The sequence below is a fragment of the Pseudopipra pipra genome, chromosome 11 (genome assembly GCF_036250125.1).
Source record: "Pseudopipra pipra isolate bDixPip1 chromosome 11, bDixPip1.hap1, whole genome shotgun sequence".
Taxonomy (NCBI): Eukaryota; Metazoa; Chordata; class Aves; order Passeriformes; family Pipridae; genus Pseudopipra; species Pseudopipra pipra.
In genome coordinates this window covers 3,280,410-3,568,767 of record NC_087559.1, presented here as the reverse complement: position 1 = coordinate 3,568,767, position 288,358 = coordinate 3,280,410, and the positions used below count along the sequence as shown (strand labels likewise).

The following is a 288,358-nucleotide window of genomic DNA, read 5'->3' as shown; positions in this document are numbered from 1 at the left end:
TCTGTTTAGGTGGGTACTTTTTATCCCAAATTGTCCTGTTTGAGGGCTCCTTGTTAAAATCAGTTGTGTTCTCTCTTCTTTTTCCATTCCCATCATTTCTGCTTACTCCTATTTCCACTATAGACTTCATCACCATCCACCCTGTCCCTGTAGCATCCACTCTGCCTCTTCTGGGATGGTCTTGGGCCACAGGAGCAGGAAGAACTCTCTCCCAGGTCAGCAGAGGGTGATACAGCTGCAGCCCAGTTCCCTTCTTATTCTGTCAAACCAGCAGGATGGAGAGAAGGAAACAGGGAGTTGGGGGGAGAGGAGGATTCCAGAGGAGCTACTTCTGAGATCTGATCCTATCTATATGCTGATCTTTCTCCATCTCCATTCCTGCTCCTTCCTTGTCAGCCTGGTATTGGGTTACTGATGGCAGCAGAGAGTTCCCTGCTTTTGGGAGAGTTGTGATTGCTTCAATCCTGGGAAGTAGACACTAGGATAAACAGCTTGTGAGAGAGGTTGGCTGAAGTTTCCCTTAACTTGGCTAAGATTTTTGAGGAAGTTGGAGATTCTCATGCGATTGGGAGAGCATCTTTTCCTGAGGTCAAAATCTACCACTTGCCAAAAATTCACAAGACTTGGCAACCTGGGTCATGGGACACGAGTGTTAAAAGAATGAAGGCTGGTACTGTGGTAGGTGTTGAGCCTGTAGGATCCCTTCTGACTTTAGAATCTGGGAGTCACTGGGGAATTGCCAGGACACAGCCATTTGTTTGCTGGTGCTCACCAGTTCTCTGGGGTCAGAGCCAGCAGAGCACGAGGAGCAGATCCGGGGCAGAAACGTCTCAAGATCCTTCCAGCCTTCCCAGGTCTTCACATGGTTTTAGAATATCTCACATGGTTTTAGAATAGCCCTCTGGCATTCTCACCTGGATATCATATCCATGACTCTACAGTGTTATAAGGATTTCAGACCAGATGGACTATTCTCCACTGGAAGTTTTGCTCCAGTTGTGAATTTAACTGAAAGCAGTGAAGCTGTGTTGGAACAGAGGGTTCCATTTCACTGGGATTTCAGAGCACTTTCTATTCCAAAATGAGGACGTAGCACAGTTTTGGATTCTTGTGGCATGAGCTTTTTTTAGGGGGAAGTCTTATTTTAATACAACAGAAACTTTTCAGCTTAACATAATTTTGATCCAAAATGGATTTTTCTTTTTTATATTGTGTAACATGAGATTAAAAGGATTGAAAAAACACCTTTCAAAACAGAAAAGTTCCACTCAAAGGAAGTCTAAATGTTCAATCTCAACCTAAGCCCTGCTCCAGCATTTTTCAAAACACGGTGTCACTGGAGCTGACACATTTCTGCAAACATTTTGGATTCAAGGAAACCAAATTTCCTCCTGGATGAATGTCCTGCTGGAAAACTTCTCACCATCTCCATCTCATATTACTTGGCAGATTTCACATTAGGCATTGCTTGTTTCCTTAGCCTTATTTAATACTTTTCTTGGAAGCATTGCCAATTTTTCAACCGGAACGCGGAGAACCGTAATATGTGATGAAATTCTCATCAATAAAAACCTCCTGACTTCACTCAGATTCCCTGTGGCAAGTCACAGGTCACAGCTGAAGGATTGGAGCCCTGTGTTGAGGTAGCTGAAGGCAGGAGGCTCTTTGCCTCACGTCCCACAGCACACCCAAGGTGTGTGTTTTCTGGCACAGCAATCTGTGCCCCACTTTATTTTGGGCACTACTCATTGGAAAAGTAGTTATTTCAAATCTCTGTGTACAAGGATGCTTGTAGGACATTTAGAATGACATTGAACTCTGGAAAGCACTTAGAAAGTATTTCAGTAGTATGGGTTGTTCAGCTGGGTGAGGGTGTAAAGCAGGGGCTGAAATGTGGGTCTGGTCACCCAGCAATAGCAGAGCCCTTGTGCTCTTGGGACATAATCTGTTGGTTGTTCTCTTCACCTGTAGATTTTTCCCATCATTAACCTGCCCTCTCTCACAAAACAATCCATCTTCTGCCTTCACACTAAGCCACCCATAATAGACTGGAGCTGATCCCCATCATTGCAGTGAAGATCACTCTCTAAAAAGACTCCTTTCTGACTTAAGCCAGAAATCCTTTCTCCTCCTTCCTGCCAAGCTGCTGACATGGAATGAGCAGAGGTGAACTCTGCCTTTCCCTGCTCTAGGGTAAACCCAACTTGTGCATGTGGACTTCAGTCTGCAGAACAGATCATCCCACCCGTGTGATGGTGCCAGGACCATCTACATCCCCCACGGTCACCTCTGCCCTGGCCCCTGTGGCTGCTCTCTCATCACAAGGACAGGTCTTCTTTGACTTTGGTGGTCCCTGCTTGTCCCTTGCAAAATTCCAATCAGCTGGCACGCTTTGAGCAAGCCACAAACACACACAGGCCATGGAAGATTAAAGGGAACTCTCCTTCCTCCTCTCCACATGAAAAGGGTTTGTAAACTCTTTAGGTACCTTTTTTTTATATATATATATATATTTTTGGTAAGGAAATGAAGTTGAGTCAAATAGTTTACCAAGATCTAAGAAAGAGGGCTCAGGGTTATTTTGCACCCTGCCTTGGGTAACAGAACTCTGATTTCACAATACATGGTGTTGTGAGAGGGGCACAGAGCTGTTGTCAGGAAGTGCAAAGAAATGCAGGAGACTTCAAGAGACACCTTGGAGCAGAGCTGTGAGCTTCTCAGCTGCTTCTTAGCCGGGCTGGAAGTGAAATTCTGCTGTGAGTGTTAATGTCATCACCTCCACAGACTTGGCTTATTGTAAAGTGACACTTCCTGCAGCACCGGCTGTAGTTGTCTGCCTCCATTTGGGCTTTTAGATGTTTGCTTGCTCTTTTTTCTTCAGCTTTGAAGTCCTGGTTTTGATAGCTGATACAGTTTGGGGGCCTTTGGGTGAGCAGGGCCAAGCAAGAGGAACAAACCTTGCAAGGCCTCTCTGAACCACCAGATATAAAATTATACTCAATGAGTTGGTGCGAGCCCTGGGGTGTTTTGGATGAGCACATCTCGGGGGGGACAAGCAGCAGCATCCCCTGTGCTGGTTGCTGAGTGCTCTGCAGCCCTGCCCACACCAGAGAGTGCTCCCCTCCAAATTAATGTGCTGTCATGTGCTGAGCCATTAGCAGCAAATGCCGTGTTGGGAGTCGTATAAACACCCCGAGCAGCTTCAGGGCTTGGGTTCTTTCGCTGTGATTTCGCTCACGGGCCATGGCACGGGAAGGGATTTGTGGCTGAAGGTCCACTGGTGTAAATCCTCCTCCACAGGCACAGCCGAGGTGTGAATGTGCTCCCCAAAACTCTCTTTAGATTCCAACCGCAGCAAACATCTGACTTCAAAGATAAACATGCCGTGTCTTGTTTAAAGGAAGCTTTTCAAGTTGATTGTTAAGCAAAATCAATCCCCCCACTATGTCTTTGTGAGTTGAAACCAAAGGCTCTTGCAGCAAAATGGCTGAAGGTTTTAATCCCTTCTTAGAAAAGTTACTTTTTCAGACCAAATAAACAAACAGAGAAAGAGGAAATGTAAGATGATTAAACAGATTCTGCTCTGTTCCCCTATGTTTGGCATTTGCTGTTTCTTTAGGTCATCAGCCACCATGAAACCAACATTTCAGTCACAGACTGATTGCAGCAGCTGCCTGAAGCCCTGCTCATAACCTCAAAAACCAAACTAGAAAAAAAATACATCCAGATGAACTTAGTCTAATTTGCTCAATGTATTTGTAGCAGAACACGGTATTGCAGATTGGCATTGAAATTCAAAATTTCATCTGCGTTAGATAAGGGAGGAAAGTGCTACTTCATACAACAGAAACTCTTCTGGGTTTAATTCAATAAATTGTAATCATGTGCAGTGTACTCGTGTTCACAACAAATGTCCCAGATATCCTGAAAAGGAAAACATAAAAGGCTCCATGTCTTTTAGCTTTTGAGTTGTTAATCTTTTTGAATTCATTTGTTTGGTTTCCCTTGGTGTAGCACTTAGTGTATGTAGAGCATGACAGTGGTTCAGTGAGCATGACTGTTGGGTCACAGCAAACAGTGTTTTTCTAGTTTAAAGAACATTCCCATCTGTCTATGGAATACAGGTTCTGCCTGGTGAAGGAAAAATTCCCTCTCTTCCAGCTCGTGTTGTTTCAAGTCTCCTACATTAGTAATGTGTCTGCAGTGGGGTCATTTTGTTTTTGCAGTTTCTGAGCACCTTTGTGTTTATTTTGATAAAAACCAATCAAAGCACAACCAAAGCACTGACTGAAGCAGCAATGGAGGGGCCTGAGGTGGAGAGGGATGTTGCAGGAGTATGTGTGTGACCCACTGAGGTTTTTAATCAGCCTGAATCAGACTGGCTGGGCCCTTTTGTCTCTTGTGGCTGGGCAAAAATCAGGTGGTGATGTGTTGTTAGTCATCTTGGAAGGGGAACAGAGCTGGAGGACACAGATGGGAACTTTTCTCTGTATTATTCCAGGAGAATAAAAATATACAGGCTTTGTGTGCTAGCTGTTGGACAGGAGCCATAAAAAAATCCTTAAATGTGTCCCCTGTCTTACTGATATTTTCCAGGATACCCATCTAGTGAAAGTAGCCTTTGCCACTCATCCTTGCAGGATCACAGAATCACAGAATTGTTAAGGTTGGAAAAGACCTCTAAGATCATCAAGTCCAATCATCAATCCTGCACCACCACCATGTTCACCACTAAAGCCTGTCCTTAAGGCCATATCCACATGTTTTTTGAACACTTCCAGGAATGGTGACTCCACCACTTTCCCAGAAAATCTGTTCCAGTGCTGGACAACCCTATTTGTGAATTTTTTTCCCCTAATATCTAATCTAAACCTCCCCTGCTGCAACTTGAGGCCGTTTCCTCTCGTCCTGGCAAACCATGCAGTGGATGATGCTGAAGTCAGTCTGCATGTGGGCTTTGGGAGCTGTGCAGTGGTTTGGAGAAGCAGTTTGCTAAAGCCAGGAATGTCCCTGTGACTTGGTGGGTGACACCCTGAGCCCCTGTCTGCAGAGCTGGGTGCCTGATCCCCTCTGAGGCTGAACAGGAGTGGTGTGGGTGCTGTCCAGGTGGGGAGGCAGCATGGATTAGAGTGCATAGGAAGAGATTCCTGAGCTCTGCTACCAAGGCTCAGCCTCCAGCAGCTGCTGCTGGAAGAGCTGCTCTGTGCTGAATCCCCTCAGCTTCTGGCAAAGAGGTGTAAGAACTAAGCTGCCTTGGAAATCTCCTCCTAAAACTCTTCCTGCCCTGGCTCTGTTACAGGCTGAGGTCATAGCTGGGCTGCTGGACTCTCTGGCTCTTCCCTTAAAGTGAAGATTTCTGTAATTAGGACGATTCCAAATATTTCTATTTGCCTCATGTGCTTTTCATTATTTGTTGTTTATTTTCCTGCATGAAATTGTTAAGCTGCTCATGGCAGGAAACATTTGCATGAACAAATATTTTGCTAGTTGTGCTCAGATCAGGCAATCCCCCAGCAGGGATATTGCCTTTAGTTGCTCTCACTCTTTCTTCGAAAAAGCTCACTGAGAGCCCCATTACCCAGCATGGGGCACCAGTCATTGGCATTTCAGTGAGAAATTTCTTATGATCACCAAGTAGCAGTTGGCTTGCTATTGAGAGTCGTTGAAACATCCCACCTGTCACAGCAAATTTACACATTCATATGCTAAAAAGCTCTGAATCAGCTGGTGTTGTGTTTCCTTTCTGAGCCAGATTGTTTGCCTGTCAGGAGGAGCAGATATTTCCTCCAGTATTTCCACTGGGCTGGACACCAGTGGGTGAGCGAGCGCTCACAAGCTGGTCCTCAGTGATCTGGTCTTTCTGATGTGCTGTGAGGCAGAAGTTTCACCACCTGGACGTGGTGTCCTGGGGTAGAAGGGAAAATGCTTGGGCTTCTGTGCAAACCCTGCATACAGTGTGAATTTTGGGACTGATTGTGCCAGATGGTGAGGTCTCTGGGCTTGCACTGTGGCTCAGGTTTTTGAGAATACCTAAACAGGGTTCCATTTGCAGTTATGAGGCTTAATTCGCTTAGGAACATATATCTAATTTCCTAATTCCCGAATCTGCTGACCTAAGGCATTGCACCCTTCATGCTGTGCGAAGGCATCTGGTCAGACAGGCTCTTACACTTGGGGTAGGTAGATGGTTGTGTCCAAAATAATGCATTTCCCCCCTCTGTAGGGCTAAAGCCCCGTGGTAAGGCACCTTTCAGTGCAGTCAAGGGCTCGAGCTGGCCCCTGGCTGAGCCGGTGTGTGGGCAGAGGACACACTTGTCTGCACCCACAGCGTAGTCAAAACTTATTTGAGCTGGGTCTGAGCCTTTGAGAGGCTGCAGCACTTTTGCTGTGACTCAACTTCTTTACAACCCAGAGCCTCTCAACCCTTTTTGCTTGGTGCTCAGCACTTGCAGGGCCAGTCTCTGTCTAACGTGGCATCTCCTGTTTGCCATGACATGTCCAAGGGATGCAGTGTCCCCACCGGACACAGGCTGAGGTGACCATCCTATAATCCATCAGATTTATCCTGGAGAACCTGCACCCAGAGAAGCAGAGAGCCCGATGCCTGGGGCTTTGCTTCGGCACCAGCCCGTGTGTCCCCAGCACTGCAGCCGTGATTTAGGTGTTTTTAACAAAGCAGCTAATTCAGAATTAAGGGGTTTGGCTGCAGCCACCTGACGGGGGACGGCTCTCGACATGAATGATGACTAATTGAGCGGCGGATGTGTAATTTGTCATTATTAAGGCTGCATTTGTGCCGGCAGCTGCTGCTTGCGGAGGTTGGGCCGAGGCTGGAGGCGATGGTGGGTCCAACACTGCCACCTTCTGATATCCCGGCGGAAGGGAGGGAAGGGAAGGACCAGTTCAGGTCCTCCTGCCGTGCCAGACCCTGCTCATCCATCCCATGCTGAGACTCACAAGTTCATCCTCCAAGGCTGCGCGTTTTTGGGGAGCACTTCAGCGCTCCTGCAGCTCCCCGGGTCAGACATCACCTTTCTGAAGTCCTGTGTCCTGCAGCAGGTCAGTGTGCTCAGGCATTTGGTGTTAACTTGTGAGGAAAAACACTGGATTTAAGCTTTAACGTGGTAGGAATAGGAGTACCTTGTGATGTTACTGTTGATTAACTGTGTCAGGGGATACACAAAATCTAGTTCCACATACAAATCAGTTTGGTTTGCACGGCGAAGTCACTGAATAAAGCAAAACAAGTCTAATGAAAATGTAAAATAAAGTGGGACATTCTCATCAATTTGCAGTGTTGAGATAAACTGCTCTGTTGTTCTGGCAGCAGTTTATATTTCTTAGGGCTAAATTTTAGCACAAGATAAAAAGACCATTTGAGAAATGTTCGTGCCCTGATAGAAAATACAGCCTGTAAAGTGCTGCTGTTGTATCCTAGGTGGTGTACATGGATAAAGTGAAAAATTCTGTACTGTCAGTGCTGAAAGGTCCTTGAAGACGTGTCCTCCAAGAACTGTCATGCTCTGGACTAAGGAGCTTCTGATTTAATCCTGGCCTGGGTAGTGCTGACCTGAGAAGTGTGAACCTGCATTGGCTTCCATATGTGCAAGGCCTCTGAAGGGCTGGTTGCACTTATGTGCTTTTGCACATGGACCTGCAAACCTAAAGATCCCAGTGCAAGCATTAGCACTTGAGAGTGTATGTAAATTTATGACGCTCCCCAAAGGATTTGGGGTTCTATAAATTTAAAATACTGGCAGGGTGGGACAAATATAATCTGAGTTCCATATGTTTCCTGGTATATAAAAAAGAAAATAAGCATATTTTCCTTACCCTCAAACAATCAAAATTCAAGCCACTAAAACATCTCTTTTCCATTTGAAGGCCAGCAGTTCATCTGATATGTTCTGTTAATATCAGGATTCTGGGATGTTCTGTTAATATCAGGATAATGGTGCAGCAATAATTAGTCCTTAAAACTGCAAGCAAGATGAAACCAGTGTCTGAGGTAGAGGAGAGAGGACAGTTGTTATCTTTCTAGATTTCTCATTGCTATAACTCAAGGTATGATGCTCCCTTTCTGCCTGAGAAGAGTCTTCTTCCAGGCAGACTTCTTTTCAATTCCTTCCCTTCTTTTGAGTTCCTACCCTTCTTGGTCTCTGTTGGCTCCAGACCTGCTCTGATGGTGCAAGGAATTGGTTCAGTCTGTTCCACTGTTGTTGATGAGTAGCAATGCTCTGTCCACACTGGGCATGGGGAGGAAGAGAAAAAGAAAAGTGAGAGCAGGACATTCCCTTTTCAGACAAAATAAGCTATTTATCAACTTATAAACCTGAAATGAAAGAGCACCCTTGGCATATTTTTTTCATAGCATCACATTTTGTTTAGGTTTTCCTGACCCTCTAGTACCTGCACCACTCTCTGTCTTGTCCTTCTACTGATACCCATTCACTGATTCCTTTCCCTGTCATATCACCTATAAACATCTTGCCTTTGCTTACCAGGTACTGAGACCCAGTGTAGCCTGTTCAGTTGGTCATTTCACCACGATTGCCTAAACACTGACTCCCAAATGCTCATGGTCCATGATGCCCACCTTCCTTCATGCTTGTGCTCATACACAAAGTGTACATATTTCTTCAAAAATCCCACAGAACGCCTGTGGTTGTGTAATACTCATCAAAAACCTAAAGATACTGAGGCACAGCTTGGCTGGATGATTTCTTGACTGCCCTGCTGGCTTTCCTGTATCCCTGAATTGTTTCTCATCTTCTTTTAATTGCACACTGCCTCGAGGTGGGTTTGTCTTCATGTCTTTGCACAGTAGATCAAAGCACTTGACCAGAGCTCACAGGTCCTACAGTAGCAGGACTAATAGGAACATTCTGGAGGTCTGACAATATTTAAAAGGATCACTTTGGACGCAAAACATCACTAAAATTGCCTTCAGAACAGCAGGATTTTGCCTCTCATGTTTGCTTTTATATCATTCAATTCTTTGGAAATACTCACTGTGTTTGGCAGTGATTAAAGGAAAGGATTTTCCCTCTGGATCACTGTTATTAAGGCCAGCCATTGCCATGGAGGAAGGCAGTGCTGAGCTCAGCCCAGCAGAGTCCTGACACATCTCACCTCCTCCCTGAGGTGCTCTACAGCTGAGCATGGAGCTGAAAAGCTGCTCTTGGCTGTGAGTTTTAAAACACAACCAGTGGTTCATCCTTTTAGTTCAAAAAGGGCTCAGCTGCATTTTTCCCCACCCTGGAAAGGCAGGATGCAGTGCCTTCCCATAACTACAGCCTTCAAAGTTTGCATAATTTGAGGCAATATTAGCAAAGCCAATGTGATGTCAAGACTATAATCTTGTTGGGGTTTAATTTTTCATATTTTCTGGTATTCTGATGCTTGAAAATAGGCACTTAATGACCCTGTGGGTGTGTTAGGAGGACTGTGGGACTGAGGGGATGAAATGTTTATCCTAAGCTGACTGTTTGATGGTTTCTCTGACATGGATTGCCCCAGCAGAAGGGAGTACTGTGATCTGTACCCAGTGGGCAGTGATCTCAGAAAGCCTGTCTGTCTGCAACTATTGCTTTTGGCTGTCGAGGTTCAGTCACATCACAAGGGAACTGGTTAATGAGAGAGCATTGCTGGTGCAGTACTCAGATACACTCAATCCTTATGATCAATTACTCCATATTTACACAATACTTACTGTTTTTTCTAAGCAGGACTTTTGTTCTTTTCACCTGGAGTTTTCAAGGACTGCAGTGAAGGTGCTGTAACCAGCTTTACTAAGCAAGACTTGTCAGCTCCCCAGTAAGTTGCAGTTAGTAGAGAATACACCAAAATATTTGCAGCACAGGCAGTTCTGACCAACCACCCTCCAAGGGCTGCCCTCCAGCTCCTCCGTGGGTTTGAAATTCAAATCTCTTGGATGACCCTTACTGCTGTTATTCATCCCAAAACCTCAACCCCCCCAATCCACATCTATCCATCTTTGAAATTAGGAAGGGTGCCTGGGTCTGGGACGGGGAGAGAATTGCCCTGAAATAGCACTGGAGGGAGTTGTTACGTGCAGTGGGAAGAGCCAGATATTTGCTGCTCTCTCTCTGTCCTCACCTCACCTCCCACCCAGGGCTCTGGACCATCACTCACAGGCAATGGCAGCATATTTTTGAAATTATTAGGTTTTGCTGCATTGAATTTCTGAGGCCTATTTCCCATTGCTCACAGGATGATCAGCTGTGGAGAGAGAGGGCTCTCCTATAAAAAATATAAGAAGTTTGTGTAGCTCCAGCCGAATGCATTTGCTGGCCTAAGCCAGATGCAAAAAGATATTCAAAGGCATGAGACTTAAGCACTGAAATTGGGCCTAAATGTTGCTTTGGGACTTTGAAAATTTGACTTAAATTTCTAAGGCACTTGGGCATTATTGAAGACCTTCCCTTGGAGCAGTGTGAATCCTGTTTCTGGCCAGCTTTGTATTTAATTTTCTGATGGTGGTTGGAACATGTATTACCGTGACCTGGAAAAAGAGAATTGCATTAAATAATGATGGGGGCACTGGGGCTATTTTTCTTGCTGTATGCCAGAAGGTGTTTGAATAAATTGACAGCGTATTTTCTTTTTGTTCTTCATCTTGATTTATTTCCATTCTTGAACTTTCCCCCTTCGGAGGATCCAGTTGTAGGTTTTCCTCCTGAGCTGTACACAGAACCAGCCTTCTCTGAGCGGTCTCTAAACATATGTCAAGAGATTGAATCACTGTTTTTTTCCATTTGTGTGGAACAGATAAGACAAATAGAGGTTACTCTGAAACACTAGATTTTGGAAAGAGGAGGGGAGTGAATTCAGAACAAAGACCACCCAAAACATTTCCAAGTTCAAGATTCCAGTGAAAACAAACACAACAAAAATAATGTGCTTATGATTAGTTACATAAATTAGCCGGTATTGTTCCTCTTCCCAGGGCAAATGATTTATTGGTTTATCCCACACAGTGTTAAATGTACATTGGAAATGTGTAAAATTGCATTTGACTGTGGAGCACACAATGTGTACACAGTTGGTAAGCAAAGGCAGCCCCATATGTTCTGTACATTATGGGTACATAGTTACAGTGTTATGGCATGAAATGCCAGCTGTTGGGCCATGCTAGGAACGACCTGCAGATTGAGGGCTATCAAATGTGTGAATCTGTGACAAATGAATAATGAACAGCTTGAAAACATTGTGACATTCGTGGACCAGCTGTAGGGTGCCCAACTGCTCAGTTTTCCTGTTTGCTGCTTAATAAAAGCAAGTTGTGTTCCTGAATCCAGAAAGAGTAAGGAAAGATGTACCAAATAAAGAAAACTTTGGGAGGGTGAGGTACCAAAATCCAGAGTGGGACTCTCAAGTCTCTCGCTGCAGATCCTCCTGCTCACCTGAGCAGCTTCAGCAGCTTCTCCTGCCCTGGGTTCCTGGTTGAAAGGGAGATCGATGCCAGTTCCCTTCCGACACTGGGTGTGTTGGGAAGGGGGGACAGGGCAGCTCTGAGAACAGCTGGGCCAAGATAAGGGTTTTTCTGCTTTGTTTGTGAATCCAGACTGGCCTTAGGATGCAGGGAACTTTGCCTCCAGGAGTTAGTCTGGTTCAGGAGTTGACTGTCCCTACCCATGGCAAGGGGTGTGGAACTACATCTGTAAGGTCCCTTCCAACCCAAACCATGCTATGATTCTGTGATTTTATGAGAGGCTTCAGCCAGTTCCCACCAGAAACTGGTGCTCTGGTGTGTGAAATAGACCTTCACACGCTCCTTGAAACCATCCAGGAAGGCAGAGGGTGTCCAGAAACGGGAATTCGTTGCTCAGCACGCAGCCCTCACACCGCACCCTTTTAGTTTGGGGTCAGATTTCTTTCATATGTTAACACAAAACACTGTCACCGTGATGGAGGCAGCTTTGTACCACCCATTATTCCTTTGTTTAGCGTTGGACATCAGGAGTCTGTGGGCTGGTGTTACTGTGTGTGTGTGCACGTGGATATCCACATGTACGAGAGTGTGTACATTTGTCAGTGGTAGCTGAACAAGTCCCACTATTACAACACTGCTGCCCAGCACCTGCGTTTATGCAGGATGTTTACTGACTGGTGACAGTTTTCAAAACACTTCTCTTTCCCACATATTGAATTTGTGCTGTATTTGTTTATTTATTGTATAATTTGTCTCTTTTCCAGCTCATTCTGTCTCGTGTTTTCCTTATCGGTGTCAGTTGTAGTCAATTACTTGTGAAAAAAGATTGAGGGCCTAATTTATGGCACGATGACATACAGTAGATACACTGCTCCCATTAGAACCTGATGAAACCTCTCTAATAATTTTCTCAGTGTGCCAAGTCACAGAGGGTAGACCTTTGATGAATAAAGCATATTTTCTTACTTAGCTCCACTCCTAACTAGCTCAACTTCTAGAAATAACATTGGTTGGCCAATGAAAACACTTCTTTGATAGTGGCAGGAATTTAAGATAAAAAACAGCTGGGTAAGTTTTTTTAGACGAAAGGAAACAACTTTGAACTCTGCAGACAATGTAGTTTAAACCCAAACAGATGTGGTTTAATCTTGTTTTTGATCCTCTTGTAGATTTTCTTTTAAAATGCATGCATGTGCACAGAAATGATGACTTTCAGATGGCTGGACATAATTTGTTAGAGTATCACCTTGGTGCATAAATCTTCTATGCCAAATGCTTCACGTCTTTGAACATGGCCTGAAAGGTACCAGAGAGAATTTATGTTTTTCTTTTGGTGCTATCCTGCAACTGTGTAATAGGAACGTAAAGTCTGTAAAATGAGAAACTCAGATGTGTTTTTGTGGTTCCCAATAAATCTTTTTACCATTAGGGCCTAAAATCATTCTAAGACAGAAAAGACAGTATCAGTCTTATTCCAGATTAGCAGAGCCCTTTGATCTGAGCCCAGCCCTGTCTTACTTTGATAGCAATTAGTCACATCTGGCATTTTCATATGCTAATTAATTTCCCTCTCCTTTCCCTCTGTATTAACAGAAGTGGATGTAAACATATAAACAGACTTCCTTTCAATAGATAATCAACTTTTCATATAAATGTGGTAGTGACACTGTCTTTCAGCACATGTTCCAATCACCATTAAACTTCAAAGCTCTGTGCAATCAAGACCTGCTTCTTCCCTACAGCCAAATCAGAGGATTGAATACAGGAGGGTTGGCTACAGATGTGCCTCTACACAGATGTGAGCATCTCTTTCTCCCTGTCTCCTTTCCTTACTAAAATCAAGGGGGTGGGATGAAAACCACTATAAAGAACAACCTCTTTTCTGCTTTGCAGAGGTAAAGAGCACTCTTAAAAAAATGATGATTTCTTGCTACCTTAAACTGAGGTTTGAGATCTGCAGCAAGTTCTGCCCATAGCTGGGAAGAATTTTTGCAAATGGGTGCATTTTTGTAATGAATCTCATATTTGGTTCCCAGGTCTCAAACATATTTAGGCCTTTCACACAGATTGAGACCAAGGGGAATTAGTCATTCAAATACCTTTTGAGTGTCTGAGCCTTGCTGTGTTTTCCTAAAGTCTCTGTTTTTGGGATGAAGATATTACATGAGACTTATCAAGGGAAAATTTGTTTTTTTCTAATCTTCAGGGTGGAAGGAAAAATACCAAAGGTGTAATGGAAATGTGTCACGAAAAAAAAAAGAAAACAAACCAGGAAAAAAAAGGCCGAATTCATTACATTGAAACAACCAACCAAATGTTCTGAATTCTGGTCATTCTTTTTGGGTGGTTGGTTTGTGATTTCAGAACAGAATGCAAATGCTGTACTAGCACCAGGCTGGCCCTGTGGCTGGGATGTGTTGTGCTGTCTTGTCAGCATAGCTCTGAAACGAGCCAGGCTTTTCCTGCCTCACCTCCTCGAGCACAGTCACTCCAAGGCAGCGACCCCGAGGTAGATCTTTTTAAAGCTAGAGATAAAGCCATCACATGATTTCTTACAAGATTAAAAACAGAGCTTTTAGTAGAATAAATACAGCTAGATATCCTGGCTTTTTACCATGACCTAAGCAGTTGTTGTTTTAGCAGATAGCAGGAAACTATTAGTACCCTGTTCTCAGAGCCTGGTGGAAATAGGGGCAAAGCTGCTGTAGATCTCACTCTTAAAAGCTCATCTGGACTCCTAAGTTATTATCAGCCTTGCCAGAGGAGGCATCTGCTACTGCTCCATTTCCTTTCAAATCTTCAGGGTGGACCTGTATTTTCTCAGTATTTTCTTTTTCTTCTTTGTTTTTATCTCTATGAGCAATAGGAGGGTTTTGTGTACAAACAGATTTATGTTAAGTGACATTTTAAAATGAATCTATTAAGAAATTTCCTTTTTTTTTGTTTTTTTTCCTACAAGATGTTTGCTTTATTTGCCACAAAGGGGCAGGGTTACAACAAAAAATTCTTGTTGTAGAGAGCTGACAGCCCAGGCAGCCAAATGCCTGTGCACAGACGTTGGAATACCTGGTGTATGGAATCCTGTGAATAAGAAACCCCAGGTTCACACTACAAGCTGATAGTACAGCTGTGCTTTGTGAGTCATGGCCCTGCATGGCATGTGTGAGGTGCCAAAATACCCTCAAGTCAGCAAGAGACAGGTCTCAGAAAGAAGGACGTGGCTCTGTGCCCAGAGCACTTGAACAGCACCGCGTTTAATCATCCTGGATCTCCATCTAAGCATCCTTTTTCCTTATGTACCTGCAAATACAAATGCAGATCATAGAATCATAGCATGGTTTGGGTTGAAAAGGACCTCAAAAATCAGCTGGTTCCAATCCCTCTGCCATGGGGATTGCCACCTTCCACTAGACCAGGTTGCTCAGAGCTCTATCCAGCCTGGTGACCTTGGACACTTCCAGGGATGGGGCAGCTGCAGCTTCTCTGGGCAGCCTGTGCCAGGGCCTCACCACCCTCACAGTAATGATTTTTTTCCTAATATCCAATGTAAACCTCCTCTCTGTCAGTGTGAAGCCATTCTCCCTTGTCCTGTCCCTCCAGGCCCTTGTAAATAGTCTCTCCCCATCTTTCTTGCAGTCTTATTTCAGGTGCTGGAAGGCTGCAATTAGGTCACCCCAAAGTCTTCTCTTCTCCAGGCTGAACAATCCCAGCTCACTCAGCCTTTCCTCCCAGCAGAGCTGCTCCATCCCTCTGATCATCCTGGTGCCTCCTCTGGACTTGCTCCCACAGCTCCACATCCTTCCTGTGCTGAGATTCGTTCTGGTTTCTGACTTCTCCCTCACAGTCCCAGTTTGTCCTGCACAGCAGGATTGTGTCGTGTTATGCTTTTTTTTTTTTCACAGTGTTTTCCAAAAGAGCCCAAACCCCAGAGAACATCACACATCCCAAATGTCACCATCACACACCTGAGTGGTCACAGAGCTGCTGTGGCTCCTCTGAGCTGTCATTTGAGCTCCGTCGCTCCACAAACAGCTCGAGGCTGAAATGTGGTTTTGGCATCACCCAGAAGAGCTGACAGACAGACAGGTGGGAAAGGAGGCAGCAGTGAATGGCAAGAGCAGTCATTTGCACAGATGACTACAGGAAACCTGTAATCAATTAATGATTTGCATGTTCAGAATAAAGAGGAGTTGAGCAGTAAATTAGTAACTGCAGTCTAATAGCTCCAGCTAGATGATAGCAGATAATTTGCTATGCTTACATTAGCAAATAACTGAGGCAGTCAGGATACATCAAAATCCAAAGCTGCTGAGTGGAATCAAAAATGCAACTGTACAGCTTGAGCTAAACTTCTCTATTGGCATGTGTTTGGAAGAATAAGATTGGTTTTTTCCACTAAAAAAAAGTTTTTACCAATTATTTATCTTTTACAAAAAGTTTTTTCTTCCTAGGAAAAAAAGCCAGAAACCTTCTGCCTTCCTCCCACATCTCCACTCCCCCAAAAGTCAAAATAAAATAACAACAAAAAAAAGTATGAATTCTGATACCTCCCCCCCCGAGTTTTATAAATAAGTTCTTTAATTCTACTGTTATGTTTTTCACCCACATAGACATAGACAGTAAAGTGCCACTACACTCAACAGCTGCATCTGTGAAACATCCTGCCAGGCTCACCTTAAAGCCTGTAATAAATCTGGTGTGGACATCAGTGAGACTATGCCCAGACCTCTCATTTTCTTAGAGGTGGCCAAGTTCTCAATGATCTGCATCAAATGTTGTCTAGTAGCACAAATGTTTGGTTTTTTTAATTTAAAGCTGTGTACAAATTGCAGGAGAACTAATTTTATTGCAAGTATGAAAAGTCAATTAAAAATATTCCGTGTGAGTAAGGAACAGGATTTTGAGTCGTGGCTTTTCTTCTTTTATTTTACATTTTCAGGGCCATTTCCCTTATTGTGCTGGTTTGGGGGTAATTCAGTTTTGTGAGGCACAGTTTAAAAGCATGAAAATTGGGATTTATGAAATAATGTGAAGCATTTAACTATTAAGCAGCTGCTGGCTATATGTAGCAACATTAAGTACATAAAGGGAGCCACTTGGTCACTATTATGGTTAAAAGACTTGCTTATGGCTTGTAATTTGTGTATCAGATCCACTTAAAATTGGTGCTTTAAAGCTTGGCCCCTCAATTGCAGGCAGCTCTTACCTTGTGCCTTGCATTCTCAAGCTTTTTAATGGTTACACAAATTTATGTCAATGAGACCCAGAGATGTTGGAATAGTTTGAGCAGCCAAATGGTGAATAAAATCCTGGGACTGGGATGCAATGACCTCGTGCTTTTCTGATAATAAGAATTTATTCTGCATTCTTTTTCTTTTAATTCACCTCTTCCCTGCCAGCTAATCAGAGCCAGCAGAACATGATTTCTCAGATATAAAGGGCATCAGGAATTGCATTTCATGGGTGAAAATCTCTTTAGCAGGACTTTTCTGTCCCTGCCATGCCCTCAGGGGTTTTGCTGCTGCACAATGTTGCCCATGGATCCTGTTGTAGTTACCTTAGGATAATTCTTGGATTCAGTGAGAGCTGAGCAGATCTTACACTTCTTAACTGGTTAAAAAGTGTGTGTGTGTGTATATATATACACATCCTTTTTTTCAGGTGGGTGATATCACTGAGCCAGAATCCCAGGTTCACCTTCTGCTTTCAATCTTTTTGAAAGACGAGAACTTTAGCCCAACTCATTATCCCTCATTTACAGACTTCCAAGCTGAACCATTCCATGATTCTTTCTCTTAGGGATGTTTTCTGCACAATGTTGGCATGGGTAAACTTGCTGCAACCTGAAGTCATACCAGCCTGGAAATTACTTCCCCTTCATGTGTAAGTGGAGAGGGGAGAGAAGTTCTGTCATTTTATGGACCTGCTCCTGATTTGTGTCAGTGTTGAGTAAAGGAGCCAGCTCGCTGTCCCACATCGCCTTGTCCTGCTGTTGTCATGATTCACAGTGCCTTGGATTACATTCCTGGCCCAGGCATTGGAGCATCTGGGAATGTGCCTGGTTGGAGCATCTGGGAATGTGCCTGGTCGGGGTGTTGGCTGTGCCACCCCTGGTGACACAATGCTGGCACCGAGGGCTCCCGGCTCCTGCTGCTCTTCCCCCGGCGCGAGGAACACAATGAGTGGGCTCTGCAGGGGCTTGGCTGGCCTGGTGTCATTGTCCCTGGGAATCTGGCCTGCTCCAGGTTTTCTGTGGATGGCTGCTGTTGTGTCTGGAGTGCTTGTGTATGTTGGTGCAGATGCAGCATTCACAAACTGTGTTCCAGAAGCAGCCTTTCCTGTGTTTGGGAGTCAGATCCCAGCTGCAGGGATCTCTAAACTCAGAGGGTTTTTAGGATAAAGCTGTTGAGTTGGAGATTGGTCTGGGATACCTGTCTCTGCAGTGCAGTTTGTGCTGTTGAAAACATATATTGGGAAATATTGTCAGTAAAAGGCTCTGGATGTGCAATTCGGTTTTAGCTCAGAACTTTCTTGTGATTCAGGCAAGTTTGGAACTGGGCTAGAATTTTAACAAGCTCCTAAGTGACCTGGGAAACAAAGGAGTGCTGGGATAGTCACTGTCTGGGGTTTTAACTTGTGCCAGGCACTCACCCTGCATCAGGGTGAGAAAATCCTCCTCCTTTGTGGGTGCTAGCACTGTGTGTATGTGTGAGATACATTCCCCTGCTCTCTAATATTTAGTGTATAGTGGTCTATCAGTTTACTGGGTTGATGAGAAAAACATCATTCATTCTCTGGAAATGTTTGTTCCAGCTGGTAAAGCAGCCACGGTGTATTGTTTTACTTTTACTGATTACATTTGGCACAATTTCATGTTGAGCTAAGAAATGCCAATTACTTGCTGCTGTAGTGATAATATTTGTGAAAATTCTAATAATATTATGAGTTAATCCAATATGCTTCATAATGTTTCTTTTTCTCTACAGAAACTTCGGGATTTTTTTTCTGTATTCAAATTCTTTTTTTCTCTACACCTGTAGTCAAAAGTGTTTGTCCATATATATCTCTTTATTCAAAATACTGCAGTGGGTTGATGTTTTAAATAGCAGATGTTCTAGCAGCCCTCTGGAGATGCAGGTACAAACCCACTTACCTAACTGTGCATTAATGCAGTTGTATCTGGAGCAACACAGATCAATTTGGCTGTTGGAAACTTTTAATATATGGCATACTTTGGATGGGAAGATGGGAAGATGCCTAGTGATAAAGCTCTGGATTCCCTTAGGCCACTGAGAGAATTGTACAACATCATTTACATTCCAGTTTGGAGAGCCACAAGGAGCCAGCAAAGAGAGGTGCACTCTTTTTGCTGCACTGTGAGGGCTGGAATGGCTCAGGATCCAGAGTTAACTCAAAACCAGTTAAGGGTAGGGTTAAATATCTTGGTTTTTCTTCAGCTCTGTAGCACCAGCCTCAGTTTCTGGCCTGTGCCATAACCACTGGGAACAGCGCTGCCAACTCTGGGTGAGTTGATTCCATCGCTTACAGTCAGCATGTTGTTTAAAAGCAGCAAAAGGTTGAATCAGAAAGTGTTGGGAGATCATCAAAGCTGATTCTAGAGGAAGCAGAGGAGTCTAAATGCAGCGGGGGGAGAGTCATTGAGGGCTGTAAAGCAGAGCCAAGGCTCCTCTCCAGAGCCCAGCCTCGAGCCCAGCTGCCGATGTGGAAACTGTCACTTCTCATGAAGGAGCTTCAAATCATTTTCATTAGGCTGGAGCACGAGCTCACGAGGCCTCTCCTCCCCCGAAAAAGCTCTTACCACTCCTGTGATTAGTGAGTGTAATTAGAAAGTCTGTGTTCTCTGGAAGGAGCTGCTTTGGTCTCTGCTCTGGTATGGATTAAGTGGAAAACCGAAACATCATCGTGTTTTGACTAATTGCTGTGGAAATTTCAGCAAAATGTCAAAATGTGAAGCGAGGCCACATCAGAAAATTAAAGTACAGTAAGTACATGGCTGGTATATTAAAAAAAAAAAAAATCAGATGGATAGATCTAAGGGAAAAGGAATTACTAAACACAGTTGCTTGGGTTCCATAAAATGAAATTCAAGTTCTGTATATTAAAAAACATGTGGGCTGTATTTGAAAACATTTTATACAAAGGCTTGCGAGCCAAAATGGGAAAGATGGGGCTGCAGATAAGTTCTCATGTTCAGAACAGAGCAGAGATCATGGATCTGGCATGGAAAAGGAAAGCTAAAGGCAGGATCAGTGTATGATGGACTTCAGTGGATTCCAGAGAACTCACAGTCTATTTTTTCCCAAACTCACTAAAGGAAGGTGAGTTTTCAGACTTGGTGAAACTTAATCCAGAATTACACTGAACAAGATTTATGGGAGAGATGGTTATAATTCCCAGGTTCTGCTAATTCAGAGAATATTGGAAGTTTTGGAGCTGACTGTCAGCAAAAGATACCTCAGCAACACTTTCCAGTTGCATTAGTGAGACAGACAGCTACAACTCCTGAGTTTTGATTGCCAGCTTGAGTGGAGACACAGTACTTTCTCCACCTTACTGGTCTGCTTGGATGGTATAAGCTGGATCAGTGGTACATGCCCTAAAACAAAGCTCAGTTTCTCTTCTCTGCAGATCAAGTTTTCCAAAGCCACTCAGGAGCTTAAAAATGCAGGCACAAAACTAGCATTTCCAAAGTATACATCCTGCTTTGGAACCTGGTGGGTACCCAACTTTATCCTGGGCAGTGTTTTTTGAGACTCATTAAGGGCTAATGAAACACAGCTCTACATATAACTAACGGTTTAATTGGAGGGAATTATTCTGTGATTGACAGTGCTGGAGACAGGGAAGGGTGTTCCAATCTTTTCTGCTGGTCTCCAGGGATCCCTTCTGTTAGTCCTTTGTTCACACTCCTCTTCTCCAATATCTGCCCTGACGGCTGGTATTTTTTATTCCTTTGCTTTACACCTGTTTTGTGTTAACAACCAGCAAAAGCTGAAGCATGACGGGGAGAATTTGTCATATTATTGTGGCTGTGCCACAGCCCAGGCAGGATGCTGATCAATCATGCACGGGTGGCTGGCTCCTCAGACACCACAGGCCATGCACACGTGTCTTGTTGCTGAAAGCAAGTTAAAATCATCATTGATTTGCAGGTGGATTAAGGGAGGCAATAGCATTTCTTGCTGAAAGCCACAAAGTGACCCCTCAGCAAACGTGGGCAGATGGTATCAGGGGGCTGCTCTCAACAGCTCCGTTCCTTTTGTTGTTATAACTTGGGGAAGGGAAAAGTATTTCAGGTACCACCCAGGACCTTCACTTATTTTAGGTCAGAAAGTGGGCACCAGTCTAAAACCAGTCACAGTACGTCCACAGGAAGAGATTCCCAGAGAAACAAAATAGCTCCTGATGTTTAATTGTTTTATCCTTGAAAAAAGTGTGTCTCTTTAAGGATTTCATTTAGCACTCCTTTTCAGACAAGAACTGACACTGCTCATGCTGACACTGTCTGAAAATTACATCATTTTAATAATTAACAAGTACAATATCACTGTATTTGTGTTTCTCACAAATACAGGTGACTGAAAAGCAGATCAGCAAATTGTAGATTCACAGAATGTTTGGGTTGGAAGGGACCTTAAAGCCCACCCAGCTCCACCTCCCTTCCATGGACAGGGTCACCTTCCACTACCCCAGGTTGCTCCAAGCCCTGTCCAACCTGGCCTTGGATACTTCCAGGGATGGGGCAGCCACAGGTTCTCTGGGCAACCTGTGCCAGGGAAGGATTTATTTGTAATATCTAATCTAAACCTGCCTTCCTTCAGTTTAAAGCCACTATCCCTTGTGCTATTACTCCATGCTCTTGTCAAAAGTCCCTTGTAAAAGGAAATGGCAGGGAAAGACTCAGAGCCATTCCAGTTGTGCTTTTTTTAAAAAAAGCCAGCACAATTTCCATCTGATGTTAATTACGTCATGTGCTTTATACGTTTTTGTTCTAAACCAGCAGCACTAAAAAAGTTCGATTCTAGCAGATTCTTATCTTATTTTTTCCATGTGCATTATTGTCTCCCAATTTCTGAAGGAAACCTGGAAGGATTTAAAGAAAACTGTGTAAGAGGGAATAAATAATACTCATGAGATGCCTTCTGTCCTGTAGTGGAGTCAGAGAATGCCAAGATTCCAGACTAATTCTTAAAAATAACTGATCAGCATCACAGCCTGCCTTATAAATGATTTCTCCTGCAGCAATTGAAAATAGGAATACTCTGTGGGAGCAGCAGGAACAGAAATCTGCTGTAGCTTGAGGCAGAATGGGTGTTGGGTTCTTTGCTTCAGAAGTTGGGGCTGCATTGAGCTTTGCTGCTGGATTTGAGTTACAGCTGAGCCTTTTGTTGCACTGACCAAGTTTCAGTGTTTACCCGTGTCAGCAAACACTTGTACTTTGAAATCTGTGTAGACAAGGCCTTGCAAGACTTCTTGAACCTCTTTGTTGATGTGTGTGTTCAAGCACTACATACTCTTCCTGGTACAAAGGAAGAAAAGTGCTTCAACTGCTAAAAAAAACATTAAGAGTACAATATTTCAGCAATTGATTCGGAGTGGGGAACAAACTGGAAATGCTAACATTTGTCACAGAATAGAAAGTTCTGAGTTGTTGTGATGCCTTAGAAGAGCCAACACCCCCATGCTGTGAAGCACTGTGCCCATGGGCCAGGCTCCTGGGGGGCACTGGGCTTTCCAGGAGATGCTTCCCACAAGGATATGCAATGGGTGATGCACTATGGGGTTTGTCTGGCAGAGGGGACACACCCTGGGAGCAGGAAGGGTGTGATGGGGTCCAGGTGGGCACAGGGTAACTCGTACCAGGGTGCTGGAGCTCCTGCAGCTGCAGGGGATGATGAGGAATCCCACAGCTGCAGGGGATGATGAAGAGCTGGCCAGGCAGCACCCAGGGCTTCTCTGGGTTGAGCTGCTCAGAGGTTTCTGTTCCTGTTGGAGAGTACTCTAAAAGTTTAATACTGGTTTCTACCTCCAGTATGTCAGGATAATTTTTTTCTGGATGCTGGTCTCATTCCTTTCCTCCTGGCTGGGTGAGTACAGGCTTGTGTGTGCTGGGTGAGCCTTGGGGTGGTGTGTAGATGGGGGTGTAAACATGAGCAGTGTCTTTACTTCAAGAGAAAAAAGTCCTCAAAGGCCTTCAAGAACTAATTCTTCTGTAAACCCAGCTTTGATTCCAGCTGCACAGCATATATTCTTGTGGATCTGGGAGCGAGAGAGAAGCTTAATAATCAGTGTTTAAATGCCCACCTCCCCAAGTAGTGTGAAAATGCTCCTTCAGCCCAGAGGAACTGAATAATTCCAGGATTTGATATCTGGGGGTCTCTCAGCTCTGGGAGTAATACTAAAAGGAGTTCTTTCCTTCAGGAGTTTTTAAAGGGCAAAATTCCTGAGTTAAGAGTTGAGATTCTCTTATTGGTACAGACCTAGAATCTGCTGGTTTTGGTCTTAAGCCAGTGCATTTTTTTGGGGGGGGAAATACCTTTTCTATGCAATAGAAACTACCATTTTTTTCTAGGGAAAATAGGAATAATTTCTATGCTGAGCTGAACTGGAGTATTTGAGCACTAAATATAATCAGAAAACGTTTAACATCTAATTTCTGTAAAAATATAACAATCAGCTTTATGGCAGTACTTCATCCCATGCAGGTGGATGGTGATGTAAGTGGACTGGTCCAGAAGAAGGGGGGATTTATTTAACATAGTTTTAGGCTTAGCACCACTAAATGTGGCTCTTGGGGTGCTTGGGGTGCTCAAAACTGAGCCATCCAGGCAGAAAGGCCTCATGTTTGCCTTTGAAAGCCCTCCTGCCACAGGTGTGGCCACTGGTAACTGGAGAGCAAAGAGAGGAGCTGTAACTTGCAGGGTTTTTTCTGGAAAATCAAATTGTGTGGTTACAGATCATGCCTGTACTTAACTGGAGGCTCTTTTGTAGAAGTTTGGGAGAATGATGGAGGTCTGGACCTCAGCCTCAGCTTTTTCTAAAGCTTCAAAAGCATACAGGTTATCATTATCACTTGTCAATCCTGGGATGATTATCTTGGAGGAAATGTTACTGTGCTGATATAAGTTCTTTATCCAGCAATACTCATGACTTTCTTGGAGCAACATGCAGAGCTCTTAATAACACTGTGAATGACTTATTTGGGAAAAAACTGAAGAACCACATCTGAAAGTCTAGAGGAGGAAAACTTTTACTTTGGTTTGCTGGTGTTTCTTGGATTTGATTGTTGAAAAGAACAACAAGCAAAAACTGCTTCAGCTTCTCTATTCTCAGATGAGAAGCAGCAGTTGTGGCATGCAAAGATTAGAGCATACAAGTGTCCTGAAATTGGAAAGATGCTTTACTCAGGTCTGAAGAAGCATTTGGCTGCATTTAGTAATTTTTATGTGCCTTATCATGACCACACAAGCTATTCGGTCACTTAAAGCTTGAGTGTGGAGCTGGGATCCTGCTGCTGCAGAAACAAAGGGTGTTCTGCACAGAAAATCACTCTGCTGTGATTTCTGGGGGCCAGCATCAATGTGAACATGGGAGATAAACAAGAAGAAATAAGGTATCACAAAACCTTTTCAAATTGGAGTGGCACAAGGCTTGTTGCCTGTTAGCTGTGCTCGGTGTGCAGCTCAGGAGGGGCAGTCCTGCCTCTTTCCAGCCTGATCAGTGGGACTGAGGCTGTCAGAGTGATCAGAGCTCAGGGGTTCCACAGGCACGGGCAGCAGAGGAAGAGCAGGGCTGGAGGAAGGCTTGCAGAGGGCAGTGCCTGGTGTGAGTGGCATCCAGATGAGAGCAGCTGGGTGTGGCTGTCATGTTCTGGGAGTCAGGGCTCTGGAGCAGCGTGAATTTTGGGAGAGGATTTCTGGCTTGTGTTTCCAGCTTGCTGTGCTCTTATGGGTGCTCTGCTCTGTGAGAATAGAGCAGGGACAACTGTTACTCTGGCTCAAGTACTGCTGATCTTTAGAGCTTCCCAGCATTTTTGCTGTCATTGCTGTTATTCTGTTGTTTCTTCCCTGTGGCTCCGTGACAGCAAAGTTTTGTCATGCAGCTTCTCAGTTCCTGTTAGAGCATTTGGGGAGGGATGTGCTGCCACAGTGGGATGCTGCTGTTTGACTGAGCTCTCTCAAAAGCACAGTGTGTGATGTGGTAAGAAGTCACAGAAAGCTTGGTAAAGGTGGAGAGGAGCTTTTGCCTCCCTTCACGAGTGCTTGAGCCAGACTGGCTCCCTGGTAGTTCCTGTGCAAACTATGATTGTTCCTCCAGACTTCTCCCACTCTTTTCTAGGTCTGCCGTTTTCCTTGCACTTCGAGGTTCTGCTTCTCCCCAGTTTCTGTGCTGCTCTGCTCTTGCTTGGCTCCCTTTTTAGCATGAGAATCCTCCCGATGTGGAGGAGTTAACTGCAGTGTTGTGCAGCTGCCAGGCAGTTTGGGTTCTTGTGTCCTTGTTAAAGTGGAGACATTGGCTTGTAAATATTCCACTCTGAGGTCTGATTATGGCTCAGACCAGCGGCTACAGACATCTTCCTACAGTATATTTTGGCAGGGCTGGGTTGATTAATGAAGCTTGAAGCATGAGAAGGAAAACTCTGGGAAACTCCTATGCTGCACTTAAAATATCTCCTGTAAATTAATATTTCTGAAACATGTTGTCTGCTTTAAACTTAGACCCAGGGGAGCAAATGTGCTGATATGTATGAGCAGTTTGATTTCCTTCCCAAGCTCAGCAAGAGACTGTGCCAGTGAAGGGCAGCAAGAAGCTTTGAGCAGAGAAAATAGAAGTTTAATGTTTCTGGCTGTTGAATGAAAGAATTGGGCCGTTATGGAGATAAGTGAAGGATGGAATATCAGCATCTCAAAAGCCCTGCAGGGATGTCTAATGCTGTCCCTCTAAAAAGTACTGTGTTGATGTAGCGAGTACTTGAAGTAATGACTTTTTAATGTCTTTAAGGGAAACAAGACCACCCTGATTAGCTCTAGTTTTATTTTCCAAAGAGTTGTGATTACTAAAATATTGCTGTATGTCATGAATAACTTGGTTCTGTGGCTGAGGTACCTCAGGCTTGCTACAAAGTGGTTAGGTCTCACTTTCTCTCTCGCTTTGAGGCAGTTTGGCTGCTGAACCAAGTTTAAATGTGTTTTTTCCTACTGGAATCAATGTCCTGGTAGTCTCAAGGTAAAGACCATGAGGTCCTGTATTGGACAGTGGCTCTAGGGCTGGGAAGGGGGATGCTGTGAGCACTGTGGAGTGCAGGGCAAGTCATCACGTGGGTGCTGGGATGGGAGTTGGTGGCCCTGCCTCTGCACTGTCCCACTGTCCATCCCCATTAGTTACTGCCACGTGTGTCCCTGCAGCTGTGCAGTCTGAAGACCTGACCTGAATAAAAAAAGCTGCTTACTTTTTTCCCTCCTTTTTTCCTGGTTGGATCACTTTGGAAATCCTCTTTGTCATGAGCCTGGGAGAATTCATGTGTGAGAAACCTCCTCAGGAGCTGTCTAATACATTTGTGGAGCATTTCTGTCTCAAGGAGAAGTGCCCAGAGCATATTCTCTGATGATTCTCTTGAGCAAACCTGTGTAACTTGTCACAAAATTTTGCCACTGGACATGGATGTTCCATGCCCTGAAAAAGCTGCTTTTGAACTTCGGTGCCAGTGAAAATCCTTCATGGTTGAGCTGTAGCTTTTCAAGATTGTTAGGGGAAAAGTTCTCCTTTCCATTTTGTTCTGTATTTATGTATCTACACACAGGCCAAAGACAAAAAATGGGGGTCACTGAAGTGTTGTGTCAACGTGTATAAATTTCAGGGCAAGTGTGAAGGAGTCTGTAAAGCTGATGTTGGAGAACAGCCCACTGCACGTTGGGCTGAATGTTTTTAAGTGACTGGTACCTGCAGGAGGACATGATATGAGTTCTGATTTTTTTTTAATATGGATAAATAACTTTAAAAGGTGTTTCAAGCTGAACACACACAATTTAAGCCCCCTGAAATACTAATTTTCAATTTCTTCCCCCTTGGGGTGGGGGGTGGCACATGAGTGACCACACCTGCACTATGTGGCCACCTGGCAGTGGGGGTAAAATACCTTGTTAGGAGTTAAACGATTAGTCACTGCAAAACCTTGGCAGTGAGATGCTATCTAGCTAAAATTACTGGCTGAAGTTTAATTCCCAAGATGGGCAGTGCTTCGTTGTTTGAAGCTGTTTGTTGCTGTCGTGATCAATACGAGTTGTACTTTTCATGAGTCTTCATATTCTGCTGTTCTGAGCACAGTGCTGGCTGTGGATTTCATTGGCAGTCTCCTTTAACTCATTTTCTGTTCTCCAGCATTAATCTTCGCTTGTCAATGTTTTCTAAATCTAATCCAGCAGAGCCCCAGGAAAATAAAGCAATTGTTTAAATTGATGGTTTCAAACAAAATAAATCATAAATCAGTATATGATCTTTGAAACCTCTCTTTATCTAGAAAGTGTTTTCTTTTTTTTTTTTCTTTTTTCTTTTTCTTTTTCCTCCCCCTCTTGGAATGTGATTATGGAGCCTGGATTAGAAATGTGCAGGAAGCCCGTGCCACCTGCAGGTGCTGGGGAGAGGCTGCATTTCTCAGCAGTGCCCAGTGCTGTCCAACCTGCTGAGCTGCCTCTTGCAGGGCCTGCAGGTGATCAAAATAAACGTGCTCAGCTTTCTTTCCTCCTTCAGCAAGTGGAAAACATGGAATATAACAGAGAGTGTTCTTCCAGAATTCCCCTGTTAATCAGTCCTGACTAAATATAAGTGGAAAGGGCTCGGATGAGGTGGGATCAGTGGGGGGTTGTTTTCTTTCTGTTGCCTTCACAGAAAGCAGCTGGTGCAGCTCTAGGTCTGAGGACCCCACAGGCCAGAACTCTCATGCTTTGATGTATTGGCTTCTGTATTAATTGATATTCCTCTCTTTGTGAGAGCCTGATGTCTGTCTGGGAGGTAAAAAGATGGAGCTGTGTTTCTTCTAAGGGTGAACTGGTACGAAGTCAGGTTTCTGGCTGCTCATTGTCAAATTTTAGCTATTTGGGACTATGTTCAGCCTGAACCCCAGGTGTGCTCAGGTGCCACCACACAGTGGCATTGCTGGAAGCCAAGCTGCTGTGCAGGTTTGAAGCTGCCTACAAATAACCCTCTCAAACAGCAAGGGAGAGCACGGATGGGGAATGATTTAAGGAGAACAAAACAAAGTAATGGAAGACAGCATGTGCTGCTAATTACCTGCCATTCTGATTTCTGGAGTGATTTTTCATCCATGAGCTGTGTGGTCGAATTCAGCAGCAAACCAGGAGTACGTTCTGGCTTGTGGGCATGTTAAACACTGGGATTGACATTGTGTCATTCCTGCTCCAGGTCTTCCATTTAGGCTCGTGCTGCAGCTTGGGGAGTGCTGCTGGAGCTGGGTAGTTCATCATAAGTCGTAATTGCATAAAGATGATCTGCAGGAGCTCCCCAGACTCAATTTCCACTTGTAATTGGCAGATGAAAGAAGACTCAGAACAATTATCTGATATTAATTACGTCAAAGACTTTTCGGATTTTCCTCATCTTTAAAGTCTCCTTTATTGACATGACCAGGGAGGTTTGTGCAGGGAAAGGGGGAGGGAGTCTATGACTCTTTCAGCAGTTCTATCCAAAGCTGACTCATGCCCCTTCATAGTAGAACATCTTCAGCAGCTTTAGCTCTCGAAGTCTCGTGATCTCCAAATATCACATTGGTGTAAAATGTCCACATCATCTCAACCTGGAACTCAATGCTGGGCTTTGTGGAGGAGAAAGCACAGGGCTCAGAGCTGGGCATGTCGTGCCCTGCTGGGCATTCACAGCACCCAGTGCAGTCCTGCCTACCTGTGCCTCTCAGAAAATTCAAATATTCATTTCAGTATTTATGCAGAGTGGGTGAAAACTGTGAGCAGGGCCTGAAAATTCAACCCCTGAAACCAAGTAGTTGTGCCAAACCCATTTCAATGGAAGGGGAGCTTTCTACAACCAAGACTTTTATTGGATAGTTTATCCTGTGAGGGGAAGAAGGGAGATGTGGCTTTAGTGGACACCTCTAAAAAAAACAGAAACTGAGTTTTAATTTTGCAGAAAAAGCATCTATAAAGTGGTAGCTACTCTTGCAGGTGAGCCTGGACAATAATTCCAGACTTATTTTTGGAAGAGTGCTTCTGTAAGGTATGGGAATGTTAAGGAGGAGAAATTCTAACGTAGCTGTGCCCTGATAATACACCTGCTCTCAGCCACACTCTCTGCAGTTACTGAGTTATGTGCACTGAAGGCAGAGAAGAGTTCCATTAATTCCAGAAAAATCCTGGATCAGATAGCTCTCTGCTGGAGGTCTGTTATACACAGGTGATTTTCTGAGCTTGTGTGGACTGGTCCTGTGCTCTGACAGGTCTGATTTTGGTGAGTTTTTTGTTTGGTTGAGGTTTTGTTTTTGTTTTGGGGGTTTTGTTTGGTTTTGTTTGGTTTTGTTTTAGTTGGGGTTTTGTTTATTTTGTGTGGGGTCTCTTTTGTTGTTGTCATTGGTTTGTTTTGTTTTTTCCTTTTCCTCTCTGGTGTTTAGTCTTGTGGCAGCTGTATTATGGGATGGCAAGGGAAAATAGTCCCTGCCATAAGGAAATAACCTGCAATCTGTGAGGGCAGGGGGAGGCTTTCTGTCTTGTTCCAGAGGGTGTAAAGCCCACTGGAGGGTATCAGTCATTTGATGTAAAGCTGGAGTAAGCCTGTAACCAAAAATGGGCTTAAATAGAAATCAAATCATGGGTGGAAGTTACAAACTGTGGTTTCTCAGCTTCCCAGCACATGGGGCATCAAATTTGCTTGCTTTCATTTCTTGATGCCTATTTTTACAAATGCTGTCAGCATGTTGTGTGTTCCCCAGCTCTACTTGTCCATCAGGTTTATGTGATCAAATATAAACCTTGTTTTCCTAGGAATCCGGGCAGGAAAAGTGAAAGTAGGCAAATATAAATACATACCTCCTTTGCCTTGTTTGATTGAGCATCCCAGTGTCTGTGGGACTGTGGAGAGGAAATGTCTACTGAGGGTAGCATGAATAATGGCCCTCACTCCCTTTTAAAACAGGGTAATAATATGCAATATTTATTGTATTTGCCTGAGTGCTCAAAAATTATGTTTTGGCTGAAATTTATACCCGGCCAGGCCCCTGGAGGGCACCAACGGCCAACATTACAGATTTTTCACTCTCCTTTTAGCTATTACCCACTGACACACAGCACTGTGAGAATGGCAAATATCTCCCCATGTATAGATTAAAGTGAACTTGCTTTGCCTTGCATAATTTGAAAATTCAAAAGACCAATTTCTTAGCGTAATTGAAAACCGCTACATTTCAGGCTTATTCATCGAATCAGTATTTCCAGTTAGAATTCAAATTAATCTTTCTACCTTTAAACAAGATAACGAGGGTGTAGTTATATTTACTCAGCCTTTTAACAATCAGGTTCAGTGTAGCTGCATATGATTAACCACACAGCCATGACTGCAGAGGGTTGGTGTGGGCATGACTCGAGTCAGGAGGAAAATTCATCTCTTAGGGCTGAAAATCTGAACTGACAGTTCAACGCTCAGCCCAATGCCCCAGTCCCTCTGGAAGAGAAAAGTAAAGAGGAAGGAAGGAAGGTGAAATGACCAGCCCAACATAAAAGCTGTGTCATCTTCTGCATGTTCCCCCCGGGATTATTTTTTTTTTTAAATTCAGCCTGGAGTCCTCTTGCTTTAAAACTGTGCTAATGCAACTTTACTGAGTTACCTCCAATACCTGTCAAAAAGAGATGTGACATCTGAGAGTGTTTTTGGAGCACATCTGTGCATCTGGGTGTTCTGTGGGTTGGTCAGCTGGAAACACAAGTTTGAGGTTTGTGCATGGAAACCTTTATCTGGAGCACACCCTGCTCTGCATCTCAGGTGTCTGGTGTGGTGGGTAAATTGGGTGGTAAAAATCCCCAATTCTGTGAAATAACAATGGGTGGGTTTTAAGAGCTCAACTCTACAAAGAGAAGCCAAAGGGATAATTTTACCAATATCATCCTAAATTTGGGCACCTGAGAGGTTGTGGATTTACTTGGTATTTGGAGTGGCTTAGACTGACTGTTTCTTAGGTTGTATAAGGAGGCAGAGCTCCTGAACTTCAGGAGAATTAAACTGAACTACAAAAATAACCAAACTTTGGCAAAAGAAGGCTTTTTAGTCTTAGTGGTACAAGGCCCCGAGGCTGAATGTCAAAAAAAGTCAGATCTGCAGAGAACAAAGCAAGGGAGCAGCTGGTCACAGGCTTTGGTGGATCCTGCGTGACTTGCAGTGTCCAAATGGAGATGAGTTACCTTTCTGAAAGCTCAGCTCTAACTCCAAGATTAATTCTGAGAAGTCCAATCTGCCCTGTGACATACAAGAGGTCAATATGAAGAATATGGGTCGGTTTTTTCATGCATTAATAAAGAAGGGGCTGTTGCACAAGGTCAGAGCAGACAGGTTTGAGGACAGACAGTTCTGCCGCGCTGCCTTTCTGCAGGGAAGTGCTGAACACATCCCTGTCCCTGTGGCTGTTCTCCCAGCACCTTACATGGGACTGGGTTTCCTGATGCTGAGAACCTTCCTGGTTGTTGGTGTGGTGCTTGGAGGTGTGGTGTGTAGGTGGGCACCCTGCTTTTCCTGCAGGGAAGACGTCACTGTGATGGTTCAGCTGGCAACAGCCTTTGCAGAACGTGAGAGGTTTCGGGGGATTTTTTGGTTCTTATTTCTGGGAATGGCAGGAAGTAAACCAGATTGTCACTGGAGTGTTTGACCCTCCACGTAGCACATCTTACCTGCAGTGGGCTGTGGTCTCTGGCAGTGTCTGTCCCCTGTGTGAGCTGAAGCTCTTCTGTTGAGGTTGAGCTGTGTTTCCTTGCACTTGCAGTGTCTCAAATCGTGCACGTGGGCAACAACTGCCTGAACTGTACTTGCTTGATTTGTGTGTGAGTGTAGACAATGTGCAGAGGGCACCCTTCAAAGTGAATGTTAATGACCAGTTGTTACAGCATCCTGAGCAACAGCTGTGCAGGGGTACCCGGGGTGGGTTGTAGGTACGTGTTCGGGTTGCACTGTCACAACTTCTGAGCTGAATCCACCTCCCAACTGGCTCCTGCAAACAGGCAGGAGGCAATTTTTCTCACAGGCTTCTACTTTGTGCTCTATCAAGCAATCTATGGCTTGTGCTTCACTATCTGCAACTTGCATTATCATTTATGCTTGTGCAAAAAGGGAATATTCAATTCTTCCTGTGTTTAAACATAAACATCAATGTAATATAACACCCTGAAGAAGGGTGAAGTACTTCTTTGTTGACTGCTGTGCTAATTGTCCTCCCTGTCACTCATTTACAGGTCTGGGCTGGTTTAGCTCTGCATCTCTCTGCTGCACTGTCTGCAGGCACAGGAGTGCAGACTGTTTAATTTGCACTGGGGACTGCCTTTGACTCTGAATAAGAAAGCACCTTTAAACACTCCCCACCTCTGCTGAGCTGCATGTTCCTGGTTTCCAGCTCCTGTGTGCACTTGGCCAGCAGGATCAGAGCTGGGCCTAAAAGGTAAGTGTGAGCAAACTTATAACGAAGTAATTAAATTAATGTAAGTTGTTATTTACCTGTCCAACATCTCAAATTGGACCATGGACTTGATATTTCCAATACTATCGTTACTCTGCTGCTGAACCAGCATGGTGATGGCAGGTGGGACTTGCTGGTTCTTCTGGCATCTTTGTGGGCCCTGAGTCTGTCAAGGAAAATCTGTTTTGCATGTGAGAAGACAGGGATTGAAGTTGCCTGGGTGATCCCACAAGCAATCCTTGTGCTACTTTTAACCTGTAGGGACTAAGTAGACAGTCACCTATCCCTGGTCTTTCCCCTGATTACTCTACTGTGCCCAGCATAAACTGGAAAGAGAAGAGACTGTGTCCTAATACACTATTTTTGAAAGGCTGGCTGTTGCTGTGTGAAATCTCTTCTTGAGTTACTAAGGGTTTTATTCTGGATGGCGTCCTGCATATGTTTTTCAGTCACAGACTGGAATAATTCCAAGGAAGCTGTTCTGTTGCCTAATTAATAATACATCTCTTTAAAGAATAAATAAAAAAAAAAATCAATGCATATTTAACTGATAAGCTAGAGTAGCTTCAAAAGCACTGTTTTGGTCCATGAGCTGCATAATACAGTGCTGTGCTACTCTGAAAACTCTGACTAGAACAAAACTTTGGATGTGCGAGTTTGCATTGTGTCTGAAGTTGTTGGATGGTTTAATGTGTTGACTTTCATGACTTTTGTTTCTTTCCTCTCTTGGAGAGAAAGGATGAAAAGTACAATTTAGTGAGCTAAGTGAAGTAGTGGAGGTAAAAGCCTCTGTTACTGCCTTTCTGAAAGGGATTTGTGACTAAGATGAAACCTGCAGCAGCAAGGTGAAGTCATAAAGCCACTGCCCAGCATCACCTCATCCTCAAGCAGCTGTTAGTCAACAAGCTGCTCTGGAAAGCAGCTTATGTGGCTGTTCCCTTCTGTTAAGGAATGAAGGGTAAAATATGGTGTAAAACTAGGATTTGAGAGAGGATTTTTACCTACTACTGTCACTGTCCAACAGTGGCCAAAGCTTCTCATTGTGCACTTTCTCATAACGAGGTAAGAACAGAGGTTTTGGTATGAGCTTTTGCCACTCTCACTTCTGCTGGATCTTGTGAAAGCTGCTGCTGCCTGGTTTTGTAATACCTTTACCTCATTATTGCAAAGACCAAATAATTGTGTAAACCAGGTTGTTTTTGATTCTTTCATGGCAGTTATTCCTCACCATCACAGACTGTTGACATGGGGAGAGTAAATGAGGAGGGTGTGGAGACCTAATGGGAACATCCCCAACAGACAAAGTTTTTCCTTGTTTTTGTGTGTGTAAAAATATTTAGGTTTATTTTCCTCTGGACACGTGTTTTCAAATAAAGAAGTTTCTTTGGTTTCTAGAACAGTCTTCTGCAGAGATGATAGGCAAACAAGCAGAACCTTTCCCTCTCTGCTGCTCTTGCTCCCTGGCTGCCTGACCTGGCACTCTGGGTGCATCTCCCAACCTCCTTTTCCAGAGCTATGCCCCAAAACTCCCAGGTCACAGGGGGTTTCCCACTGTCTCTGTCTTTCATGTGGTTCAAGGAGTAGCAGCCAGGATAAAAAAAGTCACTTTTCTTCTGGTGATGCTCAGCAGTACCTCTGGGCTTGGCTGTAACCGGGTGAGCAACACCAGGTACCGCTCGTGGCACTTGGGATTCGAGGCTGGAGCTGCAACGAGATCAAACTACACATCTTGCAACACAAATGAGGATTGCTTTGATGAAAGCTGAGGCTTTAATTTAATTTGCATGGGATCTAGATGGATGGCCTGTGTGATCAAAATGGATGGTGTTGTAAATAGGTTCAGGGAGTAACAGAGCGATGCCAAGTGACAGGAGCTCAGTCGTGGGCTCAGAGACAGGACCTCATCCTGACCCTAAGCAGGAGAGTGCAGGGCATGATGCAGCTTTTTCATCTCCTGCTCGTCAATCATGAGCTTTGAAAGCCTGGAGACAGCTCAGCTCTGTTATATTTTGCTGGAGGGCAGAGGTAGTGCAGTGGTAACTGCATGGCTCGTGAGATACAGAAACCTCGTGTCGTGCTGTCTGCACCTCTGGAGCAGGAGCACTGCTTCCTCTTGGCTGTCTCACTGTAAGTCATTTTTAGCCTCAATTAACAAGCAAAACTCATTCATCTTGAGGATGCCCAAAATGGAATATATTAAGAGTCACAGAGGCCATTAAGGAAACTTAAACCCTCATTTCATCCTGGTGTCTGAAAGATTTATTAAGAGTTCAGGTTGGAGATGTGCAGGAGCTCAGGTGGTCAGTTGTACACTGGACAGGAATCATTAGGAGAATATATTCTTTAAAGTCATTGCCAGTGTTTTTTAAAACATTTTTCTTGACTCCTACAAGCAGAGATAGTCTTTATGCAAAAGATATTATATTGTCTTATAGCTATGAAATCGATCTCAGAAAGGCCAAAGATTCCATTTTTCCGTGATCTGGTTCCTGGGAACCATCTGGCTGCATTAAAGGTGAGAATTAACTTACTTAGCTAGTAAGTTAATTGATCCCTTCCAACTTGAGATATTCTATATTAAGCAAGAATGATTTGGGACCCTTGCCAGTGAATGTCTTGGAGGAGATCTTGCATTTTAATTCTCAAAAATGGTGTTTAAACTCTTTATTTGTTTCCCTGATATCTCCCAGGTTGGATATCAAGCTATGTTAGTTAAACCTTTATCACTTCTGCAAAAATTAAGTCTTTCAAAGGGACAACTTTAAAGATTTAAAGGTCTCTGACTTTCAAGGGTGCTTTTAACAGATGTATCTTTGCTGAAATGCTCCTTAGCACAATTGCAGTGCAGTTAATCTACCACCCTTTGGAGCTGACTTCTAAACTGGATAATGGAAATTACCCCAACTTCTGTGTCTGTTCCCAACTGCCTAAAGATGGTGATTGCAACAGCAGGGAAACAAATAGCTCTGTGGTCCCTGAAAATGATATTTATCTTACACTACTTGTGTTCCTGAGGAATCTTGGAAACAGTGTTTTCAGTTATCAAATCCAGCTCCTGATTTTGTGAGCGACTGTGTAACAGAATCAGAGTAAAATAACCTGGGAGGATGTTAGAGAGGTCATGTAACTCATCCATCAGCCCCAAGGCAGGATCAACTATATATTAATCCTGACAGATATTTATTCAATGTGTTCTGAAAGATCTCCAATGGTAGAGAGATGCTCTGCTAATCTATTCTCTCTCCTCATCCCTGCCCTTAGAAAGGTTTTCTTGACATTTCCCCTGAACGCTTTCTTCTTGTAATTGGGCAAGAAAACTGAGTGACTTGTCTTATTTGTTCCAGGTATGGAAAAAAGATTATATTCTACTCTATGTATATGAAGGCTTTGAGGTCCCCCCGTGGGTTGTGTGCTCTTTAGGGTACACAATCCATAATGTTTTAATGCTTTTAATCTTTCTTCTTGTCACTGCAGATCTCCCATCTCACTGCACTCCTGTTGCTCTCCCCACTCAGGCTGCATCTCTCCTGATCCAGAGTGTCTTTCTTAAGTGTCTCCAGTAGCATCCAGCAGCCTCTTTTGATTCAGTAACTGTTTGAAATACGTTTGCTATCAAGATTAAAGTAAACAAGGGCTATTATTTGAACATTGTTTCCTCTAACTAGATCAGTCTTCCGTATTAACAGTAGTCCTGGTAAAATTAAAACTAATGCTAAATATCAATATGGAACCAAATGTGCATTTTGAAGTGAAATTGGAGTTCTAAAGCAGGCTTTAGCAATATCCAAGCTCGGTATTTTTGTCCAAAATTTGGATTTGGACCCAAACAGCTTCAGTCTTTCACCTTTTTTTAAACAGATGTTTCCTATCCCCTTTAACTATTTGCTCTTCCCTGAACACTCAGTTGCTATTTGTGTGTGTGTGTTACAAGTTCTAGATCCTTCTTGTTGTGGAAGGTATTCTCATTTGCACACACTCTATGATTTGACAGCTTATTTAATAACAAATGGCACTTGTTGCTGATTTTTGTCACATGAAACTTCTGCAGAGCCTTTTTTCCTCCTGCAATTAAACCCTGCATCTCAGTTGCTGCCTTTGTTTCCTTTGAACTCATCAGGGGAGGAATATAATCAGACATTTGAAATTACAGTCTTGGGTAAGAGGCAACGTTAAGGCGTTGAGTACCACAAATCTTTGTTTAGCATTTCAGAGCAGGTAAGCAGACAGGCCGAATAATCTGCACTCATTTCTGAGCAATAATTTAGGATTCTGGGGAATCAGATATTGCCCTAAGCAGTTTTGAGGAAATAAGACTCAGTTGATCAAGGTGGGAGAATAAAGCTGCAACAGCAGAAGCTGCAGAGATTTAATAGTCACTCCCAGCTGAGTAATGCATCTACTCTTCATCCTGCTGGCAAATTAGGGGTGTGCAGAGATAGAGATGGCAAGGATAAAATGTATGTAAAAATTTGGGATTAAAGGAGTCCTTTTGATCCCTTTAAACCAGTCCAGAAGGCTCCACAGAACCTCTGGCTCTTACCTAGTAAGCCTCACCACCTGCCCAGGCGGGCACAATAATGAACTGCAGACCTTTGGCACGAAAGGGGGAAAAATTGTGATGTGCCAGAGGGGGAAAGCAAGACATGGGAAACTCTTGCTGGTGTCTTGAACTACTGAATTAGCAGCAAATTTGCTGGCTAAAAAAAGTCCAGCTGGTGTTAAGAAATGAGTTGCTTTCCCAACTTCAAAGCCTGCACTGGGCTGTCCAGGGAGGATAATTCCTTCCATGAACAGTCCATTTAACCCCTGAGTGCGTGAGCTACGTGAGCTCCTGGAAGAGGTTTCTCTTTTTTTACATGTCTCGCAAAAAAAGTGTTGAACAGTTTGTGCTTAAGGTGAGAAAATACCTCTTTGAAAGGTTTTTATGGAAATTGCTTCTGTAACAGGGTCAGAGAGAAAACTTTGTGCTCTGTGGCTGCAGGAGGAAAGGACCATCTGAGTTACAGCTGAAGGAACTTCGCTTTATTTTTGAAGCCGGGGTGATTTCCTTAGAAACTTTATTCTTTGGGATGAGTGCCAGGGGCTTCTAGAAGAGGTTTTACTTCTGAGCAGAGCTTGGATCTTTCTTGATATAGTCCTTCTGTCACGAGCCTGTTGGGAAGGGGGGAGTGGAGTTTAATGGAGTGGGTTACAAAGCGTGTGTGTCAGTTTGGATGGTCCAGAGTGGGTAAGGGGGGGATAAATCACTGGGAGTTGGGCTCAGCCTTGTGTTTATTCCCCTGCTTTGAGTGTGTGCAAAGGCAGGAAGGTGCTGAAGCTGGTAAAACTTTGGCTAATTTTTGTAAGAGTGAAGCTTCCAGAATTGCTTCATCTTTATGCAGACTGGCTTTGTGAAGCGTTGCCATTCCGTGACATTCTGCTCGCTGTGCTAAATTCAGCAGGGCTTTTTTCATGTTGAAGTGGAGCTACAATAATTTCTGAGCTCTGTGCCTTGTTTCAATTATTTACCTCTGCAAAAAAAGATTTTTATAAATCCTCCTCTCCCTTTCGTGTTATTAACTTTCTTGACAAACTTTTATTTAAACCACGGAGACAAAGATGGATCTTTCCTTTATAGCTCTGCAAAGTTAGATTTACTTCTTTGACCTGTTTCAGTGTGATTGAAAGCTAATCTGTCTCTTTTATTGGCTTTTGGTAAAGCATGTATTTCTTTGTTTCCCTTTTTCATTCTGCATTGTCTTGTGAAAATATGTAACTTCAAGCTGTAAAAAATTATCCTCCTGTGGGAAAGGAAAAGAAAATGACAGCCCTTAATCCAATCCAAGAGAAGGTTTATGTCTTTAATTAGCTGCTTGGATTGTGTTCATGTATGATTCAGATAAAATGAACTATGAGCAATAATAAAGGTCCTGTGGTCACCTCTGACCTTGCAGAGAAGAGGGCTAAAGCCAGAAAGCTTTTTTGGCTCAACATCAGTGACAACCACTCGAATTTGTCTTTTTTTTGGAGCTACTTTTTGCCATAAAAAGCATGTGGAATGCTCTCACTGCAGTTAACATGCTTGGCCAAGGGTATGATATGGCTTGTGGGCTGCAAACACCAAAGACTGATATTTTAAATTCTGTTCTCTCCACTTTATAATTAGTCCACTTTATAATCAGTCCTTTCAAAGCTCTAATCCTACAGTATATGTTTCCAACCTCTCTGCAAGAGTTATTTACCTTTTTTTTTTTTTAAATGCACTTGAAGACATAAAATTACTTCTGTGTTATGCTACAATTTTAAAGCTCATATTACAGTTTATTGAGTTTTTATTCATGTTTTGCCTTACTCAGGTGGATGATCTTGTGATTATCTGTAGCATTGGATTAGGAGAGAGAATTTTTGCCCATATATATGTAATTCTTTCTGCCTCTAAAGAGCTGAATGAGCATGAGGGAAATGTCCAGGGATATTGATCCTGGGATTTATTTTGCTGACTCACAGCAGCCACCCCAAATTGATCAGTGTTCCTCCTGTCCAGTGGGAAGCATCTCCAGGGTGTCTCTGGCAGCTCCTGACCCTCTGCAGCAGGGCCAGCACTTCAAAGTCGTGTTGCCAGACTTGATATCTTGCTATTTGTGACACATCTGCAGAATTGCAGGGAGGGAACACCAATAAGATCTGCACAGTTGCTGCTTGGAGTAGTTAAATTTATCAAAGTGCTTTGCCTCATTTTCTATTCAATGTGAGAGTGTAAGTGCTATATATGAGTGTAAATAAGTGCTATATATAGGTGTAAATAAGTACTATGGCTGCTTTTCTCTTGTCTTTGGGAATGAAATAGCATTTCACTGGCATGAGGGCACGTTTCATGTGCAAAGGGCATGTTCAGGTGTCTGATAGAACAGTTTATATAACATATATATACACTAGGATGGTGTGTATATATTAGTGTGGCTACTGTTCACTGCTGCTCTGTTGCTGAATGTGTGAAATCACATTAAACCCAACAAAACTGTAAATAAAATACAATAAAGGCTGTTAAAATTAGCAGCTGTTCAGTTAGTGATAGAAAAATCTTCAAAAGACCTGTGTTTCACAAGGTTTTGAATATGATTGACAAGTTCTGTACTTCATGTTTTTGGGCTGAAAGCAAGTGGATTCAGGTTTTCATTGATGTTGCTCTTCATTCCTTAGGCATATTTTGTTCTGGTGTACCTGAGATATTTAATGATGCATCCTGACATTCATTAAATATGTGCCCTTTTTATACAGATTGTTAGAAATAGTTGTAAATTGCAAATTAATATAGTTTATTTAGCAATTTCACCTTATTTATGAAATAATTACTTATGTTGGTACATTCATTATGGTGCTGTTTACCTGTAAATCTCACCAGCCCAAACACCCTTCCAAAAAAAAGCCTCCAAAACCAACCAAAAAAATCCCAAAGCCCCTGTTTAAACCAGGCATATTGATGTAGAAGGCATCTGAGTGATACAGTAACCTTCACCCTGAAATAAAACAGCTGGATAAAATAACCTTGAAGAGCTGAAAAATGTTTCAGAGCACAGTTGCACATTTCTGAATGAAAAGCTGGGTTCAGAAAGCAGTTTTGACAAAGTTCAGCACTCAAGGTTAATTCACGAGTGTTGAGGCAATCGTGGGGTGAGTGGAAACTTCAGCTTTGTAAAATAGAAGGCTAAGGAAATAAAGAAAAGAAGAACTGCTCACAACTGGGTGACAGAAGAACGTAAATATTAAAAAATGAAAAAGAATGTGTATGGGGTAAAGTGCTACACAGGGAATTCAATATTTTACTGGCTAGAAATCCCAACAAACAGGGAATTATTTTCTGTAGTTCTCATCTGACTGCAGAATAATGGTGATGATCCACATACTTTATTAGTGCAAGTGTTAATTTGTGCCCTGCCTTTACTCAGATCACCTCCAGAAATGAAAATACCTATGGAAACAATTCCTTGATTTAACATCTGGTCCTTCCTCAGAATGATGGCATAATTCATATGGTGCTGCATTAGGAGTGTACTAAGGGCATAAGTACCTTTATTTGCTGTGGTGTGGGGACACACATTTGTGTTTTAATCCATGGACTCCAGGAGTCACATCCATAAGATGGTGTGGTTTGTACAATGGTTTTGTTCAGCTTCATGGATTTTGGGGAAAGGGTAGTGATTTGAGCACCTTGTTTAGTTCCTGTTTTCCTTAGGTTCCTTGGTGTGCCCACCTCTTTTTTTCCTGTCTTATTGGTGCTGCTTAGTGATTCTAGAGAAAGGAGCATGAAATGAGTAAAATATTTGGGCTGAGAGTAAGGAAAGCGTTCCCTGGAAGTTGGTTGGGTGTGACATGTCTCAAAGATAGTGGAGACTTCTCTGTGCAGCAAATCTAAAATGTTATCAGTCTGTTACTTGTCAGAGCTGATCACTTGGGGTATAATTTTAATTAATTGATGGGCTGGGAGCTGATGATGCCAAGGGCTACATGAGGACACAACCCTGAGTATAATAAAAAGCCTGACATGGGTGTGGACTTGAGAGAGGAGAAGAAACAACAGTGCAGTACTGGGTGTGATGAGGAAATTTCAGCATCTTGAACATCACCTTCTCTGACACAGAAGAGTTTTGAGGAGGGACTTGAATTTAGGGGGTGTGTAGGGGAAGCTCTGCCCAAGCATTAAAGGCAGTTGGGAAGGAAGTCCAAATGAAGGTGGTGCTTTGAAATCTGTGGATGAGCTGTTGGTGGACGGGTTCATGGGACAAACTGGCTGCTGGGTGAAGACTTGCACTTTAGGGACTGACATCAAAGGCCTTGACAGTTGTCTCCATTGGCAGATGCTTTTTCAGCAGAAGGAGGTTTGCTGCAGCTCAGATTTACCTGCTTTTAAAAGAGAGGAACTATTACCTCAGCAGCTCATGTTAATTGAGCAACGTGTGCGTGGGCAAACTGATAAATCCTGGAGTTGTGCAAGGAAAGGCTTTACTGTGATTCTTATGAATTAAGGGGAATAGTACCTAGATGGCTGAGATTGAGTGACAATTAGCTACGCTAATGGGTGAATATTAGATTCTTTTTTAATTGACTAACCTCTGCTTTTCTGAATAGTAGGATGTTGCACTGTAGTCACATCATCAGCACACTGACTAGTATGACTTGGAGTTGCCTTGGCTTTCTGATTTGATGGCTTTTTTTGGTAGCAAAATAGAAATAAGAATGGTTGACTGGGGAAAGTAAAGAAAGAAAATGAATGCAGCCAGATAGAGCAAGTCTTTGATCATAGATTACAAAGATTATTTTGGTGCATATAAATGTAAAGAGTAATGATGTCTTTGAAGAATTTGTAACACAAGAGTCCATGTACATCACAAAGTATAAAGGATAGAGAAGGGTGAAGGATTAAGAAAGGGAAAGACTTTGTGCATCACTAATGAATGATGAGGAATAGAAAGACAAATGAAAAATTCCACTGCATAGAATGACGACTTTGATTCTTTCTGTTACTGAGCTGCTCATGTAACACAATACCAGGATTTAAAGAAGAGAGAGAGGAAAAAAAGGCACAAAACTACTGTCTGTGTATCACCATGTGTGAGGGAATGGTGGCAACCGTTTCCAACGGGAAAAGGAGCCAGGAAGAACCTATTAAAAGTGATAAAAGTGATGAATATGAAGAGAACTGTGACTCAGAGCTGGAATAAGGGCAGCGAGAGATGCAAGTGCTGATGTTCGTCTCTATCTGAGGGCAGATTTCCCAGTGGAAGGGCAGAGGGGATGACAGTTTTGGGTTTCTGCTGGTTTGGGTTGTCAGCTGGGGTGTTACTAGGACTGGAACCATGCAGGAATTGTGTTGGAGAGGGGGAGCTCGTGCTCCTTGTTTCCAGAAAACCACGATGTGCAGTGTGTGTGTGGTGCTGTGAGCTGGGCTGGGGTTGCTGCCAGACCCTGGGCTCACCTGGTGCTGCTCCAAGGCCAGCCTTTCCCTATTCCCATGGTGCTGTATTCCCTGCCAGGAAGTTTCTAGGCATAGTTATATTTTCCTGCTTCCTATAGGGCTGTCAGAAGTAACAACAACAACAAAAAAGAAATTAAAAAAAAAATGCAGAAAGCCTTCCACTTGCATTTATTAATACAGGAGACTCCCAGCACACGTTCCAGCTGTCCTACATGTTCCTACCTTGCAGAGATGTTGTCCAGCTGCTTATTTATCTGTGGTAGTGGCTCCTCTACCATATATGATGTGCTACCTTAGAAATATAGTTACTTTTCAGTTGTTATTTCCCCCCCCCCAAGTGGGGCAACTTCAGTTATTCAAAACAAGGTTTGAATAATTTTGTTCCCTATTTTTTGCCGCCTCTTTTCTCCGAGGAGCTTTACTGCTCCTGTTTGAGCCAAGCAATTTGAGAAGTATTTCTTTTTTTTTTTTTTAATCTGTAGACTGTGAATCACTGGTGGAATCAATAGAATTTAATCCAAAACTTCTGCTGAAGGTTTTAAGGGGTCTATAAAACACATAGTGCAGGGAGAGAAAGGCACCAAGGCCCCTCTGACTGCCTGAGATACGAGGTGGGCTGGGCTGCCAGCTCCATCCAAGGTAGTGGCTGCTCCAAGTAGAGCCTGAGTTGGATTCTGGTCCATTCTCCAACTCCCAGGGGACCAGAGGGAGCTCCACCGGGGTCCAGGAGCTCGGGGGGCTCTGTGTAAGTAGCTTTCCACCAAATAATCTCTCAGTTCTTGTAGAAGAGGGGGAGAGGGGAAGGGAGTGACTGTGCACAGGGTGCTCTGGGCTGGTGGGGGTTGTATGTGCTGTAAGTGATCATCAGAGAGCTTAAATTTCCAGAATGTGGAGTTCACAGTGTAACAAATGAGCAGTAACTACTTTCTCCTCTTAATATCTGGCACCCAGAAATGTTAAGTCCATGGTAATGTGAGCTTTCTGTAGAGCTCTAAAGAGTTTGAGGGATATGAATAGTTTAGCTGTAGGCACTGAGATAAAGGAGTTGTGAAATTCCATCTGCCTGTTTGTATTGTGTCTCCTCAAACAGCAAAGAACTCGGTTTTGCTGAGGTTTATCTTCTTGCTCGTGGGTCTTTTTTCTTCTTCCAGTAGTTGTGTGTTTTGTTGTTGTTTTTTTTAACTCCCTCTTCAAGCTTTGCTTTCAGCACTGCTCTTGGTTGTATCTAAAGGCAAACACTGAAGGTATGTGGGCAAGACACAGCCTTCTATTCCACCCAGTGAGCTTTAAAGTAGACAGTTTGAGATTATTTTTAGATATAATACTGCATAATAAACATTTGACTGTGACACAGACAAAAATGAGTGAAGTTTGGGCAGAAACTTTTTCTAAGTTGCAGAAGAACCTTAAACTGTGCTGCACTGCATCAGCACGTATGTTTTGTGAATTAAAAAGTGTATTTTCTGTGATGATCTGCCATCTGCTCCTACCTCTGATAAAGTTAATGCTGGCTCTTGAATACTGAAACACAGGGATGCTTTATTGTGGCATGTGCTTGACAAGTAGATCTTGTATCTGACCCTCTCGTGGGTGGCTCCTGATGAAATATATAAAGAGGTTTCGTGAAGTCAAACAAGAAAAAGGAAACATGGTTTATTTATAGTTTAAAAAAATCAAAGCCACAAAGAAAAAAAGCCCCCTATTTTCTGCCAGTCTGTGTAATAATGTCTCTCCTGTATTAATTTATCTTAAAGCAATTTTTTAGCAGCCTGATAGGCAGATGATAGTTTAGCTTTAGTGAAGAGACCTGGCTTTTCCATTTGCCATTAAATCATTGCAGAGCTTTCACCTGTGACTACAAACCCCAGATGATGAGGGTAATCTGCTCCCTCCTGGTTTATGGGGGTCTGATTCAGCTCCTGGTGCTCCTGGCTGAAAGGAGGGAAGGATGAGCTGGCAATTCCCTGGAGAGGAGGCTGAAATGAGTATCTTCCAGTACAGGAGAAAAGAGAATTAAAAAAAAAATAAATGAAATCAGTTATTATTTTGAATATAGAGCTTTAAAATGTGTTTGGTTGATTTTTTTCCCCTGATCCTTCCTCCTTAAAATTGCTGGGTTACTTGATTCCAATTTGCAGAAACTCCACTGATCCCTTCATGTTGTCTTAACAAGATCTGGAATAAGTCCATAGGATGTCTGTACAAGTCAAATCTCACTCTGGTTTTAGATCATTAAATAGCTGCTGCTTTGGGTTTTGGTTTGGCTGAAGTCATGAAATAAAAAATTTCAAGTCTTTGGCTGATGGCAGAGGAGCAGCTCCAGTATTTCTCTCACTGGGATGTGGAGTGCTCTGGGGAGATTGGTGCCTCCATCCTGGGCAATGCTTCAACCAAGAGCAGCAACTGTCCTAAAATGTCTCTGATGATCTATGAGGCCAGAGAAAATGCACTGATATTTTTCATTTCTAAAACCTGAGCCGTTCACTCCTCCAAAAGTGCTTGTGGATGGAAAATGACGGTGCTCAGGACACAGCTGGATCAAGGATGTGATTTCCCTGTGTCTCTATTTCCTTGTTTCTCCATTTTGATGCACTTTTGCAGTCATTTAATACCTTGTAGGCTGATTGTAAAGTGATTGCAAAATAGAACAAGCAGGTGGTTTTGATGGTTTGAGCTCATTTTAAACTCTCTTCTTGTAGCAGCAAATGAAAGCAAAGCAGAGCTGAATCAGAGCCCCAACATGGTTTGTTAGAAGGGTTTATTTTTACTGTGTATCAAAAGAAAAATAATATTTTTGAATTATAATATCACTAAAAAAATCCCTGTAATGCAGTGAGCAGCGTTGTGACTTATTCAGGAAGGTTCAAGATATTTAAGACATCCCCATAATTGTCCTGTAGCATCTTTTCTCCTTAAAATGCTACACAAAAATGCATCCACAGGGTCCATGCTGGCACTGACCTACAACTGGAGGTAAACAGGAGTGAAATGTAATGCCAGTGGGGAAAAAAACACATGAGGAAAGCAATTTTTCTCTCAAGTATTCCACTTGATGTGCATGGAAGAGGTGAATTAGTACCTTGAGGTTAATTATGGCCCATCATCATAAACACACAGGTTCTTTTCTTGCTGCCTGGAAGTAGCAGTTGGAAAATGTAGTTGGGCAAGGCCATAAAAGTTGCTAAAGAGCCCAGTAGTCTTTGTTTGTTTTTGTTCTGGAAGTAATTATGGTTATTTGACAGGACTAACCAGAGAATAAAAAGATTCCCTTTAATCTTTCAACTCTTATTAACTGGAAATCATCAAATTAAGGAAATTCCCATGAAATGTTGTCCTGCCTATGTCGATATCTCCAGACATGGTCTAGTCCATAAATATTTGACTGGACATGGATGCAGCAGCAGTGCAGAACTAGGTACACCTGGGTACAAAAAATTACTTTGCCTTCAGCAGCCCCAAGAGCAGCAAACAGAAAATGGTAATTTGGGAAGTACAGGTAAGGTGAAAATATTGAATACCTGTGGTAAATTGGTTCCAATGGAAATGAAGCACTAGAAAAACTCTAAAATACCTTCCTTTCCTGGAAATGATGGTGGTAGCTTGGGGCACTCATATAGCTTAAGGGAAATTCATCTGAATAAGGTTGTAATCCTGGGCAGCCATCAACAAAATCAGTGCTTTAAAGGAGTGACTTTAAAAAATAAATCCTCTTAATAGGCTTATCTTACCACAGGATGCAGTGGGCAGAGGAGACAAAGACTGTAACTCAGACAGTGTGGGAATGCACATTTTTACCTTTCAAAAGATTTAGGCTGTGTCTGCTGTGGAGTTTGTGCTGATGCAGCTCCCTGGTGCAGGTACAATGTACCAACCACTGCCTGTTTATCCCATCCTTCAGAGCCCAGTGCAGGCTGTTTGAAAACATGACAAAGAAATTGTGTTTTCACACAGTTCTGTCAGTGGTGTTGACAATGAAGTGTCCGAGCTGGTCCTTGGGTGTCTGGTTTTTCTCCATGAGATAGATGGCAGAGGATGGAGCTGCCTGGCAGAGCCTGGGGAGTGAGGGCTGAGCCTTGGTTATCACTGGTGGGAGGTATTTGGGTCGATACAATAAACATATCTATGATGTGGGTACAGTTCTATATGTCTTACCTACATAATATTTCTGTTTCTTCAGCAAAGCTCAACTGAACAGTTCTTAAATAAACTCAAAATCTTGTGACAATTAGCCAGTCTTAGTGTGTGAAAATGCCCCAAATAGTTTTTGAGAGCTCAGAAGTGCTGCTGAAGATGAGGTGCAAGACATGTTTCACTGGGCTTGGGGAGAATTTCAAATAGGACTTCAAAGAAAACAACAAAAAAAAGTCCTTTTAGGAAAAGAGGTGGTGCTGGGTATCCACATGGATCATCCACTGTGCCTGCTTCAGCCTGGCACAGCCTGGCGTGACTCTCCAGAGATGAGAACATTGGTGCAAGAGTGAAAGCTGGGAAAGGGCAATTATTTTAATTGAAAGGGCTTAGCAATCCCTCTTGACTCAGGGGGTACCATTAGAATTGCCTTTCTCCATCCAAACAGGTCTGGTTTCACTGATTTCACCATTCCCTTTTGTTCCAGCCACTAATATAAGAAAAGTGAACTCTGTTTTAGAAAGGCAGCTGGGAGAACTGGATGCTAATGTGAAAATTTTCTGTTACAAGATGGTTTTCAAATGATGCAGCACCTGCAAGAGGTGCTTTAAAAAGAAAAGAAAAAGGAGAAAACCCCTCTGATAATTTTACTGCAAAATGGATACTTCATCTCTATAGAGAATAAAAGTGTCATTGATCTCTATGATAAATTGTGTCTTGGTGTCTGAAAATATAGACCTTGTTTTTTTCATTATAAGGATGACCTTGCCTCTATTGTAAATCAAAAATAACCAGGGATCTGTGGCTCTTATAAGATCTACAGGAGGGGAAAAAAATTACTCTGAAGCTGCTGCTCATTTTGGAGCTGAAGGAAGGTAAGGGCAGAGCTCCCAGTTCCATCAGGCTTCCAGTGGGATGGATTTCACTCTCTGTTGGATGGATGCTGTGTGCTGCTGCTTTCCAAGGGCTGAGATGAAAGGAGGAGCAACACGGGAGAGTTTGGTCTGTGGCCAGGAGAGGGTGGAGAAGTGCTGATTCTTCCTTAATCAGAAGAGTTTCTGGAAACTTTTTCCAGCCAGGGTTCATGTGCCAGCTGTGTCCTGTCGAGCAGCTCTCTCTGTTTGTTCATAAATACTCAGTGATACTTTAAGTTTGATTATACAAAGCATTCCTTGCTTTGCTCCTTTTAGAGTTTGTATTAAAAACTGAACAGTAGCCCCTAATTTCATTTTATAAAGGAGGGGGGGAAGCACAGCATTTTAAGAATTAAGTGGTTTTAAATTATAGCAAATTTCAGGGCACAACCTCCTTTGCAAAAGCCCAGAACTGATGTTGCAGAGGGCCATGGAGATCACCCTCCAAACTAGAGCCCTAATTAGAAAACCAGCCTTTTGTGCCTTAAATAAAATTAGCTGTTTTAATTATCACTTTCCCATTAGCTATCTCAGATCTCAACTAAAATGTGTTTTACCTGTCCTAGGGATGGATTACAGGGATGGATTACATCCTAGGGATGGATTACAGACTGATGAGTCCTTTTGGTGCTGTGGGGCATTGGTTGAGTGGCCACTTTAGGCCTGGCTTGGAAGCAGTTGTCTGAGGAACACTGAGAAGAAAACAATCTTGGAAACAGTTTGCAGCATTGGAAAGAAACCTCTGGTCTGAGAGTAAAACCTTCAACAGTATCAACCAGAACTTCACCCATATTAAAATGTGATAATATCCAAATGGTGGAGCTGGAGAACCATCAGACTCAGGGCATGAGGAGTAGGGAGTTTGGGAAATGCAGGTGTGTGATTTTTGTCAGGGGTACCACATAAATGTCTGTTGTGTGAGCCTCGTGACTGTGGATGGAGCAATGGGGGCAAAAAGGTCTGGAGTTGTTCCTTTCATTCCCTCCTCAGGGTGTGCAGCCCTTTTGATACCAACAGACAAACCATTTCCCTGCTCTCATTAGTGTAATGTCACGTGGGGTGCAGTCCTGCAGACCTCACTCCTCATCCATCCAGTTGCTGAACTAGGCAGGATCTTCAAACTGGAGTTTGTGTTCAGGTAATTAAAGACCATCTCATTATGCACAGGCACGAGGGGGCAAATTAAGGTTGCACAGTCTTAATTCTGGCATTTCCAACTTTGAAGTAGTTGACTTTGCATCATTAACAACAAGGAGAGGATGTGACTGCTGCTACTCTCTCCCCTTTAAGCTCAGTTAGAGGAGAAGTTGGATTTCTTTAACAAACCCTGAGATGGTAGTGTTTTGTAGGGAAGTTGTGTGGGAACTTTGCAACGTAATATGCATTGGAAATAAACCTTTTCTGTTTAATTTGAGAGTTCAGTTCTATACAGCTGACCCCCCAAAAGTGGAAACATGCAGTTGCTTTACAAATCTTGGCTTTCAGACAGCACCAGCTACTGGTTCAGCTATTTAAAATCCTCATATCAGGAATGCTTACTGCTTGTGCCATTACTGTTTCTCTGGGAGTTATTTTTGTGTTTCTGTCTTCTTCAGAGCTACCAAAAATACTTCTGTTGCACTTTAAGTCAAAGGGGAGTGAAAGATGCAGTGAGCCTTGATTTATGTAACTCTCAATCAGGGACTGACAAAATGCTTCAGTTAAAGGGCAAAAATATGTCCCAAGCTACCCCAGAGAGCAGGGAGAGCTTTGCCAGCAATTTAGGTGCTGATACTGTGCCCACTATTATATTGGTATAATATTACTGATATTGATTCAGAGTCTGCACAAGGACTGTCCCAGCAAAAGAAATGGGGATTTGCCCCCTGCTGTGGTGGTGCCAGCAGATGGGACTCTGATGGTGCTGCAGGAGGAGGAGGGTGACTCACACCAGCTCAGGGACAGGTTATTCCTCCTGCTAAAGGCACGTTCAGTATTTGCTCACAGGTTTGGACCTGACATGCAGGAAGTCTAAAGAGAAAAACAACTACACTTTGTATTCAAGGGGTGTTTTTATTTCTTTTTCAATGTGTTTCTGAGCTGGAAGATTGGGCTGTACCAGGAATCTTGGCAAGGACCTCAGTGCAGAAATGGCTCCTTGTTTCACAGAGCCCGAGTTGCAGCAAGGATGTTAAAGGCAAATGGCAGCACCAGGTGAAAGGTGTTCCAGGCAATAACTCCAGTTACAAAGAAGACTAAATCACTCTTCTTTGAGAGTCATGTCATGTATCATAATAAAAAGAATAACAGTCAAACAAAAGGGCCCTTCCCAGACAGTTAATGATGTATTCTGGGAAACTGGACGTGTTGTTCATCCTTTAATTGCATTAGAGGATTTTTCCTTCAGCTGGCTGTTGTTAAGCTGGTTAATGTTAATAAGAAATATTCATACACAGATCACAAACCTTTATCTTGAATGAGAAGACAATAAGCCAATTCTCTGCTATTCTCCTATGTAAAAGATCCTTGGGAATGGTCTCAGTTCTTTCATCCAGCAGTTAACTCTGTGCAGGGTGACTTCCCTGCTCCCAGTCAGGATGCAGGACTGGGGGGATTGAGTGAATATATTAATTTTTTTTGTTGTTTAGGAGCATTGTCGAGGTGAAAAAAATGGTAGAAAAGGAAAAATTCTTTGTTTTCTCTGAACCTCTTCTGACAGTGCATCCAGGGATGGAGGGGGCTGGTACCTGACATCCTTGTGCCTGGGTGTGGAAATGGATAATATCTGGGGCTTGAGCACAAAACAACTGTCAGGAGGCCAACATGGATAAAGCACTTTAAGAAAATAATTCTAACACTTTGGTGTTAGTTTGCTTTTATGATGACACCGTGTAAAAATCTACTTTGGAAATTTATTAACTCGTGGCTAAGGGAGTGAATATTTTACAAGGCTTGCATTTAACTCTGTTTTTTATAGGAGGATTTGTAGTTGTTGAATAGCAATGTTTCTTTTTGGCTTATTCCTGAAATGTTGGTGGTTTAAGCCATTTCTTTGAAAAATGCAGCAAACTAACTCAGAGTTTGTCTCCTTACTGGGAAAAATACCCCAGTGGGTGTTGGAATATTTATCTGTATGAGCTAATCAGTTAGGCATTGTAAATTTGGTTAATGGCTATGGCAGCTTCATCATAATATACTTTTATGATGTTTTTTATCTGAGGGATCATATGCTTGAGTAGCTGTCTTGAAATACCTGTCATAGAGAGCAACCACTACACCTGTGCCAGTTTGTTCTTCGGAGCCTTTTAGGAATATCAGGGTGGATTTTCAGAAGCCAGTTGAACATCTAACCCCCAGAGTGCAGTGAAATAACTTTATTAGGCAGTATAAGTAGTGCCACTGAGTATGTTTTGTGTCTCTCTTCTTAAATCAGCTCAGTTAGCCATTTCTTTTGAATCCTTACAGCTATTAAGTCCTCATTCTAGAGCAGAACCAATCCTGTATTTCCAAGACTATAGAAATGGAGTTTCTAGGTTCAAGTTCGAGGCAGAGATGCTGTTGGCTGAACTAAGGTCTAATCAGGTGTCTTGTGGGTGAAGGCTGCTGAGCATCAGGCCTGGTTTGCTGTCCTGGACTGATGCAGGGAAATCCTGTTCCAGCTGTTCCCCTCCCTGAGAGTGGCCCCAGCACAGTGACCATCAGCTGCTGGTTGAGGTTTGTGTTGGCTGAGGTGGCCAGTGAGAGACTTCTGAACTGATCCTGATAATCATCAACAGGAATGCCCTTCAGAAGAGTAAGATACTCCTTTGAATTTAAAATCCACACGTTTTATCAGGCTAACAGTCCCCAGTCTCTCTGATGGGCATCTCTTCACCTCTGAGGTGCCTTCTGAGCACTCTTGGACACGACTTGTAATCAAAATTTTCCAGATCAAGATGTAGCAGAGAACTGCTTTGGTTGTTGGACCTGCCTGTGCTTTGACCTGGTGTGAGCAGAGATTTGGGGTCAGTGATGAGCAGTGTGGGAAGGAAGCAGGTTGGAGGATTCACAGAATGTTTGACTTGTGCATCTCAGATCAATTGGAGGTTCAGGAGTTCCACGTGGAGCAGCTCTCAGCAGCCCCTCTCCTGCTCTGCAGGTTATTTCACATGTGGGACGTTTGTGGATGTAGGAATGCTGAAGAACTGTTGATGTTTTTTGAGTATTCAGGACACCCCTTTAACGAGGCAGTAACATCAGTTATGAAGTGTGGACTAGTAATTTCTTCCTTTTTTTTAAAGTAACTTTAAATCCCATGTTTTTTAGGAAAGTATGGAGTGAGTTGAATTTCCCTTATTGAATGATATAATTTTTTCCCTTGAAAACTAAATGTAACAAGAATTTAATAATTCATGAATTGAGCTTCAACATCTTTTAAATAATAGATGGACTGTCATGCCAAGTTCAGCTGAAAACTTACAGAGCATACATTTTTATGTTTTTCTTTGGCATTTCGAGGAATTACAGAACTACAAACATTTATTTTGTATTTTTGCTCATTGCAATATTTTATTCCTTTCAGGTTGATTTAAGAAATAAAAACAACAGTCAAAAAAAAAAGTAAGTAGCTTTAGGTTCTGATGGGAAAAGAGAATAGAAGGGAGAGAAGCTGTAGGTATACATTCATAAATGATTCACTGGACTTTTGGCTGACAGATAGAATGGTTTCATAATAACTTTGTTTATTATTTTTCTTATCAGTGAAATCAAATGTTAAATAGCTCTACTGGAAAGTGCTGTAAGGTTGACTAACAATTACACTTCTGTCACCTCTGCTGTCTTTGTCCTTTTCAAAATAATCAGACTGGATTTATTTTATTGGTTATTTCTCCCCCCCCTCTATGAAATAGAAATGATTTTCAGAAGATGTGGCAAGCTGCAGAGGCAGGCTGTCACTGTGTGGTATTTTTGGATGTGAGGAGGATGGGTAGCCTCTTGCCTTAAAGCAAAAGGAACCCAAAAGTTGTCCCTGCTGCAGACTTTGTGACTTTTGGCTTTGCTGTGTTATAGCACTGGATGTGAAGTGCCCCAGGAGAGGTGGAGGTGAAGCCTCTCCTGGTGTGTGGTGGCCCCTCTGCCCTTTGTCACAGCTCTGTGCTGTCCTGGGTCTTATTTTCAGGGGTACAGGCAGTCCAGGTTGGCTGTTTGGGGCTGTGACACTGTTCCCTGAGGAGGTGGACAATGTGTGAGCAGCCTGTGTCTGTGCTGAGTGGGCCAGGAGTGCTCTGCTCCTCACCAGCACTGAGTCTGCAGGGTGGTTTTGGCCAAGAATAGCAGGGGAGGTGGAGCTCTCAGACCATATAAACTCCTACAGTTCTTCAAAAACGTAGGATTTTAGGTTTTCCATCTCTAGGATTTCTCTGCTCTTTTTCCATGTGTACCCCTAATTAGGCAGAACCCTGGCTCACCTACTAGACACCAGGTAATCTGCAGCTGAGGGTGATGCTGTAAATGTTCTGGGTGCTGTGATCCAAAAGAAAAGCCCAAACCACAACAATTGTCAGGTCTCAGAGCATCCAACACTGCATCACAAACCCAGGAGGCATCACTTCTGTGATTCATGTCCCTACTTTGTAATATCAATTCCGTGGAGGAGCAACTGACTCCAAGGTGATGGATTGCCTCATCTATCTTGGCAAGACCTTCTGAAATCCATGGAAAACTACTGCAGATTTCATGAATAGGTAACCTGTTCTCTCTTTTTTTTTTTTTTTGGAAAGTTCTTCAAGTTCCAGAAATGAAAAGAGTATTTTATTCTTCTTTTATTCCCGTGAAAGTGCATCTTTCTTTCCCACTCCCCATTTTCCCGTGCAATAAAATTTGTTACTGAAGTTGGTGAGAATAAAAATATGTTACTCTTCAATTAATTGCAGTAAATGTATCTTTTAGAGTGTCCTAGTGTGACTACTGCTTATTTAGAGGTTTGAAGACTTTGAAATAATGTTGTTAATTTGTTCTGTTGCACCAAATGTGGAATCAGGCAATGGGGGTTGGTTTGAACAGGCATAGTTGCCATTCTGTGGAGTTGTTTATAAAAGACTTATGAGATCTCTAGCAATAATTTATTTTTATTATTTTACCCTTACTGTTTTAATCTCCTTCTCTGTGTGCAGAAGTGAAGCAGCAGAGGAGTCAGAAGTACTTAAGAACCACGTGCAGATTATTTAAGTGGTAGCACTGTACCTGTGCCTTTGTCTCGCACTATTTACAAACTATGAACTTGTCTTATTAGTCAAAGGGGAACAATCAGAATTTCACAGGAATCATTATCTTTCTACTAGATATTCCAAGCGTAGAAAGAGAACATTGGCACTTACAGGGTATTAACTGGCAAAAAAAATTCACAACTTCGCTGTGATAAATGTTCCCACTTGTGAAATTACAATGGATTTGTATTCAGTTCCAGCTTGTTCCACCCCATGGAAATACTTGGGTAATTTGGGTGGGTACTTGCAATAACTCATCAAGCTGATAATAGTGTTTAGTGCACCATATGTTATCACTTCAGACTTGAACTGTAACTTCTGCAATCTCATTGAAGGGGAACGAGGTGAATATTGAAATCTGAAGAGCTTGGCTTTGCTTTCTTTTGTTTTAGAATCTTGAACCTATTTCTTGGAGTCTCCAAAAATGTAAAAGGATTAGGAAAAATCCCTAATCCTATTAGCTAATTTTTGCACCAAGTTGGATTGATCTCACATGGCTCCTGTCATAGAGAAAGGACAGAAAAAGTGAATTTTTTTTTTTTTTTAGCAAATAAATAGGGGTTTTCTCTCCATTTCCTGTAGTTTGGCACCCTGAGAGAAGAGCCAGCTAAGTTTAGTTCCCAGCTCCATCAGAGGTTGGGCTCTTGGCCCATGGAAAACCTCACAGTTAGAAGGAAGAAGGCAGAGTCTTCCCTGGCTGGGTATTTTTAGCACAGTTTCACCCAAATGCTCCCATTGTTATCAATAGTCTTTGTAGCATGATTACACCTAGGAGCATAATTTCTGGTAAAGATTTCTTGTACAAAAGGCTATAAAAAATTCCTTATTAAAAGGTAATCTCTGCCCCAAAACTTTTGTAGTTTGAGGTGCAAGTTGTGTTATCTGGCATAATACCATTTTGTTCTCCTTTGTAATGTCATTTAAAAGCTGGGCCTCTGTGTTCATTTCTGATTTTCCTTTTTTTTTTTTTAAGATAAAAAAATTTGTTAAAATTAAAGTTTTTCCTCAGTCAATCTTTCATCAAGCACCTTTTCACCCAGGTTGTTTGGTTTTCTCACTGGGAACATCTCAAGCAACTTAATCCCAACAGGAAGAGAGTGCTAATATTCAGTGGTGGGAGAAAATCATTTGAGTGGGGTAGTACAATGGTAGGAACATTTTGATTAAAAATGTAAGAATATTCAATCATTCTATCTAGCAGACCATATGTACATGAAAAGCCCATCTTCATTCTTATCATTCTGGGTGCTCATCTTCAACAGGATGATTGATTGGCAAGATTCCTATTTTTACACCTTTCATCTATCTTCAGTACTTTCATAAATGTTGAATTAAGCAGTTTTTATGAAACTTATCATAAACTGGAGTGTTCATTGAAAGTGACTGTGACAAAGTGGATTCCCCTACTCTTGAACTTCAACAGCAATATTGCACAATACATTCATTTCTGTCTGGTTAAAAGCACAGGGTTTTTTTTTTCTCCTTATGCATTTTTCGCCCTAAGAAAAATTAAAGAGAGGGGAAAACTGAAGGGCTTTTGAGAAAAGGAACAGACAGTGTCTTAACTGAAAGTTTTGCTCCTTATTCAGGCACCTGGAAAGAGAAGACTGAGCCTTTGTGAAGTTGACTTCTTCCTTTTGTTCTTTACATTGTTTATTTTGGCCTGTTACCTCTGTGATTGCCTTTTTGTGGAGGGAATACCTTGAAGTCCTTGTCTAGCTTGGATTATTCCGTGTCTTTGGAACTGGTGCGGACTTACATTCACACAGATTATTTTTGGTTAGAACTAAATTGTGCTGTACTAACTCTTGCCTTGTAGATACCCCATGTTGGCACAAAACTGTTGCTGAAAAAAGCTAAATTTTTTTGTTACCTGTGGCTGATTTTGGGCTTTAGGAAGTGAAGGTGCTCTCTGAGGAGATCTGTAGCTGGACAGAACCACTGACAGCTTATTGCAGCTGACAGATTTCCTCTTGAGTGACCCTCGTGAGTCTTCCCACGTTAGAACTGGATAGGGCTAAATCTCCCACTTCCCCCACAGTGATGCAAGGCCAGTGATGTTCAAATGATCTATTTTATCAGGTCTTTTTCCTCTGGAGGTGTTGGAGCCACATCACATCTGCTGGTGCTTCTGGTACTATGATGTTCCGTTAAGTATCTTCCAAATTGGGTTTATGGTTTTCCTGTGAGGGGGGGAAGAAGTTATATAAATGCTTGATTTATGGGAACACATGGCATTTGCAGATGTGTCAGTGTCACTGTTTCCCCCAGTAACTGAATTAAATGGCTGGAAAAGGACAATCAAGGTGGCTGTCACATGCCATTGCATGGGAGTTAGTACAACATCTGCTTTGCCTGCTGTTCCAGAAATCACTGGTGCGTGTCATAGTCAGGAGTAGAATCTCTGGCACTTCTTTTCTTGTTGGTGAAGAATGTGCATGGGAAATGTTTTAAGTTCTGCTGAGAATGGCCCTTTGGAAGTTACAGCAGCAGGTTCACATTTTTACCCTATTCAGCGTTTAAGTTACAGGAGGCTCAGAAAAAAGGGCATTTCTCTTCTTCTGTGCTCGCTCTGACTTTTATCTTTCCAGCCCCTGATGCTCCTCACGTCCTGCCCTGGGAGTGCCCCCGTTCATTGCCTGATGAGTATTTTTGATACATACAGCGAGTTAATTGTGACTCTAATCACTGGCAGCCGTTGATGTTTTGCTGTTGTAATTTGGTGTTTTCTCCCAGAACCATTAGAGGCAGATGAGATACAAACTGCTAGTTAAAAGCTCTGTGATTCATGGGCTTTCTGGAGGCAGCAGGGAAAACGAGCTATTGGTAGCAGAACCTCCAGTTAGAAGCGTTTATGTGGCTTCCCTTAGGGACTATGATGTGAGAGTAAAACTTTTATACATTCAGATGCTTGTAAGCAATTCTCCATCTGGGACTTTAGCTTGGAATAGCTCTATTATTCATTTGTACCCCAGAACTCCTTGGATAATAATCTGCATCATCTTCTAGCTGTGAGTGGCCGTAGTCACATGTGCTGCTGGTGGAGGCACAAATGAAATGCTGCTTGCTGGACTTGGAAAACACAAACTGTAGTTCCTGCACCACCAGATGCTTCCCTGCATCATCTTGGGCAGTCTCTTGCTGATAAAATTATTTTAGATGCAATTAACTCACTGCACACATCAACAATATTTTAGTGACTTGTTACAGAGATGATTTCTGTGCTTGAGTCCACACCCATGATTTGGGACATGGCTCCATGTGGCAGAGGTGGAGGGAAGGTGTTGAACCTCATTTTCCCTGCCCTGGAAGAGCAGTTCTGAAATTAAACGACCATGTGGAAGCAGGAACACAACTGCCACCTCCCTTTTCCATGCTACTGTATGAATTGGTTTATGCAGGCACCTGGTGTGTGAATTTTCCAGGGGTCCAGCCTGCCCTGCTTGTCAGGTGGGCTTACAGCAGGGAAAGGAGGCTCACTGAGAGCTTTAGGGCCAAATCACACTTGCTGCATGAGGAGAGGTCAGGGATAAACTCTCCTCAAGTATGGTTTTTATCATCTTTCATTGTTTGGATGGAAATACAGTGAAGGAATTGGTCAGTGCTGAGCATTTTTGGCTCAAGGAGCACAAGAAATCTCCTGTTAGTGACTGCATGTCTCTAATAGCATAGCTGGGCACTGGGGAGGAGTTGTCACTGGCTATTTAGTTGTTGTCTTTGACCTATTGCAGGCTGTCTTGCTGTTTTCTCATTATCCCAAATTGGATTAATAGATCAATGAGCAGCAACTGGAAAAAGAAGCAGAGTTCAGTGTGCCTTGGGTTTGGCAGCCCTGATTCCAGCTGGTAGAACACAGCAGCAGGAGCTGGACTTGCCCACAAGGTCCCCAAATTGTCAGTCAAGCCCAGGGTCAAAGAGCCAAATTCAGTCTTGGTGTGTTGTGCCATTGACCACAAGAACCCAGTGACTGCTGACACCAGGGGTTTGCAGCAGAAGGAGTTTTAGGAGAATTAAGTTGTACTCAGAGTAGCAGCACCACAATTCCTTGTTTTCTGAGGGTACTGCCAGTGACTGCACATAGTGTCTGTCACAGCAAGTGCCTTTGAATTATTTATAAGTGGCTCGATTTGCAATCCTAGACTGTTTTTTCCCACCTAAAATTAGGCTGTTACTGCCTCTCCTGGAGCCTTTCCTGGTTATTAGAAATCATTGCTGATCACCAGTCCCAGTGTGTTAAACACAGTTTGCTGCCAGCTTCTCTAACCCACCCAAACACGGGACATCTTGCTGCACCCTCCTGGTCAGGCTCCCAAATTCTGGAAAATTAGGTGTCCCTGCCCATGGCAGGGGGTTGGAATGAGATTGTCTTTAAGGTCCCTCCCAACCCAAACCATCCTGTGGTTCTACTCACAGCTGTGTTGGACTGCACTGGGCAACTGTGGCTGGAAAGGGTCCTTGACCACCCAAAGGAAAAAGTGATGAAATTCTGAGTGTTGCCTCAAAGCCTGATGCATTTTAATCCACAAATACTGACTCAGTTGATGTTTTTACTTACCTTTTGGGTGAGGATGCATTTGTGAACCTATTAGCTTAGGAACTGAAATTAATTTGTGAGTTTTTATCTTTTAATGAGTTTAGCACAGCAACATCAAATAATTTTTCTCGCAATTTAGCTCAACATTGATTCCTCATTTAGTTAAAAATTTCAAATCTTACAGGCTACACAAGAAATTAGGTTCTTAATGACTGTTTTATTCAATTATTACAGAGATACTTGTCCTATCATAGTTAATGTTCCATTGTGAAATTGGCTTGAGAGGGAGTGTAAAATGTTATTTTTCTCCCCAGTATCCTCATGAGTAATATCCTCACGTGACATTTTCATGCAGTTTTTAACCATATTGGATTTCTTTGTGCAGTTTTATTTAGTTTCTGAATTTTAACCAAGAAATCATTAAAATGCAGTTTAAATTGGTTTTTAAAAGCTTTTTTTTTCTGAAAAAGATTTTTTCTTACCAAGTTTTTAGCACTTTTTCCAAAAATTCATTTAAAAAAACCCCTTCAGTCCAGCTTGCATTAGGATAAAAGCATTCAAATTCTTTATTTAAATAGCACTAATAGAAACTTAATGGTTATTGTAATCCTTTCTGTTCATAGATAAAATTCTTTGACAGCAATTGATTTATAGGAAACTTCTAGATAAATCTGACAGGAGATATAACCCAGCAAAGAATTTTCCAGGGAAGTGGGGGATTTTTGGGATAATTTTTAGACATTATTCATCCCGAGTGAAAGCTGGTGGTCAGTAGTTAGATGAAGAGATAACATCTCTAGGCTTTCCAATTTCCTCACCACAGATGACTAATGGGCTTTTTCTGACAAAAGGGAAAGATCTGATGGCATAATGAGAGGAGCTGTTGATGATGAGGAGAGAGCTCCAGGAAAATGGAAACATGCAGTGAGATAAAATGGAAGGATAGTTTGGAGAACTGCACTGGCTTATTTTGCAATCCAAGTGATTTCCATTTAAACAGTGAGACTGTATAATTCAAATAAATTCTGAGCAGTGAGGTGGCAGCTTAAACACGTTATATTTGGGGATAGTGGGCACTGCTAAGAATAGTTTATTTTAAGGACTAAGTAGTAAAATGTATGGCAAAGATTCCCATATTTACCACAACAATGAATAAACAAACTGCTCTGCTGGGGGATGTGTCAGGGAAGATCCTTCAGCCCCAAGGTGTCACTGTATTGCCACCTGTAGATGGAGAGATAGGCAAATTATCCATGTAAAGTGGTAAGAGGGGAAAAGGTGAGTCTGGAGAGTTTGATTAAACCCACAGACCTGTCTGTGTGGTGCTGTACTTAAACCAGTTTCCAGGTGGAACTGGAAATTTGGCATTGGGTGTTACTTTGGGAAAAACGAGCAAGAAATGGCCTCGGATGTGGCTGTCACAGGGTGTGAAAGGGGAGCCTGGGCAGGAGGAAAGGGCTGGGAAGGTGATGGCAGGTGAACAGGAGGGCAGGTTCTTGCATCTCCATTTATCTGTCCTTTCCAAACCAGTATCAGTCATTATTGGCTGTACAGATCAAGCTTTCTGTGCTGTATTTCAGGTTTATCCCTTCTGTAACTGTGCAGGAAATATTTAATATTTTGTCACTTGGCTGCAGGGCCAGTTGGCCTTTTTTGAATGGGTGGGTTTTTTGTTTGTTTGTTTTTGGTTTAGGTGTTTGTTTTTCTTATATGTTTTTGTTTTGTGCTTTTGCTTGCTGTTCCCCCTCCTGTTTAATGCCCTGTGTGATCCAACACACTCTGGAGCAGCCTCTCTTTCCATTCTGTGTGCTGGAAGCCTCCCAGTGTGCTGAACACCTGGAAAGCTGCATTCCTGTGGGTTTGTAACCCATCTGACAGCTTTTAGCACAGACAGCCTGCAATTAAAAATCCACAGGACTGTTGATTGCTAATTAGGGTCAGAGGGACAACTCAAAATTACAGGCATCTCCCCACCCGATCCAGTGCTTTGCAACAGTCATTTGTCTGCTGAATCAGAAGTCGTTTGTCCCTTGTAATTGCACTCCATCAGAGCAGTGTCTGCAAAGAGGGGCTGGAGATGGAGAAGAGCTGGGGCAGGACAGGCCACAGGGAGGGCAAACACCTGGAGCTGCAGCCAGAGGGCCTGGAAAACACAGCTCTGCACATGCAGAGTGTTTGTTGCACAGTCACACCAATAACTGTTTGTGCATCCAGACCTGTAGGTGTTGATGAGTTCCTCTAATTCTCTCATTCTTCCTCCTGCCTGTCTCTAAGTTAACTTCTGGGTTCTCTTTACCTCCTGTCTCACTAGTGCTGTTTCTTCAGCTCCCACCTAAAGGATCAGTTCTGAATCTCTCATGGATAAAACGTGCTGTAGTTCTCGCCCTAGAAGTATATCTGTTGTAAAAGCAAATAGCTGTTTAATTTCATTTAGTTAGGACAAAAGCCAACCTCTTATACTCTTCCCATGTGCAAAGGCTCTGCAGCTTGTCCATTCCATACTGGATTCTGGCTCCAGTTCCAACTGTGCTATCCAATGACATGCTTTTGGGAGAGAGAAATGATAAGATAACATGCTAGTTACCACCAGTTAAGATTAAAAAATAAAGACTAAGTATAAATACATGTCCGAATTCCTTCTGAGTGAAGTCCTAAGAACTTCTTTATGCTCTAAGACTGGTCAAATATGTTATGGAATGTAATAATTTTGACATATATGCCTTAATGTGCCAAATTCTGTTCTTCCAGAATTATTGTTTCAGAGATTTTATTGGTTATAAAATAGAACTTGGACATTGGCTTTTTTTTTTTTTTTTCCTATAGTATCTTTTTTTGTCATCTAGAATTTAGGAAGAATTATCCAGATATGAGTTTCTAAAGAAACTCAAGTGGCTGATGCATTGACTTGAGTGCTCTCCCAGGGTTTTTAAAAGCTCCCACAATTGCAGGTAGCTTTGTTAGTTCATTGTGTTCCCATCCCATGCAATGAACAGGCTTTTTAAACAGAAGGCTCACTGCTGGCCTATTGATTTAATACATCTTTCACTGTGGAGTACTACCTTGGCCACCAAGGTGGCTTTGATTGGTCTTACCTGTGTAAGAGTTGTAAGATAACAAACCTTTTTTTGTAACAGCTTACATGACAATTAGTGTTAAAGACTTCATGCAATCATCCCATCCTTATTTCAGAAGAAATTAATACTCATTGTTGAAAAGCACTTAGGAATGGAAAGGTGAAAAATGGCTTTTTAAAAATTTTTTTTTCCTGTACCGTTTGCAGAACTTGCTGCATGGACACCTTTCTTTTTCCTACCTGTTTTTATTTTAGATGGAAGCTGAATGATTCTGTTCCTCTGGTATTTCTTTGATATGCATCATATGTATCCCTTTGAAGGGAAAGGTAATTCACAAGTTGTCTACTGCCTGGAAATACCCAGCAGAAGTGCACATACATATTTGATTTTGTATTTCTTTCCATCTCTACGGGGCAAAATAAAGGCAGAAAATGTCAGGGCTACAACAAAGCAGTGTTCTCATCTTAGAAGAGGTGTTGTGTAGCTTGTCTGGATGAGATGTGGTCCAGGGAAAAGGTGGAGAAGTGGTGGGAATAGCTGTAGAAGAAAGAAGTGTGCCCAGTACAGAGCAAATATGGAACATCTGACAGTATAGATATGACTGTAATCAGTAGAAAGTTATGTTTCTTTTGGTAATAATGATTCTTGATGTTTGATTTGATTTCCCAAATTGTAATATGGGTCTAATAATGCCTTATCAACCTTATAAATGTTGGGGTTGGTCCATGGACATGTCCCTGCTGAGTTCATTACAGTTTGCTTTGAGAGACCAGACAAAGTACTGGTGACACTGTTTGTTCAGATCAGGGTAGTACCTCTACTTCTCTGAGTAAATCAGCTTAGTTTGAAGTTTCCTCTTTTAGACCCAGAGCTCTCAGTCTGGCAGAAGAATTTAAATGTGAAGTCTGAAATTAATCTGAGCAGTCTGCTCTGTACCCTGTGAAGAGTAATAATGTGCTTATATATTTGCCAGCACCAAACAATGTACACAAGGATACAATAATCAATATGTACTGTAGGAATACCAGCTCTTTAATTTACTGCATATTACACTGAATTGGATAACAGTCTGCTTTGTCTTTTGCTGTGCTTTAGTGCAATAACCTTTAAACCCTGGTTTATTTGTTCCAAATAAATCCAAATTTTTTTTTTTTTTCCTCAGTAACCTGCTTTATTTAACAGCCACTTCCTATTTCTGGTCTCTTTGCTGGCATTTATCTGCTTGCAAATGGATTTATCATCGAGTAATCCTAGTTTTGAACAAAATGTCTTTTGCTATCTCGAAACCCCAGGCTCTTCTGTGTTTGCTTTGCTACCAATTAAGTGGAGTGAGTCAATGAAAGCCTTCCTGAGAGCATCATCCAAGTAGGTTTTGTGGAATGGAATCCCCATGGCTACTCTGGAGCTAAAGCAGGTGGTGTATAATGGCTCATTTGCACACAGGGATTGGGAGAAGCAGGGAGGATGGATATTTCTGGCAGTAGATTCCTTTACTCTTTCTGCCTCTTTTCCAATGAGCTGTTCCATCCCATACATGTCTGAAATGCTGCAGCAAGAGATCTCTGCAAAGAAGGGGGGTATTTAATAGCCTGCTGAAGCAGAACCAGGATCATCATGATGCCATCACGACTGTGGCAGCACAATAAATGGTATTTAGTTGGTATGTGCCCATTCAGAGAGGGAGGTTGATTAAAATACAGTAATAAAACATCAACCAAAAGGGGGTTTGTGTGAAGTTGTATGGTAAATATGCTCTGACAAAGGAGAGGGGATGGGGATTACTGCAGTGGGGAATGTGACAGAACTCCCCTTTTTAGCAGTAATGTCATTTTAGTTTAGCTTAATCCAAGAGGATTGCTATGATGGATTTGCATTTTTGTCAATGACTCTGCTCCACAGTGTATCTGCAAATCCTATCTTGTCTTTCTGTGCTGGAAGGTGTGTTAGGCCCCTGTGAAAGGAATTCTGCTGACTTCATTGCATGTTGCATTGAACAAATATAAGACTGTAGGTATTTTAATTAATTCTGCCTTTCACATTTAACTATGACCTTCTTCAGCTTCAGGATTCATCACTATTCACAGAGATGAGAGTGTCCCATTTCCATAAGAACATCTTTTCCCATGTATGAGTTGTTACAGCTATATGTAAATACCAACAGAAGAATAATTGTAAGCAGGAATAAGCAGATAAGAAAACTGTCAGCCATTTATTCACACTCTGGTCAAAGGACCTGCATCTTTTATCCTGGCATAAGTACAAAAGTAATCCCAGCCTGATGGCCCTGATACTGCATATCTTTGTGTCAGAAGGTTGGGAGTGAGGGGCAGAAGTAAACTGAACTGTAATCTTAAAATTTAACAAAGAGATGAACAAACAACACCCCAGGAGAATCTCTATTTATTATTTGTTTTCAGCAAACCTGGACTGATGCTTATCTTTCTCTTTTATAAATATATGCAGGATGAACTCCACGTATTTGCATTAGTTTGAATAGAGTTTTTTGGATGCAGATATTGTGTGTTTAGGTGTGTGAGGATGTTACTGAACTCTCTGAGGGAGGTGGAGTGAATTCCTGGCAAATGCCTCAGCATGCAGCTAACTCACTTAGCTGTGCTGCCTGGCTTGATTTAGCATTCAGAGAGGTAACAAGCATTTAAGACTCTGAAAGGTGCAACAGAAATTGCTTAGCCTTCCTTTTTCTACACTTTCTTGACCAGGGTGATGATAAGAATTTCACCAAATCAAAGCTACTGCAGATAAATTTGGAACCAATGAAAGAAAACCCACGCTAATCTAGGGCCGACAGTTGCAAGATCAAAAATATAAGGGAAAAACAAACAGTTGTGAAATAAAGGCACCTGAATTTGGGTCTGTTCATTGGGAATGAAGGCTGATAAAACCAGTTTATGCCTGGCTGTACCCTGAAGTACTGTGTACACTGGTGCCTGAGCACAATCATTTCTCAACATATGTGCTCACTTTCCATGGGGTGGGAAACCCTTGCCATGGAAAGGATGTTGTTGTGCTGTTGTAGCTCTGCAGTTTCCAGCTCTCAGGCTGTGTCAGTCCCCACTGCTGCTTCTTGCCCAGGCTGTTCTGTGTGCACCTGCAGTGCACAAAATCTTTCCAAGCTTTGGAATAGTCTCAGCTTCAGTGATTGAAAAGATGATGATGTCTAATCGTAGAATCCTAGAATGGTTTGGTTGGAAAGGTCCTTAAAGATCATCTGGTTCCTGCCATGGGCAGGGGCACCTGATCAGCACTGCAGAAGTTGTTCACTTCTGCTCTTTGTATTCACATTAGGAACACAACTGAGAGAAATATTCCTCTCCAGCCTCTGTCAGAGTGAACAGAACACCATCTTCACCTTACGTGGTGATGATGTATCATTACAGCATCTTACTTCTGAAAGAATAGTCAGCATATATAGGATGTTCCTATGTAGTTATGAGGAAAGACAGTCAAGAATCGTAAATGAATCCCAACCTAAATCTATCATATAATAAACTTTGAGTAAAATATAATGGCTTGCATTACATTGTGCTCCCAGAGTAAGTCTGCAACCCAAACAGACCCAATACTGTAGCATTTAAATAGTTCTGAAAAATCTCCCTGGTCTGTAGTGCAGGAGGAGAAGTCAGATGAGGCTGGAAGGATCTGCCAATAAAGTGGCAGGTGGGCCAATAAAGAAGAGGGGCTGAGGCTCAGAGTGTTGGTCCAGGGCCTGGAGAATTACTTGATGAGGAGGAGAGAAATGCATATTTCATGACTATTCATCACCATTATGGCAGCACGAAAAGACAAAGAAAAAGAGGTGGAGAGCAGTAGGCTGGGACACATAATGTTCCTTTAGTGGTGCTGTGGGTTTGCTCTGATGAATCTGTCTAGTGTCTCACCCAGAGAAAAGAAGTTGGCTAATGATGTGCTTTGCAGATGGATCAGTGCTGGCACTTAAACAATCCCGTATCTGGTGCACAGGTGTTTGATTTTGTTTTTGTTAACGAGCCAGTAGCAGGCAGATTTAGGGAAAATGGACCACAGTAACTGTGCAGAGACAGAGTTTCTCTTGCTGCTTGTAATCTAACTCCACCATATGTTCAGCACATGAGCCCAAGCCATGACACATCTTCCAGTCAATGGGCCAGGCTTGCATCTGGTGAGAGATAAGAGTGGAGCTGCCCCTACCCGTGTTCCTGAGCCCCTGCATCACTTCACAGTCCTGCTTTGCTTTGCTGAGTTAAGCCAACACCCCTGACAAGTCTCCCTGATTGTTTGTCTTGTCACAAACTCCTTTCCCTTTTGTTGCTGCTTGTATCCCTTCCAGAAAACACTCTGCACAGCAGATGTTGGCTAATGCAGGAAGTGTTGGAGAAATACTTGTGAAAAGTAGATTTCAATATGGTTTTTTTTATATGTGTACCAGGTGCAGTTATTCAGTATGAGGATTAAGTAGAGAAGTTGCTAGAATTGGGAAAGTTTTCAGGTCTATTTAAAATGAACTGTAAATTTTCAGGAAGAGTAAATCAACACAGTGTCTGCCAGCAAACCTAATGTAGGAAATGCAAGGAAATGTCCTGATGGAGGGTGTAGGGGACAAGAAATTGAGGCAGCATATAGATGCTCCATGGGATTAAGAATATGTAAACTAAGAAATCTTTGCTGAAACTATTCATGGAACTTTAGTAGAGGGGTATTAGTAAAAACTCACGTGCCTTTCAAGGTCAATTTGTGAAGAGCATAGGAAAATCAAATGGAAAACATACTCTGAAATGAGTAGTAGGTAAGATGATCTCTCCCATATCTACTGATGCTTGCAGGTAGATTTAGTTAAAAGAATTGTATGTAATGCAATAAAGTTGAGCTTTTCCAAATATAAACCCTCCAGTATATTGTCCACTGCATTCTCTTTACAGGAACAGTTTTGTAAATAGCAGCTTATTTAATGCTGGAGAGAAGACAACAACTCCTTGTTGTTACTCACCCTGCTCTCCTCAAGTTGTCTCTTTTTTTTGTTTAGACTTTTTTCCTCCTTTTTTCTTTTTTTTTTCCTCCTGGTTCTTTACCTTTTTATAGGAAGGGCATCTTTGTTAGTTAGTTTGTCACAACTGGAAATGAAATAATGGAAACACTCTGCATCTGCAGTGTAACAGAAACTGCTTCAGAGTGGATGGTCGTCACTCCTTGCTTTTCTTATCTTCCATCCATGACTGATTTAGAAGGCAGCCAGTGCCTCTCCCCAGCCTGCTGACTCTCTGTTAAAGTACATGCTAAACCATACACATGCAGTTTGAGCCACAAGGGAATATACTGTAAGAAAATAGTGCTTTGATTCTTTTCTTTGGTGGTGTAAACATAGAGGGTGAAAAAATATATCTGGGTACTTTGAAGTCTTACAGTGCTCCAGGGAGAATGGAGAGGGGATGCAGTAACAAGCTGGGGCAAACTCTTTTAAGAATGACCAAAAAAAAACGTGCTCTAAGAAATTCAGAATTCAACAGTTCTTGAACTCTTAGACTTTTAACTTGCTGGTATCATTTTATCTGGGATCATCAGAGTTTATTGTGGAAATAGTGTAATGTAGGAGTCAAGGGATGTGTGGCCTGTGTTAGTCATATTTATGATTATGTTGTGAACTAATATCTTAAATTTTTATGAGACAAAGTGGCATTTATGAATAATTCATTCATGATATGATAAGCTGAACTGTAGCAATTTCTTCTCAAGAGTTATTTGGAAGAGCTGTTGACAATAAGGGAAACAGACACTTGAAATTTTTCTGAAAACTCTCTGGAATTATTGGGGCAGGTGGATAGAGGGGTGGGATGAGCAGACTGACCTGGGCTAACCTGGTGTCAGGAGAGCTGCCTGTGGCTGTAGAGCTGGGTCAGGACTATGTGGAATGGTCTGGAACCATTCCCAGCAGTTCCCCAGCTGCTTGCACTGGGGAAATGGCTTTCCTGGGCCCTGGTGCATCTCAGGACTGGGGAAAAAAATGAGTCCGTTTTCTTCCTTTTTCCTATAAATGCAATTTCCCATCATTTTTAGCAAGCTTGCTGGCTGAGCCTGCTTTGCCCATGCTCTGCTCTGCTGCAAACCAAGTGTGTGCAGCTCCGGCAGTGGCAGCACAAGCCGGGGAGGGAAGCGCTACTGGGAAGCCCTGGTTTCCCTGGGTTGCTGCAGGTCCTGCACAGCTCAGTGTGGGAGCAGAGCAAGGCTCTGTCACCGACAGGCTGGTAAATGAACCCCCAGAGGTTGAGCAGGGGCTGTCACCCTGCATTTACCACGTCACAGGAACACGGGTCGCTCCCGGCGAAGTCACCTGCGCTGCAGCATCCGAGTCCCCCGATGCTGAACACGCTCCAAATCCTGCCTCAGTGTTTTCCTTCCAGTTGACAGTTGTTTCCTTTATTATGTGGCTGCTCACGAGGGAGCTGTTTCATAGGGATTTCAAATGTCTCACTTGTAAAATCTGCAACTTCTCCTCTGTGCAGCAGACGGGGCGTTTCATTCCTCTTGCGCCGTTTCGTTTTTCCTAAACTAAGCACTTTGCTTCAAAGGGATGTCCTTGTAAATCTTTGTCCTTTTAAATTCAAAGGTCAATGATACTTTCTATATGCAAATTCAGTTGTTAAATGTATTGCACATTACTACTCCTGGCAGATGGGGAAAAACTGCAAATTTATCATGGTGATGGCTTCAGGAACAAAGTAAGTAATTATAGACACAGTATGACAACTAACAACAGTCTCTTTTATTCTCTAGTGTTCTCAGTAGCCTCTCAAATGATAGAAGAGAAATAGAAGGTTACCTTAGCTGTGTGTCTGAATCTAAGACAATATTACCAGAAACTGCAGTGTATAGCCTTTATTATTACCCATTAGAAAGCAATTTAACTTCTGCCCCCTTAATAAAACTCTTTCCATACATGCATTAATAAATAGAAGTTTATTCTGTGTTAAACTTTGCCTTTGTTTGTTGTGCAGTATAAGGAGTTATAGGTAGTTGGAAGGAGAATATTCTGCTGAGAGATTTTTTTTCTTGTCGTGTTCCATGTTCTGGATAATCCTTGCTAATACTCAAAATAAATGATGTGGGTGCTCAGGAAGAAAAATAATAACTCTTCCCTTTGAAATAATGAAGTAATTAGCTGTTGATTGGCTATTTCAGAGCTACTTGTGCCCTGGATGTTGTCTTCATTTTCAGAAGCTCTCACAGGGAGGGTTCAGTGCCAATTTTAGCACGGGTATGCTCTGGCATAAAATGTGTTGCCATAGTCAACACTGAAATAACCTCACTCTGACTCAAAGATTCAGCTCTGTCTCCATGTTTAACAGCCAAGTTTATGGAGTAGTAAAGACAAGAATATGTAAATACCATTCCAGGTCCTGGAACATTATTAAAATTTCAGCAACATGTAAAAAAATCCCAGAGATCTCTTAAAATGAAACTGTTTCTTGAAGTCATACGTGGTTAAAAATTGAACTTCTCAGGTTCAGTGTACGGTAGTGCAGACCTGGAAGAACTTGTATGTAGAAAAACTTATTGAAGTGTCCTCTTTGTTACAGGAATGTGATGGCAACTGCAGCGGAATGTTAGTTAAAATCAGTTGGCTTCAGTGTTCAGTGGGTGGTGTTGTGGGCTCTGCAAACAGTCCCCAGCAAACACATTTAGAAATATATTTAAATAATGCAGGTAAATGAGTTCTAGCAAATATAATAAATTTACAGGAAATAATATAAATTATGCATAAATATGCATTCCGAAGTATGTGGCAAGCATAGATTTATGAGATAAATAATTAAAACTGTTATGAGTATATATTTCTCTTAGTTTTTTGAATATTCTGGAAAATACCTGATATTCTAATGAAATTATGGCTGTTCCATTTGCTTCAGTAGACTGTGGTGATTTTATCCAGGTCAAAAAAAAAATCATAGAGTCGAGACCAAAATATATCCACTGCTATATCAGCTGTTATGATCCCTGATCTTTTTGCTCTCTTGTTTTGGCCTGGGAGATTTCTGTCTTTCCAGTGACATTTCAGGGCCCATTTCAGTCGATGCACAAACGTGGAGCTCCCAGTGATTGATGCATTTTTGTTACAAAATGTCATGGCTTCAGTGGGAGTTTTAGTCGAGTATAGATTACAGGATCGAGCTGTCTAAAGCCAAACAGCGTTCCCAGAAATATTTACTAAACAACAGAGACCTTTGGAGGGTGGCCAAGCCCCATGTGTGGATGTCAGCACTGCCCCTTGGCCGAAGAGAAGCTGCTCCTTCATGCCCGTGTCACCCCCATTCCCCTGTGCCAGGTAAAGGAGGATGCCCTATAAACACAGAATTGTGGGCTCACAGAGTTAAGGCTGGAAAAGATCTCCGAGATCATTGAGTCCAACCATTAACCCAGCACCAGGTTCTCCACTCAGACGTGTCCCCAGGTGCCACGTCCACACGTTTTTTTGAACACTTCCAGGGATGGTGATTCCACCACTGCCCTGAGCACCCTGTTCCAAGGCCTGACCATCCTCTCAGTGAAGAAATTCCCCCTCATATCCAATCTAAACCTCCCCTGGCACAGCTTGAGGCCGTTTCCTCTCATCCTGTCACTCGTTACCTGGGAAAAGAGTCCAACCCCCAGATTTTAAGTCTGGTTAGAGGTTGAAGAGCTGTTAACAGGTGCCCCCTTCCTATTTGAAACGTCTCTGGCAAGTGAAACAGTGATGGAAGGAAGTGTCAGATTTTCCAAAGTAAAATTCAGATGCCGCTTTGATTTGAATCACAAAGATTCCGAAATGAAAAAAAAAAAAAAAAAAAAAAAAAAAAAAAAAAAAAAAGAGCTTTGAAGTTTTAGGAGAATATTAAAATTTGTTCTCCCGTTTCTTCACCGGCGCGGCTCTGTCTGTACGTCCAGACTTAAAAGCTGTTGTTGACACGCACAAATCTCCTTTCAAGTGGCTGATCATCACTGTTGGCTGTGCTCTTATGCAAAGCAGGTCGCAATATAGCTTTTAAAAAATGACCCCACATGAAAGGCAGTTTCCCCCCCCTTAAAAACCATTTGGAACAAAGTGAATGCTGTTCCATCTCATAAAGACAGATGATTGACGTTATATAGTGCATGAAATTTTCCTTTTCAGAATCCTGACGTTTTATAATAAAAGTTGAGATAATGCTGGGAGCTAGTAATTACACTATATCCTCCCCCAGCAAAAAAAGATCCATGGGGGGAAGAAATGAAACAATATGTCTTTACAAAGAATGCAATTAAGTAAAGCCAGATTAGAGGAACCACTGAGGGTAAGCGACATGCCTTATTATCTCCAATGTGTAAATTTAATTTTCTTTTTTTTCCCTCATAATTCTTATTTCCCCGGCATTTTTTTTCTCCTCACTCCGTGGAGATCAACTTGCAACAGCTTCATTTTCCTATTGATCTATTTAATATTTTTCCATTGTGCATAGTAAAATGCTAAACAAAATTTGCTCTCAATGTGGGAGCAGCCTTTCTGCCTCGGAAAAGAAAGAGATAATATTGTTGCCAAAACGTTCTCCCTGGGGTAGATGATGACATTAACATTTTTGTTAGGGAAGGAGTGGCTCAAAATTAAATCTTGAAATTACCAGTATTTATCAGAGTCACTCACAGAAGTGGAGGGGAAAGGTGAAATGGCTGAGTAAATATCAGCATCTCTGCATCTCTAAAGGCAACGCTAAAAAGGCATTAAAATAAGGATGGAAAGACTCCCCTCAGGAATATTTATCAGAGGTGCTTCATCTTGGTGGCAAATCTAAGACAAGACATGCATGGCAATATCTGTTGATGTGAAGAGTTTTTTAATAACAGGTTTGGTTTTCTGAAAGTGGTATTTTGTCCCCAGGACAAAGAATATCTGCTTTTGTCAATGGGAAGATGCATTGTAAATTAGTTCTGCACGATTGGACAAGGAAAGGAGTGGCACCATCTGCTAAATAAACCACTTTTAGCTTTGAATTCCATGAATGCCTTTTCCTTGGTAAAAAGGAAATTGTAGCCAAAGTGTTTCAGGAAAAGTGTACAAATAGGGTTTGTGTAAATGGGGATGTGTGAGGAATGATGCTCTAATCAGTCGTGCTCACAGCTAATTGAGGTGGTAGGAAGGTTGGAAGAGTGTGCCCCAGTTGTGTTCAAAGAGCTACATGTGTGTTATCATTTTTGGTATTGTGAGAAACAAAAATCTGTATTTACAATAATCACATTCCATAAAAGTGAGATTTAAGTGAAGAGAGAGGAGCAGAATATAGTCATAGCTCTGACTATAATGCCTGGAAGCAGTCTGAGGTGCCAAGTGATCCCCTCTTCTCCTGCAGGGCAGACACAGTGGATATGTCTCTGGATTTGGAGTAAGGAATAAAATTTACTTTTGACTACAGTATTTCTCATTGTACTTGTTTGTTATGGAAGGAGGAAAACTCAAGTGTTGGAATTTATCTTGCTTTATCTCAGCTGTCCAAAGTGTGGACACCTGGGCAAAGCTGGCCATCCAGGGTTCCTCTGTGAGCAACATAGGAGGGGGAGATTCCCTTCATGCCTTCACTGCCTGTCTTCAAGTTGTGATGAATCACCACTGGAGAAAAACACTGAGGGCAAATATGAGCTTGAGAGGAACTGAGCCACTCCTTTCCATTGTATACCATGTTTTTTACATGACTGAAGGTAGATGAGGTGAGTCCTCATGTGACTTAGAGCTCTTAAAAACATAGAACAGACCTTGACTTATTTATAATTTGAAGATCATTGATGGATCAAGACTTGCTGTTGCTGACAGAGGTGAAATATTTTGAATGATGAGTCCCACTGAGACCATGGCAACCTGAGCATGGGCAATTCATGGGCAGGAGAGGGGAAATTACTTGTGAGTTCCTCCCTGATTGGTATTTGATATTACTGTCCTTGAGAGCCCAAAAATGGTAAAGGGTGATGACTTTCTGCCATTATTCTCCTTGTGCCATAAAATGCTTGATGTGGGAGAGGAGTCTTGCACCTGAGTTCGTTGCCATGGAGTAGATGATAACAGCACAGATAATAACACACATGATGTGTGCCCCAATTGCACCAGGTGCATTTCCCTGTCCTTCAGTTTATCTAGGAATTGTTTTGGTGCTAATTATGAATGCTGCACACTGAGCCATGCCAGCCATGAATCTTGGCACTGAAAGGATAAGACAAGAGTTTATAAATGAGATTCGTTTAGGCAGCATGTCATCAAATGACCTGATAAGTGGGGACTCATCTGAGTAATGATTAGGTTTTATGTACTATTACAAGGATTGATTTGCTAGAAAGACAATGAGCAAAAAACCATATCTACAGCAGATTTTATCTGGCTGAGCAAATTACCTGACAAGATACACGGGTCCAGACCAGACTTTTAATTTCTGAGAGGGCAAGATTTTGACTCCTTGTCCAGAATACTGTGTGTTCTTTGTTATGAATCACTCTGCTGATTTTGAACATGGGACTCCTTACACACTGTGATAGGCCCAGTAGTTGTGATCCTGGCAATGGTCCTGTGGTGGCTTCAGGGAAGTTTTTAGAATGTGGTCCTTATGCTGGTGAAAGCCAAAGGAAAAATTTTGACAGATAGTTTTTCTTTATGATGTGAGACTTAATTTTCAACCTTAGGAAATTTTCCATTTAGGTGAGCAGTTAGTATTATCATAATGCAGATATTTTGGAGGTAAGAGTTTATTTAGGTGTAGATGAGTGATTGGCTTTCACTTTCTTCAGCTTTATAAAAGAGTAAGCATTAATTTCTCTGTTTTCTTTTTTTTTGTTTTTGTTCCAGAGTCATAAAAAAAAGGCATTGTTTCCTTTGACTTTAGCAAAGTTTTATGAACCTTTTTCTTTCATGTTTGTCCTTACTTATCAAAAAAACCCCCACTAGTTTAAAGAGCTGAATGAGAATTAACGAGTTTCTGCACTTGGAATTTGTAAAGGTAGAAGAAAACAGCCATTTATTTTGATGCAAACAAAATTATAGCAACATATCATGTCTTTCAGACCTCACTCTGTGTTTCTTTAACAGGGATATTGGTATGTTAGGAAGGCTGGGCCTTGGTATTTGTGTCTTCATCTATCCTGAATTAAAACCAACTTTGATCTGGTTCCAAATTTCTCGTAAGAGATTTGGCTTGTATGTTATAGTGAGTGTAACTGGACGTTTATGTTCTCACCCTATGGACTGAGATCTAAAATAATGTGAGTGAAAGAACTTCCATTAACAAATGCTGGTTCCATGTTAAAATGACAGTATATACAATGTTTGTACACACTGTTCTAATATTCAGAAGTTTCATACATCCAAGTGTCCTCATTCTTTATGCATTCTGCTTAGGGATACTGCCTTTGGAAATCATGGATATAAATGTGAATCCCATGCAAAAAAAACCCTTATGCCTATAAACCCCCACAGATATTCAACTGGTTGCTGCATGGCTGCACTCTGATCCAAACTAAGGGGTGTTTTATTGAACCAGCTCCTAGAAGTCCACAGCTTCTTTTTGTATTAGTTTATTTTGGAAGTTATGGATACATGAGTCCTGCAGTTTGTAGATTTATGACTGGGCTTGGCAGAATTATACAAGGAATTATTTCTGCAGTGTGTATGTTGTGATGAATCATATTTGTGCCAACTTCTGGGCAGTCTCTTTAAAACAAAAGCCAGATCTGAGGCTGAGTGTGTGTCTTTCAGTGCTTTCATGTAAATAGGTATTTTAGAAATCAAATCTTACTACTGAATTATTCATATAGGAGGGGAACTGCCACTGACCTTTCCATGTTTTTCTCCTTCTTTCATTTCCCTGGTTTTCTCCCTAAATTTGCCCAAATACCATGCCTGTTTGTAGGCAGGGTGATTGCCTTCCCATTTCCCACCTCCTGTCATTACCTCAGTAATTTGAATTTATCACAACCACCTGAGCTGTGTGACACATGTTTATGGTACTGAGCAAACACCCCTGGAGGGAGAGGGATTTCCCATCACACCCATGGATTTTTAAGCAGTTTTATAAAACATTCTGACTAGTAAGGCCATAGAATGTGCTGACAGGTAAGAGGGCTCCCTGTTGCATGTGCTGTTTTCCCTCAGCTATGATGCTGACTTCAGTTCTCCCAGCAGGAAGGAAACGCTGAGAAATGACATGACTGTGCTACCTGGGCAATATAGGAAGGGTAAAGGTTTAAACTCAGTGGCTGGGGCTGGGATCAAAGGTTTAGACTGAAAAGTCAGTGTGGTTTAGGTTTGTTTTCTTTTTTTTTTTTTTTTTAATTAACTTTTTATTCTGAACCATCATTTGATCCAAACTCTTTTGTGGTAGCGAGGACCATTTCTGTTAAATTCAATAACATTTGGATCACATTGAAAACGTTAATTCAATAAATGCAAATTGAAATCGTTGATAATGAAGTTTTTCAAAAGCTCTAGAATAGGAGCTCAGTGCCTGAATTGCTCTTTCTGTTGGATTCAGTATTGACTTTGCCATCTCATTTGCTTCAGTTCAACTCGAGTTCTGGAAAAGCTGCCTTGTGTTATGATAGTGTTCTTTTTCCTTTTTTTTTTTTTTTTCTTTCCTTGCAAAAAGCTGAAACAAGCATGATTATTTTGAAGGGATGAGACCTGTTTCAACTAACCAGATATATTTGAGACCACTTGTAAAACAACTTCGAGGCCTGGAACGTAAATGGCCATTGCAAAGATTCTTTGTATTTAAACTAAAAGACTAGACAGATATTAATAATGAAAAAGGCCAATAAACGACCTTTTCTTCACTTTTATAAAGTAAATGCAGTATTGAATATTTCATCTGATGTTTTCTTTTGAAATGTGAAAGATCACTCGAACGAAAGCAGGTGAATTAAATTGTATTCTCTATAGACACAACCTGGATGGTGTAGGAGTGTTTGGATACAAGAGAATTATTTTTCCATTTATTCTGTATATTTTCTTGATTTCCATGCAGTCTTAGTGCTCCACGTTTTCATGAGCAATATTTGAATGTGAACTAATTTTATTCATTTTTACAAATGGAATAATATTTCTTTTGTTGTTTTCTCTAAGCTTTCTGTGCTGTCATGTTTGAACTCTGAAGAAGTTCATTTTTCTGGTGGTCAGTGGGGCACTGTTCTCAAACCATCCCAATATAAATCAGGACCAACCCTGAGTGACCCTAGAAGAGAAATAAGTTTATGTCTGGCAAAAATGGCTTCTATTATGCTATTACCTTATAATTAAAAATCATAAATCTGTGCATTAAGAGTGGTTGCAGGTTAAGTTTCAGGACTGGGGAGATGCAGGGTGGGATCATGAGTCGGATGAGAGTGGGAGAGCAGAAAGGATTGGTTCAAATCACAGAATGGTTTGGGTTAGAAGGCACCTTTAAGTATCATCCCATTCCAACCCCCTGCCATGGGCAGGGACACCTTCCACTAGCCCAGGTTGCTCCAAGCCCCATCCAACCTGGCCTTGGACACTTCCAGGGATGGGACAGCCACAGCTTCTCTGGGCAACCTGTGCCAGGGCCTCCCCACCCTCATTCTATAAAACTTCTTCCTTATGTCTCATCTGAATCTCCCCTCTTTTTTGGATCCTTGGGGCTCCTTTTGCTCAGACCAGTTTTACACTTGTTTGCCTCGGAGATTTATTCCTGAAACCTATGTTATTCCTGATGCTGCTCACAAACCCTCGGTGCTAACTGGTGTGTGCAGCCCCCCACTGAGGGAGGGGAGGGATGCAAAGGAGCAGCAGCAGAACCCGTGGTGCTTTGGCCAATGAAACCATTTATATTCTTGCAGAATAAAGGTTACAGTAAGAAGCAGAGGTTGGAGGGAACAAACCTTTGCCTGGGGATGGGGTGTGTGGCCCTGCACCATCCAGAGTGCTGTGGGCTGAGGGGCAGAGCCCTGGGGTGTCTGACACATGCCCCCACATCAGCTTTGCTGCCTGGTTTGTGTTGTCTGGGGGTTATGTGACATGGGCCAAGGAGCTCAAGGGGACCTGCATTAATTGGGGTGAGACAGTGGAGTATTTTAGGTAGTCATTTCCCCTGGATGCAGGCTGAGTTGGCCAAAGGCTAAATCTGCTTCTGCCTGGGGCAATGCAGAGGATGGAGTTGTCTTAAAAACGCCCCATCCCTCCAGAAACAGCCCTCATTGCTGGTGGGACACCCTTGAGATGGTGGGATGTGACCTGAGCCCAGCCAGCTCTGCTTTCCAGACCTGTGAGGCTCACGTGTGAGAGATCAGTGTGCTCTTCCCCAGCACAGGGCAGGGCATTCTGCCTTTCTCTAACTATGTACATAGGATTTTGCTCAGCTTTTAGCTCTTTTCATGGCTTTGTTCACTTCTGAGGCATTAAAATGCTCATTAGCATTGCTTTCCTTGACATGTCTGAGCTTGGCTGTTCCTGTGGGCATCCTGCCCACCCCCCTGCCAGAGGAGGGGGTGGGTGGGTGAGCAGGCAGCCCCTCTCCCGGGCTGTCAGGCCGTTCCTGGGATCCCTGTCTCACGGTCCGTGGTTCCTCAGGGCTGTGAGTGCAGCAGGGGGGGTTTGCTGACAAGGGCTGGTCAATAGGTGAGGAGCTGCTGCCCTTGCTGAGAGGTGTTGGAGAGAAACAGGGAGTGACTGTGCATGAAACCCCGTGCTTACTGAGGGGGAAAAACCTACAGAAAAAGACTTGCAGCCTGCCCGTGTCTTGAAGGCTAAAATCTTCTGAAGGACAAGCTTAAAGCTTGTAGCTGTGGTGTGCTGAAAGGCTGTACCAGGAGCTGATGCTGATTTCCCTGCCCCTCCTGCAAGGCAACAACACAAATCCCCAGGAGTTTTATTTGTTACAGTATTCATTTATTTATTTTTTATTTCAAAGCTTCAGCTCCTGAACTGCTGGAGCATCATTGTCTGTGTTTAAAAATACAATTCAATGCACAATAATTCTTTGTTCACCAGGAGCAAGAACTCAGTTTGGTGAGATGGGTTTGGGCAGAGCTGTGTGTTGATAAAAGGGGAGTTTGAGTCACTGCAGAAGAATGGAATAGTACGAGGGGCCAATTTCTTGGTTTCTTTTAATTTAAACCTTGTGTCATTGGTGGTATCTGGACTGGGGAAGTGGAGCAAAGTAGGGAAATTTAACAGGAGAAACACAAGTGAGAAGCAACAGAGCCTTCAGGTCTCCATGGCTGTTTTAGCATCTTGTAGGACTTGCTTGGCTTTCAAATGGATGTGAGGGATTCTGGAATCGATGTATTCTGCAGTCAAAGGAAAAAAACCTGTAGCAATGGCTGAGAAAAGCTTTATAAAGATACACAATCTAAACAACAAAATGAGAAGTTCTTATTGCAGTGGAATATGCATGTTCATGAATCCAAACCCAAATGAAGCCAATGAAATCAGTCTCTGGGCTTTTTTTCTTTCTGGGTTTTTCGTTTTTTTTTCTGTGCCTAACACGACATAGTAACTTCCTGAATTTTAATGGCTGAATTCCAGTATCTCTGTTTACACCAGCTGATTAGATTCCCTGCTGTAAGCTCCACTGTCAGGGATAAGTCTGCAGAGACCAGTATTTGCAAATTTATCGCCTCTCTATTTATTAGTAGGTAAAATATTCTCCAGTGATTCATCTCATCACTGGAGAACGCTTTTCCAAATAAATTGCATTGCTTCCTAAAATTTAATTCCTATTTCATATTCTTATTGTTTGCTTAGTTTACATCCTTTATCAAATGGCTTTCAGCAGGTTTCTTACAGCCTTGAACTTTCGTGTCCCCTGATATCACTCATGCATTTCCATCAGTGTGAGTGTGCCTGGCATCTCCTGTGCCCTCTCTGTGGGTTGAAATCCAAGGATGGGATTCCATTTTCTATCATAAATATTACATTTGTTGGAAAAAACTAACAGAAAGCTGAAACTTGGGCATGGTGAGTGGTTCTGATATATAAGCAGAATGGATATAACTGCTTTTTGTTTTAAACTCACCCCCCAGCAGAACTTGAACTTATTGAAAATCAACTGACTCAGCTCATTTACAGTGTCTGGGAGATGCTGGAAGACAAGAGGTTTCCTTCAATAGTTTAACAGTTGTGGGTTTATTCACATTAGTGTTGTATTTTGAGTTCCAGTCACACGCCTTAAATGCTAAGGAGCTTCAGAGAGAGATGGAAAAAGGAGCTCTTACTTCAGAAAGTTAAAAGTTTTATCAGAATCCAGGAGAGTGCACAGATTATAATGCACAAGGGACACCATGAAGTAACACTGGTCAGCATGACCTCTGCAGCTTCACAGCTGTGAAGTGTTTTAGTGAAAGCTCTGTATGGGCACAGATATGTTTTACTTAGATAGTGGCTTTTGTTTCTTTGCAACTTAAACCAGACCTCTTCCTTGGAAAGGAGGCAGATAAAAAAAAAAAAAAAATCATTAATTTTTAGGTCTGTCAGGTTGAAAGAAAAGCTTTTTTATTGTGGTTGTGCTTAAAATTACGATCAAGAGAGAAAGTGTTTCCATTGCATTATGCTTTATCAAATGTCTATTTTATGTGATTACAAATGCTACTCACAGTTCTGAATATCAGCAAGCTACTTTTAACAGCCCAAACCTGCTGCTGAGCTGCAACCTAGAGGTGGGGGAGGCTCAGACAGCAGCACTTGGGGTAACTCTGAAGAATTTGCTGCATACCTGGTGAAGTTCTCCTCCCTCTGCCATTAGAAATAAATTGCTGGATCCCATATAATGTTTCTAACTACTTGTTGAAAAACAAAGCTCTATATTCTCTGATGGTTCTTAGTGCTTTGAACTTTAAAAAAAGATGTAATCAAGTACATTCCAGTGATAAATGGCCTCGTACTTGGTTTTATGATGGCTGAATTATTGGAGGAGAACAAAGTGGTGGGAGGATTCCAGCAGACCTTGTCCAAATTGCTGCCCTTCAGTTTTCCCATGCTGTAGAGCTATTTTGGTGTGGGTGGAACTGGAGAGGCTCTGGCTGGTCAGGGAAGACTCAGGAAACAGTACATTTGATTTTTTTTTTAAAATTATTTTTTATTATTTTTTTTAAATTTTTTTTTTATTCCCACACAGACCTTCTAATTAAAAATTACGAGTAGAAATGCTGCTGTTATTTCAGAGTACGGAAAGTGCTTTTTTTAGTAAAGCCAAGACCTCCTCTTAATTGGAGGGATTGTGTAATGATTTGTGAAAATCTTCAAGAATTCATTGTGAGTGTCTTGCCCAGGTCTCATGGAAAGGTCAATGCAGAGAAAACACATTAATGCTCCCTGTGTTTATTTGGCTTTCCGTGTTAGGATTAGTCCCATTAGCTCTGATGAGGTAAGTGGGGAAGCATATGGAGAATTGGTGTCTCAGCTGGAATCAAATGAGTTTATGAGTGTTGATAGTCTCAGCAATGGGACTTGACTTTCAGTTTTACTGTGGCTTATTTACATTGTCACATCTGTAAAGAGAAAAGCAAAGATAAAGAGGGAGCCTTTGCCTGTCTATGGCAGAGCTGCTGAGTTCTCAGGGCTCCCTGGTGCTGTCCCCTGGACACAGGAACTTTTGAGGTGAGTTCCAAGCTTTCACGGCTCTGACCAAAAAAAAAAGCTAAAGGGACCTTGCCTAAGCTCCCAGCAGCCAATTCTGTCATTCTTTCCTCCATTCACTTAATGCTGCAAGATAAAAGTCTGCTCTTAACATCAGCATTAGCATACTCCTACATGCTCTTTCATCTCATACATAATCAATCTACTTAGCCACCAATAGCAGAAATGAAAAAGCAAAAGCTTTAACTTAACCCAAGGATAACACCACACCAGCCCCAGCTGTAATCAGATCATTGCAGTAATTTGTGCAAATAATGATATTCTCCACCTTGCCCAAAGCAAACTCCCTGAACTTGGAATCATGTTCTCCCTACTACACCAGAAGTAATTGAATGCCCAAACGTTTTGTCAGCAGTAGCTGTACAGCTATAAAGAGGCCAGTTGTAAAGCACTGTGAATGCTCCCACTCCTGATGAATGCTTCCACCAAAACCAACCCCGTGCCAAGAGCAGAAAACTAAATATACATCCCCCCTGGATGTGCTGCAGGCTCTGCCTTTGCAGCTTCTGCTTCACAGACGAAAGGAGCCTTGAGCAAAGTTGTGCTCCTTGGCAGGATGTCACTGCACGGAAGTGACGCTCCTGGGAGGACAGAACTGTTTGGAGACACCAGCCAACATTATGACATTTCCTTTCACTGAGAGCATCTGCTGTCGAGGTGGTACCCGGCCTACACGTGTTGTTTTCTCAGGGATTTGGAGCTGCTCAGCAGATTCTTGGGATCTGAGCCAAGTTGTTCAAAGTTTAGATCAAATAAGTTCGAGTCCAAAGCTAAAATGTTGACATCGATTTCTCACGCGACACATTTTGTTATTGTGCTCACTGAAGGATGGAATGGCGGTGGGAGAAAAAGGGCCATGCATATTTTCATTGTTATTGCTGTTAAACTGAAGAGAGAGGGTCCAAAATATCTTTTTTTGTTATTATTATTTCTAAGAAGAAAGGACTTAAATGAACAAAATTGGTAGCTGTTTACAGCTTTCCATGTTAGTATTATCATTTTGGTGCCTGAGAAGATGGTGATGTTGTTTATTCGCAGCATTTATCTTCAGGTATTCATGTTTTTTGATGAGATATCCCAATGGGGAACTAATGCTCTTATGAGGAAAAATTTAAAACCTTGAGAATAGCTAGAAACTTGAACCCCAGAGTACAGAGGTGTTGCTACACTTTAGTGAAAATAGGAAACAGCTCCAAAGATCTTTATTGTGAGGTAGCTGGAAGCATGTGCCTATCTGGCTTGTGTCCTGGGCAATTGAACCTGCCAGTCTCAGCACCCAAACCAGGATGGGTGCCCTGCCCAGACCAAATACAGGTTCTCTGTTCTCAGTGGGGTAGAAAAAGTTCTGTATTCTGAGGAGTTTTGAGCTGAAGAAGTCCCTGCCTACACATATTGGTTTGCAACTCTTCTTTCTCAAGGAAAACACACTCCTGAAAAGCTACAATGCAAGCATCAATGCTCCAAGATGTGTTGAGGATAAAAAAATGCTGGGATGTCTGTGGTTCCAGGTGCAGAAGCTCTTTGCAGTATAACAAGTGGCTGGGAAAGGGGGAAAACAGAAGGATGATGAGAGCACCCTGCTATTCATTCATTATGTGGAGCTGGTGAGACTGTCTCCGAGGAGGAAGGAACTGCAGGAAGGCCAAAGGACTGATTTGTTATTGCCCTCCTCGCACTGCCATCTGTTGCTGTCTCTTTACAGCATGAAAGGGAAGCATTCATAGTTATTTTTCCATCTGAGAGCTGTGCTACACCTACCACAAGCAGGATAATCCAGGTGTCTGGATATGCTCCTTGGATGTTGCAGTGTGAGACCACTGTGCAAACAAAGCAGGGAGATCTCTCTTCTGGTTGAGGTGCAAGATGAAACCACTCACAGGGTTTGTAACAGACTGAAAATTTAGCTAAGAACTAATAGTAACTACTGAAACTGCTAATTCTTGAAAATTTCAAAGGTGCAGTAATTTATTGTGGAGAGAGCCACAGAGCAGGTGGCATTTTACATACAGGAAAATTTTGCCTGTGTCTTACATATTGCTGATACTGTCATGTCTGCTATGTTTCCAATTGCTTTCTGGCACAGTGGGTCCTCAAAGTCCCTGTAATGCTCCTATTTATTCTGGCACAGAAGTCATTTGGTGTTGCTTATCTGCCTTGGACAAGTGTCATGAGTCATAAAAACAAACAATCCTCTGTGGCATAAACGTCTCTGTACTGGCCTCGTTTGCAGGTAGAGCTGCTAATTGCAGAGAAGTCCTTCAGGGCTGCTCTGATTTCAGCTGTACTCACCCTGGCTCTTCTTAATTTTTCAAGGCAAACAAAGAACAAGAACTGATAATATTTTACATTTATTCTTTACACTGGTTTGTCTAAATGACATTAGAGAAGTGCCTTATCTGATATTGTTCTCCTTCTGGTAGAGCAGCTGCCATGTGTGCTTTTGGCAGGCAAAGCTGCTCCAGTTATCAGGAAAACTGCAGGTGCTATCAGAGTGTGTTTTTCTACAACTGATGACTGATATCCAGAGATTTAATGTGGAGATCCTTCCCGGTGCACCATACGGTTGTGGCTCTGATGAGGAGAATCCTGCCAGGGTTGAGAGGCTGGAGGGAGAAGGTCCTGTGTTTATTGTACAGGATCTAAGCCAAGTTTCAAGGAGTTAAATGGGGGCTAGAGAGGGGGCACAGGTGTAATAATTAATATAGAATATCAATTAAATTATGGGTTAGATGTTCTCTCTAGCCTGCATCTTCCTACTACATAGCAACAACCTTTTTCACAGGATTCTGCTTTTCTCCTTGTGTGCTTGCCTTGAAAATGAACAGGTTTTTTGTGCAACAATACAACTGAGCATGGGACTGAGCAAAAATATTGGCAAATAGCACTACTGAACGTATTCACCTCCTGAATATGGCCTCACATGTTAGCAAAGGGATGGAAAATTGGGAGGGAGCTGTTTGGCTGGGAGAGGCGCCGATGCTGGGGAAGCGTGTGCTGCGTCCTTGTCCTTACTAAGCAAAACGCTTTTTGTCCAGTGGGAGCTTTGCCTGGACAGGGATTGCAGCATCCAGACAGCCTGGAGTCTGCAAGAGCTGCAGATGCCTCTGGCCCCAGCACACAAAGGCACAATAGTTGCTCCTACATGTTTTAATTTAATTCATTAATAATTTAATAAGCTTTTACGGTAGCTCCAGGACACTGGAGCACTTCAGCTCTCACCATCATGTGAAATGGCAAAGTTCCCTGGGCTGGGATTGAAACTGGTGGCATGGGGAGAGCACAGCTGTGTTTGGTACAGGCTCTCCTGGTGGAGTCCAGCTGCATGTGCTTGGAAAGTTGCCTTTCAGGCTTCTGAGGACCATCTCTGGCTGTGAGGCAGCTCAGCATCTACAACTCAGGGTATGCCAGGCAGCCAGTGTGCCTGTGCTGTGTGTCTGCTCAGGGCAGGGAGGGGGCAGCCCAGCCCCATTGCCTTCCCTGCCCGAGATCCTCATCCTGGGACCCTCCTGGTCCTGGTGCTTTTGGCAGAGGAGGAGATTTTCAGAATGATTCTACACAAGATCAGGTTGGACAGGGCTTGGAGCAACCTGGGCCAGTGGAAGGTGTCCCTTGCCCATGGCAGGGGGTGCAGCTGGATGGTCTTAAAGGTCCCTTCCAACCCAAACCATTCTGTGATTCTATGTCTGCTTTTGTATTGATCTGTGCCAAGGAGATATAGTAAGAATTACATAGTAAGTGTGATGACAGCAGCTCCATGGAGCAGTAATTGTCATCTGATCTGCCCATAAGATCTTTACAACCCTTATACCCTGAGTTTTGCATAAATTTTGTAACCAGATAATGAATTATGCTCTACAAAGCAGATTGTGATATACCTGAAGGGTTTGGCAGTTTGTGATTTCCTACAGCATTAAACCATAGAAACAAATTGGTGTTTAACGTAGATTTTAGTTTTATTGGCTTCCTTCCCCACTTCAAGAAACAAGTGTATTGACTACAATAAATCAGGGATTTGAGACTTAAAATATATCTTTTTTCCAGCCTTCTCTATTGAGGGGAAATAAAAAAGACATTTTCTTGCAAAATATAGCTAGTAGAGGATGGAGGGAAAAAATGTGATCTTCTCCAAGTCCATGAGAAAGATTCACAGCATTAATGAGGCTGTTCCTCTGAAGGCACTCTGGTGCTGTCTCCTCTTCTTCTTCACAATCTCCACTGCAGTTTTTAAATGTTGTGTGTGTCCTCCATCACAGTGTTTTCAGGGGTGGAGCTTTCTGTACCAGTGATAACATCATTAATCTTCTTGATTTTTGGGAGAAGTTGAGCAAAAAACCTTTGTGCAACAGCCCCAAACTGGTATCATTAATCAGTGATCATTTCAAGGTATTAATTAAAGCACTGGGCTTTTTGCCTAGAAAACCTACTTCAAGGCATTTTTTTTTACACCAATAAAGTAAGTAGTTTCCATTAAAGGGCAATTAGCAGAGACACAAAAGCAGGGAAGTGCTGCATCTGATTCATCAACCCCATAAACAAGGTGCTGCCACCATTTCTTCAGCCTTAGATGAAAAAAGGCTTATAAATGCCTCTATTATCTGTATCATCTGTTGTGGAAATCTGGAAGTGCTTTTCCTGTTGAAGTTTAGATATTTTCCTGTTTTTCCCTATATTTCAGTAACATGCAATAAAAAAGCCCTTTATGTTGTTTATTCAGAGTTTCTAAAAACATTTTAATGGTGTGAATAGAGAGAGGATTTTAAGGAAATGCAGAGTTCACAGTCAAACAATCCCACTGAACTCTCTTACGTGCTATTAGAGAGGGACTGCTGTGCATTTTAATTGTGTTCACCAAAACGACAAACCTGGGTTTCTTTTTGCCAGCCAAGCCTCCACAGGCCATTAGAGATTCTTTGAATTCAATTATTTGAACTAAAACCCCATAGTTCAGAAGTTGTTTCAAAAAACCTTCCTTCTAGATAACATATATGCTCCAGCTTAAAAAAAAAAAAGTGCAGGAACTGGAGAGATGGGGAAAACCAGGGGTGAATCTGGTGTTTTGTTCTACAGCTGCTGTGAGCAGCATCACTCCCACCCCCTTCCCCTGATGCTGAGGGTGCATCTTCATCCTCCGTGGAAACCCAGGCACAGAGTGAGGCTGTATCCTGTGCTTTGCACAGCACTGGGATGCAGGAACATTTTACCCAGTCTGTTTTGAGTTTCAGGCAGCTGTGAAGGTGTTCATTTGAGCCTAACATTTCTCTGCTTCTCGGGTAACTTCACCCTTGAGACTGACTCAATGTGTCGTTAGCAGACACTGAGTTGCACTCACGGCAAAAAAGCTACATGGGAAAGGAGGGAAATGTTGTTTGGTTTTTGCCTTTGGGAACCCCTATGCATAAGCTACTTCATGATAACATGTATTAGAAAAGCAAATTAGCTTTGCTGAGAGGTGAGCAGTATCCTCAGTCTGGGTTTGAACTCGGGAGATTTCCCTGCGGGAACAGCAGAAGGGGCCAGATCTGGAGCAGGGGATGGAACACAGATTCCTGTCTCAGCAGTGACATTTATCTGGGAAGCTTTGGTGCACCAGCCCTCTGTGCATAGGAGCAGCCAAATTTCACAGGTGCCCTGGTTTTGATCTTTCATCTCCTGCATTTCTTCTTGAACATCAGCTTCTCTGCATGTGTTGGAAGTGCTTCCATCCAGACAGGGCTGAATTGGCCAGTGTTGAGGACACAGCTCCCTGACATTCCTAATTAGCTCTAAATTAGCATTGCTGTGATTTAGCACTCTGCTCTCTCTCTGTGGCTGCCTATTGATTTACTGGATTTTGTTCTGCAGCTCTTAATTCAGACCTTTGCAGTGGATGAGGAGCCTGGCTGTCTAACAACACTGGAAATCACTCCTTGAAACACAAGCAGTGCTGTACCAGCTGTGTCAGAGGGGTATTTTTTGGCTGTTTAAGTTTTGACCTAGTCCAAGAGGGACCAGGAATGCCCCTGTGAAGATCTTTGGATAGTCTCCATGCTTTGACTTCTATTGCACAGCTGTTCTAAGTGCAAAAGCTCTGTATTCATTGAACAAAAGCCAGAAGAACTTTAACTGTTAACAGGCATTTGGGCTGTGGAATTCACTAGAAACAGGTGCTGATTGGGTGCTTGGACAGGCTGTACCACCAGTGTTGCTCTGTGGATCGAGTCCTGTTGTGCTGCACTGCTTGCCAGGGTGGAAACAGCCTCTGAGACTCTCCAAAGAGCCCTTCAGTTTGGGGGGACATGACAGAGCAATGAGTGTCCCTCAAAGCAATATGAGTAGCTTAGGATGTAGGAATGAATTAGACCTGGTTTAGTGGTGGCCTGGGCAGTGCTGGGTTAGGGCTGGACTTGATCTTGAGGTGTTGGTGAACGCAAACAATTCTGTGATTCATTGAACATGAAGGGGGAGTTTGACCTCTGTGCCAGGTGTGATAGATGATGTCTCCAAGTCAGGCTCAAATCCTTATTTTGGTGGCACCTCTAACATAATGCACGATGGCAACACCTCACAGCAAGACACAGGTTTGGCTGCAAGTCCTGTTGGCAGAGCAGTGGCACAGTAACAACACCTCACACCTCTTTGCAGCTCCTCAGCGAGCTGAAGCAATGTGAGAGGTTCATGGTACATATCCTTAAGGGGTCATTTTTCTTTCTAGCAAGAAGATTTACTGAAGATTTGCTTCATGCAAAATGAACCTGGATATTTCCCGTTACTGGAAAATGAACGTTATGTTCAGTATGAATCATCTTGGCTGTTATCTGACAGATGCCAGTCATTTATTTGTCCTCGTTGAAGATGAAGGAGAGAGGAAGTTAACACAGTGATTTGTCTCCTCTGAAAGAGGAAACATCTGCCTGAACCTTGTTTCCCTCTCTGTAGGACGCAGGGGCTGGGTGGTGGTGATCATCCAAATGAGGCTGGGGGAGCATTTGGGTCCCTCCTTCCCAAACTCATGCACTTGGAGCAGCTCTCAGCTCTCATCCATTTTGCTCAATTGACACGTTCAAATCTCAACACGATACTGGGGCAGGGAGAGGCAGGTTACAGGTATGACAGAGCTCCTGTGACTCTGAAAGTCCTTTGTAGTTCTTTGTGACCTCCTGACTTTTCCTGTAAATGACTATCTAAATTTAAAACATGAAGATGCATTAGCATTTTAGAGGATTTTCTTAGTGTATCACAGCTCCTCTCATTATAGTTGCTCGTGGTAATTAAGGTTGCAATTATTCAGTCAGTCCCACTGCAGATTTCTTCTTTTGTAGAATAAAATGGATGGGAGGGCTTTCTTGTCTTCAGGAAAAAAAATGGTTCCAAAGCATGTCATATTGATTCCATAATGCACAGTTTGCCTCGTAGTCATTTTTTTCCCCCTCCTTGTCCTCAGTATGTGCTGCAAGGATCTGGTGTCATTAAAATTGGCTGCCTGTCATATAAGAGTTATTAGAGGGGAAAAAAAGTCATTTTCTGATAATAAGATGAAATTTTAATGGCGAAAAGAAAATAATGTCGTGGGTAACAATTTAGGACCTTTTTGAAAAACCACTGTGCAGAAATATTTAATAATAAATAACAGTACAAATAAATATATGGGCTATTTCTCACAGAGAGCAAATTCGCTGACATTGTGCTTGGCAGGAGGGAAGGGGGACTGCACAGCCAAAAACCTACCTGAACCTGAGCATCTCTGAGTGAATCGAATCCTACCCTACATTCCATTATGTTGACATTTATAGAACTGCCTTTCAAATATACAGTGAAGTTTTATTCAGCAGTGAAGTCCCTGGGTGTTTAATGGCAGAAAACCACAGTTGCGAGTTCTGTACCGGGGAGTCGGAGGTTTGACAAACATCAGCTTTATTTATAAACGGTTCTCTAGGACAAAAATGATGGCCCCTGCTTGGAAAAGTGTCTTAAATTACCAGGATGTACAGTGGTGAGCAGTGCAGAGCACAGCATTTTCTGCAAGATCCTTCTCCTGATAGAGCTGCAGCAGACAATGTATCACCCACCGGCTGCGGCGCTTCCCCGAAGAGCCTGGGATTTGCTCTCTAATCTCTTCCTGCAGGACTATTTTCTAGATGCTTTTTCTTTTACAAAACAGATTAATAAGTCCACAGCGGAGCTGCCTTTTGTGCACCTGTCCTGTATTCAAAATACATTCACTGAGATGGGAGAGGAAATGGAAGTTAAATCGTCCCCGTGCGACTATTAAGATTACTGCTGCATTTGGGGCATTTTTGAAACATGCCTCTTGGAGGTTTTTTTGTTTGGTGGTGTTTTTTTTTTTTTTTTTGGTTAAACTAAGATTTTGCTATCTGTCCCAGAGCTTTAGAAAGCTGTAGATTGCTTGCTGTCGGGATGTGAAGGCTGTGGGTGCAGAAGGAATTGGTTTTTAGGCTGACATGAATACTCCTCCTGTGTTATGTTCTTTGTAGAAATTGGGTACAATAGATAGAAGGAGGGGGAGAGGAGCTCGGCGTGTCAGGAAGGTGACAGGGAAGGCAGCCAAAATGCAAATGCATGGGAAGCAATGGAAGTGAGATGCCCGAGTGGACTGTGGAAATCACGCTGAGAGATCAAACAGAGCCTGAACCAGGCATGAGAAAGTAAAGTTTAGCTGCAGAACAAACATGCTGATTGACAACTAGGAATTGCTTGGAAACACAAAGAAAATAACCCAGAGAAGAGCACAGAGCCCTGATTCAGTGAAAGGCTGTGAAGGGCTGCTTTTTGCATGAATGAGAGGGGAAGTTGTAAAGTGGCTGCGTGGGTGGCTGAAGCAGTGCTGTGAAACGGTCCCCTGTTAGATGGAGCAGATATATGAAATTATTGATGTTGTTTTGGTCTATAGAGCTGGCAGGAATTCTTTGCCCCGAGAGATGCATCTGTGCCAAGTGAAAGGTGATCTCTCTCTGGCAGTATACTGTGTGTTTTAGGGGGTGAATGAAGGGACTGACTTTGCACAAGGGTCATGTAAATACAGAATCCGTGTGAAATTCAGGCATCCATCTATTCAGCTCCACGTGTTGTAATATGGCCCTGAAACCAGTGAGAATTCAAAGACATTCCTAATATCTGTGTGCAAGTGCTTAGCTTGGATGTGGGATGCCTAGTTGCTAAGTTTACCGAAATATAAACTAATCCTTACCTCTTCCCTCTAACTCCTTAAAAATCCACAGTCCAGCCTCCTGGTGTTTGTTAGAGTGTGTGTGGAAGTGGATACCACCAAACAGAGAAGTCTGCATTTGAGAAGTGTGTTGCAGTTTGCACATAATGAGAAGACTTTTGATTGAGGAAATATCTTCAATCAGGGGCTCGGGGTTGTGTTTTCCTCTTCTTTTGTTGGGAAGGTTGAGTCTCTTGCTTGGCACTGCCTGTGTGTAGGCAGCTTCTTACTCGTCTTCCAAAGATTCCAGAAGCTGTAAGAAATGCAAAGTGAAGTGAACCTGAGGCAAACAGAAGAACTAAGTGTGGTGTTACCCACACCGTGTTACTGCCCAGGACCTAAGTGGAGGCTGGAGAGTGATGTGTAAGCAGTTAATTTAAAAAATAATTAAAAAGAAAAAGTGCTGAGCGAGAAGAAGTGACATTAACTTCTAGAGACAGAGGGGAGCTGCACAGTCATATTCTAAATGTAGGTCTTGTTTTCTGTGAATTTTTTTTCTAAGGATTGTTTTTGGGCTAAAAAGAGACTCTTTGCTTCTGTGTTACTTCCCTCCACAGGTTCTAAAAGATCTCTTTAGTGTTCCTGAGCATACAATATCAGAGGCTTTTATTAATAGGAACATTACTTGAGTGCATCCAGTAAGTGTAGATCTTGTTTTAAAACAGCTTTTAAAATGGTATCTTTTCATATTTCTGGTGATGAAATTCCACATGGACTGAACCACTTCAAAGCTTGTAGCACATCCCACTGGATCACCTGCAATTTTGCTCGTGGATGTTTCTAAATCCAGTGGCCTCCCCAGTGCTTTTGGTTCTTTGGTGATTAGCTCCAGTAATATAAAGCTTCTACAGCAAGTCTCTGAAGGACTTGGCTTCTGTGCAGGTCTCCAGTGCATCAGCTTTTCATGTGTCAGCATTTAAATGGCTCAAAATTCTTGATCATTCTTAAAGGCAGGAGTGACCTGCTTTGCTTCACTGCAAAGCTCATTATTCCTGTAGCTCTGTCAGTTCTGCCAGAAATATTTACAAACCAAATCACATCTGCTTTGGCTACTATCAATCAATAGATGATGAAAGAGAGATCATTGCTTCTATTTATGAAAAACTAAATAGCAAGGCAATTAGGATTTCTTGGATGTCCACCTGTACTTGTACTTCCTGCAGTTTTAATAATATCCCCTGGCTCTTCATTTTTAACACACAGGGAAAAGATGGGATCAATGTATGGAACTTCCTGGTGTGTTTTGTTTTCTATTTTGCTATGTTATATTTGTGTCATCACATCCCTCCTGGACGCTCTACACAGCCAAGGTGTTGTTCTTTCCCAAGGAAAATGCCACCTAAACAGCCAAAAGGGACAGTGAATAAAAAGCTGGGATGTGACTGTCCCCATCTCAGGGCTGGGGGAGCTGAGGCACAAAGAGAAAAGGATGTGCTAAGCCATGTAGGGGGGCACTGTGTGGGTTTCTCAGCTAATTCCTCAATGCTCTACAAAAACGAGCCCTGATTTAGGGGCTGATTTAGGCTCCATGTGCACTCCTGGGCAAATAAATTCAGATCCAGGAAATGGCATGAACCTTTCCCAGCTGTGATGTTCCTTCTCAGCCTTCCAAACTAAAGCTTGTGCAAGGCACAGGGATCCCCCAGCCCGTGGGTTTGGTGTGAGGGGTGTCCCAGCTGGGCCTCTGTCCCAGGCTGGGTGTCCTGGCTCTGTGAGGTGGTGCCTTTTTGTCTGTGGGGTGTTCAGCAGATTCTCAGCTCTGATCAGAGGAAGGGGAAGCTCCTCAGCCTGACCCACTTAAAACTGAGACAAACTCCAACTCCCTGCTGGTGTAAATGGAACTGGGGCTTTGGAAATTGCAATGGGGAATGGATTTACACCAGCTAAGAAATTGGCTCCTTAACCAGGCACAGTGGGACTTGGTAGCTTAGAGAAGGGAAGACAATTTTGTAGCTGAACTTCACTCTTTGTTGCTGGCAAGTGACTAAAATACCCATTAACACATCTGATGTCCGCACTGATGTAATAAACATTTAGGTACAAGGGTTCTGGTTGCTCACCATGGGTTTGACTTACCCTGCTCTGTTCCCATTGACGTCAGCTGTCTCCAGAGCAGCCCCAAACTGCCTTTTTCCAGGCATTCCAGCGTTCCAAGCTGACATCCAGGCTGTGTGATTAGCCACCCAAACTGCATGCTATTTTTTCCTGCTTTGTAATCAGATTACTGTAATATTAACAAATACAAGCAGGAGCTGAACAACAATGAAGCTTTAATATGAAACGAGCAGAGAGGGAAGAGAACATCAGCAGGCAAGAGATTTAAAAATATAAAAATGCTAAACTGATTTGTTTCTTCCCTCCAGCTGGAGCACTGTGTAAACTCACATTCACACATCACAAGTCCCATGGGTACAGCTTCCATGTGAACAAGGGAGGAAAGCTGGAACTCATGAACCAGGGAAAGTTAGATTTGATAGGTTGTAATTTCATACTTCATCTGCAGAGAGGGAACCTTTTTTTCTTTTATTTTTTTTTTCCTTCTTTTCCCTTAATGTATTGAAATTTTTGTGTGCACACGTGCTTGATTTACGAAGAGGATAATCTCTTTTAGAAGTTTCAGTTATGGCTTTAAACTGAAAAAGGGTAGGTTTAGATTAGATATTAGGAAGAAATCCTTCCCTGTGAGGGTGGGGAGGCCCTGGCACAGGTTGCCCAGAGAAGCTGTGGCTGCCCCATCCCTGGAAGTGTCCAAGGCCAGGCTGGAGCAACCTGGGCCGGTGGAAGGTGCCCCTGCCCATGGCATGGGGTGGGACTGGATGGGCTTTAGGGTTCCTTCCAACCTAAACCATTCTGGGATTCTATGAATGGATTGACATGTTTTCATGCACATTTGCTTGTTTTATACAGAAGATATTCCCATTCATAAGTCTCACCCCCTGTTGCCCTGCTGTGGGAGTTGTCACCTCTATGGGGACCCACCTGGTAGAGCAGAAGGACTTGACATGCCTTGAGCTTCCCTCTTTACAGCTGCTCACTCTCACAGGAATGTCCTTGAAAGTGGATAAAAGTACCCTCAAAAGTGAACACAAGTTTTTTATTGAAACCAGCAGGTTATGAAATGGGATTTAATATTTAGCAGCAGTTATTGGCTGCTCTTTCCCTGTGTGATCAATCTGAGTTGATCAACAGGCTGACACAAGGGGGAGTTTCTCTGTTCCCAACGCTGTACAGACAGAAAAATGATCACCCTTGGCCCCAAAATCTTGCAGTCTGCTGTGAGTGGACCTAAAACCTTTTGCTTAAGTATGGATGACACTTTATTGCTCATAAATTGACAATCTTGGAGCAAAGCTGCTGAGATGGTGGGTTTTTTTGTGGGATTTTTATTGCCTCCTAAGGAATATGCTCTTTCCACTATGGGAATGAATGATGGTGCTGGCAAATTGCTCCCATTTTTTATGGGTAAGCAGGCAGTTTCCTATTCAGAGACTCCTACATTAACTTTCAGGTTATTTGCAGTTTTAAAACAATAAGCATATACCCCAAAAGAGAGAAACTGTCCAGGTTAAGTCCTGATCTGTGCACGTGGGCAGGTTTAGGAGCCTGTGTGCTGCCTGCTGTAGTGACCACAGTCAGCACATCTGACATGCAGAATGTTTACCTGGCTCAGGCCATGGAAACATTCAGAGGTGGAGAGAAAGGGGAGCTCTGCTCTCCCATGGTATCAGAAAGCATCCCTTGGATGAGGTGTGAGAGAATTCTCTCGGTGGTGAAGACCTCTATAAACTTCCTGACCTTCTGCACCACATGGAAGTGTTTTCTCTGCTTGTCTCCTATCTCTAAACCCATAAGCATATTTCTGCAGCACCTCCAAGTGTTACCCACTTCCCACTTCCCCAATTCTCTGCTGTTTCCAAGGTCAGGGTGAAATCAGCACCTTCCTGCTGGTGGCACATAACAATCTTCTTGGCAGAGACAGCACTGGGGGGAGTGCTGTGCTCTGTGCTGCCAGGAGGGCAGGGGAGGTGGTCTGTACCCCCTTTTGCACTGAATTTTATGATGCTGTAAGTCTGCAGAGAACGGGGAATGGTGTTCAGTAAGGTGGGAACAAGTAATGTGAGGAGGGTTCAAGGCAAGAAATACAGAACAGACCTTGATGTCAGCTCTCAGCAAGGTTTGTGAGAGACCAGCAGTGAATTTATGAGTTGAGTTCCCTCCCACTGGCAGGAATGAAGTTCCTAATTTTTCTTAGGAAGAATGTTAATGTGCCTTGTTGAGTGTCAATCATGTTAAATTAACAATATACCAAACATGACTTATACTGTCATCTCCCACAAAATTTTTGATGCAGTGGACCCGTGTTTTGGTTTTTTTGTTGTTGTTTGTTTTTTGTTGTTGTTTTGTTTTGGTGGTTTTTTTTTTGTTTGTTTGTCTAAGTAACCATTTCACATGACTTTATTTAAAACTCCTTTCACATTCCTGAGGAACAAAACTTCATCTTAACTGAGCAGGGTTGAGAATTGAGGAGAACTGATGAATTATCAAAGAGATGCTACAAAAGGTTGTGGCAGGAGAAAAGCTAAACCATTCAGGACAGACCTGCTTTATAGATCATTCTATAAAGCAGGAACTGATATTTCTGTTAACTTAACGAGCATTTAATGTTTCCACAGTCCTCTGTGTTAGTAAAATCTCTCTGGTTTGGGCTGGTTTGGTTCCTGTCCAGTAGAGCCCAGTTTCCAGAAGCACAAGAAGCTAACAGACCACTTAGAGTTGGATCTTGCATCATAATCTCTTAAATAAGATAATTTAACAGAATATTGATCCCACATTGTTAACTTATTGTGGCCTATTGAGTAGGAAGCACTGGAAAGTTGTAATTTAGTTGGAGAATTCTTCAGTCAGACTATCAGTTCCTTTCTGTTCCTGCTGACAAAATGAACTCAATAGAAGTATTTCCAACCTGAAGTATGTAGACTGGTGGCTGGAAGGTCACAAGTGCTGGGTTTATTTTAGATTTCCAGATGGTTAAACATAAAGCTTCTAATTATTTTCAACTTTACAGCAGCAGTTGCAGTTTTCTTCTTTACTACTATCTTTACTAGTATCTTTACTTCTGATATTTAAATTCGAGGATATTTCAAATGTTTTCCTTCAGAACAGTCTTTCCTGTGGTGTTGTGAGGGCTAATCCACTGTTCATACACTAAACCCACTGCATAGTTAATTTATTTAAAATGAAATTTTAAAGAGTTTGTTTTATTATTCTTGCTTTTTAATGTAAGGATGTTTTATAGAATAAGAGAATCTGTGGCAGATTTCTGGAGTGTGGCTGCATTTTATCTTCCAGGATTTAATTTCATTTTGATTTAAAACATTAAAACATTTTCCCAATTCCCTCTCCTCACCCACAGAAATCCAATTTCTATTTTAGTCAGGCACAATTTCAAGAGGTAGAAATATCAGAAAATTGAGGATTATTTTCACTATTAGTATGTAAAAAGAATTTATTCCTGATTTTCTTCTTAAAATATGAAATAACTAGATTTCTTAAAACTATTACCATTTACCCAGAGAAATCATGTCTTGTCTTTTCTTTCTCTAGAGGACAGATGTTATAGTATTGTAATCACAAATGGATCTTAATCTTACCTAGATGAGAGAGAAAAAGCTAATTCATGCTTTTCTGAGTAGCTGATTTGGATAAATAAGAATTTGTTCTCTCTGATGAGAAAAACCCCTTGTAAAAAGATCTCTAGAATTCCAAAAAGGCCTCTAGGAAAAGGAGCAGAGATAAAATTTTAAAGTCGTAAGGCTGTTCTAAGATTAAACCCATCAAATTATAAATACATTCTTTAATGATATTTTAATACATTACAGAGGAACAAAGAAGGAAACTTCATTTTTTGTTTCGCAATGACCTTTTATTTCTAATCTTACCTGGAATATCTAATTAGGATTTTGTCAGTTGTAAAGGCAAGTTGTTTAGTTATGGAAAATTAAATACAGGAATCTACTGACTGAGAAGTGGAACTGTAGGTGAGTCATTTTTGAGGTGCTCTAACTAAATTCTGTATCATGGTGACTCCTCAACCTTTTTACTTGCCAATATTTCTTCAGGGGAATAGCTCCTAATTTTAAAAAACTCATGCAATATAAAAGAGAATAGGCTGTTCAGCTAGAGGTGTTGGCAGGGGTTTCCTCCATCCACCAGTGCCAACCAAGATATATCAGGAGACATAAAAATATGAATTGTATATATGAATAACAATTAGCATGTCATTATTTTGAGTTGATATGGGAATAAGTACAAAACTCCAGACTTTACTATTCCCCAATAAATCATGTGCTTCAGCTGAAGCATCTTGGTTGATCACATCAGCTCTAATTCAAGACAAAAGCAAGAATTTAGCCATGACTCCTACCAGTACTTTGTAATGAAAACTAAGTTTATGCATAAAGCTGGAAGTTAATGGTTACCTTTGTAATTGTTGCTTTGATTTAATTGTTAATCCTGTACCTACAGAAAAAAAAGCCTCTCTCACCTTTCACTTGTGGCACGATCCCATTCTCAGGTGGTTTCTCACTGTGTCTGTTCATGACAGACCAGATTGTCCCTGGAGTGAGCCCACGGATCCACCTGCATTACCAAAATGAATGAATTGAGCCCGAGCAGTCTAATCTTTCCAGTAACTTTTCTGTGTCAGGGGCAGGAGAATCTGCGGAGGTATCGATCCAGCAGAATGGGACCTCGGTCACTCGCTGTGACGGCCTTTGTGACTGAAGAGATAGTTGGAATAAGCAAACACTTATCAGTGATCAGCAGGATGAAGCAAAGAGACATTAGGCCCAACAGCCGTGGCCCAGCCAGGAAATGGGATTTCAGCCCCTCATCCCACAAGTTCCATTATGGGAATGTGTCACATATCATGTCCTGTAAACTCTGTCTTGAGCACAGGTAGTTACTTTCTATTCTGCAACAACTCTGTACAGTGATAAATGGAGATGGATAGGACATTATTATCTACAGCAGCTCTACAAAAAATCAACCTTAGTGACTGCTCCTGTACTTCTACAGAATCTCTTTTTCCAGCTGATGTGGCCTTTTCTAATTCCTGACTCTGTTCTTGATTTATATCCTCGAATTTTTTTTCTGAGACCGCGAAAGAGTTACCCCTTGAATCTGAGAACTGATTGTCTCCCCTTTCATGTTTCCTCGGGGTGTTCTGTACCTTTGTCCATTGCAAAATGAGGACAGGAAACACAACAAAAATCTATTTGCAACAGCATAAGAAAAACTGTCCACATGACCCCTGCAGAGGTGGCAGAGTTTCAATCTGAAATGGATTGTGGACGATAAAAATTATGAACAGGTGAGCTGTGCCTGTAGAACTGTGTGCATGCAGCAGTAAATGCTGACCTCCTTTCTCCATAAAGATAAGAATTTCAGCTGTATTTGTGTGGGGTGAGGAATGATGTGCTCATAACCATATCCCAGTAATAGGGAGCACACAGTTCATCCGGAGCCCTCTCCCTGGCTGGGAGCTCTCAGATGCTGTCAGAGCACGAGCCACCCTTTTACAGGTGTGAACTCCAGAAATGGGAGTCAAACTTTGTGGGAATTGGTAATAAAAAGGAAATAAACCCAAGATGGTAGTTTTCATCCATTTATTCAGGCTGGATAATCCAATAGATGAAGATGAGATCTATAGCTGGCATGATGAGCCCTGTTGTCTTTAGAGAACATTTACACTCACTGTGGAGATACCAAGGAAATTTAACTCTAACCTGAGCTGGTGACTGTAAATCAGGAATTTGGTTCTCTTGCTCATTGCTGTCATGTAGACTTATCTAAAAAAAACATGTTTACTTGGGTCTAAATTAAGGAGGACTTTTGGGGTGGAAATCTGGCTAAATGACAGCCAGGAGCTGAGCTGAAAAACCTCCTGGGGGAACAAATATGGACCATGATGCTGAGCCTCTCTGTTAGGAATCGAAGTAGATGATTAGTTTAATGGTATCCAAGTGTACTAGTCATCAGTAGTAAAGGTCTTGTAAAATGAGTGCTGGTAGTCGGGATGTTCAGAGAAAATGAAGCTTTGGTGAGAGCCTGCTAAATTAACAAATATTTACAATTTGTTTTCCCCACCGCCACTAACGTTCCATCCCCTGGTTATAAATATGCAGGTAATAATAATCTTCTGTATCTGAGGATGGAATAATTAGTAGCCTGAAGGCAGCTTTCAGGACTCAGAATGATGGGACCTGGCTCTCAGGCCAGAATAGCCAACTGCCAGCATGGAAGGGGGTTGTTTCTGCAAAGCAGGGCTGTTTCTCCAGGCTTGCTGTGTTTGCAGAGGGAATGATATCCTGGTGGAATGATATCCTGGTGGTACCCAGGGTCACCCATGTCCTGCTTTCTGACCTGTGTCTCCTGCCGTGGGTCTCCCAAACCCTTGTGAGTTACTCTTAGAGGTGAGAATTACCCCAGTGTATGAGTTTAGCAGTAAGATTACACATCTAATATTAATCCTATTTTGGAACATTAATAGACTGAGTAAGATAATCTTTCCATCTCACTAAAAAACACCGAGTAAATTCTAGGCAAGGAGCAAGTGTGGGTGTACCATAACTCTGACATTTTCCCCGATCCCTGGCATTTTGTCCATTTCTATATATCATCACCATGACTACAGTGGCAATGTCTAAGAGAACTCCAGTATAAATCTGACAGCACCTCCTTAGAAGTACTTAAAATCATGTAATTAAGTAAGAAAATGCTGCTGATTGAGGAGGTTAGAGCTGCCTCGCAGAAGATTACAGCACATTTCATGATTAACAATCAGAACATTCTTTTCCAAACCTCTGCCTAATTTAGCAGACTAAGGTTTCAGCTGAGACTCTGCTCTTAATGCTGCAAAGAGGAGGGAGAAGGGCAATTTCCCACCATTTTCACTGCTTTCCTGGTGTTTACTCCAGTGTCAGTCTTCGTTCTAATTTTGCTCTCCAGGTTAACTGACTTAACAGAAGTACTGGAAAGGCAAAAAGGTCAATGCTGCTGATCACAGCACTGCAATTCACTTCAGTCTCTTGGCACTTTATAATTAGGATGGAGGAACAGTACAAAAACAAGTCATTTTAGTGACAAAAACTCTGCGCCCATCAGTTAATGTGCCAAAATTAATCTTTTCTCTTTGCGTCCCTAAAATAATGGGTTGGTTTCAGGGATAAACTTGTGTTTACTTGCTGACAAACATATTTCTGTGAAACTCTGTGGTTAAACTGTTTGTGGGGAAGAAAACTAATTCATATATGGCATATAGAGATATTATTCAGAGATTTCAATAGAGTATGTTATTATGGCGTATAAAATCATAGAATGGTTAGGGTTGGAAGGGACCTTAAAGATTGGGATAGATCAAAGATGTGAATAATTTAAGGCAGGTGATAACATGAAAAACCACAGACCATTCCTGTGTTAAATTGTCCAGGGAATTTTCTTGTGAAATGTGCTGGTTTTGAGACAGCTCTCAGTGAGGTGCTGGTAAAGCCACTCCATTTCTCTTCCCTCTCTGTACCTGCACAGACATTTACAGATGGCATCATTAGGGAAATCTGTAGTTTGTAGACAAAGTGAGGGTTTTTTAGAGGGATGTCTGATGTGACACTCTGGCAGGGTAAGTAAGGTCCTTCACCACCACGTAGTTCTGTGCCAGATACTTTTATCTTCCTTCTGACAGTTTTTGATATATTATTCTCCATGGTGTTCTGGCTGTGTTCCTTCAGCTTCTTTGTCTTTTTTTTTTCTTTATATATATATATGAAAATAAATCTGTAAGTTGCCCACCTATTTTCTTGGCAGCCTTCAAAAAAGCTTTGCTACTTCTTGACTCTTAGTGCCTTCCATGTTCCCATATCAACCTCCACGTTTCTCTGGGGACTGTTTAGCTTTGCCTTCCTCACTTAGTAGAGTGACCATGTGGTGAGTTACAGAAAGAGAAAATATTCCTGTTGTCTAATCTTTTTCTACACACCCCCACTAAAAATGGTTTTTTTTTGGGCTATACCTGTTATGTAGAAGTGTGTTAAAGGTTGGAGAGAAACTGGAAGTGCTGCATAAAAAGTTGTGGTTTTCTTTTTAAAAAAAAGACCTTTTCATTTTCTAAAAACAATATTTCACAGGATAAATACCAACTGCATGCAAGGGCAGAAGCCCTGAGAAACAGGAGAGTCAACATATACAGTCATGGCATTTTGGGACTTCTTGTCCCCAGATCCTTTGAGGGAATAGGTTTTTTTGGAGCGAATACTGATTTCAATCACTCCTCCTCTGGGCTCTGTCATGCATAATTTTTTCAATATTTTAAGGCTTTTTTTGCTTTCACATGGCAGTTAATAATTATGAATGATCATGGAGAAAACTAGCAAGTTTTCACCCCTAAGTACTGTATAGATTTGCATTTCCAAGACCTTTAAAAATGGATAATGCACTGTGTTTGCATCTTTATTCTCCTATTGCAAAATTCAGCATACTTTGTGGAGAGAATTAAAATTAAAAAATACATTCCTGATCCTAGAGGCCTGGTTTGAGTGTAAATACTGTTGAAAAAGACCTGTGTCTATGCCTGCATGTCCCAGTTGTGGAAAAGATGATGATGAATCTGACTTTTTCTTAGGAACTCTTGGGGAATTGCTGGCATAGATATCATTATTAGCATATGTTAAACCAGAGCAAAAAATACTCTTTACATAAGCAGCTACTGCTGGAGTGATCAAATATCTCCATTGCTGCAGGTCAGAATGTACAAATTAACACAAATATTCAAGTATTAAATCACTGCCAGTGAATGGCAAAAGGTTTACAGAAAAGAGGGGCTCTGTGGTGTTTCTGTCCATCAGCCTGGCTAAATGACAAGATGATTTGCAGTCCCAAGGAGTTATTGACTCCAAAGATAAGAACATGAAGTAGGCATTTAAAATTCAAGTCTGTAATTACCTTACCTCAAAATGATGTTATGGGATTTATATTACTGAGGGTTGTGGGGTTGAAAAGCTGGAATTTTACAACTGAGCAGGCACCGCTCAGGTACACAGTTAATCTGAAGAGGAAAACACTTCAGTGTTTGGAATTCATGATGCTTGTAATAAAATAAGGGAAAAGAAGCTGCAAAACAGGGCATGTGATAGACATTATCTAACTCTGTGTGTGTTGAGAGGCTGAGAGGAACCATCGTTTATTGTCAAGTCAAGGCAACAAAATGAAATTCTTGCACAAAGTTCCTTACTGTGAACAAGCCAGTAAGTTTGAGATAAAAGTAGGTAGGGATGTGGTTGTAACTCCAAATTATGTAAGTGCCTTTAATGCGAGGATTTTAGTCCTTTTTGAGGCGGAAAAACTTGATGCTTATATCAAGTGTTGATATTGGGTTGATGTCATTTAGGTTACTCTGTTCCTTCGTGAGATCCACTCTTTAACTCCAGCCTATTTATCCTTTTCCAGCTGGTGTATTGCATTTATTAGCACCAGTCAATACTCATCCTTTATCTTCCTCATTCCAGGAGCCAAATGTCAGGGAACCTGAATGTCCCCCACTTGTCCTACAAGAGGGAGCTGAACCCTCGTGCCTCTGCTGCTTCCACCTCTGCAGGAGGAGGGAGGGCAGAGCAGAGCTGTGTTGAATACAAAGGAGAAGCAAATGAGAGGAGTGTCAGGGTTAAGGAGCTGCTGTTGAGTTCCCTCTGCCTGACACCCCAGCTGGGATGCACCGGGGGAGCCCTGCAGTGGGGGGCACCTTTCTCAGTAGCATCCCCAGGGTCATGGGTTAATGAACAGTGGGAGGGTGAGAGGCTCCAGGAACACCTCACCTGCCCAGGAGGGCTTTGCCTCGCCCTCAAGGTGAACGATTGTGCAGTCAGAGCTCTTAGCAGAGTTTTCTGCAGCCCGTCCAGGGCTGTCTGTGATTTCACTGCTACATTTCCAGCGGGGTTTCTTTCACAGTGGTGTCTGTGGTGTGGTGAAGGCTGTGTTGAGATGGCTTGTTGGGTTCCTGAAGCAAACTGAGTTTATGTTCCAGCCAGGAGATACTTTGAAGGCATGCAAATGATTTAGTAGTGCCCAGTGTTGGTTACACCCAAGGCCAGGTTGGATGGGCAACCTGTGTGGCATCCCTGGAACTAGATGGTCTTTAAGGTCCCTTCCAACCCAAATCATTCTGTGATTCTATGAAAAAATGCTTTGCTTGTTCAAGGCATTAATGCAACTCAGGTCATTAAAAAACAGTTGTAGCAACACACTGTATTCTAGTTCATTCCATCAACTCCTTGCATTTCCACCTGTACCTGAGAAGTGCTGGATGGAAACTGGACTTCCAAGAATATGGGAAAAGCTATAGTATCACATGGGTTTTCCATGCAATGACTCTATTTGCCTCCTGAAAAATAATTTATCTTCAAGCTCTAGCTTTATTTTGGGCTAATGGAGGTGCACAAACCTGTAATGTTTTTCCCAGTGTTGCCTTTTTAGTTGGTATTATCCCCTGAGTGTAAAAATCTTGAGAATATATTTTCAGTTTTGAAAATTGCAGCGTTCTGTTTCAGATGTGTTGAAATGTTGTGTTACAGCACCAGTAAACAGCTCTTTGCAGTTTTTAAACAAGATGTGGATTCTGACATGTTTCTGGTACTTCTGTTTTGATTAGTCAGAATTAGCCAACAATAAAAATAATCTGCCAGGGAGTTTTTGGTTGCCCTGTTCTGCAGCTTTTTAAGTATAATTTTTCATCCATCTGGCTCCTGCTGGTCTTATCCTCGGATTTGTGCATCTCACGCAAGAGTGGCTGACTGTGAAGTATTTTTATTTCCAGGTGGGATGTCAGCCCAGCTGTCCTGCAGTTCCCAGGTCAATTGGTGAGAAATGCCATTTCTGACCTAGAGGTGTGGCTCTCAGAAGAAGAGCTCAGGGACTGCAGAGGGAGGGAATGTGATTTTAAGCTATTTTTAGTCTTCCAGATCTACTTTGCTGAGTGAAAGTTTAGATAATCCTGAATACAATGGCTCCAGTCCCTGACATGCTTCATCCTTCCTCTGTTTCTTCCAAAATATTTGTGAGGGGATAGAGGGTCATGGTTGTTTCATAGAATCCCTGGATGGTTTGGGTTGGAAGTGACCTTAAAGATCATCTTGTTTCACCCCCTGCCATGGGCAGGGACACCTTCCACTAGACCAGGTTACTCAGAGCCCCTCCAACCTGGCCTTGAGCAATTCCAGGGATGGGGCATCACCAGCTCTATCCCACTGTGGGATATCCTTTATGGCTGAGTGAACCCTGAGAGCAAACCACGCCTTTATTATAGCCCATGTATTGAAACTTTGCTAGAAACCTGATCCACACATTGTCTTCCTCCTTTAATCTGTTTTTTCCAAGCTTTGTATCTTAGTTTTATTCTGAATCATTCCTCTAGGTGCTTTCTTACTCAATATTGCTACAGGTAGGGCTGAAGTGGGGATGAAATAACTCTTCTGGAATAGATGAACAATTTCAAATTTGATGTGCCTGTTTTATTCTCATTTTTATGCAGAACAGCTCTAGGGATTCATTTGGGTTTTCTAATTATTCCCAGCAAGCTTCCAGTGTGCTCAAAGGTACAGTTATGTAAGGAGTATGTGGAATAGCATGTTCCAGAAAGAGTGTGTGGACTCGGATGCTTGCATAAACAAAGCAAAAGCTTCTGAAAAAATACAAAAATCCAGATATATTGAAAGTCAGAGTCAGAACTGAGAACCAAGCAACCAACACGGGTTTTGCTGTGACAGAAATGGAAAGATGAGGGATGAGTTAATCAGCGAGTTGCTAATTTACCTTTAATCAATAACATCCTTAATAAATACATGTTATCAAAGGAAAAACCATAAATTGCTCTGCTGCCTCCCATTACTGTGCACAGCAATCAACATTCACACTATTAATAAAATAGATTTAGATTTTATGATCATGTCTTGCTCTAAGCTTGTATTCACCTCTGGCTTGAGTTATTTCTGTTTTCTTCGGTTGATACAGCAATGGGGACTCTCTCCAGGGCCTTTGCATGGGGCTTTTATTTCAGGCTGGAAGGGGAATTTAATTGACACTTTCCTGATATTCAGTCTTGCCTCACCCACGTGGCTCTCACATGAATTTTCAATTCAATTTCACCCTCAAATGGGAACAGCCACAAATCCAAATACCTTGCTGAAGCTGCACAAAATGAATTATGTGGATAACAATATTTCATCAGCCTTGGAACGCGGTTCTGTTTTGTCCAGAGCCGTAAAATTGTGTAAATGAATCACTAAGTCACTGTAATATTCATGACTTGTATCTCATCCTTTACAAACTGGGGGACAGAGGAGAGAATTGCCTCTCACCTTGGCGGACTTTTTCTTTATTTAAACCTACAAACAAATAATTAGAAAAAAAAATCCTTCAGAGAATTAAGTAATTTCATGTATTTTCGGTCCTCTCTGGCCCCCTGCTCCTCGGGTTTGCTATTTTTTGGTGGGTTTAATTCAAACCCTGTAATTACCCCTGGCCACAGTGGGCTATGGGTCATCATTTTGGGTCTCTCAAAACCTTTGCATTCAGCCAACAGCTTTGGTCAGTTCTGCCACAGTCCTGGCCAACCCTCTTTTTCTGTCTTTACTGTCCTTTAATTCCTCCTGCTCCATCCAGCTGGCCCCATTCACTCCCATTAGCACTAAAATTCCTCCTTGCTTCAAGCAGCTTTGAAGGATAAGCTTCAGAAACAAGCTAACCACAAAAATAAAACCCAAAATAATAATAAAAAAACCATCTGCACAATATTTTAAAACATTTTGGTCTTGTTTTTCTTTAACTGCATTTCAGGTTATTGTAACAAACTAATAAGCAGCTCCCCCAGTTCTGTCTGTCTTGCTCAATGAGTATCATGCTGCATTAAATAAGAATAGTGGAAATATGGCTTCCTTTAAATGTTTCATAACTTTGTATCATCAATAATAATTTTTTCCTGCTTTTCCTGAGCAGTCCTAAATCCAATAAGGCTTTTATGGGAGCCAGCCTGACCAGCACATGATGCCCTATCAGAGGCATTTCAGTTATCTGTGCATCCCTTTTCCAAACGATTTCCTGGACTAACTGAAATACTTTTGGGTGGAGATTTACAGAATGAAGCTTTCTAGAAATTCCTGTCAATGTTCTATTTTCTAGAAATTCCTATCAATGTTTTTGTGATACTTCCTGGCAATATTTCCCCTCTAGATTTTCAGCCTGTGTTTCTCAGGACTGAAGTCTGTGATGTAAAAGCAACAATGAGTTTCGACTGTATAATGCAAACTCTGGGCTTCTAATGGAAAAGAATGTGATGTTAAAATGTTAAACACCAGATATTTTCAGCTCTTGTGTTATGAACTTCCATTGGCAGCTAAGTGGATTGCAGATGTGGAAATGGAGATTACTGAGCCCCGGTTTGTTCCTGTCAGCTCACTTATCACACAACCTTAGGGCATAAATGAGTGTTCAAATATGATGTGGGGAATGTTATTCCAAATCTGGAATTCGTGGTGGGAATCCTGCTGCCACCTGCTGTCAAATGAGAAATCGAGTGTTTCTCTGCAGAATCTTCTGATTCTGATGTATTTATTAAAAAGTTCCAACTTTTTAATTTCTGAATTTTTACTAATCATCAAATTTCGAGCTCTTTGCATTTCCTCCCTTAAGAAGACATTAGTTGCATAACTTCTATTTCTAATTTGTTTTCTTATCATAGCAGGTCTGTTGAACATCTGCTTGGCATTTCAGTTTTAATATTTCCATAAGAAGCAGGGGTGGGGTAAATTGCAGGGTGTGATGTTGATGGCTTGTGTTTATTGTAGGCGGGATGTGGGGGAGTGGAGGGCTCATCAGCAAGGGAATTGGAGTATATGATTTTGTGTCCCAAAGCATTTAAACACGGACTTTAAAACAGCCAGATGTTGATATAGATGGAGCATTTCCAACATGACTCAGAAACGTTTCTCAAAATGCAGTTTTGTTCTGGGTTGGAACATCAGCAGAGAGTGGAGGAGCCTTTGGGGTGGAAGGAAGAGCTGCAGTTGTAATAAGAGGGTTTGTTTTCAGGAGCACAGAGTCGATGTATGAGCCAAAGGGTAACTCTGGTACCTCTCATTTCAGGCATCAAGTCAGTGTAAACAGTTGCTGAGAGCACCTGAGTTGCCCAGTTACTCAGGTAATTGAGTGCCAATATGGTTTTCAAGTTCCACTTTCAAACATGATCTGAAGGATTTTGCCTGTTTATATAAAGGTCTTGCTGAGTGAATGATGTCATTACAGATATACCTTCAAATCTCTCCAACACTTTGACCAGCCACACTGCTCTAAAAGTTTGTCCAGGAGGTGCAGGTTCCCTGAACCAGTATAATCTCTAACAGGGAGTGCTTGTGTTGTAAGGAGTTCATGCCAGAGCTCTGCTAGAGCTTCACTTTTATGTAGATACAAACCACGTCTTTCTAATCAGAACTGATAAACAGAGGTGGTTTTACACCTAGACCAAGTCTAGCTATATCAAAATTAAGACTCCTGGATCCTGCTCCACTTCTTTTTGAAAATAGAAATCATGATCCTCAGGTGTGTAAGTCATTTTGAGTCGCCACCTGAAGACAGAAAATCTGCAGAAATTACAGCCCTGGGTCTCTTTACTGTCCACCACTAGTGGGACATAGAGTCAATTGGAATTGCTCAGAATTTCTTTCCCTGCCAGCCCTTCTTATGCAAAGGTAATGCTGACCAAATCCCACTTTCCTGACAAAGGAATGATAAATAGCACAAGGAAGCTCTTCTGCCTCTGGGGGGGGGGGGGGGGGGGGAGATATTTAGATAAACTTTAGGCAGTTTTTGGCAGTGGTTTGAACACCACTGAGGAACTGATGCTTAGGAGCTCCTCAGCATCACTGATAAAACCCACACTCAGTTATCCAGCAGAAGACAGGGGCTCAAAGCCTGATGGCTCTAAAGCATTTCTAGAGAGATGCCAGAGCTGGTGGGAGTCTGACAGACTTGGGTCACATTTGAAAGTTGCCTTGTCGAGGTCCATTTTGAAACGATTCCATGACTCCTGCTGGTTTATGGAGCTGATGCTCCTGGCTGGCCCTGGCTGCTGCCCAGCCAAGGGCTGTGCTGGTGGGTCACTGTCCATCAGTGGTGCCCTTGGGTTGGCTCATCCTGATGAGCTCCTCATCAGCAGCCACAGCTGCCTGCTGGGAGGGGACTTTTTCCCTCTTTGTTTGCTGTGTTATGATGCATTAACAGCGTTTGGTCAAATTTCTCCTGCCTAATGTTGTTGTTAATCATTGTTTTGGGGCTGACACTGCAGCTGTCCTGCTGTGGGTGCTGTGCTCTGCTCATGGCACTGCCACCACCGTGTTTGCTCATCGTGGCACTGAGGGGCTTTCTCTTAATTATGGGAAAGTGGGTCTTTATGGTGAGATGCAAATATAGCTGTGATTGCATAGAAACTTTGTCCTTCAACCCCTCTCTTCAGTGTTCACTCTGAAAGTCTCGACCTGCCTGTAGGACTGACTGGTTCTCACTCACAGGAGTAAAGCTGCAGTATCCAAGGAGTAGCAGCAGTCAAGGCTATTAATTTCATGTGTGCAATGCTTACCTTTTATTCAATACAGAAATCTCTTGCCACAGCCCTCTTTTCCTTCAGATTTAGGCTTTCCTGCCCTTTGCTGTGGTATTCCATTGATTGGAGGTTGGAGTGCAACAGGAACAGCCTGACTTCGTGTGCTGCCCAACAATAGCTCATTCCTGATATGTGCTGCTGGTTGGGTACCACTGCTCCAGGAGGTTGTACTAATTACAGTGCATCAACATATTTAGCCATGCATTTCCACAGTGCAAGGTATCCCAAGGGAGAAATGGCCTATCTGAAATAAAATAAGGCTTAGCAGGGTGTGGTGGCTGTGGTGGGTACATAACCTGTGCAGATCCTGCTGGATAGGCAGGAGAAGTCCAATACAAATAATATTTAAGTTTAATCCAGCATTACTGCTCATAAGCAGTTACCACTGTTGAATGCTCATCTGCTCCTGTTCAGGAGCTGCACACCTGTAGTTCACTGGCACACTGAGTTTGTTTAGGCTACTTCAAGTTTACAACGTGGTGAAAGCAGTATATAATTCCTAGTGCCTTCCCCATTTTCATCAGGAACAGCAGATGCCTGCACCAAACATCTGGCCTCTCACTCTTCTGGTTCTAAACTGAGTTCATCAGTCATGTGCACGTGCTGTGTTGAGGCTGTGATGTGTATTTTGGTATTCACATGTCTCTAGTCAGACAGTGCCTAAGACCTGTCATTTAAAACGAGGCTTACTTTTGTCTTTTAGCACTTATACCCACTATCAAGGAGCACTTATTCTGTCTTTTAAGCAAAGAAGTGGTACATAAATCGAGGAGATGAAAAGGGCATGTGATAACAAGGCAGATTCAGCATTGGCTTTATCCACGAGGCTGATGGATGGTTGGATGGATGTCCCATTCTGCTCCTAACATCAGTCACTGTTCTAGGCAGGACATCAGCATATACCTATACTGAGGATTTTAAGCTGAAATGAACTGCAAAATGCTGCAAATCTGTATTGAATTCATCTTTTAGGCATTACAGACGTGATCTAGAGCTCCTTGAAGCCACTGAAAATACTGTCTTTGGCTTCAGCAGATTTGGATGAGTTCCTGCAATCTGGAGGAGCTCATCTCTTTTGTAATAGTTATCTTAACAAGTAAAGCTGAAATGAAAGAATCTGCCGGTGTTATGGATGGAAGGTGCTATTTAAACAGAGAAAGGATCTTCTTTCTCTTTGCCTTTTTTGCTCTGATTTCTGATGGTCACTATAGCAACAGGAACCAAAGAGATGAAGAACTGGAAAACATGCACTTCACTATGACAAGTTCAATTTACAGCCAGCTCAGCAATGTAACAAATCTGTGTCATACTTAATGAGAAGCTGTGCAGCAGGTAAGGGAGCAGTGTAAGATTGTGATGTGCTGTGAGGTGGGGAAACCTGAGTTTGACTACATGTTAATGAGCCTTCCCCATTAAAGAGCTCAGGCTGAATGAAACATTATGATTATCCTGGACTTTTGTCAAAGTGGCTCAAATCTGTCCTGGAGAATATGAATTTTATATTTCTTTTTTTTTTTTTTTGGTAACTCAGCATTTTTTGACGCTTTAGGTGTGACAGCAGTGGGGGTGTGGGGCCCTGGGCTGCAGCAGGGCTGCAGTGCAGCCTTGGCACTCACTCCATGGGAGTGGATCAGCAGCCTGGATCCAGAGGGATCATGGCCACTCCAAAAAGCAATTCACTTGTATAAACAACTGATGTGTAAAAAGGTACCTCAAAGGCATCGTTTGCTTCGAAGGCGGTTCCAGCGCTTGCCCGGGAGTGCCAGGGCAGCTGTGAACTCCCAGTGCTGGGAACAGCAGGACTGTCCAAACTGCAGGATTAAGAGCTCGGAAAATCTGGCTTAAATATTTTTTTTTTTTGCATTTTTCACACTTTGATTTATCCTGAAAAATTAAATGGAAAGCTCTTCAGTGTAGGAGCTGTGTCTCCCTGCAGCAGATAAACTCTTGTTTTGGTGCTTGGCCACAGGTTGGTCCTTGGTTCCCAAGAGGTTCATGAGTGCTCAGGTGCTTTCCCACTTTAGGGCTGTGTCATGTGACTGGCAGAAGGGTGGTTGTGGTGTGGGAGCTGGGGATGGACAGCAACTATGGGGAGATGTAAATGGGTATCAGAGAGTCCCTTCACCATCCTACAGGACAGGATGCACAGGGAGCCCGAGCATCACCTGCTCTGAGGTGAGCCAGGACCTCTCCTAACCCATGGACATGTCTTTCAGCTATCAGTTGTATGAATATTTCTGTATTGGCCTAAGTAATGATATAAAAACACAGAATTGGGGGGGAAAAAAGAAAAAAACCTGCTCATTTTGAGTGAGAACTGCTCGGATTTAGGCTTTCTGTGCAGTCACAGGCTGATGCTGTGCAATTTTTGCTTAATGCTTTGTTTCAGATGGTGTCTGTGAACCATATATTCTGGTTTGGCATCCAGAATAGATAACAGCAAAGTAATTTGGGTTCTACAAAAAGAGGCTGCAGGCCAGTGAAAGAAAAACCAGCTCTTGCAGGGGACCTGCTAAGGAATCACAGCTCATAAGCTTTTGAAAATGCTGTGAAATAACATGCTTGCCTGGTTACTGAAGCTATTTGTGTTGGAATTGCTATTAAAATATTGAGTTAAAATGAACATAAGCCATTTTTTAAAATATATATTAAGCCAGTTGTGATACAATTGCAATGATTTTTGTTTGCATTTTGCTAATTGCTGAGGCTACAGCACTTGCAAGGACGGGGGATTGATTATTGTAGTATTGCAGAAATGTGCTGGGAAGGCATTGCCTCGTGCTGTGCTGGTGGGGACAGGCTGAAACACTGGATTGCACAGGATTTTTTTGGGTTGTCTTATACCACAGAGATATTGTAGGCTTTGGTGGAGAATGTTTTTCTAAAGAAAACCGGGTGTGTGGGCTGTAGGGGGGACACAGCCCTGGCCTCACACGGCTCCCTGCTCTGCATCCCTGAGCGTGGGATTCTCGTTATTGTGTCTCAGCCAATGACATTTCCTTCTTTTCATTTTTTCCCTTATTTTTTTCCCCTCCTGCAAACAGCCTGATTTTCTCTTTGCTGATTAGGCCATTCTGTGCATTTTTGACTGTTCTCTCCAGCACATCTCTCCTGCCTGTCCAACCCCCTTTTCCTCTCTGTCTCCGTGTGCTCCCTGCTGTGATGTGAGCACTACAGATCAAGAGGACAATCAGCTGGAGAACAATATGACAGCAGGTGGGGATTATTCTCTCCCCTCTGATGTGACTCAAATATCTGTCAGTCACCAAACAAAAGCCTGTTTCAGTTTAGAGGCAAAAATAGATTGGTACATGGGTAAATCAGCAACAATAGATATTTTTTTTTTCCCTTCGCAAATCTGCATTTTTTTCCTTTCTAATGCTGCTTTTATGCATCTGACTTTTAGCAGCTGTGACTTCTGTTCCTGGTGAATGTACATAGATTTTGTTCAACTAGATCAAGCACTATTGTGTCAGTAATTACTGTGATGGAGCAGTTCAGTACTGGGCAAGGTGGTGCATGCTGTTAATATTATGCCTTACTAGTAGGACTGTACTTGTGCAGAGTCTTTAAGAGGTAAGGAGTATAATCAGAAGATAAAAGTGGATTCTGTATGAACAGGATTAGATGAAAAAAGGTTTAAAAGGTTTAAAGGAAAGCAAGTTTGCCTTCAAACCATCAGTCTATGAGATGTGAGAACCTGGGTACACTGGATGAATCTAATCCCATGTACAGCCTGTCTCTTGCTGTCTTAACACTGTCATGACTTAACATAACAAGCACTAAACCCTCTCTGGAGCTGAGGAAGTTCTCTCTCTGTGGGTCAGAAGATACACAGTGTGTATTTTGGGTTTGCTGTTGGATGAGGGAGGAGGCAATAGCATCCCACCATCCTGCTGCAGTGTCCAGCACTGCTGTGTCCATGGACATCGCTCTCCTTTATCTGCGCTTTGTAACCTGGCTCCTTTCCGTTTCCACGCCTTGTTTGTCCATGGAAAGGGGACTGTTTCTCAAAAATTCTGATCTTTTCCTGCCCATATCTCTTCAACCTGCCCTTCCCCTGTGTTTGGGTGAGGGATCCCTTCTCAGGGCCACTCCCAGTATCAGCCTCCCTGTCCTGCTCAGTGGAGCTGCCGAGGTGCTTTTCACTCCTCCTGACCTTCCCACCTTGTCTCTACTTGCTCACATTTTCCACTCCATCACACTCTGACTCCTTATTCTCCTTTTCATTTCTCTTCAAAACTCTTCTCTTTCCTATTTTAATCTCAGACTTTATCACATCTCCTGCCTCCCCTTTCTTCTTCATCACTGCTGCTGCCTTTCTCCCATAGAAGCTTCATACTTTGCTCAGAAATGCTCCCCTTGCCCTTTGAATTAATAGTTTGATTTCCTTCCTCCTCTCTAGTGCATGCCCTGGTGAATATTTGTTGATTTTGCCTTATCTAATGAGAGTTTGATGTAGTGAAATAATCACTGGAGCTTGGGTTGGGACCCCATGTGTCCCTTTTCCTGGATGAATGCTCTGAAGAAGGCCCAGATGATGATGATAAAAAAAAAAAATCACACTGAACAGCACAACAAATCTTCAGATATCCTGTACAAAGCAGAATAGCTTCAGCACAGCCTGCAGGCTGGCAGCTAGGGCTGCCTTTTGGGAAACAGGAGGTATTTTGAGTCCAGCAGCAGAGAGAATGGAGCCTAAATTGCTGAGCTATTAGAGGAAGGCAGCTCTGCTGTAACACACTGCTGATCTCCCTCCCCCTTCTCCTGCTTTAAAAGAACGTCTTGGCTCTGGGATGAGGAGTTGGCTCAGCCCTGCGTGTCCTACATGGAGCAGCGAGGTCTGTGCCCTCCACAGCCAACCTTTAAACCCCCCTCCCTGCTCAGTGCTTCCTCCTGGCCAAGCAGGCAGCTCCTGCAGGTCACGTTTTTGGTTCCCAGCTGGCCCCTACACAGCCTGTGTGTTCCCTTGGGCAGGAACTCAGGGCTGCAAAGCCCCGGCTCCTTCCTGGATCCAAGCCCTGGGAGGGGTGCTGTTCTGGGTTTGGGGGGAGCTTGGTGCTCTCTGCAGCCTCGTGGCCGTGGATTTTGGTGTTTCTGGCATTACAGTGATGTTAGTCAAGTTAACTGGCTGTGGGTTGTAGCTCCTGGCTCTCAACCCTGAGGAGGCAGCGCCAGGCTGGGCGTCCGGAGGCTTGTTCATTGTCCACATCATCTGCTCAGGAATGCCAACCCAGCCCCGTGTCAGGAGCTCTGTGCTCTTTGCCAGTGTCCCTCTCCCCTCTCAGGACCAAACCCTTTCAATCTGTGGGGGCCAGAGGCCAGTTTCAGTGGTGGGTTGGGTGTTCAGGCAGATGTTCATGGCTGGGGGCACACACAGAGTTTGGAACCCCACGTTTCTCTATCCACTGTCCTCTGCTTTTCTCTCTACTTATGTTTTCCCTTTGTGTTCCTCAGCCTACAATAATTAAAAAGCAATATGATCTGTCTTACTTGTCTCAGTTCAAGAGCACCAGCTTGCTCTACCCTTAAATGGTCGGAAGACTTGGGGGCAAATTTTTTCAAAGTATTGCTTTATTTTTGGGTGGGCAGTATAAAGTTTTCTAATGTCTGTAAAACTTCTGATTGCTTTCTGCAGTCTGCAAACATGTGATCACACAGCCCTCCACTCTTTCACTTCTTTATGGTATATCATCTCGTGCCTCCTCAATTTTAAGGACTTTTTTTAAAGCAAGTGCTGCTTCTCTTCTGTACTTTCATCTTGCCAAAAGCTCGCTGCATCTTCTTGTTTGCTGCAGGCTCAGGGCTTGGCAGACTTTGTCTTTCTGAGATACCTCTCTGGGCTCAAAGTAACTGTCTTTAAAACTGGAATAGATATTGAGTTGCTTTTATTTCTATTAAGAGAATTAAAATAATAATAATCCCAGCAATAATCTAAATGGAACATTGCAGCTGAGTTACGTTAAAATTTTGAATTTTTGTGACACTTTAGCAAGAAAGAATTGAAAATGTCAAATTTTTATGGAATGAGAACAGCTTTTGGATATATGTTTTTGAAAAAAAGTTACTAATTACTTGTGTGTTTTACTTTCCTTGATCCTCTGTTTATATCAGCAATAGGTTAGCAAAAATCTGTGATTTTTTTGGTTGTTCTTGAACCTTGTCTTCTAATTGCATTTAGTTTTAGCAAGATACTTTAAATCATATATATATATATATATGTATATAAATATATCTTGGGATTTGGTGCTCTGTAATTACAGCTTTATAATATTCACCAACGCAAGTTGCTTTCTTACTAAAAATGCAACAATGAATTTGGGGTGTCATGTCTCAAGGTTTGTGTGGGTTGTGGATTTTTTTCTTTACCAGCTCCTAAAAGTGTGTGTACACTCTGATCTCTTCCAGACTGCTCCTTTTTTTTTAATTTTTCTTCAGAATTTTTATTTGGAGGTGGCTAAGCAGGATCTTCGCCCCATAAAGAACACGTAGGAACGAGAAGTTGAAAAAGAGCCAGGGAGCTGTGAAGTGGAATAGCGAAATGGTGAGGTTTGTTAATCACAAATAAAAGTACTTAGGAGTGCAGGAAGAAGACAACTGTGTAAAATCAATCATTCAGTCAACCACACTACCATGTGCTTTAGTGGCATCCATTGAGTCACTTAATACAACCGTAAAATTAACAGCTCAAATAATAAGTAAGTCAGCTCGAACAAGGGAGGTTTCGGCAGGAACGTGGGAAGCTGGAATAAGCTCTGCACATATCACAGCTGGGAACAACCAGCCCCAGAGCAGCAATGCCTCCAACCCTTGGGCTGCAGGGAACTGGCAGCTGTACTGGTCTTACTGGTCTGCACAGAGCCTTACAGAGCAGGGATGGGAATTTTGTGAGCTCGGAAGGTGAAGCAGCTGCGGAAAGGGAGTGATCTCTAAGGAAGGGTCCAAGGGAAGGGCTGGAGGTCCCTGAGCACACCAAGACGTGCAGGGCCATGTCATTGCAATGCATTGGTGCAGTTTGGTCCCAATCCTGCATGGAAGAGGGATGCTGGGCATGAATGGGAGAAGCAATAGGCATGTAGGATCTCTCCCTTCAGCAGGCTTTGCTCTGCTGTGTGACATGGAGATGATTTAAAACCAGCTCAGAAAGGTCTCAAATTCAAGAGAGGAACAAAAAGTAATTTGGCTACTCTTCTTTGCATGTGTTCCTGCAAGGGGAGATGAAAAGCCTGCAGGGTTGGCAGAAAGTGGATGCAGTGATCTAAAGCAAGAGTTTAAAAAAGAGGAGAGGGAAGGAGGGGAGGGCATTGGGCAGAAAGTGAGTAGATTTGGTCAAAGTGTGGATACCGGTGGAAGTAAACAGAGGGGAGGAGGGGGGATCACCTTTGGTGGCTTCCCTTTGGACAGGGAAGCCTGTGGAATATGCCATAGGCTTGTGCTGCCAGCTTCCATAATGTAAATTTGAGCCATGTGATACCTTAAATTTTCCTACTGCCTGTGTTCTCTGTCTCCTGTGGTCAGGTGAGGAACTCAGTATTATTTTTGAGCTTGTTTCTAGCTCTCCTAACAGGCAAAAACCTGAACAAGGTAGTCTAAAGCCAGGAGGCAAATTTAAAGACATTTGAAAAGCTTTTAGCTAAAATCCTCGTAATTTGGGGGTTTCATTCATTTTTATAAAATACTTCTCTCAAGTATTTAATTTTGCCCCCTGGTCTTTCTGCAGCCATCCTGTTATACCCATGCAGCATCCATTTGGCTGTAATTACAGTCGTGTCGTTCAGCTTTCATACACCCCCTCAGACATTCTTCTGGCAAGTGGAATTTTAAATATAAAGCAGGAGTTAATCAGCAGCCAGATTGAAGCGTTGCAGAAAGATAGTGTAGCTGCTTGATATTCCTAAGAACTCTGGTGGCTGCTTTATGTGTGTTTTAAACCACGCTGTGCTTGATGACCTTGTAATGATGAAGTCTGAGGGGAAACAGAGACTGAATCATCACTTCTGAGACTGATGGTTTCGGCAGTGACTGATGCTCTGTGCGTGGTCACGGCAATATAGCTCTTGTTCAAAGGTCAGTAGGTGGATTTGGCACCAGGCCCAGATACCTACAAACATCTGCAAAGCTGCTGTGGTGGCTGTTGATGAGCAGGATGCAGGAGGAGGGGGAGATCTGGAGCCTGATGTGCTCATTAGCAGCTGCTTTGCCCCCAGTGACTGTGGCTGGGAGCCCTGCCATCCCCCCCTGCTGCTCTCAGGATGTCCCAGGAGTGACATTACCACAAACCCAGTGTCATTAGCTGATCAGCCGTTAGAGATGGCTGCAGAAATTGAAATCAGAGATGGGGAGGGGTGGTGTGTTGTTTGAGAAACTGAGTCCCACATCCTCCTGGAGAGCCAGGCACCCGACCCAGCTGATGGGCAGGTAGATCTCAGCTCCAATGTGGGAGCAAAGCATCACCCTGGGTGCTCTGCCTGCCCTTTTCTCAAGAGCACGTGACATCCATCATTGCTCCTGTGGCAGGGCAATGAGACACTCAGGGACCACAGTCTCCTAAACCAGCTCTTGGTTCCAGCTTTACAATTCCGAGTGTCACTGGGGACATGGCTCCTTTGTCCTGGGCTGCACGTGGCAGCCTCGATCTTTCCTGGCATCTGACATGTTCCTGGCAGTTTTCAGCTCTCTCCCTTGAGCTGCCAAGATTGCCTGATGGCATGGTGCTGTCTCCAGGCTCTCTGCCATGCAGATGAGTCGCCAGCCTCCTCCCAGGTGTCTGCCCCAAGGCTGTGCTGTCCCTCCTGGTGCCAAGTCCTCCATCCCAACCCCACCACTCCAAACCCCCTGGCCTGTGCAGGGAAAGCTTTGGGTGTGCTGAGCCCTCTGTGCCTGAGCCTGGACCCCACACCAGCAGTGGTCAGACAGACCTGGCAGCATCCCAAAGAGGAAGTGAGGGCAGGGAACTGAGAGCAGAGTCCCCCCAGCTGCCAGCACTGCCAGCAACATGCCTGGAGGGAGACCAGCTGCTCAAATGGGCAGCCAGTGCCTCCAGGGAAGGAGTCCAAGTCCCAGACAGCCACTGGGAAAGGCAAAGATGCATCACCTTGAAGGCTTGTCCTTGGGGATGGCGGCTCCTCTCTGGTCTTGAAATTAAACAACCTGTTCTTTCTGGTTTTCAAAAGATAGCTGAAATATTTGGGATACTTGATTATATAATTAGCTTTTAGCAACTCTGAATACCGTGGCTTAATTATTCTGGATTCCACTGTTAAATAATTAGAGCTGTCTTGTTTACTAGCAAATTTTCTGTTTGTTGCTCGAGGGTGATTTGTTTTGTATTAAATTAAGTACCCAGGGCAAGTGGCATTAAAGTGTCCCAAATGCCAGCAAAGAATTGGGTTTTTTTGTTTTGCCTCTGGGCAGGTTTGAGATGTTCTTGGAATGGACAGTAACGAACTGTCTCTTGGTTTAAGATCCTTCTTTTTCCCCAAAACAAAGCTTTCTTCTGGTTGTTTTGTGGTGTTTTTGTTTTTGTTTTTTTTTTTGTTTTGGTTTGGTTTTTTGTTGTTTTTGTTTTTTTGTTTTTTTGTTTGTTTGTTTGTTTGGTTTTTTTTGTTTTTTGTTTTTGTTTTTGTTTTAAATTCTTTTTTTTTTCTTTTAATGCTTTCTCTTTAATTCTGTGTTGCCTGAATGGTATTTGGAGTTTACTTCCAAGCTGAAGATTGACACAAAAGCTTTGGCTTTGCCCCTGCCCTACCTGGATAATGGGATAAGACTCTCTTCCCCCATGGGATGTACTTGTCAGCTCTTCTACCAGTTCATGGAGTTGACTATTTGTATTTTGGGATCACTATTGCAGCCACAGCTGCTCTAAAATGCTTGGTTAAAATTTGTAGGGAAAAGACAAAGATAAAGGGAGGGTCAGGAGTCAAATTATATGGATCACAGTCATTTTTTAAGAAGGTTGTAGGTGGAGAGGAGAGTCTGTTGAGCTGGCTATCAACCAGGGCTTTTTCCCTGAGCAGTTTTCCAGCCTCTCTTCCCCCAGGCTGTAGCCCATGGGGTAGTTGTGACCCAAGTGCAGGACCCAGTTCTGGATCCATTCCCTGGCAGGGGAGTGTTTTTGTGGAGCTCTGTGTGCTCCTCTTCAGTCTGGTGACACAAACCTCTGCCTTCCCCTCCCCGCCGTGCCAAGGCTCCTTTGGCCTTTTCCCATCCCCATGGAGAATCCCAGCAGTCATTAAAATGTATGTTTTGAAGAGCCCAGTTTTTTGTCACCCAGCCAGCTCTAACTACAGCTCTCTGCTGACAAAACCTGTACAAATACATTTTATCAAGAATGTCTTTTATCTTAGATGAAGAGGAAAACAAAGCCAGAGAAGGAGTTGGCTGCAGAAAGGCCTGTGTCCCTCATTTATAAATGTCTGTGCAGAAAACAGAGTGAGAGTAAAGTGGCTGCTGGGGTCAGGACCTGGGCTTTTATACCAGGTGCAATAAATGAATTAAAGGCATTTGACACAGTGGAATAGGAAAAAAACCATTGCAGTGCCATGTAAGACCTCCTTTCCCTCTCAGTGGTCAGCAACAGCTGCTTTGGAGAAAATCAGGGAAATCCATAGGGATTTATTTCTTTCTCCTTCTACATGGAAAATGATGTGTCACCTATTCATTTGTGGGTTTTTTAAATCCTCTGCAATGTCTATTTAGGTGCCTGGGGAGGGGGGAGGAGTGTGTGTCCTCCTCTGGTAAGACTTGGCAGGGAGTTTGGAGTTTTATAAGCCGTGTGCTTACTCAGTTATTTTTAGCCTGTTATTACCAGGCTGCTTGGGATTATTTCATGTGTGATGTCGACTCCTTCCCCCCCAGGCTGTGCAGCCACTCTGGTCTCCCCCTGGAGCAGGCTGGGCTTTGCTGGGAGGAGCTGCCTGCTCCAGGGAAGAGCATCACCCATCTCCCCTCTGCCTTTTGCCAAGCCTGATATTAGGCACCAGTGATGACTTTTGCTCGGTCTCTTGAAAGAATTCTCCCACTCTCTGGTTGCTGGATCCCACTGATAGAGCTGTTAGAGCTCCCAAGCAAAGTCCTGGAGAGTCTCTGCAGCTCTGCTGAGCTGCAGTGAGTGATTGCCTGTGTCCTCTGCCCGTGACAAATACAGGCTCCTACCCTCCTGAAATACTCTCATGCCAACACATTTTTCTTAATTTGCATTGGGCTAAAGCATTGGTACAGTCAGCTCAGTGAAATGGAGTTGCTTGTTAATCCATGGAACTTAATCATGGGGCTGGGCACTGGCTGGGCTGCCTGGGTAATTTACCATGGCAGGTAGTTGTTGCATTTATGGTTTTCAGACAACTGATACTGTTTAGCTGGAAGATAAACCTTTCACAAGCACACAATGATTTAGGAGCCGTGGACAAAATGTATGGGAATTGGGTATCTAAACTCATTTAAAGACCTTGCTGCATATTCTTATTTCTAAAATGGGACTATGAGCCAGTTTTCATAGATATTTAAATACTGACAGAAGCACTCAGAATAAAAGTCCTACCAAGTGACTATCTACATCCTTAAACTTCTAAATTCCTTTATATATATAGCATTTAAAAGCTTAATTTTCGAGTCCCATTTGTTTGAAATAATTCAATGAGTCCACATTGCTTTTAACAGCTGAATATCTCAGTTCACACTGGCATTTTTGTAAAAAGGTTAAGTATCATAATCATCAGGAAAAGACCCGAAATTTGAATTTATTTGAACTGACTTCTTGAAAACAGTTCTTCTTTCTGTAGCAAGAAATTTTTAAAGGTACAGCTCCATAGAATGATAGATCAAGAATGTTTTGTGCCAGCTGTGTGACAAAGTGAACAAGGTCTGCTTTCTTCATAGAATTATAGCATGGTTTTGGGTTGGAAGGGACCTTGAAGATCTAAATCTGGTTCCAACCCCCTGCCATGGGCAAGGACACTTTCCATGTTACTCAGGGCCCCATCCAAGCAAGAGGATGGGGACCTCTGCTTCTTTTCCAAGAGATAAGGAGATTGGGCAGGGATGCCCAGGCTTAGGTGCCCTCTTAGGACTCTCCAGTGCCAATGGATCCATCACTGGGAAGTTGCCGTGGGCAGAACTGGGAAGAGGGTGATGCACCCCATTGTTCATGGTGGTGCCCTGGCACTGCCCAGAGGGATCGAAATTGCCAAGGCTGGACCTGCTCCTGCAAAAATTTCCCTTTGAGTTTGGTGTTAACTGGAGGATTTGCCCCTGGAAAAAGCTCGAGTTGAATAAAAAACCAGGTGTTTTAGGCTGAATAGTTTTACACGTGTTTTCTGCTCTGTGGAGCTGGTGAAGGGCTCTCTTTGACTGCAGGCTATAAACTGCTGCACAGTCGTGCCTGTGAATTGCAATAGATTGTTACTAACACTAACTAGAGAAAGATGTGACTTTTTTATTGTTATTTATTTTTTAATCAACCCTTTGTAAGCCTGTGCATACATCTGTCATCAGAGACCCTCTTCCTTTTGCACTTAATGGCATTTGTGCTGCCAGCCTGAAAATTGACTGTACAGGGCTGGCATTTTTCCAGTGTCAGTTTTTCTTCTTGTCAGCTTTTCTCTTCTTTCTTTCTTTCTTTTTTCCCCCTTCTTTCTTTGGTGACAGTATTTCTCTGTTCAGCTTCATTCCATGCTAGACTCTTCCACACCCCAAGCCCCATGTTGGCACTTGGCTGTGTGTGCTCAGCAGAGATAGCAAAGCACGCTTGAAAGTGGCTTTAAATACTCAGACACACAGGAGACATCAGCCAGCAAAGGAAATGTTTAACTGCACAATAATCTGCAGTTCAATGGATTTATGGAAATAAATTTGACTGCAAGTTAGGCCTGAAAGGTATAAAAGTGTGCTGGGAGGAGAGGTTTGTCAGGGGAAAAGTGTGTGAAATGGCTCTGCTGGAGAAGGAAGAGGGTATGTTAGCAGGGCATGAGGACACAGGACGTGGATTTTGGGCTTTGTTTTGTTATGTATTCATGCATCATGGTCTGGAATTTTTATTTTTCCCTTTCTAACATCAATAGCAGTGTTTGCTATTGGCCCGGCAGCCCACGCACCAGCTTTGTGCTGCTCCTGAAGCCTGTACCAGAAGGCTGACACATGCTTGCACATCCTGTGGTCCTCCAACCTTCCTGCTGTGTTGTTTATGTGGCAAGACTGGGACTTGGACAAGATCTGGACAGAAATCTTGTGTACATCCTGGATGTGGGAGGCTTTAGAGTCTTTTGGGTTCCCAGGGCTGGAGTGTGCGTGTCTGGCTTTTCTGTGCTGCTGTGTCCTGGCACAGGGCAAAGGACAAACCCAACATCCTCAGCACACAGAGACCACTGAGGGTGAGGAGAGCAGCCAGGAATGATAGCAAGGCATCCAGGGGAATGGAAAACAGGAGCACCTTTCAGGTTTTAAAGGTGAGAGGTCCAAATATCTCTCATATCCAAGTTTTTCTACCTGCTCCAGACAAGGCAGTGAGTGTCTGACAGCCTGAGCTCGGAACACGCCGTGAGTTGTCAGCGTGTTAATTCACTCAGGTGAAAAAAAAACAAAACAACAAAAAGCCTGGCTTGGCCATTTGCCTCAGACCTTTCTGCCTTTGCTTTATTCCACAGGGCAGCCTGTCCAGAGCTGGTTCAGGCTCAGCAGGAGCAGCTGCAGCCCCGCTGCCTTGACAGAGTTTGTGTTTTCTGTGCTCAGATCTGACCCATCTCCCAGCTCCGTGCTCTGGGAAAGCTGCAGGCAGGAGCCCTGCTGCTCCAATGACACTGAGCTGTTTTCCAGGAAAGGCTCTGCAATAAGTGTGAGCAGCTTTACTGCACAGAATTAAATGTATATTGTCCTAAATGATGATGGTTTGGAGATCTTTACTTTGGCACATTATGGAATTTATGGGGTGTAAAGGCAGTCTCAGAATCAGCAGTGCAGAGATCAGAAAACACTGTTGTACGTTTGGAAGTGCAAAGCAATGGATGAGGGTTGTGCTGGGAGAGGTGTGGTGCTGTCAGTCCCTTCCCCAACTGGATGGAAGGTGGAATTGTGGCAAATATAGATAGTCTTCAAATCATCATAAAATGGGTTGGGTTGGCAGAGACTTTAAAGATCACCTTGTTCCAACCCCCTGCCATGGGCAGGGACACCTTCCACTAGCCCAGGTTGCTCCAAGCCCCATCCAGCCTGGTCTTGGACACTTCCAGGGATGGGGCAGCCACAGCTTCTCTGGGCAACCTTTGCCCATGGCCTCACCCCCATCACAGGGAAGAATTTCCTCCTAATATCCAACCTAAAACTCCTTCAGTGCTCTACCAGCTCCTGAGTGGAGCAGCTTGGTCAGTGCCTGTGAATTATCCAGTGAATGATGCAGCTTTTAATTGGGTTCAAATGCTTAATAGCCTATCTGTAAATATTCTGTAAACAAACAAACTCCAATAATGGCAGATAGCAGCAGCAGCTGTGCTTAGATCACATTTACATCAAAACAACTCACTGCCTGGGCACTGGGCTGGTGAGTTGACACCCAGCTTGGGGGGCTTTGCACATCTGATGGGTTAGAATATTGATGTGGGTTACAATATTGATGTGGGTTAGGGTATTGATGTGGATTAGTGTGGGTATGGGGTAGGGTATTGGTGGTTTATGCCAGCTGTGTTCACTCCCAGATCTTCCTTCCCCATGAAGTTCCTTCTCTTACAAAGCCTGTGCTGGGTTTATTGTTCCTCCATTGGACACACACGGACTTATTCTGGACAAAAATGCTGGAAAAGTGAAGTTTGCAGCCCTGGGAGAGGTTGATTGTCTCCTCCTGGCTGATACTCATGTGAGGACAGGGAGGAGGGTGCCCTTACAGGTGAGTTGAGGGCTCCTGGATTCAGGAGTACTGGTGGGACTGAGACTGGGACACCAACGTGTGACAGGGCCACCAGGTCTGGTTCTCTCAGTCACCTCTTGCCTTTTCAGATTCCTTCCTGGCCTTGTAATTTATGGGAGAAAATCAATTATGAACTGACGGATAGGATTTAAGTTTGACCTTAGGGGTGTGAGGTCTCTGCTGCAGGTGCTCCAGGCAGTGGGAATTTCTCTGTCTTTTTGTTTTGGTTCAATTGTTAAAGCCATGATTCCCCCTAGTACTGCATTGGGTGACCTTTTTTTAAACAGTGTGAGCTTTCCATTTCTGAAATTGGCAATAAAATATTTGAAGCCTGGCAATTTAGGGAAAAATGGGAGTGTTTAATCCAGGCAATGAGAACTGGCAGCAGTATATTGAAATATTGGACTGGTATTTTCTTGCAGATAAAGCTGTAGATAAGAACAAAAATAAATTGATTTTCCGTAGTGTCTGTGGCAGCAAAACCTCTTTTCTTTGGAAGACTTTCTAACTCTCTCTGAAATTTGGAGATAAAAGAAGGCTTGGGAAATAACTCAGCAGAGTCCTTGATGCACCCACACCCCAGCAGATGGGAATGGGTCCTGGTGGGGAGAGAAGGAAGGGTGAAACCAGCAGCATGGATATGGCAGGATGGAAATGTCCGATTTGGGAATGTCTGTGGGGTGATGATGGGAACATTTTGGCATTAATAGCGAATTCAAAGACAGTTGCTGGCAGAAAGAAACTTAAAATAGCCCAAACAGGTAAAATTAGCAACAGTAGAGGAAGCAGCAGAGATTTCAAAAGGAGGCACTTGGGAAGCAGGGACAATAAAACTCAGTAAACAAAATGCAAAGCTGTTTGGAAGGTGGGTAGACTCTTGAGAGGTGTTTCTACTGTGGAAAGACTCATTCTGCATCTGTTTGTGCATTTAAAATGGCCCAGGGCAAGATTCAGAGGAGGATTTAAGTGTTGCAGCAGAATTTAAGCCTTTGTAGAAAGCACCTCCTCACCTTGAGCCTCCAGTTGCCTGCTGGATGCAGAGGATGAGTTCTCTTTAGATTTATCACATTGCATTGTAATTAAATGAATGAACAGATCTCATGCTTTCCTTGGCTCTGCTGTAGAACACCTTCCAGTCTGGAACCACAGGAATACTCCATTTATTGTTCAGCTTTACCTCACCTTCAACACAGCACCTGTTGGTGAGAGTGGCCCTGCAGGAGCTTTTCCTGAGGGAAATTTCATCTCAGGGTTTTCTTTCCTCAGAATGCTCCATTACTATGAGGATTTACCTGGGAGAAGAAGCTGAAGAAAAGCTTTTTTCAGCTTTTGGCAGCCAATAGGTTCCCACATGCAGATTTTACAGTAAGAATAAATTATTCTAGTAAAAAATCCTACAAGAAATTAAGTTGGTGTTAAGTGTGGATGAATTATTATCTTTTTTAATCTCTGTTTAGGCTGTGTAGGGAAGAGGCTGCAACCCAAATGTGCAAATTAAAATGATTATCATGTATATATTTTTCATGATGGGCTTTAGTTGCTATTCCCTTTTCTAGGGTAAAAGCTTTCACCTCTTCCCCACCCCAATATCTGCATTTGTATTTGATTTTCCCCTGATTTCCCAAGGCCAGCTGCCCAAGCCATATCCCAGACTTGCAAGCCTCAGTCATGCAGAACAGAGTCTGAATTCCTGAACTATCCCATCAGTTCCACTGGGGCAGTTTACAGAAGAATTGTTGCAAGAAAAGTCTGTATTTTCCCTGTCCATCCAATTACCTTTGTGAAAAAAAAAACCTGTTTTGTTTTGTTTTTTTTTTTTTTTGATCCATTGCTTAAAGCAGTTTTGCCACTCTGGATGGGTCCAGTGAACTTCACAGCAATTCTGCTGTTGTAAGTGTTGTATTACCTTGCACTGAGAAATCCATAGTTGCTTTACAGTTTAATTACTTGTTATTATGATGTTAAGAATTAGTTAAGTTGCTTGAGAATAATGTACTTAAATTGTGTTACAAGCACGGTTTTGGCACTGGTTCTGAGGTCTTTATTTATGTAGCTGAGTAGTTTCCTTGAATGTGATCCAGGGTTTGCCTGAGCCCCAACCTGAGTGCTGCAGAATCAAACCCCATATTTCTGTGGTAGGTTTTGAAGCTGTGACATTGCCGTGTGTGCTGCACGACAGCTGTCAGTTTTATATTAATGGTATAATCTATTGAGAGCTTTGATATAAACACTGTAATTGATGTGTTTATGACAAAGAATTGTAGCACTTAGTGCCGGAGGGTTGAGCAGTGTCTGAGCAGCAATTCTCTAACATTCCCATTTATTTCTCCCACATTCTTGTTTACCTTGTTTACCCACATCCTGGAACATCAAGAGCTGTTCCACTCGACTCAGGCCACTGTGCCTAAAACATGAGATTTAAATTATATGACTGAAAGCAAATTCCTGGGCAGAGGGGAGGGCTGTGCTGGTGCTACTATTTCTCTTCAAAATCAAGTGGTTTCAACCCTGTTTTTTCTGGTGCTGTGTCAAAGGATATTTCAACATGCCTTTCAATAAGTACATTATTCTCAAGCAATTTAACTAATTCTTAGCATCATAATGGTAATATAACTAATTCTTACCATCATAACAGCAGCAGTGGCTGGCTGGTGTCTCAGCAGGGACCCTGGAGTGGCTCAGAGGGGCAGAGCTGGGGGGCTGCAATGTCCCAGTGAATTGGTGCTGTTTTGGTGGAGTGACAGGGAGGTGAGATCTGGGTGGGACAAAACTCATGGAGCCCCATAAAAGTGCTATGGAGAGTGGATGCATGGGGAAAGCAGGGTCAGGAATTTTGCTCTGGTTACAGCTCAGGTCTGACCTGGTGTAGGTTTAGGCTCATGTACCGTGCACATTAAACACAGAAGGGTCTGTAGGGCATCTCTCCAGAGCCCCCAGAGGTGAGGACAAGCCAGCCTGATGGGCAAGGGGTGCAGAATGACTGTGAGGTTATTTAGGAAGCTGCTTCTGACCACCCTTAGTGCAGTTGCCATTCTGTGACCGAGGGATGGCATACCCAGCAGCAGAGCCTGGGAAGGCAGCCGAGGTGGAATGCTGCTGCAGTTCGTCTGACATGGCAGTTCAAGAGCAATTAGCACCCCTGCCAGGGCTTGGCAGGGGACAACAGCGGGGAGGTGACAGGTCTGCTCACAGTCTGTGCCCCTCTGGGCGGTCACTGGGCTTGTGAGGAGGGACCGTGGCACTGCTGCCACCACCCCCAGCTCAGCACAGCCCTGCTCCTGCTGCACTCAGTCCCAGCATCATTCCATGGGCAGACAGCAGGGATGTCCCTCTCCCTCACCAGGAGTGGGAAGGTGGCCAAGAGGAGCAGGGAAATGTGTGGGTATTTGACAGTACGTGACTCCCCGACTGCCCTGGGCATTGTATCTGCACTCAGCTCTCCTGACCATGTGCTCAGCTCCTGGCACTGCCTCCAAAGGAGTGTTTCCAGACAGGCTCACGGTGGTACCATCTGTTGGAAAGGGTATTAACTCCTTTTGCGGGCCCTCAAGCCAAATTTGCACCTGAAAAGTAGTGACCCAGTCACACATATGCTACTGCAGGTGAGACTCTGCCTTTAAGTTTCTGAAAACAAAGCCACAAATGGCCACAGATTTTGATGGTTCTCTAAAAGTTGTGCCACCTCAGTGCCGGGAGTGGGGAGCACTCCTGGTTCTGGGAGTGCTGCTGCTGCAGCCAGTCGAGCCTTGACAGCATCACCAGCCCCAAATGGGTGATTTATGTTGAAAGCAATGTCAGTCAAAATGGTTGATCCCTGCAATATTGTCATCTGTTTGAAAATAACCTTCCAGCATGCAAGTATAGGTTCCTGCTTCAGAGGGGAGCAAAAGAAGGAACAGAAAATTGCCTTTGTGCTGGATTCAATATCTGCATCTCGGACTTTGCCAAAGAGGTTTGTTGTTTATAGCAGGAATATTCATCAGTTGCCATGAACATACTAAGCTCACCAAGTACAACACTGAACCACAATCTGCACTGGAGTAATTTTGAAATGCTTTCATGCTGAGGGAAATAGTTTGTGTTATATTTAAGAGTTAAATGCTGAGTTTCTCCAGTGCCGTTTCTGGGATTTCAGATATAAAAATGGAAATACTTTATTGGAAACTTAATGGGAAGAGCAGTGCTGTATACAAGAACCCTAAAGAACTTACTGTCACCAGGCAGCTCTCAGGATCACAGTTTATGGTGCTTAAAAAGCAGAATATATGATGAGGACTTCTAGAATTCCATTAATAAGGATATATTTTTGACCAGATGAAAAACTAAATGCAAAATAATATTTTATAATTTAACTCTTAATGGAAGCCCATTTAGGGGCCAGGTACTGCCTTATTGCTGTTGGCATCTGTATTTGAAGGGGTTGGTCAGTGTGTCTGACCTGGGAGAGTTAATCACACATGCAGAGCACTGCTCTGATCAAATCCTCCTGTTCTGCTTTTGGGGAAGCAGTCCTCATTTCTGAAATGCCAGACCTCCAAAATACTGCTAGAGATGCAAATTTTTCCTTCTTGGGCTACTTTGGGGAAAGAACAGAACAATTATCCAAGACTTTAGAGTCAGAGCCTGTGAAAAGGGTTAAATCTGGGCAGGGAGATCTCAGTAGATATTTACTGGTTTTCCACTGAACCTGCCCTTCCCCAGCCCAAAGAACAAATCCAGCAGTAAAAGAACAGCTGAAAGCTGTCAGGCTTTAATACCCACAGATAAGGTCATTCCTTGGGGGAGAGCTGCTGAAATGCATAATAATATAACCAGGAACTGTAAAAGACACCGAGATATATTAAAAGATAAAATAAAGCAGACTGAAGTTCAAACAGAGAAAAAATCTAAGCTTTATATGGTGAAAGGTAAAATATTCTCGCAGATAAGTGGAGGCTCTTGAGTGAGGAAGTGTCTGAAAGGCCTGGGAAGCTGGTGAAATCCTTGGGGATGAGCGTTTGAAGACTTACATGGCGCGGATAATGGAAGGGGTGGGTTGGGAGAGGGAGCCCAGCAGAGGCTGAACTCACCTGCTGCAGTGGGAGGGGGGGTCTGGAAGGGCAGGAGGGACTGAAACATCACTTTGGCCAAGTGGAGGAGCAGCAGGTACCTGGGGAGCCCCCCAGAATAACCCTAAAAGCCAAGAAGCCTCCTGCTGAAGTGGAGTCTCGCTCCTGGTGTGGCACAAACACCGAAGGCCAAGGCTGCCTCTGGGGTCTGGGATTTTTCTCTGATGTAGTTTGCAATTTTTTGTGTTAAAATTGAGAAAGTTTGAAATGGATTGTGGGTAAAAGTATCAGTTTTGAAGGGATTCCTCTAGTGAGCCTTGTTGGATTAATGTTGGTAGTCTGTTGTTGCTTTTTGTCTTCAACTTGTGGGTTTTTTTAATGCAGCATCAAACTGCAAATCCCCTCAGTGGGACTTAGCTTGGTGTGAGCCCAGTCTGAAAGCTACAGCTGAGAGCAGCACGTGTTTGATGAGGTGTCAGTACATCCACCCCCACTGGGAAATGAGCCTGGTGCTCACTGGTTTTAGCTGGCAGGCCTTAGTTAAACCCCTTCCCCACGGTGTGTGTGAGTCTGAAGGAAGCTCCAGTGCTGGATTTTCACACCATCTGAGGGGGTTCTTGTTAGTGCTCACCTGGGGTGTGCAAGGCTGTGCTCCTGGCTGTGTTGAACAGCCTTTTTAATCTGTTATTTGTGCAGGGGCCAAGAAACTCCAACCCATGGTGGTGGCCCAGGGCTCAGCACCACTGGCTGGGCTGGGAGCAATTCTTTTGGGAGATGGTGGCTTGGGGGTCCTGGGAGAGAGTGCCAGGAGTTTGGAGTCAGCAATCTGGGGGGGAATCTTCTGATTTCTCAGACAGCTGAGGGCTGCCAGGATCTCTCAGCACTGGGATGGGAGCAGGTTATGCTTTACAGGAAGAATTCAAGGATCAGTCTTACCAATGAAATAACCCGTATTTAGTCTAATACTGTGAAATTTTAATAGTTCTATGGTTCAAGACACAAAAGTGATTATGAGCTGGACTTGGTGAAAATGAGCTTCTTAAAAGTGACACTGCAATTGGAATTGCAGAGTTGGGAGTGTTACAGCCTCCTAATAAAACTTTTTGGTCCTGGCTAAGTGGTGTCCTGGCCTTCTCAGGCTGCAGATTGTTCATATTCCTCTCTGAGCTCTTCCCTGCTGCCAAAACAGCCCAGGACCCCCTCCTTCCCTAACAGTTCTCTATTTTCTTCTTTACCTGAAAGGAAGCTTGACAGTTCTCAAACAGACTTAGATATATTTTGTAGTTTTAGCATGAATTGTTGTGCTCAATGTGTATGTACTTGCCACTAATAAAGAGAGTGTAGGAATGAAAAACCTACATTGCTGCTGCATTCTCTTCCCTCCCATCCAGGGTGGTGTGGGAGGGATTACTTTCCTGAGATAAAATTGCAACACATGAAATCCCACACTGAGCCCTTCAGTGCGTTTTTCTTACAGGCAAAACAAACACAAAGAAGAACAGGAACAAAACTCAGGTTGCTCTTGTTCAATTTCGATTTTTTCTTAGTGTGTTTTTCATGTACCAACTTTTGTCAAGCAAAAGGGACTTACAAAGGGAAAGCAGAGGGAGAACTGTTAAAAAACCTACTTATATGCCCATAAAATTCAGTATGTCTTAGTCCTTCCAATACTGAAGAGCAGGGCAATGTGGCTAAATTACCTATCTGGATTATTTCTAATTATCAGAGCTAAAGCATTAGTGAAGGAAGGAGAAAACACAGTGCAAACAATCCCTGCTTGTCTGTGCTCACTGCATCTCCTGAACAGGTCCTGCTGCTCTTCAGGGTCTCTTCATGCAGCAGAGGACTCCAGCAGGACCAGTTTCGCTCCCTGGGTTCTGTCTATCGCTGTTCTTCCCAAATTTGAGTACATTTTGTCTAGACAAATCTCACTTTTGACTCCAATCTTAGAGTTCACCTAATTTCAACTATCCTGCAATATTTAGCATCGCTTTCTGAAGGCAAGGAAACCACAGTTAAGTGGGATTTAGTAAAAATGGGTCCTCTATAAGCAGGGATGCTCTGACAGTAAAATAATAGATTTACTGAAATGTCTTTGGAAGTAGAGAAGTCATCAATGATGTTGTTGTGTATTCAGTGTGTCCATTTTGTATTCAGAAAGCTCAGCCCCAGCTACTGCAGAAAAGCTGTGGAATTACCATTTGCAGATAAATCTTGTGTCTAAATTGTATTTCTTGGTTGCTAATTTTACTAATTAAAATATCTATCACCCATGCACGGCCCCAGACTGATTTAGAACAGGAAGATGACTGTCTGTAATTTAATGAGGAGTTGTACATGAGCAGCAGATTCTTTCCTGGATGGCTGTGCTGAAATTCATCCCTGTGTTGGGGCCAGGATGTTCAATGTGTGCTGGGGGGATTGGGCCAATAATGCACTTTCTTATGGAAGGGTTCAGTAATGTTGTCACTGAGGGTGTTGTTCTACATTGGAGGAACCTGTGTTGACAGGGCAAGGGCTAAAGGTTTTAAACTAAAAGAGGGTTGATTCAGATTTGGCACAAGGAAGAATTTGTTTAGGACAAGGTTTGTGAGGCACTGGAACAAGTTTCCCAGAGAGGTCATAGAAGCACCATCCCTGGAAACATTGAAAATGAGGTTGGACAGGGCACTGAGCAACCTGATCTGGTTGAAGATGTCCCTGCCCATGGCAGGGGAGTTGGACTAAATGACCTTTAAAGTTCCTTTCCAACCCACACCATTCTAAGATTCTATGATTGTAATTCATACTTTGGAGCTTCAGACAGTGAGACCATAAAACGTACAAAGCACTCTTTGCCTACAGCACTGAGGTTTAAGGACAATGTTTTTCATGGTACTTCTCATGAGATTCCTGTTTGCTTGTCCCCTCGGGGAGGAGGGAGTGGGGGGAGAGGGTCTGTCAGGAGCAGAGCAGAGGTTGCAGACATTGTCCTCTGTAGGAGCTGTGGCTTTGCAGGCAGCACGATGCTGCTCTCCCTGTGCAGGAGCAGGGGACAGGCACAGGGTGCTTTTCACCTCAGGACACCATTGGCACTGTGGAACACTCCCTTTCCCATTGGGAATTTCCACACAGGATCCCCACCTTTGTGCCCGTGCTGGCTTTAGGTGCCAGGAAATCTCCCGTGTTTTCTGCTCTGCCTCTGCATTTCGGTGGGAACCAGCATTCCCTGTGCACTACTGTGCATCATCAGTCTTTCAAAGATGCTTGATTTCTGTTTGATTCTTAATTATTATAATAGTTAAGGCACTTAACATGCTTTAGTGATTTACCTCATTTAATTGGATGTAGTGATTAGAATATCTTTTATATTGCCCTCACTGTGGTTTTAATTTAAGATTATAATCTCACGGTTCTTTTCAGCTCCTCTGGCTTTCATTTAGATACTGCTTTTCTTTTCTGATTTCATTTTGTTTATTCATTTTTCCTGCTGATTCAGTAAACATGCTGCTAGGAGGATTTCTCAGGAAACCTGAGTGTGGTTATAAATTCTTTCATTTAGTGTAGACACTAATGAATTAAAAAAAAATATGAAAATGATGCACGAGACTGTAGTCAGCCTCTGGAGTTGTCTGTTGCTTTTTGCTGTAATTTATTTGAATTAAAAGAAAAAAAAAGGAAAAAAGAAAAGAAAGAAATTATTCTCTTGATGGGGCATGTGAAATAAGGAGATGTAAAGTGATAATGTTACATCCTCTTTTGTGTGTTTTGTCCTCCCTTAGCAGATGGATGATGTACAGATTAAGATTTTAACATTATGACCCAGTGTGTGATATTTTGGTGTTGGTCCCCAGTGTGGGAATTGCTCTCTGGTGAAGGGAATTGAAGTCTGAGGCTGTAGGTTCAGCCCCCCCTGCCCTGTCCTGCGGGGCAGCACAGGCACTGGGGAGGAGGATGGAAAGGAGGGAGTGCTGGGAACTGGTCTTGAAAACCTAATTTTCATGATCTGAGGAACAAACAAGCACTTCTCTGCAGGGACAGTGGTAGATTCTCCAAATTGGTTTGAAATGTAGAGTAGCATGTTCTTTTTTCCTCTCGGTGATGCACAAAATCACACAGATCATCCAGCTGGTTTGTCACTGTAGAAATATATAGTATCTCTATTTTTTTCTCTGCTCTGGTGCCAAATCCCGAGAGTCCTCCATGACTATAGTGCTCCTTTCAAAGGGGAAGGGCCAACACGGGTACTGGCACACACATGAACTCAGAAGAGCTGCAGGTCCAGCAGGAGAGGAGAGGCTGCTTTGTAGGAAATTCCCATTTGCAATTCCACTGGGAAAGCTGAGAGATCCATTTCACAGGCTGCTCAGTGCTTGGAGGTTTGGCCAGCTGAAATCCATGGAAGTAGAAAAGTGCTTTATCTTCCTCTTCTCCTTGCCAGCACAGAGATGGTTACTGTGGCAGGAGGAACAGAGTTTGCTTGAACTCTAACAAAGAACTAACATTACAAAAAACCCCAATCCTTGTCGTTAAAACGTACCAGGGATCCCGTTCAAACAGAATAAAGGAGGAGGTCCCCTGTGCAGGGCTCCTGGTCCTACCCAGAAGTGGCCACTCAAGAAGAGAAGGAGGGCTCCTCGCCTGCCGTGTCCCTCCAGCACCGGTGGTGCCCGGGGCTGGAGACCAGCTGAAAACACAGGGTTTCGTTTTCTCCCCAAGCCAACTAATTAGGTGAAAGCCACTGATACATGCAGGGCTTCAGAAAGAGTCTTTGATGAATTAGTTATTTATCCTGTCTCATCGCCCCTGTGTGCCGCTGCAATGTATCACCCCCCCAGACTGTGGGAATGCACCTTCCGAGCCAGATCACCGAGAGCTGAACTTTGTTCTGGGAAGGTTCCCAGTGAAATCAATTAGGTTTTGTGCAGATCAAGTGCTGCTGAACATGATTGCAGGTACCAGAGCCTGGCTCTGGGTGACCACGGCATCTGCTCCGACCCTGCCGGAGCTTCCCAGCGCCAGGTGAGGAAAACAGGCTGGCACTGCACTGACGTGGGACGGTAAAATAGGTCCAGTGTTTGGAGCTGCCAACTATCAGGCCTATAATATATGTCCTAAAGCAGTCAAAAGAGTTTTTATGAGTGCAAAAATATTAACAAATCGTTGGTTATTTAAAGGGAATCATTTAGGGCTCATCTGGCTAATGAGGAAGAAAAAACGGAGCTGAACGCTTCTTCTCAGTTGTAGGGAGACGTATGAGATCAGCTGTTGTAGGAAGCTATCAGTGAACACACCTCGTTAGCTCCCTTGTGTAAAACTCCTTATCTGCCTCTTATTAGTCTTTCATTAATTAAAGCTACAGAATTCAGTATTTTTGTTAGCTGTTCCCTCAGCATGAAACTCAGCTAATTCTTCTACTGTTGGAAACAAAGCTCCAAGATTGAAGTTTATTCTTATGGTGTTCTTTCAGTTATTTATTTCACATTGCTGTCATGCATGGATGAATTTATATGATGCTCTGATGACCTTTAGAAATTCCTCTGATTAAATGCTGTTCTACTTCATTATGACATTTCTGTACTTGTACTACCCGATTTGATGTGTACAGCTTAATAACACAACCAGACATGAATGCTAATAACTTTACAATTCATTGCATTGCTATTTTTTAATGTAGATGAATTTTAAAACAAGTTTCTCTTGCTGCAGGCTTACATGAATCATATAAATTAGAAGGTAACAAAAGAACATATTAGCATTTGTTAGCCTGGATGCACAAATTTTGTAGTAACCATTTTAATATGTACTACAACTTTTCCAGCCTCAAGTTTAATATGTACTACAACTTTTCACCCTCAATTTTTCAACCAACATCATAATTGAATTGGTTTCCTTCTTGCCTAAGGATAATGATTTTACACTGATGGAATCATTATTAGATTCTAAGGATTATACTGATGATGCCTGTTTTACATAGAGCTAAAAAAATTAAAATTATTCAACTGTAAAATACTCCTTTACACAAAGGCTATGTAAGTTGGAGATAAATGAACTAATTATTGTGTTTAGAGTTGTTGTTAATATCCAGCATCCATAACTGGAGCAAACTTCTTGCTGTAGCTCTGTGCAGGGGGTGCAGGAGGCTTTTGAAACCCCCACCCCATCGCTTGTCCTTGAAGTCTGGCAGGTGGTGAGTTGCTGTCGTGGAGCTGATGCTGTGCAAGCATGTGTTCATCGAGGCAGGAGATGGCTTCCTGCAGATCTCCACAGAAACTGCTCAAAAAGCTCCTCATCTACAGGCACAGCCTCCAGCAGTGGGATGAGAAACAGAGGAAAGGTGGAAGGTGGGAAAAGAGAAGGCATTACTTAGGGAAGAAGCATCTTTACTGGTATGGATCTGGTTATCAGTTCAGTCTGGGTTTGGAAGATATGCCCATGTTCCACCACACCTTCCTAAGGGGTAAAACAGTGTTTGAACTGGTCCAGAGTAAGTGAGAACCAGCTCACCTGCATCCACCACTTCTGTCTGCACATCCAAGCACTGCTCCTTGGATGGAGGGAGGGAAGAATGGCCCAGGTTAAGCATAAATGATGAATTTCTGCTATCCTGAAAACCGTCAACATTTCATGGGTAATTACACTTCAGGCTGCAGAAATAGCTGCTGAATTAATTGATTTTACAGTCACATCCTGAGGTGCTGAGTGGGTGTTGGTCTGTGTGGATGTGTCAAAATAACACCTTCAAAAGTCTCAGGGGTGGAAGACAATTACCTCTGTCTGTTGAGTAATCAGCAATTAGAATACAATATAAATATCTGCAACCTTTCAGCTGAAAAAACAGGAAGAAAAACTTTATTATTGCCTTTAAACATTTTAAACTTTTTTTGCAATTTTTACTTGTCAGATATAAAAGTATCTGGAGCTGAAATTAAGCAAGTATAGCCCCTCTTCCTCTGATTTTTTCAAGCTGGAGGTTAACCTCAATTAAAAAAAAATTAAAATCACGTTTCTTTAAGCATCTATTTTAAATCATAGGTGAGAGACCAGTCAGCATAAGTACAATGGACTGCTCTTGTGCATGATTTTTAAAAGCCTTTGTGCTTCATTACTGCAGCCGGATGTCACCTCTGAGGTCAGGGAACATGATTGCTTCCCAACACTTAAGCTTCAGTCAGTTTTATTCACTACAAAAACAAGAGTAAGGAGCTGCACCAGTTGTAAACTTGCACTTACTCCACTAATTGTGTATGGAGTGATCAATATATGGAATCAAATTCCATGTCCGTGGTGCATTAAGACATTATCAAACTCCTGTGCTTCTCAGCTGCTTTAATATGGCTCGAGGTACAGCACAGAGCTCCCCTTGTATGCGGTTCAATAGTTTCTTTAATCTGAGATGTAAACTTGTCTTTGAAAGTGAAAAACAAGCTGACCTGAAGGTAATAGACCTGCATTGAATTCATCTCAAACACATGTTAAATTTTCTTGACACCATTACCCTTTTCCTTAGGAAACTTCAGAGTGTTCTTGATTAATAATAAAAATAAGGAAAAACAACCTGTAAAAGCAAACCAGGAGCACTCGGTGGCCCATCTACTTTCAACCTTTTGCTCCTTGTCCTGGATATTCTCAGCAAAAGAAACAAAATCCCATCAAGCTCTTTTCAGCATTGCACAAGGATTTAGACTATTTCCTATGCTCAGGTCTTTGTAACAACAGAACAAAATAATTAAGGTGATGTTAAATCAAGATGAGAGCAGGAGACAAGATCTCTGGATTCCAAGCCAGGCTCTCTGACTCAATTATTGAACAACTTGTGCTAAATTGTTTAACCTATCTGCTGCTGCTTCCCTGTCTTTAAGGTGAGGGCACATGAAGTTTTACCTCCCCACGACATGACTTGCTGTGATTGTTGGTTTGTATTTGTGGGGTGCTTTTGGAACACAACGCTCTGTGAAGTGGCAGTGAAGTGTGGCTCTGGCACCCACTTTGGGGTTTCCTTTCTCCCCGAAGCTCAAATTCTGCTGAAACTTGGCCAAATTTCTGTAGCTCTCTAGAGGAAGAGTAAAATTTGTTGTTGCAGTAAAGGTTCATTATAGATGTTTCATCAGGGATCAGTTTGTGAAGCAGCTGTCATTGCTGTCGGAGAAGGTGGAGCTGCAGAGAGGCTTTAACTTGAGTTTGGGGGATCATGATGAGGGAGTTGCTGAAGACTTGCCATGTGCTGTAATTAAAGGGCTGCTGTCAGAGGCCAAGCAGGCATAAAAATGTTCCTTCCTCAGCTGCTCTTCCCTCTGGTGAGTTCATCTTAATTTTCAACATTTGATGGAGAATTGAATTTTGAGGTGGAAAAGGGAATGTTTTATCTCAGGGATGATGTGGTGACTCTTTTATGGGTGTCCAGTGTTTGTAGGCATGGGGGAAAGGAGCTGGGTCCTTGGTCTGCCACCCAATCTCCCAAATTATTGTAAGGCCTCTCCGGGGAATGTGCTGCCAGCAGAGAGGGCAGGCTGTGCCCCAGTTGTTTGACTTGAACAACCAAAGACATTGCACCACCACCAAGGAAATCTCGGACCACAGGCTCAGGCTTGAAGCCAGCCTTGTCCCTGGCACAGCTTATCCCAGCAGGGACTCTATCAGGTGTGTCCAATGGACAGAGCTGTTCCTAAGGATGCGTGTCAGCATCGGGCAGACCAAGCTCTTGAGGTGTTTTTGTGTTGCTGGGGCTGTGGTTTGGACATGGATCAGCTGAGCAGGAGCTGGCTGGGAGCCTGGGAGCAGCACTTGCAGAGTCCATCCGAGGAGCTGAGAGGAATGGCAATGTTTAGCAACCTCTCCATCCTGCAGGTGAGTGCTTGGGCAGAGAGAGGGCCACCACCAGCCAAAACTAATTGAAAGCTGTGTAGAGCTGACACCAATTGCTCTCACAGGAGTGACTACAAATAGGTATCTCCTGGAGCTTTCTCCCCACCAGGTCAGACCATGCCTTAAATAACCTGGGTGCATTCTGGTGGACTTGGGGTCTCTCTCTTTCCAAAGAACAGACGTAGGGTTCAGCATTTACACGAAGACAACCAGAAGAAAAGATTTATTCTCCTGTTGTTCTCTTTCTAAACATTTCCTTTGGTGCAAGTGTTAATATTGACAAGTGTGTGTTTTATAATTTTGGAGCTCACTTTAGGCTGAGATGGTGCATTGGTATTTAATGCACAATGCACATAGTTTAGATGGCATGCATTAATCATGTTCCTATTGTCTTTGTTATGGTAATGGGAGAAACAAGCTCTTGGGGTTTTTTTTAAATTAAAAAAAAAAGGAAAATGGTCTTGACTTCTTTTTTTCTTTTTTTTTTTCTTTTCTTTTTTTTTTTTTTTTTAAGATACATTATATTTCAGCAGCTAATGAAGAGGAAATAATGATGAGTCTGCACTATGATGTGTATTAGAGCACTAATTAGACTATAGCAGGACTGCTTACGGATGTCTTTGAAACACCTGCTTGGTAATTTTCAGCCCCATTTTCCTCTCTTTACCAGGGCAGGCGTGATGGGAAGACAGAGTTAAGACTGAGATATGAAACAGAGAACTCAGCACCCTCCAGTTTTGTCTTTTGTTCACCCAGCTTCATATATGTTTAAGACAAGGATAATGTGGATGGTCATTGCAGTGTCCTTTTTGTGGGCTGGGATTTCTATTGCCCATGGTAGGTATAGGGAAAGGACTCATATATGTTATTTTCTAACTTCCTTGTGACCATACAAAGGCAATATGGTTTCAGAACAAGAATTCCCAGTTTAGGCTGTCATCTTGCATGTGTATTAATCCAGAATATTATGTATTGCATCTCCAACATTAGCTTATCGTTGCTTTAGTTTGGAGTGTGCGTTTTCGAGACCATTAAAAGCTGTAAATCTAGAAATAATGTTGGCCTTCATTTTTAAAGCTGTTTTGAAGTTGTCTTCTTTTACTGTCATAAGAAACCACAAATATTCCCACTCTATATCTTATTTGCTTTTACATTTCTGTCAACTATGTAAATAATTGAATTCTAAACATGAATTGCAAACATGCCCAAAATCACATACCAAGCAGGCTGAGTTCCTACCTCAGCCATGTCTCCCAACTTGCACTGCAGCCAAGCTGGTCGTAGGTTGTACAAAATTCACCTGTGTTTTATAAGATGCAAATATTGGCTACATATTTTTTAGCCTCTAAACATGATTGTGTTGCCCACACTAATGAGACTGACAGTGATTCCTCAGTATTCCCCCATACTGAGTCTCTGTGATGATTCAGCTTCTTTTCTTCTCACAGCTTTTTCCAAAGGAGACTTTTCCTGACTGCACCATTCGTGTGTCGGAGGATGTGGAGCTGTTTGTGCCTGAGAGCCTGAGCAGAGCTCAAATGAGAATTCTAAAGGTGAGCAACTCTGATTCAAAGCTGGTCTGATTTTTCTTATTTTGATGATGAAAATTTTCAATGGGTGCACTAAATCCTGAGAGAGTCACATGTTTAAATGCAGTATGAAAACATTTCTCATGGAATAATGCATTTAAAAGTAAGAGGCAATATTTTCATTTATGGGTATATCAGAATTTTTTCTCTGTTTTGAAATGTTTGGTACTACTTGCATAAAACCCTGTTTCAGGTGGTCACTGACAGCTACAGCTGATTTCATCCCACATGTAAGATCATATATTGCAACCCACACAGAGAGGACAGTATTGAAAAGGAGAAGAGTTCTGGGGAGGTTCAGTTGTACTTGGTAGCATTTGAATTCCAGAATAGGAACAGATTTATCACCTGCCCGAGGATCAGGTGAGAGGTAAAGAGGTGAATGTAGAGGGGTGAAAAGTAGCATCAGATGCCAGAAGCAGGTGTGATTTGTCTGTTTTGGGTCAGACCTCAGCACAGTTTGATCCAGCCCCTGGTACTGTGCTATATGGTAGATGTGTAACTTGGAGGGAGACACGTGGAATCTCTCAAGGTCCTTTGAGGCTGGAGCTCTTGGCTGGCAGAGCCAAACCCTGAGACTCCACAGTGCTCAGTGTTGTCCCGAACAGATACCCCAGGCACTGCAGTAATGGGAGATGCTGCCTTTGAGTAGGAGGTTTACAGGCAGAGATAACAGAAAATTTACTCCAGCATAAGACAAGGGGTTTATCTAGATATACAGCAAGTGTTTAAAAAACCAAACCAGAGCCCCAGGCAATTTTGTGACGTTCATCACCAGGATGAGTGGTGTTCTCTCAGCACACCAGGGGCCTCAGCACCATCAGTGCTTGTGGAGGCAGCAGAGCAAAGCACAAGTGCATTCGTGCAAAGGAGCTGGGAAGCCAAACCCTGAGCCTGCCAAAGCCCCAGGTGGATGTTCTGCCTTGCTAAGCAAGTCTGGTGGCTCAGTGACGCCACTGAATGTCCCCAGTGCCCTGTGTGACGCTGGTGACACCCCTGAGAGCTGCTGCTGTCAGAGCTGAGCTCGCCCGTCAGTGAAGTGCTGAACAAGTACCTGGAGGATTTCTGAGTGAGGCACACTTGTCTTTAAAATGTTATGCTTCTGAGGTTAGGGGCTTTCCTTCAGTTATGTGAGAAACCATGCCAGTACCACGAGGGGAAGGCAGGCGTCTGGAAACAGGTCTTTTTAAATCCCACTACGTGCAGTTGTGCTGGGAAGTCTGGGGGGGGTTTACCTCTGCTCCCAGTGTTGGGGGGTGTGTCTCTGGGGGGATGTGAGACAAATCTGTCCCCATCTCTTTCTCCCTTGTGGCTTCAGAAATTGTGCTGCACCTTCAGAGGGGATGGGACCATGTGCCATCTCGCCAGCAGCCCAGTCCAGAAGGACTGAAATAACCCTCTGGAGGGTATCCACTGCTTTCTGGGGTTGGATCAGTCTCTCCAGGGAAATACACAGCTCCCCAGTGTATTTCAGGTCAGTCCAAGGATCTGGGCTTCTATTTCTGTTTAACTGCTCACCCATATCATGAGTATAGTAAGACATGAGCCATATCAATCTAATCATAAACCCAAACAAACCAGCAGTTGTTCGAGTCCTTTATCTCTTGGCAGGCAACAGCAAGCCCTCACCTCTTATCCACTCTGCACACATGCAATTATTCTGCAGCCTTCATCAGCACCAGGAATTCAACAGCTGAGACCAACATTTATCTCAGTAAATCCAGCGTGTAGGTCTGCCCCTCTCCTGAATATTCAGATATGCAGCCACATCAGTGCTGCTCGTTTGAAGGCAATGACAAGGGTCATCATTTTATTCTTTATCTCCTGCTTCACCTGCTCCTGAATGCTGAAGGAAAGGAGGAAACAGCATCCTGGGGAGCTCAGTGGTGTGCATGACAACCTTGCAATGCTCGACTGTCCATCAGGGTGCCGTGGGAGGATGAGGAGGAGCAAAGGCACCACTGAGCATCTGTGCCCACAGCCCTGGTGGTGCCAGTGAGGTGGTGCTGTGGTGCTGGTGGGAGGGAGATGATGGGTGCTAGCCCTGCCAGCCCCTCCAGCCACATGGCATGAAGCCAAAGGGCACAGAAGTGCCTTGTCAGGTAGGAAACCTTCAGCCTGGTCACAAATAAGCTTGATTTCTGAAGATGGGAAAGGTTAAAATTGAGTTTGAATGTCTCGAACTTCCCTCAGGGCTGTGTTTTCTGAAAAGACAGTGGGTCTTGTTCAGCTGCTTTTCACTTACATGCCTAAAAAGATTCAGCTGTCATAGCCCTGACAAGCACTAAAAAGCTCTTGTTAAGGTCACGGGCATCAGAGAAGTGTCTCTCCTACAACATCCCAGTGAACCAGGGCCACTGGCACTGGGAATGGGGGCTGGTGTCAAGACACTGTCTGGTACAAACAGGACTGTGACCCGGTGTCCTGGCACGGCAGAGCTGCTGCTGTTCCCACTGCTCTTCCCAAGGGGAGCCGTGTAACACTGCTCCAGCTAAGTGCAAAAAGAAAAAAAAAAACAACAAAAAACCCCTCTAAACATCCCTGACCTTTAAATTCAGGCTGCAGCGAATAGATCTGCTGCTAACCAAAAATCTGAGGTTGCTTTCATGTGTCTTGAGCGTTCAGGGAATAGATGTAGCTTAACATGCAAATGCTGGGCTTCCTGCAGCACGCCGCTGCTTTTCAAACTCTCTCATTTCATGCTGTTACCTCCATCCCTGCTGTGTCTGTGAAAAGAGCCTCTCTGAGGAAAAGTTTCCCACAGACAGAAATCCGACTGATGTGGTAAAAAAAAGAACACAACACAACCAACCACTTATAGTTTAATTTCTAAAATGTGTGGTGTCCATCTGCAACCTGGCAACCAGCATCTTCTCTGCTGCTGGCGTGGATAGAGCAGCCCCTCACTGCCTCAGGGGATGTATTTTATATATTTGTCCTCATCTGTTTAAGTGAGTAGGTTCTGAAGTTGGGAGTTCTGTCCTAGCATAGGTGTTCAGAGGAATATTTTCCCCCTGTGAGCAGGGATGCTCCAGTGCCCTTTGGTGTGTTTACCTGTGCACCCATTTTCTCTGTGTTCAAGTTACCGTGCTCCCAAAACTTCAGTGTTCTGCAAGATAGAGAAATGGATGTCTCTTGTTACAGGCAACAAGGGGAAATGGCCTCAAGTTGTGCCAGGAAGGGTTGTCAAACCTTGAGAGGGTTGTCAAACCTTGAAACAGGCTGCCCAGGGGTCACCATCCCTGGGGGGATTTAAAAGATATATACATGTGGCACTTGGGAAAGATGGTTTAATGGTGGCTTTGGCACTCCTGGGTTAATGGTTGGACTCAAAGACCTTGAAAGTCTTTTCCAAACCAAATGATTCCATGATTCTCTGTCCAAACACTTCTTTTATCACTCATAAAGAATGCCTGTAAAGCCCATATACAGCAGCTGTTGGGCAGGTCCCCGCCCTGGAGGGTACAAGGGGAACTCGCCAACAAATAATGTTTATTTGGCACTTCAGATATCTTCCTTGAACCACCTGGGCACCATCATCCTCTTCTGCCTTTAAAGCAAAGCACGATGCATTATTGATGGCTGAAATGCAGTAAATGTGTGGCATTTCTCTAATACCTTACATTTTTGTTCTAATTTCAAGTATTTCTCATTCTATGCCACTACCATAAAATTCAACATTTTAAGCATATTGTCCCTCATAGTGCCTGCTTATATTTTTAAGCTTGTCTGGCTATTTTGGCAACAAGAGTCATCATGAATTATGTGAGCAATTCCTCTCTTTAGGAGCTGGTCCCAGCCCTGTGCTGCCCCGATAAGAGCAGCGAGGCAGGAGCTGCTTTGGGAACAGCAGGACCTGTGTGCCTGCACCTCAGCTGGGCTGGGACCAAAGAACAGAGCACGTGGAGTGTTGGAAATGAATTGAAACCCCAGAGAACTGGGTAAAAAATGAGATCCAAGCCTGATTTGCAGCAATTCAGTCTTGGAGCTGTGGCTTGTGACCATGCCATGGGCTGGACGTAATGGGTCCCACTTAGTGAGTTATCTGGGACTAGAAATCATGGTTTCTTCATCTCTAAAAGCTGAGCTTTCATCCCAAATATACAGCTGGGTGTTCAGGTGTAGGTGTAAGGGAGGATTCTAATCCAGGAGGCTTCATGAAAATCAAGAGATATTGGGTTAAAACCCCTTGGGGAGGGACCTGAATCTAACCCACATTTTCTAGCACAAACTCTAGTTAAGTAGAAAAGTGGCCACAAGCAGCATCATCTTGGTTCTTTCTTGAACTCAAGAGCCCTGTGATGTCCTTGGAGGAAAGGGAGGTGCTGGGAAGCAAAGCCTCACTCCCCATCTCCTTACCTGGGCTTTTATTAGACTCCACCACGATGTTCCTGTTCAGATTTCAGCACTCTGACCCCTCAGTCACCTTTTTCATATAAACAATCATTATAGAGCAGAATCCTGATGACTGGCAGCAGTTAGTCAGGACAGATGGCCTCTGCCTCTGACAGCTCCAAAACATCACATAAGCCTCATCTTTTCAAGAAGGCCTTTACCAGATGGGTCTAATTTAAAGCATGGCCTTTCTCATTTCTTCCTAAAGGACAGCTAATTAAGTGCAGAATGGATGTCTCTGCTCTTCCCGGGGCAGGAACAAGTGGGTGTTTGATATGGAAACATTTATGGTTTGGTTCCAGCACATCAGTGAGGGGAGATGATGAACTCATTAGAATAAATATAGACAAGTGTATTGAACTTCCCATTTTTTCTGAGTTTACTGGAGCTGCCCCAAGAGAGGCCAATTCTTGAGCAGCGTCTTGTGAAAAAATGTCTCTAATTTTTTATTGCTCTGCAGTGACCAACCCCAATCCCACTTGTATTATCTCTTATCAGTCCTGTTTTTACTCTGCTGCCAAAATTTGTGGTCACAGCCGAGGAGCTCAGAGAACAGCTCAGAAGAGGTTGAAACAAAGCTCTTATCGTGTTTTCCAGGAGCTCCAATCCAGTTGTTTCTGGCTGTTGTTTCCCACTCGATTTTCTGTGGTGGGAAACTTTATTCTCTTTTCCTCTTGTGCATCAAAATAGCTCTGAGAGATTCTTCTCCTCCAGGCAGGAAACCCTGAAAACTCTGGATCTGTTCAATTAGCTGCATTACAAACTGATTTCCAGCCTTGTCTCTTCTTCTCTTACATGAGCTATTAAATCCCTCCTCTCCTCACCTCCCCAGTTAAACTAAAAATGGCCTAATTTTTTTACATCCTTTTTACAAGCGTGTCTACATGGTAGAAATGAGGAGTTCTGGCTTATCTTGTTATTATGTAAATATTTTTGTGCTTCTAGAACAAAGTTTTCCTTTCCCTTTGATCCAGTTTTCTTGTAGTCAGTTTAACCTCCAGAAAGAGTCAAGAGATTGGTGGAGATTGCCACTGGCATTATTCCTGAGGAAAACTGGAGAGAGAAAAGAAAACTCAAAATTACAGCTCATTTAGAAATGGAAGCAAATGAAAGGAAGAGATTGTCTTTCAGTCTTTTTTAAGCAAATTTTTGCTTAAAATATCTGGGACCGGTGTAAAAATAGCATTTGCATTGTATTACAAGATGAAAGTGGTTCTTTTCCAGCAGCCTGGGAGGTTGCTGTGCCCCAAACTTGTACTGTGGGCAGGATCTCCAAATTACTGGAATTATTTTTGTCCTCCCATACTTTTGGAGTTTTAGCTGATTGCTTTGGACTGTGCTGGCAGCAGGGGTGAACAGAAAATTTTAGGATAACTTCAAACTCCCATAAAGAAGAAGTTGATTCTACTTTCACCAATTCCAGAGAGTTATTTATTATTAGAGTTATTTCATGGAGTTATTGTACAGTTATATTTCCCAATTATAAAATCAGGACCAAAGCACCAGTGACTAATGGGAGGAAAAACAGCAAACACTCTGCAGTTAAAAATGTTTAATTACACTTAAAAGTGACTGTACAGAAGATATAATAGTAGGGACTATTTTGGCAGTCTTTTGGGTAGAAAGAATGACAGCAGAAGGTCTGGCTGAACTCGTGGTTCTGTGCCAGTGCCCAGGACTATCAGCTTGGTTTCCAATCTGGAGAAAATATATGTATGTGCGATTTATACACAGGTTTTGCCTGATGTTTATTAGTTCAGCTGTTAGTACCTCTTCAAAAAAAGAGGGCATGTATTTTAAAAAAAAAACCCAAACAGCTGAAGATGTTTTCAAAGTCATGGGTGTGAAGGGAAGAGGAGCCACTGCACTCAGAGTGTCTGCCTGGAGCCTTCTGGAATTGCAGCCAGAAGTAAAACTTGGCAGAGCTTTGTTCTGCCTCGGTCCTCCCCTTGCTCAGAAGAGCTGATTGATCAGTCCAAGTGTGCTGAAATTGGGGTGAGGGTTTCATTAGCCTTGGATCAGGCCCTCAGCACTGGATACACTGGTTGCTTGAAAATAGGTAATTAATGGTGCTTTATTTTTCATGTTTCCAAGGCAACACAAGCCCCCAGGACATTGTTTTCCAGTCCATGAGCAGAAGCTTTTGGCTGCTGCAGAAGTTCCCCTCTGTCTCATCTGAAGCTGCTGTAAAGGTACCAAAGCCATATTTCCTGTCATTATAGTCTATATCCAAAAAGTCATGACAATCAGATGCTGCTGATGAAATGATCTCACTGCAGAACTCATTCAATCAGTGGAGCTCTGCTGTTCAAATAGATAATTAGTGTTGTGACAAGTGTGACTGTAAATGCCTCCGTTTGGTGGCAATGTTAGGAAGTGTGACAAAATTAAATTATTTGTCTGCCTTAAGCATGGCCCTCCTTGGATTGCTAATGAGGGAAATTCTTGTTAAACACATGTCCTTTTCTCATCAACTGCTTTACAGGCCCTCAGCTGGGAAAAAGATTTATTATTTGGTTCATAAGGGGCACGAAAGGCTGGACTTTCCCTTGTTTTCTCTGACTTGTTTCTTTTCATGTCTTTAGCTGGTGTAACAGGTCATTGCTTGTGTTCCAGCATAAAACGGAATGATCCCCTAAAATGGAATCACCAGGGAGAGCAACCCCAATGGACACCTTTCCTGCCTGTCAAAATCCCCTCTTAGGAAGGAATGGGCACAGGGAGTGCATTCAGGTGCTCCCATCTCAGGGGAACATTTCCAGCCCCTTTCCTAGAGGTGACAAAAAATTCAGTCTGTTCTTCTGCAAGGGCAGGCAAACCCCCCCTGTGTGCTGCTGGAGGACTCCAGTCCTGCACCCTAGGCTGGGAATGGAGAGGGGAAGCAATTCCATGTCCCTCCTCTCATTCTGCATCCCAAGGGAGTGTGGGATTTGGGAGGCTGAGGGCAGCAAGGACCTCCAAAGTTTCTCTTTCCTGACGGGTAATTTTGGATGTCCCGCTGTCCCAGGAGTTGCTTTGAGTTTAAATTATCACGGGCTGAATTAATGAGCATCTTGAAGCTGCACCCTTTCCCATGGCTCCTAACAGGATGCTTTTGATCCTTCCTTCCTTCCTTTTTCAGCATTTGCCAATGCCCTGATGTTCCCCCACCCAAAGAGAATTAATGGCTGAGCTGGAATGAAGAGCACAGCACAGAGAGCAGGCATGGCCCAGACCTCACAGCACTAATTATGCCCTTAAAGGGTAAGAAAATAATCTTGGGTACATTAGGAAGAAAGTGTCTTAGAAATGCTGCATGGGGTTACTGGCACGTCTCCTGTATTTGTGCATTTGAAAGGGAAAAAAAAAAGACTTTCAAAGATACTTCCTGACCTCAAAAAGATCAGCAGGGAGCTCCAGAAAGGAAATTTAATTCCAAGTGAGTTTATCAAGTTTTCCTGACCCTTAAGGATGGAAAAAGCAAAGGAAGGATGCACATGAAGGTCCTGCAAAATTCTAATACTGAAACACTCTCATGCACAAAGTGTGAAGTCTCAAACCAGAGAGTTTAAACCCAAAGCAAGAGCAGGGGATGAATTACAACAAGGGCCCGTGCAGACACTGCAGTGTGGCAGTTCAGGTGATGAAGAGGATCCATGAAAGGAAAGGTGAGTGTCTGTCAAAATATCAAAAATTTTGGGGAAGGGAATTCAGTGATGCACCTCACAAGAGGCAGCACAGAGGATGTGAACAAGGTGCCCACACCCTCAGCTGACCTTGGGAAACACTTCCAAGCCAAAGGTGAGACATTACCATCACCTCTGAGAAGCAGAGCTTTGCTGAGGCTGCTTGGAGTAGCTTGGAAAAAGAGGAATTCTTGTCCTCTTTCCAGGCTGTACCTCCTGCTTCCCAGGGAGACCCAAGCTGTGACCATGCCAGGGAGGCAGCTGGGAGCTGTGGAGATCCCTTTTCCAAGAGGGCAGACTGATCTCCAGAGCTGCAGTGAGGGATGTCCCACATCCCCCACCCCGGGGCAGCTCCCACTGTGCAAGCCCCACATTTAAAGTGCCTCTTTTTATCAAGCAGCCTCACTAAAAACCAGAGCAATGCACACTCAGTTCTATCCCTGCTAAACATATCCCTTTTTATTGCTTTTCAGGAGTTCAAAGCATTAGCATATAAAACAATCCAGGTGGCTGTTTTCCCTAAAAGAGCTAGGGCCTGTTTACAAACCTGTTTTATTTTCACAATATTCCATTGTTATTTATTTCAGACAGAGAGCTGTCAGATTAATGCACTCCCTCATGCAGGACAGCTTGCTTTATTGCCTGTTATTAAGACATAACATATACAACCTGACAGGCACTGCCCACGTCTGCATTCCACCACTGAAAGGCAAATTAAGTTGAAAATGGAGATCTCCAATATTTCTCTGGGCTGAAGTGATATTAGTTTTTAACTCGTTTTGTATTCATAGAGGATCCTGCATATTTGTAACATATCCAGCAGTAAGCTGTCCAAAGAAAAAGTTGTGTTTTTTTAAAATTCTTATTCCAGCTACCTCTGAGAAATTCAGGCTTTAGAATACAGCTCTGCTTTTGGATAGGGAATTGAAAACAATGCAATTTACAGTAATGCTTTACTAAGGACTGTGACTGAAATCTATCCTTCTTTCTTACTAGATTTCAAATAATAGTTGTGCCAAAGTGCTGTTGGTTTTGGTGGAAGTACAACTCAGAGTGGAATGGCAGAACTACCTGCCCCACTATCCACAGTTCCTGTCGTATAAGCAATGTTATTCATATTTTTCATTATTATTGATTAGTTTTCTTTCTTTTTTTTTTTTTTTTTTCACCCCAGGACTGAATTGCTAATTTTGGATAGTCATGGGAGCTGCTCTGGAAATGCTTGCTAGAGGTAGGCTTATCCCTTTCCTTTTCCCTTTACTGCCTCTTCACCTTTTCCTCCTGTACTTTCCCAATGACAACTTATTTTGTTCCAGCTCACTGGAGAATCAAGTCAGTTTTATTAATGCAAATAACCATTAACTAAATTAAGATGATAGAAGAAACAGAGATCAGTTTAAAGACGACTTATATGGACAATGGGGGAAGCAGAGCAAGGCACATGTGTCCACCCCTACAACCACCTGAAAGGGAAAACCCCATTTATTCAATATACTTGTGTTGGCATCATTATTAACCCTTATGGCAGCACCTGGATCAGCTCCCTGTTATGCAGGTGGAATCCACACTTTAAAAGCTTAAGCTGTGGTACCAGGGAGAAGGTTTTTTTGCTGAAAAGTCTGGGCTTTACAAGAAAATGCAGCTGTGTAGGGAACAGGAAAATGCAGTGGAAAACAGGATGTGCAGCTTAATGCTAAATAGTGATACACTGAATAAATTACTATAAAGAACTAACTCTTCTTCAATGTAATTACATTGGTTTTTTTTTTTTCCATTTCAGAGGAGAGGAAACAGCCTAATTGGATAGATGGGAAATGAAGCTAGGGAAAGGGAAGTGGCTTTTTGTCCACTCTGCTGTAAACCTGTGGGCAGAGATGGAGCTCAGCAGCTCAAGCACAACCATTTTTAGATGCATTATACCCCCTAAATGTGCAAATATATAATGGGAACAAGCAATAATACTTTGAAATATTCTACTATCCCTCAATGTAATAAATATTTTATTAGAGCAATAGAAAAAAATGCATACAGATAACCATAGGATACACACACAACTGGAAGTTTTAAGGATAAATTTTGAACTTTTCAATATGAAACAAGGTACCTGGTACATATCTCATGGAGATATATAACTAGAAATTAAATAATACAATGTAATTCCATGAGAATGGCAGTACAGGAACATGGACTAGAATTGTGTGAAACAACAGAGTCACCCTTTGTTGCATGAAACATAACTATATACTTACTAGGAACACCTGTATTTCCATCTCCCCCCCCCCCCCCCCTTTGCATGTGTCTGAAAACAACACTGGTTTGCCACATGGAAAAGCAACGAGTCATTTATAGCTCTATATGTACATTATATACAGCTCTTGCTTACTTCAACAGTTAGGACATAGTGTCAGCTGGAGCTAATCAGGTAATTTGCTATCTGAATGCATATCAAGGTATTTTTTTTCTACAGTGCTACCATAATTTCATTAATCCTGGTTCTCCCTTTGTGGTTCTGTGTGTTGTAATAATACTGTGAAATTAAAAAGAACAGTCTTTAAAAGGATATTCTTTATGTCATGTGTGCTGTTACAGGGATGTTGTCAGCTCCCTAAAAGGTGTCTAAAAGGCTGATTTGACTAAATTCACAAATATAGGTGTCAAATGGACCAGGTTTAATGTATCTTTAATATACTGCTATGAAAGCAAGCACAGATTTCTCTATAATAGCAAGCCTGAAGTGCTGTTGTGTAATTTTTTATTATCTCCTACAGTATTGCCATAAACTTACCAGAATCATGGGACAGTGGTGGGGTGTGTCTGAGAGCCAGACCAGGTGAGATAGTTTTGAATGGGTTAAAGAGCAGCAGGAAGGAGAGTTCTGACTGTAACACTGAATTAAGGATGCTTATAGTGCAGTGTGGTAGATGATAAAAGAGCAAGATAATTTGGGGCTGCACATCTGGAAGCACCACATCTCAAGGTAGGGAGGTGGTGGTCGTCCCTTTTCATAAGGCCATGGTGCAACTGCATTCCAACAGTGCTTCCAACTGGGAACTCCTGTTAGTGGAACACTAACACACAGGGAGGGCAATAAAAATGAGCCTGAAGGTGGGAGAGTTTGGTTATGAATGAAGAACCTGGTTAAGAAATATAAGGTGGGGATTTGAGGAAATGAACTTCAAAATTTATGGATGGAGAGGAAGGGCAGGTGTTTGAACAGGTGCATGAACATCTGTGATAAAAAAGAGAGGCCTCTCTGAAACACAGCTGTGAGATCATTTCTTAGGAGCAGCACTGGAGGCCCCTCTTGGACACCCCAGCGTGGACTGTGCAAAACTAACACTCATATTGAGACTTTTCCCTCCCTTCCACCTGGGATTTCTCGCTAGATTTAGAATAACTGACACAAAGGGCACTAGGAAAACTGATCCAAACCTCCTGGGTTGTGACACTGTCTGAAGAACAGCCACTTGGTCCGTGTGTTATCACCTGATTGACAACACCCATGTCTCTGATTCCATCTTTTCTCTGTAGAACAGTATTGTAACGATGCAGAACATCCCCAGAACAGTTCGGTGTCGCTGCAAAAATGGAGTTTCTCACTGAGCTAAGCTCTTCCTCTGACCATAGTGCCATTGCTCTCCCTCTCTCTTACACTGTATCTGAAGTATGTAATATGTAAACTCCTTTGGTTCAAGTATTAAGGCATTTCAGATTCCTTTTTAAAGGATTTGCTAAACTTTACATGGTATTTTTACTTCAACTTACAGTGAAATATAAAGAATTTAAAAACACGTCAGGATAGAAGAAAAACATGCATTAACCACTGCAGTTTTTTTTTTAAAAAAAGCACTTTAGTAACCAATTCTTTTTTTTTCTTGCAGGAAATGCAAATATATCATTACAACACTGAATTAAGGGTCAAGGAAAATACTGTTGCTAAGAAGCTGGACACACTGAAGATATTCAAGACTGATGGACCAGAACCTCTTGCATCCATACCTGTAACAAATGGAAAAGGTCAGGATTAAATGAAAGCATGACTGTGTGCTGTGCCAAACTATTACCCTTCCCAGATGCTAAGCAAAAAATTATTGTGGTTTTTTTTTTTTGTTTTACTTCTTACAAACAGTAGAAATTTACAAAAACACAGTAAATATTTTTGAACTACAGAAACGCCTTGCAAAATGCTGAAATTGTATGAATGGTGCTCTGGTTTAGCTGACAAAAAGTGGTATTTGGTCAGAGGTTGGGCTCGGTGACCTTGGAGGTTTTTTCCAACCTTAATGATTCTGTGTTTCTATGACTCTACTTTCAAGGTAATAATTTAAAAAAAAAAAAAAAAAGGAGAAAAAGCAAAAAAGTTAACATTTTTAATACTAATTTACATGGTAATTTACCAGTTCAGCAGGATGGAGTTTGTCAAGCATAAGGGCGTGAAGACTGTTAATTGCTTTTCTTTTTATGACCTTATTACCACCCAACGTATAAGTATTAATTCCCTTTTTTTTTTTTGTTTTGTTCCTGAAAGGACAAAGTTGAAGGGGGAAGCAGCTTGAACCTACTGGCTAGCCTGGGAATGAGGATCTGCTCGCTGCTGGTGCCATCCCCCCCCTCGGTGGTGGCCTTCACCTCGATGATATAATCGTCGTTGGACTGGAGCCACAGCTCGGCCGTCGTCTGCTCCGTGCTCAGCACCTTCACGCTGCCCTGGCTGCTGGTCCTGTACAAAACCTGCAACACAGGCAACATCCTCCTCTAGGACCTGCCCTGCCAGTTTTGAGCTGGGCTTCTCAGAATCCAGGTTTCTTTTCGGGGTGAAAAGATCTGAATTTTTTTTTTTTTTTGGGTGAATGTTCTCGTGCGGAATTACGTTTTAAGAAAGAAGGTAACATCAATCAACAGGTTTAATTAGAAATGGCACAGTGTAGAATGATAACACGTATTATATATTGTTTTGATTGCAATTGTTATTATAGGTAATAATATAGTTGGTGGTGGGACACTGGAACAAGCTGTAAACATGAATTTCTTGCCAATACAACTCAGATCTTCAGCTAAATCTTTTAAGTGGGAATATATCATGTGGGATCCAGCTACACAGAGCTTATCAAGAACATCCTCAACTATTCTTTTACACTTATATGACATATTTAAATACTTGTACACTTGTGTGCTGATCAGATTTAGAGCAGATGTAATTTCTATCAGGAAAATGAGCAAGTCCCACAGTAGGTAAGAAGAAAAAGGGTTTAAAAATACCAGTTTGATATGTGTGGTACTATACATAGACCTGGCCAGGAAGGGAAGCTGTGTCCACCAGGCTAAATCTTGGATTATATAGTTTCTTCTGAAGTGTTATATATTTAGGTGTTACATATTTTTAGTAAGTTTTATAGATGTGGTAAGTGTTCTGCAGGTTCTAAGATCCAAGTGTTACACGTGTGGTAAGTGGGATCCCAAGAGAAGGCATGAGGAGAAGGCATTAGTGTACATTAATGGTAATTAATTAGTGGTAAAAAGGACTGTGGTTATGAGACATTGTTAGAATGTGATTAAAATCTGTAAGAAGGCTGTGACATTGGGCATCCTCTGAACATGCAAATAGGCAAGAAAAAGCCAACTTTGGATTGCTTTCAGCTCTGTTTTCACTGACCTTATACCCAGTCACCTCGGACTCGTTCCCCAGAGCTGTCACCTCCTCCCAGCTCAGGATAACTCTGGAGTCAGTGACATTCCACACGACGTTTCCTGGAGGTTGACTGGGTGCTTCAAATACATAATAAAAGTATGACTTTAATTTAATTGGCATTAGTGATTTATTCAACAGTAGGAAATAGTTCAGGCAATTGACTGTTGTTACATTTTGGATGCAAAAGCAACTCAAATGCAGGTTCCTCGTTTGTACACGTTATGGTTCAGAGGCTAAATTGGAAAAATAGAAGGAAGGAAAAAACAGAATGCCACATAAATGTTATTTCTGAAGCTGAATTATCTGTTGATTGTCCTTCATTAAATGCAGCCAGATAGAAGCATGTGTCTTAGGATGTGGGTGATCAATTAGAACAAGCTGGGGAAAACAATGGTGGTAACAGAAAATTTACAGTTTTAGTGCAGTGCCAAGAACAAGAAAATTCTTCATAAGATATTGTTAGATAAATTTAGTCTTACTGACTATTCAAATCTACACACTACCTTATTCACTTTAATGTCTGTAATGTAGAAATACTTCACAGGGCTATTTTTTTTGTTCTCTTAACTCAAGATTCTGACCTGCAGCCCCTGCTCATGTCTGAGCTGAACAACAGTGGGCTTTGGCCAAGGCACTCTACTGGCTTTTTGTTCATTAGCAACCTGAGCCTGTTATTTCCAAAGGAGCTGCATCCTTTGGGCTGTGCTTTCATATATCTTGGAACTGCCAAGCTCTTAGGGCAGGCAAAGGAAGAACAAACCTCTTACGATACCTCAGGTTGGTCTCCCAGAAAATGGGCCACGTGGTGACACAATCAATGATTAAAATCTTTTCTAAATGTGTCAAGGAAACAATTTACTGCTGCTGTCACCTAGTGGAGGCAACTGCTGCTTAGGTGGACTGGGCTGTGCTTTCATGCTGGAGGTTCAAGTACCAAGCACTAACAGTGGTTTTGAACACTTGTATCCCTGTGCTTATTTTTTTTTTCCCCCCTCCTTTCTCCTCCTCATTTCAATTCCTTCCCACAGGTAACTCTCTACCTTCTTTCCATGAGCAGTCAGCTCAAAACTCATCTGATTATACTTCAAAAATAGACACAAAAATGTACGAGCGAGACTTAAAGAAATTATTCTGAAGTCAAACAACCACTCACAGGTATTTTTTGTAGCATTTGCCTTGTTCTATGCACCGAGTAAGATTTAACCTGATGTACTAATAATAACCACATTTTGGAAATGTAAAAGGAGATTGTTTCACTCCTGAGAATGAAGTGTTACAGCATATATGAGTAGTTTTCACACTGGGATATTAAAGCTGAATTTCAAAAGAAATGAGTCATTCTTGAAATCCACAACAAAATATTAAGATGACATGTGAAAAAAGGAAGAATAATTATATATAAAAACTGTAAGCCTCTATCTATCACTGGGCTTATGGAAGGGATTCAGAAGGCTCCAATTTGCTTCAGACATCAAAATCTCCAGTAATCTTCAGTGTTCAGAACTGCAGAGCTTCATCTGTACCAGGTCAGATCCTGATCCATCATGTCATGGAAGTACATGTCCAGGGCTAAGGATGCAAATAGCTGCATGGATTTCTGAGACTCTTCAGATGCTTAAAGCTGGTCATGAACATGAATATTTCTCTGAATTAGAATTGACTGACAGAACACATTTGCTTGTATTTTAAGACTTTCTAAATATGAAATAATTGTGACACCTTGTCTTATAAACTTAGGCAAGTCTTCCCCAGTCACTTGCCATTTTATATAGCATATTTTATAAAAAACCTCCACCTGTTATTTTGGGCTTGCAAACAGGAATATTTCAAATATAAAAGCAAAGATACTTTATTTGTCAAGGACTCAATTTTCAATCTTGAAATATAGTGCCAGTTGAACTGAAGTATTTGTATTTCTTGATATGGCTGGAGTTACTGAGAGGTACCTTGTAGGCCCTGTGGGGGAATGTAAATCCTTCACGGCGAAAAACACATCAATCACGAATATTCAAGTTAAAGTAGAAATTGGGATTGATTAAAAATCACACCTTTGAATGAAAAATCAGCTTCTGCTGTAGCAGCAGAGAGAATTATTTGTCTTAGTCAATTCAACTGGTAGTTAGCAAGATCCTTCAGAGTGACATTACACTGTAGTGCAATGGTTTTGCTCTCTTTAGTCACATGCAATTAATTTTTCCTTTTTAATTATTCCAAATAGCAGCAATCTTGACCAAGGGCCTGATCCAGATCTGTTCAAACCAGTGTCCAGTTCTCACACATCCCAAAGGCACGTGGCCACTAAAAAAGGACTGAAAATCCCTGAGCTGACCAGGCTGGCACCAGCCACAAAGTTGATTAATTAGAGAAAAAATTACTTATCACATGTCCTGTCCAGGCTACAGGCAGTGAGTTACTTCAGATCAGCAATTCATGGTAACTCTGCATATAATATATCTAAACTCTGGCAAATCTGAGTTGGTTTAGTCCTCAGTGACAGCCTGACACTCGTTTTTGCCTAAAATAATTTCTGATAAATTAGCTTATTTCATAATATTAATGACACAACTATTTCTGGTAGAAGGATGTTAATGACTATTCCAGGGAGTTTGACCTTTCAGATATATTTAATTGTATGTTCTCGTGCCTCTGACAGAAATCCTTCAAGAGTGATGACCCTGACTCGGGGTTGGGTTACAGTGGAGGAGCCCAATAAAAATATTTCCACTGTAGAAAAATTAGTGCAGCCTTTGACAATCTGTTCTCCAGCTTAATTTCTCCTTTGTAACAGCAAAGTGGCCTCTTGTGCAATTTGTTCAAGGGGAAACAGTGGACATGAAGGATTGTTTTGCATGAACTGTATGAGGATCACTGCATTTCAAAAGCCATGCCCTAGAGAACTTATAAATATGTTATAGAACGCTGAAAAATTCAACAAGTCTCTTTTTTTTTCCCCCCTTCTGAAGAACAGAGATTTTTCTTTTCAATTTCTTCCAGTCATTAGAAGCATAATAAAGGTTCTGTGCAGAAATTACACATCTTTCTTGGGTTCCACTGGCATAGCTGAGTTTTACTCGTCCTGCTGGAGCCACGGAGGGAGGAAGCTCCAAGCTTGATTTAACTGTGCTTAGAACCAACCCCTGCCCTGGACTGCACGAAAATTCAAGTCACTGACTCATACTGTGTGATTCCCAGTAATGCCACTGTTTTTCCTGCACACCATTAAGTCTCTCCCCACTTTGAATTCCAGATACTCACGTGGCTTTTTAGTGGTGGCATTCACGGTGGCACTGAAGGGCCCAGCCCCAGCACTGTTGTAGGCACGGACAGCTGTGTAATAAGCCAAGTTGCTCCTCAAACCCGTGATTCTTATTGATGTTTCATTCCCTGCTGCTTTTACTCTGTTTGAAGATTCTTCTTTCTGACCATTATTCCAGTACCTAACCTAGGAGATATAAAAGCAAAACCATTTAAATCTTGCATGGAATGGACTGTTCACCCACAGCAATGCACTTGACTCTTTTAAGTGCAGGGGTTTTTTTTTTTTTCCCCTCAGCTGAAAAAGGTAGAAATACATTAAAGTTTCAGAAATGTGTTTACTGTGCAAAAATAAAATATTCTTATCCATCTGCTTCTCACGCCTGCTGCTCTTTTTAGTGTGACTGTAGGAAAAAGAAAATTGAAATATTAGATCTCGCTTGAATTAAAGAATGACAAGAGGAAAACCATTACTTCATTAAAGAGAAAACAAGTTAAACTCAGGAAAATGTACCCTATGAAAAAGTTTCTCTGAAAGTAAATGTAATTCTGAAAAAATATGTCAGTTTGAAGACATGTTAGACACATGACTATCTATCAGCACAGGAAGAAAACCACAATTTCAGTCTGTGATCTTTTTTGCAATAATAGAAGAAATTATCCTTCCTCTGGGTGTGGGTGGGGCAGGAAGAGTAAGATTTGGGGCAATCTTTTGTAAATCTGTGTGGCTGTCCCGCAGCCTGCATGACCCTTCTGGCCCATGGCCATTTGCAAAGGGGAGTGTATTTTATTTAAATCAACTGGGGGGGGTTATTTGAATATTTTTAGTTAAATAAACTCACCTCATAGCCCAATAACCTCCCATTGCTTATCTTCCAGGGAATGGGTGCCCAGGAGACCTCGATGGCCGAGGAGGACAGGCTGGTGGCAGACACTCCAGAGGGGGCTGTGCTGGGCTCTGCATTGGGAAACCAAGGAAGGAGAGGTGACAAACAGAACTGGGGACTGTGCAAATAAACATGTGAACAGAAGATCTCATTTCTATGAACTGTTGCTGTTCTCTGATGGAACGGCTCACAGTAAATATTTGGAAGCAGCTCAATCATGTACCTTCTTCAGCTGAATAAACCGTGGTGACTGAACTGAAGGGCCCTTCTCCTTTATTGTTATAGACACCAACTTTGACTTCATAGGGTGAAAAGGGCAAGATGCTTTCATTCCTGAACACGTATTTTGGGGTGTCAGGGGAGGTGACCACAGTCTGTATCCACGTTGTGGTGCCAGAGGGGCGGAAAGCAACGACGTAGCCAAAGCCTTCTCCGTTCTGTAATTCCTCAGGGATGGGCTGTGAGAAAAGCAACAGACAGAAATCTGTGAAGCCACACACTGCACTGGGTATGTTTTGCAGGAATAAAGTGCCAACAGACTTATGTACATGACTGCAACCAGGTTCTGGCACTGCCTTTGGCATCGTTCCATCAGCCAATTAACTCTGGTACAGCAGAGCAAAATGTGTTCCCCTGAACCTATTTTAAGGTTTGCACTTCAAGAAGAGAACAATTTTCAGGTATAATCTTTGTCTTCCACTAAGTATTCTGCTTTAAGACACTCTCCAGTAAATAAATTTTTTTTCATCAATCCACAGTTCATAAAAAATGAATAATTGCTCAGTCAGCTATTGCACAATCCAATACTACCTGAATACAGTTGCTTAAAGCTTCCTCTCACGTATGATTAGATAACCACACAGAGTAAGCACTGGTAGTAACAGAATATTAACATTTTTTTAAATCTTTAAGAAGGGGATATATGATATAAACCAGTAGGTGAGTGTGTTGATTAGCACATGCATCCAGAGTTAATGGTAGGAAAGCAAGAACTGCAAATTCGCACTGTAAAGCCTAATTCTTTGGCTTAACCTTCCCCCCCCTCCTCTTGCCCTGTCCTCCTGGCCCTTTTTAGCATTAACATTTGTTTGAGAACAGAAGCAACCCCAGCCAAACTAACTAAATTTCCCAGGCATTGCCACCCAGCACAGCGACACGTGGCAGCGAGGGAGGGAAGGCAAACGTGCAGAGCTCACATCACACACGGCACCAAGCACAGACACATCCCAGAGGAGAAGCTGCTGCAGCCAGGGAAATTCAGCTCTGAAGAGTTTGCATGGGAACAATCACTCTCTGAAGAAAACTGCTTGCCAGCAAACTTACATCCCACGTTATGACCAGCTCAGACCTGCTGCCTCCTCCCCCACTGACCTCAGAGGGGGGAATTTCGGGAACTGTGGAAAGGAAACATAGAGCTGTCTGCACAGTGTAGAGACAAGAGACCATGTCACATTAACCTCATGCAATTTAACCCAGTTGTATTCATACTCCTCGTGCAATCAGGGTAAATGCTTTTGGGACAGGATGGGCAGTCCTGGAAAGCCCCAGCCCTGTCCCACATTCACCCTCCTGCTTCCCATCCCTGGGCCAGCCTGAGGTTTCTCTGAGCACCTAAAGATCTCACAGACTACAGCATGTCTGCTGTGTTCATGAATTCTAAAAACTGCAGACATGCTTCATTTCTTTAACAGGGTTAACTTATAGAATCACAGAATGGCCTGAGTGGGAAGGGACCTTAAAATCATCTTGTTCCAACCACACTTCTGTGGACAGGGACACCTTCCACTAGACCAGGTTGCACAGAGCTCCATCCAGCCTGCCTTGAATACTTTCAGCGATGTTATCCAGATAAACTGGGCAATGGCCTTATTCCAAGTTAACTGGGGTTTTAATTGATGGGTTCTTCTGAGCCTTGTGCTTGTTACATGGAAAGTGTACACTGATCAAACACCATGAATGAAAAATCCCTGTCAAAATTAAACTCTTTCCATCCATTAATACCTTCAGACTCTGCAGCACTGCCTGAACTGGCAGCTTTTGGCATACTAAATACAGTTTAAATGGATTTAGATGTTAGGCTTCTGTGATGTTCAGTAATGCAACACAAATTGTCCCACAGCTAAATGAAAAAAAAATGGACAAACTAGTTATAGGCTTTTATATCCAATGGCAATTCCAAGCTTGTTTGCAAAGAGCCAAAGATATGAACAGGCCCTTTTTTTGCTAACATTCAAGATTCTTGAATTGAAAACAAAGAGAAGAACCCACTAACCTGCCTCTTCAGTTCTTACTTTTTCTGAGGGCAAACTAGGTTCTCCACCTCCTATTTTGTTAGTGGCAACTACACGGAATTCATATTCAACCCAAGGATTTAAATCCACTACTGTGGTTGTGAACGTTTTCCCGTCGATCACATCTGGAACTATTAAACAGAAAGAAAAAAAAAAAAAGGAAACTAAGGACATGGTGTCCCTGGTCAAAAACATTCCAGCAGAACCGTCACAAGAACTGTGTTACCTGTTGTGGCTCTCTGCCATCCCACTGAGAAGGGTGTCCTGGCCTGGATGGTGTAGGTGGTCACTGGGCTGTGATTATCTGTCCCTTCCTGCCAGGAGATCTGAGCTGTGGTATCAGTTATTTCATCCACTCTCACGTGTTCAGGGGGCCCAGGTGAGCCTACAATCAGAATGAAAAAAAACAGGCAGTGTTTTGTGAAGCCAGAGCCCTGGAAGTCACTACCAGCAGTATGGATTCCCACTCTGTCAGCGCCGTGGGAGGAAGGAAACAATTGAGCTTGGAATAGGAACACTTGTAATTATTATTTTACATTCACTAAACTTAACTCTGATCGTTTCAACCTGAAATACTCTCAACTGTAGAACAGATGACTGGGGTTTGGTTTTTTACCAAGAACTATTGTTCAGCACCAACCCTCTGTCTTTCCCTTTAGTCCTAAATGTCCTCCTTTAATCTACTAATACATCTCTGTAGTCTGCCAATTTGTTACCTACAGCTGTTTTGCTGTACAGCACACTGGAACAATTTTTCAGCCCAACATCTGACCAGCAATCCAAGCAGCAATTCAGTCAGACAAGCTTTCTGCTGCCTTCTGGAAAATCCTCATTCTGGGCATCCTGGCAAAAATGCTGGGTTTTGTCTCATCTGCACCAGCAAAGGGGGTTGAAATGACTAACAGTACACAGACAAGGGGAAAATATCTGAGATATTTTAAAATATATTGAGTAAGTGCTGATCACATAATGTGCTTTCCTAGATCAAAGCTTTTTGCCTGTAATAAATGTAGCTGTAACAGCAGCAAAGAAAGCTACAGTTCTGGCTCAACTGTGAACATTCCAGCTCTGAATGAAAAGGAATAAGCCTCCATTATATGCTTTAGACTCCAGCATGTCCCTAGGACAAAGCCTCTCCTGGGCTCTGCCAGCAGTTGCCCATTTCACAGGAAGGATTCTGGAGTCCCCAACGCTTCAGTTTGCAGAGGCAGCAACTCACAACTGGCTCACAGCTGCCAGTGAGTTCCCTCTTGTCAGTGGCTTGAAGGACTGTCAGTGAGAGAAGATGTGAAGTCAGTATTATAACCTCCAGCTCTTAATTTCTCTGGGAAAAAATTAGGCTCCATCCCAAAATTGAGCTGTAATTCTCCCTAACTGCAAGGCAGAATGACATAATTCAAGCCACAGTCATTCATCACCTAATTCAAGTCATGGATTGGGTTTGTAATCTACAACACCAGTTGTTTCTGTAATCTGCAATATAAAAAAAAAGGAAGAAAATATGATTAATAGGAGCTGAAGCTGAAGGTACCTCGGACGATCAGGTCGGCTGCAGATGCCACACTGTCCACCTCTGTCTTCACCATACAGACATACTTCCCACTGTGTTTCAGCTGGATGTTTCTAATCATTAAATCCCCTGATGCACTCTGTGGAAACACAAAGCTCTTGTTAATGTAAATACACTACCTTTGCAGTTTAATATTAAGACTGTATTTGTAAAGGGAAATCAACGAAAAATGTCAAATTGCTCAAGAAGTGCGTAGCAGACACTGTCCAGGACAGCAAGTTACTGCTCCATGCTCGTTGTCTGTGAGCATTTTCCTACCAAACATGAGGTGATGTCCCTCTTTTTGGGAGAATTAAGCTACACCATGGTGAGCTCAGGCTGGGAACACACCTCCTGCTCTCAGGAAGCATCAATAACATCAGTGCCCTGTGACAGATCAACCATTTGTCTCAAAGCCCCAAGAAAGGGAAAAACAAGCTTTCTATGGCCATGAACCAATCTAACTTCTATACAGGCTTTATGGAATTTATAGCTAGAATTTATAAGCCAAGTTATGACAGATTTTTAAGGAACGTGTAAATGACAAAGCTGAATTTGAGCCATTCTGCAGGATACTGTGAGCACACTTTCATTGAAAGCTTGGGCTAAATTTCCCATTTTGCAAGCCTATTCTTTGTTCTTCACTGAATATTTAATCTTTAAGTTTTTTCTCCCCCAATGTTCTCTCTCTTATCATAGCATGTGGTTGATATCCTGAGTCACAGGAAACACACACAGAACTTGAGTAGTAACTGTAACTTCAAATCATCTCAGGGCTCCTTGTAAAATATTTGTTTTCTACATCACTGAGCAGAGAACTTGATACTAAACCACTGGCAGTGTCCCTTAAAAAAAAAATCTCCTCTTCATGTCAGCTGAATTACTGCTTTAACCTCATTCACAAGGTATTTTCCATGTGAAAAACCTCTTAGACAGATTTGGATTTCTGAAAGCTTTACATTTAAATTTTCTGGAGAAAATTTGTTTGAGGACAGAGCCCTACTTTGTGTGTATTTGCAGCTACTCTGGCCACACGACTGATTCCTGGGCACACAGCACTTTGGGAGAAAGGGAAAGACATGATTTTTAGGTTTATTTTAATCTTAGGAAAAAAAAATTAACCTTTCCAAATGTTTGGTTATTTTTCTTTGTTTCAGCATTACAATGTCTCAATTCTTTATTCAACAGAAGCTGAAACCAATTGCCTGATTCCCTTCCATGTGTGTGCCTGGTCTTCTGTGAAAGCACAGATGGAAGTTGTTTGCAGGACAATTCAGTGCTGATTGCTTACAATAAATTAAAAGTTGGGTTAAAAGCAATCTAAAATCCATCTACTTGATTGGAAGTGGATATTCAGGGAATGCCCAACATCAGCAATGAATACAAGCAAATTACGTTCTGCACAAACTTATTTTAGCAAACTCAGTTTAAGGCATCTCCACAAAGGGGGCTGCCAAATAGAATAGTTTTGCTTGACATGAAAGGCACCAAAATATTAATGCTGCATTTAAAATATTTGTGGATATTTTGGGGAAGAATCTCAAGGTACCAGGGGGAACACAGAAATTTGCAGCAGGAAAAAGCTCCCCCCATTTCCATCGGGGTATCTGCATTCCTCCCTGCTCAGATTAAACCTTTGTCAGTGGGGACAAGCCCAGGTCATCTTCCTTTCCCCCTACTACATGGAATATTAGAAATAAAGAGTATTCCATGCAGGAGGAACAACTTCTGGAATTGCTTTTGCTTCTCTCAGCTGCAGAACAGCCCCAGCCATTGCTGAGTGATACCCAGTTTAGAGGCAAGTCTGCTCAAAATCTGGGCATCTGCTTGGTCTGCCATGCTTTCTGTATAAATCACCTAACAAAAAAAAAACCAAAACCAGCAGTCAGCCAGCCTTGCATCCCATAGTTTTCTAACCATCTGGAAGACCGGGTGGTGATCCCGTAACGTCCCACTAACTACAATGCTGGAGACCTCAGGCAGGTGTGACAGGGACCTCCCAGACATCATTACACAGAAATCTATCTATTAAAAAATTATTTTCCAACCAAGAAAGCTGAAGTTATTTTTTGCAATGATATTTTCATTTAGCAAATACACACTGCAACTATTGGAAGGCTCGGACATATTTAGGCTTATTTATTTACCACGACCTGCATGTAACTCCAGATGAAATTATTCCACTGACCTTAATGTGATACAAAGCCCATAAAATATTCCTGTGGATCTCCTGGATATCTATGAAGTCTTCTACTGAAGAGCTTAAATCCCTCTTTACACAAACACAAACTTTAAAAAACCCCACCCTAAATGTCTCTATTCCATAAAAAAAACTATGCCCTTTACGACAAATTTTCAAGTATAATGTTCTAGATTCAGAATTCTGAGTTAGGCAATACTCACCCCGGATTTTTCTTCAGCACTGACAGAGCATGTTTTGTGAAAAAAACCACTATATTTTTTTTAATGCTTTATTTCCTCAGAGACATTAAAGTAAGGCTTTGATTTGGAATCATGCCCGTGCAAGAGAAGGAACTTCCTATTTTTATACACTAAAAAAAGACAGTAACTAAGTCAGTCTACACCTGTAAGGCAAATGAAGAGAAGGTGTTCTCAGCTTACCCCTCCAACCTTCTCAAAGTGGGAAGCATCTCTCTTGAAGTCAGTGAGGGTTCCATTGAAGTACCAGGTGAAGGTGATGTCCAGGATGGGATCGTGCTGAACCTGGCACGGCAGCACCACGCTCTCCCCAACGGTGACATCCATGTTGGAAGGTGCCAAGGTGATCCTGGTTGGCTCTGTGGAGAGCAGGAATATTGGTTAGTGGATTCCTGTCCTGCTGAGCTTTGCTTGCTCCTGATATTCCATCCGGTGACTGACAGTGCAGCCGGGCTGGAAATGCTGTCGGAGCATTGCGTCCTCGCACACTGATGAGTGGGAGCTGCCTGACACTGGAAAGGGGAATTTTAACCTGCTGTGTGCAAACCAACACACTTCACAAAGCCAAACCACTGCAACCCACAGCCATTCGAGATGTGTGTGCCTCTCAGCTTTGTGTCTCTCAGCTTCGTGCCTCCAAAACACTCCTGTTTCAGAGCAAGAAGCAGCAGCAGCAGCCACTGGGAAGATGAAGAGGTGCGAGTAAAAAAGGAGCTAATAAAGTCCAGAAACCAGGGCAAATCCAGATGAGGAAGACTGCATTGGATATTTAGGTCCATACATCATATAAAATGTAAACAGTGCCATTAAGAATAGCTGCTTGCTATTCCAGACTCATATTATTGGAGAAAAATGTCAACTACTGTAAATACCGTAAAAATAATATTTAATTCTAGGAATTTTATATATAATTCTATTACTTCTATATAAAGGGACATGAATCACTTAGAATTATATGATATCCCAGTGCATTACATATCCTGTATATCTCTTAGGTCCAAACAGAATTATTTTGTTCAGTGAATTAACAGCTTCACATTTCCAGTCTGTGCTCCTGAGTTTGGAAAATTTTTCAGATATTCAAATCTTTGAAAAAGAATGTTATGAGAAAACACATTCTTCAGATAAACTTCACAAACCACTGGTTCTTTTAATACATTATCTCAGCCAGCAATGGATGACTTGGAGGAAGGGGCAAGACCCCTTTTAACAATTCTGTGTGCAATTTGCTTTTGACTTAATATTTTATATGCTTGTGGAGTCCCTGAATGCTCCCCTGAAGCTGGAGTTTCTACCACATCTTTTTCCACAAGCAAACAGCACACAGACTTCCTTTGGGCTAAACAGATTTTCAACTGGAATATAAAATTACCTCAAACACTTTTTGATTAACTATTTTTTTTTCCATAACAGATTTAAAAAAGCCCAAGAACTTAAAAGCATAATTGCACTGTTTAGTATTTAGACAAGTGAGAGAAGGGAGGAAAGTGTTCAGAACTCCCTCACATCTGAGAATATCTTTGTGAAAGACAGAAAATCCCTCAGTCTCTTTCCTCTCAATAAAAGAGCTGTAACAAATATCCTTTTATCTTTACAGATTGTTAAATGTACAACTTCTCATATTCTTTACATTCCACGACATTTAGTAATTTGCCAATAAGCAAACTCAGACTCCTGTCACAGAGTTTGCAATTCCAAGTCCATCCCTTCCCACAGACCCTCCATCCCAGTTCACCCACCAGTAACTATCAAGTTTGTTGAGCCACTGGCTGTTCCAAACTGGTTTGCTGCCAGGCACGTGTAGGTTCCAGCATCCACTTTGGTCACATTGGCTATTCTTAGTCCTCCATCCTTTAACAGCACGATTCTAAAGAATTATGAAGAGATTTTAAGATTTTAAAATATTCTCCTGTTACCTCAGATATATTAATTTGCATCAGAAGAAAATGAACTCTATTCCAGCTGAAACCAGGGCAATTACCAACCTGGTGCTTGAAAACTTTATGACTATTCACTGACAATATACAACAAATTTGAACCCATCCATGTATTACTGGTTTTGGACATCAGCAAAGACAGTGTTTTAGAGTTGTATGTAGGGGGGATGTGTGTGTGTCTGTGAGAGAGACAGAAATCCCACATTAACTCCATCTTTTTCAGCTGCACCAATTGAAACTAGAATAACCTTCAACTGTTTTTTACCTCATGCAGTCTTGAACAGCAACTTTGAAATGACTATCTCTCACTACCATAATGACACAACAGGATTTTTCAGATGATTCCTTCAGGGAAGGACTTGCAGGAAAGGAAATTCCCTTCACCCCACACAACCTCCACCAGTGAGAGCCGTGCCCAATGGACAGACAAATGCAACAAGCAGAAAGGTGCTCAGAAAAGATGTGGACAAGAGAAGATCCACAGAGATACACAGACAGAAGGGCAGAGATTATTTCCTTGACAGCAGCACTGGAGGGGTACACAGTTAAGGATGATTTGCCTCCCTCTTTGCCCATTTCTAGCCCTCCCATCTATCATATCCTCAGCTGCAGGGGCTTCTACCAAGTCTCCTGAGGACAACCTGAAGCAGTTGTACAACAAACTGCATATACAATGTCCAGAATAATTAACAAAAGGTTCCTGATACATCTGAGTCAAGAGCTTCAGAGCTTCTCTCTCAGATCCCACCAACCCATTTCAGAGGCACCAGATGAACCTCAGTGAGACCACTCTGTTGGCTCCCTAAGCACCTCACAGCAAGATGGTGTTTGGAAATGCCCCAAACACCCACATGGAGCTACAGAAAATCAACAGAACAGCAAACAACAACACTCCAACCTCTCACTGCAGCAGTTGGAGTCTTGCACAGTTTTCAGTGTAAGTATCAGCTGAGAAGGCAGCAAATGTCATGAAACTTAGCACAGAAGAGTTGTGAGGATTTTGCCTGCATGTGCTTCATTATTAACCTGCTTCTTCATTCAGTACAAAATTAATTAATTACACATGCTTGCTGCTCTTTTTATTTTTAACACACTTGAGGTAAAACAGTATCAATGGATCTCCATAATTTCTGTGAGCTGAGTTCAGTTCTCTCTGGTTAAAAACCTATTACGGAAAGATGGGGAATTCTGCTGTGTTAAGTGGAAACTGGAATCACTACTATTCCTCATGAAACTTGTCCTGAGCATGGGATAAGCCCTCTACCAACTACCTCAAAGGGGGCTGTAGTGAAGTGAGTGTCAGCCTCTCTCCAAGGTAACAAGTGGCAGGATGAGAGGAAACAGCTTCAAGTTGGGCCAGGGAAGGTTTAGATTGGATATCAGGGAAATTTTCTTCATGAAAAGGGTTGTGCCCACATGCCCTGGGCACAGGCAGCCCAGGGAAGTGGTGAAATCACCATCCTTGGAAGTTTTAAGCCATGGGGATGTGGCACTTGGGGACATGGCTGAGTGGTGAACAAGGTGGTGGTGGTGGTGGTTTGACACTTGGACTTGATGATCTTAGAGGTCTCTTCCAGCTCCACAATCCTATGATTCTGTAAGCAGGATGCTCACTTGAGCAAACAGGTTCCTGGCTCTCCTGGCATTCACATCACCAGCTCAGTGGGAGCAATTCTCCCTGTGCAGCTCCACACGTGGGACAGTGGCTGAGGAAGGGTAATCCAAGCTGGAAACCACAGCTTTGGCTCCAGGCAAACCTGTCCAGGCTTTCAGTACTGAGGGCAGGCACAGCTAAGACACTCCTCGGATTTAATTATGCTGCCAAAATAAACGCTGGCCCCTAAAAGGTGTAGCTTCAGTGAGCTGCACCATCATTCATTATTTATAGTGATTTATAGTATAAATAATACACAGCTACAATGGTATTTTTAAAAAGAGCAATTCAGCTGAATCTGTATTTCAGAGAATAATTCAGTGGGTAAATAAGGGCAACAGAACACGACTGGAGTCTGATGGGTTCAGTGATCTTATCCTTCACCCTTATCTTGTCTGACCCCAAAACCACATTCCCAGTCCCAGATCACGGAGGTGTCACCCCACCAGGGCTCTGTGGTTACACTGCCCCTCTCCTTTAACAGCACGTTCACCTAATCCTCAAAGCCACGTGGAGACTGTATTTTAAACGTCTGAAAGCAGAAACCTGGACCCTTCCACAGCTGCACTGCTCTAACATAATTTCAGAAATCATAATATAGAAATAAGTGCAACTTTTAATTGTTTTGGTGGGGTTTTTTTTGTTTGTTTGTTTGTTTGTTTTCCTTAATTATTTCGAATTGCATTTTAGATTTCCTTAAAAAACGGAGCTGCAACACCCGGGGCTGCAGCTGAGATACTTCCTTTGGGCAAAGGTGGGACAATAATGAAATCAGCAGAAGCAAATGACAGGAGACAACAAGTCACCCTGTTAGAAGGACAGACAAAAGCATCTTACTGGGGTAAGAAACGGACTTATAAATAGATGGTTTAATCTTCTTCCCTCTGGAAGTAAAGAACTTTGAATCCTCCAGAGCATCCTGAGGTACCTCAGCCAGTGTGGTGGCATTTGGAGCACATTCCTAAGGAGGATGGGCTCCATCCACTGACCTCCCTGAGGCTTATTAACTTGTTTTGCAAAATTCCCAAGTCATATTTGGCTGCACTTTATGTTAGATGGAACATTTTAAATTAATTAAATTGGACCATATGGTTTATAGGTGTTTTAAATGTGTTAAAGACATGAGTAATACATTTTATAGGTAATTAGAATGACATTAAAAAAAAAAGGTGTTAAAATATATCAATTATGGTTGCAAGCAAGCCAGTGAGTTGCATTTTCTAGCTAAGGCTTGTGTTGCTTCATCTACTTTGAAGCACTTCCCAGCAGAAAAAATACAACTAAATAAAACCCAAGTGTTGACAAAGTCTAAGATCAAACAAAGGAAAAAGCAGGATCAGGGAATAAACCTGAGAATGTCTATTGTTTAATTAAAACAAATCACTTTTAGAGTGCTCTGAGCTATTTGCAAGTCTAGCTCGCCTAAAATAATTAAGCAGTAGGCTTATTAAAACCCAGATATAATTAAGAATCAAGTTTTTTTTCCCAGAGTTAAAAAAAAAAAAAGGCAAACAAAACACCAAAAAATCAATTTGAGAAAGATATGATAGTCAAAATAAAATTTTTAGCCGGTAATTTAGAAAAGAGAAACTTTTTACTTTTTCAATTACAAACCAGTAAGTGCAGTGTAGAGCCTCTGGAAACCCTAAATCCAAAAAACAGCTCTACCCCCTCTGCTGAAACATTAGACAAAATGAAGCTTTCAGTTTACTGAAAATTTTTAGATAATCACACACTAAAACAACTCTACAAGGGCTGGTGTGGCCAGGAAGAGACCTGGATCCCTGACACGAAAGCAGAACACATCCTTTGGCATTCCCGGGATCTACAAGTGTTTTTCCAACACATTTTGCTCAAGGCCAGCAGTTTTCAAAGTGAATTCCATTTCTACCACCTGCACCCTTTTGATGCCCTGGCAAATGGCACAAACCTTTCTCCCTGCAGGCCAGAGAGAAGGGGTGGAGGGATGCTTTGGCACATTCCACGTGCACAGCAGGAGATGGATTCAGGACCTGTTTGGCCATCAGATCAAAGCATCATTGACAAAACCATCCCCTTTAGCTTGCTCTTGAGCAAAACTGTGGGAAATTGATCATGGCAAAGGGTCTTTTTGTTTTCCAATGGTCAAAGGATGGCATAAAAACCCACTAACTAAACAAACCTGAACTCACACCCACGGTCTATGACCAAGGTCAACAGAATGGGGACAAGGATCAACCACTTCAGGACCTGGGGTTCCTGACCTGAGAGCCTCATGTTGGTAAAATTATTGCCACTGAAACTCACTGTCATTAATGAAACTGTTAATGAATGCAAATTAGTTCATCTTCCCAAGACAATGCTTTATTACTAAAATTACAGACATAATCAAACTAAGGAAGCGCTGCCTTTTTCATTTGTCAGATTATTCAGGAAAAAAGCCAACTATTTTAGATCCTCATTGATATGATAATAAACATGAACATACTCCTTTCCAGTTCATAACACTTCAGTACAAAAGAACAGTGGAAAAGTGGGTCAGAACTGTCTTTTTATATATCAATCAAATTCCAACTAAATTAAACCAGATTAATTAACAGGAAAGTCAGCAGAAAAAAATTTTATTTAAGTACCAGTAAGTGAATGCTTTACTTTCCACATCACAGCATTTCCAACTGTAACACAAAATGAAATAAAAATACTTAATTCAAAATTGTAGGGAAGATAAACTGAGTAACTGATACTTCTGAGAATCATGCAACTTTTTATCAGGAATTATTTCTTTCCTCCCTTAATTTGACATTCTTCTGCATGTTACCCTATGCTTTAAGTTCTCTCTGCATTCCACTGCTCTTTACTGTTTAGCTCTCTTTATTCAAGATATTAATAAAAAAAAAAACTACATACTTTGCAAAATTAACAAGAAACAAGATTGCATTCTTCAACGCTGAGCGACTTCTCAGCCCAGAGCTCATGAATCCATTTTGAATTATATTTTCTTCCCTCCACAAGACATATCATATTCAGCTCATTTAATTAAAATTTACTGAGTCATTATCCAAATCTTTTACACACTGAAAACGCAGCACCATTTAAAAATAAATTAAGAATACGAGCAACAGTGCCATCAAAATGAAACTCTCTCAGGCTTTACTAAAGTAATGTGGTCAAAACCTCCAGCAAAACCTAAGTTCTCTGACGACAGAATACACTGAATTAATGGAGTATTTGTGCTTTGTTTTTATCATTTAAATAGGAGTTTTATTAAAACATATCAACTCTATCCCTGCTGCTGCATCGGTGAAAACATTTCACTGCCCCCATTCTCTGACAGCACTGAGTAACTTCACACACCACCAGCAAACTTACCAAAACCAACAGGAGTATGGATCTAACTACTTCAGGGCAAATGAATTTGGGAAACAATACATGTATTTATCCATGTGGGATATAGTCCCAGAGCTGTGCCCTTGCAGGAGCTGACTTATGGAGATGAAATAACTTGAAATTCTTTGAAGTCTCCACTTGCTCTTCACAAGCAAATGGTAATAGTTGACATTATAGCTGACAACATTTGACAAGGGATGGGAGTCAGTCTCTGTCTCACAATTGATTTCTGGCTGTGTCTCCAAAGGAGAGCTCTGTGAGCTCGAACCCTTCTGTAGGGCTGAGCTCCAAATGCAATTAAGCTCCTTCTGCCCCTCCACCTCTCCCAGGTGTAGTGCCTGCTGGATCTCCACGACCAGCATTCCCCTTCTAGGAACTCATTCCTCCTGTTTTCTGTAAGTAAATAAAAAGAAACCCTCCCCAACAGACTTCTCCACTGGAAATGTAGTTAATGGCTGAAAAATGTACTGCTAATTGGAAACCCTTTCTTGAATTGCAGGAATTGTAGAACTGCAAGAAATCCATGAATTGCAATTATTCACAGCAGACAGCAATGAACTCCAGTGCTTTCTGCAAAGAATTCCACTTCTGCTTTTCTCTGAAGGCAAGTGGACTTCATTTAGATTGATTTAGGATTACTGGCTTGTTATTGTGCTTCCTCTGGAAGCCATTTACAGTATGTTGTCAAAAATATAGTGGGAGACACTCTGGGTCATATGTTGGAATTACCTGCACTTTTCAGAACTAAAAGCTGTAATTTATGTTCATAAATCTAAGCGGGCAGCGTCGTGTATGTTCATTTTTAGAAACTGAGCATTACTGCCTCTAGCCTGGTACCATCACTCCAATGAAACTGGTGAGCAGTGCTTTGGAAGGGCAATCCAAAGCAAGCACTAAGACCAGATGTGATGCCCAGCCAGAGAGAAAGCTCAAAGAAAGATGCAATGTGGCTGAAACTCTTCTCCTGGAGATGTGTGGAGTCCTACAAGGTCCAGTAGTGCCTGGAAGCTTTGACTTGTCATGACTTGAACCTAAACAGGCTGATGATGGGCAGCTCCAACAACAGGGACAGGATTGGGAGGGATACCATTCCACCTGCCTGCCTTATTATAGACGTGGTACAGAAGAATTTTCCTAAATGGAGAAAATCAGGTGCTACGTGTTTTTTGCACATGCTTTACAAAAGCAATCATCAAAATAAACCCCACTGAGAATCATCAAAATGTGACAGGTATCACATAAATTTTACAGATCATTGTGGTTCTGTGTTATTGACTTCTTTATTAATATGATACTATTTAATTAAAGGATGATGGGAGGTTTCACACAGAAAAGAAAACCAACCAGTGCTATTTGGAACGAGGTTTTGCTCTCCTGCAGGCCTGCAGCCAGCGAGTGAGGCTGTGGTACCGTGTCAAGCTCTGCAACAACAGATGCCCCATCCTCTGCCAAACTGCCACATTTGACAACACTTAACACCAGAGCACAAGAAAACTACTGTGATCCCTGTGAACAGAGAGCCAGGGCTGCACAGGTCAAGATGACAGTGCCCAAAGCTTCTGGGTACAAGGAGAGAGCTGCAGCCTTATGATGGAGCAAAGAAAGGTCTCCCCTGCAGCCTCTGTAAGTTTTGATCTATCTGGTAGCAACTTCTGTGTTTAGAAATTGCAAAACCAAACCACAACGTGGTGTTTTACAGGAAAAAGACTAGGAGAATTTTGCCTAATTTAGAACTAGCTTCCTGATGACAGGCTAAGCTTTGTACAACCCAACACAAATTCCTAGAGGAGCAGGGATACACTCCTTAAACCACAACACACTGCCATGTTAATCTCCTTCAAAAACAAAGTGTTCTGTTTCCTCAGTCTCATGCTTGGACTTCTGGACACTGCCTGTCCATGAATTATCCTGCTAAGGACAGGGTGACACCAGAGTGTTCCAAGAGGAACGCTCACAGTCATCCTGTCCCCACTGCTCCCAGGTAAACACTGACTTTCCATGGCTGTTGCTGTGACTACAGTGTGTATTTAACTCAGATACCCCAGCAACCACCTGCAGAAAGGCTGACCTGGGGCAGCCTGAGCTCCCAAACAGTTACTGTGCTCCTCTGAGTGTTCACAGCCTGTTCCACGCGCTCAGGTACAGCTGAAATGTCCTAAGTACCAACTTGCCTAATTTACACTAAATCAGATGTGGAACCATCTCAATCACACCTTCCATCCAAGGAGCTTTTTTGCTGTCCCAGTTCACTACTGAAACTCTGAGTCTGTGTAAATGCTGAAATGTAAAACACAAAGCCTGAAAAGCCAGTAATCCCCAGTGTGGGAGAGATGTAAAGTAAACGGCTGCTCCAGAGCAGGGAGGAACAGTTCTGTGTTGTCTTATTATACAATTTAATCAGCAGACTTTGTGCAATTTCAGTTCATGACTAATTCAATAATGTTTTAATGGTTATTGCTGGGAAGAAACGTTTACATGTTGTTGGAAATCAATAGCTGGGGATATGGGTGAATCACAAACTCTCCACTGGGAATTACTAACCCCAAAACACATTCACTATCACGTAAACAATGGTGACAGATATTATCACTGGTAAGATCACAGTTGCTTGAAAAGAACCTCTAAGTGCATTTTCATTTTCTTTTCCTGTTTTCATCTGCTATTCTCAACCTCACAATCATTAACTTTTCTTTCTTTTCTCAGCCATATTATCACCAGGGCTGTGACATACCTCATTTGCCTCCTTGCCAACATTTTCAGAGCATTTTATTGAAGGTTTTTAGTACTGTTCTATAGGCTTTGCCTTTCCAGTTTTCTGTCAGTACCTGGTTCTCTCTAAATCTGGTCAAACTCTACGTTAAACTGAAAACAGCATCCACCCCTTGACCTTAGAGAAAGCACTACACTTGCACTCTCAGTGCTCTGATACAATGACAATTAATAAACAACTGAAGAACCCCCTCCCCAGCCAGCGAGACTTCACAGAAACTTTACAATTTTTGGATCTACAGATGACACCACAGCATAAAAAGACATAAAAAAGCTTCTTGTAAGATTAAAACAAATAAACCAATGTAACTTGATACCTTTCATTTTCGTGTAGCTGCTCACCTCCCTTCTTCCAGGAGCATTTGGCCTTAGGGGAAGCTTTGGGTTTGCATTCAAAGTCAACTGTGCTGCCTATTTGAACCTGGATCAGTTTCTTCATCGGATTCTTGGAAAAGTCTGGAGCAGAAGCTAAAACAGGAGGGAGAGTAACAATGAAATAAAGCACTTTTAATTCTATTAATGACACCTCTCAGATTCCAAACACAATTAAAACCATTAATTAGTTCAAACGGATCTCCTGTTGGACAATCAGGCACCTCTCCTCCTCATCCAGGCACACAGGCTGTGCAGGTGCCTCTCCAAACGAGGTGTGTAGAGCAGGTCACACCAACCCCACCCGTGACCCCAGCGAGCCTCCAGCCCCTGCCTGGCTGCACACCCTGCTCAGGGGGAGCAGACCTGTCTCAGCTCAGGAGCCTCATTAAACCCCACGGAACTGAGAGGTTTCCCGTTGGGAATGCAGTGTCAGGTGACACGAAATGACAGCACAGCTCGTTCTGAGGGCGGACGGGTTTCATTGACCAAAAACGCACGTGGCTTCTACCCACGCTAACAAAAGGAAATTCAGTATTTTAGGAGACCAGGGCTGAGGGAGCACCTGCTGATGGACTGTAACCTTAACAATAGAAAGGCAATAACTTGTGTCCCCAAAACACTCCTCTCTGACAGGCCTGGTTTTGAAATCAGCTCAGGGTACAAATCACAAAAGCACGTGAGTGTGGAAGTCACAAGTTCTGTGTTCCCCTCAAACAAACACCTGTCACTGTTTTAGACCCGAGCACATGCTGACTGACTGAATGACAATTTCTCATCCCCTGGATCAAGAAGGGCGGCACACAATGGCTTTTAAATGCCTGGGAGCCTCAGAGAAGGAGGTGAGAGCTGCTGACTGACTGCGGAGCCTCCACACCACGCCAGGGGTTTTAATCTCCAGGCCTGTGTCCAAACCCCCAGCTCTGCTCCTCCCCCAGTGAATGGTTTAGAACGTTCTGTTTTAAAGAAATGAATGATCGGCCTGCAAATCCTCTGGAAGCAGATGAGTCAACTCCTCAGAACTGCAGATAAAGACATCAGCTTGACAGAAATGTTTATTTCGGTGACAGCATCTGAGTTAAATTTGAGATCATGAGGAGGTGGAACACGAGGCAGGTGGAGGGGGTGTGGAGAGGGAAAATGAGGTTTGTGTTTTAGTGGAAAAGGAAAATCTTACCTACAACCCTGAGGTCTGCACTCGAGTAGATGACACCATGTTTATTTTCAGCTATGCACTGGTATCTGCCAGAATCTGTCAGATTTAGATTTGATATTGTAAGTGCACCATTTTCAATTTGGATCCTTCCCTGAATATTAAGAAAAATATCTTTATTGATGATATATTTCCTGTGAAAAATTTAAAATAAGTAAGGAATATAAATAGGACAGCATAAATACAATACATGGGGTAAGTGCAACAGCATAATCATGAGAACAGTTCTAAAAGAAGTGACACAACTGCATCATGACCTGGTAACAGTCATCAAATAAGGAGGCTTGGCAAGACAGTGTATGAAAATGATTGTTACTTGCTCGGTCTCACAGAGGCTTTGCAATCTCAAACACCCTTGTATTTCCCTGGAAATAGGGACAAAATCCCTCCAGCCTCCTCAGGACAGACCAGAGTATCCAAACTATACAGATGGCACTGGCATTTTGTACTATTTAGAGATTTCACACATGCCATTTGCTAATGAGCTCCCCCTAATACTGTGCAGAACAAATTCCAGCAGTCATTAAACACAAGACAGGGACTTAAGTGCCTTAAAGCCAGCAAAGCCACTGAAGTATCTGGATCTTCCCACCTTGCTTATCCTTGGACAACTGCATCAATTACAGTAAGAAGTGACTAATTTGAGGAGGGAGTGGTGGAACTGGGGAGAAAAGGAGCCAGTGACAATGACAAAACCAAAGGAGCACAACCTCTGGGGGAAAAAAACCGACCAGGACCCAAACTACACACCCAAAAATATTTTCTAATAGCTTTTTTTTTTTTTGATCTGGACATGGCTTAGCAGGCCCAATTCAATGGTATCACCCCCTGCCTTCTCCTAGGGGCATGTACACACAGTTGGCCCAGCACAGGGGGACTCCAGCTACCTCTGGGCAGCCAGGACAGCTCAGTGTCCCCTCCCAGCTGAGTGAGAGGCGTTCAGCCAGCCAGACAAAAGACAAAACAACGCACAGAGGAACAAGCCTTAATCTCCATGCCTTGATCCTCTCTCTAGCAACCCCAGCCACAGTTCTTGTTCTTCCTTAAAAAAGATGTTTATGAAGAAATGGAGCTGAGCGGAACAATCCCAGCAGATCTTTGTGGAGAAGACCCAGCATGAAGGATTCTTGTGGTCAAGGAGCAGAAGACACCTGATCACTACACTCCTCTTCTGCTGGCTTTCAGAGAGTCAGTCCTTCAGTATTTCCAGAGGCAGTCATGCTTCTGCTCTGACATGATGCCAAAAGGCTGGACACCAACACCCAGAAGGGGAGACTGAATGATTCTAAGATGTTTCTGTACTTACTGAGGTGAAAAAGCACTTCACCTCAGAGACTCTGTGTGAGATTCTGTGCTCCCTCATTTAACCTGTCCCCAAACCACCACCACTCTTTCAGTGACCATGTAAGTCCCTGAATGGTGAGAGATGTTCTTCACAGCATCCACTGAATTCACCTGAGCAGTCATTCTTCCTTCTTCAACTCTTTAGTGCCAGTGTTGAGCACAAGGCACTGGCCAAGGGCAAAATGCCTCCCTGCAATGGGCTGGTGCCTGTAGTTTATATTCCTGATAACCTGAACGGGGCCATTTTCCAATGAAGCAGTGAGATTTAAAATCAGTAATTTAAAATCAATCTGCATTTCAGACCTGGAGACCAAGTATCTCCCCTTCTAAGTTCAACCTCTTTTCCCTGTCACCAAATGCATTACTTTCCATTACTTTAACAATTGTATTAAAGCAAATACATTCTTTGCATCAAGTAATGGGAACCTAATGAATCTTTGGGATTTTCTTCTTTTTTTTTTTGTCAAGAAGTTTGAATATGTTTTCTTACCTTCAGTGAAATGACAACAGCAATTATAGTAAAACCATTTACATTCTGTATCCTTCATTTATGGTTCTTTATGTACAACTTTATTAAGCTCCCTTCTCCAGTCATTCCTTACAGATTTCTTTCTATGCCTCTATTGTTGCTTTTGAATCTGCTTTTAGCTGGGATGTTTCTGTACAACATAATTTGTCTTTGTGTTTCTGGTATTGCAGCTTTTGAAGTTTCCACCTGGATACTCTCAACAAACATATGAAAACCAGTATCAAACACTTCTCTTGACTAATTCCCCGGGCTTCTGAAAATTCTCACATTTGTATGAATAACGTTGATTTTACACAGTGTCACATTTTCAAAAGAGAATGTTACCTCTATTGACAGTTGGTCTCCATTCTTCAGCCACCTGTATGATGGTTTGGGCTTCCCACTTGCTCTGCAATCCCAATATAAGGTGTCCTCTACAGCAGCTTCAACATCCTTTATGGTCTGGATCCAGTGAGGCTTTGCTGCAGATGAAAAACACAGCAGAGACTCAAAACAAGTTACTGTTCCATACCAGAATCTAAGGGTTAATTTATAGGGAACTCATCAGTTTTCTGCACAGACTGGTCTGTACCAACAGAGATTCTTACTAGTCCTGCTTCAAGTCCCCTAATGAAACAAGTAACTTGCTCTTCCTTTTGGACATTTTTTTACTACAGCAGTAAACCAAAGAAAATTAAGAGTACAAAGCACTAAAGGTGTAGTAGTGAAACCGATGTTAAAATCACTAATGATTAAACAACACAATTTTGAAACGGAGGGAAATGTAAGAAAAGGACATTAATGGTGAGTCTGAAATTAAATAAGTGATGTGGCTAAATCATCAAATTAATGCTGAAGAGAATCCTTTAAGTCCTAAAAAAAAAATAATGGTATGTCAGCCTTAGTGCTAAATACCATTTAAATTGTTTTCTAATGTGAGGCAGCACTTAACAGGATGAATCCATGGATATATGAGATTGTTTTTGAAAGCATTAGTCTTGGCACAGCATTTGGGTGATGCAAACCAGTAAAAGAAAGTCCATAAAAATCACTATTTCTTGAACAAAACTTGGATGTATTAACATACATCCTTCAGAATTACCCAAAATATAGTTAAAACTGTAAAGATATTTAAAACATCTGTCACGGCTTTCATAAGGTGGTGGTGGGAGAAAGCTCACTTGGCAAATAAACATCAATGCATGGAAGACAACATCAGTTTATTCTTTTATTCCTTTAGGGCTATTTCACACAACAGCACAACACTGTTTTACAGGTAATTTGTGAATTTTCTTCGAATTTATTCAATTTACTAGAAAATTTATAATCTCCATATATGCTATTTCTCCAGGAAAAGATAAATTCTGGACATTGCATATGGAGAAAAGAGATAAAAGAGTAGGATGGAACTTGGCTGCAAATACACAGCTACAGGCAAAGAATTTTCCAGAGACAATTTGATTATCTTAAGTTAGTCATTTAGGAAAATCTCATAACACTCTTGTATCAAAACAACTAGCAGGGAAAAAAAGTCCCTGGTGATGCAGGAAAATATTATTTAATACATGAGTTTTGGAAGCACAGAAGGTCAGATTAATTCCCATTGAACTTCCCACTACAGTGGAGTTACACCAGCAATTAACTCAGGCCAGGGAAATTAATGACTTGCCTGTGGCCACAAGGGAAGTCTGAGCACAGCTGAGAGCTGATCCTGTGCCACTGCCACAAGCACAGCACCAGCCAGCCCAGGTCTGGATGAGGGCTGGGATGAATTTCATTTAAAAAGATTCATTGTAAATAAAAAGATTCATTGCAATTCGTGTAAATTTCCTCTGCAACGCAGCAATAACACCTCAACGTGCCCATGCACAGTTCCATACTTCTGTGGCAACAAGGTTTAATACTATTTATGGTTTATGTATCCATACTTAGGATTAACTTCTTACAGAAGAATTTACTGAAATATATTCATTAAGATATTAACTACTAATAAATACTGGAATTCAACCAATATTTGCTGTGAAACCCTTAATAACTACTTTTTTTTGAGGATTAACACCCTTCACCAATTTGGGGCTGATATAGTTTTTGCCCCTTCTTTATCAAGGTCAGCTCTAAAAGACAGGATAAGCTGAGCTTTGTGTCCCACAAATGTATTTTTTTACTGGTATTAACTGTGGCTTAATCTTGAAAGTTCACGTTACAACACTGGAGTTCAAGGAAGAGCCACTGCTTTATATCACATTGTCATTTGGAGTATTTGCCCCCCATGTGCCATGGAAATGAAGGCTCAGGACTCCATGTCTTGTGCTTCCTGCACTTTGCACACCTAAATATTTATGCAATGTTCAGCAGCGCTTGAATTACTGATGGATCCATAAATGTGGAATATTTCACACCTGCTGCCTATCTCCACTTGAAAGGAGGTTAAATATAGTCTATTTTCAAGTTCAAGATCTTGGATTCAATTCCATTAATAAGAAAAACACTGTCTACACCATAAATCATGTTTTAGGACTCTGTGTCAGACAGTCTCCATAGGAGGGTTTCCCGAGTTTCCACACAATAGGTTAAAGCAGAAATGCACAGAACAGATTCCTAAGGCACAATGTGAGAAATTCACGGTGCTTGTTCGTTCACAAGAGTGTTGATGGAGACTTCATAGTGATTTCCTTCAGAAAGGCTCTTTTTCTCTTCAAATCACTGATAGAGGAATTCAGCAGAGAGAAAAATACCCTTTTCAACCTGCCACATCTCAAAATCTTTGAAAAAGAACAATTCGACCAACCAGCTCAAAATTGAGAAGGCAGCTAAACAGGAGCAATTCCAGCTGGGAATACTCTGATTTGTGGCCAAGGTAAAGATGGTTCATGTTGCAGCAGCTGAGACATGTGCAGACAGAAGGTCACCCATCAGTAGCTCTAAATACCCTCCCAAAACAGAGGCAGGATTTGCCAAGGCCAGCACTGCCCTTTTTGTTGAGCTCTGCCTGATGGTACCTAAATGATTCTGAAAAAACAGCTTTATTCCTCACTGTTAGGCAAATGTTACTGCTCAGAACATCTGGTTCCACCACTGCCACATCTGTGCTCCTGAAGGAACGCTGATGACTTGGGAACAGCTTCATTGTCTCATGGAACTCCTGCATGGCTTGGTGTCCAACTCGGATCTTCCTGAGGAGGCAGGAAGGTATCACTTTTCCCTCCTCGAGCAACACGAAGGCAACACATCTTCACTGAGATGAAAAAAAAGATGATGACCTGTAAACTGAGAGGTTGGAAATTAATTTTAATGGAGTTTGTAGTTCAGGGTTTGAGACTGTGACAGGAATCCGTATTTTGTGGCAATATTAAGAATTCTTCAGAACTTGCTGTGCAATCGTCATGAAAGATTCATGTGAAGTTCCCTCAGGGTGAAATGCTTGTAGGTAAGTGATTCTCTAAAGCCGTCAGCTCCATGGCCAGTCACTTGGAAAAGCACCAGCCTTGTACTTTGCTTCAGCTGTTTTAGCCTAAAATATTCCTTGCAATACTCATGGCCCCAGAGGCAAGAAGCGAACAAGTGTGTAAGTTCATAAAATTTATCCCAGAGAGAAGACTCTGCCATCTTTTTTTTTGGAGGTTACGATGACCCTTTTCTTCCAGCTAGTTAGGCCAGGCACGTCTTCCTGAAGAAAACCACTGTTGCTTCATTACACTCTGGAGCATCCCTGTAGGCCACAAGGAAAGGAAGAAGCATCTTTTCAGATGTTTCAGAAACCCTTTGTGGTGTTCTGGGAGTTGATGTGAATGAAGATCAACTGCCACGAGTGACTGTGAGGAAGAACTTGGAAGCAGCGGCTGGAGAAGTCGACACTTTGCAGCAGCTGTGCTGGGATTTCTAAATTATTTGTTGATTATGAAGCATGAAAATGCGTAATTTTAGATATGATTTCATTCAGAGTAGGGGTATTCAATAAAAACCTTCTTCTCATTCTGTAAGCCGCAGGAATAGCACAAAGGAAAGGCAGAGCTTCAGGCCCATGACACTTGTCTGGCCTCTCCCAGAGAGTACTCAGGTCTGTCATTCCTCTGCTGGGAGCCAGAGGACTATGGAAGCTCTTCCAGAACAATCCCTAACTGGGGCTCACATGATATACTTATACACGTATCCTTCCTTTGCAATTTACACTCTGGAAGCTGGGCTGGAAATCTTTGAAAACACTCTGGATAGCTCAGCAATAAATCAGAGCTGAAAGGAACTTTCCACAGTTCAAGAGAAAGCAGCTATGGAGCACACCAGGGGGGAAAAAACTCACACCCAAAAAGTGTAACCTTCACTTTTCCAGGAGGTCTATCTAAAGTCAGGCTGTGACACTCAGACTGATGCCTGCAGCAGTGATGAACCTTATTTTATCTCAAAACTCCAAGTGACTTGAAGCATGAGTGACTTTTTTTTTCTGATAAAAAAACAGGGCCTAGAGAAGCATCCAACACATCCCTGAAAATGTCCATTTTTTGACTCCCATTCAAAAACAAAAATGCTCTCAAGCAACAGGTAATTCCTACATCATTGGGAAAAGCTGTAGGATGTGAAAAGGTGATTATGTGTCTGTGCAGCAAGGCAATTATATTCTTAGACAGCACGAACAATTAAATTCTAGGTTGATCAAACTCAGAAACTTATTGATATTATTTAGTCATTTATGGCTTTGCAGTTAATATTTCCAGACATCTCCATACACAAGACAGAGTCAGACTATCAGACAAGAGCTTTAAACAGGCTCTTCTACACACACAGTGGGGTTTCGGTAAAATTTTGCTGGGAGATTATTAAAAAATCATTAACAAAATATACCAGTACTTTTTGATATAGTAAAAAAATGATGCAGAGTCTACAAACTACTGAGGGGGTTCATCTTCATTATCACAGTCCAAAAGGGGAACAGAGCAAAAAGGGGAACAGCAGCAGGGCTTTTTTTGCCCCTGTTAAACATTCTACCTTGGTACTGTCAACCATGACTTCTGTTACATCAGCAAGTGCTAATTAAGAATATATTTTCTACAATTATGCTTTAAATTAACTGCTTTACATATCTTTACCATGCTTCATGTTTAATTGCATCTTAAAACACAGAAATGTGATTGTTTCACCGCCTCTCATTTTTCTGTGCCATGGAAATGTCTCTGTGGATTCTTTCTTCTTCCATTATCTCTCATGGAAAGGACTAAAAACGATGACAAACGAACACCCTAATAAAGTGAAGGCAAATTATTTATATATTCAGGTTTCATATTCAATCAAAGTTAGATAATCTTGTCCTATTTTTAGCACAATCTGAAATCCCCTGAGGAGAAAACTGGCATTAAATGCTGGAACTGTAAAAGGGACAAAAAAAATGAACACTCAATGTTGGGCTTCTCTTGATAAAATCCTTCATGAGAAAAAAAGGAAGATTAACAGTCTGTGATTATTGTTAGAAAAGAACCCAGAATACCTGCTTTAGAGTATCTATTTTAATTATCAATATCAACTAGGGGTTGAGAGTTATATTTAAAACCCACAATATATTCAAAAAAAACCAGACCCATTTAATTTTTTCAGGAAGACAGTTACAGATGTGCATAGAATTTCTAAACCAAACTTATAAATAAGCATTCTTGAGAAAATGACTATGGAGATGATTAAAGTTGAGTCTGTATTCAGGTGCTTTGTGACTCTAATTCATTATTGGACAAAGAGGCAGGACAGCACAGAAAACGTAAGTGTGGGGGGTTTTTAACCAAAAAATTTATGCACTAGAAAACCTGATTTTCAGATTTCAAATTTTCACAGTTTCAGCTCATAAAACCAATCAGGAGAACAGGAGTGTTTTGCTTCATAACAGAGCAACAAATGTTTCAAGGTTTTGTTTAGGATTAACTTTATCATTTATAAAGAATCTTTAAAATCTACAAAGAAAGGAAAACCTTCTATTTTCAAGCACGAAATTTTTGTCAGTATATTTCCCCCCTGAAGACTTATTTTTCACACTATTTCACTATGACAACTTGGAAAACGTTAACCTCAACTCCTCTTACACTCTTTTTTTGAGTGAGCCAGAAACCCGCTGAGAGGAGAACAGATGTTGTCACTACTGAAATAAAAAGACATTTGTTCATTTGTAATGCTTATATTTTTCTATATATGATTAGCAGACACACCTTAAATTTCTACAAACCAACAGCAGTCACCATCCACTACCAGCAGCAGATTTGTGTCATTTTTGACAACACTGGTACTTTCTAGCAGATGGGTATTTTTTGCTCTCTGTCTTCAGTATATTGCATTAGTTTCCCCCAAATCCTCATCTGCTTTCAGAACAACTCCCTTAAATGTTGATCTTTTATTGGAAGACTGAGTGGGATGTGGTTAGACTTCTTTACCAGACAGATTTTTGGGTTTTGGTATCAGGCACAGTGGCAATCCACCAGAAGAAATTGTCTTTATTTATAGAACATCATTAATCTACGAACAGCATTAAAATCCTTCAAATTATCAGACAGAGTTAAAATGATCCTGAATCCAGACTTGCTGGCATTCTATCTGTAACAACAAAAGCAAGTAACAAAACAAGAAAGATTACTTAAATCTATTTAATTCTGCACAATGGGTTTCATGAAGCAGAACAAATGAAATGAAACAGTTGGAGTGCCATTACTGCCATCACAGGTCTCATTATTCTTTTTAAGATAAACATCCATATTAGGGATGACTCTAACATGGGCAGACATTTGTACTGGAATATGAACTCTATTCCAGGGTTCAGATCCTGTTCTAGATCTGCAGTGAAAATGTTCACACTGATTTATGTGTCACGAAACTGCGACTCGGTTGCTTTTATTGATTAGCAACACCCTTGATCTCGGCTCTGTGTCCTTTTAATGAGCAGAACAGAATGTGGGAAGCAGGTCAGATATCTCAGGAATGCCCACTGTTGTAATTACAAGGACTAATGAACAAATGTCCTCTATTTTGTATCTAGTTTACACTGATGTGTTGTACAACTGCCCTGATTTAAAACTGGCATAGGAATGGCGACACAAACTGATGTACAAAACACAACCTGACTGGAAGTTTCAGGCAGCAATAAGGTCACTCTATAAAATCAAATGCACAGAGCCCAGTTTGGAATGACAGATGACACTGGCAGATGAAGCAGCCTGGATCTTTTGCTCCATGTTATCCATAGAATTTCTACAAAAGCTGTTTAATTACAACTAGTATATGGAAAATTCACGTTGCTCCAGGTCTCCTGTCCAACCTAACCTTGGGCATTTCCAGCAATGGGGCATTCCTTCAGTGTAACTATTAATCTGGAAGTTGGCAGGGGGAGGAATCTCTTTTCCTTCTTCTTTATAAAATCTGTTATGCTTTGAACTAAAATCTTCACTGACTAAAATCTCCACTGCAGCCCCGTGTGTTCCAGTTACCAGCAGCTCCCCACATGGAAACAGTAAACAAACAACACTTGTTCCAAGTTGCAGAGCAGCTCTGGGCCTTTTGTACAACTAAAAAAAACCATCTCTTTGCTCAAATGTTCCTACATGAGGAAAACATTCCAAAGCACAGTCAGAAACACTGTTTAAACTGCCATTTACCTAAACAAAATTATATTTGCCGAGATCTAGCTTTAACAAAAATTGTCAAATACCACTTTGTTGTAAATCAACTCTCTCTTTACAGCACCACCAGTGTGCTTTGCTGATACTCATTTCACTCTACAGCCTTAAATACACAAGAGACTCTGTCTTTTTTCCAGCTATTAAATCTCATATTATTTCATTTCCTATACTGGATTATATTCTCTCATTTATTTACTCATTTTAAAATAAAATTGGCTGCTTTTGAAAGCACAGGATGGAGAATATCCATCAGTAATCTTTTCATAAAGCAAGATAAAATTTGTATTTCCCATAAATGTGAGGCCTCAATGATCCCCCAAATTAATCCAGCTGACTGAAAATTGAAGGTTTCACCAATGGACCAGCAAGAAATGTTTAAAAAAAAAAAAGTCTTTCCATCACAGAAAAATAAGCACAAGCACCCTCTATACCACTCTGGGCAACTCTTTTGAGCCTTAAGACATTCCTTAGAAATCTTATGCAAGGAACTGGTGCAGAAGTTCTCATTTTCTGTGAGTACTTAATATGCCATGGATTTTTAAGCACAAATGCCTGATGGTACTGCAGAAGCTGTAAAGCCCAGAGAAGTTTATATTTCATGGTTAAAGAAGAGTGGGAGAGAGGGAGCACAAAAGTTTCCTACCATAGTAAGTGAGGCGTCCTCTTGCAATGTTTTTTCCCCTTGAGTTTTCAGTTATACATTCATATAGTCCTGCATCCTCCTGCTGGAAATTAGGGATTTCAATCATGCCATTGGATTTCCTCAGCTTTATTTTGCTTGGAAAGGGCAGACCATCAGTTCTTCTCCAGTTAATCTGAGGCACAGGGCTAAAGAGAGAGTAATGGGATTTTAAACAGCTTTGCTTCAAGTCTCTGATTGTCATAATGAGATACTTAAACTAGTTTAAGTTTTAGTTATTAAACTACTTTAGTCAGAAGTGACTAAAGGCTTGTGTTAAAGCAGCAACTACACTGCACAGGACAGATGGTCAGACACTGTGGCACCTGATTTCATACACTGTGCTGTTCCATACGTTGTATTTGTGGGACCAAATTTTTCATGAATATCTGAGTGAATGTCCAGTAACTGTAAAAATGCCTTTAAATCAGCACTGGCCTCCCCCAAAGCTGGGTGGGTGACATCTACCAGTGACTTCCACAGAGGCAGAATCAGTGCAAGTCTTTTAAAATTCCCATCCTCCAACAGCCATTTATTTATTCTCTGATTTTGGAACTTTCCTTTCCCTCGCTGGGGAATCAAAGCAATAGTGTGTGATCGAGTTATCAATCTGATATGAGCACCTGACAAAGCTGTCTGCAAACAAACCACAAAGTGGTAAGTAAATACATTTACAGAACCATAAATGCATTCTCAGATCATCTGTGAAAGAGAAAAGATATCAGTTGTGTGTGAAGTATCATTCAGAGGAGGAATGAATTTTAAACTTTATCTTGGCTATAAAGGAAGAACAATATTATGAAAGCATCAAGGACATTTAACAGGAAAATTCAGGCAACATTCTCACAGACTTCAACACCATTTGCTTCTGCACAGAGAAGGCAGACCTAGGTGAGAGGTCATATGCAAACCCACATTGATCTTATTCAAGTTAATTTGAAATGAAATGTAAATTCCTGTGTTGCCAACACACACATTTTAATTCTAAACAAAATTAAAAATTACTCCATGACTCTTAACCCTCTTATTCCAAGGCAGTAACTGCGATGATCCAAATAAGATATTTGGAAAACACCACCAAAACAGCTGCCAGACCTCCACATCTCTTGTGCAGGTGAATCCTAACGTGCTTCAACTTTCAGTATGAGTGAAGCTGAAAACTTACTTTCCTAGTGCAAAGCATTCCAGCCTCACAGTTGAGCCTTTAGCTGCAGGAAGGGTCTCAGGAAACTGAACTTCTATTTTGGGTTCATATTCTCCCATCACACCTATAGGAGACAATTGAGAAAGGTAGTTTTAAATTTTTTAAGCCTTTTTTCTTTCCTCAGTGTTACATCACATTAAATTCAAACCCAAGTTTATTCCTCTCACATTCCACGTATGAAGGGACCTGCCAGGGAAATCACGTGTCAGGAAGAGGAGCAGGAATAGTGTGGTAGCAGGAGCAGGGAGTGATTCTGTCCCTGGACTTGGCACTGTGAGGCCACGCCTGGAGTGCTGTGGCCAGTTCAGGGTCCCTCAATTCAGGAAGGACATGGAGGGGCTGGAGCAGGTCCAGAGAAGGGCAACCAGGCTGGGGAAGGGACTGGAGCACAAGTGCTGTGAGGAGAGGCTGAGGGAGCTGGGGGGGCTCAGCCTGGAGAGGAGGAGGCTCAGGGGAGACCTCCTCACTCTCTACAACTCCCTGACAGGAGGGGGGAGCCGGGGGGGGTCGGGTTCTGCTCCCAGGAAACAGCAGTAGGACAAGAGGGCACAGCCTGGATGGAGCTGCACCAGGGGAGGGTTAGGTTGGACATCAGGAAGAAATTTTTGCAGAGAGAGTGATCTTGGAATGGGCTGCCCAGGGAGGTGGTGGAGTCACTGCCCTGGAGGTGTTTAAGGACAGACTGGATGTGGCATCAGTGCCACGGTCTGGGTGACAGGGTGGGGCTGGGTCACAGGCTGGACTCGCTGATCTCAGAGGTCCTTTCCAACCTGGTTCATTCTGTGGGCAGGCAACAGAAGATATCTGTGTACCAATCCATCAGCATTCTGACAACAGACGTGAGAGACAAAACCACTGAGCGACACCCAGCCGTGTCACCACTCCGGCTGGAGGGGCAGCCCTACCGTCCGTGCGCAGCACCAGGGGCGTGGGCGAGCCCAGGGCTTGGCTGTTGGTCACGGAGCTGGTCACCACACACGTGTAATTGCCCACGTCCGACGGCTCCACCTTGGCTATGTAGAGGTGCCCTGTCTCCTGGGACACAAACCGCCGGCTGTCCTCTTGCACAAACGAGGGATACTCATTGAAGATCCAAGCAAAGGACAATTCTAGTTGGCAAGAAATAAAAGCAAAGATGTTTGAGAATGCTTTTCACATTTTTTTCCCTTCAAAAATCAGTTTACGACTGTATTTTCTAACATTTTAGTATATACACATATATTATATATATTATATATTATATATTATATATATTTTATATATTATATTGCTGTATATATTATATAGCAATATAACATATAATACAATGTAATATATAATAATCAAATATATAAAATAATAAAATAGACAATATATATTATACACATATATATAGTAATGTATATACATAATATATATACATAATATATACATAATATATAATATATAATAATTATAAATAATATATACGATATACATAATCATTATATAATAATATATAATATACATACTAATTATATATAATATGTATAATATACATAATAATTATATATAATATACATAATATACATAATAATTATATATAATATACATAATATACATAATAATTATATATAATATACATAATATATACTTTATTATGTAACAAACAGGACCAGAGAGCCAATGACTGAGAAAAATAAATTTGCCAAAGTACCAGAAACCAGAAAGGAACCCCATTTTATTCAATGAATCTTTATCTCCCCCAGCAGAAGGTGATAGAAATTCCAAGCATTTTACACAAGGGTAGGGTTTTCTTTTAAATCTTTCTCTTTTTTTTTAATCTATTTTTTTAAAAGACTTAATACATGCAAGGAAAGAGGAGCATACAGCAAAAACGAGAGCAAACTTTGCTAAAATGAAAGATTATTTGTTCAGTAGCTACCCAACAACTCAGCTCCATAGTTAGCAGGTAGAAACAGGACAGGCGTATCCACGTGAAAGGAATGCCAAAAGAAGCCTAAATTCCCAGCAGGGCTCATCACAGAGCAAAACCATTTTTTCATACAAAAATCCATAAGCACTCCATTAAAAAAAATCTCTGTATGATATGGCAAAGTAGCCCTTGCTCCCATTCATTAGGATCATTTGAATGGAAAATAAAAAACCTGCACATTTCAAGAAACAAACTGAGATATCTGGCAAAAACTCCCCTAAATTTGTTTTTTTCCTGAACACTGAGCTCTGTGCATCCAATTTTAATTGGCAAAGCCCCTTCCTGTGCAAGGCCACGTGTTTGTCTCATTCACATCCTACAGTATCAAAGGAAATTAATTTTTAATGGTGTTCTAGGCAAGAAATAATTTTTCACCCACGTGCCACCCAGCTGAAAGTTTATACAAAGATTACAGCTCCTGGAAGTGCTAATTAGGGACAATTAGAGCTTGACTGACCTGTCTTCATGTTGAAGTATCTGTAGCATTTGTGCTGCCCCTACAAAATGAAGATCATCCCTTTTTGCACAGGTTTAATTTGAAGGTGCATAAATTCGGGATGAAGTCATGAAATGGAGAGCTGACATTTTCTGAACCCTGCCAGCCATGCAGCCAGGATTCTAAAGCCAATTGTGCAACAGGACAATTTAACACAAGGTAAGGCTGTGCAGATGAAAAAAAAAACACTGAATAAATGAAATGATTAAAATATTTATGGACTGGTTAATGCAGAAAAAGGGCATCAAATGAAATGGCTCATCATAATTGCATTTAATTTTCTTCTATCAATATTTAAACTTCTTTCATTACGATAATTTTGCAGGAGTGGTGTGTACCAACAATTAACAGGCTCAGAGCTCTTCTCAGGAGTTAAACTTCTGTCACAGTTAGAAATACTTCTTATTGAGAACAGACACAGAAACACAGAACTGTTCAGGTTGGCAAAGACCTTGAAGATCATCACTTGCAGCAGGTGAAACAACAGCTTTCACTAAAATTCCTTCCTACATCACTCCAGAGGTGTAAATAATTTAGGGAAAGGGAAGCTAATAAGAAACAACAGGAGAGTTTGTGCAGTGGGAAGCAAAACCTTATGATCAAGCTTGACTTCAAGTAAGACTTTTGAGATTTGTCACCAGGGTCTTGGACATAAGCCAAAGAATATTCCAGTCCAGACAAAAATATTCTGTGTAACTCTTCTCCCTCCCAAAGTGCAGCACAAATCCCACCGTGTCAATGGTTTGCTGAGAGGGCTGGGTGAGCACTGGCAGCAGGGAGGTGGGAGCTGGATGGGTCTGGCTGTGGTTTCATTCTGCTCCCTCCATCAGCCAACTTCCAACAGAAAAAAATAAAATTAAAGCTAATTTAAAAAAAAAAAAAGAAAAAAAAAATAAAAGAGTACACCTGAGGAGCCTGAAGGGGACTAGGATGTCTCAGACAGTAAGGACTGTATGGTCTTTCTAAATGGGAAAGACTAGAAAATAAAGTATAATTCTGTTTCTACAGAAGAGCTGGATGGAGAGAGTGATGACGAGGCTGAGGGAGAGGCTGCACACCAAATTAGGTACCAATTCAGGAACTGTAAGGAAAAAAAACCCCACATTTTCAGCTCTGCATCAAACTCAGACATCCATAAGACACAGCAGTGGGTGATGCCAGGCTTCACTGGCTCTGGTATTTATTGAGCTACTTGTGTTTCCTTGCTCAAAGTATTATTTTATGCTGAAGGAAAAAAAAAAAAAAGAGAAAAAGAAAAAAGATGTTGTTCAAAGCAGTCAAAGGGGATGGACAGCTCTGGATATACAGCAGGAAAATAAGCAGCTTCATTTCATTCCTATTATATTGGGTTAAGTCAAGAGTAAACCCATTGAAATCAGTCATTATGATTATGAAAGCCACACAAAGTGTATTCCAGTTTAATTGGATCCTTCAGCAGCCTATGAATAAACACTCCTGGAAACCTCATTTCCCATTCAACATATATTTTCATCGACTCTCTTAAAAAAGGAGCAGGGTGTTTCTTTCCAGCCAATACCTCATTTTATATTTATTGTACCTTACAAAATTGTATCCTTATTTTCCAGGAAAAAAAAAAAATCGTATGAAACCAACTTGTTGTGTGATTTATTATGTTTACACCATTTGCCTGTTGCTGATCCGAGGGCCCCTCGAGGGACCCAAACTCACTCCCTTCCTGTCAATTACAAGTTTCCAGTTGATTTTCTATTATAAATGGAAGTAATATGTCTCTCCTGGGCTTCCTCTGAGATCTGAGCCTTTGCTTTCCAATGCATTTTTTCCTTATTTGGGGCCCATACATGGATAAGGTATTGGAAATTACAGTTATTACTCAAATTTTTATTTGTTTACTACGTCTTGCTTGGCGGCTTCTCTTTATTTTGCATTATTTGATTATTATTTACTGTGCAATCTACAAACCACAACACACTCAGCATGTTCACACTGTTCTAGGTCTTTTGTGCACTGAAGTGCTCAATTAAAAAATGTTTATAAAATTACCTGCCAGCTTTAAACTTGATTTTTTTTTTTTACAAAACTCAACAATTAAATCAGCATGGCCCTTGAGATCTACCATGGTCATTTCTGTGAGCCTTGAAAAACCCAAATTAATGCTGCTAAAGGAAATAAGCCCTACACATTTAGTAGTTTTTAACTAGAGTCAAGGCTTTAAGTTCGTGCACATCTTTTTGAAAATATTGCTTTTAATTATAATACACATTTCCTCTAAGAGAGACTGCAACCATTTATGGAACCAGGGGGATTTTATTTCTTGTGAACAGAAATGAAGAGACAACAGCAGCTGTGGAAATCCAAAACTGTAACTGAATTCTGGAAGTTTGCAAAGAAGTAGTTTTTTGGGAAAGAAAAAAAAAAAAGCAAATAGACCTATGACTGAAAGGGTCAATTCACAGTTTATTTTACTCACTAAATGCACAAATCCTGAGTCTCTTGCTCCTTTTGTTCTAGACCATCACTCCTCTACACCTGTTTACTGTATATCCACCAGCCCCATAATTCAGACCTAAGTGAGATTTCTAAAACAGCCAAAAGTAAATGATGTGATCAATATTCTTCTGAGACAGATTTCAAAGGTTCAGAAAACTGACTTGATTTGAATTGGTCAAGTGGATGTTTCCATAAATAAACCTGACAAGGAATGAAAATTCTTGATTTTTTGAGGGCATCAAGCTGATTGAAGAATACTTAGAGGTTTTTTAAAAAAAAAACAGAACAAAAATACCAACCCAAAATTTCATGTCAATCACTGATACCCAAATATTATTTCATGCAGTTCTCAAATTCTGATATTACAATATTCTGAGATACATGGGGGAAGCTGAAATATCCTGGTATTTTCTGGCTCCAACTGGAGCTCTGCCCAACCCACGGAATGGGATGTGGCTTCTGAAAAACTGTTTGGAAGAGACTAATCAGACAGAATTGAGCAATGACAGAAACTGCAATTAAAGACACAGAAGCAGCTATTTGGAATTATCTACCTCAGAGTTAAAAGTAATGGAAAAGTAACACTGATTTTGAGAGGATAATGACAGATTCCATAATTAAGGAAGAAACCAATTAGCTCATCATTTGGCCCAGTTTCAGCTCAAACTGTGATGAAATGGCAGAAAATGGAGCAAAGCCTCTTGTTCTGTGGATGAGCTTCACTCAGGAGGGAGGGAGCTCTCGGGGCACAGACTCTGAGAATTCAGGTGGGGTTTTGGGGGCACTCACCCACAGAAATGCCAATTTGTCACTGCTACAGCTCTGTGTCTGCACAGGAACCTCCAGGAAAGCGCAAACAAATTATTTAGAAGTAGGAAAATAATCTGCATGAGGTAAAAGTACATTAAACTCCCTTCAAACTTCTCCTTAACTACTTTTCCTTTCTTATTTTGGGCACCTGTAGCTACTTTACTCCGCTGAGTTGACCCTGAGTAGTCCATCCTTCCCTGGGGCAAGGCACCAACACCAGCTGCAAGGCTGCTCTTGGTAATCCTTTATGTCTGCCATAAAATAAATAACATTCTCTTATTTTTTTGGCAAACCTTAAAGGTTGCTCTCCAGATAAAAATCTTGTGCACTGTAGGCATAAGACAAGGTGTTTAAGTGCTCCAATATGGGATCCCTGAGCACATGTGTGAACTGGATTTTAAAATGTCTTTGGTTGCCACTGTCAGGAATGATAACGCTTTGGCATTGAAAAAACACTTCACAGTGTTTATTTCATTTGAAATAAACTGTACATCATTTCAGGGGTTTAGGGTATATTCTGGAGCACAATAAATGCCCAACTGTCCTAAGTATGTTCAGCTGGGAACAGCAAATCAGAACGACCCTCAGACCGTGGATTTCCAAGGGGAGCCCTGGACTGTTTGCATTCAAGCAGTTCTATCACCAACAACGAAGAAGTCTTTAACTACAGTCACACTTCAGAGTACAAACTATCTGTAAACTGTAGGTTGTTAATTTAATTTTTGTTCATGCTTTCTATGTAAAAGCAGTGACAGTTACAAAACCTCTACAACATGGCTTGAATTGTGGCCACCAGGAGTAAGGTGGGACAATGAGTAACTGCTTCAAATACTGCAAAGTTTTCCCAACTTCTGAAATTCCCCCCATGCTCTTTGGAGTAACTCTCTTCTTTTGGTTGAAGATATTTTTGTTTATACAGGATGTAAACTGCACGATGGGGATCTCAGGCCGGCCCCAAAAACTGAAGAACGTATCCCGAGAAATTAATTTCATTCTGGAGCATAATGGAAACACTCCGATTTGAAACTAATGTGTAACATTAATTGTTTTGGCACAAAAGGTGAATTATTTTATAGCTAAAATAGAGAAGATCAATTTTCAGCCTGCTGTGCAGGTAATCAGGCATGCAACTCCTGTGTAGGGAACAGCCCAAAACAATGAGAGCAGCGTGACACACACGCAATATCTCACAATTTCAATCTACACATTTAATGAGAATATTGAAATGTTTCAGCTGAAGTTGCAAGGTTCCTACTTCAGGCTAAAACCTAATTTTCATTTTTAAATGGAATACGGTGAGAGTCCACTCGTTTTGTGATTTGGAAATGAGCTGGTGCGATGTAAAAACAGATGCGGTTCTTTAAACACAGGAAATTGTGTTTTTCTCTGCTGTCCCCCAACCTACAGCACAACCACAGGACTGGCCAAGTAGTAACTGCACACACACTGATCTGTCACCTTTGCACAGCTGCCACAGGGATGTAAAACAGCCCACTGAAGGCAAGTCATTCTATTTAATAAGAGCTTTTCTAAGTCTTTCAAAGCAGCGTCAAAAGCAAAGCTCACCACTGTAATTAAAACCTAAACATTTCTAAGCTCATCTTTGGGAAACAGATGTTTGAGACTGGCAGTGGTGCTTCTTTATTAATACCACAAAACCCCCCTCCTGGTAAGCACAATTCTGAAGGGTACATTCCCTGGAAAAGCTCTGCCTGTTCTCCTGCCACACGAGGGATTCGACCATTAGCCAGGGCTGGGTTTCAAACTGAACATGACCTTTTAATATAAAACTGCTCCTTAACTGGCAGGTTAAATGTTCCTTGGCGCTCCCAAGGAAGTGCAGATGCTAATGAGAAAGTCTAACAAAACGCTTCTCTGCCTTTGGGTTCCAGTGCTGAATAAAAACCCCGATTTCCCTTCCCCTGTAGCTGTGCTGGAAGGGGATGGATTAGCTCCTCTTTATCACATTTCTGCACTAATTGTTTCAGACTCTTTGTGTCATTCAGAGTGTCCTGGCTCTGATCAGCCTGTTCCCACTCTTGAAGTGCAGGGAAAAGTAAGAAACTGCTTTAGGAAGCAATATTTAAATACATACCCATCAGCCATATCCATTTCAAGTGACAAATTGTTCTTTTAATCACCTCCCTAGAACTTTATATTTAATTGCTGAGAGCATTTCCAACAACTCTGTTGTGCTTTTTCAACAGTTGAAAGTATTTTAAATTGCTTCCTGCCTATAGTAATTTTGAGGGTAAAAAGACCATAGTTTAGTTTATTGCTCAACTCGAATAAATTTGATTTCTTCTGAATGTTAAATATTAGGGACATAAACTAAGGGAAACTAATGGAAATACCCAAGAGTAAATTTTCAAAGGAATGTACTACCGTTTATAGGTGGAAGCAGTAATTAGTGACAAATTTAATTTGGAACTCTTGCACTCATTTAGGAGAAGGTACTTGGTAAACCCTTGTGAAAAACAAAAATGCCTTTCAGCTCTCTTGTTCAGAGTGCAGTGATCAGCTGTGACTGTGCTGTGACTGCAGCCACCTCCCTCCTGCCTCTTCCTAATCAATTATCCTGTTCCCAAAGAGAAACTCAAATATTTTAGTAGAGAGGATAATAAAGAGCTGGAGGAAAAATACCCAACAGTCACAATTTAGGGATAAAAATAAACTTGGCAGAGAGCCAAATCCATTTATTTTCTCCAGTTTTCTCCCCTTTTCCCCCAAGGCATAACTGAGATACCTGGGAGAAGGTAAATGAAAAGGTTCAACCTCAACTTTTTCCTGCAATTTGGTTCTTCCTAATCTACCTTTTCCTTTTTCTTTCCATCTCCCCATTCTCCCAACAAATACCCCACCAACAAGAGGCAGTTTCCCACTAAAAAAAACCTCGTATTTCATCTTTCTGCCTCTTTTAGTTTATTCAGGTTCAGGCAGGAGGGCTAATGAGAGGACTACAGCTTCAAAGTGCACAGCCCACAGTCTTTCAAGGTCTCATTCCATAGTGTTCCAAGGTGTTCTGGAGTGCCCACACACATTTTGCTGGTGAAACTTATGCAGAATTATTCCCACAAAAACCTCCTCTACTTTTTGCTCTCACTCAATAATCCATGATACTCAACTTGATGTCCTATTCACCACCTGGCCATGATCTAGATCGATCTCTTAAACTAAGACAAAACAGACAGAATACCAAACATCTAAGAAATAAAACAAACACAAATATATTCGTGTGTTCAGTGTTGTTAATCTGCATAATGGGATGTGGAGTTGAAGAGTTCTGTAAGAATTCAGAGCAAGAAACTGGTATCTTTTGCTAAAAGCTTCTTAGGCCAGTTATACACCTCCACATCAGCTTAAAAAACTGTTCTATAAAGTAACTGAAGATGTTTCACAAGTACATAAATAAGATATATTAATGTTAGCCTGGATTACTTCAGCCTGGAACACAGGTTTATCAAAAGGAAAAAGTGCTTCAGGAAGACTGCATTTGATAAAGTGCATAAAGGAGTGTCTCTGTAGCATTGGTCTGCTACTGGTGGTGAAAATAATGCCCTGACAGATAGAAATCATTGTAAAATCCAGCTGTGAACATGTATTATTTTCTCTCATATGGACAAATATAAGTGTCTCTCAGGTGCCATTTGACTTCAAACTGTCAGCTGAAATTTGTGCAGATGATGATGATGACACCAGCAGGACTATTGCAAAATATATTTTTAAATAAAAATGCCATTTCTCCTTGGCAGATTGAAAACAGCACAAGAACACCACGGAACCATTTTTAAGGCCATTGCTTTTACAATATTCAATGTACTTGTCTCCTTAGAACGTGTTTTGGTGCAAAAGCTCTGCCAGGGTGATTGATTGCTCATGCCCAGGTGAGTGTTATCCACAACCTGCAACAAAAGCAAGAATTAAAGCTGCAAACCCAGGATGCTTTTCACCTCCTGGAAGGAGGTTTAGATTGGATACTGGGAAGGAGTCCTTCCCTGGGAGGGTGGGGAGGCCCTGGCACAGGTTTGCCCAGAGAAGCTGCGGCTGCTCCATCCCTGGAAGTGTCCAAGGCCAGGTTGGAGCAACCTGGGCTGGTGGAAGGTGTCCCTGCCCATGGCAGGGGGTGGAACTGGGTGGGCTTTGAGGTCCCTTCCAACCCAAACCATTCCCTGATGTGATGCTATGAAAACACTGACAGGCATTAGAAAAGAAATCATATTTTGCAGTTCTATCCATTTAGCTTTGCTTTGAGGGTACGAAACGTCTCTAAAGCCGAGTAAGTAAAATAATTCAATTTATAGTTCCCTGAAAAACAGCACATTGCTATTCTAGAGTTGCAGAAAGGAAGTAATCAAAAGCATCAAAATATTTCTGGCATCTGAGATGCTTCCCATGCCACGTTATTCATGAAGCACAGCCTTGCTGGAGCTTGCAGGTCTCCAAATGGCAATACAAGAGACACGAGCAAAAAATCTGCAAGTCTAAATAAGTCATTTGCAACAGACATGACATTATTCCTTGAATGATTTGTCACAGCAAACACTGAGCAATAAATTGGGATCTATTTTTCCATGATCTAATATTATTTCATATCAGCATGTCACAACTCTGGGATAATATGCTGCGAGCTGAATTGATCCCTGTCCTTCAAATACAGTCTCGTTTATTGATGAACTCTACATTTATCAGGGAATGATATAAAGAGCGAGGACCTTCTTGCTGCCTTATATATTCAGAATTATCCTTGCCATATTGCATGAAATAGGACCACATATCACATGAATTTAAGACAAAGGGAACTGCCTTGCAATTGCCAAGGAACACCTCATCAGCTCCACAACACTGTTGTCATTTCCTGAAGTTCTTCTGGGTTATGGTCACATTCCATATAGGAACAAGGTAACAGGGAGTATATCCACCAATGTAAAGCTAATGTCTAGCTTTTCCAGGCAAACTAAATTTGCTAAAATGTCAGATCTTCACTGCTGCCGTTAAAAATCAACTTTTTCTCTGTGTATAAAGCAGCCCTGACATCGCCCCAGACCACATAAAAGGACTAGGCCACACTCCTTCCTCCTCTCTCCAAGAGCAGAAATGCCTCATAAATCCAACATCAGTGTCAGATGAGTAAAACTGACTGTACTAACCAAATATAAATCACAATATCTGGAAAAAAGAAATAAGAGCTGAAGACAAGCTACACAGTAATCACAACACAAGTACAGTGGTAACAGCAGGTAAAACCCTAAAGGAACTTGCAGATTTGCTTTACTGAGGGCTTTGTCACTCGTTAAGATACTGATTTTGGAACCAAATCAATAGCAGAGAAAAATCATTTTTAGCTCTCCATATGTCTGGTCTTTTCCATTCCTGGCAGAATGGGAAAAAATTAGCATCGCATGAATGTTTTTTAACCAGCTGCACATTAACTGTGTCCAACGTTAAGTTTTGTACATTGAGATGTTTGTTGTATTGACAGTCCTTTAAAAGCATTAAAAATATAACAGCAACACAGTAAAAATCGAAATAGCTGTAGAGAGTTAAGTACAATTTAAAGGTTATAACAACAGAAAAAGTAGCAGGAGATCTACATAAATCAATTTTAGATGTCATTCCCTCTTTTGAGTATGTGGGCGAGATGATTTACTGATCTGTGGCAAAACCCAGGGTATTTTAAGAGAGCTAAAATATCCAGAAGTATGGCCATGCAGAACTGTGGCAGAGGACCATCTTAATTATCCAAAAATCACTGTTCAATGATGATTCAACTTACAATAGTAACATAAAACCAGGCTGAATTAGTAAAATATTTGGAGGGGAATTCTTCTTACACAAAGCCAGTCATTTACTGAGTCTCCCATTCAGTCAATCCCAAACCCGACTGCTTAGAAAAGGAATGCCAGGAAGGGAAAATGCTCTAAGGAAAATACTGGAGTGGTTTGTGTTAGAGCTCGAGCTTTATGACAGAAATATAAAAAATATCTGTACACCCTCAACTGGAAATATAGAACATCATCTTCCTCCCCTGCACAACAACAGCCATCACAAAGTGAAAATACAGGTTCAGCACATGAGCTGATGTACAGGGAGTTAAACGGAGTTCCATTGTTGGTTTAAATGGTGGATGTCCATGCCCTGATGGAATTGGAACTGAAGAATTCAAAAGGACAAAACTACTGTGAACTGCAAGAACAATTTGCTCCCCATTGAAAAGGGACATTCATATGACTTATGTAAATATCTGTGCTAAAGATAAGCAAAGAAAAAAATACGCCAAATTGTAGAAGAGAGGCAATTCTCTTTTTCCATACTCTGAGCTGGCGTTTCTTTGGGGGTGAACATTGGTTTCTATTGTAACTGGAATGCTGTATGTGAAGGAATAATCACCATTTAATCAAGTCTCTTCTTGAAGACTCCTTACAGAGAATGCAGAAAATACATGCAATTAAGCTGGTGAGATCTTAGAAACTGCACAACATGAGGGAAGACAAAAGAACAGTATTTGGGGTGCTGAGGGGGGAAGAGAAAACAAGCTGTTTGAGAAGGTTTTTAGAATTAGTATTGTCTGAAATTATTTGACAGCTCAATGCAACAAATACAGTACCAAAGATCTGGAAAGGGTTGAGCAGCTGTCAGGGCAGGTCTGCTGCTCCTAAACCATCCCTGCTATTCCTAACAAACTACTTCTGCTTCATGGATGAGTATTTTATCCAAGACTTACTGACCTGCATCCTGCCATGTCAGATCTGGGGGCACTGCATGTTTGATGTCACTGTGCTACAGGTTTATTTTAGTGAAGAAAGAAGGGGGACTTTTTTCACCTTTCTCCACGCTTGCTGAAAACTTCCAATAGTTAATCCTCTATCCCCTCAGACAAATCCAAGGATTTTAAGTAATTCTGGTACCAGTTCTCAGTTCCATTTGGTAATTCTGGGAGCACTCAGCTCTCTCTTTTCTGCAGGAATAACACAATTAGTGTGGGGGGTGTCAATCACATCCCATCTGCTGACTGCAGAAGGAATTCTCACCTCTGCCACGTGTTCATTCAAACCTCTGTTCTCAGCAACATGAGCATGTTTTGTATCACCTCCTGTTCAACACCTCACACTTAAACGCTGCCAGAATCAGGCACAGTTGCTGTCAGTTTGGTCACCACCTCTGGGTATAAACCCACACACAGGACACGAGTGTGAGAACAGCTGGGATCATTCAGACTTCGTGCTGCATCTAGAAGCAGAAATTTAATCATTCTAATTCGTATAGATAGCTGGGACAATGACCCATTTTCTCAGCTGCTGAAAAGACAAAGCTGTTGCAAGGCTATAAAGATGATTTAAGAGTATGTATCAGTTTAGGGAGAAAAAAATTCTGCAAGCTCAGACAGTTGTAAAATTGCCACTTTATGGCTGTGTCTGCTTGGACTCTGCCAAATTTATGATGCCACAATACCTATATTATTGAATACAATGTCTAGCTTATACTACCTTGTCTTTGCAATCAAATCTAATGTTTAACATCCCAGCCCTTCAATAATGACACTCCATATCAATTAAAAACAATAAAACCAGTTCCTTTCAAATATTACTTGAGGCTCAACAGCAATTAGTCAAAGACTGAAGATGCAGAATGAGGGATTAAATGTACTTGTAACTTCTGGTCCACAAAGAATCCATATATCCAGTCTATACCCAGTTTTTTCACCCCCTCAATGCAGCAGTGGTTTAAATTACACCAGCATCATTACATTACACTACAGAATGTCTCCATGGCAAGAAAACAGGCAGACACCAGCATAATTAAAGACAACAATCTACTCCCTGCAATTGTCTAGTCACAGAGAAAAGTAGATTCATCGAGGCTTGGCAATTGTGAAATTGGGCAGAATTTAACTCCAGAAAATACCCAATTAATTACTGGAAATACCATAAAAATCAGACACATTAAGTGCACAAAAATTACTAGGAACTAGAAAGGATTCCAAGATAAAAGTAAATCCTCTTAAGTACTCCCCTCCCCGTCTTTTCTTTTTGGTTTCTTTCTCTCTGTGTTGAGTTTAGAAACCAGATTTCATTCTTGTTCTCTCTGGGGGATCTCTGATTTCGATTTCCAGGGCTATTCCCCTTGCCCATGAGCTGCAGCTGAAGGCCAGGGGGTCCCTTACCTCCTGCCCGGGGGGCTGGTCCGCAGAGCAGCACGACCCCCTGTCCCTCCCGCACCGACACCGCGCTCCTCATCTTCGTCCTGGAGCTCTCGAGGTCTGTGTTGGAAAGAAAAGGGGATGTGGATATTAGAAAAGACTCAACAGGCAGGAGATTGAAGTTCTCAAACCCTGATCTCGCATCTCTTACGGAACTAAACCTGGCACATTCACTGCAGCAGCTGCAGAAGTGTCTGTTCGACACGAGGGAGGGGGACAGAACAGGGACTGAACTAATTTGCAACAATATAATTTGACAGATCCCATGGCTAATTCTGTTAGGCTTATGCTACCCTAATTTTGATAACCAAAAAGGAGCCATAAGTGTAACTTAAAAACAGGTCCCTAAGCCACTGCTGCTGCTTCTGCAGCGAAGGCTCTGATGAAAACACCACCAAGATCCCACTGAGCTCCTCTAACCAACCACAAAATAACAACACAGCTGCTCCCAAAACACAGATGCATCTTTCCAAAGAGAAAAGGGCAATCTCCCTGCAGGAGAATCCCGGGAACACTGCTAAGCTCTGGAGAAAGCAGGAGCTCTGCACCTCAGCGTGTTGATCCTGTGATCTGTCCTGCTCGGCCTCAGGTCTCTCTGTGATCATTTTAAGCTGTGTAAGTGCCACAGAATATTCTGAGCTGGAGGGGACCCACAAGGATCACCGAGTCCAGCTCCTGGCCCTGCACAGGACCATCCCCAAGAATCCCACCATGTGCCTGACAGCATTGTCCAAATGCTTCTGGAGGGGAGAAAAATGCTACAGTTTACATAAATGCAAATATTTTATCATAAATTTATGTCAGCTTTCCCTCTAACCACTGATTCAAGATCCAACAAAGTATGGCCTCATACCCTTGAAATAAGTTAGATTTAACATGCAGAACAAACTAAGACTGAGGTTCTACACTAACAAAGGCTCTTCTATGAATAAACCATATTATTTTTCCATAATAAAATCAAACAGAAGACAATTTAAAAAGCCCATGTTTGTTTATAACCTTGTACAGGACACTAACACACAGTCTTTAAATGAGGCTGTCTTTATAACCAAGTGTAATAGCAGCAGTGAGTTGACAAACAGTAGCTATTTTCCCAAAATACAGTATTTTTTTTAATACTGAAAAGCAACAGCTGTTACAGTCAGAACACTGAACAAGAGCCATTAGAATTTCAATGCTTCATTTAAAAAAACCCACACTTAATGCTGCAGCAGGATATTGTTGTGTTATCCTTTGTTACTGCACACAAAGTTCACAGGAACGTTTCTTAAAAAGGCTGTTTTCAGCTTCCCAAGTGAATTTCTATGGAGGTACATCTCAGAATAAACTGCTGGATATGAAGTGGAAGTCACATACAACCCCAGCCAAATGAAATTCATTTCAGGCCCCAAGAACATTCCAGATTCATCTGGAATGCTGCCCCACCAAAGCTGCCCTGAGTCATGGAAGGAAGAACCAAGAGGTGACAGAACCCCTGAGGACACACACTATTCCAGAACAGGATGAAAACAGCTGTGCCATTTGGACTTTAAAATAATAATTGTTTTGGTAAAAATTTATGTATAAAACGAATTCAGACCACATTTTTCCCTGTTTACATCACAACCACTGCAAGCCATAAATCTTATGCAATACACAGAACTTCCATAGCTAAAATAAAATGGTTTTGCAGTGCTTTCTAAGCACTGGTGTTTTATGAGAAATACAGACCTTCAGAACCTCAACAGACCCTATGAGCATGGGATTGGGCTGGGAGCACCTCGGGAAGGGACATGCCAAGGGATTTGGAAGGCACATCCTCATTATCCCACAGGTACCCAGCTCTCTGTGGTTTGAACTGCTCCAGTGTTGTACAGCAGAGGTTATTAATCACTGATTGCAAGTGAAAATTGCTGTCACGGGAGAAAAAAGGTTTTGGGAAACAAGAAACAACACAAAATCCATCTGAAAATGAAGAGTATGAGCCATACTACAACAAAAGAATAACTTTTCACAAATCAGCAGAGAGCTCTTCATCCTACCTTCCAGTAGTACCAAACTAATCACAGAGCTGCAAAAATATAATCAATTTATTTATATACATCTATCTTCTCTTTACACATTGTCTGGCACTGCTTTGAACATAATGGAAAATCAACATGCAAAACAGTAGCAGAGTTCTTTATTAGCATTATACAATGAAATCTAAATCTCTGCCCTTGGAAAGTACTGGGTGCTTTTAAACAAGATGCAGGGTCTGATTTTCAGGTGTTTCTGTGGCATATTCAGAGTACTGAAGGTCAAAGTCAGGCTTGTTTGGAAGAATATCAAGAGTGATTGTTTATCCTTGGGCTTTTTTGTTAGGCTTTTGTTTGGTTGGTTTTTAATAAAGTATCCTGAGCACAATAACACCAGGGAGTAGAGCTGCATCTTCTAACAAAACTGGCCATTACATGAACTCACTGGAGAGGGACATTCAGTTCTCAGAAAACTGGCAGGGTAAACAGAATACCTCAAAAGGTGGGCTAATAATGGCAAGGCTTGTTTATTTTTACAGATTGACTTTTATCTCTGAGATCAGAGGCTCTGATCCTGTTGAAATGTCTCAACAGACAAAAACATAACTGGAAACAAAGAACCAAGATCAGGACAGGACAGATGATGGGTTTGAGAAGTGATGAGTCAGAACAGGACTGGCTTTTCAGTGCCCCATGGGATGACAATACCCCACTGTTTAGTTTGATAGAAAAGGGCAGAAACACATATGAAGTATTTCTGTATTTTATCTACTGAACTACAGATTGTCTTGTTCATCATCAGATTTTTAAAACTTACCTACTTCTCAAACTGGTCACCAAAAGAAAGTGTTTTCATTAGTTTCTCTTGCCTAAATCTTTTTTCTTCTTACTTGCATTTATTATGCCTCACTTGTAATCTCCTTTCATCTAAAATGCAGCCACTCATGGACAAAATTAACAACTTTATTACTTAACTCTACCAGGCAAAGGCTCTAATCATACCACTGAAAAGTATTTTGGTAAAGATGTTACAAAAAAACCTGACTACAAGGAAAAACAAAAAATCCAACTTCAAAACCAATCTAGAACTGTGTAATTTGCAAATTAAATGCTTTTATTGCCTGCTTATAGTTTGCCATACAGAAGAAAGTAAAAAATTAGCAACTGAGAGTTTCTGACTCCTGAAACAGCATTTTCTTCTCCCTTCCCCTGCTAATACATATATTTGCCTCATTGCTTTAGCACCAAGTACATAAAGTTATATCAACTGAAATACAGATGCCATTGCAATAAAATGGAGCGAGAAAATGTAATTCAGCTTTATTGAAAAGTCTTTGATTCTGCCCCAAAATGAGAACAAGGAAACATGTTCCTGCCAACACAAACAGCAAGGATGTGAAAACTGCATATTCCACTGGGTTCTCTCCTCCTTCTGTTTAATAGGCCAAGTTTTAAGTCTCAAGCACTAAGACTTAAAGTTGCAAAGAAAGAATCCAAAATATGGAGCAACAGGAACATGAGTATCAAACCTGCAATAACTGCCTGATGCATTTGGAAGAGCAGCTTTTAAAAGCTCATGTGACACCCTCGACAATTAAAAGACGTGGATTTGTGAATTCATGAGGGGAAATCAGAACCTGAAGCATCTGTAAAACAGACTAAAACCAGATTGACATTTTTATAACAGAATAAAAATGAACTTCATCTGCAGAGCACTCGCCTGGTGACCACATCCCCTGCATTTCACTGCAAGCACCTTCTGGGATGTTCCTGGTTTCTGTAATCTTGTGTAAGCAAGGAAAGGAAAGCAAACAGCTCAGGCAAGATCAGATCAAATATTACAACCCCGCTTTGAAAAGACACAGAACATCATGCTATGAAAAATTCAGAGAATTTCTGATGACAAAGATGCTCCAGACACACAACTCCTGGCTCGTGGCAACGCTGGGTTATGTCATATTTTGCCCAGAAACCTGTGTGATGCTTCACCTCTAGACACACATACCTGCATGCAGGAACTTCCTAAGATTAGCAGACACTGCTAGAAATTATACCAACTTCTATTTATTCTTTCAAGTAATCACAGGACATATTTACTGTGAGAGAAATAGGATTCACTTTTTTTCACCTACTTCTTTTTTTTTTTTAGGTTTCCAAGTCCAGTAACACCCAAGCATTGTATTACACTTGTACCAACTGATGTTCATTGTCAAAGCAAGTTTATTTGCAATTCTACCATGTTTTGATAACTGTAGAACAAGGATTCAAGTTCTACAAACATAATTGTCCCTTAAGAGCCACAAATATATTTATTCCATTGCTTCATTAGACTCATTGTTATTCAGAGCTGCAGAACTTGTTAAATATACTTTATATATAATTCTGTATTGGTAGGATGTTCAAGTACCTAAATGAGTCAGACAACCAATTCTAAACTGTTTTCTTGAGTAGGTAATTCTGAAGAGGGGACTCTGTTTGATGTCAGCCCATAATGAAGTACTAATTCACAACCCGCTGGCCCTGCTAAAAGTCACATTATTAAAAAGAAGGGGAATTCCAGTCTCTCAGCTCTTAAGGACAAATAACAGCCTGTGTGTTGTAATAGCTGTGCTGGTAATGACAACTACTGGAGAAAACAGTGTAACACAAATTTGTTTCTTTAAAAAAAAAAAACCCAAAACAACAACATAAAAAACCCAACAAACTTCACCGCCACCACCTATATCTGCACAAGCAAACCTTGTTCCCCACCACCCTATACCCCAAAACTGGCTATACCAAGGCACCTCTGTGACCATGAGTTTTACACTTCTTTAGACAGGTTGTACACTTGGTATAATTAAGTTTCTTAAAAATACCTGTATAAGCCCACCAGGATATTTGGGATACACCCCTGTTAACCCCAACACACGGCCTGCAGTGATGGAGCACTAGAAAACAGCACAAGTGAGCTGCACATGGAGCCAGTGAAACCTGCTGCTGCCTTCCCAGGGTCCAGATCAAGGCTGGGAGAATCATATTAAGGCAAGAGAGAGGGAGGAGGCCAAAAATTCTCTCTGTAATCATTTACTGTTGGATGCAGAGAGGATAAAAACATTCGCGGTGCAGAGACGAACACTACTCAAAGCAGGCAAAGAGTGGGGGAGATTTGTCATGAGAGAAGAGATTCAGAGGCTGCTGAGGAACCATCTCCAGGGTTTCATTTTGTCAGGCTGATGTTGCAGGGAACTCACAGAATTCCACAGCAGCCTGCACAGAGTCCCCCAGCACCGTGACACGGCACTGAACTCTCGTTTTGTGGCACCACGTTTATCTGTGCACAGGCAGCAGTGCAGCAGGTTACACACACTGCAGGGGGGTTTTAAAAGCCCATTTCTATAAGAGGAGCAGCTCTGGCCCTGGGAGTGCCCTTCTGCAGCACAGGAGCTGTGGCATCACCTCTCCATGCTGAGATGCTGCCCACAACCACGTGTGTGCCCTGCAGAGCCCAGGACAGGACAGGCAGAACAACTCCCCACCCTCAAGGCACTTCTTAGTCACAACCCAAAGTACTACTGAGACAATTTTTTAGTTTTTATTTTGAAATACTGCCCCTGTTTCTGCTCACATCACATTAGTCTCATCAGCAGAGCCCATCTGAGTGTTTCTTGCATCCCTAAAAATACACTTAATAAAAAGCAGCAAACCTCTGTTTAGAAACAAAACAACCCTTCAGGTTGTTTCCATCACATGAAAAGCTGAACATCCAATAGGTGAGTCATGCTGGGATTAACAGGCTGCTGCAGCCAGGTGCAGGGAACAGCACACCAGCAAAAAACCTTACAAATCTTTTTAACTCCTCCACCTTCACTCGAAGTTCAGAAAAAAAAAAAAAAGGAAGAAACAGGAGAGAATTAAATGCTCTTGCACCAATTAATGGAAAACCATTTAAAACTTGTGCAACAAAGTGTGTTATATAAACAGAAACAGAAAAAAAAAAAGCTAAAAATAAATTGGCACAGATGTATCAGGCTGTGGTGAACAGGAGATGCCAGCATGGAAAGAGGTGCAAGAGTCTGCAGTAATGAGGGGAAAGATGGATGGGGAGAGGAGAGATGAAGCACTTTGTGGGTTGTGTGGAACTGAAGGAAGAGACCAGAGACAGCAGAGAAAGGGAAAAAAAAAAAGCAGTAAAGGAACATTAATAGCATAAATGTTGACTCAACATCTGATGAGCAGGAAGTATTTCTGTTTAAAACAGGCTTTGCACTGGCAAAAATGCACTGAAGGAACTGGAAAAAAACCCCCCAGCGTTACCAGGGAAATGCATGTTTTGAAAGAAAAATGTTCTCCAATAGGTATTTCCAAAAATATGCCTTTCATAAATTCGTATTATCTGGGAATTACCACTCAACTCAAGGCAAACACAGCACTGAACAAAGCAATTCAAGCAATTGGAGAAATATCTCAGGAGGGAAGGATGTTTGCTCAAGGAAATCATCCCACAGTCGAGTTCTCAGATGCAACACCGATTTTTTTTTTTACCCCCCTTAACACTTTCCCAAAACAAACCCTAAGAACATCCTGACAATGACATGAGCACAAAGCAGGTTTAATGTTGAAGAACACCAGGCTATTCACATTTTAATAGTTAAACAGATGGCTAAAGCCCTGCCAGATCTAGGTCTAATTATCTGAAGGTTTGTTTATTTATTAAATACGCAGCAGTGTTTCCAAAAAGCCTCTCCTCAATAAATAAATCAACGAAAGCCATCCCAAAACAGCTCATTTTTTAAGCACTGGGAAGATGCTGGTGACAATGGCATTTTTTTTCCTGCCACTTCATCTTTCCAAAAACAGGCACTTTCCTTAAAGAACTGGAGAGATTTCCCACAAATAATACAAAATATAGCTGTTTTTTTCCACCAGAAAGCATTGTCAGGATACAGGTAACCAAAACCTGTCATTCTCCTCATCTCCCCAGGTATGGAGCACCTGGCAAAAAGCCTCCCTGCTCTGATCAGGGCCATGTGGACTGTAACAGATGTAATGATGACAAATAACAGACACGGCAGATGAGTGAGTGTCCTGTCAACAGATGTTCTGCCACAGCTGCTGCTTCACACCCCAAAATACACTGACTTGTCAGTCAGCAGGAAAATCCGATATTCACATGCCTTCCAAGAATTTGTGTTCTCATCAAAATACGTGTCCTACACGGCTTGAGAAAAAATATTTTGTTGCTTGTGCAATGAAACAAAGTCATCTGCCCATCCAGGAACTCCAACAGTGGAGCAATTTGCCAAGAATAAGAGATCAAACCCTAAACCATGACTCACCCTGCCAAAATCACCTGTGCCATCTTCTCCAAAATCAGCTGGGTTTTATCTCCAGCTCCAGATGCTCTTCATTATTTTTAACTGGACCCATTAAAACTTAATAGATTTTTATTTTTTTGTGTTTATTTTAATAGTTCTCCTGTTTACTGTTTCTCAACCTAAATAAGATGGGGTTGTCAAGTACATTATGCCTCAACTTTTTCATAAAATATACAAGGAAACTTAGAGAAGATGACTCTTTCTACACATATGAATTCAATAACCCACTTGAAATAAGCTGTAGAGGGGATAGAGAGCAAGGACAGATTAACACCGTAACAAAAATAATATTTGCAGAGGAATTCAGAAAAAATTAAAACTTTTAATTCTATTATTGAAGATGAAAAATGCAGAGGCAGAAATAAAAGCAATCCATTTTCATGGGAGCACATTTGCCTGGTTCATGGAGAGGAAGAACTGTTATTTCACTGTATTAACTACTCACATGACAATTTTAAGGAAGAGGAAAGCAAATTTTCACATTTGACAAATAAAATATCTCAGGCTTAGTATCCTGCATACAGCCTTTGGTACTGACATTAATTGCTTCTGTGATGTTCAAATTTCTGAATCAAGGATATAATACACTCTCTTCCTTGGGTGCTTCACTCCAACCACAGCAATATCCAAGTACAAAGATGTCCCCACAGCATAAAACAGATCCTGGAAAATTGCTGCAAATATTTATGACTATAAATCTCTAAGGTTACTAGCTGGGATTAGACTACATTAACAGGCTCAGAAGGACAGGATAGATAAGAAAAATGATCTATTTCCATCCAGGCACCGAAGAGCAACACTAAAGTTGTAGCTTAATGGATGTTCAGGAGCACATCAAAGCAAACCAGAACAGATTCTGTTCATTCCCTTTACAGTATCAAGAAGTGGCTAAAGCAGATGGTCTGTAGTTACTTTCCTTACAGACTTCAGGGAACAGGAATGCAGTGAAAGGCATTTCTTACCCTGATGTCATTTGCAGCTGACAAGCAAAACGGGTATTTTCTGCTGCAGATAAGGCAGAAAAAAAAATGAAAGCAAACCCACTGCATTGGATGCTGACAGTGGAGATGTTTAAAACAATAATGATTTGCCAGGTCCACATAAACCCCACAAAAATGAAAAATAAAACTTTAAGAGACAGGACATGGGACAGTCCTTGTGGCAGAACCATTTCTTGAATGCTGAAACAAAAGCCAAATGATGAACTGCCCCTGTGAAGCCACATCCCCGACCTGTGCATGAGCATGAGTTGTTAATTATTTAATGAAAAGCTAAAACCCACTGCATAACCTAATTCAGCGTTCCCATGCAAACATATTACTCTGTAGCCCTTAATAAAATTAAAAGAACATACTGAGGTTGCAAACTCAATTATTTGGAGGTAGAAAATGTCAGAATTAAGGTTGCCTAAGACCACAAATATTGGCTGAGAATAAAACAGAAGCCCAATCAGTAAGATTTCACCCATGATGATGATTCACACCAGAGTTTCCTGCTATTTCTTGTCTGGAAACCTCTTAAGTGCTGCTGGTGTCACTTCTGAGGTAGGACAAACCCAAAGGCTGGAACTGTTACCAAGTAAGTAATTTTTCTTAAAAAAAAAAAAAAAAAAAAAGAGTTTATGCAGTAGTAGGGGAATATGTTGGAAAATTCTTTAACTTTGGCACAATTTGATCATTAATGCTTAGTTTTGTACCACTCAAAGTTTAGTACAAATGCCAGGGACTGATGTAGTTTTGTGTTAACCCCCTACACCTGTAACTTGTGCCAGTCAGTGCTTCTCTTTTTACCCACACTGGTGATTAATATGGATTAGTAAATGTCTTACTTCTGAGAACAAAGACTGTGTGCTGGACCAAAGATGGCAAGAGAGATACCTAGTGCCCTGACCATATACTTGAGATATTGTCAAGGAGAAAAGATTCAATAGAAGATCTGGTACGATAACAGGAAAATTTGGGGAATGGGAAATTCCCCAATCAACCACCAGAAACCCTCAAAAGACCCTGACTCAAATCCAGACAATTCCACAGAAATATTCAGTATATATGCAGGCTCCCCAGGGCAGTGGGCACAGCACCAAGGCTGCCAGAGCTCAAGAGGTGTCTGAACAACGCCCTCAGGCACATGATGGGCTTGTTGGGGTGTCCTGTGCAGGGCCAGGAGTTGGACTGGATGATCCTTGTGGGTCCCTTCCAACTCAGCATATTCTGTGATTCTGAGATTCTAATCAGCCTGACTGGAATGCCAAAGTCTACCCACTGCAATCAAACCAAAATTCCATTTGCTCTGTCACACATCTACTTCTGCCCCTCATACCCCCTATAAAATCAGAACAGCCTTTCCAGTACACATGGTAGAGCTTCAGTCGGGGCACAGAACCTCTCTTTCAATATTTAATCATTGCTCTGACCCAGATGTAAGAGAGAGACATTTAAAACCCAATCAGTATAATCCCCATGCAGATAACAAGCCCCATGCTTTGGTTTATGAAAGCAGGAACAACAATCGTTACACAATTAAACAAGGGGGGGTAAAGAGACGACAAAACTGCATTTGGCCTGGTTCAGGCTGAACTGGGATCTGATACTGTCTGCAGGAAGAGCAGGAGACCTTGCAAGCGTGACTTGGAATAAATTAAATTCATTACACAAAGCAATGATTTGGGATAAGAACTCAGTAACTTGATCTACTCGGTCACCTTACAGAGCGACAAATCAATGCCAGTCGGGGGTGTGGAGACAAGGCCACGCTGTGCCCGAGTGTCTGGTGTGCACTGAGAACACTGGCAATGCAGAGCAGCCCTTTGCCAGCCCCCACACACACACCATGGACCCTGGGATGGAAGAAGTCAATTCTACCCTTGTCATGGAGTCAGTAAACCCTGGAAGTCAAAAGGATGGTTGGGTCCTACAGTTTCAGACAAAACTCGGAGCCGGAATCCCCAGGCAATTTTTTTTCAGTAAACAAGGATTTATTATGAGGCAAAAAAAGGTTTCTTGAAGGAACAAGATAGTAATTCCACTGAATCCCCATCAAGAAAGCTAGGAGAAAAGAAAAAATACAGGATGAATAAGATGGAACTGGCTTAAGGAGAGGCTACAGTTACTTTTAAGCAAGCAAGAGCTAAACAAGAAGATCAAAAGGTAAGTAAGAGTACACGGGTTATTAGGAGCTGAAGTTGTGAAAAACTAGGGAGAAAAATGCTACATTTTCTTAACCAAAGAAGCAGAAAAATTCTTCCGAAAAGAATCTGAAATAAAACCAGAAGCAGAGATGTATTAAGAAATCAGAGATTCAAAAACAGCTGAATGCAAAGGAGTGTAAACAACTGATAAGAGCATGCAAAACATTACTGTTAATATCAGACTTCTAAAAATCAGAAGCATCATATGATACACTTATTTGATACTCAGTGAAGCCTCCTGGCACATCACACACAAGAGTTCAGGGAGCAGATGAGAAACTGTGGCAGTGCAGAACCAAGAAACCCAATAAATCACTGACTCATTTGATTGTTTAACTTAATTACGGGGTCAAACAGCGGCACATACAGTAGAAACAGTCAATATAATCCCAAATCATTAGATGTTACAATGACAGCAAGTTCATAAAGAGAAGCTGCACTCAGTGACATGACAGAGCTGGGGTTGGAATCGATGTCCCCAGACACCAGTTTCAGACCATCAGCTCCAAGAGCTCATTCTCCACATCAGTTCTGTGAGATCACAAGGCTGTAACTGCACTGTCTGCAAAGTACTGATGCTGCAAACATTAATATGAAGTTGGGTGGGTGTGTTTTTTGAAATGACAAATGTCTATGGACTAAACACCCGTTAAACTTCAGACTTCAGTTATTCCTGTACATCATTAATGTTTAAACCTGGCTTAGCTCACTTTGGGTAGAGTGGTTTTGACTTGCTTATTTCCATGTCATTTTAGAAGAAAAACTGTAAAACCTTTTTGTAAAAGGCTATAAAAATAAACATACTAAGGAAACAAATGAAGGCATTTGAAACTCAAATGGTGAAGAGGGTTTCCACCCAGCTGATGAGTTCATCTCTCCAGTTTGCTCCATCCCCCAAAAGCCAGTCCAAACACACTATCCAGGAGCACTTTCTCTTTTTGCTCTTCTTGCAGCAAGAGAGCAAAAAAAGGAAAGCACAGGGATCATTTGAGCACATTAACCTCCCTGGAAGAGAAGGGAACGAGACAAGATCTTTAGAGAATTGCATTCTGTCTGCCTCTGCAGTAATGGCATTACACTTGAATGAAAGTAAAATTATGTGGAAGACTGTTGGTTTACTGAAGGGTCAAAGAGATGACAGCTGTGGCAGGCGGTGGTAAACCTTTAATATGCCATGATGTACCAATGTGCACATCCTTCAGTGGGTGAATAAATGTGGCTGAACAAGGGATTACACCTGAGCAAGCAACTGCATAGATTAATAAATTCAGCCTCAGACCATTCAACAACAGAAGCTGCAGGTGTGGAAAAAAAAAAAACAACTCCTGAGAAATACCTATCTGTTCTTCTGCTACTCCACTTCTAAGAACAAATACAATCCCAGTGTTGTTGAAGAGAGTTTAACAGATTGAGACATGTACATAAAGAGAAAACCCCCAAAACACAGTGGGACCTCAAATGTTCTTGTTGGTGTCTGAGCAGAATCGTTACGTGACAGATGCTCCACGTGCAGACTGATCCCCAGCCTAAAGCCAAATTGCTCCTTGCAGGGTGATGTAATCCTCAAAAGTATATTGTTAACTACAACTTAATAAAAAGTCACATGCTCAAAAAAATACAGTTTCATAAAAAAAGAGCAAAGATGTCTCGCTGCACAGGGCTGAGAGAGGTAATAATAGGAAAATAAAATCAGGCACTGCATCTCTTCTCGTAAGTAGGGAGAATTTCCCTGGTTATTAAATGAGACTCCCCACAACCCACAGCCTGTGCTGTGCTCTCTGTAACTACTCACTGCCCTATTGTACAAGGAACACGACACAAATATGTAATCAATACAAAAATAACGAGAGAAGCACTGCAGTATAACAGCAGATGTTCTGCAGGTTCCATTGCTTTGGTATTAAGACACCTACTTTGCTTCCCAATAAACATCGGGAAGCAAAATATGCAGGTTGGTAGCAAGTCAGAGCCTGGAAAATGTACATTTAAAGTAAGGTGATACCCAGTGAAGACATTTAAACTGCTATTTTAAATTCCCCCTAAATCTGATATTTCCTGTGTTGCAGCCATGGGTTACTTCAGTCAGAATTTACTGTGTATTTATATATTCACTGAATGAAAGTGTAACTCTGTACATCACAAGATAACTGTGCTTGTTATAGAGTGACAGGATCATTTAGTTGGACAAGACATCAAATCCAACCATCCCCCAGCACTGCCAAGCCCCACTAAACCACGTTCCTAAACATCTACTCGTCTTTCAAGTGACCTCAAATGCATTATTTGAAGAACAACACCTTCAATAACAAAGTGTTGTCTAAGACTACGCCAGGGCACCCCAGATGTCAACACAGATTGTTAGAAAAAACGTTCAGTCTACTAAATTATCAAGTCAAATGCTCTAAACAAGCCAAGCAATCCATCCAAGCTTTCCTTATTTAAAGTTCCTCATTATGTGCCTTGTAGCAACAGCATTTTTTCTACATCAGGACTTGGTGCCGTAAAACACAATCCAAGTTGATATTTTAAGTATATATTTCAGTTTGAGGAGGCTCCAAATCCAATAGTTTTATTAGCCATGAAGGGTGGAGTAGGACACAGATGGCCCAGACGTGTTTATGTCGACTGAAATGCTTTTCCTGTTTGATTTTGTAAGTTGTAAAGCCACAGTTGGAAGATCAAAGCATTAAATTCCTACTGAACATTCCAATCAACATCAGCGGGCTTTAGATCAGGCCCTTAATGGGGTATTAATGTAATGTAAATGTTTTAAAGTATTATCTATATATTATCAGTAGCATGTTAAATGGTCTAACAAGACCCCATTAGAGTCATTCTGACAAACAAAACAAGGGCTGAAACACTTTCCTTCCTTAGCAATGACCTGCTTTGATTCTTCAGTGAATATAAGCTCTGTTTTTCCAAAGAATCCATATTCCAGAGGTTTAAGAACAGTCCCAAACTACAAAAATCCTAAGGAATGTCACCGCTCTTACACAGGAAAAAAACTGAAACCAAACACGCACACAAAAAAATAAAATCTGCAAGAATTAAAATGAAAATATGTTTTGTTTAGAGCTCTACCAGGTGTGCAGGTGAGTGGACTGCACAGGAAATGCTGAAGTTGTTAGTTATTAATAAAAATTCTTACACCTCCACAACTGAAACCAGGACTTCAAAAGGCTCCTGTTAATTGTTTCAGAATTTAGGCACAAAGCCTAAATAGCTAAAAATACAAGGGGATCATACTGGTGTCCATTGTCTCCATGTCTCCATTGCACTTCAGACACTTATTATATTAAGTCCAATCAAGTGAAATATTTAATATGAGAAAAAGATATAGAGAGACGGAGCAACAGCTGCTTTTTTCAACCTCACTTAATGCCTTAAAGCAGCAAACAGATGCACCTGAGCATGTGCACCCTTTTGGACAAACTGGTTTTCTACTGGGATCTGAAGCCTCATCCCTGTGATACAGAGGATTCAAACAGCATTCCTGATCAGGATCCTTCCAGTTGTGGACCACTGGTCATGGACCACCAGGCAGAAGAGCTGGACACAAAGCTGGGGGTCAGCACAGCACCCTAAATCCCTGCTTGTACTCAACTTTCTCTTCAGAGATTCCAAGTTCCATGAGGAGCAAAATCATGGCAAGTGAAGGCTCACCTTCGCAGCAATGGCACTTTTCCAAACTTATATAAACCACAGTGTTACAGGACATTAAGTCTGTATTTTTGGCCGGGTACAGAGGCTGGCCTACAACTTTTTTAAAAAAGAGTTATGCTCACACAACTTACTAAAACAGCAGCAAAGTTTTAGTCTTCGTGAAAAAACTACACAGAAAAATGATGTCATAAATAGCTTTGGGGAGAAAAAACATCTCTCTCTCTCTCTCTCTGTCTCTCTTGCTCCAAAATATGCTTTCCCTCCCTTCCTGTGCCAAAAAGCCTCTTCTCTGCTCTCTCCTTGCCACACTCCCCTTCTTCACAAGCTATTCATGCCCAAGCTTTGAAAGATAGTAAGAGACAAGCAGATTTACATCAAAAAAATAAAGAGAGATAAGGTTGCTATGGGAATAAGAAGACAAAAAACTGTTACTTAATCCAACATAAAAAGGATGAGAACTGGAGAGAACTCAAATGGAATTGGAACTGTCACCCCACCCGACAAGGTTATGATCTGAAACAACTGCTTTTTCTTCCTCATTTCCTCTGTGCTTTTATGCAATTTCATTTTCTCATCAGAATCACTTTACAGAATAAAATATTTCACGTTAAGATTCAAAAAACTTTAAAAAATGAATTAGAAGTAATATTTTCCAATATGTTGCTCGTTGCTGTCACTCACTTGTAAGCTCTCGGAAAAACTGAAATATGCCCCCTCTGCAGCAATGCTACGGATGCAGATCTGAAATTTTAGATGACTCTTTAGATTTTATCTATAAAATATATATAAAAGATTCAGCCATGTAATTTGCTTTCTTTAAACTACAGTCTATGGCATACAATAAAGTTTTACGCAGGCTAGTAAGCAAATTCAGATTTAGGTTTTTTCCTACAGCTGCAGTCAAAGGCAACTCTTATAAATTCTAAGGCAGAAAGAACTGTCACACGCCCCCTATCCCCAAAAAGTCAAGGCACCATTAATGTCAGTAGTTTATCTCCAGAAACACTGTTTTTTATCAGTGCTTGCTGGAATCGCTTCCCAGCCAGCACAAAACATCACGGAAAGGAACGAATCTGTCCCATTTTAGAGCTGTTGATACAGGATAAATGTTTCTTCTCAGTTTCAGAAGTGTAGGGAAAATGTCTTTCCTTCCATTACACACCCCCAGAGCTGCCTTGACTCATTAAATAATGGCCCACATGATCTCCCTACATGGTGAGCCTTAAAAACAAGAAATGTGAGGAAACCTAAAAATACCCAATCCATAAGGCCCCTACCCATGGATGATCTCAGGTCATAAAGACCAGAAAATAATCTAGAATGAACTGGCTAAAACCATTTCTTGAACAGGCAGCACAGCCTTAGAAAACCAGCTCTTCTTTGCACCTGAGCTCTTCCAAGTTACACAAAAGCCTCCTAAAAATGACCAAGGAGCAGATTTAATGCTCATTTAAGATGTCACTGCAAGATTCACACTGGGGTATATTCACATACATTCACATCAGAGTGAATCAAATCCTGTGCCTGGTACTTAGAGGCTGTTCATGTCACAATTTGCCTGTTATCCTCAATATCAAAATCTGCCATTTAGGTGTTTATCAACAGCAATACCTTTATCTGCCACCTCTGAGGTACAGGAGAATCCTTAACTGAATCCAACATTGAACTATTTGGGGATTTTCCATGTTGCTTTTGGAGTTATAAATAGCTGTATGAGGAATCGGGATAAAATGTGCACTAATTACCCTTGACTATGCAAATTAAGCTATTTTTAATTCAGGTTTAAACCGTGTTGAAGTTCTCATTGCACAACCACCGCCAAAGGCAAGTGAATGCTGTGTTTTTCTTTGCAATCCTTTGCTCCTTGCAGCACACAGAGCACCTCAAGTTGCAGTGAGTTATTTTGCACAGTGGATGCCTTGTGAGCAAGGTGTGGCTCGCAGCTCCCTGGGGACAAGGTGGCATTTCAAGCCTCTCCAATCCACAACTCTGGAGTGGAAACACAGGAGCAACACTTTCTGCTTATTTAAAATGAGATCCTGACTCTGTTGTCTCTATGAAATAAAATTGATGCTAATCCACCAATTCCTCACACATGGTACTTCTTAACAAAGTGACACTTATGATATGGGAACAAACCCTGATGTGTATTTAGGACAGCGTGGCAAGTCTCAGTTTTATGACTCTTTTCACCCAGACCCCTGGGACCACACAAAAACTTGTCATTATACTTTTTCCTGGCAATATGAATGGAAATTTGAGTCACCTGCACAAGGTCACAGCCATAACTATTCCAACTCAGGTCTTCTTGAAGCCCTGCACCCTTTCCATCAAGCTATTCCACATTTCTGTGTCCCTACTCCTGGCAGGGGGGTGGAACAAGATGATCCTTAAGGTCCCTTCCAACCCAAACCATTGTGTGATTCTCATTTTACACCACAGGAAAACATCCAGCTAGCTTCAGTATAGAGTTCTTAATTCATAATGCATAAAGCCACTCCTTATCTTCCCTACTTCACTAAACTTCCTGTTCCCTTCTGCTGGAGTAAAATACTACAAATACTTGTAAGTGTCTGGTTCAAATAAAGTCATTTCTACATTCAAATGTTTCTCCAGTCAGTTCTCAGCTCCTGAACATCTGAGCCCCAACTATGGAAGAGTAAAGGATAGCCAAGCACAAACACATTTACCCACATGTCATCTGCTTTCTATTCCAAGACAGTAAACAGCACTTGTCTAGAAAAAGGTCTGTTTTCCTGCCCCAAGGCATGGGTTTGAAATGCCTTTGTTAAAAGACTCCTAAAAAGTCAACAAGAAAGTCATAACTACTTGTTCCAGCCAAGAAGGAAAAAAACATCATGCTACATTAGACAGCTATATTTTAATATTCTGTTTATAGTTATGGAAATCTGGTTCGTTTTAGCATCAATAAGTTCTGATTGTGCTAATCAGACAAGAATATAAATGAGCTTTTATTCACTTAGGTTTTCAAACACGTAGAGTAAATATGGTGAGGTTAAGCTTTTACTTTACAATGTTGTGTTATTTTTTACTGAAAAAACAGTGTGTAAATTGTGTTCTAATCCCTGATAAATACTGATCCCTGAAATCTCATCACCGATATGTACATCCAGTATTGGAAAAGCTAAAGGCTGCTATTATCCCATTTGTTATTGCAGCAAGAAACTGGAAGGTTAATTACAGCACAAATAAAGCTTCTGTCCAAGGGGACAGCAGCCACATATTGAAAATCACCAAAAATTGAAAACCTAGAGCATTCAGTTTGAAGCTGATCATAAAGAATGATGACAAAAATCAGAAGAGTTTCTATGGAAAAGCTTTTTAAAATACAAAACAAAGTATTTATTTTCAGTTCTGCTGTTTTCCTGAACATCTGCCAAATTATTCAGCTCTAGATTTCAACCCAGTGTACCTTCCCTGGTTTTCAGCTGTCATTCACAACTGCTTTAATCTGTTTGTTTTTTTTCCTCTGCAGGGTTCTGAGCTTCCCAAGGAAGGGGTTGATGCAGACTCTGCACAGCAAATCTCCCAAAGTCCTTTTCCCTTGTGTTCCCTCCCCAATTCCTTTCACCTTTCCATTTGGATAGAAGAGGGTTTCCTCTTGCCTGCCTTGGTACCCCCATAGGATGATTCACCTGCAAGACAGTGATACCCCAGAGCAGTGACATCCCTGCATCTGTTTTGTAGGTAAGAAACAGAAAATTAAAGGTAGCACCCAAAATCCCAGAACTATCTCACTAGGTGAGATTTCTCATCCATCCTGGTCATCAGCAACAGCCAGTGAGATACTTCCCAAGGCACTTTAATCAGTGATGGCTGGACAAAACAAGCCCAGGGTGCTTCTGTCGAGTTTAACATCAAAAGGCCAAAGAAACAATGGGATTTCTCTTCAGGTAATAAGTTAAAAATTCATCTTCATGTCATTACACAAAGCAGCAGAGGACAGGCAAAACAGCCAAACTAAGCTTTTAGCTCTTCAGCAGGGAGGGCCTGGCAAGTGCAGAGGAATAACTTCAGCAGCTGCTGTTGGAGGACAGGGAAGAAGAGACAAGGTGATTCTTTGAAGAGAGATCCCACCTTGCAGAGCCTCTCAGAGGCTGCTCCTGTTGTCCCCTTGTACCACCCTGGGATGGGAGGTAGAAAAATCCACTTATAAGACCTCACTTCTGAAACTTTGCCAGTATTGGGCAACCCAAAAGTGCCTGTGGGGAGGCTCCTGTCTCATCCTTGGCACAGGGCAGGTGTGCTACATTCCAAGGGAAATGAGGGAAAGCTGGGAATCTTCAACAGTTACTTTCTCCAAGCTGTCTGGGACAAGAGGCTGAAGTCACACAGCAAATAAGTAACCATAAACAAAACCTCAGGCAATGATCCACTAAAACCTTCACCAAACAGAAGTTCTAAGGCACTGAGAGTTACCACAATTCTTACTGAATAAATATTTAGCTTGTGGATTTGAGCAGGTCTTCTGGTGGGGGTTACTATTCAGTGTGCCCACGCTCTATAACCTTTTACAAGAAATATATTGGAGTTACTTGCTCTATTGTACTGCAGTTTAAACTGCAGTAGGCAGAAGAACCACGAAAGTACAAATGTATGGCCTTCATGCTCAGTAATATTTGCAATAACAAAATTTTACTGCAGGATAAAGCGCTTAAAAAAATCCTTCTTGGTAATTTATGTAAAAATCAGAATTGCCACTATAGCCAGAATTTCTCCATTGAAATGTCATAAAATCTGCACTAAGTTTAATTAATGAAGAAAAAGATGGCATTTGTCTTGTTGAAATGAAGCATTAATTGTCTGAAGGTGAGGATTAAGCTTTAAGGTTAGACAGTATCTGCAGCAAGAAGTAGCTGCTTTTCAAGAGAAGGCTTTCTTCAGCTTAGAAGATAAAGCAGAAACCGAGGAGGCTTTCCACAGGTATTTAAGGTCTCTCTTCAAAAATATCACAGCATTTTCCATACTTAGGGAGTTAAATATTGTAACTGATAAGAGCACACCCACCACAGCAATACAGCCTGGAAATCCACTGAGCCTGAGGAAAGGACATTACATCAGTAACAGCCTTTCCATGGCCTTGCACAGCCCCAGGTTTATACACAGCTAACAAGAAAACACAGAAGATCTCCTGAAGGAGACTATTTTTCCCCCTCACCCAATTCCAAGTGAACAGATTAAACGTCGTTCTCCACTGCTGCTCATTTTGGAACAGTGCTAAAAAGTGTGAAAAGAAGCCCTAAAAAAGCCTTTTCTTAAATGGGTGTGATCCACTGGCAGGCTGAAAACAGGAAAGCTCCCAGTGCTAAGACACAAGTGCCCAAGTGCAGCTGTAGTGAGCCCAAGAGCTGCAGAGGAAGGCAGAGCACAGATTTGCACTGGTGTGGAACGAGGTGAAACTGGGTCTGCAATAAGCTCCCACCATCTGTCAGCTCACAGCCCGGGGGTACCTGCAGCAGGACAAATTCCCTGCCCCCAGGGCTTGGATCCCAGGCTGTGTGTCCTGTGTTCACCACGAGAGATTAGTTAACCTTGATGGTATGTCCAAAGGGAAACCTCCAACAGGTGCCTTTTCAGATTTACTCCAAGAACTCTGTTTTCTGCTGACAGATCCTGAAGCACCAAACAGTCCAAAGGAAAGCAGAACTCTAAGACTGGTTCCTTACAATTAGTAACTAATTTAATGAGCAAACCAGATTTTCTATCAGTGCAATGAATCTTGGTAGCAACACACAAGCAATCCCAGCTAAACAGTTCTGACAGTCACTGCTGGCATAGATGCATTATGACTATACATGTCTAATGCACAAAAAAGGATATTAATATTAATATGCAAAACCATTATGCATTAAGATACAGACTGGCTCTGTCTGAAGGCTGTAACTCTTAATGAAAACTGAATTCTAACAAGAGTAGCGAGGGATGATATTTATTTTTTTTTCCTACAAATGGATTCTCACCCATACAGAAACTCCTCACCAAAGACTAAATCAAAATTATAGCAGGTTTGTAAGAGCTTTATCTGTTTTACTCAGGGGAAGGTACTGTTGGCATGCTTCCAATGCCCAAGAACTATACTAGGAATTGCACACTGATGGCAGCAAATACTCTGCTACAGAGTCAGAACTGCACTGACAGGACAAGAGGAATGGCTATAAATGGACTGAGAGTAGGTTTAGATGAGACACTGGGAAGAAATCCTTCCCTGTGAGGGGATGAGGCCCTGGCACAGGTTGCCCAGAGAAGCTGTGGCTGCCCCATCCCTGGAAGTGTCCAAGGCCAGGTTGGACGGGGCTTGGAGCAACCTGGGCTGGTGGAAGGTGTCCCTGCTCAGGGACTGGATAAGATTTAAGGTCCCTCCCAAACCATTCATGAAAAAGTCAAGCCTATCTCCAGTTACACTGGACACCAGAATTAACAGGAATATTGTTCTTACCAGATCCTGATGTTTGAGATGCGGGTAAAGTGCAATGATAATAAAAAGTGGACCCATATCACACTGTTTCCAGTAGGATTCCCTTTCCACTCCCAATCAATAGGGTACACAAGATATAAGGGCAAAGCAAGAACCTGACCACGACCCTCTGCACATGCACAAGTCCCTCACCCCTCATAAAATAGTACTGCAAGTGCAGAGATCCAAGAGTTCCCTCTGCAGAGGATATTTCTACTTTCCTCTGGCATGATTTAATCATAACAACAGATCAGTAAGAACACAGAAGGTTTGTTTTCATGCTCTTTTGGAAAATAAAGAAAGAATCATGCTTTCCAATTTCCTAAGTCTCCTAAACTTAATACTAATAAAGAGAAGTGTTAATCTTACACATGACATTGCTGAGCCCGAGGGTTTAACAGTTTATTTCTGTATCAGACTGAGGAAACAAAATGAAAAAAATGAAAATGAAAGCAATAAAAACACCTGAATTGACAAAGAAATACATTTAATATGATCTAGTTTTAAACTCAAATGGGCTGTTGAGAAAGAAATTAAATAGAAAACCTCCCTGTTTACAAATTTTAGCATAAAGGGACAGAATAGGAGCCAGACTTCAATATCCAAATAGTTTCTACATGTTATAATAGTGTTTTGGCTGGAGTTTTTTTGTTTGTTTGTTTGGGGGTTTTTTTTGGGGGGGGGTTATTTGTGGTTTGTTGTTTTGTTGAGCTTTTTTTTGTCAAAGCTTGCAATGGCTGAAGAAAAAAGTTTAATAATGATTGGGTTTGGTCTTCTCTGTTTAAATAAGTGCAGTAGAGACAGACTTAGGATACACTGTTTGTGGTGGCAATGAATTAGAAGCTTAGAAGGGAAAGTTAATCCAAGTGGTGTCTCCAGGTCTCACCCTGGACGTCCTTTTTGAAATGTGCCCTTTCATCTCCTGAAGGAGAAAAATTTTATGCGTTTACACAGAGTTCTCCTTGTTTCACTCCTTTGAACCTTCTCTTTATTCACAGCTGTCCTTCCCCTTCAACCACCCTTCAAAAGTTGTTTTTCCTCCAAATTCTCAGGAGAAACTTTAAAAACATTCCTTTCCAGGGGAGAACAGAGCACAGTCAGTTTTAGCACTGGAAAATTATGAGACAGCAGAATAAACTTCTGCCTGTGCCCACAGTGGGGCTGCTGTGCAGGGCTGGGGGAGCCCTGAGGCTGATGGAGACACAACTCCCCCAGAGCTTTCCTCTTCCTCTCCAGCTGAGCAGGAAAATAAAGTCAAAATTAGCAACAGCGAGAAAAGGAAGCAGGAAAAGTTGCAAGAAGTTACACCTGGAATTAATTCATGACTTCACCCCCAGCTCACAGCTTAGTTTTGCACTTTTAACTGTTCGTGTTGTTTTGCATATTTTATTGGCCTTTATCTTTGAAGTTGCTCTTCAGAGTAATTTAAACACAATAATGCTAAAGCATGTGTTTTTAAATTCTTTTCCTAACAAGGCAGACATTTTGAAACTCCACATACATATATATATATATAATGCTAAGTAATCACCTTTTTGCTCCCCAAGGTAAATGGCCAAGAAGACCACAGCATCATTAGTCCTGCAGATATAATCACACATCAATAAACAAAAGCCCCAGGGCCATTGTTTTTTTTCATTAGATGCTCTCACATCCCCCCTTTGATGAACTATGAAGATTCACATCAGATAAACGAAAAGCAATTCAATATAGGACACTGCAATAAGGGAACCAGTTTGAAATACATTATCTGCAAAGACAGAGTGTGTCAAGGTTTATAAGCCAAGATCAGTATCATCTCCATTTCTGCAGCTATGAAGTTATTTCATAACACTGAACTGCAGACAGGTCTTAAAAGAACTGTCTTTTTGCTTATAAGCAGAGAGTAAGAAAAATTGTTTTCTATAGGGAATCACAATACCTGCTGATCTATCTTAATAACAGGTTAAAATAATATTCTCCAAAACTGTTTAACAACTTCTTTTTACATCTAAAGCACGTTCTTACTAAAATCTGGCTTGAAATCAATTCAAGCACAGGATTCCCAGGTGGATTTTACAAGCCTGCTGTTCCAAAGGTCCCCCAGTAACATTCATGCAATTGAAGCAAACAGGTAATGTTAACATTGAGCACATGCCCAGTCTCCAAATATCAGGAGATTTATACGTCAGGATTGAGACCTTCTGCAGGGTTTTGAGTGAGATGGGTTAGGCAGCTGGAAATGCTCAGTTCACACTGTTCAGCAAATTGCATCTGGCTCAAACTCATCTCTGCAAGTGCTGCCTCTGACTCCAAACAACATTCACAAGGATGGCAACTGCACAACCTTAAATCAGGGCTATATATCCACTCTGGGTGCTCAAGGCCTCCAAGCAGTCCTGCTCCACCAAGCCATCTGGCCTTTGGAAATATGAAAAAGAGCTTTTTTGCTTGACTTCTTGCTGGTCCTCCAATCTACCAACTCCCCATGGCTACCAAGCTGACATTTGGCAGGTGCCCAAGTGCAGAGAGGTGACCTGAAACACACACAAGGAAGGGCTGGAAGGACGAGCACAGGAAGATGAGTCTTACAGAAATCCAGAATCATTTCCACTTCAAAATATTAGCAATGTTTTCCTTGTTATTGTAATGGTCATTGGAAATTAAGTATTCTATTAGCAATTAGCTGAAAAACAAGCATTTCTCCCTTATTAAACTCAGTGACAGTCAATGCCAACTTTGCTGTTGAAAATATTGAGCTCAGAGATGTGAACTGGGGAATTTGCAGCTAAATAATCTCTTTCATACTGTCTCTTTTTTTCAGAGTTATATTTGCATGGAACTACATGTTTCTGAGTAGATATTTTTTCAGGAAGACATTTGGTACACTTGGAGTTCATACAGTTTAACATAAGAAACCTTCCCATCATCCTGGATCCTTAAGGATTCTTCATAGGCAGCCAAAACAAAACTTGCTTTCATCTATGTTGCTTTTAAATATAACCCAAAAGGACTGAGATGACATGAAATAAAAATGCAGGCAAGATGAAAGGATAAAAAGAAAAAGAAGTCCTTCAAGAGGTGAGTAAAAAATATTTCATCATGAAGGAGGAGGTTCTGTCCCCATAAACCACTGCCAAGGTGTCAGTGATGAGAGCAAAGCTTTGGGGGTGTCACACCAATAGTTCTGCAGATGTTGCTGCTCACACTCCAAACACTGGTTTGGGACTCTCCACTGGGGGATGTTCACAGATTTGTCCATATTACTGCTCTCAACACAACAGCAGTGCCTGGGAGACGAGGAGAACTCCTGGGTCTGGATGTTACCTGGTGTACTACTTCAAAAAGTTTTCAATTTAAATAAAGAGCAGATTTAAATTCAACACACCAAGCCACAAGATTTCACTGCTTTGCAATTTAAAAAGGTACAACTTCAATAAGGGTAAAGTGACTGTTGTTTTGCAAAAAAACCATTTGCCTGGATGTTAACCATGAACCAAATATTGGGGTTTTAGCTTTAGCTTTCCCCTCTATACCTGTAGCTTAGATTTTTGTTCTGATTCAAAGTATAACTATTAAATTGTACAGATCAAACTAAAACCTACAGCAAGATAAAATTATTAGTCCTTATCATCCTTGGATCAACTGAAAAACTTACAGAAAGACATTATTTTTAACAGATTAAAAACAAAGCCTTTTTTAGCATCAATACTCATCTAACACTCACGCAACCACAAATATAATGAAATCATTCATTCTCCTACAAATAATGTGCAGAATGCCATCACCAATAGATGTGATTTATTGCATGAAAACTATTCATACATCTTAGTTAAGCACTCCAATATAAATGCAACAAAAATATCCAGCAAATCAAAACCAACAAGACCTAAAAAAAAAAAATAAATAAATTTTAGGTAGACAATGATTTTTAATGTTTGGATTTTACCTGAAGTTTTATGTAAGAGATTCAGAAGTGGATACACACATTCTGCAACAACAAATTGTTTTGCTACATTTATAACACCAAATTTTGCCAGTTCAGACATGGCAGAGGTTAAATGGTCTTGTAAGTAATTCCCCAAAGCTAACAGAGATGTAGCAGTAGATATCAGAAAGTGGGTTTCCATATTTCAAGTATTTTAAGGCTATAAACACATTTGCAACTTCAGGTGTTTCCAGGCACAAAGTAGAGGCACAGTTCTGACTGGGATGGCTCCACTCCCCAGGTAACACGGGGTGATCACAACATCCCCCTCCTGCCCCACACAGCACCACTGCCACACACTCCTGCTGCTCAAAAGAGCTGGGAGTACGGAACTGGCATTGAGGAATGCCATGGAATACCATCTCTAACCTTCCACAGGGAAACAGCTCCCTGCCACACTCTCCCTCGTTATTTTGGGATTTTTACGGGGTCAAATGCAATCCCAGGATGGGCCATACTGACACAGGGAAGGCACAGACCCAGCAGCAAGACAGTCCCTACTCAAAAGAAGTACTAAGAAGGGAGTTCTGCTCCCATCAGTTTAAAGGACAGAAAAGCAAATCCCCTCTCTTTCAACTAATAATTCTGTGCAAGTCTTGTATGATTGTTTCAGTGGCAGAAATGCCCATGACTTCTTTCAGAAAGCAACCCACAAAGTAGTCCTGAAGGAGAAAAAAAAGTTAAGTCTCTTGGGATTTTCCTTTTTCTGTAGAGAAACGTTTGGATTTGACAAAGACAACATTAGCACCTTTCACTTTACAGATTGGCTTAACAATGTCGTTCCCCTTTCTTCAAAGTTCTTGACTAAGCCAAAAGCAAATCCCAGCCTTCTGAGCCTCCATATAAAGCTAAATCCCTATACTTTGCTCACAGCTATGTTTTAGAGCAACTCATGCAGGAATCCAACCCTCCTGAGGGCAGCCAGGACTGGGCACAGGAGGAAAGGGGATGAAGGAAGAGGCTGGCACAGCACAGGCTGCAGCATCAGGAGGTGATCACAGCCAGGTGACTGCACAGCCCAGCCACAGAACTTCCTCCTATCCATCCCTGCCCTAAGAGTCCTGCAAGGAAAAATGGTCCATTCACCAGAGATCCTGGGAATAAACCATTTGATTCACATGCTACAATTAAAGTACTGCCCTCCTTCCCAAAGCAGCACTGACCATTCTGAAGGGGATGCAAGGAGGGAATCTGGGCACTATCCTGCTCTTGGCAGGCCTGGCACTGCCAGCAGGCACAGAAATCACCAAGAGTCCATCCCTGAGGACAGAACAGGGGCCTCTCCTCTCCCCCTCACACACACCTTGGCATTACTGGGGATGCTGAAGCAGAACAAGTGCTGAAAAAAAAGAGATCACCAAGAAAAACCTGGGACTTGTGCTGCTGTGAGCGAGCACTGACCTCAATAAGGTACAGAAAAATGACTCTGCAGAGCTCATGTGGCACCAGAGAGGAGACCTGGACAGCAGCACAAGTTCCTACCACTGAGAATTGCCTGGCACAGTTAAGAAAAGCAAAGCTCTGAACTGCTGAATTGCTGCAGCAGTAACACAGTGCTGCTGCTCAGGAATAAACCCCCTTCCAAAGCAAACGAAGTTTTGACAAAAGCTGCAGGAATCCTTCCAGCTACAGTGAGAATCTGAAGTTTCCAGCTGAAGACAAACACATATTGCAGCTCTTAAATCAGCACTACCAACAACATCCTTAATGCATTTGGATATCTTCTGCTTGCCCTGAAAGCACATCCTTATGCAGTAACTTTGGAGCAAAAACATTACTCTAGTTCACTCACTTAATATTTTGTATTATTTAAGATATCTATTGCATGCTTGGTTTCTAAACTCTACATAACATTTGCATTTCAAAGCCTCTGTGGTCCTACTCCTCAAGTGCAGTTCTGAAATCTGGGAACTTATGCCTAGTTCTAAAACAGAAGTTAGAGATGATTGTTACCTCCAAGGCAGCCAACAAATGATACCAGCAGCAGCTGTTTCCACAGCAGCAGCATCTTCAGTCTCCTAAATTCAGGAACTCTGGTTCTCTCAGGGAAGCTGTAGGTTTAGTCTTTCAGGTGGCAAGGTTTAACCTGTTAAAAGAAAAACATAAAATTGAATCCCTGGATGATCTTTAGGAACTGGCTTCCTTGTTAATGGTTCTAAATAAATACAAAGTTGACAGATCCTTTAATGTTCCTCTTTTTTCCCTATGACTTAATCCCCAACAGAAGGGTACATGGATACATCACACTTAGCTCTACAAGGTGTTAGAAGTTCCATATTCCAGCAGGAGCAGAGCTGACAGGTAAGTTGATTTTGTAGCTCCTACTTCCCCCCAAGCTCCAGCACTCATTTATTTGTGAGATACAGTGGGTTTAAAGGGATAGAGAGTACGAGGTGCAATCAGACACAATCAGCAGCTCAACACACTTGTTACAGAGCAGCTTGTGCTGCACTTGCCTTGTACACACTGTGCTGGCAACAATACAACGTGTGCAGGAACTGATTTAATTAAAGTCATGCCTAACCCATCCTTTTTTTGATGTACTTGAGTGCGATGTGCTCACTGATGGTTGTTTTGGTTTTAATTCCTCTTCAGATTTCAGGTGCAATGACAGGCACTGAACTCATTTGCTGCCACCTCTACCTTTGTCACTGGCCAAATGATTAACCCTGTGCCAAGGTCTACTAGCCTGGGTATGACATTGTTATTTTACTTTTTGTTTGGGTTTTTTTTCCTAAAAAAGCTTTACAGTAATTTTTCTTTAGTTGTATGACAACTGTGGCCTTTACATGCTTTTTGTGTCACTTCCACAGCATCCTCTCTCTGCAGAGGAAGGGCTGGGGTAGCACACAGACCAGACTAAATGATTCCTTCTGGAATTAGTCTACAGATCAGTGCACAGAAACACTAAGGTCAAGAAAGCAACTATTAACTCTGAGGAGCCAAGTCTAAGATGTCTGAACTTGATGTTTCCATGTGAACTGCCTTTTACAGAGTTAAGTTTTTAATATTTCCGTAAATGGAGTGTTTGAATTTCAAACTAAGCACCTCAAAAGAAGAGTTCATACAGGGAGTGCCTGCTATGATGCATCCCCAAATCATGATTTGCTAGAATTTAATCTCCTCCAAAACGTATCACATGGCCCTTTCCCACAAGAACAGTGTTTTTTCCTTATCCTGCAATCCCTGGCTCACACAGGATGCAGTCAGTCACCTCCCACAGCAAGGTGCACTGTGCTGACAGTGGTATCCTCTCCACTGTACTGTTAAAGCTCTTGCTTTCTGATTTTTTCATGTGTTTCTAACCAGAAAATAAGCAAAACCGAGCCCTCACATCTCTATCAAGTCACAGGTATCGATCACCCAGCAGGTACCTGCTCCCAGCAAAGCTGGCACAGAGGGAAGCTTTCCTGCAGGGGAACAGCAATTCCCAAGCACCTAAAAAGAGGAGGGGAAATATCCCACCCCCAGGCAGCTCCCTGGGTCAAACAGTTTGAGGAGCATCACTCAGTTCTCACAGACCTCAGATTCAAAGATTTTAAGATATGCAACTAAAATGTTATTGGTTTCCAAAGGGAGTGATGCCAGTCCAATGAATTCTGTTCATTTTGCACGTTAAAAACTTACCAGTGCTTTGGCAACATCTTAATTCTTCACAGAATCACAGAATACACTGAGTTGGAAGGGACTCACAAGGATCAGAGTCCAGCACAGGACCATCCTCAAGAGTCACACTATGTGCCTGAGAGGGTTGTCCAAACTTTTCTTTGAGCAAAAAAAAAAAAAGTTAGGCCAAATGCACACACAAAGAAAGGCAGAAACTTTTTCTGTGGCAGATCTGCTGTTTACTACTTGAATTTTCTCATTTTCTGTTTGGCTTTTGTTTTATTTTGATTTTCTTCCTTAGCAAGTCAAACCCACAAAAAAACACACTCAAAAGGAAACCAAAACAACAACAACAAAACCAACCAACCAACCAACCAACCAAAAACAAAAAAAACCAAAACAAAAACTTCTTGCTGAAACTGAACACTTGGAATGGTCCATTCCCTGCCCCGTGTTTCCAATGGCCATCTGCAAAGCCTTCCCCAAGGGAATGTTATCCATGGACATCCAGAGGCAGGACCATCCAAACATAACCCTGGCACAGGAACATCCCAGGACACCCCCAAGTTTGGGCTGCAGTGCTAAATCCTGCTGGACCATCCCCATCTCAAGCCCATGGCACTGAGATTTTCCAGCTGCAGTGTTTGCCCTGAGCAGTGAGGACAAGCCAGAAGGGCAGGAAAGGAAAAAGGGAGGAGGTGAAGCAAGAATATTAAAGTAGGTCATTCTTATGTGTCAGCTATCTTGCAAGGAAAGGGGAAAAAATATGGAGAAGCTAAATTAATTTCGTTTTGTTCTTTAGGTGCTCTGGGCAAAGCAGAACATGATAGATCCATTTCAGGCCAGAAAAAAACTGCTTTGGTAGAAGCTAAAAAAAAAAAAAAATTGAAAAGCTTTGTGGGTATAAAATCATAAAAATACATCCCAACCTCTGGCTGCATTATATTTTAATAAATTTTAATATCTAAAAGAGGGAATGGTAGTTACCAGCTAACCTTGTAAGATTTAAATGACTTTAAACACTTCATTTTCACTCTGTTCTGTAAGATTTTGCTAATCTAGGATCTATTCCTGAATACCAACATTTCATTTTTAAAGCATGACACTTAGCAGCGTTCAAATTTACAGCTTTAAGCCAGATAAAGGTATCTTTATGCTCCATAACACATTGGTTCTTTAAAGAGATGCAAATCCATATGCACGCCCATTGAACACCCAAGTATAAACTCACTGAAGTTTCTCCTCAGTTCACTGATGAGCAACAAATAAAATGAAGAAGCCAAGAGTAGGTTTTGTCCCTGACTTCAAGCACTAAGGCCAAGTTGGTGCTAGCAGGTTGTCTACAGACCCTTGGTCAATTTTTGGCACTGGAGAAAGGTTATTCCTTGGAAATTGCTTCCCCTCCCCCCCCAAAAAAATCAAGTATTAAACACCACTGCTGCTCAGCTTCACTGCAACCTTCTCTTTCTTACTGTCTTAAGCTAAAAATCAGATCCTCATCAGAGCTAACAACCAAAAACCCCATTTTATTACAAAGTGACTTGTCAAAATATACATATTCTGATAATCCAGCACGAGGAAATAACTCTCATAAAAGAAATCCACTGCCAATGCAAGGATTCAAAATCTGATGACAACATTCAGCATCTTCATCACCTTCAAAGCTCCCTGGTCATTTTTTAGGTCATCCACATTCAGAAAGAGAAGAGGAAAAGTACAGGGGGAAAAAAAAAATCCCAGCCCTTTGTCTCTTGATTTTGCTTCCAAAAAGTCACATCTTACAAATAAAGAGCAATATAATGTTAATAAAAAATAATGAAAGAATAATTTTGCCTCCCCCTTTTGCAGAAACAAAGGGGCAGATCCACAGCATCACTTTTGGTGCTTTTGGAAATAATTGGACTTAAATTTGCTTCACAGAAATTCAGCACTTTGTCTGTAAAAGGAGATAGGATAAAGGATGTCCAGAAGGGATAAAGAGAAGCAGCACCTGCTGTGCTTGGAAAAGATAGGAAAGAAACAAAGGGAGTAATACCCACAGAATATTTAAAAGGAAATATATTTATATTTTTAAATTAGAAAGTTTCCCACTATTAGATAATGCTCTGGTTTCAAAAGCCAAGGATATTTCAAAGCAGTCAGAAAGCAAACCTGTGAAGTGGTGCAAACACACCAGGAAAAAATACCAAATTTCATTTCTTTATTATATATTTCTTTAACTCGCAGAGATAAATGAATTCTCATGAGTTCCTCCAAGAAGTCCATTGAAGAAAACTGGATATGAATTAAAAAAGCCCAAAACAATCCACCAGCCAAACAAATTAAGTAGGATGGGAGCACACACATATAAATAAATTAAACTTGATTTTTCTTCCTTCAGCATTAGCCTTCTAAAACCATATAATTTAGAATGTGATGTACAAGAATGTCTGAAAGCAATGAAAAGTCTGGAAGAGGTTCAAGAGTGAGTAATTTTATTCAGTGACCTTAATTTTTACTACCCAGAGTCGAGTGTAAAAAGCAGTAATTCCCCAAAGGTGGAATTTTTATTCCTATATATAGAACTGGAACTTGACAGATCTGGCTGACAAGTTCATATTAAACTTGGAGTTTGAGCTAGAGGAATTTGTAGAGTCACTGAGACTAAATTAATCAGGAATTCCTGGAACTTAGTTGAGCTAAAGAGACCTAGAACCTATTTGTCAGTATCGATCCCAAACCACAGCACAGCAAATGAACCGATGAGCTGACACTAGAGGTCAGTGTATCTTTGCTGAGGGAGGGAATTATTAGAATCTCATAGAATCTAAACTCATAGAATGGTTTGGGTTGGAAGGGACTTAAAGATCATCTCATCCCACCCCCTGCCATGGGCAGGGACACCTTCCACCAGCCCAGGTTGCTCCAGGTCCCGTCCAACCTGGCCTTGGACACTTCCAGGGATGAGGCAGCCACAGCTTCTCTGGGCAACCTGTGCCAGGGCCTCACCTGGATAACCTGCAGAACATCCCACAGCAACTTCAAGCAGCCCTTTCTATTCATTTTTTTTTTCCTAGGGGCAGGGATATCCATTTCTAATTTCTCTCAAAATGAAATTAATAGCTGTGAAAAATGACCCAATCTAATGGTTTCAATGAGGGATACCTGTGGGGTAGAATGTTAATCTTCCACATCAGTGAATCAAGCCTCTGCCTCTTACAGTCCCTACTCTAAGTCTGACAGGAACCAGGGCCATGATGAAAATATTCTAGCTTTGCATGGTAACTACACACTTGCCACTCCATGTTCAATAATAAAAAAATTAGAAAAATGCTACAATCACAGCCTTTTGAAAAAGAACGAGAACAAAACCATTTGCACAGAATTTATCAAGCCAGTCTTTCCCTCATACCAGATAATCTCCAGATTTTGTTTCAATACCAAGATAGCCCAGTTCACTTGGATCTGTCTCTGTTGAGATCAACCCAACTCAAAAGTGCTAAAGGTATATGCAAGTATCAAGGCAAGGACAGACCTGTCCAATGCCAGAGCCGACCACAAATTATTTCTGAAAATCAAGCTTTTATCTGTTATTAGTGCCATTGACATAGATATAGTGCCAGTTTAAGATATGAATTTAGAAGGGATTTTTATCACTTGAAGGAAGCAGTTAACTCTGATTCAACAGCCAAATCTAGAGAGTAAGATATCTGAGTAATTTAAGGTTAGAGATTGGGAAGGCTTTGAAGAAACAAAACACAGAGGAAATACTGAATATCACAGAGCCAGCAGTGGCAGCATTCTTCTGAAAGAAATACAAGTGCACCTAATACACCTGAAAGGCTGTAAATGAAAAAAAGAATTGAGCAGTTAAAAGCTAAAGCAGCATGACAAAGAACAGGGTTAAAAACCCACTAAGCAATACTGCGGCTTGTTCCTAAGAAAAGTTTAAACCGGTGCTCCAAGGAAAACTGTGGTTGCTCCAACTCCTGTGGGGTCTCATTAGATCTTTGTTCCATGCCTGCACAGCAGCACCACTCATTAGGAAGCTGCTTGCCAGGTAGCCACTGTGAGGTGCCTGTGGCTCTTCCTCAGCCTCCCTGTCCCTGCAGGGGCATCGGCAGTGACACAAATCATCCTGATCCACTTGGGCTGCAAACACAGACAGGAGAACAAAGTTTCCCAGAAACTTCTCCATTACCAAGAGCTAAGCAGGATTAAACATCTCTCCAGTGTGTCATTAGCACAGACCTAGTTAAAAGCATCATTTTATACAAAATTCATTTACAACAGCTTTATACAGAAGAACCAACAACTGTTCTGTGCAGAGTTTTCTTACAACTTCTCCTGTCTCGCTGCATTTATCAACGCTCTCAGCCACATTCCCCTGCTCCACAAGCTCATCCATCCCCTGCACTTGATCCAAATCTCCCCGGGACACGGATCATGCAGGTGGTTCTGGTCTACAGAGCATCTTCCCCAGTCCTGTTCTCATTTTAGTCCCTCCTTTTCCCACTGCAGCAAAGAGCATTTGTAGTGATTGAATGCCCACTCTCCCCACATCCTCATCTTTCTCCACCGAGTGTCACAGCCTATCTCTGCTTTATTCCTCTCATCCATCACGACATTACAACCCTCTGAACACACACCAACTGGGCTTTCTGAGCTCAGTACCTGCAGTTATTCCATCTCACAACTATAACCACTGAAAAAGCTTTAGCTCAGCTGAGCCTTCCCCACGGGGAGTTCCTCCGTGTCAACAAAGGCAGTGAAGTCGCAAAAAGAAAATAATTAAGGGATGACATTTATCTTGAAGTCCTCAGGAATCCTACTCTATTTTAAGACCATCACCTTCCACAGCTCTGTGCACCAGCTGCTCAAGAGCCTCTTTACATCTTGCCAGGGGTCTTTACTTTGCATCACCTGCAGAGACAGCCCACCTCAATCAGTTTTGGGATGCCCTCAGGAACACTTAACAAAAGAGCCAGCTTTGCATTCTTCCCAAAGTTTACAGGGAAATGTTTATCAGACTCTCTTTAAACTCCTGCTTTTAATCAGTTCCATGATAAAACTTGAATTTAGTGAGTCCTTGAAGCAACAGCAACCCCAGAGCCAACACACACTGCAGACCGATTCCCAACACAGTGACTCAGGTCTCATGTGTTTAGTTACTGTCATTAGAAACTAAATTATACCTATTTGTGGTGTTGGCACAGTGACGGTGTTACACTGATAGGGGAGGTTAATTTTTCAAATTCAAAATACAGATATTAAATCTGAATTATACTGCCCTTTTCTACATCACTTAATGAAACAACCACACGTTGATAAATATAAAATTTGATGAGACCAAGCATATTTCCACAGAAGGTTCATTCTGGAGGACTTAAAACGTGTCTTGATACTGTTTGTCCTTTCTGTCCAGCCAGTCATGACTTGTCATCAAACAGTTTATCAGAAACAAACTGATAACAATATTTTTAAGAGTTCTAGTTAAAAAACCAGACATCTACTCATAGAATAAACTGAATTAAGACACCTATTAGCACTTTCTAGGTCAATATTAACTGCTCAAGCCTAAGCCAAGACAGTTGGTTTCAATTGGCAAGATGGTCCCGACACGGATGCAAGCACAGATTCCATCCCTGCTGCCCTGGGATGGCTCCTGTGCCCTGAGGAGCAGCTTTGCTGCAGTGTTCATCTGCATAAGACTTTGTGTGCCCTAGTTACCACCAAACTCACTTCCAGGTTCCAAGTAAAACCTTCATTCAGTGCCAGAACTGCACTTCCCAAACATATACAAGAAAAGGATGTTAAAACTTTAAAGCTGCAACATCTCAGGAAGAATTCTTTGCCTGTAGTAACCCACAATCTTGCCTATTTAGCACAAAGAGAAGTTTGAGATTGTCTACAAGTGTTAATAAAATCTAAAAGTATGTATTCATATTCAGTCACCTCCAACAGCCAACTGCTGCTGGTATTTTAAATACCTCCATTTATTACATTGTACAAATAAATTTCTCTATATTTCAGTAGATTACTAAATGCCCTCCCATCCCATGTTACATGTCAGTGCAACAACCTCCTGCATTTAAAAGCTCTAAGATTAATGTACCATGATGTTAAAATTGCAATGCACCCTTGATGACACAACCTCTGCTCTGTCCATTAATTCCTCCTTTCTTGGAATAACTGTATTTCCAACCAATAACCAACTTCAAAAATCCTCTTTTTTTTTTTTTTTTCCAGAAGAGTGACCTGTCACAAATAAGGTATTTCCTCTGTTATTTTCAGGCCCCTGTTCTGACAATTTGTATGCCTGAGGCTTTCCCCCTGTAACCTACCAATTTCAGACACCCTTTTGATAACACATATGGGTCATCACCTTCAACCAGGCATTCCAAGACAGGTACTTCCAGAGGTCAGAAATTCTTTGAACCCAGATGACAGCAAGTCACCAATCACTTCAAAATAATCTAAGGCTCTAGAATTATGATAAATAAATCAGAGCTACTGGGGGAAAAAAAAAAATCAAATATGAAGTTGGATGAACTATGCCTTGTGTAGCTGCACTGGGGGAAAAAGGGTGAGACCTGATTTATATTTCCATAAAGGGAATGACTATAATTTCTGCATTTGTGCTACAAGCTCTCCAGGGCTGCCAGAGGACTCACTCACTGCCCATCAGCACAGGAAGCCTTGGGAGGGCAGGAGATGCTGCTGAGGAGTCAACACTTAATCCCTGAAAAGAAGGATGATCATTAGAATCAGAATGGTTTGAGTGGGAAGGGACCTTAAAGACTACCTCATTCCACCCCCTGCCATGGGCAGGGACACCTTCCACCAGCCCAGGCTGCTCCAAGCCCCGTCCAACCTGGCCTTGGACACTTCCAGGGATCCAGGGGCAGCCACAGCTTCTCTGGGCAACCTGTGCCAGGGCCTCCCCACCCTCACAGGGAAGAATTCCTTCCTAATACCTAAAACTAGATTTCCACTCTTTCAGTTTGAAGCCATTCCCCTTGTCCTGTCCCTCCAGGCCTTTGCAAACCATCTCTCTCCATTTTTCTTGCAGGCTCCCTTCTGGTCCTGCAAGGCCACAATGAGGTCACCCCAAAGCATCTCTTCTCCAGCCTGAACAATCCCATCTCTCCCAGCCTTTCCTTCCAGCAGAGCTGCTCCATCCCTCTGATCATCTTGCTGCCTCCTCTGGGCTCTCTCCAACAGCTCCATGTCCCTGCTGTGCTGATTCATCAGGGCTGAAGGGAGCTCTGCAGGTGGGGTCCCACCTTAGGGGGCAGAAGGACAGAATTGCCCCTTCCCCTGCTGCCCACGCTGTGGGATCAGCCCAGGATACCTTTATTAGCCATTCCTCATTCCCACATAAGCAGCCTTTGTATTAACATATGGAGAGAGGTCTCTGGTGGTGCACAAATAACACATTATTCCTTTCAAAGCACCTTTGGTTCCTTCTCCTACAAATCGCAGCTTCAAAAGCTTCTTTTATCCTGCATGGTTGCCCCAATAAAACTCATCACTTTCCATTGCATACATAATTTCCCTTTGATATTCCTTGGCCAGAACAGAGTTGATCTGTGCATCCCACAGTGTCCCAGCGGGCATTAACATCCACCTCCTGCGTGTGCCCGGGGAGCGCCGGCAACGCTGATCGGAGCTGCCCCGGCTCCAAGGGTCACCTGCAGCAATTTGTCAGTAGTTCCCTCTTCATCAAAAATTTAAAGACTGCTGAATTTCTGATGATCCTACTGCCCACAGTTAATACTTCAAATATCTTTTTTTAACGGAATGTGCCGTTCTCCCCATCTGTCTCCCATAAACAAGAGCAGTGACTCCTTAAAATCATGGGATAGGACAAGCAAGACACATCCTGCCCTCGAGATGGGCTTCAAATCCCATTAGGTGAAATTCAGGCAGTTCCATTTACCTGGAACAGAGGCATCTAGGGAGCAAAGTGCCACAGAGTAATAACAGACCATCTTCAAGCACTTAGGAACACGGAACAAAAAATCCAACACAAACCTGAAGCCTTTCCTAAGCTCCCTTCCGACACAAAGATTTTTAAAAAAAGGAAAGAATTAAAAATGAAGAACAAAAGAAAAAAAAAACACAACATAGCTCACTAAATGACACCAGGTAAAACAGCAACACAGTCAATCCACTTAAGAAGTGTTGACAATATATCACTCTGCAACCCAAAGGCATATAAAACTCAACATGAAAATACTCTCAACATCCAAATATACTAAAATTAACAACAACAGGGCCCTGTGTTTAACTAACTCTGCGTAAAGAAGTAGTTATTTTGATTTACAGAACTCCCTATAACAAGTATTTCTGCTCTTAAGCTCAAAGACACTCATCAGAATGTACACTCCAGCCTTTCTGGTCTCTCTCACTGCAGGAGAAACTCAGAAACTCAATCAGACCAGACAGAAACAACATTTCCAACCCACTAAACTTCTCTTATACTGACAGTTTAAACTGCAACATATGAGAAAAATCATTCTGTGTTGAATACCTTTATAGCTGACAAATTAACCAGTCAGTACACTTTGGGCTTGAAAAACCTTTGAGATTTTTTAGGTAAAACAGTAAAAAGTGTTGTCAGCTGTGTGTATGCATACACATGTACATACACAACTATTTACAGCTAATCTATATAGATAAAATATATGCAGCAATCTAATAATGTAAACTAAACAGACAATTGCAGAAAAATCCTTTCCTTCTCACCCTCTCTTTCCTTCTTCCAAGTCTCATTAAGGCTCAAGTGCCTACAAGAAAATTTATCCAATTATAATGGTATTTTTGTCGTATGCCCAACTAAGTACAGGAAGAAATCCTCAATGCACAACCATGTCTTTAAAACACCCAATCAAAACTTAAAAGATGGCCTGTGTATTGCATTAACCAGGCATTTTCCAGGAAAAGCAGTACAGTTACTTCTCTGTTTTGAATGGAAATGGAAAAACAAATCCCTAACAGATGTGAGGATGAGCCTCTAAGTGCCTGGGCTCCACCTCTCCCATCCAAATGCCATCACAGGCCTTGTGGCTTCCCACAAAGCTCTGGACTCAACTTTGCTCTTAAATGGAAAAAGCCTCCAAGATTTCATATTTTAAAACTCTTTAATAATGCATTTCCATGCTGACTTTTCTGGCCAATTTACTCAGAGCAAGACAGGGCAGCCTCTCCCAGGCGGCCTTGCAGGGGTCTGATGGCAAGGCCTGCTGGGTTGGGTTTGGTTTGGGGGTTTTAACCACTCATTCAGCTTTGTACAGAACTTAGCAGGGAGCCATTACAAGGGCTAATACATCACAAACCCAAACAAACAAATGTATTCAGTGACTCTGAGGGAGATGCTTGTCCTCTGCATGGGTCCTCTGGCACATCTGTACACTTACGCACGGAGGGGAATTCAGTATTTTATTATTACACTACACATTTGTTTCTTCTTGACCAACGTTAACAAAATTCCCCAGACCAAAACTGGTGCAGACTTGCTGGTGAGACACATTGCTCCACATTAACCTTTCTCTTCTTTCCCTAAGCCTCAAATACAAGGTTCTTTTCTCTGAACAGAAACAAGCCAAGAGGAAGAGATGACCTACAGGCAAGCTGACCTGAGACCCCACAAGTTTATTTTCTGTCTCATGGTCAGGTGAACACAAGGGCTCCTTTGTTGTCTCTTTAGGTAGGAGACATCTGGAGTTTTCACCACAGTAGGCAAGGGTGAGGTGTCACATGTATCAATCACTGAACTGGCAGTAAATCTTGTTTTTAAGGTCAGCACACACACACTCAAGTACAACAGTCCTTACACCAATATGCACACACTGGATAGCTTTTATGGAGAACAGCTCAGTGAGACACGAGGCAGTCTGAGTGGGGAAGCCAAAGCTCCTCTGGAGAGTCTTCTCCAAAGGTCAGTGCATCCTTCAAAGCGCCTCCAGGGATGGAGAAGGTAAGTGAAACACTGGCCAAGGCAACTCCTCACTGTAACTCCCATCAAACCACCTCACAGGGCTGAAGGACAAACACAGCACCACTGGGATCCCTCACCAAGAACTCATCCACAAGAATCCCAGAACCACTGAGGTTGGAAAAGCCCTCCAAGGTCACCGAGTCCCCCCTGTGCCCCATCCCCACCTTGTCCCCCAGCCCAGAGCACTCAGTGCCACATCCAGTCCTTCCTTGGGCACCTCCAGGGCTGGGCACTCCAAACCTCCCTGGGCAGCCCCTGTCAATGCCTGACCACCCTTTCCATGCAGAAATTCCTCCTGATGTCCAAAGCCCATTGCCCCACGTGCTCCAGCACATCTGTTTACAGCCTGACATGCAGCAGGTAAGGAGATGTATTGTCTCTGTTTAATGATAAAAGAACAATTAATTCCCAAGAACTAAGATACCACGAAGGCAAAATGGCATAAATGCTTCTATTATATAAGTAAACAAGGGGAATAAAGGTAAAAATGTGAAATTTACATTTTATACACAGTTTTCCCAGCATTTTCTGCTTCTTTTGAGATATCTCTATCCTGGGAACGGAGGAGCTCGAGAGAAGAATTCACCAATTTCAGCAAGGAACTGAGCTTCAGGAGATATGGCCACAGGTACCCTTAATCTATCCTGTCTGTGATTATCTCACTCAAAGTCACATGCAAGAAAATAATCCCCTGCAGCACAGAGCACTGATGTGAAAGGGAAGAAAAGCTCAGAGTCACAGCTGAATGGTTAGAGCTGAACCCATTTCAGCACTTTTTTTTTCCCCTTCTACTTCTGGAGACCAGGGCAGCTTAATCTGCATTGATGTCTATGAAGTTGCACTCAAAAAGTTATTCAGCCCAAGAGAGTTTCCTCTCTTATGGCTAGAAATAAAATGCTCAAATATTTTTATGCAAAGTTTTTTTTCCTTTTTTCTTTTTTTTTTTTTAAAAAGAAACTATGAGACATTGCCTGAAAACTTGAATACTGCTTTTCAGCCAAATTTCAAACGAGTAGCACAGTTATTAACCCAAAAGTGAGATTATAAGACAAAAAAAAAAAAAAAAGAACACACCAGAAGGCAAAATAATACCCATTGGAGACAGTGCTAAAGCCATTACAGATGTTCAGTTGATTAGTGTGGCTGATTTGCTTGCACATGTCAGTACAGTAACATAATCAAACCATTTTATGGTTACTATTAAGACCACAGAATATGGTAATTTATTTATTATTTTTATTTTGACAGAACACTTCACCACCTCCTTACTTTCTCTCTGTTTTGCCCCCCATTCCTGTTCCCTTTCATTAATCCAAAATTAATGTGAATATTAATTAGATACACACTTGCTTTGTTAATTTACTGCTGGAAGAGGACAGTTCCCAGACCCCTATGATGGGAAGGGGAAGAAGGAGAAAGCAAGATGAACAATGAAACAACAGCAGTTAATCTCATTTTTCGCATAATTTAGATATTATAAATTATTATTTGGGCATATTTGTTCCTCATGTCTCCATAATTTGGAAAAAGCAGAATACTAGAGGTTAAATTTCCTGTGAGTTCTCCTTCACTGACACTAAAAGAGGGTCTGTCCCAAGATTAATGTGTGCAAATACAGTTGATCCACCAAAAGCAGCAAAGAAAGAACCAGACCTGTTTGCCAAACCACTTTGGAACACCTCTTTTATCCCTCATCTGTAACGAGGCCTCACTTTTAGGGAGAAAAAAAACCAACCCAGTGTTTAAATTACTTAACAAGATCTCTTTAAATATCAGCACAAGGTTAGATGTGATAAAGACTATATTGGCTTTGCTGGATAAGTTTGACAGCTTCGGTCTAAAAGGAAAAATCCAAACAAAACTGGAAAGAGCAGAGAGTTCCACTGAGACAAAATTCAGTGGGGATGAACCTAAGAATATTCTAAAGTACTAAAAAAACCAACAACAACAACAAAATCAATTTCTTGATTAGGAACTAAATTTAAATTAAGAAGTCTCTGGCAGAGGTTTGAAAAACATGGAAGGAAAAGGAGACGAGGAGAGAGGTTAATTGGTTTGTACAGTATTAAGAGTACCAAGACACAAAATGTCCTTGGCAGGAAAACAAATCTGCAGAAGGGTGACACAGAGCCCATGGAAGGGGATGGAGAGACAAACAAATTTAATTTTTGAGGTTCAGGAGTTTTATTTCATTATTATAATAATAATAATAATAATAATATTGCTCTGAGGTTATTCATGGCACCAAAGTATGTTTGAAATACAGCTCCAAAAAACCTACACTTGGAGCATTCCTAACCAAAAAACTCCACTTTCCAAATATCCCTTTACCTTTCCTTCAGAGAGTAACAATTCTTTTCCACCATGTCTAACAGCAAAGTAGCAACGAGCCCCAGGCCCGAGAAGATGCTGTTTTTCTTTTGGATCTCCAAGGTTCACTTCATGTCTTAATGCACTTGGTGTTGCTCTCGCCATTAATCCTGTCCTGCTGACCAAGAGAAAGTGCTTTTCCAGAAATGACCTCAAACGAAATTCATAATTCTTTAAAAACCAATAAACCCACTGAGCCAGAAAGCTCAGCCCTTCTGCAGTGGGCTACAAGCACACAAGCTGCTTTAGTCCCTTCAGCCACAGGCACTTCCACCTTTGATTTAAAGCACAGAGTGGAAACTGTTGATATCCCAGTTTAACAACACACCTGTGTTCTGAGCCAGGAGAGGAAGGAAGGGGCCAGAAAACACCAGAAGTCCTTCATGAAGGACTTCACACTAGGGACATGCTACATGAATTTAATCCATCACTAAATTTGGTATTTTCCTGTGCTAAAACCAAAGCAGCAAGGGCTGCTGGACAGCCCTAATACTTCTCCCTAAACCTCTCAGACCTAGGGCAGCATCCCACAGCATTCTGCAGATGTTCCTCCAGAAATCAAGATTTTCTGCATTACATTTTTCTGGAGTTGCCCTTATCAAAAGAAAATGTGCTCTCTGAGGAATGGATATATGTGTGCATCAACACATGGATTAGATGAGTTCTCACTCTTCCTCGCAGGGAGAAGCTCTAAGTTGAACATGAAATTTGAATAGTCACATCTGTCACATACAACATGAAAGGTGCTGCAGTTGGTAAAATATTTGGGACACCTCTGCATCCTTCACTGCACAGGAGAGGGAAGGTGAAAATCAGGACTTAGCTGAAACAGAGCCCTAAAGAATATATTATGCCTGGCTTGAAGTGGTACCAATAAAGCAAGAACAAAGCATGAACTCATCTACAAAAAAATCCCTGGACAAGAGTACTTGAAGCTGTGACTACAACTAAGTCATAAAAAGTAATTTTAATTCTACAAAGGCTTTTGAAGAGTTTTTTGATTAACCAGACCATTAAATTCACCTGACCACAGTGAGTCTAGGAAGCAGGGTTTTTTCAAAGCAGGGTTTTTTAAAAGGGACTTTCAAAACTTCTTTCACTTTCCTATAATATTAATTGGATATACATATATTTGACATCATGGAGAAGAAAAATATTATAATATAGCTTTGTCAATTAATGATAAAGCCTTGCTGGGATTTTGTTTCTAGAAGTACCAGCATCTTTCAGGTAGAAAAGCCTAAGGTATGTAAAATACATCCCAGTGAAACAGAGGGCTGTATTTTTTAGAAGTCCCCTACACAATGCAGAGAAAATACGTGGAATTTATCAGAATAATACATCACTCAGGAGGATTTGCAAAGGAACCAGATAAATAACAAATAATTCCGTGCCCGGAATTATAGTTGCCTGCATCTATAAAGCAGAGAGAGGAGAACAGGGAAAGGCTGAAGGAAGGCAGGTTTAGATTGGATATTAGGAGGAAATCCTTCACTGTGAGAGTGGTGAGACCCTGGCACGGGTTTTCCAGGAAGGCTGTGGACTCCAAATCCCTGGAGGCTTCTCAAGGCCAGGCTGGATGGTGCTTGGAGCAACCTGGTGCAGTAGAAGGTGTCCCTGACCATGGCAGAGGTTGGAATGAGATGAGCTTTAATGTCCCTTCCAACCAAAACCAGTCTATGATTCTCCATTTCCACACGTTCATTATGAGTTAAACTTAACTAATGTAGAGTGTCAGTGAGTTTTTCCATCACTGCAACATTAACATTCCTTTTGTGTAAATAAAAAACCCAGAGCAGCTCCCTGCTGCAATCCCTGTTTGTATCTCAACTTTTCTTCACATGAGCCATTTCACTACTTCAAACCCCTCTGCAATACTATTGCCCAGGAAGCACAGGAATAAATCAATCTGAGAACAGTGTGTCCATTACCAACTTTAATTAGGCTTATTGGACAAGCTCCTGAGTCTTTTGGAAAGGAAAAATGTGGATCCCTACAAATGTAGAACTAGAAGAAATTTCCATTAGAATTGCAGGCAGTTCTCTGTCTGCAGTGCTTGTTCCCCAGACTGAGGCACTCAAAATTTTTCTGAAAATACGGAGGAAATGCTGATTTTTCTCTCCCTGCTGCAGGGAGGTGAAGGCTAGGAGAAGATCAGCTTTGTTACAATACTGTAAAGGGGCATAAGGATAGAGAGGACTATATTTCTTCTGCTTATTTTCCTAAGTTACCTGCAGAGAATAAAAGTAACATTCTTCCCTTCTGGGTGATGTTGTATGCACCAACTAAAAATTCCAAGCCCGGTTCTCTTAAAGATGTCACTCCAGACATCTGGAGTGCTGGAATATTATCTGCTGGAAAGACAGCATCCTTGGACACTAAGGGGAAGTTTGTCTGTGTCATTAGGGATTTATGTTTGAGACTGACTTGTAATTCTTTTCAAGCTGGAAACACCTACCATGACAGCATCCACGGCTCTCAAAAAGGCAGCGGATACCTGGTGAGGAATTAAAGGGATTTAACAACTCAGATCAGAACTCATGCCTACTCTGCATTAAGTAATCAAGACTCCATCTAAGAACAAAAACAGACTGCAGAAAACTTCAGGTTTAATCCCAAACCTTATCACTGCTTTCTATCAGTTTCATACATTTTACTTTTGCGTTTTAATTTTATATTCACAGCTATGCAAAGGCAGCTTTTTGTTCCTTCAGGATAAGACACAGGCATGAGCAGGTAACTGGGCAGGTTATCAAAATCTGCAACATCAGGATGTTCAGATGCTGGGGGAAGAGAAGATTGTATGTTAAAACAGCTCAACACCAAGAAGAACGAGGTGGTGGAGCTTTGCAACTTCCTTAAGCTGCTTAGCTTCAGATAAGGAGCTTATGCAACTTTCTTAACTCTGGAGAACATTCAGCAAGTGATATCAAAACTGTTCAAGTTACACGTGGGACAGATACTTCATGAGTACTGTCATTCTGCCCTCTTACCACTGAAGGAGTGAAAAAAAAAAAAAAATCCAATTCCCCCCCAAAAAACCACCAGCCCACTTCAGTCAGGTACAATTTAATAGAGTGGTGAGTCCCACAGTTGTTTTCCTTGATGTTTGCCATACATGACATGGGACACAGCATAGCAAGCCCAGCTTCTGAGCAAGAGATTATTTCACATTTCTAAGTGGAGCCTGACAAGGAATAAGCTACTTTGTGGTCATCTACAAGTACTTGTGGAAACGACTATAAATACTATGGTTGTTCTAGTCACCAAACAGACTTATGGTAAGTTGTTTGGATTTTTCATCTGAAAATAAACCAATCAACCCACCACGGATCTAGTCAAGAGTCCTCATGGGACAGGACGGGGAGAAGTTCAAAGCCTTGAAGTCTTACAACAGACTTGAAGAAGTTCCATCAAAGCTGGGAACTGAATGAACGAGAAACAGGAACGACTCTACAGTCCTTAGAAGTTGCTGAAGAAAAACATGGAAAAAGCTGAGAAGAGTCCACGAGCCTTTTCTGGACCTCGGTGACTTATGGAGAGGCAGAAAATGCCACCATCACTTCCAGGGAACACACCAGTGGTGTCACACACCAGGCCAGGGCACCACTCAGCTCTCCAACCACGGGCTTCTGAGGGCTGTGGTTTTGAAGAGGAAGGTGTGTTTCTTCAGGAAGGTTCAACTTATTTCAGCTGTTTTGTAGGAGGGATCTGCATCCACAGAAAAACTTGTTTCCAAATGCACCCAATGAAATACTGGAACTTTCTAGTCCCTGGATTTTAGTGTGTGAGCCACAGTTACGTGGCAGGGAAGAGCTTGCTATAAAAAGTGCCAAGCAAAACCCACTATTCTCCTGTTATTCTTGAAGAAGAGAGGACGAAACTCTACTTATTCTTCATTTAACAGTCAGAGAAGAACAGCACTTTTAGATATAACACCTTTTCTGTTTACATTTTAAGCTTATCAAGGAAAAAAGGTGCTCGAGGAGACTAAACTGCAGCTTTTAAAGCATTACAAGCAGAGCTCTTTTCCAGAGCCATAGCAATTTGTATTTTCTTTAGCAATACGAAAGCAAAAATAGTCAATGTGAGATTCAAAATCCAATAGTTACAAAAATTATAGCGAGAAATTGAAAAACTGCAAGATCTATAAACAGATTAAGGTAAACATCTAAAAGGAAAACTACAATATACATGCAACCACTTCAGCAACTGTATTTGATTCTAGGAACTGTCTGCCAGTTCTCTCTAAGGCTTCAAGGCTTTTTCCACTATAATTTCAACAGGATTTTCAGAATAGGAAAGAGGTGAGACAAGCAATGAGAGGAACAGTGCTGTGTGAAGAGGTAGACCCTCAAAAATAGGGGAGAAGAGCAAAATAACTCTGGTTTACATTAATTTAGCTACTTCTGGGACAACAGCTGACTCTTGCTTAGTCAAGAGGAGAAAACAGACAAACAAGTAAACGCCCAAGAATGGGAGAAGGGTCACACATGAGCAGCTGCTGCCCTTTATCTTGTCAAGAAGAAAAAAAAATCATTTAAGTGCACTTCCAGTGTAGCTGGGCAGGGATGGCAACAGAGCTCATGGGGCTGTGTACAGAGCCCTGGGCTAAGCACAGGGCCAGGTAAAATGGCACCCAGCCCAATGTTAAGGGAAGAAAAAAAAAAAAAAAAGAGTTTTCAGCATGAATTTAACCAGCCACCTCCTACCAGTTTTAGCAGAGAGTTGTTTGATCAAGTAAACACACACACCGAGATGATCTTTAGTCCAAAACAACAAGACACATTTTCTCTGGTGTAAAAAGTTTAGTGTGCAAACAGATGCTTTTCATACACCACCTACACACACACACCCCAACCTAGTGAGTGCACAGAACAGCTCTGCAGCATCGATAAATCTCTATCCAGAGGAGAAGCACATTGCTAAAAACATACATTTAAATGTTCAAACTGATGTGAGGGACTGCACAGCTGAAAGACCACAAACCACTGGAACTCGGGGTTATTCTGATGTTAATAACAGAAGGGAAATGCACACATGTGATAGGGTGTGTGCTGATAGCTCTTCATCATCGGGGGTTTTTTTACAGCATTTGTTTTTAAGAAGCGCAACAAACATTTCACTGTTGTTATTTCATTTTCCAGCAGCCTGTTCCCAGAGCACAAGACACTTCAGAGGTAAAGAGGTACTGGTGGTCAAGCAGTGACCTAGCAGCAAGGCTATCAGCCTATCCTCTGCTTTATAAATTACCCTAATAACACATATATGCATAGACAGCCCTTTCTTTTTATTGTCATTTACAACCTACATCAACACACTTGGCTGAGATGTTAAATAACCCAGGATGCTGCAGAGAGCTTTCCTCCCACTCAGCTCTGCCCACACAACAACCTGCACTACACTTGCAGCAGCAAGCACTTAAAAGTTTTCATTTAAATGAAGAAAGAAGTCGCAGAAAATGCTGATATTTTAGTCATGAGCTTTTGATGTAAAAACTGCACATGTATGTTCTGCCAACACACAGTTCCACTGCCCAGGACCACCAGGGGCTACTAGGAGATGCTCCAGCATCTCATATGAGCAAAGGAAGACCCTGTTTCCATGATTTTAGAAACAAACTGGTCTCCACCAGCAGGACAGATGGATAGGCAGCACAGACACATCCAGGTGACTGCAATCAGCCTTAAGAAGCCAGGATGAAACCAAAACATTTCACTACATGCAAGAAAATAAATGATGGTTTATGCATCAACCATACCAGCTGAATTTTCCAGTTTCTCCCTATAAAATATCTCCACAGTAATACATCATTAAAACACTATTTTTCATCTCACAGATCTTCCTGGCAATGCCAAGAGACCCCAACTTCAACACGTGGAGCGTCTGCAAGGCAGAGATGCATGATTGCTGCAAATGAACTATGAAAATCAGCATGCTTGCAAAGCTAAACAGAATTCATCATTTACTGACCTGCTCTGGATTGGATTAGACAGGATTGCTCCTTATGTAGTCAAGCACGTTGGAAATTACTGTCCTGACCTCAGCACAAGCACAACAGAAGCTGGCCATGCTTTACATTAAGTCAGACTGTGGAAAAACAGTTGATTTTCCCTACCAGTTTACTCCAAAGAGAGGTTTACAGCTCCAAACAGCTGTAATTTATTATATTTTAAATTCCATAAGAGACCTAAACATGCTGAGCAATAATACTCCTCAGAGTTGTCAAGGCCTATTGAACTGAAATACACTTCCCACATCAGGACCACGGCACTGGGATCTCAGCAGTGCTAGAAGGACAGGATGATTTTTTTTTTTTTAAATGAGTCAGTACACAAAACACAGGAATAAGGAGAAGTGCAGGTTTAGAATAGTTAATTCCAGGATAGCCCATTACACTTGGATTAAAGTGGTGATGGAAAAGTAAACTGAATTTAACCATACACTTTCAATGAAGCTCAAACTACTGTTTTGAAACTACAGTAAGAGTCAAGACTTCTCAATTCTCTATTATAACTGAATGTACAAGTGTGTCTATCTCCAACTACACGTATCAAAACCAAAGGAACAGCATATAGGAATAGATCTGCAGTAATAGGTGGGAAACCCACCCATACCTGGTGCCTCTGGAACCAGCTGGACTCCACAGCTTCCCTGGCACTGCACTACACAAGTGACTTACTGTGGTTAAAAAAACCACTTTATTTCATTTTCTTCATTTAAATCCAGTGTGGAGGGATTAATTTGTAACAGCTGACCCAGTTTAACCACTCTGGACTGCGATCAGAAAGCAGAGACACCTGCCCTCCCCAGACACACCTGGTGGAGAGGCAGCACAGGAGCCTTGCTCCATCCTCAGCTGTTGGAATTGGAACATATTAGGGAGCACACAGGTCCCCAGGGTGGCAGGGAGGTTGGTGGCACTGTCCTGTAAATCAGATTTCCTTAAGCTCCTTGCTGCTCACACCTGTTCACTCCCTGCCATCACAGCTTGTGCCTCAAACTGCAGGTCAGAAATGTAATATTTGTATTTTCCAGCATCCAATACCTGACTTACAAGAACTTCCCATACAAGTCTAGTCATCCCTGCTGTTCTCTCCCTATTATCTGACCACTTATTCCAAAGCCTTTTACAGCCCATGTTGCTCTGTCTCATTTTCTGGGGTCCCACCATCCTGGTAGCTCTGGAATCATAATCACAGATGAAGTTTCTCCTGTGTGCAGTCAGGATTAACAAAACACTAAAACACACATCCATGTTTCAAATATTGTCTGTTCCCACTAAATAAGTTTTTCCAGGAGAGTACAAGCAATCTGCAAGCACAACTTCAGGAGCTCCCACTGCTGTTTCCCCCAGCTGGAAATGTAGCAACTTTGCCAGTTTATTATTTTTTTATGTTGATCAACAGACATATTTTTCAAGAGAAAGATACTTGGAAGTTATATAGTTTGGGGGGAAAAAAATCCCACATCAGTTATACCAAACAAAAGTATCACTGATTTTAAGGAATATCATTACACTTGATTACATCTAAAAAGTGAAACTTCAGTAGCATAAAACTGCTCTTTCAAAATAAAGGCAATGCTATAGACACCATGAGCTGTATTTCAATTGATGTTTTCTTAGACCAAATGTCAACATGCAGACTTTAGATTTACAAACAAAAAAACCTGCATTATTTCATCAGCTGCCCACCTCCTTCACTCTTCATTCAACCACATACGAGACTGAGAATCTGTAAGAGTTTTGAGCTCCTGACACTCCCCTTCCCTCTGTATTAGCTCTTTTCTTTGTATTAGAAAGCACACTAAAAATAATCTATGTATAGTAAATTTTAGCTGATTGTAGTCACAGCTTTTTCCACCCTTCCCACCTCTGTTACTCAAACAGTGCTCTCCTGGATACGCTTTTGCTTGAAAGGCCATCAACTTTGATCTGGTTTTCATCTGTCTCAATGGACAAGAGAACAGTTGTGGCCTTTGGAGCACAGAATCAGTGGTTGTGAACAGCAAAGCACTTCTCAGTTCATGCAAACCTGCAGCCTTTACCTAATCCTTTCCTAGTTAAGGCACGTTACCAGGTGCCACTGATGATTCTTTAATTTTTTTCCTCTAATTCATTCTCCTACACCATATGCTACAAAATGTAGATATCCAAATCTACTCTGAGAAGTTCAGGCTATGACTCTAAACAGCTTCACTGAACCCAAGGTGGGGATGTCAGCACAACAGAGGGCTACAGCTCTACCAGCTTCATTTTTCTGCATTTTAGTTGGTTTTTAATGGGATACTCACTGACTGGGCTTTCCCTGGTTTGGCTGAGAGAAGCTGCCTCTGAGGAAGACCAGCTGTAGAGCTGCAAAACACCAAACAAACACAAAGAGCTGGGACACAAAGAACTGCTGTCACCACAGGTATGTTTTGTTAAGGACAGCAGTGACAAAGCAATCACTTCAGAGCACGAGCACCAAGGCAAATCCATTTCCAGAGACTCCTTCTGTGAGAGATTCAGGTCTGGAGGACCAAACCTGTAAGTTCCTCAACTTCTTCAGGTAAAATTGATTTCAAAATATCTTGCCTTTTAATCCATCTTGACATCACCCATGAGCTTAAGAAACGCTTCCATTACAGAAGTCCCTTGAATAAATCATTTCTCACCACTTGTACCCTCAGTAGTGTTCAACTTCAGTGAGTGCATACATCCTATGGGACTATAATCCAGTGTTCACTGGTTTCCAGATATGAACTAGAAGGTTACGTATTTGCCATGAGAACAAGACAGACCTCGCTGCCAAGTTGAGCACCAAGAAGGGTGAAAACTAACACACACAAAAAGTAACTTCACAGGTGAACAAACTTCGCCTTTTCCTTGCTTTTCTTGTAAATTAAGACCCATTTTGTAATTATTTCTCAGGTCATCCAAAGTCTTCTTTATACTCAGGAGGGATACTCACCTCCAGCCAGAGTCATTCCTCATCACTAATAACTTCCCTCTCCCTGCAGGCTTGCTCAGACAACAGCCCCACACCATCAGAAATGCATGAAAAATCTTGTTTGCAAACTGCACTTAAGCTGTGTCTTCTGGTATCAAACTAAATCCTGATAATCTCTTACACACATACAAACCCATCAGCTTATGTCACCTGTAAGAATCAGCCTCTTCCAGGAAGAACAGCAAAAAGACTGACTCTATTTGCAGAAATCTCCCGCTGCAGTATCACAATACCATTAAGATGTTCTTGTGGTATTGCAATGGGAAAATTCCCACAAGAAACAAGAAATACCACAAGAACATAAACACAAACAACATCAAAGACAGCGAGTCTTGCTCAGAAAAAAACAAACAACCAAACCCACCGCCCCTGCAGAGCGGTTGGAAGCGTTTGTGGGTGGAAACTCCAAGAGAAGCATTATAGAAAAGTGACATGAAAATATGGCATCGCTCCTTGGCTGCGGTGACGTGATCTCTAGGAATTTAAAGGACGAGTTCCTTTGGTAGGTCTGTAACTCGCACATCCACAAGCCCAGGGATTTGCCAGCTGGACACACGCATCAGCTTCTGGACAAGACCCTAACTCAGGTCACAGCAGCTTCAGAGCTGAAAGAGTGCCAGAGCTTACCACCATTCCAGAGCAGATCTGAACCCCACAGGCTCTCAAAAAAAATCTCCTGGTTTAACATGAAAGGTACCATGTTTCAGATTAATCAGGCAACCTCTACCTGATGCTCTATTCATTGAGCAACCAACCAGCTTTGGAAAAACCTCACTGCAAATGCCAGTGCCAACTCACAGATCCCCTGCTCCCTCGACACGGACCCAAGCGGTGCCTCCCACTGCTTTACATTCCCAGAAAACACCAACGCTTCCAGGTCCGAGCCTGCAGTTCATTCCCTGCAGTGCCAGGCAATGCTGAGAGTAATAGAGAGAAGCAAAACCACTGTCAAGGCTGTAGGAGCCCTGATGAACAAGGGAAGTGCCAACGTGGCAGGATAGAGACCTCAACTGGGCATCGACGTGAAACTTCAGCCCCAACACCAAACCAGCAGCATTTTAGCAAGAATTATTCACCTTCCCCCAACTACTCCCCTCAAATGCTTTCACAAATTTATTGGCCAGATTAGTATGGCAAGTCTCTTGCATAATAAATAACTTTCTGGAACGATTCCACGTGGAGTACACTTTTAATGCTTAAAACTTAGTTCAGCATTTCCATTACTGATTTTAATAATTTGTTCATAACCTTCCACATACATTAAAAAAAAATAGATCACTGAAGAAACCTGGCATGCAGCTTAAATCATAGTTTAAGTTTCTCTTGCAGAATACCACAGTCAATACTTTGCAGAGTTTGCCTGCCCTTCATAAGGACTTGAATGTTATTTTTACATTTTTGCACTCATAATAATGACAATATTCCCCTCATACAAAACAAGCACTTTCAGGACAGCTAGAAATCAGCACGGAAGTCATTTTGGGGATGTGTCAATGCCACCAGGAAGGTAATCGTGACTAACCAGCTTGCACCCAAGGCTATTGCTGGATCATTTCACATCAGAAATGAACTGATCTCTCTCCGACGCATCCAACAAAATGGTGCTGGGATTTAGGTTAATCAGAGCCAGGCACCACGCTTAATTGGCAACAAGGTCACACAGCGATGCTGGGGACGTGAGCAGCTCATACGCAGTAAGGTGTGAGTCATAAAAATCAAAAAAGTTCCAAAAGAGAAGGCAGATCTCTAGTTAGAGAAGGAACAGAGCCGGCAAACCCTGCAGAGAGGATATTGCAGAGAGCAGAGGGAAGCGGAGCCGGCAGCTGTGCCGAGCCACCGAGCCACCACAGAAACTTCGCGTCCAGCTCCATCTTCTCCCCCGTGTCCGAGGGGAAAGTTCTGGTTTCGTCAGAATTTGGTCAAAACTCAACGGCCCCGAGTGACGTGCAGAAAGGGCACAGTCATTATTCACGACGAAAAAGAAAGAGCTTTTAAAAACGCCTCGTACGGAGTGGTGTGGGAGTTGTTTTAAACCAACACGCCAGATCCCCACCGGCATCAGAGCTGGGGGGTGGGAAGCTCATGCACGCGCCTTCTCGCATTAGAGACAATTAGTCCTTAATTAAAAGCAAAGCCAGAGCAGCGCAGCTTTAGAACTTGAGCAACTCTAGACTCGCTTAACACAATTTTCGAGGAAAAAACCCTCAAAGATCCAAAGGCTACGCCAAGCAAGAGACTACCCAGACCGCCGGCCATCGCAGCCCCGGGCGCTCTCCCACCCCCGGGGACCCGCGGGCGGCTCCGGGAGCATTCCCACCGGGAACGGGCGGCGTCGGGGGAGCTGCGGGGACGGGACGGCAGCTCCCGCAGCTCATACGATCAGCGGGGATCAATCAGGCGCTGCAGGAGCACGGACCGAGCAAGACCTGGCACAGCATCCCCCCGAGCCCGGCGCGGACCCTCCCTGGGGGCACCGCTGCGATCCCAGACACGGAGCCGTCCCCGTGTCCCCGGAGCTCCCCCCGGCAGCGCTCGGAGCATCCCCCGGCCCCGCTCCTCCGCTCCGTCCCTCCCGAGGGACGCGGGGGCTCGGCGCTCCCCCCCACCCCGCACCCCAACTTAGTTCCCCGGAGTTGCCCACCTGCCGCCGAGCCGCCCCCGGCCGTGCCCGCAGCCCTTCCCGGCGGAGCCGCTCCGGGTAATCCTGCGGCTCCCGCGGCTCCCGGCGCCTCTTCTGGAGCGGCGCTCGCCGCGCTCCGGGCGGCGGGGCGGGACCCACCCGATCTCCCGCCCACCCGCTCCGCACCCACCGCCCCCGGGCCGGCAAAGCCCAGCCCAGCCCAGCCCAGCCCAGCCCAGCCCAGCCCAGCCCAGCCCAGCCCAGCCCGGCTCAGTTCTCCCGGGGATGCGCTGGCGTGTGGTGGTGGGTTCCCCCAGAGCCCCCTCTGGAACCCACCTGGGGAGGGTAAATGTGCTCCCGCAGCGAGCTTAGGAATGACGGGGAAAGTTGACGCGATACAGGCTTAAATAAAAACTACCATCTAAATTCTGGGCTGGAAGCCCAGGGAAAGAATCAGGTTCACGTAGGTCGCTGTGCAGGAGCCGGATGGAGGTTTTATTGAGTCTGGCTCCAGCTCATCGCGGTATTAGAGCTGTGCTGCTGTAATTAAGGCTGAGCAGGATTTCTTTCAGTCCCTTTTCCCCCTCTTTTTTTTTTTTTTTTTTTTTTTTTTTAGCGGGTTATATAACAAATAGTACTAAGTTTCCTGAAACCTCTCTTATCTTTCAGCATCCCAAAGCACAGGGAAGAGTACATTATAATAAGTGTGCATTAGCCTGCTGTGCTTCAGTGGAAGCCAAGTTACACCAAGGATGGCTTTGGCTTCCTACCCACAGTGAAGTGTCAATGCAAGACAATCAATCACAGCACCACAGAATGTTTAGCGTTGGGAGGGACCTTAGAGACCATCTCATTCCACCTCCCTGCCATGGGCAGGGACACCTTCCACCAGCCCAGGTTGCTCCAAGCCCTGTCCAACCTGGCCTTGGGCACTTCCAGGGATGGAGCAGCCACGGCTTCTCTGGGCAACCTGTGCCAGGGCCTCCCCACCCTCACAGGGAAGGATTCTTTTCTAATATCCCATCTAACCCTACTCTCTGGCAGTGTGAAACCATTCCCCCTTGTCCTGTCACTTCAGGCCCTTGTAAATAGTTTCTCTCCATCATTCCTGTTGCCCCCTCCAGGCACTGGAAGGCCACAGTTAGGTGACCCTGAAGCTTCTCTTCTCCAGGCTGAACAATCCCAAGTCTCTCAGCCTTTCCTCCCAGCAGAGCTGCTCCAGCCCTCTGATCATCCTGGTGACCCCCTCTGAACTTGCTTCAACAAGTTGATGTCCTTCCTTTGCTGGAGACCTGCCCAGAAGGGAGAAAGGACTCGATGACTGTCCTGTGGTTCATAGAGGGATCTTGGACAGGGTGGGAATGCTTTGCTCTCTGGGCATCGAAGCGAAGGACATGAGGAAAACAGTTTTCTTCTTCAACGAGTAATATTTAAGTCACTGCCACTTCTGTTTCCCTTTCTGTCCATTTTTGTTGTGAATTATTGAAATGCTCTGGCTGGGAAGTGGTGACAGTCTCCTCTGGGGACTAGGAGAAACTTGCACGGCATCTGTTGACCCAGACTTAGTGCAGGAGCCCTGACCTGAAAAGATGTCCTTACTTTTCTGTGCATGTGCAAGTCTGTAATTAAGGAATGTCCAGCACTGAAATGTAGCCACTTCTGTAATGAAATGTGGCACTGATCTGAGGAAGGGATGTCAAAAAATAAATTATCTCAGAAAAACAGGATGCATTTTTAATTGGCAGAGCGTGGTCCCGTTGGACTCATAGAGCTGATAGAATTACAGTGATTTAACGAGTTACTGTACAGGAGCTGAGCACTGAGATTTGTACCAGTACGGTTCAGCTGAGCCCTGGCACGGAGCAGGAACGTGCACTCAGCCTGTTTGTGTAGCTCAGCTGCTGTATTACAGTCTAGTAACTCCACCACATCCCTAAACCTCCACTTTGGGCTTTTGCCTAGAAGATAATATTAACTCTCGGCTACTATGGCACAAAGAATTATGATAGGACTGGGGTCAAGCCTTAGTTTCACAGCAAACTCCAGCTCAGGTAGGAGTGTGGTGGCTGTGGACGCCTCTGTGGGGCAGTGACAGCACAGACCCAGGAGCAAAACCCGAATGCAGATTTGGCTTCCTCGGAGTTCTGCTGTTCGGAATTCACGACACCCGATTCACTGGGGCTTATGAGAGCTGACAAGGTCATGGCCCTATGGCACAGCTCTCCATGTGGAAATATCAGCTTTAGCTGTGCAAGGCCAGTGTGAGAACGATAGCCTGTATTTTTATGCTTGACCGACCACTGAGGCTGTTAAAATTTTGAAAATGCATTCTGCAGTTTGCCTTCCCTGGTGTCCTTTGTCACCTCCAGCCTGGACCCACAGTCGGACTGCTGCGGCCAAATAATACATTTTTTCAATTTCAGTTAAGTCAAGGACTTCAAATTCCTATCATAGGTGTCGAGTTACACCACACAAGAGATGCTTTTATTTTAAGTTTGTCAGAGAGGCACTTTATGAGATTGTGAGGTCGAAAAGATGACTCTAATCTTTGAGATGACAAGTTAAAAAGGACAAACCCCACTCTTTCCCTCACCTATTATCTAGAAACCCAGGCATGTAGAAACAGCAGGTTTGTAAGTGTTTTTCCTGTATTTATTTCAGAAAACATAGCAAACCTGCAATATCCTCACATACCTACTGAAGGTAAGCAAGTCGTAGACAGTAAATTCTCTGAGGCTGCCTGGCATGTTTTCACACAGTACCTGATCCTGTGATGCCCTTCTGCCATCTGGGGCTTCTGGACCAACTGCAATATCCATGTGCAATAATAACAACTTAATTGCAGGTCTCACACTACTTCCAGCTAATGATTTTTTTTCATTTCCACTTGTCATTCAAACATCCCTGTCGACGTGTCTCTGAAACGATATGTGAAGAACAGGGATGCTTCTACTCTAGTGGCGTGTAATTAACGCTTCCTAAGAATTAAAGTGGGGAAAAAAGCACTTTAATTTATGAGCACAGGTGTAATCAGGTACATTAATGTCATATTTAAACTTACTTAAATGAATATAATTTGTTTTGAAGACCCAACTTAACCTTGTCCATCCTGATGCCAGCTGGTGTAAACCTGAACTATCAAGTGAGCTCTTGCTCCTATTAGCTGCACCCCCCTCACTGCTCTCTGCCATAGTTGCTGTGTCTATTTTATGTATTTTCAAGTAATATTTCTCTTGCCATGTTCACATTTTCAGCACATGGATTTCCTGTAGAACTCTCTGTGTCCTGCTTTGACGAACCTTGTTTTTAGATGGGAATTTAGCCACCAGTAACAAGTTGACTCAGATACACCATAAATTCCTCCAGAAAAAATCAATCATCACTTATCTCCCACCTGCCTTAGCTTTTGAAGACTTTTTCATACCACTGGCAGAAATACCAACTCACCTCAAGCTTAAGATGAATTTGTTTTGTAAAACACCTCTAGGACATTGTCAAAACAGGATCTAGTCAATGGGACTTGATGGACCATTAGTCTGATCTTAGCACTGACAATCACTGCTATCAGTTTCTTTGCAGGTAGATAAATCAATTAACTTAATCTGAAACAGCCTCTAGAAAGCAGAATATTAAAAATAAATTCAAAAACAGTTAAAAATATAGTTTTCTGTCTTTCTGTGTGTAAAGGTTGTAGCATCCCACCTTTTCCAATCATACTTTCAGGCATAATAATGTCAATGACAAAAATCTATGGACAAAATATGTGATGCTTTGGATGCAGTTAAATGAGTAGAAAATCAACTTTTCCCATTTATACTTATGGGAATCTTATTTAAAGATAAGTGCTTAATGTAAATTTAATCTTTCTAATTTTTAAGAAATGCTTCTTTCTTTAAGCCAACATCAATATCAACTAATCTGAGGCTTGATCTGCAGGCACAGTTAATAGATTATGCATTTCTTTCAAAATTGAAGTCAGCTGTAGTGGCTAGATTTTTTTTTTTAATATCTATATCACAAGACAGCATTCCAGTTCTCCAGAGCACAGGGAGATTCCTTGTGGTGGTGGTGTCACAGGAAAAGCTGCATTCACTCCTGTGCCTGGTCCACAGTCACCTCACATCTCACATCCTTGATGTGCCCACCACTGACACCAATATCAGCCGTGCTCCTCGTGCTGCATTTTGTCCCTGTTTTGGAGAATCTTGCTCTCCATGGGCTTGGGAAGCATTATGTTAAAAAGGATAGTGTTCTCAGGAGCATCCAGCAATGCTCTGGTCCAATTTCCCTGAAGTCGATGTTAACACTTCTCTTGGCATCAAATCCAATCGATTTAAAATTCCCATTTCATTGTCTCCACGAGCTCCAGCTCGTGCTAATAAATGGAGAGTGTAACTGGTGTTTGGAGCAGCAGGAGGGAAGGGCCGGGGGGGAAGGCTAATGAGAGGCCCTGTCTGTATTAAGGAAATTAATTATGTGACTGGATTAAACTGTGGCATTGGAAGCCTCACTTTGCCCTGACACAGACTATGTGCATTAAAGGTTTATGCTGCTGTAATAACCACAGCAGTGGTGTTATATGGATGCAAATGTCCTTAATGCAGGCAGGACCTACATCAGACCACAGTGACTAATCCAAAACCCATAAAAGAAAGTGAATTATGTGCAATTGCGCCGGAGAGCGTGGCACAGAAAGAAAATGATAATAGGAAGGTTAAGTGCCCAGCGAGTGCAAACTGATATACAATATCTTGAAATCACAGAGAAAGAAAATTAAAGTGGTGAAATGATTTCACGTATAGGTAGATGGAGGCATAAAAGCAATCTGTGAACTCTGGGAGAGAGAGTGGAGTGAGAGTGGTACTGTCAGAAGTACAGCCTTTTGCCTATTAGAAATAAGTGGTGGGAGGCCAATTCCAATAAACAGGCAATTTTAGTTTCATCATTATTTCGGGTTTTTGTTTGACTCTGCTTTTGTGTGTCATTGAAATATTTGTGTATTAATAGACACCCATTTTAATAGCATTACAGTAATTTGAACATCTGCAGCTCCTAGGCATTAAGACACGATTAGTCCCCTATATTTCAAGTTATTTTCGCAGCACTTCTTCCTGATTTTGTCGTATCTATTAAAATGCAACAGATCAGTTCTTATCATTACCTATTAATTGGCAACCTTGAGCTGAAGTGTTAAGCAGAAACCAGCCTGATTGCCTGGAGGCCTGGCTGGCAATTCAGTGGAAGGCAAAGGCATTTTATGGCTGTCCTGAAAGCTGAGTGATGGGCTGGGTAACTTTCCTAATCGAATACAATTAAATACAAAATCATATACCCACCACCCATGGTATCCTTTGTTCCAACAAATTGCCTGATGTACTATTCAAGATTACTGAATATAGAACATTTACAAGATGGGAGGTTTTAATTCTACCAAAAACTCAGCTTAGGTTAGAGTTTTGTTTAGAGTACTGAGGAGCTCTCACGGGGCAGGAGGACTCTCTCTGGATGAGAAATGACTCCTCTCCTGGGCTCAGACTGACTTTTGAGGAGGTGAACACACAGAACAGAAATGAATTCAGAGCAGGTCTGTGAGTTTGCTGTTAAGGGTTAAGAAACCAAAGCAGCCATTGTGAATAAAGATGTGGTTCGTAAATCTTTCACCGGGAAAGAAATACTCCTTAAAAGCTCTCTGGAATGTGATCACTGCCAATATCATGTTAAGGAGGGAGGAGGAAATAGCAGGCTACTCCTCCTTCCCTTGTTCTTAGTGTGACAAGGATTTTTCATTCTACTCAAAAGAACCATATTTTTAAAGTGATCTCTGTAGCAGGACAATATTTGTTTGCAAATGTGATGCTGGGGTTTAGTTTTGTCCAAAGCTTTTAGTTCTATCTTGGAAATTCATGGCAGTCAACACACAAACCTCAGGAACTGCTTTCATCATATCAGGCATCAGCTGTTCCTCACACAGCCCCCTCTGTGCATCCATGGAGTGGTGCTCCAGCAGCACAGTCCTGTGTGTAGAATTTTAAAAACTGTCTGACACTTTCAATTTTAAAATAATAAAGGAGGTTCAGGTTTTAGTATTATGCAGTTGCATTCATGAGTTAGCTCAGGCATCCCAAACCTGTCTGAGGGGAAGAAAAGGTAAGTGCATTTAAGCCTAAACTTTGTCAGCAGGATCAGGTGCAGCCAGATAAGACAATGAGAATAAATAACAGTGACCTGTGAAGAAACAAAATAGAAAACAGCACACCTGAAAATAAACAAGGCAAAAAAGGGCCCCAAGAGCTTTGATTTGGTGAAGTATTTCAGCCAGTATCTATGTTTGTCTCCATAAGAATATACACTTTAATTCCTGTCTAGGTTAAGAATACTTTCCCAGATCAAGTACTAATAATTTTGAGATCTACAAATACCCTGATGAGAAAACCCTACAGTAATTGCCCCATCAGTAATGAATACAAATGGCCCTGAGAAAATGGCCTTTGAACAGGAAAAATAAGGAAAACAGCATATCAGTGACCTCCAACCAGAATGTTCTTGCATCTCGGTGTGAGGGTAGTTGTGAGTCTTAACATATCAAAAGCAAATTTTAAGATATTTAGAGAATTTTAAAATAAAAATGAAGATTTCTAAGAGCATTCAAGTTGATAATATTGTTGACTACCAACAACTCCTCCAAATTATGGGAATTGTGTTGGAAATCCTTAAGGATGACATTGCCATTCAACTAACACCCCTTCAAATACAAATGGGTGTCACCCTCTAATCAGCACCACAATATGGCTTTTTTTTCCTTCAAATTTCCAGTTGCTTTATCTTCAATTCTTTACAAGTTCATTAGTTTCAAATTAAAAGTTCTTTATTGTGAATGGTAAAGGAATAGCAAAAGAGGCTGTGGCTTGGATGCAAACCATTGGTTAAGGAGAAAGTCCTGCCACTCCTGCAGGACATGTGGGATTTTATGGCTTGAACCTAAAGGAATGGTTCTTGTGAAATTGGGCAAGATCCTCTCTGAGTGCATTCCCATAGCCCATGACTGAATAATGCCAGTTGTTGACTGTTCCTTTATCTTCCCAGCTGCCCCATTTTCCTCCCAGAGTCTGTGAGGAGCTGCTAGAGGAGGATGCTCTGCTGATCCCGAGGGGCTGTAGGACTGTGATTATCCCACTGCTTAAGCCAGTCACAGGGATTAAAAGCATTTCCAGGGGGGAAGAGGTGCCCAGACAACTGTTTGTTATTGTTTTCAAGCCAACATTTGGAAAGTCATTGTAGCTTTATCTTGTAAACACATCTGAGGATTGAGGGAATTTGGAGATGTTGGAGTTCACATTTGCTAAGGAAGTTTTTGCTCACTCTGATTTACCCTGCACTCAATTAGCTGCACAGAATGCTGTAAGAGACTGCCCACATGAGGAGTAAATAAACCAAACAGAATAGTTTGGGGTGGAAGGGACCTCAAAGCCTATCTCATTCCACCCCCTACCATGGGCAGGGACACCTTCCACTAGACCAGGTTGCTCAGAGCTCCATCCAACCTGGCCTTGGACACTTCCAGGGGTGGGGCAAAAACCTCCTTTTCATCTGCGGCTCATCAGCAAAAATGAGTGACAAAACAAAGGGAATCATTTTACATCGTGAAGGGAAATGGTTCACAAACTTAAAAATTGGGCTGAAAAGTTTACCCAGTCTGTGCTGAAGCAGCTCTTCTCTAGTACAGGAATTACTCCCGTTATTCCTATTATCCCTTCTAAGCTCCTGCAGAGCCAAGAGGCTCTGGCTCAGTTTCTGATTCAACCAGAACCTTCCTCAGGATGGTTGGGTGAGGACTTGATACTTTTAGCTGTGTTGATCCTTCCTGTGACCTTCTCACAAACACCATTTCTATCCATGGCTGGCAGTTTTCTGCATTCTTCAATAATTTTGTCAAACTTTTTCTGCCAGCAATGTGCTGGTTGGCTGGGAGATAACATCTCTAAGTTCAGCATTAAAATCAATCCAGTATCAAGTTCCCTACTCACTGAAATCTTGCATGTAGCTGCCTTCAAGAATTTAAAGATGTTGGGCAGAAAGTAGAAGAAAATAAGTTTCTGGTTTTACTGTGTTTTATTAAACTTTTTCCCACTGGATACTCTTTCTGTTAATTAATTTTTCCTTTACAATTTCAGGTAAGCTATTAATCTATTGACTTGAGGATTTTTCAAAGTCTTTCCAGAAATAAACCCTGGGATGAAAGAATCATAAGATATGCATGAAAAGTACTACTGTTGTTTTGTCATTTTCAAGCCCATGGTTTATACCAAGTCTCTCTAATTCCCTTTACATGGATGTCAGATGGAATAATACAACAAAAAATTACCCCAAGATTTGGCTTTCCATTGCAGAGGTGCTTTTGTACATAAAGTTTTTATATAAAATTTGAATAAAAAGTCCCAAACCTTCCAATTCCTATTATTTAAAAGCACTAATTAATGGGGGTTTGGGTTTACATTAACACTGCTTTTATTCCAATCATGCACTTCCATCTCATTACTTTTTGTTCCCTTAATCCCATTGCCCAAAATTTGCTTTCTGATAGTGAACTTGATAGGAACACTCAAACACTCTTGCAGTTCTGGAATGCAAAATCATTTAAATAACATTCTTTTTGCTATTAGCAGTTCCTGGATAATGCAACCAAATGCCGTGAAATGTTCATTATTGGAAATAGATGTATTTTTTTTTTCCTTTGAATTTTTAAATGGCCTTTATTATGGCACACTGTGGATGAAATAAATGTGATTTAAACAGGTATGCCCTCTACTGGCATAAAGGAAATAATGAAAAAAGAGAAAGCAACAGCGTATTTCCAGATGTTGTATCAAAACAGAGTGCCAAAACAAACTTTTTACTGTTCTTTTTGTTGTTTTTTTTTTTTTTAATTATGCTTTAGTCATGTTTGAAGGCTTAATTATTCTCATCATTAAATCTAGACACATTAATTTCTTCCAGATTTTTTTTTTTTTAATAAAAAGCCCATTTATGCTGCTAAGGCAGTATAAAAAGGCCTTGCCACAGATGGACATGGTGGGGATGGTGTGTTTACACCATTAAAAATAACTTCAGATTTATGAGACTTTTCAGGAGCTGTGGCATCAGCTAGAGAGCAGGAGAACAAAGCTGTGTGACAAAATCCTTTCCAGAGTTTGGAGCAACTTTGGAGCATTCATTTGCAACTCTGTAGGAATTGATGTATAATGTAGAATATTCAATTTCTGATAACACAGGAGAATTAAGACCTCACCCTCTGCTGAAACACTTCTAACCCATCCCTCCCTTCCATTTAAAAGAAAACTTACAATTTTCTGTCCTATTGAGGTTGTCAACTGGCATTAAACTGGAATAAGAAAGAAACAAAAACATTCCCTTTGGTAAGAAACTCTCGTGCTGCAACTTCCCAGCGTGGGCAGGATTAGTCACAGATGCTAATTGAAACACTAATTGGCATATTTATACCATCATATAAAATCCATTCAACACAGTGGCAATAATGTTGGTGTCTAAACCAGCTGCAGCATCCATGTGGAGAACAGCCACTCCACACTTTTAGCCCATCAGGAATACTTCAGGTTCCCAGATTTTCACCTTTTATAGGGTGTGGTATTTACAGACTGCAGGTTAAAAATGGATACCAGACAACACGGATCAGAGAAGAAGAAAAATAATCACCTTCCAGAAAACTTAATTATCAGCAGATGAAGGAACCAAAATACTCTTGCCCCTTCCTTCGGCTCCAACGTTGCCCCTGTGTAGTGAAAAGGAGTTTGTTTAGCAGCAGAATCAAAATCATTAATCACAGCATTAAGTTAATATGTCCCCTATAACTTGCTTTATTAGTAAGTAACTGCATCTGGGAACGAGGTGGGTATCAATAGCGTGGGGTCAACCTTCAGAAATCTCAGCCTGCTATTAAGTGTTTCATTGCCAGAGAAAACTACACTGCCAAACTGAGCTGTAATCACACATGAAAGCAGAGGATAGACTTGTGCTTACAACACAATTCTTTCTGCCAACTTCTCTGGACAGAACTGTTATAATAAAAGTAAATATTAGTGTCTCAGGCATGACTATTGCTTTGAAGTAGGATGTGTTTCAAACATGTTTACCTTTACGGCAAAGCCTTTTTTTGGGCCAGAAGAAAGCCTTTAACATTCTGGGTTAAAAATCTACTGTGTGTCTTTGTTGAGTCAGTGGAAAGCAGAATACTGTTTTATATATCATATCTCTGAGCCTGGGAACACCAAACCCTCCCCATCTCCAGGCAGCTGTTGCAGAGAATTTCCCTCCTTGCTCTCCTAATGAGCTGCAAGGGGCAGTGTGGACTTCACAAGTGGACTCCAGCTTACTAATTGGTTACAACAATTAGCCAGGGTGCCCAGGTCTTTAGTCACCCTGGTTACATGTGAGTCAATTAGAGTCTCATACCTATTCATGCCACTTCATCCTCACACCAAGAGCTGCTTCCCTGTTCCTCTGCCCAGCTCCTTCTCTTCCGTGCACACCCAGCCCTCTGGGAACCATCAGGGGACTTTCACAGAATCAGTAGGGTTGGAAAAGACCTTTAGGATCATCAACCCACCACCACCATGCTCACCATTAAACCATGTCCTTAAGTGCCACATCTACACATTTTTTCAACACAGTGACTCCACCACTGCCCTGGGCAGTCTGTTCCAATGCTTTACGACCCTTTCCATGAAAACATTTTTCCTAATATCTATTCTAAACCTCCCCTGGTGCAACTTGAGGCCATTTCCTCTCCTTCCACATTTCACTGAAATCAGACATTTGCTGTGGCCATAATTCATGTGGTGGAAATGCAGATAAGGGAGATCTGAGAGGGAAGCACTAAACCAGCCTGGCCAAACCTCACTAGTGTGTTAAGAGGTAGAGAAGGACCAAGCTGGATCCCTCTCTGCAGTCACCTGGCTCGGTAAATAAACCACAGAGCATTACTCAGTTGGTTTGAGCACAGAAGCATCTCACTGCCAGTAACACACCTCTGAGGTGACTCCTCTTTTCTTATCTCTTTAATAACATACCTGTGGTTTTATCTCTCACTGGTGAAGTTGCAGTTGAACCACCTTTAATGTGGGACACACACACTCACAGTCAGTGAGGGCAGTGCTGGGCTGTGATGGAGCTGCTGGGTGAGCTCCTCAGAGCACACACCCCTCAAAGGAGCTCAGATGAGCCTAAAACCTGCAAGCAAACCTAGAAGCTGCAATACTGTGACCATTCAAACCCCAGTTATGGACACAGAAACCACTGTTGGGATTACTTGAGCAGCCTGTAGCACTGCCCTTGGCCTCAGGTGAGCTTCAAAGCACCTGGGGAGCACCTGGAGATGGCAAAAGCCTGTCACAGCATCTGCTGCCATGTGGTAATCAATGACTGGTAAAACTTGATCTCTAAGAACTTATTTCAACTCCTCAGCTATCTTCAGCTTGCTTTCTTCCTCTTTTTGCCTGGTTCTTGTTTTATAATTCTGTCCCTATCCCTTGCTGTGATTTTGCTGTTACAGGAACTTTGCAGAAGAGAAAAATAAACAGATCAGTGTTTGATGTTGTGCTCTCTGTTTAGAAGTTTGTTTTCTTTTCTTCTTCCATTGCATCAATATTAACATGTTGATCCACAAGCCAAATAAATGAAGTCTATAAATACATTCTTTCTTTTTTTTTTTTCAAACTGTGAAACCTCAAAGTTACAGTTCCCACAGCAACTGCACAACGTGCACGTACATTAAAGGCAGGGATATTGCCACCCAAGGCAGCAATCAAATATGCATGAGGGACTTACTTGCACATGAGGACTGTGCAAGTTTGAAATCCCAGAACCAAGAAGCACCTCAGATCTGTCCATGTCAGGAATAAAAGGTTTGGAGACGTTGGTCCTTATGGGCACAGCAGAACTGGATCATGCCCTGTGCGGAAGGGCTCATGGATAACAGGGGGGTGGTACCTTTACCAGAGCTAAAGTTGCTGTGGATAAAATAATTACTGTTAATTAGCTGAAATGCACAGCCAGAAGGTGTCATAACAACCAAAGCATTATGAACAGAAATCATTGTTCACAGTCCTGACGATCCCTGAATGCTGTGAGCGAATTTCTCACCGTTTGAACAGGAATGAAGAGTGCTCTGTGTGCTGGAGAAGTTCATGCCACCTAAATGCTGTATCTTTTACAATCCAGGAGATTGTTTCATTTAATAGAAGGTTGCTCAGCTTCCTGGTTTCTGATTCTCCACCAACTACTGACTTATCAAAGTTTATTATTCTAGGTCATGAATTCAACATCTCGGCCCCAAACCATGCCCAGCACTGCCAGCTGGGATCTAACTTCACACCATTGGCTGCTCTTCCATAACTGATGTTCTCCTCTCCCTCTCCTCTCCCTCTCATCTCTTCATAATTTTAAGATCAAATTTTCCAACAGTGCTGTCATTGTACCCTAAGCCAGGAATTTGGGCATCTCCCTTAACAAGTCTAATGTTGCTTGGTAATCCAGTGCATTCCTCCTGCTGACTAAAGAAAACCAGCCTGGGGAGCCCAGTTCTCTGTGAGGTGCCTTAAATGGATAGCAAAGTCAGATTTAAAAATTCAACAATACAGCTTATTTTCTTTTCCATGGCCTATTATCAAAAATAATAGAAACTGTGGGCATCACATTTCAGGGATATAAAGAGAAGCAGCATGTCATCAAGTGACTAAATGTCTTGGTATTATTAATCTCCTATAATCTAGTAATTAAAAGGAACTGGAGGATTGCAGAATTTGAAAAGAGCCATTAGCATGTTTAACTATAAGCAGCCAGATATTTTATAGAAAAAAATGGGCAAGTGTTTATTATTTTTTAGGCATTTGCCGACCATCTCAGCTGCAGGATTCCTACTCTGGCAGTTTTCCTCCAGAACACACACCAGAGAGGATTTATGATCCAAAGGAGAGCCCTATCTTGAAGTGTCACCTTGAACTTGCTCATACAAATGGGGTTTTCCATTATCATCTATATCCCTTATATTTAACATCAATATGTGCAGCGTTTTGTGAGAGTACAAGAGCCTGGCTCTGTTTCTGTAGAGAATGCATCAGATTTGTTTTGATAGAAATAAGTGTGATTAGCATAAATTTACCTTAACACAGTAACAAAATTTGAAAGCAGTTGTATCAAAGCACCATCATTTCTGTGGAGCAAATTTTAGCTGCACTGTGAAAGATGCCTTTTCAAATGCTTTTATTTCTCTGAAAAGCAGCAGGGATAGCCAGACAGATAATTTTTCAAAAATGTTCCAGGATTTCTTATGGATATTAATTTCTGTTTAAGCCTCTCCAAACTTTGGCAGAAAGACAAGTTTCATTTTTCTTTAACAAGTCCTTTAGTTCTGCAGATGTTGTAGCCAGATTGGCAATAAATTTTGCTGGAACAGTTAACACAACTTAGAGAAAGATGCTGTTATTTAATATTCTGTTTCTGTCTCACCTTTTGAACCTTAATTTATAGGTGATGTCTTTTATACTTAGCATTCCATACAAGTCTGCAAAGCTTATTAGATTACTGTGTTCTCTGCCAACGAGAGTCTGATTGTTGTTCTAAATAAGTATCTTCAGAAGTATGAGCATTAAACATGGTGTAAAGGAAAGAGACCATTTTCTGTCCCATTTCCAAATGGATACACACATTTTGATTACACCTCTCTAATTTCCATCAGTCTGTTTTTGTCTCCTCTTTATTGGCCTGATTAAAAGCTTACTGGAATGAGTGGGAAGTGAAAACTCTCATTGACTTAAGTGGCTTTGAAGCAGTTTTCGAATAGTTACTTCACATTGGTTCCTTATTACACTTGAGAAAAGCTCTATTTTTCCCCATTTTCCATTTTGCCTTGTCACCAGTATTTTGCCTAAAGTCAGGAATCTATCTTTACCCTTTCATAACCCCGAGCATCTGCACTAGTAACCACCCATGAACTTCAACAGTTCATTCTCAGTTCAGAGAAAGACCTTCTGACTGCAAAATAAGTTTGATATTCCTGTGAAATGGAGTGTGGCCCTTACCCTGGGCAGTGTCAGGTCTCTCTCAGGTCAGTTTTGGCTGTTTTGGAAGTGATGCACAGGAATTGCCTTTATTTCTCCTCTCCCCATTCAGCAGACAATCTAGTCAGAGGTTTTTGGCATCTGTCCTACTGACTGTTGGGGGTTTGTGTGCGACTTCTCAAGGCAGCACAGAAACCAAACCCGCTCCCAGTTAGTCCACATTCACTAAACTGGGCTCTGCAGCCTTCATGGGATGTATTCAGGAGATCCACAGATCCCCAAAACAATCTCCTGGCTGTCCTGTTCCTGCCTGGCTGTATGGGAGCATTTCCTTGGCACCTGCCTTAGGCTCATGCCCAGATGATGAAGTTCTGGTATTTAAGCTGCCAGTTTTGGCAGCTGTCTTCTGTAATTCAGAGACAGGCTTTGAGTTTGGGGTTATGGATGTTTGACCAGCAGCAATATAAAATGACAAGCAATCGGTGTAATTGCACCAGAACACTCCTGACAACTAACATTTCCAAAGAGCACATCAGAACCTCACATCTGACCCAAGGAGTGCCCACCTCACCTGCAAAGCCTGCTTGGCTGGGTTTACTGCAGCAGCCAGACCTGCCATGGTCTCAGGGAATCTGCTTTTGCTTCAGCACCTTGGTAAGTACAGAATCTATCCCAAACAGAGAAAAACACCATTATTGCTGCAAGCAGAGCAATCCCATGGAAAGAGGGTATTTGCATTCCAAACCCAAGCGTTTCTGCCAGTTTTTCTACCCTGGGGGTTTTTCTGTCATATGAAGGATGCAGAGTGAGGATTGTGCTGGAGGTTCATTGGTCTGGTTGCACACAACTAGGGGATACAACCCCAAGCAATTCCAGGAGAGCTCTCCCTCCCTGTGCTACTTATTTCCTGGGTGGGGACCTCATTTTTGTCTACTTGAGGGGCTTCTTCTCCCCTTCCTTCCCTCTACTCAGATCTGGGCCAGCTCAGTGATCCCCAGTTCCTCTGCAGATGACTCCTCCACGATACACTGATCACTAGATTCCAGCATTTATCCGTTCTGTGCATCCTTTTACTGCACCTCTGACCCTTCCTGCCAGGCTATTGGACAATCCCACAATGTCCAGCTGAAATTCAACCAAATTCTGCCTGGAAGTCAGGTGGATCCGATGCTCAGGATATTAAGACTGTGAGAAATCTTGGGAAGAATATGGTTAAGAGTGAAGTTGGAAGTTTATATTTAGCTATTGCTGTCAGAGTTGCCAGTGAAAGCTTGCTCAAGGGGAAACAGCAGACACCAATAAGTGTAAACAAACAAACTCCAGCCCTTGGAAATTATGAGGAAAAAAAAGCTACAGTGCTGCTGTAGTCCCCAGCCAACCTAACTTCTGAGGCTCAAAAAATAGCAGCTTCTCACCTTAAATACTTGTTAGCTCTTGCAGGGATTTAGGGAAGCTTCCATGCAGATCTTGCTTTGGACACACTATTCATCCTTGCAAATTTTACAAAGGGCTTTTAGAATAAAAGCCAAGAGACAAAAAGGGGAGGGTTTCCTACGTGGCAGATCACGATCTGTTGCACTGCAGTAAAATGGTTGGCACTGAATGGAGGTAAATTAATAAACTTCTTTATGATGGCTTGAAGTTACTGCTGCTATATTCTGGAGCAGGCAGATAATTGGAGTGGCCAGAATCGTATCTGCAGTGCTGGGAAATTGGTGCAATAATTCTGGAGCAGAAATTGTCTAAATAGAGGAGAAAGCGTGAGCATACGCATAATATATCTCCTGGAATTCTGCTGAGACCTCCAGGGAATTGGATTGGGAGTTAATAAACTGTTAATTAAAATTCCTATGACAGGAAAAAACCAAAATTCATTAACTAGGTCTATTGACAGCTTCCCTGATAAGGTAAACAACAGTCCATAATCATTAACAGCTCGTGCAGAGATCTGCATGGGTTTGCTTATATGAGCTCTAATAGAGCCATTGGAAAGGGATTACAAACACAGGCAAAAAGGACATAGCTCTCACATGTCACTTTTTATGGTGTTGATTTGTATTTTGATTCCTCTGGCAGTGAAGGTTGCGGAGAGTTATGGCTGTCTGAGGGTCAACAAATTTCAGAAGGAACCAGTCCCCTCCATTGGCCTGAAACAATCCCAGCACCTTGAGCTCTGGAATTTGTGACACCCAGACCAAAAAGTATCATTTGCTGTGATTTATTCTGACAGGTACATTATTGGGTGCATGTTAACCAGGACAAATGGCTGTACAGGACAGGAGCACAAGGAGCTCCAAATTACACTTTTTGAAACTTTTCCCTGCGCGGGGGGCTGGTAACAGAGAACAGCAATGGCTTTTCATGGGCTGAGATATCACCAGCAAGCTTGAATCCATCACTCCTGGCTTTCCCAGCAGTAAATAAGGAGATCATACCCAACACCCACTGCCAAACCTGCACACCAGGCTGTTCCATCGGGCTCCTGAAGGCTTTAACAACATAATATGTTTGAATGCACGGGGAGCAGAAATACCAAATATTAATGGGGTGTCACTGTAGTTTCTTCTCTTTCATTACTGTTGTGTAATCTGGCAACAATACAACCTATTGCTTTGTACTTCCTCTGTATGAAACATCCCTTTATGTCAAATTTGGTTTGCAGACTTACACTCATAGAGCAATTCCTCTCACCCAGAGAAGCAGCGGGAGAGTGTGAGGTTGCTGGCATGTCTCCAATACCATTGTTAACAATTATGACATGACTGTCAAACCTTATTATCAGCTTTTAGGAATCTCTGTGAGATCCTGTAAGCACAGCTGCTTGGCTTTTCCCTGAAACACTGCTCCTGGAAGGCAAGAGAAGAGGGAATGTGTTTTCCCTTTAGGAGGAATCACTGAGTGCTTGCACAAAGCCACAACAATCAGGATTTTTGGGGTCCACTCTATCTCTGGTTATGTTGGAGTCCCATAGTTTCATCCCCAGCCTAACAACAGCTTGGTTGCTCTTTGGATCCCTACAAGGGATATTTTGGCAAGTGTCCCATAGCAGCAGGCCAAGGAAGAATGCTGTCCCGAATTGAAATGTCTAAGCTGGAAAGGAGGTGGGTGTGGAAGAGGAGGAGAGGGTTGGATAAGGGCTGTCCCTGCAGGAGCACAACTAAGGCACACATTCAAGAACTGGGAATTCAGCCCATGGGAGAAGACCAGCCCTATTTTGCAGTTCAAAGCCCCAGGAACAGAGCAGACACCAGTGGATCTGTCCAGTGCACACACCAGTGCCTGTGTGCTTGGCACGACAAAACACAGACCACTGTGGTGGAAGAATAAGAAACCAGCAATCCTCATGTTAAATAGGGAAGCAAAATAATCTCTTATCTATTTTATCTTATCAATTGTATATGTTTTGTCTCATCGTGCCCAAAGGAGGATCTGACAAGGGGTTTGAGAGGCTGCAGTGGAGGAGCACCAGTTACCTGCTGACCAGGGAGGTAAATGTCTGCAGCCCTCACCAGTGGATCATGCCATGCACGTGTGGACTCAGTTTATTTGCCTTGGATCATCACCCCTAACCTGCCACGGGAGACGTGCGCTGGAGTTCTAAGGTAAGATGTTCAGCAAGCCCCCGTCTCACACCCCAATGGCACAGAAAATACTAGATATTACATTTCACATGCTGTTTCTTTGAGTCTGGAACATCCTGCTCCTGCTGGCCTCATCAAAACTCCCATTGTAATTGGCAAGTTTTCATTTCAGTGGGAATCTTGGGGGGGTGTTGAGGGGAGGTCATTGATTTCTCACAACCGATTCAATCTTTTTACATGCCTGACTGCCCTAAATCACTACAAGTAGGAAACTATTTTCAAAATTTCTCAAGAGCCCTGAATGTATTGATTGAGTCTAACTTTGACTTCAGACGTTAAATTCTTTCTTTTCCTTGAGAAAAACAACCCCTCACCTTCTATAAGGCCACTCGTTTTTAGTTGGCCATCTGTTCTTGCTCCATTTATTTATGCTCTTCTCAATAGTATCCAGATTAAACCTTTGATAGCTTGTTCAACATTTCCTTATTATCTTTTTCACATTTGCCAGTGGAAGTTAATTTTATTCGAATTTTCTCTCTCTGTGTTGGTTCAATTACCAGCCCCAAACAGTTGTTGTATTTTGTGCTGAACAGTAGCATATTGCCTGTGTAGTCATGTTTATAATTATTTCTCCTAAATTCCACTCTCCCCAATTAAACTACAAGAACTTTGAAACTTAGAAGTTAGTTAATGGGGGAAAAAACCTTCACTGTTGGATAAATCTTTTTGCTAATATCCTCCCTTGCCTTTATAAATATATCCTGAGACTTAATGCACTTAGCACCAAGATTAGTGAGAACGTTTTACCTCATTTCCCCCAACCTATTACAGTGAGCAGCTAAATTAGAATTGTAGATGTGGTGCATCATTTTAAGGACCTCCAGTTTGGGTTTTGCAAGTCATGCAAGTGCTCAGCACACAGTGGCACATCTGGAGTCTGGAGTGTTCCAGAGCCAGAAGCTTTACCAGCTCAGACCTCTGTCTTTTGGAAAAAAAAAATAAAAATAAATTACTGTATGGAGCTTACATGGAATAATTTACAACAAAAGTGGAAGCAAAATATAGATGAGAATGAATTCCTTCTTTCAATTAGGTTAGAAAATCCAATCATGTTATAATGTGTTTGTCACTCAGAAAGTTGAAAATTGTTCTCCAAGTCATTATGTCACAAGTTATTTTGGGGGAAAAGGGGAATGCCTATAACAAACAAGGAGCACACATTGAAGAAAGCCTGTCATGCAGAATAGAGCCTTAAGTTGGCCAGATGAATTTTCTTCTTTTGCTCACTCTTTTCACTGGAGTTAAGCCAAACCCCAATTATCAGCTTTATATGCAATTAAAAAAAAAAAAAAGTAGATGCATTTAAGAATATTATTTGATTACTTTTATCAAAAAATAGAGAAGTTTGGATAATCAAAGGCATCTTTTCCCAAGGAGGTTGAGGCTGCTCTGTCCCTGGAAGTGTCCAAGGCTAGGTTGGCTTGGAGCAATGTGGTCTAGTGGAAGGTGTCCTTGCCCATGACAGGGGGTGGAACTGGATGAGCTTTAAGGTCCCTTCTGACCCAAACCAGTCTGGGATTCTGGGATTCTTGCAAGGTGAAAAACTGTAAGACGAAAGATTTGTACAAAACAGCTTGAAAATGTGAGGAAATACCAAGCTAATTTGACATGTAGCACTGGCCATTTCTGTGGTCCCAGCTGGACTAGGTGGTATAAGGCAAAACATTCCCCATCACTGACAGGGGGTGATGGTGCCCCCCAGGCTGGTTTGGGCACGGAGCTCTTCCTCCTGCACATTCCTTTTATTCCATGTGTTCAAATCTCAGCGGTGCCATTCCTCCTGCCAGCAGCTGGTTAAACCTTGTCCTAGTTAGAACAGCTGGGACCAGTTCATCACTGGATGGGTGTAACCCAAAACTGTGTATTCTATAGCCTTCCATGCCATTTTCCAGAAACTGTTATCAATAGACCATTTACACCCTCTGCCCAGAGCAGCCTGACTCCTCAGGCCATAAACTGGGTGTTCAGAGGCTTGAGAGATAGGAGGGTGCTCCTGTCCTCACATCCACTGTGGAACTCCCTTCCCTGAGGGAGGTACTGGGCATTCCTGCCTGAACTGGAGGATATATAATCTTGGGGTCTTGGGACTTTTTTAACCACTTGTGGAATCCAGAGGAAGACTGCAGACCACCACTCTCAACCAGACTGAGACCACCACTCTCGACTGGACTGCAATCACCACCTTTGACCAGACTGCACCAGCACTCTCACCAACAGGTTTTTCCCTCTCCTTTTACTTTGGACTCAGAGGGCCCAAGGAACACCACTCTGTTCATGCCCCAGGGTGCTGGGTTATACATTTGGGTTTTGTGGGTTAAAACCAACTGTTTGTCTGTATAATCGTACTTATTGTATTATTTTATTAAATTGTTATTCTGATTTATAATCTTTCCTTGAGAGTTGAGTTCATTTCCCCTGCCGGTTTACCTTTAAACCAGCACAACCTCCACAGGGATAGCACAGCTCTCCCCTTGCCAGTGCTCACACCCTGTCCTCCCCTTCATCACCAGTCCTAGTGTGACATCCCTGTGTGACATCCCCGTGTGACATCCCCGTGTCCCTGCCCAGGGGCCACCATGGTGCTGCCACAAACAGCTGTGGCATTTGAGCGGGAGAACGACGGCATTGCCTTCCAGGTGACAGCTGCTCCACGTTCAGCTGGGGGGATGTCACTCCTCCTCCTCGGCACCACGCTCTGGTGACAGTTAATAATCAGATCTCCAGGTACAATAAAGCTGTCGAGTGAATAATTCCAGGAAGGGGCCGGTTGAAGTCCAAGGCAGCAATTCCAGCTGCAGCCTTCCTGCTCCGGGAGCTGCAACTGGGAGCAAAGGAGATTTCTCATGGTGTTTTGCTCTGACTTTAAAAGGCTTTGAGCACACACACAAAAAAATTAAAGCTGTCAGAGATGTGATAGCCACTTTTAAAGGACAGTTGTTTTAAACAACTCTGTGGAACTCAGACATTGAGCAGAAGTTCCTGAAGAGGAAGGAGGAAGCAGAGCAAAGATTTAGTTTTCTTCCTTTGCCCTGCATAATCACATTTTATTTTTTATTTTATTTTTGGATTAATGTCATTTTGGTAATGAGATTTCTTGACTGCCTAAGTTTTGGTTTCAGGTTTCTTTATGTTGAGGTTTGCAAGTTTTATTTGTTTCTTTGTTTTAAATAGGGTTTTTAGGCTGTGAGGTTTCATCAGAAAGGAAGAATACCACAAGGCTGCAGTATTGTTATTTTCCAGGTACTATTTTCCAGGCTGGAGAGGGACATTTCACAAGGGCATGAAATGATAGGACAAGGGAGAATGTCCTTAAGCTGAAGGAGGGTGTGTTTTAATTAGATATGAGGAAGAAATCTTTTACTCTGAGGGTAGGGAGGGACTGGCACAGGTTTCCCAGTGAGGTTGCGGACACCCCATCCCTGGAAGTGTTCAAGGCCAGGTTGGACAGGGATTGGAGCAACCTGGGCTAGTGGAAGGTGTCCCTGCCCATGGCAGGGGAGTGGAACTGGATGGGCTTTAAGGTCCTTTTCAACCCAAACCATTCTGTGATTCTGTGACTGAGAAGACACAAGTTTTAGTCTCTGCTGCAATTCATGGCCAATCCTTTAAACTCATCTATCCATTTGTATCCACTGGAACAGGAAAGAAACGGATCCTGGTGGTGAGCACCCATTGAACTTGTATCTGTAGCTTTAGGAAATGAAGCATCTTTTACCACCCAGGCAATTCTTTCCAGCAGTGAGTCACAGTGTTTGTAGGAAGGCTGCACGTTGAATCACTTTATCCTCACATAATGAGGAGCTGGAGAAGCCAGAGCATATTTTATAGCATTGGACAAACAGTTATCTAAACCACTTCCATCTTCTCCATCCAGAGACAGATTTTGGAGAACGTTGCTGCTGTCTGTAAATGTGTGTATACAGCAATAGCCATGCTCAGGTGTGATCCCAGAGGCTTGCAGGTGCCTTTCCATGCAAATAAAAGAGATGAGCACACACTGCAGTTTACAGGGCTTGTTTTATGGCTAAACTTGAAACACACAGACACCTTTGCAAAAACGTTGTCCCAGTGGGAAGCAGTCCTTGGGAGCACTGTACACACAGTGCCACAACACCACGGAATGAGCTGCAATCCCACGGCATTCCGGTAACTTTGATGCAGAGACATAAAGCCTGGAGGAAACTGAACTTCATAAAAACAGGCACTGACACACACACAAGCTGTAATTTCCTATGGAAGTTAATCTTTTCTATTACTCTTATTCCATTTGTAAATGGAATGCTGCTTTGAATTATGGCCTGGTGCAGTACTTCTTTTACGCTTCAGCAGTCATTGCTTTGGGATTTCGAGTATTTATTGTAGAATCTTGTCAACTCTCATTCATCACATACCTGCACATACCAGTCCTGCACGAGGAGAGTCTGGAACAGCAGCAAACTTACTGGTGGGGTACTGCAAGTCAGCATTTCTGTTGCCTCTCTGCAAGGCATTAATTACCAAAACATAACCAGCAAGTACTTAAGCAGGTGTTGGAGCCAGCAGCATTATGGATGCGCTTAAATCATGGAATTATTAACGTTGGAAATGACCTCTGAGGTCATCAAATCCAACCATCTACCCAGCATCACCATGTTCACCACCAAATGATGTCCTCGAGTGCCAGGTGTGAGTACCCTTTATGCTGTCAGCTGAACCCTGTCGTAGTCATAAAATATCCTATACCAAACTGAATTTTGCCTTACATGTATGATAACATTGATGCTATTTTTATTATCTGTCATCTGCATGAAAATACAGCTTCCTTTTCATGCAGAGAGCTCTTTATTCTGTGGGTGCTGTGGAGAATCTTTAAAGGATCCCTGCTAGCTGTCAGTAACCAGGAGCAAATCGATGTAATCTGCATTACAATACTTGCATCATGGCTTTGAAGAGGGACTGAACTCCTTTGGCTGGCTGTGCATCCAGAATCACATCAAAAATCCCTTTTCTGACATTAAGGGATGTCTCTGACTTTGTTCCAATTCACTGAGTCATAGACTGAATTCAGAGGCAGCAACACCAGGACTGGCACCTCAGTTCCTATCACACAGAATTCACAGTGGCACAGACCAGATCCTTGCCCTGGGCTTACAATCCAGTTATGCTCCTTTGTAGGGAGGCAGAAAGGGTTACAACAAACCTCCTTAACTGTATCACACATGTTCCTAAAGGCTTGCTGACCCACAGAAAAATCCTGCATGATTCACTAGAAAAACCTCCAATTCATCATAATTTTTTAGAGGGTGGTGATGAACTGCTCACTGCAGCAACAGGAGACAGAAGTGTCACATATTACAGATATTAATATCCTCCCCAAATTCTGGAAAAATGTGTGAATGTTCTTTCATGCACATTCTATAGTTCACACCATCCAAACACAAACATAACTCCAAAGTTACAGGTTTAATCCCTGTATGGGCTGTTCCCTCAAGAGTTGGACTCAATGATCTTAGTGAGTCCCTTCCAATTCAGAATATTCTGTGATTCTGTGAAAATAATGCCTGCAATGTTATACTGAAAACTGATCACAGAAGCACAGAATCATAGAATATCTTGAGCTGGAAGGGACCCATAAGGTCATCAAAGTCCCACTCGTCCTGCACGGCACAGCCCCAGAGATCCCCCATGGACCCAAAAGCATTGCCCAGGCACAAAAGCTGTCAGAAAAACCACTTTCTCCTCTGAGTTCCACCAAGCTGACACTATTATCATCATCTTCCCTTCTAGTTAGCTGTAATCCCAGAGCTCTCATACCCCCCCAAAATCCTCCAGCACATTCAAAGGTCCCCCAAAGGCAAACCTAACCCAATACCATCACTTGCATTGCTGAGTTGCTGCTCACACACCTCTCCCTTATCCAACCTCTGGAAAACTCACAGGACATCCCAGCAAGTAATTTTTCCAGTTGCTGCTCTTCAATGATCCTCATGAGGAGAATTCCCCCCTTGGAGCAGCTGGGGTTGGGCACCGTGTGAATGACAGCAGTGACAGCAACAACCACCACGAACCGAACGTGTACGAACCACTCTCTCCCCTGGAAAACCCTCTATTTCAGGAAACCTCCTTTTGAGAGCTTCAGGTTTTCCATGGCAACCCTTTATTGATTCTGTATAAATAGATCCTTCTTTTCTTCAAACACTTATTATCCTAATATCTCAGCAGCTTGGAGAGTCAACACGTACAAAGAAAAGCCATTAACCAAATTCTCTGCTGGAAATCTCAGAGTGCAGGGAAACGTGGCATCAGCCACTCTTCTGAAGGTGTTGATACTTCTTCTGACAGTTTATGCATCAGATTTCACCTGAGTTAAAGCAGCAAGGAAATATTTTGGTGGGATAAAAACATGGTAAGGGAAGCTGTCCCTGCCAAACAAAATAAACCTTCAGATTTCTTTGGTAGATAATCTTGGGCTTTCTAGCACAGATTACCTTCATGAAGACAATGGGGCAGAAGAATTTTTTATGAACTCTTTACATGTATTAAGGTGGATTTACTGAGGCTGAAAACCTTCTATTGTCTCTTCGTGGACAAGTCAAATGTATTAAAATGGTAATTCTTTCCCATATTTTAAATCCTCTCTACATGTTTTCTTCACATATCCAGTATGAACCAAAGATAGCAGGATTTAACAGGACATTTGCAAATTTTATTTTGGCATATTGTGTAATGCAAGTTCAAGGTAATGGAATAAATTACAGATCCCTAAAGGAAAGAGAACATTGTCATTTCTGAAACTCCACTGTTCTAATTGGGCATCCCAATTATGTATAATCCTGTATGAATTAGTAACTACAATGGTTCCACTGAATAGGTCAAAACCACTGCAAAGAAGCAGACTTGTGCTTGGCACTAATTTATCCCTGCTTTTAATGAAACCACCATGAATAAATCTGGGCCATTATTTATGGAGTTCCCTACCTGCCCATAAATTTCTTTTAATCACAATTTTCAAGTTATTTTGTCCTTCCATCTTTTCCTCCGCCTCTGACATGGCAACCTTTTCCATAGGCCAGAATTATTTGTATTTCTTCATGTTAAGATTTACCATCCTCACTTTACAGGTTCTTTCTCTCAAAAACAGCAAACCAGAGCATTTTTTTCCATCATGGTAAAATTTTGATATGCTCCTAAATGTGCATGAGGTACTATAATTTTTTTTATTATTCAGTGAAAGAGTACAGAATAGCAAACTTAATACAAAGTCTTTGGGAACTCTTTTCCACTCAAAAAATTGATATTTTCTTTAGTTTGAATCTATATCAACCTCACTGAAATGACACCATACCGATAGTTTTGAAAAGGTGATCTCAGAACTATATGTGCTGATTGTTTTAAAACCTAAAATTCACTTCATTTCTATTTGCAAATTTACTCATTGCAATGTTCAGCCTTGTTGTAGGGATATGTTTTGATGATATTAAAGATATAAAACATCCTGCCTTCACTAGGAAATCATCATGCACAGTCCTGGTAGGAAGGGGAAGAGATTAAATATTTTTCACTGAATTACCAAACTAAGGCTAAATTATATAGGGATGTCCTGGCAGAATAGCAGGATTTAGCAACTTTTACTAAATTTAAGGCTCCAAGGTGCTGGCCCATGTGACTTAGAGGGATCAGAGTGCTGCTGGAAGTCCAGATTCCCTGTCTCCCGTGGTAGACGCTGCAAACTGCTGCCCTGAAAGTGCTTTTTGTGCCTTGGCACAGCAATGCTGCCACTGACACAGGGAATTGCCTGTTAGGAATATTCCCTCCAAAGCTTCCAACATCTTTTTATATGTTATCCCTCCCCTGCCTTCTGCACCCCTATGGATTCAATTGGTGCCTCTGAATTTATGAGGATCAAAATGCCCTAAGCTGTTCTAGTCATGTTTTATTCATGTTTCCAACCTCTCCTTTCATTTACCTGCTACACAGCCTGCCAGGAGTAGTTTTTGGCAGACAGCAGATAATTTATTTTGTGGACATCTGCTCAAAATGTTTTGTGAATAATTAGAGGAGTCTGTAGGGTCCTATCCAGGGGGATTGAGCACTGACAGTATCAAGGGATTTCTGATCCTCTACTCCTCCCTCAAATAAAATACAGAAAAATAAAGTAAGTTTCTTTAGGATTGAGGTATGTTGTGGAACAGAAGAACTTCTGTTGGGATCTATTGTGCCCCAGTCACCTTTTTGCCATATTTCATTGCCTTCACCCTGATGGTGAAAGAGGGAATAACTCAAAGCTGAAAGAACAACTTCATAAAAAGGAGAAAGGAGGAGAAGAGCTCACTGCTGTGTGAAGAGGAGTCTGTACTTTAATAAAAGAAATGCAGAGTTTTAAGGGAGGGATGAGCACACACTTGTATTTTACTTGCCAAAACAAGCAAATTAAAGTGAACTTTTGGAAAGCATGTTTGTGCTCATCTATCAGTGCAGTTATTCATGCTCACTAGGTCAGGGCTACCCTGAAACATCCAGTGTGATTTAGATATTTGAACCTTCTTTGCTCCAATCTAAATCTATCTCCAAAACTTTCACTAACTGGTTTCCATTTCAATGATCTTTGTTTTGTGGAGGAGCTCAGAATGTCTTCCACAGGATTTTACTTCAAAGCATCCAGCCTCTGAAAAGTTTTCAGAGACAGCACATTGAAAACATACGTTTTCAACATCTTGTTGATGATTTAATTTTTAATAATTTTGGGCATGTTTTTAGAACACAACAGAAATAACCAAAATCAGCGACTAAATAAGTCATTCCTCTTTTCCTTAGCTGCTTGGCAGGCTAAATATTACAGATTGTCCTCTTTATTTGGGTTTCTCTAGAGAAATATTCTCGTGAAAAAGTGGAAACAGCATCTAGACCTTACAGAATTTAATCCGATGTGTCAGTGACACCGAACACCTCCATTTATTTCTCCCCCCCAAGCTGTGCTCGGACTCCAACAGTGCCCATCAGCCCTGAGGCTGTTTCTGAAGACGGGTCAGTTTTTGTAAATAATGTCCCTCTTGCCAACTCAACAAATCAAAGTTGGGTTTTGGAGCTGGCAGCCGGTCCCCTGGAAGCCAGCCTGGGATTTTGGGATGGCTGCGTTTCCTGCACAAACATCCTCATCACGGTGGAAATGCTCACAATCATCACACGCCATTAGCTGAGCCCGAGGTGGAATTAGGAGATGATTGTCTCCTCCATCAGGCTTTTGAATTGCCTTCCCAGGGTTTTGTTCCCAGCAAAAGGCACAAAATGAGCTGCTGGATATTTAGCAATGGCATTGTTAACTACACATCTACCTCCCTGCAAAGCCACCTTCATACAGTGATCCGACCTTATTTTCTCTCCATCGGGAGATTTCTTGGCTTATCTGGGCTTAAATGAGTTATTCTGTAGCCATTAATTGTGGTTTTTTTGTTGTTGTTTTTTAATGGACCTCAACTGAACAAAACCAGAGTTAAGGGACAATTTCACATATTGTACATTTTATGTTCTTCCAGAAAAAAACAAACCACCACCAAAAAAAGGGAGAAGCTTGTCATATGTTTCTGTCCAGTTCTAGTTTGATCAGACTAGAGAAAAAACAAAATACACCACCACTCCCAGGCATTGCAGGGAACCCTTTAATAAATTTATAATTCTATAGAAGCATCAGTACGTTATCAGGATAATCCAGGAATTAAAGCAATACAAATCAATCCCATCTCAATTCCTTGAACGGGGATAATTAGCCCTGATTCCTCACACTCCTTGAATTCCTTTGCCACCTGTCCCAAGGTGTGATGCTTATTTTGAACTCTGGTTATGAGAGGACAGGTTAAGAACTTCCTTCAGTACTAAAGGGGACACTAAATCTGTCACCAGCTGTTTTGTCTGAGCTGTTTCCTATTCCTTCTTCCCTTTCTGCTTTTGAATTCTCCATATTTTTTATTTTTATTTTTTACTTTAATTACATATTTCTTTCACATGTATTTACTTGCTCATTTTTTACAAATGCTGTAAAAGTGAGAAACAAATATCTGGCCTGGAAAGGAGAGTGACATCTGAATGTCACTGATATCTTGCTTTTGGAGATATTTCAGGGCCTGCAAATCTTCATTATTTACACTGTTAATATTTAAGAACCAAGATTTATTGCAAGGTAAACAGATATCATAGAGAAGAGAACACTGAAAAGGTCATACCTGTTATTATTAATATATGTGCTCCTCTTTTTGGACTGCATTTCTACATTTCTTAGCTGAGTGAACAGGGTGCATGGTTTTCTCTCCTTGGTTTACACCTAAAAAACCCCCCAAAAAGCAGCTTAAAACCCAGTAAATGACACACACCAAATGCTTAAAGTATTGCTAGACACAGCCTACTGATACAGATTTTCAGCAAATTTTAAGCATGAGAGAGACTTAGATATAATGAATTACATCTTATTAATTGTGTTGCACATCCCAGCTGGATTTAATCAAGGAATATGTGGCTGGTTTAACTAAAGGAGAAAACCCTCTATTGAGGGCAATTTGTCCCACACATGGACAGAACGTTTGTCCTGATGGTCAGACAGACAAGGACACAGCTTTGAGATGCCCAAATGGAACCAAGGGCACAGCAGGGTGATGTGTAGGTGTACTTATTTTCTAGATAATTATCTCCTATTTAAAAAGGACTCCAAGTGACAACAGCACAAACAGAGTTGAGTATGAACAGATTCTTGTGAGTGTTGTTGACTCAGGCTAATTACAAAAAAAAAGCAGAGTATACAAGAGAGTTTGCAGTGGAGGGTTTCTTCCTATTCCCAGAGGGCATTACAGGCATGCAAGGCAAAGAAAGCTGGAATAAGGCACTACTACTAAGGATTTACTGTAGTGTCAAAAGAACTTTAATTACAGTTGGCTCCAGGACTCTCTCCCTGTAATTGTGCATCGGAGCTTTCCAGCCACTGCTCGTCAGCGATATATTCAGCAAGGAATAGCTGTTATATCTTACTTCTCTCCTTCATGTCATGAATTATCTGGAGCTGGTGGAAAGCCTCAACTTTGCCTTGGCTCTCTCATGGAAAGTTCAGGATAAAAGGGAAAAATATATCTTTTCTTTTCCCCTCCCCGGCCGCGTTCAGGGACCTTCCTGCAGGGCTGGCTGGGACCTTTCAGCTCGGCAGCGCTTTGGCAGCAAAGTTCACACTCCTGTTAAGAGCATTCCCTTGGAATATTAAACTCCAGAGGTGGAGACAGTCCAACTGCCAGCAATCTGATCACCAGCTCAGACCTCTGAGGTCAGTTTGCACCACTAAACCAGTGAGAGTCTGGAACAGCTTTTCACTGGAGTGATGGGAGCGACACAAGCAGGGATGGAACAGCATGGTTTTATAAGCTGTGGCTGCCAAGGTAGCAGGGAACAGAGTTTAGTTTAATGCACAAGGTTCCTTCCAGGCTGTGTTTCTAAAGGGGTTTGATGACAGGAATAAAAATAAATAAATCTCAGCCGTTTGTGGGGTGGAACTGGCAGAGCTCAGGTCATTCTGCAGAGCAGAGGTGACCCCTGGCTGAGGAAGAGGAGCAGCTGCTGGTGCCCAGAGTGGCTGGAGGCAGTCAAGGAGCCACTTTAGCTGCTGATGGCACTGGAGCAGCCTGGAAAACTCTCATCCAGCCCCTGCATCGGGGACTGAAACACAACTACCTGGGAGATAAAAGCCTGCAGATGGTTTAGTGAAGAAAGGGAGGAAGAGTCCAATCAACAGCAAACTGAAAATTGACATGTGAATTTTAAATAGACAGAATGCAATTACCCAAATTGGAACTTGGCTTGGGCTCCAAGCAATTGAGGGTTTTATATCTGTATTTTGGATGTTTTATGGGCTTACATGGCCATGCCATGTGAGTATCAGGGACAAAATAATAGCTGAGCAAAGAGAGCTGCTCAGGCTGTGCTGGAGTGCACAGGGATAAAATCTCCCCAGTTTAAAGCTGTGCTGCCACAGCAGAGAGACAGAAGCATTCAACGTGCTTTTTGCTGATTAAAAAACCAGGAATAAACCCAAACCAAACAACCCCAACACAACAAGTGAATGCATTGACAGTACACGTTCAAGGCTAAGGCTGCTGGGTCCTGTCCTGCACCACTTGGTGGGGAATGGTCGCTTTTGACACAAAAGACACTGAATCAGTGATTTAACTTCTATAAAAAAAGTAAAAAAAAATTGCTTAGAAGTTTCCTTGTAAAAATAGAAACGCACTGATGTTCAAACATATCTTTTTTTAACCTCAAACAAGTCTATAATGCAAGACAGCACAATTAAAGAGTTGCATTTTGTCTTTATACCAGCATTTCTCCCCCTTCCAGTGCCTTCACAGCACCCCTGCCAGTCTGGCATCCTGTGACTGATGCATTTGAAGGTAGGAACAGCAATGTGGTGCTGTCAGATTTTGGCACTGATGCAGTGATTTAGATGTCTGCATGGAAGGAGTTTAGTTAGGAAGTGACACAATTCCCAAGCTTATCCAATAGAGCTGTCTCAATTATTAGCTCCTGTTTTCTGCCTTTTTTTAGAGAAAAATGCACATAAGAAAGAAGCTTTGTCTGTTATGCTCTGCCTGACTGCCTTCAGCAGGGTTGTTGCCTCACCTGCCTGAAATTTTAAACCACCAAGTACAAAACTGAATTTTCATTACACAGCAAGCTCTTAAAATTAATCTTAAAATAAATTTCATAAAATCAATCCTTATTTAAAGTAATCCTGCAGAGATATCCAGTTTTCACTGCCTCAGATGGCAATTCCAGTTCTGACCCAAGCTCAGCACTGTCCAGTTTCTTTTCTACCTTTCTTCCTTTGCAGGTTTTCCCTCACTTCCCACCAGTTTTTTCCTTATTCCTTGATGGGGTTTAAGTATAGAAGGACCGGGCAGGTCAAAATCTGTCACTGAAGAGATCACCCAATTCAGATGTGAATACTTAGGGGTTTTCTTCTAGCCTCTTGTAGGAATTTAACCTGTAATCATGTACTTAAGGCCCATTGCCCTCCTGTAATTCCAATCAAAATGCTTTGATTCTACAATAGACCTTCCAAAGAAGCATAAGCTAAAACAAGTAAACACCCACTGTGGTGTATATTTATACATATATAAATATATATATATACACACATTCATCTCAGGACATAAGCTGCAAAAGAAATATGGGTTGGAATTCAGAAGTGACATTTCCTACTTCATTCCATGGCACGAGCTGAGGTGATGCACAAGCTGTGCTTGACTTTGAGGTTGGAACGTGGAAGCTGTTCCTGGGAAACCACTCATAGTTACTAAGCAACTCTGGGGGCCAGGGTTAGTCGGAATTCCAGCAGATTTCCTGCCTGCAGCAGCATCTCTGCAACCCTGTAAGACCAGCTTAGGGAAGGGAGCCCTGCAGGGTTCTGCTAAATATTAAAAAAAAAAAAGGGACGTGTGGATGTGTAGAGCACTGCACAACCCAGCTCACAAATCAGGTTTTTGTCGTGTTTATATGTCATTTGTAAATTCTGTGAAGAGCTCAAAGCGAGCTAAATCTCATAAATCTTGAGAGAAGCCAGGACTGCTTATAACTCATAGATCAGGAGAGGCATTGAGTGGTGCCACTGAGCTTTGAGAGGCTGGGAGAAAAAAAAGGAGAAGCAGCCTGGAGCCTGACACCAGGAATGGGCTGATGGAAGAGGATGACAGATGGTTCTGCACGAGCAGAGGGTGTTCAGAGACTGTCAGCAGGTGCCCTGGGCAGAGGGGATGGGCAAGGGGAGAGGCACAGGGCAGGTGACAAGGCAGAGACATTCAGGTCACACCAACCCTGGCACAGGGGCTGCAGGAAGGTGCCACACACCAGGCTCAGTAAGGCCAGGCAAGTGTTACAGGCATATTAGTGCCAGCTCAGGGGGGTCCCTGGTGCATTTTTGCTTTGTATAACATTATTCTTCCCTACAAATTCAGGGTTTTAAGCAAAGGTGTTACATTACCATTGCCTTCTCCTTAGCAATGCCATTATTTCTTTGTTTTTCTGTGACATTTACAAGATTAGTTGATGAATCTGTAAATCAAAGGTAAGAAGGGGTAAGAAACCTGCCACCTTGTGATCCCTGGATTCCCAAGAACACTCAGGATAATAACAACTATAAATCACAGAATGGTTTTTGTTGGAAGGGACCTTTAAAGGTCACCTGGGCCAAATCCCCCTGGAATGGGCAGGGACATCTTCAGCCAGGTGAGGTTGCTCAGAGCCCCACCCAACCTGGCCTTGGGTGTTCTGAGGGCTGGGGCATCCACAGAACAAACTGCCAGTTTTGGAGGTATCTTTTTTTTGACAAGTGGAAGACCTGTGGTGGAAGAGTGTGAGACTGGGTGTCCCACAGGGTAACCTAATTCTGTGCCAAAACAGAAATACTAAAAATCCTCTGGACATCTCAGATGGAACAGGAATGGGGGAAAAAAGAAGTCTCACCACTGATATATATATATATACATACATACACTACATGCAAGTCATGATTATCAGAAATGATAACAAAAGCAGGTTCTGCTTCCTGGAGATCATAAGTGCTTTGGGAAGTTTCAGGCTGCACAAGGATACTCTCAATATCCTGTAGCTGCAGGCAGTTACTGGATGATGCTACAGCAGTGGGAAAAAGTAGGAGAGAGAGACTTAAATAAATAAAATGTGCTAATTTTTGATAGTGTTGCACTGAAATAAGGGTTATTAGTACATCAGTGCACCCTGGAGAAGTCCAACACCAGCTATTTCTGGATCAGAAAATCAAAAGTACCTACTTAAATGTAAGGTATGATTTATCCCACAGTATTTCAGCATACAAGCAGAGGTGTGGGTCAAAGCAAGAAGAAAACAATTGTTATGACAGTCCCTCTAGAGAAACTGTAAACTCTTGCTTCTTTCTAAATTAATTTTGTAATAAGAGATATTTGAACTCTCAAAATAACCAAAGTGTAACAGGAATTCACTACACTAATTAATACTTCACTAGTAGGAAGGAGATTCGCCACTACATTCTTCTGTATTGATACTTAAAGATGCAGATTTGTTTGCACACAATGATAAAAGTTCCTTAGCAAGGATTCAGATTTATAAGGCACTGGTGTCAAACCCCTGCAAGTCCCAGGACTTGCCAACCATGAGTTGAACACAAAACAAAACCGGGGGAAAAAAAGCTGAGTTGAACATCTGTTGGCTGTGGAAATTCAAAATTTATATGAAAACAGAGGCAGTGATCCCTCTTTAAAGTATCACAAATCTAAACCTCAGCCTGGTGGGTGTCACAGCACACCATCTGTTAAATTAATACAGTTTAATTAATCAAAGTTAAATGTTCTTACATGTTTTCACTTCTGTATCTGAAGAAGCATTAATTCTGCAGAATGGTGGATATCCTGCAACTGGATCTGGGAAGGATTCAGGATGATTAATGTGTTTACAGGGAAAATGCAGCCAATGGAAATGTTGAGTTTTAAGATATATGGGAAAATTTGAAAAAAATAACAAATATGCTGCAGCAAATATTTAATGTACCATGTAAAGTGATGGACAAGAAGAAGGCTGGGTATGGCAGCTGCCATCCAAGTGACCATCATGTGGAGAACATCCACACATCCATATTCCTTTCCCCTGGGAAAGATTTTTCCATGTGGAAAACCTGTGTCTCCACAGTATGGTCACCTAACGTTACCCATAAATGTCTTTGGCTCCTAGGGAAGGTCTCCTGGTTTGGATAAAGAGAAGAATTCCTGAAATTCTTCTTACTAAAAAAGGAGAATTCCTAAAAAATCCCTTTGAAATAAGGGTAGGTGCCTCAGTCCTGCCCTCCAAGTGTTGCCACTCATTTCTGAGACAAAAACCTCACACACTTTCTGCTGCTGTGCCACCTGTCGTGGCTCTTGTGCCAGTGTGGTGACTTTTTTCATAAGCCTACATGACACATAAAAACTGGTAAGACAACAGAATTTATGAGTACCACAGAAGTAGACATTAAATTTTTATTTTTTTTTTTTTTTTTTTAATTTAAGATCAGCTAATGCAGCTTAAGCTACTTTTTAGGGCATGATTAACTCTCCTCCCCAGTGGCACCTTCCAGGTGACACAAGGGACAGTAACTGCACAGCTCCTTTTGCTTTCCATGACCACTCTTTCCTGCCTCCTCATGACAGCAAAGTAGGGCTCATCTTTCCCTTACTAGAGAGCTGGGAAAAAAATCTGATTCTAAACAACTGATTTTTACTTTGCTTTTTCTCTCTTTGCATCTTGTGCTCATAAGATCAGAGTTCATTGTCACCATAGAGCGAGTTCAGTGTGATCCAAAAGAGAGATTTAAATAGACAGCACTAGAAATATCAAGAAATCCTAATTAAAATTCTCCTCAGCTCAGCAGAAGTCCTCCACCTGTGCTTCTGGAACTGTGCACTATCATTGCTCAGTACCTTTTACTGTGGTCAAGGGGGGCATGAAGGGTACACAAAATGAAAGGGAAAGGCAAAATAGTATAAAAAAAAATTAAATGAAGGCTACAGAACATCCCCCAGCTCCCAGTGGGAGGGTGAGGAAGTCAGACACGGCGTGAGCTCCCCTCTCCCTGCTGGAGGCAGCTCACAGCTGCACAGATGTTTCTCTGTCCTGGTGCCCCCACGGCCCTCCCCAGCACACTCCCATCAGCATGTGCCAGGCTGAGCCTGCACTTACACCAATTACATTAGCAGAGATTTAATCTGGTTGCAAATTGTCCCTGGGATCAATGGAGCACACAGTGCAGTCAGTTGTTGAAGCGAGGCCAACACTACAGAAAATCCAAGGCCCAGAGCTGCTGCAGCCAAACTCAGGCTCTGAAGTGCCTCTGCATTTTGCCAGTTTGTGCAGGTGCATCTCTGGCCACTCCTTCAAAGGCAGAACAGGTAAATCAGGGTCTTTAACTCAGTCCCTTGTCCTTCCTCAGTGACTTACACACCAAGAGCCCATTTATCTGCCTCAGGACACACTCACCTTAAAAACAGACATCTTCAGCCTTTGATTCAGCTCTTAATCTCATTTTCACCTTATCATTTCTCAGTTCTTCTTAATCTTAGGACATTTGGGCAATCCTGCTGCCTGCAGTCTTGACTCACACAGTGTGTTGAACCAAGACATCACTCCAGGAGGGTGAGAATTTAGTTGTGAGCAGGATGAGGAAGGTGGGGCAGCAGTACTATCAATAAGAAAGCAAAGTTGGTGATACTGTCGTTGAAGAAGATGGGGTTGGAGCAGCATCTCACTAGAATACTGTTAAATAAATGAAATAAAAATATCAAAACCAACAGAAAACCCTCCAAAGGTGTTCTTTTGCCCAGATATAAAGCAGTGGCCAGGTGGAAGTGTCTATCAGGCTGATGGTCACACCACTCCCTCTTCATCTCACTTAAGTACAACTGCTTTCCCCAGAACAAGAGGAACACCTGGCTTTTATTGCTGTTTTGGTCCTGATCATCAAGAGTAGGACCAGAGTAGGGAGCTCTGGAGACACACAGATGATGGTGATTAGAACAATCTTCTCAGAGATGAGATTGGGTTTAATTCTTTTTTCCAGAGAGGAAAAGAAATTGAAAATTTGTTTCTCTCTTTTACTACATAAGCAGCTAATGAATTATTGCTTAAGTAGAGACATGGGAGAGGAAAGAAGAGTGTTACTCTTTCTGGAGCAGGACTGTGAACACCATCCCTCCAAAGCTTGCCATGCAGCTGAATTCTTCACTTTGGTGAGAAAGAGTGAAGGAAAAAAAGAAAAATCAGTTTCCCTTGATTTTTTATCTCTGCTTTGTGTTTTAGTTCACCTGATAAAGCAATTTAGGTAACAAAGTCAAGCAGAAAACAAGTATTCCCTTAACTTTCCTCTGGGGAGCAGGGAGAAGCCTTTCCTCTTGGGAATAGGGAGAAACCTTTCCTCCAGGGAATGGGGAGGGAAGTCAGCCAAGGGAGTTTGTTCCCTGGCTGAGTCGCAGCTCGGCTGCTTTAGCCACGGAGTTATCAAAAACACAGCGTTTGGGTTAGTGGTTCGTTCCCAAATGCTTTGGTGATTTATGACCCTGAGACTGAAAAAAAAGAAAAAAAAAAAAAAAAAAGGATTGTTTTGTGTTCTTGCTAAAACTCTGTCCTTGGGAGTCAGGGGGAAGAATAGGTCACTGGTGAGGATGCAGGTCTGGGACCAGGAAGATTTTGTTTCTGCCCCTGCTCCGTCCTAAACTTCCCATATGACTTTAGAAAACAACTTTCCTTTGCATGTCCAGTGTTATCAGGTAAATAGTCTGGATTCAGAAGCTAACTAGTCTCTGCAAGAAGTAGAAAAGCAATTCTCTCCTTTGCTGGGCTATGGTGGGAAAGAACATACGGGATTTTGACTAGCTCAGCTATCAGAATAACAGATAATATCAGATCAATATCTAGAGCAGATTCAAGCTATCTGCTGATGGATGGCAGGAAGGGATTTACCCACAGAGTTCAGCAAAAGCTTAATGAAGCCTTTGCACAGCAGGAACTAACAGCCATTATCACCTCCCTGCCTTACACATTCATCAGAGCATTCCCGAGGTGTGGGGAGGAAGAAGAAAAAAACAGATTTTTTTTTTTTTTCTGTTTCAAGCTGCTATCCTGATTAAATAACTAATTTGGTGGTAATTAAATCTCTGAGATGGTGCACACAGCGTTCCCAACTGCTTGTCACAGTGTGCTCGATCACGTTGCTGAAGGACCAGAGCAGGTCTCCAGAAGCAGACTGTGGTCCCTGGGAATTACAGGATGTCCTGGAGCTTCCCTCCCAAGAACCAACTGCTTTTTTACCAGTAGGCTGAGCTAGAAAGCTCTAGAAGTCACTGATAGCTGAACTGCCAAGAGAACAAGGCAATTTTACCCCACTAAGGGCCAAAATACCAACACCATTTCCCAGGGAATTGTTGAATGGACACTGCTGAAGGTTATGTTCAGATGATATCATGGAAATACCTCTGTGGATCAATTTAAGCCTTGGTCTGCAAGGCCTGTAAGGCCAGTTGGATTTGGAAACCAATTCTGCTAATTTTTTTGCCAGCTTTTTTAATGCCTTTCTTGATTCTGTCTCATGGCTTTGGGTAATTTTCTCCCTGGTGCCTCCTCCTCACGTCTCATTTTCTCTGACCAGAGATATCCAATAAGTAGTGCTGAAAGATGCTGAAATCCATGGGCTCTCACATTGGAGGGGGATTGATGCCAACTCTGCAGATTCAGGATATATGTGTATAAATAATCAGAATTAGATATGTGTGAGTGATATGGGTCCCACGAGCAATGTATATGGACACACACATATATGTGAATACACACATCCTTTCAAGAGAAAGTTTCCTTCACTTTGCTAATGGGTACAGTATCTGGTTCCTCATAAATTTCCCCTGAACTGTATTTTTATAAGAACCTCAGCAAGTTGTCAAGCCTAATAGTTTTTATCAGCAAAATAAATTCGTAACTGTGATTTCCTTTCAAACTCTGAATGAATCTCTTTCTGGGTAGTGTTTATTTCAGATTTCTCTCTCAGTGACTATCACTTAATTTCAGAATAGTTTATTGCTGCTGTGCACTGACTTTGGAGATTATTTTATAGACTCTTTAAAAGAATACAGACATAAGGTTTTCCGCTTCAGATCTTCACTACTTCTCAACTCCTTCCTGGAATTCCCATATAGATAGATAACAATCCTGTCCAAGGTGTATATAACAAAAGTATTGATGTAATAGAAATAATTAAATTTACAGTTGAGATAATTATTCCCATTCTTAGCAATTTGTGAATGACACAAACCCTGAGGGGTAGGCTGGTACTCAGAGTCCTAATTTTTTAAGAGGTGGCACCATCTGCCCCCAGACAACCTTGGAAAAAAGCACCATAAACTCAATCCCTTGTGCCAGAGGAGGTTTAGGTTGGATATTAGGAAAAATTTCTTCACTGGAAGGTTGTCCAGCCCTGGCACAGCTGCCCAGGGCAGTGGTGGAGTCCCCATCCCTGGAGGGATTTAACAGATGTGTGGATGTGGCACTTGGGGACGTGGGTCAGTGGTGGGGGAACAGTTGGACTTAATGATCTTAGAGGGTTTTTCCAACTGAAAAGATTCCATGATTTCATGGTCTGTGTGCCTCAGCCAGACCCTATGGGGTGTAAATCCCAGGTACCTGCTCCATTACCTTCCTTATGCCCACCACAGCAGCAGAACAGCTCCTCTTCTAAACCACTTTTGGGGCACTTATGGGTAAATTTTTGTGTGTGTTTGGATCTCTGTGAATTCCACTGGAATCAACAGACTGGATGCTTAACATGTTAATGGTTTTAGCTGATATTAAATCCTCTTGTGCCCCTCATGTGAGGGAAAAGGGAAGCATCCAGGCAAGCTTTGTAGGCTTTGGAGCTGCTCTGAGTCTTAGCTACAGTTCCCTCAGTCACACACTCCTTGATTACAAAGTCACCATTAAAATTACATTATAGGGTGTGAACAGGGTCAACAATCCTAGTAAACAAGAGGTAAAAGCAACCATTAAAAGACATTTGCTGGTGGCTAATCTTTGGAGTCTTTGAGGAGGCCAGGTAGGTCATTGCATGTGAAATAGTGAGATCAAGAAATACAATGAATTATTAATTGTCATAATTTATTATTTATTTCCTCGGTGCTACAGTTTACCTTGAGCTTTATAGGCAAACAAAAGGATGGGAGCCCTCAAACCAAATTTACATTCTG

The 288,358-nt window shown here is 42.1% G+C and overlaps 1 protein-coding gene and 1 long non-coding RNA gene across 3 annotated transcripts; one reads left to right on the top strand and one right to left on the bottom strand.

Moving 5' to 3' along the window:
• Positions 1-107,556: 107,556 nt before the first annotated feature.
• Positions 107,557-155,032, top strand: LOC135420138 (uncharacterized). The gene is made up of 8 exons (XR_010433391.1): positions 107,557-107,839; positions 135,963-136,129; positions 136,741-136,845; positions 143,371-143,468; positions 143,893-144,009; positions 144,398-144,519; positions 146,116-146,172; positions 148,823-155,032. It is a non-coding gene; the product is annotated as an uncharacterized LOC135420138 (long non-coding RNA).
• On the bottom strand, positions 146,925-250,040 carry LOC135420137 (contactin-3-like). 2 transcript variants are annotated; one of them, XM_064667166.1, is made up of 21 exons: positions 249,908-250,040; positions 224,269-224,401; positions 197,631-197,726; positions 184,646-184,849; positions 183,702-183,804; positions 182,501-182,685; positions 174,560-174,696; positions 172,327-172,456; positions 171,095-171,245; positions 162,791-162,918; positions 161,235-161,410; positions 158,595-158,712; positions 157,290-157,448; positions 157,045-157,194; positions 156,096-156,166; positions 154,996-155,230; positions 154,728-154,843; positions 153,886-154,072; positions 150,595-150,707; positions 149,504-149,672; positions 146,925-148,940 (listed from the first exon to the last, which is right to left on the bottom strand). In XM_064667166.1, exons 2-21 carry the CDS (start codon positions 224,321-224,323, stop codon positions 148,840-148,842), a joined length of 2,784 nt encoding a protein of 927 aa, XP_064523236.1. In that variant the 5' UTR covers positions 224,324-224,401; positions 249,908-250,040; the 3' UTR covers positions 146,925-148,839. The 2 variants fall into 2 exon arrangements, with proteins under 2 accessions (XP_064523236.1, XP_064523237.1); XM_064667167.1 differs by lacking the exons at positions 146,925-148,940; positions 149,504-149,672; positions 150,595-150,707 and adding an exon at positions 152,060-152,251.
• Positions 250,041-288,358: the final 38,318 nt, after the last annotated feature.

Excerpts from the sequence above, each read along its gene's own strand:
- LOC135420137 (XM_064667166.1), bottom strand. The coding sequence starts at position 224,323 with ATGCTGCTGCTGTGGAAACAGCTGCTGCTGGTATCATTTGTTGGCTGC. Across the intron at positions 197,727-224,268 it reads ATTTGTTGGCTGCCTTGGAG|ACCTCGAGAGCTCCAGGACG; the intron begins GTAACAATCATC and ends TTTCCAACACAG. Across the intron at positions 149,673-150,594 it reads CCGAGGTGACTGGGTATAAG|GTTTTGTACAGGACCAGCAG; the intron begins GTCAGTGAAAAC and ends CCTGTGTTGCAG.